This window comes from Gavia stellata, chromosome 7, assembly GCF_030936135.1.
Source record: "Gavia stellata isolate bGavSte3 chromosome 7, bGavSte3.hap2, whole genome shotgun sequence".
Classification (NCBI taxonomy): domain Eukaryota; kingdom Metazoa; phylum Chordata; class Aves; order Gaviiformes; family Gaviidae; genus Gavia; species Gavia stellata.
In genome coordinates, this window is record NC_082600.1 from 27428485 (window position 1) to 27677301 (window position 248817).

At 41.5% G+C, this 248817-nt stretch overlaps 9 protein-coding genes across 12 annotated transcripts; 4 read left to right on the forward strand and 5 right to left on the reverse strand.

The window, feature by feature from the left end:
* Window positions 1-38401: 38401 nt before the first annotated feature.
* On the reverse strand, window positions 38402-86369 carry LIN52 (lin-52 DREAM MuvB core complex component). Its single transcript, XM_059819534.1, has 6 exons — window positions 86351-86369; window positions 86182-86256; window positions 85956-85993; window positions 85429-85495; window positions 84208-84291; window positions 38402-41448 (listed from the first exon to the last, which is right to left on the reverse strand). Exons 1-6 carry the CDS (start codon window positions 86367-86369, stop codon window positions 41393-41395), a joined length of 339 nt encoding a protein of 112 aa, XP_059675517.1. The 3' UTR covers window positions 38402-41392.
* Window positions 86370-86834: 465 nt separating this feature from the next.
* ALDH6A1 (aldehyde dehydrogenase 6 family member A1) lies at window positions 86835-100502 on the forward strand. Its single transcript, XM_059819478.1, has 12 exons — window positions 86835-86881; window positions 87147-87212; window positions 90123-90197; window positions 91593-91754; window positions 92379-92457; window positions 93022-93324; window positions 94033-94154; window positions 94404-94593; window positions 95246-95427; window positions 98049-98228; window positions 98429-98527; window positions 98961-100502. The coding sequence occupies exons 4-12, from the start codon at window positions 91641-91643 to the stop codon at window positions 99063-99065; spliced, it is 1374 nt and encodes a 457-aa protein (XP_059675461.1). The 5' UTR covers window positions 86835-86881; window positions 87147-87212; window positions 90123-90197; window positions 91593-91640; the 3' UTR covers window positions 99066-100502.
* On the reverse strand, window positions 99787-112341 carry BBOF1 (basal body orientation factor 1). The gene is given in 12 exon segments (XM_059819529.1): window positions 99787-101173; window positions 102772-102841; window positions 104111-104162; window positions 104164-104215; window positions 105727-106226; window positions 106639-106783; window positions 107199-107269; window positions 107646-107719; window positions 108700-108702; window positions 108835-108982; window positions 110843-110908; window positions 112108-112341. Coding segments are annotated over 12 exon segments (1533 nt in total). The 3' UTR covers window positions 99787-101055.
* A 321-nt stretch (window positions 112342-112662) lies between these two features.
* Window positions 112663-138248, forward strand: ENTPD5 (ectonucleoside triphosphate diphosphohydrolase 5 (inactive)). Its single transcript, XM_059819725.1, has 14 exons — window positions 112663-112690; window positions 118225-118502; window positions 119926-120005; window positions 122011-122154; window positions 122533-122608; window positions 124240-124275; window positions 125152-125240; window positions 127924-128003; window positions 129554-129615; window positions 131068-131169; window positions 132066-132206; window positions 132556-132612; window positions 134228-134343; window positions 134531-138248. The coding sequence occupies exons 2-14, from the start codon at window positions 118286-118288 to the stop codon at window positions 134615-134617; spliced, it is 1287 nt and encodes a 428-aa protein (XP_059675708.1). The 5' UTR covers window positions 112663-112690; window positions 118225-118285; the 3' UTR covers window positions 134618-138248.
* A 525-nt stretch (window positions 138249-138773) lies between these two features.
* On the reverse strand, window positions 138774-148174 carry COQ6 (coenzyme Q6, monooxygenase). Its single transcript, XM_059819675.1, has 12 exons — window positions 148015-148174; window positions 146193-146327; window positions 145427-145485; window positions 144169-144292; window positions 143594-143724; window positions 143120-143227; window positions 142955-143017; window positions 142531-142638; window positions 141913-142115; window positions 140678-140793; window positions 140083-140249; window positions 138774-138923 (listed from the first exon to the last, which is right to left on the reverse strand). Exons 1-12 carry the CDS (start codon window positions 148172-148174, stop codon window positions 138894-138896), a joined length of 1404 nt encoding a protein of 467 aa, XP_059675658.1. The 3' UTR covers window positions 138774-138893.
* Window positions 148175-148662: 488 nt separating this feature from the next.
* FAM161B (FAM161 centrosomal protein B) lies at window positions 148663-156089 on the forward strand. The gene is made up of 8 exons (XM_009821726.2): window positions 148663-148811; window positions 149938-150497; window positions 152224-152561; window positions 152946-153073; window positions 153365-153532; window positions 154024-154123; window positions 155506-155636; window positions 155883-156089. The coding sequence occupies exons 1-8, from the start codon at window positions 148663-148665 to the stop codon at window positions 155971-155973; spliced, it is 1665 nt and encodes a 554-aa protein (XP_009820028.2). The 3' UTR covers window positions 155974-156089.
* A 2565-nt stretch (window positions 156090-158654) lies between these two features.
* On the reverse strand, window positions 158655-176526 carry ZNF410 (zinc finger protein 410). Its single transcript, XM_009821725.2, has 9 exons — window positions 176366-176526; window positions 166886-167021; window positions 166357-166590; window positions 165867-166058; window positions 164910-165069; window positions 163908-164089; window positions 161057-161146; window positions 159792-159917; window positions 158655-159229 (listed from the first exon to the last, which is right to left on the reverse strand). Exons 1-9 carry the CDS (start codon window positions 176396-176398, stop codon window positions 159045-159047), a joined length of 1338 nt encoding a protein of 445 aa, XP_009820027.1. The 5' UTR covers window positions 176399-176526; the 3' UTR covers window positions 158655-159044.
* A 5279-nt stretch (window positions 176527-181805) lies between these two features.
* Window positions 181806-200628, forward strand: FBXO33 (F-box protein 33). Its single transcript, XM_059819697.1, has 4 exons — window positions 181806-182305; window positions 189011-189121; window positions 194343-195028; window positions 198756-200628. Exons 1-4 carry the CDS (start codon window positions 181806-181808, stop codon window positions 199025-199027), a joined length of 1569 nt encoding a protein of 522 aa, XP_059675680.1. The 3' UTR covers window positions 199028-200628.
* A 4224-nt stretch (window positions 200629-204852) lies between these two features.
* Window positions 204853-242943, reverse strand: MIA2 (MIA SH3 domain ER export factor 2). 4 transcript variants are annotated; one of them, XM_059820010.1, is made up of 29 exons: window positions 242829-242943; window positions 241239-241372; window positions 239839-239925; window positions 238338-239502; window positions 234364-234582; window positions 234143-234243; window positions 230703-230834; window positions 228725-228746; window positions 228531-228619; window positions 228065-228136; window positions 227230-227340; window positions 226834-226905; window positions 226300-226404; window positions 222564-222686; window positions 221859-221982; window positions 220991-221037; window positions 220705-220795; window positions 219256-219394; window positions 217190-217291; window positions 215971-216031; window positions 215585-215620; window positions 214555-214622; window positions 213748-213830; window positions 213256-213387; window positions 211210-211359; window positions 209656-209787; window positions 206782-206858; window positions 206150-206375; window positions 204853-205304 (listed from the first exon to the last, which is right to left on the reverse strand). In XM_059820010.1, exons 1-29 carry the CDS (start codon window positions 242941-242943, stop codon window positions 205153-205155), a joined length of 4167 nt encoding a protein of 1388 aa, XP_059675993.1. In that variant the 3' UTR covers window positions 204853-205152. The 4 variants fall into 4 exon arrangements, with proteins under 4 accessions (XP_059675993.1, XP_059675994.1, XP_059675996.1 ...); XM_059820011.1 differs by lacking the exons at window positions 234143-234243; window positions 234364-234582; window positions 238338-239502; ... (1 more) ...; window positions 241239-241372; window positions 242829-242943 and adding an exon at window positions 232547-232707; XM_059820013.1 differs by lacking the exons at window positions 234143-234243; window positions 234364-234582; window positions 238338-239502; ... (1 more) ...; window positions 241239-241372; window positions 242829-242943 and adding an exon at window positions 231815-231846.
* Window positions 242944-248817: the final 5874 nt, after the last annotated feature.

Sequence of the window (248817 nt, forward strand, 5' to 3'; positions counted from 1 at the left end):
GTATCTAAAGCAACTTTCTAGCCAGTCCATGGCTCTACCCTTTCAGGTTACTGAGCTTCAGGACAGATCTGGACTAATTGGTGAGGGACTGGAGAAAAATAATGAGATGTCCAGAAAGCATAGATTTCTTTGGTCTAGAGAGAAGATGACTGAAGTGAGATACCATCAAGTCTTCAAATACATTTAAAAAAATGTAGCAGTGGTGAGCTTCCAAAATTGTCCACTATATCTGCTGAGGATAGTAGATACAGTGGACAATTATGGGAGATGGCTTAGTCTGCAGCAAGACAGTAGGAGAAACTCTCTAATAGTAAGGAGAATGTTAGGACAGGATGCCTGTCCTATTAGGATAGGATGCCTATCTTGGAGAAATTTCATTGGGTAGGTTTAAGGACAGGTTACGCAAACATCTCAAATGATGGTTTGTGTATAGTGGATCCCACCTACAGCTGGGGGAAGAACTAGAGGGCCTGCCAAGGTCCTTATGAGCTGTAGTTGTTATGTTTCTATGAATAAGAAGTCAAGATGCCAAGAACGTCACTTATTCCACTGCCATTCAGAAGACAGAAGCCTTCTACCAAGGGCGAAGTCTAACGATCAAATTTGGGAAGATGAGTGGCTTTTTTTCCCAGAGGAAGCAATCTTGTTTTCCAGACCCTAAGCATTAAATAAAGAAAAAATTATCTTGCTTGTAAAATTGCATCAGTAATCTTAACATTACAAAGTGAACATAAAATGATGCCAGGGAATCTAAGCAGCCTGAAGCTCCAGCACTGTAGAGAACTGCTCTTATTCATGTCACATATTGCTAGTGGGGACAGTTCAAATTTCACTGTCTCACTTTCTTACTTTGGAAACAAGTTTGCGTTTCATACTGGAAGAAGTCTGAGCAGGTAAAGGCTTGTTCTTATGGATTTACCAGATGTCTTTCATGAAGTAGGTTGTGAGGGAACTTAGCATCTTCACAGTTTTGGCAAATGTGCTTGGCTATAACCCATTGCAAATGGCACCTGGCCTGGGAGTGTGCTGTGGGCTGGATTTAACTCGTAGCTGTAGCATTGGGAAGAAGTACCCCAGTGGGATTTTCCCTCCAGTGCCCCCACAAAGGTTGGGGTTTCCAAAGCTGGGGCACACAGACAATCTCAAAATGATCTAACAAGGTGGTGGGACCAGACCTCACTGCAGCCGGTGCCTACAGGGAACATGTGCGAGGAGGCAGGGTGCTGCAGCAGCCCCCACCACAGCACCCACCAGCAGCTCTGGTGCTGCCCTTGCCCACACCCATGCCCCCGCCATGGGGTCCTGCCCCCTCCTATGGGTCCAGAGCACAGGTCATGCCTGGAAGCTGCTTTCCCATGTGCGGGGTGTGAAGCTGTGGGCAGGGGCATTGTGGCTGGGACATTGGGTCTGTCCAGGCAGGGGTCTTGGGGAGGCAGCATACCCCAGCAGTGGGGATGGGTTTACTCTCTGCCTTGCCCCACTCCTTTTGAGCTGCTCAGGTAGCAGGAAAGGAGAAGAAATTTACAGCTCCCAGACCTCTGCTCAACATAATCACCCTGCGGGCAGCTCCTCCTTCCAGCGTGCAACAAGCTGGGTTTCCAGGTCCCAGAGGTGATTTTGCCCAGGGAGGCCAGTTGGGTGAGCTCCTTGTGGACCCTCCTCCTCAATAGGGTGCTCCTGTAGATGGCCATCGCCCAGGTCCCAAGCTGGGCACCCTGCCATGCCCAGCATGAGCTCAGGGTGACACTGGGAGCTATCATGATGTGTTACAAGTCCTGGAGCATGGGGGAATCCAGCATCCCAGCTGAAGATTGTGGGTGGAACAGAGACATCCCGGGCACATGGCATCAGTTGGGGCAGGGAAGCTGGGGCCAGAGGCAATTATTCGGAAGACATGGGCTGGTATAACCTCAGATGTGCATGGCTTTGGGGATGCAGTACAGGGCAATGGTAGGACGTGGGTAAAAACCACCTCGGGGAGGTGGGGTCAGGAGCAAGACTTCTTCCCTGCAGCTACTCAGCACCGCATCCTGCCTTCCTCTGTGTCCAGAAAGGCTGCGTAAGTCCCCGCGTACCAAGAAGGACCAAGACCATGCAGTGGCCTCCTTACTCAGAACCCTTTTAGGAGGGATTTTAATTTGTTTAAATGAGTGTTTTTAATTTGTTATACTGGCCTTTATCTCTATTACCATCTCATTTGCTTTTAAACCTAGTTTTGCCATCCTGACTGAATTCCATTTGATGCATTAGGAGTAATTCTCTTCCCAAAGGGTTAGACATTTTCTCTCCACATAAAAGTCGCTTATTTTGGATAAAGAGACGATTAGATTTATCTTTAATATTTTAATGGCAGCCAGGATTATTGGGTGGGCAGCCCCGGTTTCGGTTGTTGTTGGGGGATTAGACTCTAATAAACTCTTCAGATTGGGATTTTTTTTTTTCTGTTTTGCACAAAGTACTTGTATTTATTTAAAAAAATTCACTTCTTTTTGAGTCATAAATTCCATTTGCTGTTTCCTATTAGTATTAAATCAAGTTGATTAAATTCGTAGTGACTATTTGCACATATATCTTTTTAATTTTAACATCCACAACATAAAATCTTTAATGGTGCAATTTGAAATACCTGCAACATACATTGCTGTTGCTGTTTAAACAGATGGAAATGAGGATCCAGAGGGAGGGGGGAGGGAGAGAGGAAGGGATGGAGAGATGGACAGACAGCCGGATGTTGAAAAGGTGGTGAACTGGCTACCCGTATCACACGCAATATTGAAGACCTGGGGTTGTATAAGGAGGTAGAATTTGGAAGGAGCTGCCTTCCATCCCTCAAAATCACCCGCATCTCTGGTGAGCAAAGGGAGCTCACAGCCCTCCCAGGGCCGCAAGCCCAGCTCGCCTCCCAGCCCTTCCAGTGCCAGGAGCCAGGCAGCCCCTGAAAGGTGGCATTTGCTCGGAGCAGATGCTTGCGGGGCTGGGTGGGTGCAAACGCCAAGAGCGGGCGCCTCTCGCCCCTCGGGGCTCCGCACCCTGCCTTGGCTGTCGTGGATCCCAGTTGAGGCTAATCGGAAACTTGGTAATAGAATAAAATGTCAGCAAAGTAGAAATCAATAAGCGTTAATGCTCCAGGACTTTCACTGCTGCCCTCCCCTCTCGGGCTCGCCCCTCCCGCACCATCCTGTCCCTTTGATTTCAGTCCCTTCTCTAATCCCCACCTCATCAGCTCCGGGAAGGGCTGATCTGCAGCAGAAAATCCCTCATTCGGGGCAAAATCAGCTTAATTTGCAGCAATTTGTAGCAGGTCTTTGCTGGGATTTGAGTCTCAAAATTATCCCGCGGGTGGGGGGCCGCAGCCCCTTGCAATATGGGCTGAGATTTCCCCGCTCCTCTGTTTGCGGAGATTTGTCTGGGGAGTAATTACAGCCGGGGGCGCAGCCCGGCCCCCCGCCCCGGCCCCCGCCCCGGCCCCGGCCCCGGCCCCGGCCCCCGCCCCGGCCCGGCGCTGCGCCCCCTCCGCCCGCGGGGCCTGGCACCGGGCGAGCGGCCGAACACGCAGCCGCCCGGATTAGCAGCATTAGCAGCCAGCGCCGAGCAACAATTAATCATTTGCTGGTAAATACAAGCGGGAGCCTCCCCCGGCTGGCGGGGAGGGGAGGGGAGGGGAGGGGAGGGGAGGAGAGGAGAGAAGGGGAGCGGAGAAGGGGGCGCCCGCCCGCGCCCCTGCGTGCAGTAGAGCGGCGAGGGGCGGGAAGGGCTGGAGGCACCGGCGACCTTGTGGCCTCGGGGCTGGAGATCAGGGCGGGCAACTTTCCTTCCGCTAATGCCGCTAATTACAGGCGGCAGCTCCGGCGTCGGCCGAGGGGGGACCCCAGGCACGGGGACCCCCGGTTCCCCCGGGGCAGGGACCGGCCGGCGGGAGCCCCCCCGCAGAGCTGGGCGAGCGCCTTCCCGCGGGGCAGCCCCCGGGCCAGCCCCGCTGGGGTCGGACCAGCTCCAGGCTGCTGCGGTGACGCTTCGCACGGGGGGGGGTGAAGGTGCCCAAATCCACAATCCCAGTAATCCCGGGCGATGGGAGCCCAAAGGGGGACATTATTTGGAGCGCAACTTGTTTTCCAGGAGAGGGAGAAATAAAGCGGCGTGCAGGCGGCTGTTGTCACGGCACATTTAGGTGTTGGGTCAGCACTTTGCTCGGCACCCCGTGACCCTCTTGGTAAAAAATTAGCTTGAGGTGTAATTGGAATAACACACACTAAGTGAATTAAAGGCCGACTAATTAATGATTCTGAAAAATTCAGCAGGGAATCGTCCACTGGCGGAGAAGTTTTGAAGACGGGTTGCCGAGAGAGCGGTTCTTGGTCCATACTGTGTAATACCTTTGTGGCGACTTGGAAGAAAATACAAAATCAATGCTGGCAATGATTCCTACTTGACATAAAAATTGGTGGAGTGATAAATAATGATGGGAGCAGGTCAGTTATACTGAGCAATCTGGATCACTTGGCAGGCTCTGCTCGTTTGAACAATATGTGATTTTAATATAGCCAAATGCAAGATCATATATCTCGAACAGAAAATGAAGGTCACAGGATGCTGTCATGGGAAGCAGTGGCTCTGAGGAGGATGGAAGAGATGTGACAGATAATAAAAACTAAACGTGGATTTTTGGTGTAATCTGCTTTATCAGAGCTACGCAATTTTTGGATGTATTGGCAAGAAAATATTACCTAGCAGAATAAGGATGGTCTCGGCATCCCAAGACCATAACAGATTCATGTTGTGTCCGCTTCTGGTGTCTGCATTTCCAAAAATAACACTGAAGAACTGGAAACTATTCAGTCAAGAGCTTCAGGAACAACCCATGAGCTGGGAAACCTGCCGTACAGTGAGAATTAAGAAGCTCAATCTATTCACCTTGTTAGGGAGAAAATTAGGAGATGGCTTGGTCACCCTCTATAAGTAGTTAGGGGAGATGCTTTCGGAGGTTGGAAGGTTCTTTACTTTATTAGACAAAGGCATAACAGGATTCAGCACTGGAAGGTCAAGCTAACTAATTCATAATTAAATTAATTAATTTAATTAAATATAAGTATTAATATAAGGCCTGGATTTTTCACAGTGAGGATAATTAGTAGAGTAGGCGAGACATTTTTCAAAGAGCTTCTTGTTGGAAAAAAGCTGTTTTGATGGACATATTTGGGGTTTTGACAGAAAAATAGATAGTTGCTTACAGAAATTCCTACAGCAATATATTTTGAAACAGTTTGTTTTACAAAATTGTTCTGAAATGTATTTTCTCATGTTAATTTACACATTTTCATTTTATATTATTGTACTATCATCACATTATATAATGAAAAATTGTTGAAGTCTATTTTCATTTTAATTTTCAAACTGTTAAGTACGTTTGCTACATAGTACTGAGTGAATATTAAATCTATGGAAAATTCTTTCATTATAACACAGCAGAGAATCTTCACGCTGCTGAAAGTGTGAAATATTTCACGTGCCATGAGGTTTCTGATGACCTTAATGGTTTTAAAGTATAAAATAGGAATCACTATCTCCACTGTCAGTCATGGTGTGTTGCCAGCAACAGGTGTGTGTATACTGCAGGCAGCGCTTGCTGGCAGCGATTGCTGATGACCTGTAAGACTAGTAGAAAAATGAAACAAAGTTACAAAACAGCATTTTAAAATTACAACGTTAATTCTCCATGGAAAGAAAATACTTGAAAATGTTAGAATTTCTCACAGTATGAGAAAACCTGACTTACAGCCACCCCTAATATTCCAGTGTTAAAGCTGTTTACCTGAGGAATGGTCTTTCCCACTTAGACCTTCTAAAATACATGCTCCAGCACAGACGAAGCTTACAGCCTTGGCACAGGTTGGACTTGGCAACTAATGAGTCTGTCTACATTGAACATGGCTTTTGGATCCAGAGTGCACTCTGGATGCAAAGGTCCTGATCGCCTCCATTGCTGCGCTTTGCCTTGCGCAGGGGTCTCAGGAGATGCAGCCTGGTGCTCTTGCGGGTGAAAGAGGATGGGAAGATGATGAGGTACAGGCCCCCACTCCCAGCACCCTCCAGCTGCTAATAGGTCTTCAACCCATGGCACCAGAGAAGAGCTAATCCAAAGGAATCACCCCAAAGAGTGGAGGTGCCAGGTCTTCAGCACCAACAGTCATTGGTGCCTCCTGGCCTCCCCAGAAGAATTAATAACCTGGAGGGCAGACAGAACGGCGAAATGTCTAACTGACGCCATGGAGACAACAGAGCGTGCAGTCATGGGGAATTAGGGTGGGGGGATGGAGCCAGAAGATCCCTCATCCGGGCAGCCCCAGGAGCGTGTAAAGAGGTGATATTCCCAAACCAGGGCTGCATGGAGGATCGCCGTGACCCCATGGTACCCTTCCGCCTATGGCAGGGAGGAAGGTTATGCTCCGGCTGCCCAGGCACCTAGCAGCAGGTGTCACTTACGCCACTTTGGTCTGAATCGCTCGAGTCCCATCAGGCCTCTGCTTCCCCCTCGGTGGCCCAAAGGACTAATGACCAAAATGAGACCAGGGTGCCCTTTTACTTCCTCGGACTCTGTATTAGCAGCTGCGATATCTCATGTCTATCCCAACCTCAGGTTGCTGGGGATAGGTCCATGGTTTATGAACTCTCCCAGGCCTCTTTCTCATCTTACATCCTTGCATAATATCTTCCAATATGCATCCCATTTTGTTGGAAAACCTGTCCCATTCCGTTGGAAAATAGCCCGTAATTAGCAACACATCTCTGCCTTCAACCTTGTGCAGAGCTGAGCAGCCCACCTTCAGGTCAGCATGGATTTCTGAAAATGCCAGAGTCTCACTCACCAGGCTCTTCACAAGCGAACCCAGAAGACTTAAAAGACCATTTTGACAGCCTGGGATGGGAGAAGCCGCTATCAGCGTTGCTGCTCTGGTGTGGTGGAGCATGGGCAAAGCTGGCTCAGAGCCAACTGCCAGAGGTTTGGTTTGCAAGGCAGAGGAGGAGCCCAGGGGACTGAGCCAGGACACAGGCATGTTTGTTAGATGGGAATGGATTAAAGAGACAGGAAGCACTTTGAACTGAACTAGGGTGTTTGGAGGCCTTAGAAGGAAAGCGGTGCTTGCTCCTCAGGGCTGAGGCTGGGCAATGCCAATGGCGCAGGATGGTGCCACTGCCTTTCCCGGGTGGCATGCAGGAGTATCAGCTGGAGAAGGTCCTCCACGTGGGGTGGCCTGGAGAAGTCACCTGGCTTTGGCCTGCTAAAAGCCGCTGTCTTCTGACCAAGTTAGGGTAGGACTGGACTGCAGTGCTCCTGGTCCCTCTGCTCATGCCATGGCACTGCCCTTTGTCTTCAAACTCCTAACAAAACCTACACTGAAAAATAAAGCTAAACATTGCTCAGGGCATTGCAATATGTTTTTAGATTTGTTGTAAATGAATATCCTTTCCCCAAAAACCTCCATAACAACCATCAACAAAACCAGCTTCAGACTGAGGTTCCTCCAGAGGTTAATAACCATTAGAAAAGCAAATACCAAAACCCTGATGGAAACAAAGCAAAAAAAGGGAGAATGAAAAGGTAACGTGTTAAGGGTTTGATTATGCTTCCAGTTCACACATCCCCTAACATAAATCTAAACCTGGGAAAATTAACGGTAGAGAAACATTTCAGTAATCCCTTTAACTTTGAATCTCTGCAACAGAAATACCACGGTGCATAACGCTTTCATGTGGGCTTCAGAGATGGATTTATAAAACAGAACAAAACACTTTTTTCAAAACATAAAGCATTAATACACCTTCAGTAACTACGGCTTGTCTTCTTGCATTAACCTAAGGGGCAGATTTGCTACCTCTCCTCCTATTATCATATTGAATAATACTCATAGAAGCCAATGGAACTACTTGTGAGTAAAATATTACTCAAAAAGGTAAGACTATCAAAGCCGAATCATATGTAAATAATATCCTTCAAAGTCTGCTGAACACATCTTCTGGCCACAGAGTGCTAACATTTTAATTATCAAAATGTAAAAATGCCCACTGCAAAAGCCCAAGAGTCCAAAGTTTTTGAATTAAGTCCATAAGAAATAAATATATTAGGTTGAAAATTATGGAAAGCTTTAAACAATGTATTAAGCTTCTTTTTCCAAGCATTAAAATAGCTCCAGTTGGTGTTGTCAAACCTTTTGCAGCAGTGGTGGTGCAGACACTTTTTAATAAAAGCTGAAATTTTCTTGTAATCTCTTGATTCTTAGAGGTCTTTGTGAAAACCACAAATACAGTGAGGTGCAAGGCAACATTGTAAAATTTGGCAACAACATAGAAATTACAATTAATGAATTATTTTGCTTGCAGTGACCTGTAAAGGAGACACATTACCTTAAAAAGATCTTGCTCAACTTCCTCTGGAACTGACAGTCCATCCTGGAGTTACTGACTAAACACAGAATAAATATGGACCCAGCACTTACACAGACTAGCTCACCAGAATGAACCTTCATAAATATTTTTGAAGAGCAGGGTGGGCTTTCCACAGGAAAAACAACATAATTGACCCAAACTGCATGTTACTGGAATGACACAGTAAATCTTTACATTTACATCTGTGCTAATGAAAGGGGATGAATGACAGAGTAATCAAAACTTTACACATTTTGTAGTAATTAATTTGTATTACTGTTTAAATGGTTGGGGGTTTTTGTTGCAACATTCTCAAAACTTATTTTGTGAGACATTTGCTGGTTGTTGGTGCAGCTGTAGCATTAACTAAATTCTAACATTAAATTCCTTTATGTCTGGAAATACCCTTCTATTTTAAAGAAATAAAAGGTGCATTAAAGGGTAAAATAACCATCAACTGCCATCACAATGTCATCCGTGACCTCAGCAAAATGGTCTGCAGCCCATTAAATCATATGTTAGGTTTTCTCTCTGGGTTTTAGACCTTCTGTCTCTCTGATCTCTGCTCCTCCTTGGTAGAGCCAACCAGGGTTATACCCTCCAGCTGCGCAGAGCCGGGCTGGATACCTCAAAATGCAGCAGCTCCTGTAAAGCTGGCACTACAGTCTTTACCTAAGCTGAGGCAGTCTGTAATAATTAAAAAGGCAGAGAACTGATCACCATACCACCAAAAGAAACTCCTCCTTAACGTTTTCTTTGATTAAGCGGTGTAGAAGATAACAAAAGCACCAACATACAAAGTGTTATTTATATGAAATGATTTGTACTGAATTACATTCATAGGGTGCTCAGATGCCATGGTAATGAACACAGTATAAAAGTCTAGATTAGATACTTCAAATAGATGCTTGTGAATAATATTGTATGCAAATAATTCCATGCACAACACTGCTGCACCTGAAACTTTTGGACCCTGAGCCATGCTTAGTCCTTCTCCCCTCGCTGTTAACTCAGACCTCTCTGCAGCAAAGCCAAGATATCAGTCTCGAATTCCTGTGCAAGTGCTGAGCCTGATCTGATCTTGTCAATGTCAATGATTCAGGATAGATCTTAGTACAGGTGCAGCTTGGGAACGTGGATTTATATTGATGCTGGAGCAACATAGGAGTTGGTTCAGTTGACTTTCCAAACACTGCAGTTGTCTCTGAGAGATGAAGCAGCCATTTATGGACTAGTTTGGGGGGAAGGGATATGGACTGCAGATGGCTTAGTGCTTAGAAGAGGGGAAGGCGGACCTGCTGCTGGGAGCAGTGCTCTTAACGGTGATGTCTGAAGGGGGAGCAGAGCATTTAACTCAGAAATGGGGTGTCAGGGAAGACAACGTTCACATAGTAAGCCAAGACACTGAAGGTTTTAAATACCTAGTACCTTAGTACAGGTAGGTGAGTCTATGACAGCGAATACGTTTGGGTTTTCAGCTTCATTTTTCTTGTAAAAGAGTGTTTCTCTAAGCCACATCCCCGATCATCACTGCCCACATCTGGCAAGCTCCATGTTGAACTAAGGGGTAAATTTGACTTAGGTTGTTAACTGATAGTTTCCAAATCATGTTATGAAATTACCTGAAATAAACAGTCCCCTCCAGCTTGGCAGTGAACATCAGCAAATGATTTTTTTTCCCTTGTTCTAATTTACAAGAGGAATAAAAATAAACTAATAACAGTTCTTAGTTACTCAGCTTCATGCCGTTGCAAATCACAGCAAGCAATGGAGGTTTGCACCAGGAGTCCCAGCTGACATAGGCGGGTGACAGCTAGGAGGGAGGGAGGGAGGGAGCTCTCTTAGACAAGGTGGGGGACCCCCACAGAGCATTCAGCTAGCAGGGTGCTCTATTTTTCTCTCCAATTTTTTCTGCCTCCGATACCTAGACAAGTGCTGCACTCTCGCTTTCAGCCTGGCTCTGGGGTATTCTGGCTGTATGCCTGGGAGAGGAGAAAACATCACTGAAAAAATAAATCCATGACAAGTTTCCTGGAAAAGTCTGGGCAAGCTTCTCCAGGGATAGACACCGCAGGGGCTCAGGGACTTGCTGCTGGTTCTTCCTGGTGCAAGAGGAGGAGCCAGAGCCTCTGTGTTGCTTATGATTTTATTACATCCAACACAATGTAGAAATTGCTCTGCATGACTCCGGAAGATGCGGAGAGGGAAACCTGAAAAGAGCCTGGCTTAGGAACCCAGGGAAAAGGCAGCAATTCCAGAAATGTTTAACAGAAAAGTGAAAGTATAAAGACACCGTCATTAACATGGCTTGAAAGACAGGATGTTAATGCAGCCGAAAGCTCTTGCTGGTCAGACCTGCCAGGACATCCCCAGCCACACAGGTGTATCAGCAGCCGGAGGGGCTTTGCCTCCATTGATGTAGGTATGTATAATCAGGAGGAGAAAGGGGAGAGAAGGCACAGGAGGGACGGAGACCAAGAAACGAAAAAGAAAGAAGAGGCAGGGGAGAGAGAGGAAAGAAAGGACAGAGAGAAAAGGGAAAAGGAGAAAGAGAGAAAATGGGGGGGGAGAAGAAGAGAAATGGGGAAGGCGAGCAAGCGAGACTGTATTTCTATAATTACTGTGGATTGGCTCGGATTAAGGGCAACTAGCTATCTCTTGGTTTTTCCTTTTTATATAACAACTAATCTCCTTCTAATCAGTTATTATTAAATTATATTCCATTTTTAATTCATTCAAAGATCATTGGTGGCACAATTCGGACATCTGGACAGATAATTGAATAGAGATAATTTATGTAAATGAGGAACAGTTGTGTACAGAGGTGGGGGAGGGGAGATTTCGGCTCCCAAGGCCGGTGACCTAATGAGGAGTCTCCAAAAGCTGCCCTTGCTGCCTGGCAGGACTCAGGTGTGAGGGGGGATGCTGCGGACATTTGGGCATTGTGTGCTGGGTATTAACACACATACAAGAGGCCATCAAGCCCGAGCTGTCTCACTTGACCCAAGGGACCAACCTGTATTGAACATCATTTCTCCCAAGGCTGAAAACACTGGCCAAATCGGCATCTGAAGATGCCCCTTGCCTCCCAGGAAGATGTTGTTTCTAACCCAGATCTTTTCACCAACCCAATTTACAGCTTGATGCCCCAGCGCTGCACTGACCTGTCCATGGGGCTGGGGCAGCAGCGCAGGAGCTATCCCATCTCAGTTATCCCAGGTGGAGCCGAGCAGCCGTGGGAAAGGCCCTGGGCAGTGATGGTCTCTCCCAGGGAGTGAGCCCTCAGTTCAGCCCACTCGGGGGAGCTCGGTGCCCTGAGCCAGGGCCGAGGGACAGAGCAGGCTTGGCTCTGTCACAGGCACACCAGGCTTCACAAGTGACTGAGTGTCATTTCCCTGTGACCAGGGGCTGCTATCTTGCAATACTAAAATCTCTCAACAGCTAGCCACCCGCCACCAGCACTGCTGGGTCGATGAACACCAGACAGCTGCCAAGCCTAGTACCTTGTGCATGCCCGATCTTAACCCCGGGGGCTATTTCTTACTCCTCAGAAATGCTGCTGTGCTCTATGATAGACGTGGTCTAATCCCTCATTGCTTGTCTTGAACCCTGAATTTCTGAATCAGGACAAACTTATGTAGGTAGCCTTCAAAGAGAGCTTTCATGATCAAAAGCAATAGCTGAGCACAACAGAGGATCTGGACTAAAGCATTGTGTTAGCAGCAATAGGAAAAAAACTTCCCAAAAATTCCTGCTTATTGTCATCTATATGAGAACTATCAGAATGAGCGTATGAACATCTGGATTCAAATAATGTCCAGAGAGAGAACACAATGCAGCAATGGGATTCATCAGATGCAGCATGAACACTTACAGCATAGGGAGTCTACATTGAGCACATTCCCATCCTAGCCAGAGGGCTCTGGTCAATAGGCTCAATAGAGCCTAGGGCACAGTTCATCTTACCTTGAAATAGTTGTCCACACTGGATTAGAGGAGTTGCATCTCCATTGGCTTTATTGACAAGATTGATATTGACTACAAGAGTAGCCCATGACTAGCTCAGGTGTAGGCATCTAAAGTTAGGCGAGATGGATCCCGCTCCAAGGGAGATAAGGTATTACTCTGCTTTTGCAGTAATAGAACAGCACAAATGCATATTCCTCTGCCTCAGAACAAGGGCGAAAATTAAAACAAAGTTCTTGTTTCGGGCTGTGGCTGTATTATTTTTCTGCTACATTTGGATGCCACAGAGTGAGGTGCCGAAGAAAGATGCATGATAGATAAATTTATCTTCCAAAGGGGGAAAGAATGCTAGATTCAATTGCTATGGCAAAAATCTAATTTCCATCACTCTATCATAACAGGAGGAATTTTGCTGTGCATACTGAATTGTCTAAGCATTATGGAACTGTTAGAGAAAGGGAATACCACTGATGCATTCAACGTGTGGGAAAACTACTCACAAGATTTGTTTGTCAAAATAAATTCAGCTTGAATTGCCAAGGACAGAATCCAAATTAAATGAAACTGGTTCAAGTGACCTTCTTGCCCGGTGTCAGAAATACACTGAGCTTTGTTCAGCTCTGTGGTTTATTTTGTTGATTAAAAATTTCCCTTTTCAGTTCTGTTCTAGAGGTTCTAATTAGCAAAATGTGGAATTGCCACTGGGAAAATTACTGCGAATTTTCAGATAGGCATTATCAATGAGAATGGCAATACAGCCAGATGATTAAAAATAATAGTCTCTGAGTGCAACTGTCAGGCTGGGACAGAAGTTCTCTAGCAAGAAGAGGTTAAATCTTCCCTTCTTCAAATCTTCATAAACAATGGAGAAAGCAGACCAAGCTGTGTATTAATGCCATTTGCAGATGATACTGAGTTGGAAGAATTCGTGCCCATCAGGGGGAGAGAACCAGAATGCTGCAGTGAGGAGAACATAGGTGGGAGTCAACTCAGCAAACTGTCATAGGGGGAAAATCCCAGAGCCAAAAATAGGCCTGAGAGACAGACAGCCGGACAGTGAGAACAGCTGGAAATAATAGTTTGGTGTGATCACAATGTACATTTGCAATATGACAAAGCTCTAAAAAGGATTGTGACAGCTCCACATTCAGGAGCATGACATTGTGGAGCAGCCCATTAATGCTATATTGCTCTAACGTTGAGTTAACACTCAAATTTCCTGTGCAGTTTTGCGCATTTGTTTTTTAAGGAAATACTGACAAACTGAAGAAAGTCTGCAGAAGAGGAAAGTAAAAGACTGGGAACTTGTGGTTTTGGTCTGTGAACAATGCATAGATGTGCCTGACTTGCTTAAGTGATAACGAAAGGGAGGGGATTAGTAATCCCTCAGCTACCAGAAAGGTACAAAATCTGATGAGGAAGCCTAAAGATTTGGGCTAGCACCAGGAACAGGAGTGGTAGTCACTAAGTGAAATGCAGATCACAGATCACTTACACACAGGATAAAGGTGAACACTGAGAGGGGATGGACGACATTAGACTGTAGACACTTCCACAGCATAACTGGTAGGACTGTAGGAGCTCTGTCATGGGGAACATTTAATAGATTAGAGGTTTGCATTCTCACACCTTGCCCTCTTACAGGTGGTAGCCACCAGTGCCAGACACAGGAGCTGTGCAATGCTGCTGACCCCTTGCATCCTGCACGCTTGGCTCGTACGGGTCCTGGTGAAGGCATCTGCTTTGCAGGAAACTCCTACACCATGTACCACATCCTGTCCCAACCCTCTTCACCCCCCTCCCCAACCTTTTCGGTATGTTTTCCTGCAATCTTCTGTACACTCTCTGTCTTTCCTGGAACTGCTCTTCCTTAAGCGTACGTGGGGCTACTGAATGTCTTAGGGTTTCAAACCATTTTTCCTTATGACCATTGAACTATTTTGGTAACTGCTAAAATAGTCTGTTAAGAAGGGACTATTGCTTTTTTTGTTGTTTTAATCATACTTTATAATATTAAGCCCTCTTTTCTGTTACAATGGAAAAGCTTCTTAAAAAAGGGAGCATTGCTGTGTGTCCCAAACATATCCAGTTTGGAGTAGTGTATTTCCTCTGCAAACTTATTCAGTGGCCAAACCTCCTTGACATTTATCTCCATTTCATCTCCAGTTTCCCTCACTTCATCATGGACTTAGTCAACTGTGTTTTCCCAAAGGAGCAGGTGGGCTGTGATGAAAATGCAGACTCAGACATAATTGACTCTGAGAGAGCTTTGAAGACCAGAGCTAATATCCTGGCTTGGCAGACAATGCAACATGAGAATCGGCACAACTGCTGGAACACAACAGTGAGCTGCTCATAGTGGCCCGAAGAAAGATGGAGACTGAGAATATAGTGAATATAATGAATTTTAGTCCAAGGTCCATCTGGCCAAGGGACTGTGATCCTCTCGTGGTCCATCTCTCGTCTCAAAAGAAAGCATGAAAGGCTTTGTGCTCCTCAGACAGACAAGGGAGAGTGGAACATCAAGTGTGACACATGGGTATGATACAAGCATCCTGGCTTGTATCAGAAACAGTGTGGCCAGCAGGACTAGGGAAGTGATTAGCTCCCTGTACTTGGCACTGGTGAGGCTGCACCTTCAATACTGTGTTCAGTTTTGGGCCCCTCACTACAAGAAGGACATTGAGGTACTGGAGCGTGTCCAGAGAAGGGCGACGAAGCTGGTGAAGGGTCTGGAGCACAAGTCTTATGAGGAGCAGCTGAGGGAACTGGGGTTGTTCAGTCTGCAGAAGAGGAGGCTGAGGGGAGACCTTATCACTCTCTGCAACTACCTGAAAGGGGGTTGTAGAGAGGTGGGTGTTGGTCTCTTTTCCCAAGTAATGAGTGACATCATGAGAGGAAATGACTTCAAGTTGCGCTGGGGGAGGTTTAGATTGGATATTAGGAAAAATTTCTTCTCTGAAAGGGTTGTCAAGCATTGGAACAGGCTGCCCAGGGTAGTGGTTGAGTCATCATCCCTGGAGGTATTTAAAAGACATGTAGATGTGGCACCTAGGGACATGGTTTAGTGGTGGACTTGGCAGTGCTAGTTTTACGGTTGAACTCGATGATCTTAAAGGTCTTTTCCAACCTAAATTCTTCTATGATTCTATGATTCTATTCTACGAACAGGGGTGCATGGGGCCAAGGAAAGAAGTTGACAGAGGATGAACATACAGACTGAAAATAGCTGGGGATAGAGAGAAAGGGGCAAGGAAAAAATTTCCAACCTTTACTTGAAACTCCATTACTTGAGGTGGATACTCATTCCAGCCTGACACATTTCCAACCTCCCAAGATTTCCCCAGGGAAATGTTGCAGAAATAGATACTTCTATTAAGGTGTATAGATACTTTATAGTAAGTCTTCAAGTCATCACTTGATTTAGATTTCCTAGCAGGGAGGAGCAAAACCAGCAGTCACGTCGGTTATCTGTTGGTGATAGGGAAGCAGATGCTCACACCACTGTTTTAACTCTAGCAGCAATGCTCAGTCAATCCTGGGCTGGCATGGCAGTGATCTGGGTTGCATGCCCCTGCCCTTTTTTCTTTTAGCCAGATCCCAGAAGATGGTAGGGGCCAACACTTTGTCCATCTCAAGGGTTCAGACATCTCTTAGATCTCTGTCATCTCTCAGGTCTCCATCCTGTCATCATTCCTGGTTAGTAAGCGTACGCTGGGGTGTGAGTGAGGAGAGCAGTGATGTGTTCAGTGAATAAGTGGCACCTCCTTATGCCTCATCCTTCTCTGTGTACTTCCATCTCCAATATTGCTGAAGGTTAGATGGTGGATGTCAGAAATGAGGAGAGGGACTCTAGCAAACTAAGACTGGAAGGGACCTGGAGAGGCTGTCTCTTCCTCCTCTCTGCCTCGTGGTGTCACTGGCTATACCCGTCTTATTCTTGACAGATAGACAACCATCTAAGTAATCTCTTCCAGTGTCTCCCTTGCAGTATCTTTCTCTCCCCCCGCCCCGCCTCATTTTTCTTAATTTTGCTCCTAATGTCTAACACAGACCTTTCTTGCTACAATTTCCTGTGGACTTACCTGCCTGCCATGGGCACAGAGGACAGATTTTTCCCTCTCCCTTTACAACTTTCATGCCTGGGGATTTTCTTTTATTCTCTCTCAATCTTCCCTCTTCAAGTTACACAACACCACTTCTTTCAGTTTTTCCTTGCAGGACACGTCTCAGATCTGTGATCATTCTCGTCATCCTCCTTTAGACACCCTCCAATGGGTCCACATTGAAAGGCAATGCCAAAACTGGGTCAAAACACCAACTAAGGTCTCACCAATGCTGATTAGAAGGAAGATAATTTCCAGAGGTCTTGACAGCTGTAGTCTTAGTTATTCCTTACAGTAGGAGGTTTGCTTTTTTGCAACAGCGTACTATTTTTGACAGTGCTTGCAATCCATTCTAACCCCTAGTGTTTTTTTGGAAGAATTGCTGCCTAACAAGTTGTTTTCCAATGCCTGTTTATGCATTTCATTTTTTCTGCATCACCAACATTCTTTGCATGGTTTCTTACTGACTTTCATCTATGTTTTTTCAACCACTTTCCCAATTTGTCAAGATGATTTTGAATGCTAAGCCTGTCCTCCAGTGTACTTAAAGTGCCTTCCAGGTCTGTGTCTTCCTGATGTGTCCACTCTCTCTTTTGTCATCCATGCTGTTAATTAAACCAGTGAGCAGAACCAGACCCAGAATAGATCTTTGTGGAGCTATTCTCAATACAACCTTTATTTTCATAGTAAGCCACTGAGGACTATTCACTGAGCACAGTTTTTCAACTCATTTTTTATCTATCTAACAGTAATTTATATTTCCCTATTTACTCATAAGAATAGCATTTGAAATGGAGCCTAAACAGCTTACTGAAGTAAAGATACACAACATCATCTGTTCTGTCCTTATCTACAAGACCTGTTGCCTTGTGACAGCAAGAAATTAGAGTGACAGCAAGAAATTAGAGTGCTGTGTGGTGTTGGGTGGGTTGGGTTTTGGTGTGGTGGGGTGTTTTTGGTTTTTTTTTTTTGTTTGTTTGTTTTATTTTGGGGTTTTTGTTTGTTTTGTTTTGTTGGGTTTTTTTGTTTGTTTTGTTTTTGGGTTTTTTTAGGTTGGACTTGATGATCTTACAGGTCCTTTCCAACCTTAGTGATTCTGTGATTCTGTGATTCTGTAAAATAATAATAATAATGATAATAAAAATTGTAATGAAAACAACAACAAACAAGAAAGGCAAGTGATGCAAATGAAAACAATTGCTCACCACCCTCCGACCGATGCCCAGCCCAAGCAGCGGTCCCCTGGCCAGCTTTCCCCCTAGTTTATATACTGAGAATGACATCATATGGTGTGGAATATCCCTTTGGTCAGTTGGGGTCAGCTGTCCCGGCTGTGTCCCCTCCCAGCTTCCTGTGCACCCCCAGCCTACTCGCTGGCGGGGCAGTGTGAGAAGCAGAAAAGGCCTTGACTCTGTGTAAGCACTGCTCAGCAGTAACTAAAACATCCCTGTGTATTAATACTGTTTTTAGTACAAATCCAAAACACAGCCCTATACTAGCTACTATGAAGAAAACTAACTCTATCCCAGCCAAAACCAGCACATGTGGCTCTGTCACCTCTCGCTGTGCCACCACCAAGCCCTCCTCTACACCACCAAGCCTTCCTCCAGCATCCTACCTCGACAAAGGCGGGGGCAGAGGGCTTGGGGGATGCCAGGGTGAGGTCCTCCTCAGCGCCCCATCACATTGTGTGTGTGTGTCCCCCCCCCGTTTTGCCCTGACAACAGGTCCTCCTCTTTCTCCTCCTCCTGGTACCCTGGGGGTCCGTGCAGACAGCTCCCTTCCCTGCGCTCCTCATTAACACCCCTCCGAACTGGCAGGCGCAGACACCACCAGCAGCTCCTTTCCCCTCCAATCCCCTCCCCTTCCCTTCCATAATCTATCTACATATTAAAATGAGTTTGTCCCTGATTTACATGCGTAAGAAGGGATGTAATAATGAGGACGTAGATTAGAAGATTTAGCACAATCGTTTGTGTAGATTGTGTCCCATCAAAGGGCAGCTCTGACGAGCAGAGATTAAGGAGCAAACAGCTGCCGCTGAAATTCAGTCCATTTGTTTGTTTGCTGTTTTCTCTCTTGACTCCAGCAAACAGTCTCATTAACATGCAAGTGATTTGCCCCTTAAGCCTTTTCCTGTTTATTATTGGGGGAGTTGCTGACGAGGGCTTTGTAGAGTCCCTGGCCCAGTTCTGAGAGATCGACGTGCAAATCAAGATTAAAATGGGAAGTAATTAAAAACAAAGAAGGGGCCACGGCACCTTGGTCCCTTCTTCCCTTTAAGGGGTCTTAGAGTTAGGGCACTGGGAGAAGGTGTGGAGTGGGGGGAAAGGGAGAGCTGCCCACCACACCTGTGTGCCCCAGCAGGTCCATGTCAGCCACAGCACTGGGCTCTCTCTCCCTTTCTCCTGCTCTCCTCCGCTCCCTCCCCTGCCTCCCCCCACCTCAAAATGTCTGGCTGTCTACTAAACTCATTTCCATCCTCTGCTTCAACGGCCTCATTTGGCAGGACCTTCCATATGGTCCCTGCTTGCTCCCTGCCACAGCCTTGGGACTCCAGGCAGCACACCCCACACCGACTGCTGCCTTCACATGTGCAGCCTCTAGCCCGGGGCCATCCGTGCCCTCTGCCCCCTTAGCAGTGTTGTCCCCATCCAGCATCATGCCCCCACCAACAGACCCTGCAGCCTTCAGCATCTGCGGTGGTGAAGGACTGGGACGCGCAGGGATCGGGCAGCGGCCACGCTCACAGGCACAGATGGTGATGCACCGAGGGCTCCTCATGCAAGGGTCTCCTGGAGCCGCCCTGGTTATGAAGCGTAGCTCAGGTCACTGGAGCAACACTGGGAACAAACCCGCATGGAGTCTGTCTTTCAGTAGCACTCAGGTTCAGCTGGGTAACTCTGCTGCAGTCCCTAGGGAACGCCCTCAGCACCTCTGGGGTGGCACAGCACCAACCACCACCGCTCCCTGAGCTGTTCTGCCTCTTTGGGTCTGGGGTTTTAGCTGCCCAGGGCCAGCCAGAGCCTGCTTGGAGGCGGCTTTGTGCTGACCTGCTGCTGGTGACAGCGCAGGGACAGTGATGGTGTGCTCATCCGCCGGCTCCCCAGGTCCGGTGCAGCCTATCCGCAGCTGGCTACGGATGCCAACTGTGAGGAGCAGCACGAAGGATTTCCTGGGCTGAGAGAGAGACTGTCACATAAATCCCCTGCAAAGCAAGCAGCCCTTCTCTTAATTTATCAGAGCGCCTGCTGTATCCCCTGCAAGACAAGTAAAAATATAATGAAGCCTAGAAACTTGCTCTGGGAAGCAGTAATGGTTATTAAGTGTGTGTCTACACAGACAAGCAGGGACAGATGTGGGTTTGCTCTGGCTGCCAGCCAGCTGCAGCCTGGCAGCGTGGAGCTGTGCTGGAGCATCTCCACACCCAGCCTCATGTCTTGGTCACCCTCAAGGCTCCCGGCTCAGGCACAGCTGCTCCTGGACCCAAGGTGGCTCCTGCCCAGGAACGCATCATGCTTGCACCTTGCTAAGCAGACTTGCACACGTGTGCGTGCCCATAGCCTCAGTGCCACAACAAGGCTGTTCACCAGGTGCTACCACATGACACCGAATGGTTATGAAATTTATGACCTTCTTTCATGGTTTTCTTAAGTGCCTGATGTTGACAGGCTGCTGTACACCTTTCCATGGGGCCCAGGGCCAGCAGGGGCTCAGGACAGGCAGCCTGCTCTAGGCTAGCCCAAAAGCCCTGGCTGGCCGTTGTTTTTGGTGAGGTTACCCATTATTGCTGAAGTTAGTTTTTTTATAATCTTGGGGTAGAGCTGCACAGAGGGTTGGTCAGGAAGAGCTAACTCTCCACCTTGCTCCAGTTAGCTGTCAAGTCCAGAGAAGCTCACGGCTTTTGTAGGATCAACTGTTTAGAGCAGCAGTGCTTTCCCCTCAAACCACTTCTGCTACTTGCCAGGGCAATGCAGCAAGGAACAACCAAACCAAAATGTGGCCGGCCTCAATGTTATGGCATTGTGCAAAGTAAACGAGGTTGTGGTGGTCATGATCCTTACAAACACCCAGTATGGCATATAGACAGAATGACAGGCGGGTTGTTGTGAATTCCCTACTGTTGTTTCTAACTCATTGGCCAAAATAATTAACGAAATAGTTACAGATTTTGCTTTATCAAACTCAGAAAATGACACAGCTTTATTGCTCACCCAGCTTTTTTTGTGTGTTTGTTATGACAGTGCCAAGGGGGAGAAGAGCATTTTCCTGGCTGGGGCACTACCTGCAGGACAGCAGCGTCTGGTACAGCTGGAATGGCCAGTAAGGTTCAAACAACGTCAGCGATAGGAATGAATGTCTCGTACCTGAATAGTCACTGGATTCCTCTGATCTACTCTGGCGCTGCCGCCGTACCCTTCCTCCTCCTCTCCAGGACGTACCTCCCCAGCCAGCGGCCAGGCTCCAGGGGTGCTCCCCTAAGAGGTGGCCATCTGCGGTCCCGGCCAGGCCCTTGGCTTCCCCAGCGAGGCAGCGCTTGGCCGTAGAGTGCCTTGCACGCTCGCCCGCCACGCAGCCCCATCAGCAGGGACATCTCCAGAGAGCAGCAGCAGCAGCAGTACCCCACCGGCAATAACACTGCCTCTCTCAGCACGATTTTTCGACCTATAACAACTCAGCCCTGTTGCAATTAATTTTCAGTGGATCATTGAAAGCTGCTCCGTCAGTCTAGCCCGAACAGATTTCTACCGCCTGCTTCTCTGTTGTTTTTTTTCATTTCTACAAAGATAGAGTTTGGCTTATAATGGGATAAGGATTCTGTGACTTGGACACTTACCCTCATAAACACCTGAGCCCTTTTTGCTCAAACACAGCACAGTCAAAGCAACTGCCGCTTCCTTGGATGGAGATCAGATCTGGAGAACTTCACACACCCAGACCGAAAGAGTTATGAGGGATTAAGAAGGCAGCTGATAATAGAAATGCTTAGTCAACCTTGATGTAAGTCATTTGAATGCTCCAGCTCTAAATGGGAATGAGCTGGTGAAATCAATGTGCATCTGCAGCATGCCCGTAAATAAACAGGGAGCTGCAGGAGAGTACTGCTCACCTGCAGCTCATGTCACGATCCACGACACCGTCACACAGAGCATCCCTCCCAAGCTGGTCCTCGGGAATGTGCTGACGGACCCCAAAGAGCAGGACCAGTGCTTCAACCAAAGCAAGACACATGATGGAGGCGGGGGCTGGAAGAAAAACACGCGTAAATTGAGGGACGTGAGGATACTGGGGTGGTTCCCGATTCCCAAAAAAAAGAGCTATCTCCCCAGGAAGGTCTAGAGATTCACCCTGAGATGGCAGGTGCAAGGGAAGCTCTGGGAAGTGGTGGCCTTGCCAAGGGGACAGAGGGGACACTGAGTGCCCCAGCATCTCACGGGCTCCTGCACTGTGTGTGCAGAGGGGTCCCTGCCCAAACCTCCTGCTGAGATAATAAGCTGAGAACAGGGCAGGCAGAAAAAAAAGAGGGGCCTCGTGGGCCTGGCTGCAGCGTGTGCCACCGCGTGAGCCGGGAAGGTGGGGGTGTCTCTAATCCCCCGGGCCAGGCCAGCTGCCAGGATCTGGCTTGTTCCCCAGCATGGCAGCACTGCGTGCAGCCCCTCTCTCGTCACCCGATGACACCCTTTGCAGGGCAGGGGCTGCCTGCGGCCTCTCTTCTCAGGGCTCGTGCTCCAAATAGCGGCAGGCACAGAAATGCCATGTTTGATGTGCACCTTCTCTTGAGAGGTCCAGGGGGCTTTTGGGACCTGCACAGACACTTAGCAGGGTCAAGGGGGCAGGTTGCATCTCCTAACTTGTCCCCCTTGGTTGTTTCATGCACCAAATTTGCTACACCTGTGCTGGGCTGTTGCTTTTCCTCTCTGTCAGAAATAAAGTATAAAATCATCCTCCTGGACACAACAGAGGGATTTTTAATCAAAGCCACTCCAATGCAGGCAGCTTTCCCCTTCAGAGCCAAGAGATCCGACTCACCCTCCACCTCATCCTTCTTCTCTCAACTATGATTATTGTTGCATTACTATTGCTATTATGTCATAAATTGACGTCTTGTGTTCCTGTTTGTTATCTGGGGATTCTGCTCTAATCTTGACAATCACTAATGCAGTGTAAATCCAGCGTGCTGGGTGATAATCTGGCTACATAAAAAAAAAAAAAAGGACTTTCTAGGCATAATCAAAACCTTTCACTTTAATATTGTGCACAATACTTCTACTGTGAAATTGCATTTCCCTCTGCTCTTCTTCTCCGTGGCTCAGAAAGATACTCTGCTCTGTGTCCGTTTAAATAAAGCTGGGACTTGCTGGGATGTAGTGCGCAGGGTGCAGGATCCGGCCCCCAGCGCGGCAGAGCGCAGTTCCGTCCTGCACGCTGGTGACATCTGAAAGTTGGCAGGAGCCCTGCTCCCTCCCCAGCCTCGGCAGGGAACATCTCCCCTCCGCCAAACACGGCTCTGGAGGATGGGGGTTTTTTGGGGGTTGTGTTAATTCCACATGAAGATTAACGCAATACGACTCCTTTTTATAGGTAGTAATTAATACGCGTTGAAACTCCGTTTTCCATCTACATCTATCTTCACACCGTTGAGTAGGCGTGCTCATAACGGAGGTGGGCCTGGGTCAGCGAACGCGGGCTGTGTTTCAGTCCCCTTCTCAGAGAGACATTAAAAGCACGACAAACCGGGGAGGGCGAGACGATGCATCAAGGCACGGCGGTGCGAATACCCCACCCTAAGCCCATGCCAGGGCTTTTCGCAGGCCCGGACCCCCCGGCAGCGCCCGGGGGCTGCCCCGGGCAGGAAAGCGCCCATCCCTCGCCCCGGCGGGCTCCCCCGGCCCTGACAGCCCACCGCCGCGCTGCCCCGCAGCAGCAGGCCCGGGGCCGGGGGTGGCGGGGCCGGGGCGCCCGCGAGCAGGGCGGGCGCCCGGGTGTCGGTGGCGCGCGTCCGGGAATGCGCCGCTGATCCTAACCAAGTTTGCCAGCCATGCTTTTCTCATGGCTCCCGCACAATGGCCCGTTTTCTGCCCACCTGCCGATTATGCTTAATTAGGCGAGGAGTTGATTAATTTGAGGTAATTGACAGCTAATTACAGGCCTGAGGGCTCATTAACTTGACGTCCTGTCCGAGGGAATCGGCTGGAGTGGGTCAGGTGATGTGCAGCCCCCCTCCAGTGCCTGCTCACCTGGGCGGCCGCCGATGGGGACAGGCGAGGCCGCCCCGTGGGAGCCGGGATGCTGCGGGGCCATGGCTGCAGGTGCCTAAGGAGGACAAACCCCCCGGAGGGGACGTGGAATAGGCTGCCCAGGGAGGTGGTAGAGTCACCCTCCCTGGAGATATTCAAGGAGCGTGTGGATGTGGCATTGTGGCATGTAGCTTGATGGACATGGTGCTGTGTGGTGTTGGGTGGGTTGTGGCTTGTTGTTGTTGTGTGGTGGGTTTTGGTTTTGTTTTTGTTTTTGTTTTTTTTTTTTCTTCCAGGTTGGACTTGATGATCTTACAGGTCTTTTCCAACCGTAGTGATTCTGTGATTCTGTGGCCTGAGGGATGCTGCGGGGCGGGAGGGCTCCCCATGGTGCTAAAGCAGGCTCCAGGTGGAGAGGGGTTTTGGAGGTTGGTGGGGGGCTCACAGAGGAAATGACCAAGCCCGCAGGTAGGAGGGGAGGGGGACATGGATGGGGTGAGGGCTCCCAAGGCTGCGGCTCCCCGTAGGCTCGGCCAGCAGTCCCCTCCGTGCCCGTGGCCCCAGCGGGCGTCCGTGGTGGTGGGAGGGTGCCGCAGGGCCGTCGCCCCCCCAGGAACCCACAGTGGCTGCTGGCAGGCTGCAAACACCCATGCTCACCGTATGGCAGGTCACTGCAAGGCATCGTTAGTCGCTTCAGATTTACATCAGAGCGTACAACTACTGATTGAAAACAGAGAAATTTTTTTTCAGTAAGACTTTTCTCAGTTGCTCTTTACTGCATGCAAATCATGAGACAGCAAGAGAGCTGTTTACTGAACACCCTACACCATCTCCCCCACCGGAGAATTTGGGTCCGTCCTCTGGATTTACAAGTTTATCCTTATCTCACCCTTCTGGAGCAGGCGGGATCCCTGCCTAGAGAGAGGCTAAATGACATCACCAAGGTCACACTGAAAATCTAAGACCTGAATCCAGCTTTTCGAGCCCTAAACCCAGGGCCCTGACCATAAAACCAGCTTCACCATATTCCTCAAGCACAAGGCAGGTTACCTGAACATGACTGACACCTGCCAGAGGTCTGGCCTTGCGGCCACTCTTCTGGGGGACAGGCAGCTGCAGTGGAGCGCTGAGAGGTCTGGGACATTCCCGGCAATGCTGAGGAGAGGGGCAGGGGAGGTTTTTTTAAACTATATACCTTGCTGCTGTCTAATTATGTCAGGCAGAATCTGGCTGAAGAAATGTACTTGTAAGGTCACAAAGGGATGGCCAAGGTTTGTGATGGCTTCTTGTTGCTGTGGGAGTGCTTACCACCCTTAGAATCCATCTTATCTTTTGGAAATCTTGCCCCAGACATGGTACATCCTGGACGTAACAACCGATTATTAAGCTTGGCTCAGGATTCAGTGGTAAGCCAGTACAGAAAGTGGCAGAGAGGCTCAATTAAAAGTAAGCCATGCCCGTGAGCAGATTGACTACAGCACACCATAATAGCTGGACTGTCCTAGGAGCAACAGGGTCCACACCAAGGTACTTTGCACTGCTACTAGAGAGGAAGGCTTGGATAACTGAAGTGGAAGGAATGGGATCTTCTGGCAAAATTGCAGACAGCTCTTCCTGGGTGCCCATATGGAGGTCTGGTGAAGAATCCCAAAAACCATCTTAAACCACAGTCTGATATGTCACTGTGGCTCTTCAAAGGAAGCTGCAGTGCAACTGCAGCCTTCCCGATCGCTTCCCTTTGCCCACTGGCATCATCCCTCTGCCTTACTTTGGCCTTACTGCTGCCTGTGGCTCCTACGAAAGTGCTGTGCCGTCCTCACATTCTTGGTGTGATCAGAAGGGATGAAAAATAGTTGGAGGTGTCTCATCTACATATTGCTGACACTGGATTTTAGAAACCTGACTAACCAACTTACTTCAATGTCCTGCTATTGAATTCCACAGCTAACTTACACACCACCCTTTATCCCTTTGAAATGTATTGGGGTTTTATTTTCTAAGCGCTCTCGTTTAAATTTCATGGAGCTGGGTAAAGCTGAGTGGTCTTTATGGCAATCATTATTTAATACCCTTCTCCCATTTGTTGTTCCTTCCTTCTACCCTAAATACACCCAGACTTGGTGATGATTCACAGTACGGAGGCCAAATGGACCCATGTGATGAATAAATTTTGCTCACCTGCTCAGAACCTTTCCCATGTCTGTCTCTATCAGGAGAAGGTGTCCCTAATTTAAGTTGTATTTGAGAGCAGAACACCCCAACAGCTTTTATGATGGCATTTATCACTTAGAACCTGGGAGAGGAGTTATTTGGAGAGGCCCAGACAGGTAGTTTCCTCTTTTTCTCTCTTGATCCATTGTTGAAATTGGCTAAACCTTGGCCATTTCTCATCTTGACTATTACAAAGCTGTTGCCTTCTAGCGTAAATACAAAGACTACGTTGGGGCAACGGTATTAACCATTAGGTATAGCACTGGGCTTCCTAGTAGTGAATTTCTTCCTCTTTCCTGTGTCGACACAGATTCCATCAATAGTACATGACAGTCTGATAAACAGGGTTACATTTAACCATATACATTTCCTATGAGATCGCTTAATGTTATCATCAGTTTACAGATGGCACACTAGGACCCAGGTAGATTACGTGGTTGCCCACATTTAACAGGATGTCTGAGGTAGATCCAGGTAGGAAATGTGCATTCTCTGTGTTTTAAGTCACTGAACCTTTAGAGCTCTCTCTTGCTATAGAAAGCCTCACCCATCAAGCACCGCACTGTGATGTTGAGTGCCTTTCTGAAGAAGGAATGTTCGTGGGGATTGTGACTCTTCCAAGGCCTAAGTTTTAGGAAAACTAAGCTTTTTGATACTGAATGTTTGCCTGAATTCCCAAGTCATCACTAGAAGCCAGAAGTCCCACTCAACTGAGTCAAGAGCTCCTTCTGTCTATAAGGAAATTGCTGAGTCCGGGCTTAGAGGGTTAGTTCTAGTAGCAGGAAATTTTACACAACTGTAAAGGTCTGGGTAGGCAGCAACAGATATGATCCTTGAGGGAGTGGTAAGTAGTCTCACTAGGATTGTCACATCAGATAGATGGATAAGGATAGTGTAGGATCCTTCATTTGAGAGGTGGTTTTTCAGAGCAATCCACCCTATAGCAGCGTATTTTGAATTCAGCTGATGTCACCTTAGCTGGAGAGACCGATTACTGGTATATGTTCATGACAATTTATTGGTATTTAAATACAGGTCTCTTGGACATCTAGAATTTCATTAAATTTAGGCCATCCCCTTTCTGTACTAAGTCTGTGGATGCTGGAGAAAAAAAATTTGGAAAAGGGACCAGTACTCAAAGAGAAGTATATAATACTGGTGGTCTGTTTTGCAGTAGTAGAAGTGTAAGTATTCCCTACACAAACTACACGCAAGCTTTCTAAATAAGTTGACAGAATGGAAATTATTGCTGAGATCAAAGACAGGGTAACCTGTTTGAATTCAATGTGCTTTTTATCTCAGAATTTTTTGCTTTGAAATTCTCTGGCTCTTTAGAATCCAAAGAAGAGGGGAAGGTCTCAGCAAATCATTTGTCTGTGGGAGACAACTCTACCATTTTTGAAAAGCAATGTGGACTTCCAGCAGGTTGGAGTGTTTTAGAAAGTCTCCAGATTTCAAGGAAAAGAGTAAGATATTCCTACTTCTGATCATTACCTAAGTAGTTGCAAGGATGCAGTTGCTGATGCCCATGCCAGTGTAAAATGCTGTGTCAGCCGTCATGTGAAACAGTCATTTGTGTTGCCTGGATGAGAACTGTGCTCAGATCTGGACTGGTGACATGGCTTGTTCTTTCTGGGATACCCTTTCCATTGCTTTCCTCTTTGGACATAGCTCAGGCCATTTCAGGAGGAAGAGCGTTTGATCTAAAATACTAAGGTTTTCCTGAATTTCTCTGATTTGGCAGATATGAGCCACTGTTCAGCACTAACATCTCTGGACCACTTGTCCAGCCACAGATGCCTACCTCATAACTGCATTTGCAGCTGAAGCTGTGTATGAACCTATTCACAACCGTAATCAGTGACTTTTTTTAAAGTGACCTGCTGATTCTCCAATGTCTTAATTTAATTTGGATGTCTCTGTGGTGTGAGATAATACAACAGGCCAAAAGGACAACTCTGAGCCCAAGGAGTATAAATGTCTGGAGGGAGGGTTTCTTAGGTCTGAGTTTTCTGAAATACTTCCAGCTCTTTTTCTTACCTAAGATAATTTCTTCTGTAACATATGGAGGGAGTGGCCACCAAAAATAAGCTCTTTCTATTGAGTTTGGCTCCAGAAGTAATTTTTTTCCAGATACACACGGTCTGTGTGAATTAACACAAGGCTCTGATGCCAACAACAGCAGCTTCATGAAATGTTGCTTTAAAATCCAGGTCATAACTACTATGTATGTATATATGCCCATGTTTGTACATGTGTATGTTGGCACCTACTCTGCAGAGGCTGGAATGACAACTCTCCCGGATCAATGAGAAGGCTAGTAGTGGCATTGCTGAATTTTAGGTCAAGATCCTGTTAAACAGCTTCAAAAACTGCCACAAACATCCTTTGCCCGTGGTTACACCAACCAGGTCAACTTCCCAGTTCTGAGGTTCAAAGAAAGATATTTTCCAGGTGCTGCCTGCGTAAGTGACATAGCTCCCAATCACCAGCAAATCAGCCCGTATTTTAAGCTTAAATGAAACCTCAGGATTGAAATTCTACACTTCCAACCCAAATGCAGTACATGATACACAAATTACTGATGTATGTGCTTAACTTAATGTACCTGAGAAGCCAGTTAGCAGAAGAGTGTACACAGCTGCACAGACTTTTTATATCACTTCAAACATATTTCATCTTGAAGAGCTTTTAAGTAACTATTCTCTATCAATATCTGGGTTTCAGAAGAGAAGCTGCCTGATTGATTGTCTTGCTCAGGAGTAAGAGGGTTATTGTAATTATCTTGTTTGCAAGAAAAATAAGAACATTTGTCTCATTTTAGGTTAGCAGAAGAAATAGCAATTGTGAAATTTATCATTGGCCCAAATGTATTTTTATTTTGCTGATGAGTAATGTTGAATGACTGACCTTTGTGCTAGTATTTTTCCCATTATTTCTGTAGGAATTTTATAGTAAAATTTCCATAAAATGCTGGAATTTTTCAAGACATTTGACCCAAATAACAACAAACCACCTTATTCTTATGTGTCCTGGATTTTAACATTTTGAGCTGAGAGGAGAACTGAAAGCCATCAGGTTCCATGCTGTAGAAAATAAAGAATATTTCTGAACACTTAGCTTACATGAGACTGTTTATGTTCATCCGCAGCAGTGCTGACCTGTTGCAAACTTGTTTGAATTAAACTGAAGGGTCCCAAGGGGGACCTCATATCTAATTTGTTTGAAGGTGTTGCAAGACAGTGTGAACTACAAGAATCAAAGAGAAGGAAACCTTTCTTTTTAGATCAGCAAGTCACCAGGAGGACTAGCCTCCTGGAGTCCCCAAGAATGGTTGGTTACCTTGGAAAGACTAAGACACCAAGCGAGTTTCTCCTTCCTAGGATCCACATCTCTCTACATCCAAGCAAGGACCGCAAGTCCAGAGTGAAGAGGGCACTTTGGTAAACGTGGGACTAGCATGGAGGTATCAAATGATCTGCCACCCAACAGCAGAAGTCGGGCGCAAGCAGTAAAAGGTTTGCCTGTGCATCGTCTTTTGACTAATGCACTGACAGTAACTCCTGCAGACCTGGAGAAGTGACTCTGAGGAAAGGAGTATGGGGACAGCTGATTCAGAGTATCTATCCACACCTTCTCCCAAATAAAGGTATTTTGAAGTTGTGTAGGTGCTAGACATTAAAAGACATCAAATACTCACCCCTTCAAAGTACAGATTCTGTTTAGTTTGGTATAACCGCGAGCTGGGATTTATAAACAATTTAGCAAAACAGCTTCTCAGAATTTATAGAGGTTGATTATTTCAGCATTAGTTTGATGACTGATCTCCAATCCAATGCTGAGACTAAATTAATTTACTGATCTGATAAGATAGTGAGTGTTCTTTTTGTTAGCTTCCCTCAATAATACTTATAGCTTACATATGTGTATAAATAAGTATGTAGCTTATTTGGATGCTATTTTTATTTCATTTTCGTTTAAGACTTTTATGAACATCATTATAAAAAACATGTACAAATACCCTCCTGATACTTCTTCAGTAGGCAATAACAGTTGCCCAGAGTGGATATTACCAGGCAAAAAGCCTGACTGGATTTACTTAAGAAGTTAATGACTTCCACACATTTGTTTCACTGACAGCACATTTGGTTCATCAGCTATATAGCACTCTGCCTGTACATTCAAGTTTTCAGGAAGGGGGCTTGTGACAAAGAGACGTCTATCCACCCGCTACAAGGAAAATGACAAATGTTACTTTTTTTACCACGGACAACAGTTTTGTTAAGTTGCAAAAACTAGGAAGCTGCCTAGAGATTAGAGAAAAGGAACTGTGCCGTTGATCATAAAAAAAGAAAAAGGCAAATTTAGAGTTCTCAGGAATATCTATTGCCTGTAAAATAATAGAATAAAAAAAAGAGGAAAAAAAATCACTAACCACCTAGAATAAGAAAACAAGTATCAGCACTAGGGATTTATAAAGAACAAATTGTGCTGGAGAAACCTGATTGCTTTTTTTAATAGAATTATAAAATTAGTGGATGAAGGGAACACGATGGATTTGATACATTTGGATTTTAGTAAAGATTTGATACATAACTCCTACTCAAAATTAATTCAAATTGGCTTGGCTATACCACCACATGGAATGAAAAATTGGCTGGAGACCCATAAATAAAGGATAATGATGCATAAAAAGGTATTGTGTTGGAGGGAGAGGTCTCCCTCTCTCCCTTCCTCCCTCCCTCCCTCCCAGGTATCAGCAGTCAGTTCTGTCCTATTTAACACCTCTTGACATGTCACCTTCTGCCCGGAAATCAGGAAATTTTTTTAAGAGAGTGAAATATAGAAGGACATGTGGGATAGACCAGCTGAAAATAAAATGGGATCCCAGTAAAAATTCAAGTATTATCCAAACCACAGAATCCAGTCATGAGCAAGTTCCTAGAAAACACCAGATGAAAATCACTGCAGCAAAAACCAACAAGAAGGGAATTTGCAGTGAAGGACAGCAGAAAAATAGCTGGAGTGTCTGACTAATACAGCTGCAATTCATCCCAGTATGGAAAGACCAGAAGGCTTTTGCAGTATCTGTGTCCCACAAATGCTCTTAATGAGGTTGCAGGCAGGTTTTGGTGGGGTAGCTGGCAGGGGAGCTCCTGGAGTCTCTCCTATCACATGCTGGAGACAAAACTGCAGTAAGAGATTTTTCTCCCCAGAAACAATCAGTGTGGACACTCACAGTGAAGTTAGCCTGATTCGGAAGGAGGGATTTAAATAGATCCTCGCTAATTTTATTGTTTTAAAATGTAAAACCAGGAAAGAAAATGGCAGTAAAGCAAATTAAATGCATTAATAGCAGACACATACCCCCATTCTCCTAATGTTTTCCCCTTCTCTATCACTCACTCAGTCCATTTGCAATTTCAGCTATTCACCATCCACCTACCACCCATCCATAGGTGTACGTGGGTGCCCCAATGACTTTGGAACCTGTCGGCCAATTTCAGACAACTTTGCAGAGGGTAGATAATACATTTCTGTATGTTTTGTTACATTAATTGGTTGACAAAAGAAAGAAATCCAATGACTGGCCTCACTAAAGCGTGAGCATATCCTCCATTAGGCATCAGAATCCACACATGATGCAATCTTGAGAGACACATCCACAAGGAAAACCATGCTTCCCTGGCTGTTTCCACAGCTCATGAAACTTCCGCTTTTCTCTGACCTCCTTCTTGCTGAAAACTACTACCTACTCCCTTATGTTTTGCTTTTTTCACTATTTTTCTTCTTAAGCTGCATTTATAACAGTCTGCCTTCTTCGCTTTTTTGCATTCTCCTCAACCTCCTGCCCATGCCTTGCTGTCTTCCAAACTGTGCTTTCTTACCTCCCGTGGTCCTCTCCTCTCCTCTCCTCTCCTCTCCTCTCCTCTCCTCTCCTCTCCTCTCCTCTCCTCTCCTCTCCTCTCCTCTCCTCTCCGGAGGCATGATATTATTAATACTGAAAGATGACAGGACAGTAAAATAGAGGTTTAACAAGCAAGGACCCTAATACTTCCTTGGGCAAAGAAACTGAGATAAAGTGGGGAAACCAGCAATGTGTCTTCTTGGAGACTTTTCTCCTGGTGTCTGACAGTGAGGTCTAGTCTCTCGAGGGAGGCTTGACATGGGAAGTGTCACCAACCCTTACTCAGGGAGGTCACTTGACTCCTGAGCTTCCAGAGCATGAAAATGGAGGTGGGTATGATGGTCTTTAGGTTTCTGCCGTTGATTTGGGACTCCTCCTTAGACCAAGACTGAAGCATCTGGAAGGCAAGGTAAGTGGCCACTCAGTGTACCAGGCAGTAACAGTAGTTTTTCCTCTTCAGAAACTGCTGTTACGGATCTGTTCTGCTGGGACACTTGAAAGCAGTGGTGATGTGGGTTTCACTGAGCATCCACCAGAGAGCCTCAGGTCAGGTGAAGTAATTGCATTCAGATGTTTCTCTCCCTGCCTTTCTATTCGTGAGGCAGCATAAAAGCTGCCAGCTCACTAGAGTAAGGCAGGAGCAATAAAGCTTTTCGCCTTTCCTCTCTGGGTTTTAGTAAGAGGATTACGTATCTCCTCCTTCTAGAATAAACCTCTTTGGAGGGAAGATACTTCTCACGGCCTCTTTGGAGATCAGTCCCTGCATCAAGACTCCTAAGGTTCAAGCCATCACAGCAGCCAGTAGGAAATGAACCCCAGTTAAAAGGGGAAGGCTTTTACAGCTCTGCAGGACTGCAGGGCTAGGACAAGTATACATGCTGCCATGAGGAAAGGGTCCTTGCTGGGTTCACAGCTATCAGAGACAGAAAAATAAGGAGGCAGAAGCATAGAGCAGAGTTCAAGCTCCATCCAAGATGACAGGAGACTGTTGCTGGAGCCTTGCAAAGACACAGCTAACCCTCTTGCTGGAACAGCTTCACCATCAGGGACAAATAACTCAAGAAAGAAAAGAGGGAACCTCTTGTAAGTTTAACACTTGACCAAATAAGTCTGAAAACAGTACGCAAGCATGCATGAGTGCATGCAATGAGTACATTGTTAAAACAGAGAAAGTAAATTGAAAGCTTTAAGACATAATTACATGTTTTACTACATCTAGTCCAAAGACCCTGATTAATTAAGGACCTTTAGAAGGACCATAACATCCAAATCACACTTAATCACTAATACATTCCCATAACTTTGGAAACATCAACCAGCAATTACTTCTGCAAGTTATTACATTCCTTTACAAAAACACCTATGCATTAAAATGACAGTCTGTGTGACAAGTAAATAAAACTACTCAATTCCACTGACCCTCCTCAGCACCCACTGTTCTTCCCTTCTGCTGAGGGTATCTCAGCTGCTGTGACACTACAGACCTACTCTGGCTCCTGTTTTGTCTTCCATCGCTTCTGTCACTCTCTCTACTCTCACTGTAGCAGGTTTAGGCTAATGGCATGAAACTTAATTTTTTTTTTAGTGTTCCCTATGGCTCCTTTGGTCATCATCTTCACCAGCCTTAACCTATGTGAATCATTTCAATTTTGCCCAGCCACCTTTCCGGGGCAAAAGAAACATCCTGATACGTGTGTATGTCTTGCTTCTCACCTTAGACCATAAGCGTTCCATCATCTGCATGGAGAGGGGTAGTTTGATTCACCTCCACGTCCTCTCATCTTTCCAGCTTTCCCCTTCCTGGCCACAGGGGGACCTGTGATGATCACAACAACTCACAGGAGATATATTTCTTGATGGCAGCTGGAGGCCCTGGTGATTCCTCAGGTGACTGCCTGCTGCCCACTTCCTACCTCTGCAGGGCAGAAGACGGCACTTTGCACTCTATGTGAAGGGGCACTGGGGAGAAGGGGTTACTGGAGCTCGACCTGCTGCTGCAGCGCTACGCCCTTTCCCTCTCTCTGTTGACCATTTTAATGGGTCTTCTGCACTTTTGTATGTCTGATGGATGCATCATACGTAAACCCCCTTCCCCTGTACACACAGTGTTTGCCTGGCTTGCCCAGCGAGATGGTTGGGTTTTGGAAGCACCAGGTGCAGCTGCTGGGACTGCTGGTTGGAGAAACTTTTGCCTCCTGAGCCCGTTAATTAGCACAGTAACGGTAACTGTGCTCCATCAGCCAACCCATGTGGTCGAGTTCCCTCCCCGTCCACCAACCTTGCCCTTAATGAGAGCTGGAAGGGGGACACTCACAAAACACTGCCTCAGAATAATATTCGGCTTTGTCCGTGCCGGTAACGAGAGCTGACAGGATCACTACGTCCATTTCTCTTCTAATTAGCACACTTCCAGCTTGGCCTGAGCCAGCAGCCAGAGAAAAGCGATCGGACAACCGTACCGAATCACAAACACAAAGAGGCCCATTCCCCGTAATTAGGTGAGACAATCCCTCAGTCTTTTCTCGGCTGGAGCTTGCCGGTAAGACTCTCGCTGTTTTGGTAAGTCCGAGCAACACAAGTTACACGTCTCCCCAGGACACTAATAAGCCCCTAATTGTCTTCCGCTTCACACGGCTTGTACCATAGGTCTGACTTGGGGGAATTCTTCTAACAAGCGGCAGCCAGCGCTCCCTGCACCACAGACGGACAGGAAGCCGCCTCTCGGGCACCGTGAGGAGAAGGGGGACGGGGAGAAAGAGCCAAAAAAGCAGCCCAGGCGCTGGGGCCCAGCTACGCGGCATGGGGCCGGTGGCTGGGCAGCAGCCACCCCATTGCTGGGGACACGGACCTTCTCTACCCTCTCCCCATTGCCACCGTCCACCTGCGCGGTGGAAACCCGAGTTCAACTCTCTGGCCTGCCTTCTGCTTTCTCATCTCCAGCGGTACAGAGCTACCCGCGCTTCCACACAGAAATGCACCATCAAAACCAAACATTTGATTGCAAAGATTTGCCTTAAGTCTCTGCTAAGGCTCGCTGGGGGCCACCCTTAGAGAAATGCAGCACCTGGCATGTGCTTTTCTCCAGTGAGGCCATGCCACGGGTCTGCTTCAGAGTTCAGGCTGGGAAGGAGCATGGATGTAAACGAGACCCTATCAGTTCCCGTGGAAGGGAGCACGTGCTGGGTCTCACAGGACAGGTTTCTAAAGATGCCCACAAAATGATTAAAAACACAAGACCTTCCAGAAGAAGTTGTCAGGTGGGTAGGAGACCCCAGCTCAAACTCCCTGATCAAAACAAGGCAAAGAAAGGCACATACTCCCTCTAACTTCCAGTCTGACACTTTCTTGAGAAAACATCATCAACCAAATATTTTTCAGCAAAACATTTTCCCTAATTTTTGATGACAAGCTCATTTTGAGCAAAACATCCCAGCTGATCCCATTAAGGATACTCAGGGCCTGCAGATCCTTTGCCTCCTGTGCAGCTGAGTACAAACTGATCCCTCCTGCAAATCAGGCCAACAGACCTCACCAGAAGTGCTTCGTCCCCCCATTTTACATGTGCATGGTGGCTTTGGTGTACTAAGCAGGGGGAGAAACATAAGGCAGGGTACTAAGTAGGGGGAGAAACATAAGGCAGGGTGACAAACTGATCCATGCAGAGTACAAGAGAAAGACAGGTGCTGGTGATTACCTTGAAAGGCAATTTAGGACAATCAATATGCATATATATAAATAAATCTGTTAAAACTAGCTGTAACTAATAAGTTACTTTAGTATGGGGAGAGGAAAACAAAATAAAGGCCACAGAAGCAGGCAGCCTGAGCATCCATGCCCACTTGGGTCACTCTGCTGGTCTTGTGTCCCTCGTTCTCATGTAGCTGATGAGCCCTCTTCCTGCCTTTTTGTACATAACCTGCTGCGTTTTGGGCTATTGTAGTAAGTGGAAGATGGCAAATGGCAAATTTCTGATGCTTCAGAATTAGCTTTAAAATTCCATGATTACGAGGAAAGTCGTTACATGTGCCCAGTATTTTTGGGAGGGTATTCTTCCCTGACATCCAAGTGCCTGCAAGTACAAAATTTAATTACCCTGTATTATCACACCTACTCATCAGCTATTGGCCACAGAGCCAGCCTTTCAAGTGATACAGAACCAAGTCAAGTACTTTGTCCCCCCCGAGATCTGGTCAATAAATAAGGTGCAAGGTCATTCTTATTACCCATTTTTTCTACTAGCAATTAAGTAAGGGCTTTCAAGCTCAGCCCTCTTTCTCTTTTCTGTTCCTTACTGAGGTGTCCATAACAGAGACAGGCAGGGAATGTTCTGGCTTCACTGGTCACTGATCTGTATTATAGGAATCAGCAGGAAAGCCAGAGGTCAACCACACAAACCCAACAAGAAAACGCGTATTCTGTACACGCATCAGCTGCATGGAGTCAGTCATCCTGCTCAAAGGGACATGACAGAAATGGTCAAGTCTAAAAATCGGCAGTTTCAGTGGACGATGAAGTCAAAATGTGAAGAGATCCCGCCATGCTGAAAATCTAGCACAATCTAAATAAAAATGGCATTATTGCACATATTTTATGCAGAATGTGAATTACACTCTTTAGAAACTGGATCAGTTCATACTTTGCTGGCCACTTTGAGCTTTTAAATATGTTTACGTGGACTTCAAATGAAACTCAAAGCACTGATGTAAGGACTGGCTTGCGGAGATAACACGTCTCTAGAACAGCTTTGATTCCAGGAATCACAGTAGCAAATGAAACCAGAAGGATCCAGTCTTTTTCTTTTCCATTTCCTTGTTTTCCTTTCTGTCTCTTTTTTTTTCTTCTTTCTCTTAACTTCTAAAAATATCAAGGTTCACCTCTTATCAGGGGAATGTGTATTTGGCACCACACATACAGTATCTTTGGAAGTATTTGGTACACTGGCAGATGTATATGCTGGGATGTGCACATAGGAACCATGGGTTTTGGTATTTCTGTGGTGGGACACTTTTACTATAGTGATTATAGAAATGCATTTACAACATTTGCGTTTGTTGTTCTAATCACATTGATTCAGTTCAGAGTTTGTTGGTCCACGGGAAGTTTCTGTCCAACTGTGATTTTGCTGGGCTGAAGATACAGAGAGGATCTTCTGGGAAATTTTCTTTCAATGAATTTATCTTCTTCTTCTTCTATAGACTGATTATTTAATGACTTTTTTAAAAGTGTCAGTACAGAATGGTATATGAAAATGGGGGTACAACATTAAGAAGTAAGGATTATATATTAAGTTTGTATGCCATATTCGGATAGCTCACTCAAAGACGTAACACATTTCCCTGTTAAGGGTTGTCTTTTTCTTTTGATTGCGTATGTCTAAAAACTGGTATTAGTTGAGAAGTATTACAGAAACATTTATGCAATGTTACTGAACTTGTGCTAGGATAGGAGTCCAGGATTTCAGACCATATGACAAAGATGTAATTTATCTTTTTTACATACTGCATAGGTTCGTGACGGAATTACCCAGTATCCTTTCCTCAACATGAAGTGGTTGGCGTAACTGTCATCATGATTTGGAAAGTGTTGCCTACGACAAGTTACTGCGGGTGAAAATGAAGTGGATGAGATCAGCTGTATGCACAGACTGCAAATCTAAGTGATGATCCTGTTCTTAGAGATACAGATACAGGATTTAGCCCATGATGATGTGGGAGAAAACAGCAGAGGAACAAAATATAAGCCGTAATTAGGACTTACACGCCTCCACATTATGCTTGCACTCTGAATACTCTGCAATTTTGATTATGCCATCTCAGACAGGCTGTAACAGAAGACAGACAATTGAACACTGTGAACATAAGGAAGGTGAACATAACCATGGAACCAAAAACATAACAGGAGCTGAAAAGTCGTAAGTAGTTCACAGACAGCAAAGAAGAAAAAACCTAACAACTGTTTCTGACAATAAAATAAATTAAAGGTTCAAAATGGAATTATCAGGTAAGCAGGTTTAAAACAAACAACTTCTCCCCCCCCCCCTTCTTTTTAAAACTTTTCTTTGTATAACTGAATTATGGAACTCACTGTCCAGGGGCATTTTAGAGGACAGACATACAGGCAAATTAGGACTAAGACAAGTTTATGTAGGGTAAGGTCTACTGTGGACGATTCAACTAAAACAGATCGCTGGATGCTGGGGAAGTTACCCTAAAGCAAAATCACTCTGTGTAAGCCTTTTGTTTATATCCTTCCCTATGAGTCTGCAACTGTTTATAATCAAAGAGAAGATTACAGATAAGATGGGCTTGTGATTTGACTTGTAATAGCACCTTACATTTTTATGTAACATAAAAATCAGTAAGATAAACCAGAATAAGGTTCAAACATTAACTCCGAGTTGGGTTAATCAGTTTTCACTAATCTGTTATTTCTAGGTGACTTGTTGAGGGAAATATGAAGTGAAGTTGAGAACTTTGGTTATAGGATTGTTCCAAAATTGTTAATTTTGTAATGGCAAAACACCGAGTTAAATGGAATATTACACTCTTCAATTGCCAGTGCAACTAGACTTTTATTTTGATAATGATTAATATAATGAACAAGAATTTCTTCTCAGTTGGATTAAACAGCAAAGCATTTGATACTCCAAGACTGAAGTGAATAGCCTTTACAACTGAATATATATAACACTGGCACTTAAAAGGAACTAAATACATATTGGGTTTATTTCCAAGAACTTCACAGTAACATGTAACATACCAACACAATAAAACACTTTGTAAAGCAATGCATTAGCTCGATTAATATTACCAAAACTTGATCTTCTTACACTCTTCATTCCCATCATTTAATTTATCAAAACCTTTTTTTTTGTTTCAAAATACAGAAGGTTATCAGCAACAAAAAGTCACTCAGATTTTCTTGTACAGATACTGCAGGGATGTCAGGAAGGACATCACTGAAGGAAAAAAATAGGGTTCAAAAGGGTATGAAAACCCTTAGTACCATTTGGATATTGCCAAATATTTATTTAATGATGGGAATGGAGCATCCACAGGCCAAACCCTGAGGTGGTGGCACGCAGAAGTGTGAAGAAAAGCCTGAGGAAGAGTATTGCCTAGGTGGCTAAGCAAAAGGCTTTCCATCTCAGAGAGCTACTTTGGAAACCCAGATGAATCTTTGAGCTTTGCATTTGTTTATTATCAAACCACAAAGCAATAACAGATTACAATCCTCTGGCTAATACACAAAAATACATATAAATATTACCAATAAAAAAATACATCACTGACTCATCTCTACAGATGACAAGTACAAAGCCAATAAATATCACAATTCTAAAGCATATGTTACTGGCTGCCCTATAGAAGATAAGTACTGCATATGGTAAAAGGCTTTTTTTGTTTGGTTGGTTTTTTTGAAAACACATGTCTGTTACTAAAAACTACCTACAGTTTGAAATCCCTTACTGAACATATTGGAAAACATACATATACTTCCATGCCAGGCTTTCATATCTTCTCCTATATTCCTTCTCCTTTCAGATCTCAATTTCTTAATGTGTTGGATCAGCAAACCTCTATAAAATGCACAAACTCATATTCGTGATACAGATGAAGTATTCCATTATGTCACGTATGTATATATATTATGTATATAGTATACAAACTTAAAATTGCATTCAAAACATATAATTTAATACTTAAACCTGTATCAACATTGGTTTGCACCAGCAGGTTTTTTCTCTGTCTCTGAATTATCACTTTTAGCTTCTCTTCACATTCATCTGTCTGAACTCTTGTGTTCTCAAGGGCTGGAGTTCCTGTTAAGCTCAGCCCTGCATAAACTGTGAAGTATAGAAATAAATCCATTAAGTTTAAAATCAGACTCCTGACATTCCTAAATATTCAGTATTTGTGCAGGGTCTTCTCGGGATGTGGGTTTTAACTGCTTAAACTTAGAAACAGGAGCTGTCCAAAACGAGCCTAGTTCTGACCAGTAATAACCAAGACCATAGACTGCAAACCGAAAGGCCACCAGCATTTTAGTAAAAATTCAGAGAAGTCTATTTTATTAAAAAATCTCTTCCTCTTTATTGCACATGGACCTGAAAAGAGTATTCTCTCTCTGCAAAGACAGAAAAATGCAGTGCTCTAAGGACAGCCTATTTCCAAGCCATTTCTCCTCTCACATGTGACTGCAGCCTGGGAAATTACAAATTTTGAAAAGCCTGCATGCTAAAAATAACATTTCTAAATGGAGGAAAAACCCCTGCTCTTCATCCAGTGTTTCAATATTATGTACCTAGAAAGAACATATGCTTAAAATGTTGTCTTCTAGGAAAAGAACAGAGGATGAAATGAAAAAAATTCTTCTTTAAAATAAAAAGTCTGAACATGCTCCTTACCTCTTCTCAGGGGTGAACATGCAGAAGTGCATTAACAGAAGGAAAAGACATTAAACTGTAAGATGAATAAAGCCCAGAACTGTGTGCTGAAAGAGACTAGGTCACAGAAAATTCTGTCTTAAAAATTAGGGGTTTGTAGGGGAAGAAAATTTTTAGGTTGCTGTTTTACAAGTAATTAAAAACACCACAAAATGTTATTTTCAGAAGTGTTAAGATTCTGTATAAGCAGATCAACCTTGCAATGTGGCTAACAATCCTATTGCCCCTTCTTGGAGCACTAACTGAAAATATTACTGCCTTTCAACTTTATAACTTTCTTCAGTTTCTAGCTCTGTAAGAAGCAGAGAATTGCAGTGGACTGACAAAGCTGTTTCTTTGTGTACTGGCTGAAGTTTCTGTAGGGATATTTTCCTTCATGATACAGTAACACTTCTTACTCCCTATGGTCCGTCAGTCTTGATTTCACTAGAGAACTGTTTAGCTGTGAGATGAAGCTCCTGGTACACCGAAGGTCTGGAGGTCCTCCTCAGAGTACCAGACATGCTTCTCTGAAGGCAGTGAGTAACTGGAATCGAACGCACAGACTACACTCAACTTCTACGCTAAAAGCATATGCTCCTGCTGAACCAGTGCTATTGGTCAATCCACACCCCAAACTCTGCTCAAGTCTTCCAGCACAGAAGTTGCACATAGGAAATCAACGCATCTAAGACAAAAGACACACAAAAGGGTCAAAGCCTCATGATGCGCACTGGCCAGTGTCAGATCTGCTGTGTACTTCAAACAGGTGCTACCACTGACAGCAATTGAATAAGGACACTATGGCTGTTCACTTTGAATAGCTGATTAAAACAGGTAACTTTGCCACAGCATGCCAGGGGCGAGTCCTCCTGTTGGAGATCTTATGGTCAGATGAAGTCCGAATTCCAACGCAACCAATTGCAGTCCATGTGACATGTGTATGCAATATGTCTCCTCTGTAAAGGGATGAGCTATGGAAGCAAAAAGAGATGTTTGCTTCTGAAGGTCTAGAGCAAAAGCTTTGTACTTCTTAGAAGTTCTGGGGTTCATCTGGATCCGCAGTACGTAAAATGATCTACTTGGGGTATTTTTGTCCAAGCTCCAGATGTGGCAGCTACTTTTTGGGTTTCTCTAGTATGTTCAGGAATTTCCCTCGAGTCATTTCTCTAGCTGAAATTATAAGGGAGGAAAAAGAGATTAATATTTTTTAAAAAGCCAAGAAACCCAAACAATTGTATAATTTACAGATTTTAACCATAGGATAAGAAATCCATTTAGATTTGTGCTTATACCAATAGTGAGTAAGGATTATATTTTTTTTTTAAGTGGAAAATAAATAAATTTGCATTCCAGCTTGAATTCCTAACATCCTAGAAATGCAGGCAGGGCCTGGAATCTTCTAAACTCAGCAATAATTCCCACAGGCTGCCTCATTACATACAATCTATGCTTTCTATTCCCACTGTGTTATGCTCTTGCAGCACCTCCTTGTCTCTGTACTATCCATCTCTGAATGGTGTAATCCAGATCTCCATCACTCTATCTCACAGCAATTGTTCCTGGATGTTATAATCTGTCAGAGATTATGGAACTCTCTCTTTCTCCATTTCAGGATTATTGGTCCCTGGATGCTATGATCTTCAACAGAAATTAGACAGCATTTTCTCTCTCTCAGCAGTGTCAGTCCCTGGATGCTGTAATATAATGGGGTTTATATTCCTTCAATGCAGTTCATCTATGGATGATGTAATAAAGTAAAGTTTATAGAGCTTTGGTCTTCTCTCTCTCTCTGCATTGTCAGTCCTTCGATGTTTAATACAGCAAGGCAAGGTTTATATGTCTCCCTCTCTCACTCTTGGCACCATCAATCTCTGATAGCTGTATTACAGCAGGGTTTACACAGCCACTTTTCTGCATGAGACATTTCTGACTTGTGAGCCCATAAGCTCACAAGCTGGCAGAGCAGCCCTAATACTACCTTTGTCTTGCAATAACAATACAATGCATCAAAGACAACATGATCAGCAATTGAGTCCTGGAGAAAGACAATCTTCCCACTGGTGCTTCCCTTATTTTCTTTTAAATAAAGGTGTAAGCTTTGTGCTGGACTGACAGGCATCAAAACATGGAGGTTTTTATTGGCAGGGTTGATGAAAGCGTGCATGTTTCCCACACCTAGCCTAGAGAGAAGTAGATGGGAATTCATTTTCTGTTTTATCCATTCGATTCCTGTCCTCTCTACTGAGAGGAAAAACAGAAATTACAATTAGCATAAAAACTGGAGGTGGGTTTGTTGCTGATATTTGGTTTTCTTTTGACATTACTGATTATCTGTTAGAACTAAAATGGAATAAAAATGTTCAGCTTAAAATACTCAATACAGACCCTCAGGTAAAGACATTTTGTTATTCTTTACCTAAAGGTTAGAATTTGTGCCTTAAAGCCTCATCTTTAAATTATTACATTCTAATTTGTCTACCCCAAATTGTACCACAAGGTATTGTCATCAACAAGATCCCTGTAAAATGATTACTGGTATTATGGACTGTCTGGAACATATTGATATTCATAGGCTGCGAAGTCCACTGCCATGAGTGGAACACGCTTCAGACTGGCTGCAGATTCAAGCAGATCACTGCATTATTCGCTTGGTTCATGCCTCCAGCTGTGAGTTATATCATCTGGGATCCATTCCCAACTCTGCTTCTGATTCACAGTGTGAACTACCACAAAAGTACTCATCTGTACCTCTATTTCCCCATCTGCAAGATAGCCCCTATCTTTTAAGTGCTGCTGAAGTGACACATGGATAGAAGGTGCTGCAGAAGGGCAGAGTGGATTGTTATTTTGTCAGAAACTAAGTTGTTATGCACAAAGAACATGATTAAATAAAAATGCAATTTTTTAAAAATTTCAGCTAGGAATAGATTTTCAGCACCAGTTCTTTGACACCTCCCTGCCTTGCACCATCAACAGTTCATGGTTTTAAAACACTCTTAATGGAGAAAGCATAAAGCCGAACTGTAGTTGATAGAGTGGAAAGTTTTCCGGAGTGCAAGTCCCATATAGGAGATATACGAATGCATGACAATTCTGTTCCCCCAAAGAGGGCTGCACCCTATAAATCAAGCAGAGAGCATAGACTCCTTCTGTGCGCTGAGTGAAATTACTGTGGGTTGGGGGTTGCTCCGGAGCACGTGCCCTCCTGTTCACTTGTCATCGGAGATGTTAACATTTCTGATTAATTCACAGACCTCTCATTTTATTCTTCATTCCTTTATCCTTGCTATCCTGTTCTGCTGCAGCTTAAAGATTCTTACCGACCTGCTACAATAATCACCGCCCGCTTCCCCCCCCAACCTGGTGAAATTGTTTAGTGATGCCAACCGCGCTTTTAATTTGCAAGACATCAGACACAGAGGTAATTTATACCAACATCTGTTCATTTCTGACTTCTGAAACAAACTCGCACATGCTGCTACAAAATCCCATTAGGAGCAGGACACAGCCTTCTGCTATTCTGCATTCCTCTTCTCCTCACATACTCAGGCTTGCATTGGGGCTTTATTTTTAAAGATATGATGCCAAAGTGAAAGAAAGGACCTTACATCTTTGTATATGTATGAAAATGGCCAGGAAATAACATCCTCATATCACAAAAAAATCACAGCCAAACTAAGGGCAAGTTTCCACAAACATTAACAATCTTGTTTTCCCTGCTTCAGCTGCTTCTCTTACCTGCCCAAGAACCACAGTTCAATGTATTCCTGGTAAACACAGGCCAAATACATACTACATGGTACTGCGTTCAAACGTCTTGGCTATTCCTTCCCCTTTGTTCCTCTTTAATCTGCATCGGAGTATGATTTGAGCTTGGGTTTTGCACAGAAAAGCCTCTAATATTAAACTGACTCCTCTGCTCAGTACTGCTTCTGATAAATGAATTCTTAATAATGGGAATATAATTTCCAATGGGGCCTTTTGGAGCTTGCTGGAATGAGGGAAGAGCTTGTGAATGAAGAAACCATCACCCACATTCTAAATATGATTGCAGTCTAAGAGAGACGGCAAAACCTGCCTTAAGCAACTACCCGAGGGACCAGCAGAAGCCAGTTGCGTAGTGGATAGAGGTGGATTTTTTAATTAAAAGGTTGGACAAAACTGTAGTGAAAACCTTAGGGATTTTTTTCTTTAAAATGGTTCCTTAAACCACGGACTTCAAGTGAAGAGAGGGCTTGAGTGCAGGTTTCATTGTACCAGCAAACAGACACTACAGAGACTGTGCAGCATGAAACAGAAACATGAATCTCCATGTCAAGTCACGATTTACAACCTTGCCTACGCTGTGCATGTACTACAATAGAAAAATCAACAATGGATACGATCGCAATAGCTTGGATACAAATTAATCTCACCTACTAGGGAGGAGGAAGAGGATACTGAAGACCATAGAGAAAACACTTTAAGATGTTATCAGCACTGGTTACAATGGAAGTTGAGTGCTTGAATAGACTTTTTCAGAGAAATGTATTGAAAAACGGTATCAGGCTATTATAATTACCAGAGAATGCTGTACTGTATGAATTAAGTTTGCTGCCTGGCAAGGTCTGCCAAGCAGATCTCAAGAATAGGTATTGGGTAGAAAAGGCTGGGGCTGAAAGGAGAAGGGGAGATTTCTACTTGATAGGGGAGCAGAATAAGGTTTAATATAATCTCCTCTTTAGAACTTCAATCCCTCAATCCCACATTTAGCCTTGTTGCCTGGGGCTCCTTTTCTACTACAGTTGTCCCCAAGCTGCCTCTCTGCAGTAAATTTTGTGGTTGCTGGTTGAAAAGATTCAGTAGTACAGATTGATTTCCTACAAGTGAGGAGATGAGGGATTACCAAAAGCAGTCCTGGTTAACAAGATTGGGTGCAGAATCTCCTGCCAGAGCAGCCCACTCTGCCAGTGCTTTGCATCCTTTCACTATGACATATGGGTTTCATTACACAAAGATTTTCCTGATTTTAACTTGGAGGTGATTACATTGGAAACTCAGAGCTATCTTTACATCTGTAGCAATTTAAAGGTTAAGTAACTTTTAATCAAATGACAAAGACTCATAATGTTTTTTCCTCGATTGAAAATGAAAACCGCTGTCCTGGAGATTCCTTCCAGTGACAATTTAATTAGAGAAAAACACTGCACTGGAGATTGGGGTCCAGCCTGATTGCTCCCCATAAAAAGCCTTCTCACACATATGGACATACTGTGTCATAAGGTCTGGATAGCCAGGAAATAATGGAAGGATTTACTGCTATAAAATCAGCAACGAAAACAGTTATTTACACTTATATAAGCAACTTTCATCCAGGAGAATCCCTAAGCAACACACATATGTGCACATTTTTAAAACAAAATACACACTTAAATGCAAAAGCGCAACACACTTCCTGATAAAGTCTATGACAAACTGTATTTATCACACATTTATCATGATCATTAAACCTTCCACTGCTTACTACTTCTGAGGTTATCTAAAAATCTCAAAACAAAGCCTGTGAGAATCTTCAAATCACAGATATTTTAAAATGAAGTCACCCACTAAAGAAGCACTTCTCTGCCTCTCCCCCAGATGTACAACTTACAGGACGAATTTGACTGTGCTCCTCCTCTGTCCTGAAAAATGTAGCTGTGTTGAAATCTAAAGGTCTTGCTACTAAAAAGAACTGGAAATAAAATTAATGCCCTGTGAACAGAACATGTTTTTAGCCCTGAAATGTCTTGTAGTATCATACTTTGAATGCTACATGCTTGACTACCAAAAGGTTATTTTAGGCACTATCATACTTTGTTAGCTTATCAGTTATTCTTTCCATTCAGTTGTATTTATGATAACTAAAGAACTTGCTTTTCAACATGGAAGATTCCTTTAAAGTACTAATCATGCACTCTCAAACTACTGCTGTGTCTTAGGACTATACAGAAAACAAAACTAAAAGGGCTTATTTCTGAAGAACTACCAGTGAAAATTACCAGTTCAGGGTGAAGAACATGAATTGCAGAGAGCAGAACACTCCTCTGGTTTTTAGCCCTTGTATCACAAGGGTCTGTTGCATCAGAAATTATTTCTTTTGTCCTGAGACACAATGTTAGGATAAGAAGACACAACCATTCTTTTTCCTAGTTGGTAGGACATAAAAAAGGCCTAGAAGAATCTGCGTGTGAGTAACTGTGAGTCTTGCTTGACTGGACTTGTGAAAGCCAATGGCAAAGCCACATCTTTTGGCTGGGCTCAACCAGTATTGCATTTGGAAGGGAAATAAAAAAATCAGTCACGGGGGTGAGGGGGAGCAAGGGCAAAAAGGCAATCTAAAATGTGCAAAAATATTTAAGATTGACATTATTACTAAACAGCCCTCAAAGAAAAAAGAGGCTTATTTCAGACAAGGCCAACAGAATACTATTACCCAGCCAACATAATCTGAACTTCTATCAGAGAGAGAGATCTGTATGGACTACTTTCTATCTCAAGACGAGATGCCCAAAATCCTACCACCACCTGGATGCCTGCTGGCACCAGCTCACTCCTCTTGCTTCATAAAAAGAGCTCCAACTACCCTGCTAACTGCATACTTCCTTAATGTAACTGTCAAATGAACTGCTGCTTGATGACTGTGGGCCTTTGACAAACACTCATCAGTGAATGCTACACTAAGCCCAATTTCATAAAGAGCTGGAACTGCCATCTCAGGAGAGCAGCGGTTAGCAAAAGCAACGTCAGTCACCTTTACTGAAGGTAGAACTGTCACATGCAGACACTCAGCCCTGCGCTTCAGGAACTGTTACATTTACACTGAAGACCAGCGTAATCGTCTAGCACTTCTGAAACACATTCTTCAGGTAAGACGACAGAATCAGCATAAACCTCCAGGTGGAATAAGCTTGCATCTTTCAATAATCAGTATCAAAGCACTTGCAAAGTTTATCAAGCTTCACAATATTCTTGAGACATACAGTGATTTAATTCCCATCTTACAGATGGGGTCACAGCCTCAGTAAGGAGTGATATACAGATGTATACTAAAGAAGTCAGCAACCGTGCTAGAATTCAGGCTCTGAAAGATGAGCTCTGTCAAGTCTTGCTGCAGCATTTTAAAATATTAACACCACCCTTGGTACAAAACATCACCGTCCTTCCCTTGGTGAATGACACAGCAGAATCTGCCCTTACTTCAGCTGTAGTTCACCGTTTGGCATGACTTGTTTTGAAATGACAAAGAAGGTGGGTGCCTGCCCAAAACCAGGCTGTGAACCAGAGCAGGTGAGGCACATGGACTGCTCCTCCCAGTGTGCTATGAAAACAGTCATCTCTGACAGAGAAGTGGTAAATAGCTGGGACTGATAAAATTTTAAACCACTGAAACAGTTTAGTGAGTGTTAGCTAGAGCCTTAAGAATAGCAATCAAATACCTAATGCTTTCCTGAATCATGAAATCCTCATGTGACCTCCTTCCACCTTGTTTTTCTCCACCCACAGTAGTGGTGTTTTATCATATACCTGATAAGAGATCTCAGAAATCATTCAGGATTATCCAGAATGGTGATAAGAGATCTGCTGCAGATTAACATATCCTCAAAAATGTTATTGTTGCTATCAATAAATAGTAAAATTGTATCAGCTCTAAAAAAAATTAGATTCCTTCTCTGCAAAATAATTTACCTTGTTCACCGAATCAGATTTCCCTACATTGCAAGGCAGCACCATTCTGTTTGCACTCAGTTGCAAACAATGATGTTCACAGAGCTTCGAATGCAAAAACTACACACAGTGTTCATTCACATACAGATGAGCAAAGCTAGTCAATGAAAACACTCGAAGCAAGGGGCAATGACATCCCTGCCAATGCCCAGGGACCTCCTAAACTTACGTTCCAGGTCACAGATATTAGGATGTACAGATATTTTGCGCTGAGTGACCCCCATATTAAAGGAAACTCCTACAGGACCTCCCACTTCTAGAAGCTGCCTTCGGCCAACATCCTGTGGGGCCAAAGACCTGATCCCTTTGACCCCCAAAGCAGGGAAAGAGTTACATCTTCTCTCTGTGAAGCCAATAAAAACCTCTCTTGATTATAATTTAGATAAGAGCCACTGGATTGAATAATAATGTCTGAAACTCCCCTGGCTGTTTCACCTTGAGACGTCCATCACTGGGTTAAACATGATGCTAATTGCATTTGGATTGATTAATTTCTCTCACTCCTGTCTATTCGAATAATGCTTAACAAAATAATCACAGCACCCAGAGCCAAATCTTCTCCGTCAAAGGAATGAAGCCATCAGAACCAGCAGAGATGAAAGAAATGAAGATGACCCGTAATTACTGCTACGGTGATATCATTACCATATTATAGAAAATGAGTGTACGTGGGGGGAGCAGGAGCTGCGATTATTATTTATTTTTTAATGGAACCTCACATTCCAAGAATACAGATCCAACACAGTGGAGCACACAGAAATACAGAACTAAAAAATTATTGTGCATTAAATTGCAAAATACAGTGAACACTGGGACTCTAGATGCTTCGAGTGTCTTGTGATGTGAGCTGCTGTTTATTCACTTCACTACTTTTTCATTGCAATAATACTTTGTATATGACTAGCATGGAGATTTAAGATGCCTACCTTCCCAAAAAGATCCTCAAGTATCTGCAACAGAACTCACCCATAACCCTGATGCTTAAAGCCATTCGACTTTAATATCATTACAAGATCTTACTTTGAACACTGGCATTCAGATTTTTAAACCACAAGAGCTAACAATGCTCAAAGAAAAGCTAGCATGCAAGAAATTTTTATTCTTAAATGCTGATTCCTGTCTGAAGGCAGTTATAAATTCCATCACCAGCCGCAGTAGGTGACTTTCAACCATTCATTACACTGGTTCTGTAAAGATATCAAATGTATCAAGTCTGGAACAATTTAAACTAGGATTAAAAAAAAAAAAAAAAAACCACACCAACCAAAACCACAACCCTAACATCCAAAAGGAAGGCCTTCTGCTCCCTTTATTCTCCAAAATACACTCCCAAAGCCCCTCTCATTTGAGAAACAAATAGCTTGGCAATTGTATAAGATTTTCAGACACCTGTGCACTGCAATTCTAATTGTGGTTTATACAGTTCACTTCTCTCAGTGCTGCTTATGTCTGCCCCCTAGTCTCAGACTGAAGACAAAAAACCACACACAACTAGCAGCTTAAAGTATTTATTCTGGAATAAAGCCAAGGTCAAATACACACAAAAATTTCACATGCCAAAAATGTCAAGACCTAAGACCAGGAGCTGACTCATGAAGCTAATTAAACACAGAAAAATGTTGTTCAAGTATTTCATAAGGCTTAAAGAAAGAAATTCAAGTTATGCTTCTAATATTAAAAGCAGTATGAAAGGCAATTTTATACCAAAGTTGAGAATAGTTTCAAGTATACCTGAAAGGGACTTCCAGTTATCACTGGAACAGCTACATCTTGGGAGACCTTTGACCACCAAGTCCCACAGATGTTGGAGGCAAATAGTGGGATAGAAATGTGGCATATTTTAACAAGAAGCACCCTGAAGGTTTTTTTCTACCTGCTTGTACCAAAAGGAAAATGATCTCCTCCTGGCCTCCCAACCCCTGCGGAGAACCAAGAGTTCGTGATTATTTAGGTTTTCTCACCACAGTATCTCAAAGAGGAATCTTCTTTATCGAGCAACATGAAGAAACGAGATCAAAACCCTGTTTGCTCAAGAACTCTTGAGCATAAAACACATGAAGCAGCTAGGCAGAGAGGTCTGCACTGAATATACGCACACAGCCGGGTATGAAAGGTTTCTGGAGGTGAACGGACCCTTCTCAGACGGCACGCAGGCAGAAGTGCTCCCAAGCTCTGTGATTCTGTGGAACAGTCCACCATGATGTGGTGCTCCTGCCCACACTGGGGAGCAGGTGTTTACCAGCTGGGAGCAAAGCAGGTGAACCTTGAAAGTAATGATTTTTTCAAGTCTTATCAGTGACCGGGACATGCAGGCCATGGCAAAATCTGAGCCCAGGAGCCAATAGGAACAAAGGGATTAAGAGTTATTAGGAGTAGAGAGAATTACATATTTACAGTACAGTTACTGAAAAATAATTGTGTAACGATTATGTAAGTCCCTATACCCCTTTTGGCTAATAATGTTGGGATACAAGCTGTATGGTTATGCAAGCCAGGGCACACAAATCCAATCAGAAGACATCAAGGCGTGTTTACAGGGTGGCTTACAGCTCGGGTTCAAGAACACTATGGCTTCCTTGACCTCCAAAAGGCAGAAACAAAGCCCTGTCAGTAGGTTAGCTAATGGTTTGAGCTGTGAAGCAGAACTGAGTTTTTAAATTTAACTTTTGTCAACAAGCTTCATGGGAAGAGCTATCTGGTTGAAAGAAGCTCATACTATAGTAGTCTGTATTTATTTGTCCAGAGTTCTGTCTTTACTTTAAAAAGCAGACTAAATTTTAAAAATGTTTTCTAATCCCAAGATGCCTTATTGAAACATTTTTCCATGTAGATGACTGCAGCCCTTGACATAACAATGAACTATCAATACTGAAGGTCTCTATGAAAAGAAGATTCATGTTTTTTATGACTGAACACTATTATTTGATTTACACGTAAAGTAAACCAAGATTCCTTCTGCCATTAGTACAAAACACATGAAATTACATAGAGGACTTCTATAATTTAAAAAAATCCGAGTAAAAAGTCTGTATAAGCAAATACAAGTAACTGAAATCTCAGTGTTCCAAGGCCAAAGTCTAAACCTTAGTTAAACGAGAATTATGGAAGAGCAGCAATATGCAGTTTGTGGGCTGCAGAAGAAAACCTTCACAATTGCCTCCATCATTTTATTCTTTCCTCCACATGAATCAAAGGCACTTTCTTTAATGACTACCCGTACCCCTATCCTCATCCTTCCCAGTATATTCACTACTTGCTTTAGTCCAGCTTTTTCAGTTACACTACTGACTAGTTTCATGCGCTCTGCCCACCACAAGCCTCTTCTCCTGGCAAAAACACCCTGAGCTGAAGAATATTTGAAAGTCCAGAAAAGGGTTCAGGGAATTCAAAACCATCTTTACCAACTCCAAGTTAGTCACAAGACATCTGAGGAAATGCACTGATTTAGAAATGTTAGAGTTTTTACAGATCCAAATGCTACTAGAGTCAAGTTCAAATTAATAAAGAAAAAATGTATATTTGGAAGAGTTAAAAATCACGGGGAAATTGTGCTCACTCAGAGAAACTATCAGTAGTTTTAATCTGACCTACTTGGTAACAAAACTGTCATACCACTCAGGGCTGTTTGGAATACATATTAAAATATAAACAACGCAGGCTCTGCTACAATTATTACAATTTATCTGTTAATGAGTTCAAAGGCAACTAGGCAAGGCCCAGCTGTAAAAGCAGATATAAAAGATGCACCCAAAAATAAACCCTCCCAGACCCATGAGGAAATGTGAGAACATTTTTCATAAACACCCTCGCACTTCTAGTACCCATGGGTTTTGAAGAAAAGCTTAAAGACACGATTCAAATACACAAAATACAGAGGTATCGGAGTCTGCAGATATCTCCTGAGAGCAGCAGCCAGAAGAAACTCCAGTTTCTTGAAACCCAGAAATAAAGCATACCAGTCAACTGTCAGTCCTAAAAAACCAAGCCAAAACAAACAAAACAACATTATTTTTCGCTCCAGAAGGTCTACTGAAATCAGCCCAGTAAGCTTTGGTACTCTTTTGCTTCCAAAAAATCTCTTCATGTTTATTCCCAGTCTATGCATACCACTGGTCTGAGGCCATGTCTACCATTACTTTCTTCTCCTATGAAAGCTGAATACAGTGCCATGGCTATCTTTTAATCATCAGACTAATGTTCTCCATCCATTACTGAAAACCAAGAACAGAGGCACTCCAGTAAAGCAGAATGCAAACCATCTACAAGTCAGCTCAGAAAGTGAAGCAGAAGGTGGTGATGGCCATGAGGAGTCTCCATAGACTTAGTGACTGGTGAGATTGCTCTGAGGGTTGAAGGGCATTGAAGAAACCTTGGAAGCAAGGAGCATCCAGAAGACTCCATGATCTAGTGACAACGGGACTATCAGACATATTTGGAGGTAGAAAGGCACAGCGGAGTAGAACAGGTGTAAGTAAAAAGAGGATATAAGGAAAAAGTCATGAGCAAAGAAAATTTAATCTACAAGAAGAGAACAGATCAAATGATAAGGTATACAGTACAGTATCATATGAGGAAAATTGTACAGAATCAGAGAATCATTCAGGTTTGAAAGGACCTTGGCAGGACCCCAGTCAACTATCTGCTCAGAAACGGCAGGCTGCTCAGGGCTTTAGCCAGGCAAGTCTTAAAAACATCTATGGATGGAGACTGCACAACCTCTCTTTGCAATCCTTCCAATACTTGACTGCATCACCCTGAAAAAGTTTTCTCTAGAATCCAGTCAGAAACCTTCTTGCTTCAATTTATGACTGTTGGCTCTTGTCCTCCCACCATGCAGTACTGTGCAGAGCCTGACTCCATCTTCTCAATAACCTCTCAGGTACTAGCAGGCAGCTATCAGGTCCCTGAGAAGTCACCTCTTCTCCATGCTGAACAAGCCCCATTCCCTCAGCTTCTGTTCACAGGGCAAGTGCTCCAGCTCCCTGATCATCTTGGTGGCCCTCCACTGAACTCACTTCCATTTACCAATGTCTTCCTCATGCTGGGGCATGGAGGACACCACTGGATGTGGCACTGCAGATGCAGTCTAATGACTGCTGAGTAGAGGTGAACAATCACCTCCCTTGATCTACTGGCCATGCTTCTATTAACAGTCATATATACAATCCTACATTCCTTTCCCAAATATTACCTACCTGTTATATTCCTGTTCAACACTGTTTCCTAGCCTCTAACCCTCCACCCAGCCACTCCTTTGCTTATTGTTCCAGGAAACTTGAGCACCATAGTCAGGAGTCAGTGCACTTCGTGCCCTAAGACAGGGGAGGAACTGTCTTCTCCTCCAAGTTTTATACGCATACACTAGTAAACAGAAATTGTAAGCATTTTTTAAAAATTAATATGCTCTCTATTTTCAAGTAAGCCAGGTACTAGGCGTGAAAATCTTGAGGCAACCCAGAGAACTATCTGTTGAAAACCAAATGACAGCTTGGCCTGCTACCCAGAAACATCCATCACCCAGCCCTTTTTCTGTTGGGATTTGTGCTGAATGACGTCTTCTGCAGGTTAACAATTAGTTTTTAGCATAAGAGTCCTGTGTCATCGTTGTCATCTCCCCAGGAGAAAGAAACACGCTGAGTGATTTTTAGATTATATGCTCTGATAAGACACAGGCTCCTGACTCCCTGTGTGCTTGTGCCATGCAGGCCACCTGCTCTATGGAGCTGCCACAGGGGACACCCTCAAAAAGGTTTAATAATAATGTTCTCTCTAGAGATGTAACTCAGAGCATGCTCTGAATTTACATTCTATATCACTGACTAAAATCTTGTATATAAAATCCTATCAATAGATAGGATCTAAGACTAGTCACTAAAAATACGGCAATACAGTATATTGTAGAAATTAAATTCCTATTAAACAAGAATCTGTCAGGTCTGTAGTCATAAAAACCATAAATGAACACAGGAATTGATAAAGCAGGGCAGATCAGTGATCTACCCAGTCAGGTATCCTGTCTAACTGCACCCAATATCAGAAACATCACAGAAAAAAAAAAGCAAGGAACTCCATTATGAAGACATATGGAATAATCACCTCTGAAAGATTCCTCCTCTTCCTAAGTGCTTGTTTTATATCCTGAAGCAGTTGATATTTCCTACTTCATTTTATATTTTATTCTGCTATAACTAGAAATGTTCTCATCATCCATTTAATTGCCTGGTTCCTTTTCAATAGCTGCTAAGTACTTGGTCTAAAAAAAAAAAAATATAAAATCCCAGTGTGGCAGAAAGTTCCACATCAAATTATTCATTGTGTGAAAACCATTCCTTTTTGCTACTTTTAATCTGACTGGCTTCTATTACTTTTTTCTGAACTACCCCCCTCTTATTCTTTTCAGGGTTGGGAGTCAATAGGAATTTTCAATTTATCTTCTCAATTGCAGAGATGTAAAATAACAACTGTGCTACCCTTCAAAATCAAAGAGATCCACTTTTTTCACATTCTCATGAAGAAACCTCTTGATTTATAAGCAACTCTCTAGAAGCGAATGGTGCATTTCACACTATCTTGAAATTATTCCTACCAAAAGACTGCCCGAAGTGACAGAGTATCTGAAGTTACAAAAGAGAGAATGAGACTTACTTGCTTTCTGGGAAAAGATTACGAAACCTTATGCAGAAGTACGGGTTGTACAGCGCAAGCAATTACTGAAGTCAAGCAGAAGAGGTGGGAAACAGCACAATCATTTGCTGTGTCCTGGAGCTTCACTGAAGCCTGAAGACATACAAGGGTAGAGCAATCCACTCTGCTTCACCATGCTGGGGACTGTGCTTCTACCTGGCTGTTCTGGACCATCCCAGGAGCTCGAGAGGCTCAAGTGGTACATGCAAAACATGGTTAAATGCTGCCACATTCACCAACTGCACACAAACTCCAATTACTTTGTGTAATGACATTCTCCAGCAAGTTCAGAGAGATTTGTCATGAAAATTCTGCCAAACAGCAAGTTTTTAGTTCAGAAGCATCAAAATCCTATAAAAAACCCAACATACAGAACAACTTAGCATAACTATTCTTACCAGTCCAAGTATAAAGAGCTATCAAGTGAAGTTGGCCCAAGTACAGATCCTTGTGTCACCACCTTCTATCCAACTCACGCCAATTATTTTGAAACCTACTATTTCTAAACCTACCAAAGTGACAAACCTTTGTTAAGGAAAAAAACTACATCAGTGTAGTTTATCTAAAATGTTGTGATGACAAATGCATACGAAGATCATACTTAATTTGTTAACTTTCTCCAGCTTATCTAACCAGAAGTAACAGCAAATTACAATTACTTTACAACTTATTGAAAAAAGATTTTGCTATTTACATACATAACATAAAACATTTAAAGGTATTATGGCCCTTCAAGCAGCCTGCAATTTATACAGAAAGTGAAGGTCCAGAGAACAAATTTTACTCCACTCTCTCCCTTCTATTTTATAATAGAAGAAAAAGCAAGGCTGTGACTAATTGTTGACACATTTGAACTTCAAGTATGTCCTATTCTGCTTCTGATAGTAATTCTGAACGATATTATTTTGGTGTCAGAAAGCATTACCCCAAATACAACAAGAGTTCTGTTACTTATAGGTCAAGTTTTATTTGATAGATACAGTTATTGAGCTAGAATGACAGCATGCCCTAGGAGACAGCACTTTAGCCTGCAAATGGATACTTGGTTTTTTATCACTGATGCAGTCACTCCTGCTATGTGACTTCTCCATCCATCCCTCAGGTTCTCCCAACCATGAATTAGTATATATCTTTCTCTGTCAAGTTCCAAGAAGTATATTCCACACATATCTGCTGTTAGGACATGTAATGCCAAAGTAGAGGAAGCCAACATGTTCAATGAAGTGTCAACAAAAACAGAAGAAAACAGCCAGCACGCCAGCTTGGCAAATACCTTTAAATAAATACAGCTAGCTAGCAATGGTGATGTATGTCTTGAATAATTATTTTGATGCCTGAAAGTTCTTGTTGTTGATCAAGTACCCACTCTGCTACATGGTGTACAAACACAGGACAAGTTATTTCTGCCCTAAGGAGCTTAGGAGAGACACTATGTAAATACAGACAGACAATAGAGGTACACAGTTAAATGAAATACAGACAGACAACAGAGGTACACAGTTAAATGAAACAACTCACAACACATCACCTTAACAGTTATCAAGATTTCTATACATACTGTACAGCAGATGGAAGGAGGATGAGCTGGCTCCCTGGATGTTTACAGAGTATGCCTCCAAAGTGTGCAGGGAAACCAGTTTCTTAGAAAACACAGCAATGGCTCATAGTAATTTGCATTCTTGAGAGACTGGAAGTGTCTGTTGTCCTTCTGTTACTGGATGCAGTATATTAGATCAAGCACCAAAAAACAACCAGTAAGAGAAGAAAAGTGGTTTGATACAATACAGAAGTGTGCAGAGAAACGTATGGAGATCTTGATCACAGTCAAACTGATGAGCTCATCTTTGCGAGTGGAACAAGATTTGTTAAGATCAGAGTAAAAGATTCTGGAAAATGTGTAATATTATAAGAACTTGAATAAGAGCTGTGTGGATAGATAGGAAATGCTTTATTCCATAGGTGTTATATAGAAAAATGGAAGAAGATTTAGATTATAGCTTAGATGCCCAGACTTTCTGGAGAGTCAAGCATTATACCTGGTCACAAGGCTAAACGAGGGACAGAACAGCAGCAGAGTTCACAGTCATCAAAAAAGGGATCACAGACAATGTGTTTGGAATAGGAGAAGAGAGTAAAAACCTCTGGCTTCCACATCTACTCAGGTCCTCCGATATAAAGGAAATGAAGGGGCTGGTAGAGGGCATTTTTAATCCCATAGGTTCTAGAAAGATAGCCAATGTTCATTAGCTCCCAATGTGGTCTAAATACTCTGAAATGGGTATGTTGCTAACTTACAGTCACAATACGGAACAATATATAAACAGTATGAGGCAAAGCCACACTACATAGTTCTGATGTAAGCATTCATGCTAACTCCACATGATAGTTGTTTCCTGTACATAAATTTTATCATTTCTATCAAATTATTTGGCTGCTCAGGAGTAATAAAACACTACCTTGCATGAGTACAGTAATGCTTGTACAGAAACTATATTAAACAGCATATTTACTGAAAAGAAAGAATTAAGATAAAAGAATACAGAAAAGACAGGAAACAACGATAAAGTACTACAGAACTGATGTTCTCTTCATGCATAGTAAAGATATTTCACTTCTCAGCTTCGTTGCCATAGCCAGTTACCATTTGAGTAATTACACTACGTCTACATCCCACTGTCCTCATGATTTAACTAGAAGCTAAGTGATACCTACTCTAAATATCATCAACATCTACAATCTCTCCTCCTCCCAGTGATCCATATGCAAAGGGCCTATAAATGCCTACTGTCACCAGACTAAGAAATGCCCTTCACTGGAACAGATGCTGCCACTGGCTTGAAGAACTTGTGCCCTCTCTGGGAATCCAGCAGCAGCTCTGAGCTAATGAGTACCGCGGGACTACTCGAAAGTATGAGCGTTTAACATTGCCTTTGGTGATGAGCTTATAGAAAGATCACTGCTTATTTGCCCACATGACACAAATACCAAGATGAGTGGCAGACAAGTAGATGGACAAACAAACAGTGTAAGTCAGGAAAGAGAAGACTACTAATAGGGCTTGCCCAAATACTGAATGTTTAAAGGAATACTCTGAAATCCTGAAAACGGACTTTGTTGCAGGGTACAGCACACCAGCCTTAAATTCCTTTGTCATTAATCCGTGGATGTGTTGGCTTTTGTTTTACCCACTAGGCAGGGGGCACTCAAAAATCCTCATTAGGAAATCATCTGCAGCTATGCACCAGAGAAAAAGGAAGAGTACAGCCTGTAGGATTTCAGATTTCAGTTAAGGCACTGCTTAGCAAGAAGAGAAAGCAGCAGGTACATTTTCAATGCCATCTGCTGGATAAGTTGGACAACTTTAATAAAGGTTAGAAACCACTGTTTTCCACCTATCATCATCAACACATACCAACAGTTCCCTCCTCTTCATACCTTACCTAAACAGAGATCAAAATTGAAGTTGTCTTAATAAGCACTTCTTATTCCCCACACTCTTGTCAATGCATCCAAGAAAGCAAATAAACCAATAGTTACAAAAACGTTCAGATGCGTAAAAATGACTGCATGTTACTCCTGCTGAGAATTCAGGGGGTTGACAGTGGAAAATATCTTAAATTCGATTTGATGAGAAAAGCCTGATGCCTAGGTTGCAAAACATATTCACTGGGCCCATCTCATCTCCCATCCTAGAACGGCTAATACTTCTTTCTGAAGACAGCAATGCAAAAGTCACAAGACAGGAAGATTTTTTCTTCTTGCCTGAAGAGTATTTTTCCCATTGGAAAGACCAACAACCGGCAGCGTTCACTCAGCTAAAGGAGCAGAAACAGACTTGTGTGTCACAATAAAATGGAACAGACCACTAGTCTGAAGAGACAGGTAACTTCTATTGCTAAAGAAGTCCAACACAGAAAATATCCTAGAATTTGAGGATAGGTATTTATTAATAGAGTAAAAAAAAGGTCGGCTTGATCTTGAAGATGAGGAACAACTCCTGACTTTTGTGAATTATAACTTATATTCTAGCTGTTCAAATTGCAAGCCTTCACTAAATGTGTCTCAACTGTTTGCAGAAACCACCGATGCTACAGATATCTGTAATTTCTCATAAAGGACATCTGGACACATTCCTCTTATGATAGTGTAACCAAAGAACTTCTGGAGACTCTGGTGGAATGACCCTCTTGGTGTATGATGCCATTTAGACATTCTATTGGATCACCTGGATTCAGTAAAAAAAGAGGGATAGACATGAAATAGGGTCTGGCACAAGGCTGATATAATTCATATAAGAGATGCAGCAACAGATTGCACTCCCAGGTCCTCAAATACGAAAATCATACTTGCTGACGTGAAAAAACAACAATTGTTAATAAACAGATATTCTGCTCTTCAACACTCCATATGGCAGTCTGATGGATTAAACACCAGCAGAGTGTTGATCACTCTAAAAGCTCATATTGAGATGATCTGGAAAATCTGTCTATCTACAATTTACGAATTCTGGTTAATTTAATTAAAATGCTGCATCACTAAGTGCCTTAACATGTGGAAAGCCATAAGCTTGTGAGGTTCCTGGCACATGCCTGCTTTCAGAAGCAGCTACACAACAAACTAGCAAGAATCTCCTTTTTAATTCGGGATACACGAAGGAAGATTCCTGAGCTACAAAATCAGTCTAAGTTTACAGGGAGAACAGACCAGAAAAATCTCCAGAACAGGGAGAGGGACAGGTCATACAGTAAGGCTAAGGATGCCAGTAGCATGACAGAAACAAGGACATAGGCTGTCAAGGTACTGGTGACTTCTTTAAAAGGGGCCAGCCAAGGTTAAAGGAAACTAGGTGGGTTATAAATAGTTAGCAGACTGAGAAATGGAGAGATACAGGTGGGGTTCAGCAGAAAGTCCCAAGACAGAAGGAGCCTGTTATCAACATGGCTGGCCAAAGGTAAACCCAATGCTGTAATCTACCTTTACCAAGGGAGGCTTGAGATCCAGCTTCTTCTTAAATTGAGACAGGCTACAGCACATACACAATCAATTACTGCAATTTAGCTAAGGGGTGGTACCTGTTCATTTTCAATTTGGTGCCAACACCATGAATGAGAATCCTTGAGGCTGAGCCAGCTTAGACATTTTTTTCCTTGCTAGAAGCACGGCTGGATGAAAGAATACAGATATTCCCAACCCAAAAACCCTCTGACAAAAGGCAAGTGAGTAAACTGCTGGGATGTGAAAGCAAACGATAGTTTGGGCAACAGATGGGAAACCTTTTCCATGTCTGCAGCAGCTCTGAGTTAAAGGAAGCCAAGGCGTCCCCGGAACACTCATTACTGTCTCTGGAATGGACCCATGTATATTAATACTTTTCTTACACTTAGTAATAGCTACTTTTGTTCTTCCTAAACCAAAGATCATGATGCTGGGTTCAGTTCTCAGCAGCTGAAGCTGAGGATGCAGCATCAACGGTTTTCCAGACATGACTGCTAAAATTTCAGGAGTCTGAAATGAGGGAAGTGGTGTTATCAGGGAGATGTCATGGAAGAATATATGGAAGTCCCCATGTTACCACTGTCTCAGTCCACTACAATTCAGCAAAGCATAAATCCTTTTTTTCTCTTTGCATTCTCCAAACTATCTAGAGTAAAGAGAAAACTTTCTGGAAGGAAGGAACAGCAATTTTCCTCAGGAATACATTAGTTTAGGCTAAATTCTTGTTAAGAAATGGTAAACAGAAACAATTTGGGATTTTGTTCTGCAAAATGATCATCTTATTTGGAAAAAGTGGAGCAGTGTCTAGTATGGCAATTGGTCCCCTACTGTACAGGCAGATGAGGTTGTGACTGCAAAACCGAGGACTTTCTGCAAGAGGATAGGGCATGCGAAGTTGTGAAGAAGGCCTGATCGCTTTCTACATCTAGCACAGCATTACAAAGTAAGACTGTCACCCATTAAAGGCCACTTCAGCTGTGTTTCTACAATTCATTGCATGACAAGAACACATTTTACAATGCACACCCTTACACTAATCTTTCCCATAATGGCAGAACTTGGAAAAATTCATCTGGAGTAAATAAAAAACAAAGCCATGTGCTTAGAGAACAAACTCCATTTTAAAAAAAGCCCGATCACATTTACATTTCACTCTCCAATATCCTCTCTATGCTTCCTCTAGACTATTTCCAACTACTTTTCAGAACACGTGACTGAGCATGCTGGAGCCAAAGTTAATTATTTCCATATTCAAATACAAGAGTACTGATCTTTTATACTATTATGAGCATAAGAGCCAAGAAAACGTGCCTAAGACAGAAAGCAAGGTGCAAAAAAACCCTTTCCTTCCCCTAAGTCTTCTCTGCTTCTGAGAGACCAAGCAGGCTGGTTTCAAAACAAGAGCAAGTGATATAACCAAACAAAAGCAGATCTGAAAGGTGAGCAAACCCCACAAGCCACAGAGTCATTATTACTGTGTCGACAGCACACTTGTTAAAAATGTATATTTTAATTTTCTGTATTGCTAAAGGTCCCAATTTGCCCAGGGATCTAGCTAAGCTGCCATTTTCTACCACGACAGAGTCTAATCTTTATTTAATGGATTTAGCATCTATCTTCACTAGAGTGGTCTCTAAGGGAAAGGGGAGGGGAGCATGAAGGGGCATGGAGAGATGATCAGAGCCCCCCTCTCCTTCATCCATCCGGCGCTCATGTTTGTGTTCAAAATTCAATTACCTCCTTATTGATACTTCACAGAGATATTTAAGCCGCAAACATGAAGCCCTGATTTCCCAGGGGGCCATGCCCCTCTCTATTTCACTGCTCTGCTTCCCCCAGGGTGAATTCCTGAGGCGTCCATATTAATAGGTAATCAGTCACAATTCATTTATTAAACAGCTAGCAAGGTTTATCAGCCTGCCCTGATTAGCCGGAAGAAGCCACTGAATTCCTAATTTATTTATGGAAATGTAAGTGTCTTTTTGAATTCCATTCATGAAAGGCAAGGGTGCCGTGGGTCTGGCACGCTGAATTCTAACAGGGAAGCAGCAGGCAACTCGGAGACCAGGGACTTTGCAACTTCAGCCCAGGAAATGCACTACAGTGACCCTAGTGTGATCAATAGATTTAGGGCCAGAACCTCATACAAGCATTCACAAGCCAGCCCTTCAGAGAACAGGCACTGCCAGCCATGGCAACTAGAGAATTACCATCCTGGTGGCTCAGGGTGCGGGTTGGCTGAACAAAGTTCCCTAAACAGAGCAGGTGATGTGGTGAAACTGGGTCAAAATAATTGAAAAAAATAGAAGCATTTTAAAAAGTTCCAATAAAACATTCAGAATAGCACTGAGAACAACTGCCAGGTAACACTAATATATGCATTCACATATCAAGTTCAGCTTTTCGAAAACTGCAGGCTGTTACAACCTTTAAATTATTTTTGCTATAATAATTTCAACTGAACTGGTTTTAAAATGCAACAAACACTGCCACTGTACTTTCAAACTAAGACACAAGCTCAGTGATGCTGCTGGATTACCAGAAAGTGAACTCAGTAAAAAGCAGACCTTGAAGTGAAAAGACTTAACACATGCACTTAATACATCTTAAGGCCATTAGCATACAGCTCCAGATAACATAAAGCTTATATACAGAGGCCTCTGAAGGTTCAAGGCCACCACTGGTGAAAACCACTTTCTTTTTATCCCTTTCAGCTGTGTAGTGACCTCTGAAATTCATATCCACCTGAATTTTACCCACCATAGTTACTTAACCATAAAACAGCTAGGAATGGAAGACTATAGAAAATGTTTATTTCCTTTTCCTTCTCCATACAAATTTGTGCCAAGTAACTTTCACTGTATCCCCCTCTGTGTTTAGTGACTTTTCTGAACAGCTCAACCGCAAAGTAAACATAGGGATTATATTTTTAAATCCTCTGAAAAAGGAGGATGTCCCTCAGGCAGAAGCAATATCCAAAAGGGTATTTTTAATTCATTTTTTCTTAAATTATTTAGATCTCAAAACTGACAGAGTTTAATAACGTACAGTGTTATATGGAATATAGACAGAGCATGTTTAAACATATTCAAAGCATTTCTGTAACGCTAATTCTGAGACACTGTTATCAGGCATTTTGTTCAGTGACTTCAGTGCTCTGATCTGATTATTAACTGACTAGGAAAGCATTCAAAACTAACAAGTCAAAGCATAAATAATGGAGGATGCAGACGCCACTCCACAATATTGTAACTCACAGAAATTATTTCAGTTCAATCACAATTACTTGAAAATACATTTCAAACAACAATCCAAAATCCTATGTAGTTTAAAACTGGCTACACCTATGTTTACCCTCTGAATTTACAAGCACAAGCTTTGTATGCAAACTAATTGCATACATGTTTTTAATTTGCTTAAGATCTCATTATGCAAGAATTTCACTAGTGTATTTAAACCGATATAAAATCCCCACTTCAACTAAACAAACCATACCCTTAAATAAAAAAGATATGATTTCCTCTCAAATTACAGTGGTCAGACATGAAAAGATGTAGTACATGCAATAAATACATCCAAAATGCTAGGGGGAATGAGCATTTGAATTCATCTACGACCAAAACTCGTGTGTTGCAGGTCTCTGAAGTCAGGGATGGCATGGGGAAACAAATCCTGGAACAAGCATCTTTTCACTGCCCAAAAAAGTAATCAATAGCTCAATTGTTATTAGTTTGTGTTTTATGCAGACAAGGCTAATTCAGCATATTTTTCCTACTATGAAAAGTAGCTCCTAGAGGAAGGGAAAAAAACAGAATTTACAGGGAAGATTTCTCAATACCTTTCCTCCACGGTATAAGGACGATTTCCACACTGGCACAACCAGCAGACACCACAGGGTTTTACAACAGGCCCAAACGTCTAATCAAGACATGGCTCTCAACAGCCAGTTTCTCCAGCCCTCATTGCTTGGGGAACTGCAAATGCTACCAGTGAAAACAAAACAACCTGCTCCCTTCCTGAATCTAGCCATTCTTCACCTTTTCCCCCTTCAGCAGTAAATTCAGAATGGTGATTTCAAGTGAGGGCTTTGCAGAGTACGCAAGACAGGTAAAAGCAGGACACTCACAAATGTTGTTTCTGGGGAGCTCTCTGAGCATCAAACTCAACATTATTTTCACTCCCTCAATACGTAAGCTCCTTGTCATACAGAAAACTGCAGCACCATCCATAACGGACGTCCAACCCTTGCTGCCCAAACGTGTTGGAGAATGTAAGCTGTAATCACATTGCAGTTATTTCTAGTTTTCACGGATGTTATTTCTAGTTATTTCTAGTCTTCACAGCTTTTGAAACACAACCAAGTGAAAGCAATGCAGCACTGGCTTTCTGAAACTGAAGACAATTGCTCCATGGGATGCAAACTGTTGTCATTCATGTCAGTAAATGTTTATTCCTTGGCTATGTTTAAGACACCAGCATTAGCACTGGAATTATTACACACTGCTGCTTATGTTAGCACATACACCCAACGGAAGGGCTTACCTATCCGACTGCTTTGCATTCTTATTTGCATGTCAACCCACCCAAATGTCACCAGCTAGCTTCCCAAGCCATGAGCTTCCCTTGGATGCAATGCACTGTCAGCACAAAACCATGTATATGGAAAAGCAAACCTACAAAACTGTAAGAGAATAGAATTTAGTATTACAACAGAGAACACAGCAGTATAATCTTAACTGCTTGACTCATTTTCAAACTAACCATTTTAAAGACCATTTTAATGTAACCAAGTCTGATACAGAACACCCAGTAGAACCCAGCATGGTACTGCACATCCACCAAGGCAGAACTGGAAGTCATGTCCCTGTATAACACCCAAAAGGAAGGGGTTGGAAATAAAAAACAAAGGTATTTTACATAGGTATTCCTTCCTCTAAATGCCACTTGATACAACTCGATGACAAATGCCTATTACTCTGTTGAAAATGACTGTTCATACTTTCATCCTGTCTCATCTAGTCATCCATCTTGCACACTTATTTCTAACGCTCCCATAACAATGCCCATATACTTCTAAGGTTACTACAGTAATGAACTGCATGGTTACAATAAAGGTTGGGACAATTATTTCCTGTCTTTCTTGTACATATAGTCGGTGCTGATAACATCATACTTCTAGTGACTTACACAAGGAACTTTGCAAACCACATACACAAATTTCCTACGCTACTTAAATGCTGTACTGAAGTGACAGCCATTTACACGCAGAGCAGAACACTGTTCAGAATAAAAATGAGCATCACTAATTGACACTGGAGAAAATTAGATTCTAATTGCATATGCTGTACTTTGCTGATGATTTGCAAAAAAAGTGTTATGAGTTCTTTAATGATCAACAGGTTATTAAGACCTTTGTCATATAACTCATTGGAAATGTAACATTTCCAACAGCAGAGAGCCCTCTAGAGCTACCACAGGATAACAGTTCAGCAACCTACCCAGGGAGAAGGGCACCAACGCTGCTTATTGCAACACCCGAGTTCTTCACAGATTCCCCTCCAGCTACTGACCAAACCTGATTTTACCTGTTTCAGTAGAACAGAGATTAAACTCTAGAATGAGAAAACAGAAGTCACATTTTAATTTGAAGAAAATGGGAGCTAATATTTGTTGAATTGCTGCTAAACCTCGAAAGCTTTAAAATATAACAAATAGGTTTCGGAGATGTCATGCAAAGACTTAAAGAGAGACTTATATTATTTATAACACAGATGTTTGTAAAACATCACCAAATATCTGGAAAGCCAGATTTTACAGGACAGTGTATACTGACACCAAAATAACTGGCACTTGGTGCAGTTTAAACAATATGTGAATATATGCCTTGTAGCACAGAAAGCTCTCCATATGGAAATGCCCTATGAATGTAAAATAATTTCTACACAGAAAATATATCCTGCTGAACTTTATTATAATAAGCCTCACTAGCTTTCACTAAAACAGTGCTCAAAACAACACACAAGTGAAATCTGCTTAATCGGTTATTAGATGCCTTTCAATTACCCCCACCCTTGTGCTTGTGCTGTAGCAACCAGTCAGTTAAAATATCTCCTCAAAATTAAATTATGAACTGAAAATCTCAACTTACGCAGCATGGAGTTTCCTATTCCCATCTCCCTGAATTACAGTAAAAAGTTGTACGATAAATCACAGGAAAATAATTGAACTATATCCTTTAGCTTTACTGTCAAGACTTACAACTGTGAAAAGCTGTAAATGCAACTTTATTCTCTCCTGTGACCAAAAATTTCTGCAAGAATAAAATTTCTGCAAGAATAAACCCACCCATTTTCTCAGAACCAAAACCCATCAACACGTAACATTTTGGGACTGACAACTGAAGTACAGCATGGCAACCACAAGTTTGGTTCTGCATTTTGAGAGCCTAAGTTAACCACTGAAAGTTATGAGCTTAACTTTCTGCATGTTAATCCATCAGGCTTAATTCTGATATGAGTTTGCAGTGTGCTCAGGGAACAACAATCTCTTGGACACTTTAAAGAATCCACAAACAGCCTTCAAACATGCTTTCATGGGCAAGTATAAAGTAATGTTTTATTACCAAAATAAATTTCTAAAAGCCAGCACTTCACTGGAGGGGGAAGGTGAAAAACAAACTTGCAATGAATATGATGAGAAGAGGTAGTATCTTTATTCTGCTGGCAACGGCATTAAGCACCCTTTTTTGATCTCCAGCTAGAACTCAGAAAGCCACGGCAAAACGCTTCTGTACAGATGGAGACAATTCAAAATGTCTCAGCACCCAGACAAATTCACATTAGGATCAAGAGTTGGATTTTTAATAGAGAAGTAAGCAATAGGTCTGTAGTAAACTCTCCATCACTATTAATTTGTTTTATGAGACAGGATTATTTTTTTTCTAAAAAAGACAGTTTTTAAACAAGGGCATTTAGGCAAGAAATTAATTCCTAACCACATGATAAAAATTTTTCTTGTGACCTTCTAAACTGTACCTCTTTCCCACAGCTCAGGCTGGGTCTCATTTACAAGCTCCATTTCCTAGAGTGGCCTTTTAGGATGCTCTGGAAGAGTTGGAGAGTAGCTCCCTCTTTAAATTCTAGTCTTCTCGGAAGATTGCCCCTAGGCCTGAGACCAGACAGACCTACACTTACAGAGTAACATATGAGTAAGAGCAACAAAACACGGTTTTCAGCACTTATATCCATAAAGTGGCTAGAACGAATTAGTATGACCTATTTTAACTCATCCTGAATTTACTAAGATACTTCACACTGACTTCAGAGTGGGCTGAATTGAGTCACCTAAAACCAGAGATGAAACAAAAATAAGGTTTAGTACCAAAAAATTAGGTTCATTCCCTTCCCCTCCCAGCACATTTCTGTCTTACCATCTGACCTTGTACACCTGTTCCATAGTCTTATGATCGATCGAGTATTAAAAACGCTACCTTCAGCTAGTCTATCCTTTTATCTCTCAGTATTATGCAATTGGTAGGTATCTGGTGAATATATACTTCCAAGTACCCTCAACAACTAGGACAAAGAAAATGTTTTCCATTTGGCAAGGTCTCCCCTTTCCTATCTCTTTTCCAAGCTCCCTGTGTTGGTCCCTCAGCTTTGTGAATAAAACCATTCTCTCCTCACAGCTTCCTCAAGTAGTAGCAACATGAATTTCATTCTTCCTCTGTCCAAGCCAGCACCGAGATAGAGACCTGTTATTTTCACTCTATAAACTCTCAGAAAAGACCAGCCTTGTAAGTAGCAAAGTAAGCTACAAGAGCTCTCAGTCCAGTGCAACAGTATCACACCAGATACAATTAATTCATACACAAGAAGCCCTTTTATAGCCATTAAGGTTAGATTTGCTTAATGAAAACAAACTGTATAGAAATTAATTAAAAAAAAAAAAACAGAGGAACAATAATGAAATCAGTCTAAAAAAATCCGTAAGAGGAAATAAAGGCAAAGCAAAATTTGCAAGGAGATAAAGTCTTACACTATTAGGCTATAATGGATATAGCTGGGGGGAAACATAAGGTTTCATGCACTCAAGTTATTAGCTCTTTAATTAAAAATCATATGACATTATATTGTTCAATTTAACAAGATCCTCAAGAAGTATTACATAAAAATGTAGAAATAGGTAACTTTTCAATAGATAAAGCTACAGAAGCTTCACATTTCAGGGAATACACCAACTGCCGTTGGGGAGGGTTGGCAAGAAACCTCTCTTCACCTGCTTCTCTGTAATTGTGCAGAACGGCGAGTAGGTCTTCGCACTCACACAGTCCGCTGTCAGGGGGCAAAGACACTGAAAGAGTACTGGTCTGAGTATGACAATTCTCATGGTCCTGTTAAAAGTTGTTTCCTGAATTGATATAATGTCGTGATCTATGCTATTTCTGGCAGAAAACATTCATTTAACCCAGTGGGGTCCATCTGCCAATCCCAACGTGGCACTTAAACAAACAAAACCCCAAAACCCAGCAAAAAACCCACCCCACACACAAAAAGGCTATCTGGGATGTCAGAAGTACGGTTCCACATTCCAGCTATTTTTAACTCAAGCCCACTGCTATATTCAATAACACATTCCTAAAGCAGAAAATTATCAGAAGAAAATCACTCTCTTTTATATAGATTGCTTAGTTCTCTGTCCTAAACCCCCAAAAGCTCATGGCCATAAACTCCAGTCCTGTTGGGACACATGGATATGCTAGGTTTTTTACAAGATTTTTATTCTAGCTTACATCCAGTTTTCAATGCCTAACAAAATGCAAGTAGCTTTCGTTACTTCCACACTATAAATACCAGTCATCCTTTGATATTCTGAAATAAAGTTATTGTGTTCCTTTATAATCAAGTACAATCTCTATGCATCAAGGATCAGCACCACAGAAAACAGGGCTTAGACATAAAACAAAAGGTATGTTCAGGAGAAATCAGTCGGACACGCCTGGGCAGAGACATGGAGCAGATCCACACCGAGACCTGAGGGAAGCAAGAACACACAGCCATCCTCATTAGAAACACGTCAGGGCAGTAAACTAGATGTGTAAACCAAGGGTCATAGCAGAGTCCTCAGCTTCTTTTCCCTCCCCCCATAAAATGCCTATTTCCGCAGGAGATATATGGGAACTAGTTATGAAAGTCAAGCAATTAAAAAGCATTTCTGAGGTATTCATGGGACTGTACCAGCCACAAGTGCCTGACAGCTCTACGCATGTGCAAGTCCCTGGAGAGCCATCACACTTCAATTACTATCACTAACATTAGTCATTATCAGGCTAGCTTCAGTCCCTGGGGAAAGCAGCTTGTGATGACAATATCCAGCCTCTCCTTGTAAAACAATTCATTAGGCAAAGCAGAACAGCTGGGGCAGCCACGTGGAGGTCTGCAGAGTGGCTGCCCCACCTCCCCACCGGGACCTCCAGCCCCCCTTTTCCTTTTGGAGAGGGGCAGCCACCGCCCCCATGACAGCTGTAAAAGCCTCTGGGGACACTTCAGGTTTAATCAGTGCTCCTTATACTCAGGGGAAACATTTGATTGCAAACTTAAACTAATGGCACTCAGAAGGTTACAACAATCATCAGATAAGAGGCTTTAGGGCATTTTTATCTTGTTCTAATTCACAAGTTAATGAGGCAATAAGAGACAGATACTATCAGACTTGGTCTAGCAACATTATACAGACGGATGTTCAGAGCTGCATTTACTGCAGATGCAGGAGGTAAGGTGGCAAGTCCACTACTGATCTTACAGAAGACTTCACGCTCAGAACAACTGAAACCACTCAATAAAGTGACGAAACACTAGATTTTTCACGTAGCCTTGTATGCCTTATTACCTGATCTAAAACAGAGAAAACTGAAAAGGAATATAGCAATACCCCACCAACATATCTTCAGTCTATTTGATAAACACACTGAATTTCCGTTCTCAAAGCAGAAATGCTGGCTGAACAAAACAGTGAGGCTGATCCTTATGTACTGAGTAACTCCACTGACTCTGAGCTAGCAGGGCAAACGTGCCACCAAACAGGGAAATAATCCCTGGTATTAGTATAGATACATACTCGTGGTTTTTAGCCTTTATGCTGCTTGCAAATAGAAATATTTGTATATATAATGTCTGTAAACAGCTGAGAATAAGCTTGTTTTTCTTAGTTACCTTGCTTGGGCCCTAGTCTGAAGAGCACTTGATATTAGGATATTTCATCACCACATTCTCATTTTACTTCTACTGACGACATACACAATATTCTAATGATGCCTTCCTGTGGCATATAATAGGAACACGCAGGGGAAAACAGCTACAAACAGCATACAGGATAGGACAGCGTATTGCATTTGCATGGCAAGGTTTTGGTAGCAGGGGGGCTACAGGAACGGCTTCTGTGAGACGCTCCTAGAAGCTTCCCCTATGTCCAACAGAGCCAATGCCAGCTGGCTCCAAAACAGACCCGCCGCTGGCCAAGGCCGAGCCAATCAGTGACAGTGGTAGCACCTCTGCGATAGACTATTTAAGAAAGGGGAAAAACAACTGTGCAACTGCAGCCGGAGAGAGGAGTGAGAATATGTGAGAGAAACCACTCTGCAGACACCAAGGTCAGTGAAGAAGGAGGGGGAGGAGGTGCTCCAGGTGCCAGATTCCCCTGCAGCCCATGGTGAAGACCATGGTGAGGCAGGCTGTGCCCCTGCAGCCCATGGAGGTTAAAAGTGGAGCAGATACCCACCTGCAGCCCATAAGGGACCCCACACTGGAGCAGGTGGATGCACCTGAAGGAGGCTGTGACCCTGTGGGAAGCCTGTGCTGGAGCAGGCTCCTGGCAGGACCTGTGGCCCTAAGGAGAGAGGAGCCCACGCTGGAGCAGGTTTGCTGGCAGGACTTGTGACCCCACAGGGGACCCACACTGGAGCAGTCTGTTCCTGAAGGACTGCACCTTCGGGAAGGGACCCACGCTGGAGCAGTTCATGAAGAACTGCAGCTTGTGGGAAGGACTCACACTGGAGAAGTTCATGGAGGACTGTCTCCTGTGGGAGGGATCCCACACTGGAGCAGAGTGTGAGGAGTCCTCCCCCTGAGGAGGAAGGAGTGGCAGAAACAACATGTGATGACTGCAACCCTCATTCCCTGTCCCCTGTACCACTCAGGGGGAGGAGGCAGAGAAAATCCAGAGTGAAGTTAAGCCCAGGAAGAAGGGAGATTGGGGGGAAGGTGTTTTGAGATTTGACTTTTATTTCTCATTACCATACTCTGACTTCCAATTGGCAATAAATTAAATTAATTTCCCTGAGTCAAGTCTGTTTTGCCTGTGATGGTAATTGCTGAGTGATCTCCCTGTCCTTATCTCCACCCATGAGCCCTTCATTATATTTTCTCTGCCCTGTCCAGCTGAGGAGGGGGAGTGGTAAAGCAGCTTTGGTGAGCACCTGGCATCCAACCAGGGTGAATCCACCACAGATACTTAATGATAAAGGCTTTATATGCTGTTTTTTAAAATCTGTGATTTTTCCAATACCTTGCAAAAGAACATTAACATGAACTCCATCTTACAGTTGGGGAAATAGGGACACGTGAGAAGGCAAATAAACCAACCAAGCAAACAGTGGTAGTACCAGAAACTGAACGAAGGTCTCCAAAGTCATACTCTAATGCGATTTTTCACTAGGATCAGCTGCTGCTCTGCAAATAGATCCAGCTACCCATACTGTGGAAGAAAATTCTCTCTTCAGTCCTGCCAGAAGCCAAAACTTACAGGAAAACATTTCAGACAGAGGTGATACAGGGATAATCTTTCCAATATTTGTAAATACAGAGGAAATGTTCTATTAACACAGAAGAAGTAGAAAAGTTTTAATTGGATAAAGGTATAGAAGGCAAAAGAATTTTAAGTAATAAATACAGACCAGTTGCAAAGGGTTGACATTCCCTGCCAGAGCATCTCCTGAGATTTGTTTGGCATTTTTGTGTTTTTGAACAGTAATGGAAAAATGCACATAACCTTATGCTTGATCAAACTTTTCCCCATCCTCAATTCCACCACTGACAGTAGTCTACAAGTTATCCTGTCAGAATGAGAGTAGCAAAAAATAGGCTTCTGACAGTATAATGTTAGAACATTTTGTTTGTAGTCATGTTTCTTTCTATGCCAAGCATGTGGCAGGTAGAAATGCTTTAATGTAACAGCCCATTCCTTCGCTTTTCTGGCTAACAGCTCTTCAGTCAAGCCCCACTGACTCCTTGTTTGTCTAGACAGATGATGGTGGTTTCACTGCTCAATTGAGCCAAGACACACAAGAACCTCTGTGTATGATGAGGACCATTCTCTTTCTCTATTTAAAGAATGATACTGAATGGACTGTTAAATCTCCCTACACAGCCAAACAGGTTCCCCAGCCCAAGTTGCACAGACTCATAATCAGCTCTGTGGGTAGAAGTATTTGGAAGTCCATTCATCGTCCCCAAAAAGTATGAAAGTCATCACTGCGATACAAGAACCCTTAGACTTCTTGTTCCTAATCAGGCTGCTTACATGGAAGCAGACCATAGAGTCGCACCTGAGATCTCCCGCTCAAAGCTCGTGAGCCGCACCAAGTGTTTGGTGCTGTGTTCAGCTGAGATTGGGGAATGCAGGCTTTGAATTAACTTACTTCTAGAAAGGATCTTAGATCACAGAATCATTGAACCACTGGATGATCCAGGTTACAAGTGCTCAGGAGGTCTACTACTCGAAGGAGGGTCAATTACAGGGTCAGATCATGTTGCTTAAGGCTTTATTCAGTCACGTCTGGAAAACCTCTGAGAATAGAGACTGCACAACCACCCTGGTGGTTGCACGACATGTTCCACTGCTTGACTGACCAATGCTAATATTCCAGATGTCCTCACAAAGCACAAATTACTGCTTTGAGCAGCATACCAAAAATTCTGCAAAAGCTAATGGTGATGCATCAGATAAATGATTTCACAGGCTTCGAAGCAGTTTGGTCAGTTTCCAGATTAATCAGATCTCTTCCTCCCCAGGAACACTGAAAAGGCTCCCTTCTTCTAACCACAGAAAGTGTCTAGATCAACCTTCACTCTATCAACATAAACTCAACAACTCTTTTCCAGAAAGGATCAAACTATTGCAGCATTTCTTCCCACTATCTAACTATAGGAGCCAAAGGGGACTTTCAGAAGAGACATTTTTAGAAAGGAATACCATGGTATACAAAAGTTTGTGTGGTTTTGGGGTTTTTTGTTGTTGTTGTGGGGTTTTTTTGGTTTTTGCTTTTTTCGGGTTTGTTTTTGTTTTTTTTTTTTTAAATAAAGCAAGTAATACATCCTGGTTGAAGTACCTTTCAGAGGTGACCTTTGTTTTAACAAAATCAGATCTACAAACTCAGTATGGGAATGCAGATAAGGAGAGGAGCAGGAGGAGACAAACGGAAAAAAGACATTTCAGTAAACATCAGGTAAAAATCATCTCATAGTAACTCCACTTTTATTTAGAATATTGCTGTTGCATTGAGCATCACTGATTAAGATCAGTATCAGTTTTAAGAGTAGTTATCTGCCAGCTATTGGGCAACTTAGCACATGCTCCTTATACATAACTTTGGAAACTCAGTTACCAGAGCTAGATGGACACTGTCTAACGCTCAAAAAGCTCTCCTTTGTATTTCCAACATTAGGCTTCATAATTAAAAATCATGCAATGGCAGATGTCATCTTAGCATTTCTAACACTCTTACATCTATGCACATTTAAAAGCTATTTACGCAATCACAGAGTTTACATTGTTTATGATAATGTCCCTTCTGTAAAAGTTGTCCAGCAGACTTAGAAAAATTCAGTCAGCTGCATTTGGGGGTCTCAATGCGTACTTGACATAATGGAAATTTGGGTTTTTACAGTCACTTTGAATACTTAAAAATAATTCTGTGAGAAAATAATTACCATTTTACTGTAACAAAAAATTAGTAAGTCACAGACAAAAAAAAAATCTAACCCAAACTACATAATCTAACAAAAGGAGATTCTAGGTACATAAATATCAACAACAGGCATCAAACAGAAAATAACAGCAAAGAGAAATTGCAGAAGTTTGAACTTTTGACACGTTTAGGAGAGTTTTAGAGATTTGTTCCCCTTTTGTCAAACTCCAACAGTATACACCTCCTTCTGCAGCAAGCAGAGTCATCAATGCCTGGAGACTGGGACGCTGTATTAGCACTCGCCATCAAAATCCACAATAGCACTTTCCCCTTGGAGTAAGGGAGGGGGAAGAAGGCGAAGATGCAGAAATTTCTTGAAGCTTAGAGAAATATTTATCCTACTTCACCAGCAGACAGAGAACACCCTAAGGATCCATGCAGTATTTTTTCTGTATTTTTTAAGAATATGACAGTTACCTAGATACAGCATTTGTTTTATGGTAAGAATACACAATTTATGCATATGGGTAGTATCACATTTGATATCATCAGCAGAATGTATCTCCCTGATTTTGTATTTAAGAACAGTCTGGACCTGCTTTTTTTTTTTCTGCACATAGAGGGCAACTCAACCACACACCCACTTATTTAAAAAAAACAATAGCAGTCAAGGTCCAGACTCAATTTCCATCCTCACCATCGCAACCTAATCTCCTGGCAAGTTAATGCAAATCAAAGTGAACACTTCTCTGACACTGGTAGCAAAGCCTGTTCCTCTCCCAAGAGAGACCTGTAAAACAGGACAGTCACTGACAGCAGTACAATTACTGACACAGATACAGACTTTATGGACATGTTTATCTCTGCTGTAAATCCACACTCTCTCTCCACTCCGATTCATGAGTCATAAAGAAATTGCAGATAATGAAAAAGTTGGAGAAATTTACAGCGTGTCGGAAACCTCAGACAGCCAGAAGAAATTAAAGAGCTGACTGAGGATAAATCACACAGGTACAATTAAAACTTCCTATACCTTCTTCACTTCCAAACTGGGGCACAAGCCAATGGAGATGATGAAAAGTTGAGGTCATGACTACTCTAACGGTAATAATTTCTTAACTACCTACATGTCAAAAATTAGCCAATTCACAGATCACGTACGAATGGCAATTTCAAGCTGGCACTCTGATGTCTCACTCTTCCAACAGGAGCTGCCCTGGAAGAATTCAGCCTGTAAATAAGCCACCCAGTGAGCAGTATAAGGAAAGGTGATTTCCTCGTCCCTCCGCAGATGCAGAGTATCTCTCACCATAGCGCTGTGCATTAAAATGAAGAAGCAGATCTACAGTGGGGGAAGAGGGGATAAAAAGAATCAGGAGAAAGGCCAAGATTTCACATGGAAATCATAGCAGTTTGGACATCACAGTGACAGGGCCATATAAACACCCTAATGGACAACGTAAGCGTTCTTTTCACCTCTCTGAAACAGTCAAATAAGGACCAAGAATTACTGTGAATGTAAACTGAAAACAACCTCCATATTTTTTCCTAGGAAAGAAAACTAAAACAACCATTTCAACTGATTGTGTATTTCCTGAAAAACTCTGTGATCATCTCCTAATCCACAAATGTGAGACATTTTCTGGGAGAAGTCTACTAACTCTGCTAAGTAAATCCTTAAGCTAACTGCATATTACAGAAATCCAGTGTCCAAAGAGCATAATTCTGTTGTCCAGCTATAAAGCTCTGCCTTCAAGCTTTGAAGCACATGAAGTATATTATTTCACATAAAATCCTTGCAAACACAGTACTAAACAACAAAATAAGGGAGAAATATGCTTTCAGGCAAAACTGAAACACGATGAAGATTCATTCAGCAATGCAGGGAACGTAGAAACTAACAAAGAAAACAAACAGTTACTACAAAGAAAATTCTAAGCAGAAATAACTGAAGTACATCTCAAACTGCTTCCTCCTGTGCAGGACAGCCCACCTTGCAAGAATAAATAAACTGTGTATTTTAAGTTTAGCACTAGACTTGGCATACAATGTTCTCTTCAAGTCCAACATATTTAAAACAATGTAGGTGATTCCGAAACATATTTTCTTCCTTCTTGTTTCAGATTAATACAGACACACTACTGCTAGAAGCACTATACTTCTGGAGGTGCCAGCTTTTAACAAAGAAGTAGTGAGCATCCTCCTTACTCTTTTGTCAGCAGTCAAGATGTTAAGAACACTGCTATATCTTTCTAATAACCAGCACTGAGACTCCGGCTGTGGGATCTAGATTTGCATCCACATCACAATCCTCTTTCACTTCATTTCCTTCTTCCTTCTCCAAAAGTCAGTTCTCTTCTCCAGCTCCACCACAACACTTCACGTAGTCTCCAAGGAAATAAGGAAAGAGTTCGTGTTCAGGAAAGAATCTGCTCTTCGGCATAGATTCCAAAAACTCCTTTTGGCTAACAAGAAACCATAAGAATCCAGTTCACTTTTTCATGTGCTAGTTTTGGCTGGGGTAGAGTTAATTTTTTTTCATAGTAGCTAGTATGGGGCTGTGTTTTGGATTTATGCTGGAAACAGTGTTGATAAAGCAGGGATGTTTTGGTTACTGCTGAGCAGCGCTTACACAGAGTCAAGGCCTTTTCTGCTCCTAACACTGCCCCACCAGCGAGTAGGCTGGGGGTGCACAGGAAATTGGGAGGGGACACAGCCGGGACAGCTGACCCCAACTGACCAAAGGGATATTCCACACCATATGACATCATGCTCAGCAGATAAAGTTGGGGGAAGAAGAAGGAAGGGGGGACATTCAGAGTGATGTCCTTTGTCTTCCCAAGTAACCATTACACGTGATGGAGCCCTGCTTTCCTGGAGATGGCTGACCACCTGCCTGCCCATGGGAAGTAGCGAATGAATTCCTTGTTTTGCTTTGCTTACACATGCAGCTTTTGCTTTACCTATTAAACTGTCTTTACCTCAACCCACGAGTTTTCTCACTTTTACTCTTCCGATTCTCTCCCCCATCCCACCCGGGGGGAGTGAGCAAGTGGCTGTGTGGTGCTTAGTTGCCAGCTGGGGTTAAACCACGACATTCCCAGACTGCAGAGAGTGGACATACAGGTTTCACTAAAATGGACCCACAAGAGATTGCAGAAGACACCATGAGACAGACTCCTCACTGACATCCTGCATATTAAAACCCTCTTTACTTACAGATACCTGCTGATACGTTGATTCCCTACAAATGTAAGAATCTGAAACATTTTGTTACAAACAAGTGTACACACAGACTAGAAAAGGTACTAGGCAACTAGAAAAGACACTAGGCAACTGTGCAGGAAGTGGGGGCATGTTTACAAATGTAAAGCAAGGCTTCTGAGCTTAAAAAGCCTCTATGTTGATTGACTCAGGACTAAAGAAAAAGTAGTTATGGTCAGGAAATATTTTTATCTGATCAATTACACCATCAATATAAGCCTGTTTGGGTACGAAGGCCAGATGTTTTGCATGGAGCCTAAAGGCTGCATGTTGGTACATTAGACACTCCTAGAAAAGACAAGCCATTACAGAAAAGGAAAGAGATGTTTCAGTAAGAGGATACATTGTCATCCCTCCTTTCTTTATTTTGATTCTAATTCAACAACTCATACAAAGTTCAAGTTTAATGCTAAATTAAGTGTCATGCCCTGATTTTTAGTTTAATAGATAAGTTCAGTCCACCAAAGATGGAGCCTCTGATTTAAACATATACTACCTACAATCAGCATCAAAAAAGGAAAAAAAAATTATCAATGAGTGAATTCACATACAACCATGTTGGGAAGAGCTATCCTAGCTTTGAAATTATCCATGTCAAGAGCGGCCTACAAGGATCACAGGCAGAACTAAGTATATATGTTTCAAAATATGCTACATTTAAATCCTGCTGAAGGAAAAAGATGAAACTACTCTACTTCACCAAACTTACAAAAAAAGCTGAACTCACAGGCAAGAGATCACGATAGACAGCATTTATCTGAAAGAAATGAAAAACCAAAGACTACCAATCTGAGAAAGAGTGGTGATCTGTAAACAGCTTGAAGTTCAGAAGGACTCCTTTATGATTTTCCAGAAATTTGAGACTGCTGAGGCTGCAGAGGACTACAATTCACAACCAAGGACAGCTTAACTTGGGAGCAAGGTAGCTGTTCCTCATCCATGTGCCCATCTGTCTCTTGCTGTCTCCGGAAGGGTTCCTCCATTACACCTCAGTGATTTCTGTTAGTGGTTGCTTAACTACCATGCAGTCTAGCCTATTACTAAAACAAATAAATAAACAAAAAAACCCCCACTGTCAAACAGAAGGTCCTTCCAACCCACCACCCTGACTCTGACATGCTGACGGCAAACGCCTATAGCAGAGTGTAAGAGCAGGGAAGCACATAGCTGTACCTGCCTAGTAATCTCTCCCAGCTTTCTGCATCTCCAAGATTTCCAAGCCACTGGTGAATTCTCTGTGGTCAGACACCCTTGATGGATTTATCTTCCAATAATTTGTCTCATTTATTGAGCGAGATACACTCCATACTCACAACCTCCGGAGGCGATGAGGTCTGACTTTAATGTGCAGCTCAAGTATCTCCTCGTGTCTGTCCCGACATGCTATTTTATTCTCTCTGCCTCCCGTACTATCAGAAATGGTGAAGAGTCATTCCTTATTCACACTTTCTCTGCAATAATCAGCTTTACAGACCTTTTTCATATACTGCATCACTTGTCTCTCTCCAGGCTAAAAGCTCCTGGTCATTTACTCGTTCTTCATATTAAGGAAAAGTATCACTGACTGACTAAACCCTGGCTGACTTTTCCTTTATCAGTCTGTGGTGCTACAACATGGGCAACTTTTTGCTGTTCACCTGACATCTCCCAGGTCATCCAGGTGTAATTCTTGTGCCCTTGACAGCTAGCGTCAAATAGCTCTTCCACTGTACCCTCAGTATTTGATTTGCTTGAACATATACGGAAAAAAAAAAATCAGCATTACAAGGAAAATAGGAGCAAAGTTGCTAGAGTCCAGTGAAAGCCAGGGCACACAAAACCACAGGGGACTATAAATAGGGAGACTTGTTTAAGCATGTTCAGTAACTATCTCATTGCTCTTGAAAGAGTGTGAGGATTTGATACTGGATAATATAGTCATTCTTACATTTCTAATTTTACAGGAGGAAAGCACAAAACAGCTTCAACTCCAAGTAAAAATTTAATCTAACGTAACAGAGCAGACTAGCAAAAATCACTGACAGGGAAATTATAAACAGTACTCATATCTGTGGGGTCAGTTATCCCCCATTTTCTAATATTTAAGGCAGATACTGTACAAAAGCACCATTATCACCACAAACATATTAGGATTTAAGAATAGACTTTTCAGGAAGTCTTGCACTAGGGATATCACCGAAGCCATACTGTGATAGCATAGCAGCCAGATAATCTCTCTGGCATCAGTGAGATTTTATAAACAAGGCTGTGATACCACACACACATGTTTTAGGACTCCTGAACCAGTATAGCAGGTGTTATCTAAAAAATATCAGAGATTCACAGGGAGACAATAGCAGGGCCTCCAGAAAGTCCCTGGACAACCACATTCCTTCAGTGACATAGTGCTTTTCCTGCTTCCCCATCCTACCTACCCGTTACTTTTACACACAGGTTTGTTCCAAAGTTTGGAAAAAAACAATTTTATTTTTTTTTTTAAGAAAAACATATTTTCCTCTGTGTACGTAGTTCTCAGATACACCTCTCTGTAACGTATATTCAAAAGGATGACAGGGCAGATCTTTAAAAATAACTGCAATCAAGGATAATAAAAATCTCTTAACACCAAGTTAAGTTTGCTTACTAGCAATGTATGTACTTCCCAGAGCTGCTAGCTCATGAAACCAAGACTTTAAAATCTTCTGAAATGAACTTGAAGTCAGTTGCTCTGAAAGCTGTCATACAGTGGAAAAACAGAGCTAGGTATCTAAATTTGCAGTTACTTACACAAACTGTTTTGAAACTGGCTGTTTTGTGGGCCACAACATTGAGTCAAGATCTGTGACTGCGTTCCCAGGCAAGAACTACCTCTCTCTTGGCTTGCCACATCAGCTGGGGTCTCCTCATTCTGTGGTGCTCACTACCCCGCTCCAAGCAAAGCTGGAGGGACACAGGGTGGGGGGGGGGGAACCATAACAAGGCAATATGCCTATACCTTTTTTTTTTCTCCAGGCTTCTGCCAACAGCAAAGATGACACTTGCTGACTGGCTGCAGCTCACATTCAGCAGTGATACGATACCTCACAAAGTCACCCTAACTACACGAACAATTAAAAGTAGGTGTGTTCATTAAGCCCTGTTCCTCCTCCTACCCTTACAATACCCACAATATCCACACAAAGCAGGATTTTTAAGACTAAAAATGGTTTCAATGTATTCTAACCAATAGAATAACTCTTTAACACAAGGGAAGTAGAAGCTCTAATGAGAGAACTGAAGCAAAAAGAGAAAAGCAGTAACAAGCAAGAGGATGAGGTAGAATTTTACATAGCTTAAAAAAGGAGACAAAGGAACACAAGCTGAGAACTCAGAAGAGGTGTTGAAAAATAATTTATTTTTTACATATTTTGTTATTATTGATACCAGGTCCTGAGCCTGGAAGCTGCTGAACTCCTCCAGAACCACCTTGTAGCAAAGAATAAATACACAAACCAGAGACCTAAGGATAGCCTATCCCTTAAGAGGAGAGTAAAAATAAAAAAATAAATCATTGGTTCATGCTACAAAAATCCTCCTTCTTGCAAGGAAGGCTACCCTTTAGGTGAATTCTGCGCTAAGGAAGGGAAGAATATTCTTCAATGAACAGACATGAGTGACCAAGAATCCACCTACTAGCATGCTAGGAGGAGAGCTGAAGAGATTCCTCATGCTCACCTTGGAGATCCTTTCTGATCCACAAGAAAGACCGATCTTCAACGTAAGTCATCAGCAAATTAAATGGTGCAAATGAGAAATTCTGACTTATGGAAGATAACTGCCAATAAAAGATGGGCTTAATGGCCTGCATCTTAGTAAACAGGAAATGAAAGTACAGGAGATCATGTAGCCAGCAGTCAGAAATGTATTTTTAAAAAGCAAGGTGCTCACTTATCCATTTGGTTAAAAAAAATTATGACAAAGTTGCAAAATACCTGCCAAACAGAAGTATTTTTAAACTACAAAAGTAAAACAACAGCAAAAGTAAGCACCTTATCTCATCTGAGGAGGAACTAAATTTATCAGGTACTACTGAAGCTAGAAGAATTGGATACATGGCTGGACAGATCAACAGTTACCTTAGTCAGAAAGAAATAACTGAACCCTTAGACAAGGAGGGGGGAACCAGCATTATCGAAAATAGCATTAACCATTTCAGCTGTCAAAGGTCTCCTTTGACACTATCATCCCACATGCTCAGTGACTGGTGTGTTCTCAGATAAAGCTACTGCAGTCTAAACAAGTACGTGCTATACTGCACAGAAATCGTAACAGAGGGTAAGAAGCCAAACTCCTCAGATGCTCATATAAAATACCAGAGGAAGCTTTGTTAGCTTTATTCCGCCCTGAATGACATTCACTGTATCTTAAACCTCTAACAGTAGAAGTCACCTCTGAAGTGTCTAGTCAACATTTTCTTGAGCCTACTGTTACAATCCAAGCAGGGCAAGTCTATTCAGTTTCATCTGATAAAGAAAAAACCTTCATAGAACTCTGCACTAATTAAGATATAATTATTTAAATCACCTAGGAATACGCAGCTTAAAGTGCAGACCAGTGAAATAGCAGCAAGTGTAAAACTGGCTACTTTTTAAAAGCAGAGGACAACTGTAAATCAAACCAGATGTCAAACAAGCTGGAAATAAAACATAAGTTATATGTTAACAATTTAATTTGATTCACAGAAGCCATGGGGCATTCAACAAAATAGCCAGGGTGACAGAAAGTAGAGGTAGCTGTATGGGAAAAAGAGGGGGGGGGAAGTTAGTTGTAAAGAACAGAAATCTGTGAGAAGCAAGCAACCAAAAGAGAAACTGAGATATCCATGGCCAAAAAGTTAGGGACAGCAGGAATTATATATAAGAAGAATGTGGAATCCAGATAATAGTATTCAACCATACCTAGATGAAAGCAGTGAAGATGGATAAAGCATTCAATACATGTCTTCCAAATTTGTCAAGAAAGTCCACTTATATAGACAAAACAGTAAGACAGTTCGTATGAATTTAAGAAACAAGGCATATAATTCAGTAACTATTAATTTATCAAACTACATCATGTGAAATCAATTGCTCAGATCTCAATTTTAGTGTTGCAACAGTACCTTGATGAATAAACTTTTCAAAAGGTACCCAGTCCCACATGTCACTTTACCTAATGAATTCTAATGCAAAATTAACATGAAGTGTCCTGTGAACTGGTTCAATAACAGCCCTCACAATGTCACTACAAAGTCACTCAATAGATACATTTGTCATGGAGTGCTGCAGGAATCACTCTGGTCCTGCACAGCGTTTTATCAGTAACTTGGAACAAAACAGAAGTCTTTGAAAATATAAAGTATTTGAGATGGGGTGTAGAAGAGGAGATTTGGAAGGCAAAGTAAGTTGCTAACACAGTGAAGCAGAATTGTTTCTCACACTTAATACAGATAAAATGTTTGAAAATACTGTAACAAAAATGCTTATTCATAACAGGAAATATGTCACAAAAAAACAATCTTGGGAAGAAGAACTTCATGACTGAAACGGTACAGTTTTACAAAAAAAAGCAGCAAGACTTCTATGTGAAGCCTCATGCTGCCATCTGGAGGAAACTGGTCAGCAGTGGTTTTAATCGTGCTTTTGATAGCCAGTTTCAATTAACAGTCAAGTCAAAAGGGGACTATTAAATTTCAATACACAAAGATATAATCAAATCCAACACCTCTGGACCAAAAAGCGCAAGTCCCTTAACTTTAATGAACAAAACTTTTGGATTTTTCTTCTTGTTCTCTCACTTATTTAAGTCTGTAAGAGAAAAGAACTTAAAGACACTATTAGGAAAAACAGTCCTGAGCAGCTCTGTTCAAACTCCGCATCTAATTTTCTGTGAAAATTTTCCTAAGATAAATGTGTATTATGACACACAAAGCATTCAATGTATTGTAGCCTAAAGGAAAATAGGCTTCAGTGACAAGAAGTTACAAACATGGAGAACTTTCATAAAGCTTGAAAATTCAAGATTTCGGTTACTATAGACTAAAGATTATAACTGTTGGACCTCAGATATTTCATCTTTCACTCACTTTGTCATCTTTCTGTATTTATTTGTTCCCACTAAAAATAAATAAATAGAAATGCACGCAACAAATATTGCTAAGGAAACAACAACCTTGTTAGCTTTAATGTAACTCAGGCTCTGTTTTTAAACTCGATTTAGCAGGACAAAGCTGTCTGACATTGAAGCCTACACCTTAACCGAGAAAGCCAATCATCAGCCAATCTTTGTATTTGACTCAGTTTTACATTGTTATACTTTAACTTCTACTCCACTAAATGCTTTACACAGTCTTAACAGATGTTAGCACAAAAGTAAAATAAACTTCCACGGAGTGTGTTAAAATAGGCTTTATGATCTGTTAATAAGAAAGGATTAGGATATCCTAGGTTTACAGACAGGAAGACTCTAAAGGTCTATTACTGCTTTTTGTTATCCACTGAAAGAAAGGTGAAAGACCTATAAGTTTTAAAATTTTTGTGCTTTGTGTAGCCCAAGAATAACTGCAACTAAGGTCTATGCTAGAGTAAAATTAAGCAGAAAAAGTTAAATGTGTCAGTATGTACAGGGAGCATTTAAAACAAACGCAATACTCTTAAAATCCTCAAAGCTGGATCAACCTGTTAACAAGAGAGTCCTAAATGCAATGATGAAAGCAGCTCCTTCTTCAAAAAACTGAAGAAAATCAGCTGTTTCTAAGTGGGATGAAGGTCAACTTTAGTACCCAATTACATCATCTCCTGCCACAACTGCGTGTAGAAAAAAAATAACTACAGAAGCAGAAAACAGTATGAACACTAAGTGACAGGAGAATCCTATGCACAAGTGAAAGTTTCACTGTGGAAGCAGTGCATGAAGTTTGACAGAAGTACTGCCACCAGTATTCTGAGAAATAGCTTCAGTATCTGGGTGGGAAATTAAGCGAAGTGACACGATTTATCTAAGGCAACATTAAGTAAGGAACAGAAGTCCACATGCCACTAGACAACACCAGATTGACATAGGACCTCCTCCTATTTCTGCTAAGATGTTTCCCCCATGCAGGTAGGCTGTAAATTGGAGATGTAAGCTTGCTCTCTCATCCTGTTTTGGAAGGTCACTAACTGTGACTGTCAGACACTTGCCAAATTTGCCAACACAGTTTTCCAGCTACAAATGTACCATGAGTGCAGGCTTTAGTGGGAAGATTTGCAATGCAGTCAGTCACATGAGCATACAGCACTTACATTCATCCAGTCCCAGCTGATAAGCCAGGTTCTGCAGACCACGAACTTTTTCCATCAGGTTAGCTGTAGTGAGGCTCCCCAGCTCTAAGAAGAGAGAAAAGTGTGAATTTTAACACTGTCTATAGCTCTGTAGTGACAGTTTACCTGTTTACTACTTCACAGAGCACTTTCAAGTCATACTTCTGACAAGATCTATTTCCAGTGAACAGAGTATGTTCAAAATTCAAGCAGATGCCACCCCTGATTTTAACATACTGAGAAATGACTGTCTTTCTCTACTGAAAAAGACAGCCGTGGATCTGGTTCATGCTGTAATCTGCCACCACTGCAATGAACAACTTGCCCTATATTTTGGAAGTTCTTGTAAGTTCACGTTGCTAGGCCAACAAGCTACAAAAAAGTATGAAAGGGAATGGACTTACTATACATTAATAATGTGTGTTTAAGCACATTTCTTGCAGCAAGTCGAAGGTAATTTATCCACCTTCACTTTGGAACAGGTTATCTGGAATTCACATGAGAGGCAGAGCATGCTCAAGGATGTTTATTGCAAACCAATAGCTGTACCATGCAGCAAAATCTACATGCTAGCTAGCCCTTCTGTGACTTGCTCATGCAGCCTTACCATTTCATCCAAGGTCTTGGATCTAGGAGTGAAGACACATGCATAGAGCATCTCTGAACAAGCCAATCGACAAGGCTAAGCTGCTCACCAAGCTTGATCAGCTGAGGCCCACCAAAAAATTCATGCCACTTCTCAAACCACAGGAGACACCACTATGCTTATGCAGTGAGGGATTGGTACCATTACACTACTTCAACTAGTTCTTGCATGCTTGTTTTGACAAATCAGCCTGCCATTGACTTCTGGGTATTTTCTTGGAGATAACTGGATTAATGAAAAATGTGTATCATTAACAAGATAAAAGAAACTCCTGAGCTGTGGATTCTGCAAATGTGAGGGCCAGAGACCTGAGGCCACAGGGCTTACTGATGGAAGACATCTGCGTTCAGAAATGAGACAAATCAACAGTATAATTAAAAAAAAAAAAAAGGGCTTTTGGGCATCCAGGACAAAAGTATTGAACAACATAAAAGAACTACTCCCCATTCCTTCACCTCCACAACATTTACAGACTAAGTGTTTTAAGCCTCTAAGTAAGTACTGAATTCCTATCTGCTTTGGCAACCTTACTTCCTACCCACAATGTCCATACTCACCCTTTAACATATCGATATCATCATTTTCTAATTCAGCCATCCACTTTGGAGGAGAACTTGTAATAGGCTGTTTTGAAAAAAATAAAAGTTCATACTCAGACACATGCATTTTTAGAATTTTTGCAAAAAAGTCTGGTCTCTTATTGAAAACTAGTTACACTGACAAAAAATATGAGTTCCAGGTGCTCTGTAGAGATATTTTTACATTTAACTTGTCTTCTAGCTTTCCCTGGACTTTTTAGAGTTACAAACAGCACACTACCACCCACCAGCCAAAGTCAGTATGAAAAGCGGCATTTCCTGAAGTGTAGGGCCTGTTATTTCTTCCAAGGTGTAATTCTCATTCACAGTAAGTTGTACAAGGTATAAAAAAATATATAAAAGAGATATTAAGAACGAAAGCATTATGCCAGCATATACAGGAATTATAATTGAGAACAAAGATACAAAACCCACAAGAGGAAGCGGCAGATCTACCACCACAGGGGAAGGGGGGAAACGCGAAAGGCAAAGCAGCGCTCACTCACGCTTTTGAAGGAGGCGGCGAACTCGGCAACCCCGGGCACTGGGAAGAGAAAACGAAGGGCAGCGGGGGGTGAGTGCCACTGGCGGCAGCACCCCAATCTCCCCGGCCGGCCCTTACGGGCCCAGCCCGGCCCGCGCAGCTGCCCGCGGAAGGGCCGCACCGCGCCGCGCCGGGGCGAGCGCCCGCCGCCCGCAGCTGACAGACGGCCGCGGGCCCGCCGGACTTACGCTGCTCGGGCCACAGGTCCGGGGAGGCGCGGTCCAGCTTCTCGAAGCTCAGCAGCGAGGCCTCCAGGTCGGCGCCTACAACAGAGAAGGGGTGAGGCACAGCCCAGGCCCCGCCGGCGGGACGGGGAAGGCAGCGGAGCGGCGGTCCTGCCCGGCCCTCGCGCCTTACCATCCGTGGGAGCCGCCATCTTGCCCGCCTCACGTGATGCGTGGCCGCTGCTCGCGGGACACACACACACCCCCTCCGGCACGTGACCCCTCGCGGCCGAGCCCGAGAGGGAAAGGGAAAACAAACCACCGCCCGAGCCCCACGTGTCGCTCTCGCCGCCACCGCCAGGAGGCGTCGCCGCAGGGCGGCGCTCGGCCAATCCGGGCTCTGGCGCTCGGTGGGCGGCTTAGCTCTCGCGGCCAATCCACGGCCCGCCACGGGGGGCGGAGGGGCGGGGGGCGGGGGCGACGGGCTTGCTGACGGCGATTGGCTGCGAGCCGCGCGGGCCCCGCCGGAGGGGGCGCGGAGCGGGCGAGGCCTGTGCGTGGGAGGCCAATGATCGCGCGGGGGCGGTGCCTCGGGCGGGCGGGGGCGGGGCGAGGGGCGCCGTCGGGCGCCGCGGTGCAGCGACCCTCGGCCGGGATGGCGGCGGTGGCAGCGGTGGCGGTGGCGCGCGGCGCCTGGGGCGGGCGGCGGCGCGTAGCGCTGAGGGTGAGGCGGCGGGCCCCGGCCCCGGCCCTGGCCCCGGCCCCGCAGCGGCCCCCGCGGTTCGGGGGGGCCGCGGCGCGGGCGGCGGAGGGGGGTCGCGGCCCACCTGGCCCCGGGGCCCCGTGGGTGGGGCGGTTCCGAGCGGGGAGTAACCGATGGCGCCGCGGCGGGGGGTGGGTGCTAGCCGGACCCGCGGGGCGGGCCGGGGGCCGGGGGCGGTCGGGAGCCCTGAGGAACCGGGCTGGTCTGTGCTTCCCCTCCCGTCCAGCTGCCGCCGAGAGCCGGTGTCCCCTGGATCGCCTCAGCCGCCGCCTCCTTCTCCTCCTCCGCGGTGGTGAGTGCCCGTCCCGCGGAGCGGAGCCGGCGGTCGGGGTGGGCCGCGGGCCGCGGGGGGAGGGCGCGGGAAGGCCCCGGGCGCCGCCGCTGCCCTCCGCAGCCGTCCGAAGACTTCCCTCGGGTCTTCTCTTCTGAGGTCGTTTCTGGCAGCGCGGCGCAGCGCAGCGCAGTTCCCCTCCCCTCCCCGTGGCTCCGGGTTGGTATTTCTGGAACAAACATTTGGGACTGCCCGTGCACGGGGCACCGAGGCCCCCGTGCTCAACAGGAGGGAAGGAAAAGAAGTTCAATGCCAGATTCGTTAGGCTCCCGAGCTAAGAAGTGCCCGCTTGGGCAGCTCACAGAATCACAGAATCACAGAATCACTACGGTTGGAAAAGACCTGTAAGATCATCAAGTCCAACCTGGGGAAAAAAAAAAAAAAGAAAAAAAAAAAAAAAGAAAAAAAACCCCACAAACAACCCACGCAAGCCAACCACCACACAACAACAACAAGGCACAACACACCAAAAACCAACCCACCCAACACCACACAGCACCATGTCCATCAAGCTACATCCCACAACGCCACATCCACACGCTCCTTGAATACCTCCAGGGAGGGTGACTCTACCACCTCCCTGGGCAGCCTATTCCAATGTTTCACTACTCTCTCGGTAAAGAACTTTTTCCTAATATCCAGCCTGAACCTGCCCTGGCGCAACTTGAGGCCATTTCCTCTAGTCCTGTCACTAGTCACTTGGGACCTGTCACTAGTCACTTGGGACCCTCCGCGGGTCGCGGTTTCGCCGCTCAGGGCATCGCCTCACGTTACTTCTTGCAGCGAGCCCTGCGCGGCTCAGCGGGTACACCTAAGGGCGGTGTGTTAGTTCAGCTAATCGCGTCCTGATTTGTTTTCTCCATGTTCCTTAAGTAGCACGCGTTGTGCTATGTATACGTCAGGCAATTTTTTTTTCCGATTTTTAGATTTCTTTTACCATGTGTAATAGCTCTTCAACGAGATTAGCAAAAATGGGTATAGAGTGTATGACTAATAATAATGTGTGAAAAAAGATTATTTGAAGCTGTGTGGACTGGCCTCTTAGCATCTATTTATGGCAGAGAGAGGATCTGATTTCCTTTGGGCCATGTCGAACAACTTTAACTGTTGTAGGGCCTTTTTTCTTCCCATATCCATGGCTGTACACTCTCCAAGTTCTGAACAGCTAAATCATGATTCTCCGAATAGTCTGCTTTACTACAGTCCTTGTTCCCACAGCAGGCTCATTCTCTACAGAAGAAAGGTGGTGATCTTATGGAAAAAGTGCAATCAATCTTAATTCAGCATTTCCCGGCTTGCTTAAAATATTTTTTCTTTGTCTGTGCAATTTTCTAGATACCTCTTTTAGGTAATTTGAAAAAACATAAATTCCATAGCACTGAAGTCCAGTTGGGTCATAAAGCACCAGAGCGTGTAGGTCCACTGCAGATACATGTCACTTGGGCTGATGGAGTGACTGATAGCAGTAGGAGTTTGCCATTCTTTAGACCAGCATTAGAAGACTTTTTCTGACAGTCAGGAAACTCAGTCAAGGGACTCAGATTTCCTTCACTTCCTTCCAGGTTTTAGAGGGGATTTGGTTTCCATAGGCACAGACTTCTGCCTCTCTTTTCCAAGTGTAATTCCAGCTACGTAATCATCTGCAACTTTTTATTTTTGATTCACTCCTTGTGTTACCTCCGAAATCACTAGGTCTTGCTTATCCATTAACAGTCTTACTTCACACTTCTTGTCCTAGCTTTCTCATCTCTGAGCTTTCTCAGCTTGTCCCAGCTCTCCTTGCTGTTCAGTCTTTTCACTTTCATACACTTTTCACTGTCATTACTTGTCCAGCCAACACCATTTATATTCCTGATTGTCTCTCTGATCTCTTTCCCTTCATTCCACCTTGGATAGTATCCCAATCCTCATATCCTTCTCCCACATCCTGATTTCTTCACAGTGTCCCCTGATATATTTGGGTGTATATCCCAGTTCTGTTGATCTGTCCCATTTCTGTTCTTCACACAGCAGATCCATTTCCCCTTCCTCTTATCTGTTCTCCCCAAGCCACTGTTTTGTGGCATGATTAACTGGTTCTTGCTTTCTCCTAGTTCTCTTCTTAACTCCCAATATCAATTCCTAGTTTCTAGTTTCTTAATTTATACAGTCCCAATCTGTTTTGTTGCATGATACAGTTTTGTTGCCTCTCCAGTGCTAGTTACAGCTTCTACCTCTGCTTTTCCTTCTGCCCTATGTTTATCTGAACTCCTTATTCCAAACTTCCCTTTTCTTTCCTCTGCATCTGAGTTGGGAAGTTCTGTTTTCTGTGCTGCCTGCCCGGACAGTCACTGTGAACTCAGCAGATGCAGGTTCCTTGCTCTTAGTTGCAGGACCAAGTGGGGAGCGGGGAAAGTCCGATTTTATGCCTGTAGCTACGAGCTGGAGAGATGAACCTACTTAGTGGCATGATGGGAAGGAAACACACAGTACAGTGTGCACTGGGTACTTGGAATTCTCAGAAGGTGAATTATTAACTGTTTCTTCTGAGCATTTATGAATTGCGTTTTTTCAATTTTCTAACTTAGTAAACATTGGGTGATTAAGTAGATTGAAATAGTTCTGAACATAAGCATAGCAATGTAGTTTTTCTATAACTGCTTTTAGAAAGAATTTGGGCCATTTTGGTGTAAAGTGAGAGAAAAATAGGACAGAGAGCATGAAGAATTTCAGCCTAAGCAGTTAGCTGGGTCTCACTGTAAATACTGGATCTAGACTCTCTAGTGGGCAGCATAGCGGTAAATGATGAAGGCTTGCATGTAGTGAGGCACACTGGTATTTAGGCACCTTGAGGCAAAGATCACTCACTGTCCAGTGTTTTGTCCTCCACAGCCAACAACCAAACTCTTCATTGATGGGAAGTTTGTTGAGTCCAAAACTACTGAATGGATTGATATCCACAACCCGGTAAGTGAAGTGGTCTCAGCTTATATATTAGCGATCACTGTGCAACAAGAGTCTGTGCCTCCGTTCAAGCATTTGGCAACAGGGGAAAGTACATACATTTCTTGAGAAAGGTTTAGACTTGGAGCTTAAGATGGATTTAACACTGTGTAATTGCTTCTCAATTTCCTTTTCACATGAAATGACAGTCTTAGCAAAATGATGACTTCCTTTGTATCCCCTGTGTAGTAAAACCCTGATCTCTGGAAAGGAAGCTTAAACTCTGCTTACATTTTTTTTTTGCTCATAGAAAGGCTCTGTGATCAGTATGTCAAATTTCTGAAGGGTTTCTTTCACCCTGTATGTGAAATCAACTGGGTGTGATTTGTTGCCAGCTGAATGTGAAGTCCTGATAGAGACTGATTTCACTCTCAGACCAAGGTAAAAAAGAAACTGACAGCTGAAGCTCCTCTCCTTTCAGAGAGCTTCTGTCTGTGAGCCACGATATTCACAGTGAATTTAGGGGTTGGATGCTATGCAGTGCAAAATAATTTTAGATTAGTAGCACTTGTACTTGTCTGAGTCCTCCACCAAAGACAAATGGAAATGAGGTTGCACTCAGAATTCTGGCCCTTCTGACCTCCCCTAGTAAGCGTTTGGACAGCAGTTTCTAAAACTTTTCTCTGTAAAACCCTATTTTGATTTGCTTTGTGGAAGTGATCAGGGCAGTGAGTCATGTTCATGAAGCTCATTTGGTCTCTATGTGGCGAATGATGTTCTTGTTTAATTTTCTTTCTCTCGTTTTGAGCAGTTTCTCTCTTAGTGATGTACCTGACGTTTTGGTCATGTCAAAGCAGGTTTAATTTTTAAGAGTGCATTAGAAGGAGATTAAACTGGCAAAGACAAACTTTTAAAGTTAAAATACTGTAGAACTAAGGTTGCTTGTAAAACTCTTACTTTGGCCTAGTGGTCTAGGTAAACTAACATCAGTGCCAATTGGACAGTCATGTACTGCTTTTTCCAAAGGAACCTTGCCTCGTTTAGTGCGCAAGAGGGACAGCACATGAGCCAAGATGATGCAGAGGGAAAAGACCACAGTCCACAGAAACCTTTGCCTTATACTCTCTAGAAGCTTCAAGATAGACAAGTCAATTCAACTCCAACTTGGAAATCAGCACTGCATTTGCAGCTTTCTGGGTGCCTAATTTGAGATGTGTAGAGTGCAGGTTTTCAGAACTATTCCAGTTGTAGCCCAGGACTTTTGTGTGCATCAAGGAGGGAGTCTCTTTTGTGCTTTCCCCGCAGAAGTACTCCTTGTAGAACAAGGATATTAGGTGTGTGGTGTGAAAGGACCGTTGAATGATTGGCAGGGACAGATGGAAAAAGTTGAGTTTTGATGCAGTTTGTTTTTTCTTTCAGGCCACAAATGAAGTGGTTGGCCGTGTACCAAAAGCCACAGCCAGTGAGATGGAGGCAGCTGTGGCTTCTTGCAAAAAGGCTTTTTGGAATTGGTCAGAAACATCTGTTTTGAGTCGCCAGCAAATCTTCCTGCGTTATCAACAACTCATCAAAGACAATCTGGTGAGACATCACAGCTATGTGTGATGGCTGTTGCTGAATGCATTGCAGTTGACTTTAGGAATTAAATTGAGAGGCTTGGGGTTTACAGAGTTCTTGATGAGGCATTGTTGCCATGATTGAGGAGCCAACCGAGACACTGTCATTGAGAGGTGTAGCAAAGCACTTTCCATCAAATGGGGACAGACAGGCAGTGTTTCTTAGGGAATATTATTCTGCATTTGTCCTTTTACCAAAAGATCACAAGAGGAACTTTCAGCTTTGATGGAGAATGTGCCAGTTGATAAAGACAAGTGGGAGAAGTATGTTGCTGTGTCTTTGGATTTCCCTGATTGCTTTTTCGGTGTGTCTGTGGTGTGACACACGAAAGCTGTAGAGTGCAAGCCAACCCACAGTTGTTTTTTCTAAAATGTCACCTGTGTGGCTTATTGGCTTCTTGTCTACAAGGAGCAAATCAGTCAGTGTAGGTTTTTCCAGGTTCTGGTCAGTCTGTTCGTTGTGATGTTCAGCTCTCTGTTAACCTGTCTTATCCCTGCACCCTATTGGTGCAGGCAGTTTTCATGATGCACGCTATTCATGAGCAGCCGCTTTTCTAACGTTCATAAACTTTGTGTTTTCCATTTTCAGAAAGAAATTTCAAAACTCATCACCTTTGAGCAAGGGAAGACCCTGGCTGATGCAGAGGGAGATGTGTTCCGAGGCCTCCGTAAGCTGCTGGCTCCTCTTGTTAAAAAAGGGGCTTTGAGAACCCATAGGAAGGGAGGAGGTGTCCTGAGCAACTGACTGCTCTGGGAGTCTGTACATGTAGCTCCCTTCATAGCCTCCTGCTGAAAGAAAAGGGGCAATTGTAACTCTAACCTGAAAAGTTCCCTTAGATAACGTTTCCTTAAATCACTTCCAAGTTGTTTGATCCTTCTTTTTCCTAGGAGTGACTACAAGTTGCTGTAAAGGGATAAGAACTTCTCACTTGTGCTCAAATGGCTAAGGTTGAGTCCCAGCTGGTACAATAATACTATACCTGTGCTACTTTTACTGGGGCTGTTGTGTCTCTGCTCCTATCACAATGACATATAATGCACTCAAGAGAAAATGCATTCACAATAAGCTCACAGTGCTTGGCAGAGCAAAGGGATTTTCTGGAGCACAATGAGTTTTAAGTTGTGGGAAAAGAGGCTGAAAGAAAGACTTGGGTCAAGGCAGTGGTGAGAAGGGAGTTTGGGGACTAATTGTTAACAGATCATCCAGTGGCACCTTGCCCTTTCTGCTGCAGAGGTGGTTGAACATGCTTGCAGTGTGACATCCCTCATACTGGGAGAGACCATGCCCTCCATCACTAAAGACATGGACACTTATACCTACCGTCTGCCGCTGGGTGTGTGTGCTGGAATTGCACCGTTCAATTTCCCAGCCATGATTCCTCTTTGGATGTTCCCCATGGCTATGGTTTGTGGAAACACCTTCTTGATGAAACCATCTGAGCGTGTACCAGGAGCACTCATGTTCCTTGCCAAGCTGTTTCAGGATGCTGGTGCCCCCGATGGGACCCTGAATATCATCCATGGACAACATGAAGGTAATGATGGCCCTTCTTGGGAGATGGCTGGAGTGTGTAAGTGTTGTGGTGTATGTTCACTGGAGGTGCCGTTTGGAGACTCTGATACTCCTGTTGTTAGATAGATTTGGACAGATGCTTCAGCCCTCTTGGTGGAGGTGAAGGGGGGTGACTGGGAGATTCTCTGCCATCTTGCACCAAATCTTTCAGGAGATACGGTGGGCAAAATTTTGGGGACTGGGGTCAGAGTTCCCAAAGCATTTAAGTGCTCAAATTCTATTTAACAACCTAAGCTCAACTGAAATAAGTAGATAAATCATCTTGGTTTCCCAAGGAAGCCTAAACAAGAATTAAATGCCTCACTGAATATGCAGTGGATGCCAGTATTCTAGCTCCTAACACGATATTTTTTACAGCACACAAGTAGCTTCAGAACACAAGGATACAAATAGACAACAGTAACTTCACTTTGGCATCACTCAGGCACCTTGGGAGACGGCCAAAGCATGAAGAGATGGCAGAGAGCCAGGTGTATGAGGACAGGGGCAGGAGTACACATGCTGAGAAATTAGTGGAGAGTTGCATAGACAGGCAGTGGGGCAACTCAGATGTACGAAACACAGAGGCAAGAATTTTGAAAAGAAGAAAAATAAATAGGTTTAGCACTGGGATGGGAACAGAGGAAGCATTTGTGCACCACAGTTATAATGTATTATTTTCTATTTGAAGCTGTGAATTTCATTTGTGACCATCCGGATATCAGAGCAATCAGCTTTGTGGGATCTAATCAGGCTGGCGAGTACATCTATGAGAGAGGATCCCGGAACGGCAAGAGAGTCCAGGCCAACATGGTAATGCCTCTGAATGGAGCACACTTCAGCACATAGACTGCCTCTGTCTCCTGTGAATGTTAGGAGAGACCACACCACTCAGCAGCAGAAGCTGACTTTGCTACTGATAGTTAAGTGATGAAGCTGCCCTTCTTGCCAGCCTGTTGGTGGCAGAGTCATAGCTACTATATGAAAATACTGCCAGAGAGCTAGAGAAGAAGTGGGCTGGGGTGGTTAATAATGGGAGACTGTGTATGTGTTACATTTCAGGGAGCTAAGAACCATGGTGTGGTGATGCCTGATGCCAATAAAGAGAACACCTTGAACCAGCTGGTTGGAGCTGCTTTTGGAGCAGCTGGCCAACGCTGCATGGCCCTTTCAACAGCAATTCTAGTGGGAGAAGCTCAGAAATGGCTGCCAGAGCTTGTGGACAGAGCCAAAAATCTACGTGTAAATGCAGGTACAGACTGTGATAATTTTTTACGAGGTGCTTCACTTCTGTACAACTGTGGCTTGGAGTTATTGGCACCATACATTTGATGTGTTGGGGTAGGAGCTAGCAGATTGTCTGGATTGGGAAACACAGCCCTAGACTTGGAGTTAGGAATATGTAGGAAGGCTTGGCAGTATGACTGTGATGCAAGGGTTATGGGATTGGTCTTGTTTTAACTGGAGCTTTGAGGTTATGTCCTATGTTTAACTCAAACCTACGATTTATATAGCAACCTCACTTAGAGAGCCTTCCAATTTGTAGTAAGCATGCAATAAAAAGGAAAAATGGAAACAAGTACATTAGAAAAACTAGACTGTTATTAATTCTAGGAGAATTATCTTTTTTTTATGTGCAATAAAGTCCTGCAAAGGGGACAAGTTTCCTTTCTGAGAAGAATCTGTTGTTGAATTTTGGCTTCCTGGTGATCTAAAATTATGCTTATGACTTCTCTTATTTGTTGATTATGAGACTTGCAGGCTATTACCCCTGTTCATTAATGTCTCAAATCTTTGTTCGTGCCTCAGAAACATCAGGATTTTCAGATTTTCAGTTACCTCCATGATGCCTGTGAAGAGGAAGCTGTCAGGGTTAAAAACTTGGCGTCTCTGCCTTTCCACAGGAGACCAGCCTGGAGCAGATCTAGGGCCTCTAATCAGTCCCCAAGCTAAGGAACGGGTTTGCCATCTAATTGAGAAAGGAGTAAAAGAAGGTGCCAGCCTTCTTCTGGATGGACGTAATATCAAAGTGAAGGGCTATGAAAATGGCAATTTTGTCGGGCCAACGATCCTTGCCAATGTCAAGGTAAGATGACCAAAACCAGTGCTTGAGAGTGTATATTGCAGGGTCAATTGAAAAATGTGTTATCCAAATCAGTCAGTAATCGATAATCACCACATAGAAAGCCTATAAATGGCTCAGCCTTCCTTTGCATAATTCCAATGAAGGGCTCATTGTAGTGCTGTTGTGGAGGTGATAAAAGAATTTGCAGTAGTGCAAGATAACTCTGAATGAGGTTAATGATCTTAACTTGAATGGATTGCAGCCGATTAAAGGAAGATATGGGCAGTTTGTACTGTGTTAAATTAAACGTCCGTCGAGCATAGTGTACTATCTGTAGTAATGGCCAGCAGCAGATGCCTAAGGAAGAGTATGACGAACAGCCAAACTTGCAGTTTTCCTTCCTCTGTTATACATTCCTGTAGTTTGCAATTTAAGGACTTGCAGAAACAAAAGTTAAATATTTGTGGAAATCTTGTCAAGAATAATATAGGATAAGGTAGAAAATCTCTTTGTTGTTGAATGTATTCACAACTTTGCTGAGTCAGCTTCTCAATATAATGCATGGTGTGCAACAGATGGACACTACTATGGGGGAATATTCTTTACCAGGTACACATCCACGTGAGTTTTCATACCTGAATTTATACTTCTGTGTTTATGCAATTAGTTGGTATGATTTCCTTAATATTTAAGTATTTAACTCCTCATGGGCCTTTTGGTGAGTGATTCCATGATAGCAAACAAATCTTGATAATTCTGCTATTGTACTTCGTAATCTTAGGATTTTATTGGTTTTATGCTATTATATAATTCAGGCTTTTCATAGAATCATGGAATCATTTAGGTTGGAAAAGACCTTTAAGATCAAACGTAAGTCCAAACGTTAACCTGACACTGCTAAGTCCACCACTAAACCATGTCCCTAAGCATCTCATCCACACGACTTTTAAATGCCTCCGGGGATGGTGACAACCACCTCCCTGGGCAGCCCATTCCAATGTCTGACAACCCTTTCAGTGAAGAATTTTTTCCTAATATCCAATGTAAATCTCCCCTGGCACAGCTTGAGGCCATTTCCTCTTGTTCTATCACGTGTCATTTGGGAGAAGAGACCAGCACCCAACTCGCTACAATCTCCTTTCAGGTAGTTGTAGAGAGTGATAAGGTCTCCCCTCAGCCTCTTCCAGGCTAAACAACCCCAGCTCTCTCAGCCGGTCCTTGTAAGACGTGCTCCAGACCCTTCACCAGCTTTGTTGCCCTTCACTGGACACGCTCCAGCACCTCAATGTCCTTCTTGTAGTGAGGGACCCAAAACTGAACACAGTATTTGAGGGGCGGCCTCACCAGTGCCAAGTACAGGGGGACAATCACTTCCCTGCTCCTGCTGGCCACACTAGTTCTGATACAAGCCAGGATGCTGTTGGCCTTCTTGGCCACCTGGGCACACTGCTGGCTCATATTCAGCCGGCTGTCGACCAACACCCCCAGGTCCTTTTCCACCAGGCAGCTTTCCAACCACTCGTCCCCAAGCCTGTAGCATTGCATGGGGTTGTTGTGGCCAAAGTGCAGGACCCGGCACTTGGCCTTGTTGCACCTCATACAATTGGCCTCAGCCCATCGATGCAGCCTGTCCAGATCCCTCTGCAGAGCCTTCCTACCCTCGAGCAGATCAACACTCCCGCCCAACTTGGTGTTGTCTGCAAACTTGCTGAGGGAGCACTCAATCCCCTCATCCAGATCATCGATAAAGATATTAAACAAGACCGGTCCCAAAACTGAGCCCTGGGGAACACCACTTGTCACCGGCCACCAACTGGATTTAACTCCATTCACCACAACTCTGCCATCCAGCCAGTTTTTTACCCAGCGAAGAGTACACCCATCCAAGCCATAAGCAGTCAGTTTCTCCAGGAGAATGCTGTGGGAAACGGTGTCAAAGGCTTTACTAAAGTCTAGGTAGACTCCATCTCAGAAATTTCTTGCCTTATTTTCATTAAACATCTTAAAATACTACACTTTCCTGTGATGTGTCATAAATATTGCTAGGTATTTAAAAGTAAAAGTTTCACTGAGATTTTGTGATTCTTAGTTTTCTTATACAGGGGTAATAATACAGTAAGCTGTGTAAAACTTTACAACTTGTCGAATGAATGTTTTGTGGTTTGCTGTGTTAGCGATTAGTGATAAAAGTACTCTCCAACTGGTGTTTTTGTATTTGTCAGATATTGCTCATTATCAGACATAAATCCTGGACACTGAGTTGGAAAGGATAGCAGGTTCTAGTCACTTTGTCAACAAGAACTGAAGTAAACTATCCTCAATTAATCCTGCTCTTAATCCGCCTTGGTCAGAGTAGACCTGTAAGTGAGGTTAGGCAGGCAGTAAATGCAGAAAACGTTCTGGAGATGAAAAGTGATACCCTCTTTAGCAGGCTGGATAGATGGCAGAGCATGGGAAATGGTGAAAGGCAAGGAAGACTGAAGGATGGCCTGTGGCAGTGCAATATGATGGGTGATCCTGGGAATATTCTGAGCGTTAGCGGCATGTATGTTTATTGTATTCTATTTACTAGGATATTTTTATTATATCCTGTTTATTATATCCTATATACAAGCTGCTTTTTCCGCTCTTTGTCTTGGCAGCCAAACATGACTTGCTACAAGGAGGAAATCTTTGGGCCCGTCTTAGTGGTTCTGGAAGCAGACACTTTGGATGATGCCATTGAGATGGTGAACAATAACCCCTATGGAAATGGAACTGCAATCTTCACCACCAATGGAGCCACAGCTCGGAAATATTCTCACTTAGTAGATGTGGGGCAGGTACGTTCAAGCTAGAATTGTTGCTATTAGTACTCACCATTTACAGTGGGGTAGCCATCCAGCTGTAGTGACTAATCATTGACTACTCGGCCAACAGTACCCAGCCTCAGATTTAAGGAAGCAAAATGTGGTAGCTTTTGGCTAGTGCTCTGCAATGTGCTACTTCTTGTGATTAATATGGCAGCTTTCATTTGGTTTAGGTGGGTGTCAACGTTCCAATCCCAGTACCTCTGCCCATGTTCTCTTTCACCGGCTCTCGTGCTTCTTTCAGAGGAGACACCAATTTCTATGGCAAGCAGGTAACTTAATGATTCAGAGTACTCTGTTGGGTTGAATTGTGATAAATCACTTTATAATGGCAACGGGGAGATGGTCATTAGACCTCATTAGTAAGGATACTTTGAAGCCATCTCAACCAGGGAACTGAAGACCAGCCAGTGATCACAGACACCATAATGCATGTTACCATAGCCAATTCCTTTTTTTTTCTTAAATATGAAAAAGCAAGTCTTTTTTTAGGAGATTTGAGGATGGAGCAAGAACTAAGTAGGAAGCTTTCTCACAGAACCAGAATCTTTGGGGAACTGGTGAAAGTAACAGGCTGACAGGAATTGTTCCCACAGATGAAATCCCAACCCTCTGTAAATAAAGCAAAAACTGTTTGATACACCACTGGTGCAGACCTGAAGAATTCACAAAGCCAAACATCTGATCTTTGTGTCTCTCCTCTAGGGAGTGCAGTTCTACACACAGCTGAAAACTATTATTTCTCAATGGAAAGAGGAAGATGCCACCGTTACCAAGCCTGCTGTGGTTATGCCAACTATGGGAAACTAAATCAGCCTTTGCAGATGCTGTTCCTGGTGCCCTTCTCCTTCTATGCTGCACTTTCCAGCTTTGTCCTGACTATCATCATTTCCTTGGGAATGAATAGAAAGCTCCATTTTCTCAAGGACCTCTGTTTCTGTGCAGATCAGGCAGGCTCATGTAATGCACAGCCTGGGTTTTCTGTTGCTGTCAGTGTTTTTGCCTAGCTGAAGTCAATTTTTTTTCCTACAACCTACCACAGATGAAACAACCTTATCTAATTGAAAGAGCAGACCATGAGATTGGTCTTAATTTGTGGTTTTTTCCAGACCCTCTGAACTTGAACATCACTCTGGTGTCCACTTCAATATCTTTAGCCTTAGTGACTCACTCCTGGCTACAACTTGTAGCAGTTGTGTTTACCTCTTTATCTTACATGTTAAGATTTTGAGTTCACCTTACTCAAAAATGAGTACTCATTTTGAGTGACATAACTGGGACACCTTGGGTGCCTCATAGAAGTGACTTTACATACAATGAAGACAGCAAGTTTGGGAGTTGAAAATGTCAGTCTTTCATCTGTTGAGCAGTTTCCAAAACACTTGGGAAACAGCTTTTTAAGAATTTTTCAGGAAAGCGTATTTGATTGCTTGTCTGAGGATGAAAGAAATTCCTGTATGGTACAGTGACCTTCACTGTGCCTCTGACAGCTTGAAAACTTCTGTTGCTGTTGTGCATGTGACTTGTATTCTCCAGCTTGCCGTCAGTTCTGTTATACCTGAAAGTTGTTTGGTGCCTTTTTACTGTGCTAACAGATTTGTGCCTACAGGTGCTGTAACATAATGAAACTGTGGAAGCAGAAACATAAGCATGTGTATGTATCTTCGCATCACAGCATCATGTGGTCTGTGTGGAAAGGAGAGTATGTAGATGGGTCAGCAGGAAGAAAGAACACGTTTTTTAATCACAAAGCAGCCAGACCCGTTTTGTTGGTTTCTTTTCCTGACTATAGCTGTATTTCTTGTGTTGATTGATTGACTCCTTGTCACATTTGCTCAAACACAGTCATGTTCTCTAGGGACTGCAGGTCCCATTACTAGAGAAGGATAAGACTTGGTATACCCTGTTTTTAAGAATCTGTGCATTTGGAGCTAGAGAGGCTATATTTTTATTCCTGGTTCCTGGAAGATGATGCAGCCATGAGGGATCTGCAGGAACTCATTCAAGCACCCACGGAAAATAGTATTATTATAATGATTGTAACCATTACTTGTTCTAATTAAACAACCTGAATGTGAACACTTTGTATCCTGCCTTCTGGTAAAGATGCCTTGTAACTGACAGTTACATATTAGTGCAATTGCTGTGCATTCACTAATGTTTGTATCTTGTTTTTTTCCTCTGCTATACCTTAGAGGGAAATTCTCACCTTGCAATTTGATTAAGAATTAAAAACATGCTAATACATTTCTGCAGAATATGACTGTTCCTTGGTAAGACATTATATAGGTGTGATGTTGACTTTATTCCCCTCTTTACAGAGGTTTGTCTGTGACTCCTGTAACCCATGTATACATCTTCCTTTTACAGTATTTCAAGGACGTCTGTACCAATATCCTCATAAAGCATTTCAAGGAATGCCTTGTTTCTGTTTCCACATACACATCATTTGATCACAAAAACTCTTAAGCTTCAGGTAAATGACTTTATTACAAACTTAAAATATATCTTCATCAAATTATAGCAACACATATACACAGAGTTCTAACCACTAGTCCAAATCCTAGTGCTTTGTATAGGGTCATCCAAGCTCCTGGCTTGGGAAGGAAAAAAATCTTTACATGAAGAAGGAGGAAAATAACTATATTTCAGATGGATTTCAAACGCGTAGTCAAAGCAGCAGTGCAGCAGACAGGGGATTTAGAATTTGCAGCTTTGCTCACAAGATAACTTCCAAAATTAAAAGTGCAAATGAATTGGTGATTGCTGTGCTGTTGTTCATGCAAAGTGTCCAGCTGCCTTACTCTGTCTGTGGTCTTAACATCTGAATATGCAGAAGGATTACTGCAGAAGATGATGAACCTGATAATTTGGCCTGCTGTGTAATGAATATTAGGTTGGGAGAAGTATTTTCTGTGCTGCAAAGGTAAAACATTATAGGTAAATCACCATTAAGACATTGGTATTCATTCATGCACCCTGGAAAGGAATACTAATTGTAACAGCTTCTAATATTGTCTACAGTAATTCGCTTTCAAAATGCCTTAATTTTTCTTCCTAACCAGTATTGCTATTCTGACTTTTCTGTTGTCCTATTAAAACCCATTAAATCTTTTCTTTAGAAATTCTAAAATCCAGCTTCTGTAACAAAAGCAGTCTTTATGATCAAGCTTACCTGCTCCCTGAAGAATTGCAGGAGTATCCCTGCACTTTCACCAGACCTGTTCTAGATCCTTTGTGTAATCTTTTCATTTGTGTGCAAACATCTTCTGATTATCTGCATTTCCAACAGCATTTTTTAAACAGATGGCTTTAAATAATTGAAATACAAATCTTGTATCTGCCTTTTTTAGTTAATGAAATGCCCTTTTAGATCAAGCTGCAGATCCTGACTGATCATGATGTACCTGCCTCATCTCACTGCTGTTACTGCTTTCCACCCACCTGTTTATTCTCCTTTTTATTTCAACATTCACTATAAAAAATTAAGCTAAAGAATATATCTTCTATATTATACAAAAGTATAATCTAAGTATAAAGTATCCCATACTAAGTTTCTTTAGACTCTATTAGAATACAATTTTATAGTCAACCTTTGTCTCCTGTTAAAAATTGTTTCTTGCCTAGAAGGCACTGCAGTCTAGATTCTCAAAGCTATTTGGTACTCTTAGGTCCAAAAAAATATGTTAAAATAGTTTAATCACCTTTGAGAATTGGGCTCTGTGACTTCCACTTCTGTTTTTTTCCCTGTCTGTGCAAAAAAAGGCTACAACTCACTTCCACTCCTGTTTCTGGAAGTGGTGGTCTGCCTCTCCAAAGGAGGTGTCTCTCATCTTCCCATATAAATCCCTCCAGGACTCCTGCTTAGGAACTTCATCTGGTCATTTGATGTCTGAGTATTACATTTTGTTTTGTGTGCTTGACTGCCTCGTATCTGACATGATGGCATGCCAGAACCCCTCCCTACTTACTCCTCCAGAGTAAGTTTATATTGCTTGTATTGGAGTGTTATAATTGGCTATATAGTTGTATTTGAGTCTGTATCTGGAAATCAGGCATATGGATCTTCCTGGTCCATTCCCTCTAAGTGATTCTATACTGAATGCAACATCAGCTTAATAGATTTTGTCTTTTAATCAAAACTCGCTGTGCTAGCTGAAAATGTGTCTCCTTGTATGATCATGGCCTTTCACAAGAGAATCCTCCAAAAATAATAAAGCTGCATTTCAATAAGAGAAGGCTTTAAGGGGGCATGAGATCAATTTTTTTCATGAGAACTGAGTCTAAATGCCTGGTACTAAAAGATCAACATGACCAATATTTCAAAATAAATAAAAAAATCCTCTCTCTTGTCACACATACATACATTTCTTTGTGTATAGACACACTAATACAGATCTTCAGACAAACCAAAGTATTCTAAAGTGGGAGGGATGACAGAGAGACAATTCCATGCATTTATATATAACCAGGATTGAGAAAATGTTAGATAGTGTGATATAATTTAGTATCTTACCCAATTTTGCTTTCTTCTTTAGTATCGTCAGGACCTGAAGCTGAAGTAGCCAAAACACTGGTGTATTTCCCGTGAGGAAGACACAAGAGCAAAGTAATCCTCATCTAATGGTGATTTACGCTCAACCAGGTTTCTAATCCCACACCAAACTTGTTCTCTAAAATAAACAGCAAGCATGAAATGCCATGGCACCTGAGCTATTGCAGTACACTCCAAAATCAGCACTATGAATCAAACATGGGTTCAGTTTGGAATTCTGTATTTTGTGGCAAAATCATTACAATTAAAAGGGAATGAGGAGAAACAAACAAAAAAAAGTTCTTTTAAAAAACTGGGTTTAATCATAAGTCAACTTAAAGTGAAGTGTTTGTATTCCATTCCTCAAGCTTTCATACTCTACAGCTTTACGTGTACTCTTATATGTTGGCAAATACTGATAAAAGGATTTAAATCCATGCATAAATTGGAACGATAAAAGCTGATGGATGTATCATTTAATTACACATTTCTTACTTCCACTGTAATAACCTTAACAAAATTTGCTAAAATTCCATTAATATAACTTTTGCTAACAAAATTTTAATTTTTAAAAAATTAAATAAACTCTTTTAACACAAAGGAGCTGATATTCCACCCTAAGCATTAGGCCTCCCCAAACTACATTAAAAATCATAGCGTTTTAAGTTTCTATTTGGGCCCTCTTATGCCCCAGTTCACAGCTTATTATATATTTAATGCTGTTTGAACTTTGAATTTCTGGTGTAAGCCATATTTTAGGTATCTCTAAAGTCATGCTCCCAAATGTCTTATGCAAACAGCAATGAGCCATAGGGTAAGTACACTTCTAATAATCTGGTTGTGGATATTTGTACTTTTTAATACTGGGCAGATTGCTTTACAGTACTCTTATTAAAAGGAAATACATGTGGGGAGTGCTACTGTCACAATATACATTGTTTGGTAAAGATAGATGGGGATTCATTAATGACTGAACGAAATTAATCCCACTGCACTGAGCAAAGTTAATCCTCCTCGCTTCTCCTCTCTTCCTTAACACTACCAAAATTTACTTCCACTTGTTTTCCTTTTGATATTACACACAAAGATCTAACAGTATAGTCTGCTGCATGTCCAAAATTAGTATATAGTATATCAACTTTTTCAAAAGGCTAAATCACCTTTTTCAAAAGGTTAAAGTATCTCACACCAAGCCACACAGTTAGCTAGATTCTTATGTTAGATTCAGAGTTTCTTGGAATCCCCTGACCTGGAGTTACGAGCCCAGCTCCTGTAACAGGGAAAGTTCAGCATTCACCTACTCAAGAAACAGAATATTACCATGGATTTCTGCCATTCATTTTGGCAAAAAGCAATCATGGAACACGTTTTTTTTTGTTCTCATGTCAACTCACTGATATCCACTTTTTCAAACTGTTTTTTTTCCCTGAAAAACAGAGGAAAGAGTAATGTATTAGAAGAAAATTTCAAAGGCTTATCTCTGATGGATGCTGTATGTGTAAAACAGGTTTTGGTAATGTGTATGTGTAAAACAGGCTCTGCATTGCTCTTGTTCAGCTATTCATAGCATATAAATTCAAAAAATAGATCTGAGCACGCAGCGCTGTCTTTTCAACTTCTAAATCTATAGCTCTCTAAACTAAGTAGAACAAATCCAATGATTTATCTTACACGTGTAGTGGTTATAAATACTGAGAGGGGGAGGGTTAATACTAACATGTATTAGTTTCAAGTACATTGTCCTTCCCCTGCTTCTCCTGTTCGTACATAAAAGGGTCAATATGTATAACCAATTTTCATTCTCAGTTCCAGTCTCCCCCTTCTCTTGCTTCAAGGACAAGCTTCCTTAGACCTCAGTAACTATTTTCACCTCTGATTTTTCATGAAGTGTTTCTGCTGTATCACTTTTGAGATAAGATAACCTGAACTGAACAAAGCATTCCAACTGATTGTGTGTTGCCAAGTTATTTAATAGCCAATGCACACTAAGCAAACATTTTATTTGGGAGTAGGATAATTTTGATGTCTCACCAAGGATGTATGCAAGCTTCATCTATGGGGAAAGACCTTAACTCTGTGGCTTGAAATCCAAGTGCGTGGACACTGCTGCAGTTTGTAGGCACAGATTTCTAGCAGGAGGTTGGAGACCTGTAATCCTGGCCACTGCAGCATGTGTAGCCCTAATTTAAACTAAGCTATATCTTAATACAAATTCTGAGATACTCACACTTATAAATCCGAGATTTTGTTTTATTCACTATATAATGTAATCCTGTCAATCAGTACTGTACTGCATATGATCTTATTTTTGATATGTCAGTGACTTTCATGTAATGGCTTAATTTTTAGATCATTATGAAGCTTGAGGAAAACAGCCTTTGAACGCACAAGGCAAAGCAAGGCCTTCTAACATATAGAAGAACAGTTGTAAAAAGACTGGATTTGCCATCTACTGGATGTTTCTGTTAAAATGATCAGCAACATAGTAAAGAGCTGTTAGCATCTTAACTGTAATTTTTAGGTTTCAGTGTTGTTAACTCACTGAAGTGAGTAAAAAGCAAAAGAGCAATGCCAGAAGAGCAATGCCTATAAAACCAAAAATATTAGAGAAGCAACAATAATTATTAAAAGGAAACTGCAGAAGCACATCTATACTGGAAGTTCTATATCAAATTCCACAGCACATGGCAGAATATGCAAAGAACTCTTTTGAGCTTATCTTTAATTTAATTCATAGAAATAATGACCAAAAAGTGATAGCCTAGTTGAAATTAGGTACCCACCAAGTCATTACTAGCAGATAGGATATTATACCTTATACAGTTTTTCTCACTACAGAGGCCTCCACAAGCATTCCAAATCTAGACCGTATTATCACACAAAGGTGTTTTTCAGATGTGCTAGGAAGATACACACTAGGTTTTGATGTTTCAATACCAATGGCATTTCTCTGCTTCCTCTAGGTCTCTGTATACACTGTTTGTACTATTTATGTTGCTTTTGAATGTTTTGATTTTGGGAAATTCTTCCTTCCCTGCACATGCCTCCATCATTTTTCTGTAATAGGCAGTTTGGGCCTTTTTCTTATCGTGCTTTCTACTGGATATGATCTCCTGCTTCACATGTTCCAGAGCATCTAGGAAGAACCTTTCTACCTCAGTCCTCTCATTTAAGATATTCCGGGCTAGTTTCTTCACTCGGTTCATCTCCTGATCCTTCATTTCTAGTAGTTGCTGCATTTTCTTGATCTCCACCGTGCTTGCCTGGTTTTCTATCAGCACTTGATGCTGTGTTTTCTGAGACTCTCTCACAGATTCTCTGGTCATGCGACATAAGGCCCTCTCCAGCTTTTCCACTTCACACTGCAGATCTCCAATCTGTGCTTTCTGGCGATTTATCTGTAGTATCTTTTTTCAAATCAAATCCTCATTGGTTTCCTAAAAGATGAGAAGAAATTATTTGGGCTTTTATTTCATTTGACCAAATCTGGAGGGTTTTTTTTTCCCCCCAGCACTGATAACGTAGTTAAACATGCTGGCACCTTCACACTGGAGAGTGAATAATTCTCTGGCGTCAGGTTTTTGTTTACAAGAGAAGCCAGATAAAGAAGGCTTGGTATGTAGTACACATTACAGAGAGACTTATTCTTAATGGGCTAGCATAGGAAATCCTTCCTTCTTTCTCCTCTGTAATTAAGATTGAAGAAGAGCTCTTCTTCAGACAACTCCAAATTTAGTAACTGTGGAGGCGTCTGACTGGGGAGGGGTTAGTCTCAGTAAATTTACACCTGTATCCAGATGCACCCCTTCCTGGAGGAGAATGAAACAGAATTAAAAACAGAGCAGAAACCTTCTCCTGTAACAGAAGAGTTTTGTCCTCTTCTAACTTCTGTTTGATTTTCAGCAATTCCATTGTCTCTTTCAGCTGGTAAGCAAATGCGCCGTGAAAACAAACATTCTTCTTCAATATCTCTCTCCCAGTGCTGTTCAGCGGCCTGGACAGAGGGAAACAAAATCCAAGAGCATTAATCAAACCTTTCTTGCTTTTTTTATATTAAAATCAATTATTTCAGTGTCCTAATTTCAGAGCTAAGCTGCAAAATTCTTACAGGTCTGTACCAAGTTTTCATAGCTTTGCTTCTAGTCCTGCATCTGGAGTGGGAGAATGAAGAAAACTGCAGTACCATTGTGATAATATTACCTCCAGTTCTCCCCTGGAACCAGCATGAGTCTTACAGTTTAAATGTAAGTGGTGACATCATCTTGACATTTGACATATAAAAACAGCCTAGGTCATCACTGATTTTGCCCTTCAAAGCCCATGTAGTAACATGGGCAACGTGTTATTTAGAACACAGTGCCGAAATGGTTTTGTAAAGTAGAAAACAGGAAATGCCAAGTGTTTCTTACAAAACAGCCTCACACGGGGCAGTCTCTGCCATCATTATTTGCTTTTTCTCAACATCTTCTTCCAGTCCTTTCTGAAAGGGATAAAAGCCTGTTTAAATTTTGCATGAGACCTGTGGCACCAAAGCTAAAACCTGAAACAGTGTAAATTATAAAATCACACCCCCAGTTTTCAGCTCACCCAACTTCTTGCTAGAGAAAGAATGAACCCCCAAGGGCACTGAAGTTCCTGATGAAAGTGGAGAATACGGCCTTTCTGGGATCCTGACATCCCATGTTTTTTCTTGGAAAGCTGCACCTAGCCTCCAATTCATTCATCATACTTGTATTGACGCGAGAAATTGTAACATGCTCAGTAAAGAACTGTCAAAACTATATAAACTGGAGTAGTCAGTGGGAGAAATAATTTCATTCTAATAAAAGTTTCTTTAATTGCCTGTCAGTCTTTACCTTTTCTTCAAAAAACCTCGTCTCCAATCTCACAACCACTTCCTGATGTCTCCTGTTTGAACTCTCCATACTCTCTTTTAATTATGATAAAAAATTGAATTTCTTTAATAATGGCATTTTATTTCAGCGATGTAACTAAAAGTGTGGATGTAGTCTTCAAGAAGGAATTTGGTAGTCTTTCCTGGCACTACCCACAGTCTTCATCAAATTTTTACACCATCTATAAAATGCACTTAGCCTTCTGACTTGTATTATTGCTTTGCTTCCCCTCCGTAGTTCACCTGTGCCCATATTTTCACATCCCTGACAGTCATTCACACACACCCTGTCACTCTGTTTAATGCTCAGTTTTAGAAATCTGCTTTGTCTATTCATTCAGTCATCAAGATCAGTCAAAGTCCAATGCCTCAAGCGTTTTTTGAAAAATGCCTGACTAACTTGCATTTAATATCTTAGCTTAAAAGCAGCTATATATTAATAATCTAAATGCTGTTGACCAATCATTTGTCTCCATGGAAAGCATTTGGTGTTGTTTCTACACCCCTTCTTGTGGCTGAAAAAAATGCCAGTAGAGCTGAGTCAGCAAGGCGCTTGAATTGCTCGAGGCACTTTTTTCATGTCATCAGTCAGCTGGAATACTTTTTTATCCCAGGCTGAAATGTTTTACAGCCAATACTACTATTTAATACTTGTATTATAGCTCTAAAGTATCTCTGATTAGGTCATGTGCTGTATAAGTGCTTAGTGAAAGGCAGTCCCTAGTTTTATATTTTAAATGGCTTAAGTGGTTGAAAAGACGATACGATACTAGCATTCACATCCTAACAGAGCTGACTAGTGAGAAATCAGACTTATACTGCTTATAGTCAATTGCTAGCTCCTCCATACATATCTTTGAAGTGTGTACTAGATGCTCTACTCCATCCACATATATGTTTGTATGATTCCACGTTACTATGTAAAAATCCAGAAACAACCCTACAGCACTGAACCATTACAGAAGTGAGTTCTGGCTACAGAACTTGCATTTTATCAACCTAGTGCTTTTCCTCACTCTCTGTAAACTGCCAAGAAAACAATCCAGTAAATTGGCAATGTCTGTTCTCCTCCACTCCCAAACTCTATGCTGCCATGCAGACAGAAAAGTTGTTTTTTAAATAAATATTGCAAACGTGTATTTATGACAAACTTACGTCTTCCAGCTGTTTCTCCATAGCTGCTTTCTCCCTGTGGAACTCCTTTATTAATTTCAGTTCTAATAGAATTTGGCCAATTTCTCCAACTTTTTTCTGAAATTTCTTTTCCAGTTATTTTATTTGTTGGGCATAATAGTCTGCCTGCAAATCAGAAATTCTCAATAAGAAGAAAGCAAAATGAGAGAAACCAATCATGAAATATTGTAACATCAAACACAGAGCACACAGAACTGAATGTCTGAAATTATACCAAGCTGCAGTGTTTTAAAAAACACAAGGAATTCATCATTAGAAGAAATGCTGCAAACTCAGCAGAAGCTACCCTCCAGTTAAGTAACAAGTCTAGAAGTGAATAGTAAGTTTAAAGCAACATCCATAATATCATTGTATTGGGTTTGGGTGGCAAGGTTTTGGTAGCAGGGGGGCTACAGGGGTGGCTTCTGTGAGACGCTCCTAGAAGCTTCCCCTATGTCCAACAGAGCCAATGCCAGCTGGCTCCAAAACAGACCCGCCGCTGGCCAAGGCCGAGCCAATCAGTGACAGTGGTAGCACCTCTGCGATAGACTATTTAAGAAAGGGGAAAAACAACTGTGCAACTGCAGCCGGAGAGAGGAGTGAGAATATGTGAGAGAAACCCCTCTGCAGACACCAAGGTCAGTGAAGAAGGAGGGGGAGGAGGTGCTCCAGGTGCCAGAGCAGAGATTCCCCTGCAGCCCGTGGTGCAGACCATGGTGAGGCAGGCTGTGCCCCTGCAGCCCATGGAGGTTAATGGTGGAGCAGATATCCACCTGCAGCCCGTGAGGGACCCCACACTGGAGCAGGTGGATGCACCTGAAGGAGGCTGTGACCCTGTGGGAAGCCTGTGCTGGAGAAGGCTCCTGGCAGGACCTGTGGCCCTAAGGAGAGAGGAGCCCATGCTGGAGCAGGTTTGCTGGCAGGACTTGTGACCCCACAGGGGACCCACACTGGAGCAGTCTGTTCCTGAAGGACTGCACCTTGGGGAAGGGACCCACGCTGGAGCAGTTCATGAAGAACTGCAGCCTGTGGGAGGGGCTCCATGCTGGAGAGGGGAAGAACACGAGGAGGAAGGAGCAGCAGAGGCAACTGTGATGAACTGACTGCAATCCCCATTCCTGGTCCCTCTGCACCACTCAGGGGGAGGAGGTAGAGAAATCAGGAGTGAAGTTGAGCCCAGGAAGAAGAGGCAGGTAGGGGGAAGATGTTTTAAGATTTGGTTTTATTTCTCGTTATCCTACTCTGATTTGATTGGTAATAAATTAAATTTCCCTGAGTCGACTCTGTTTTGCCCGACAGTAATTGCTGAGTGATCTCCCTGTCCGTATCTTGACCCACAAGCCTTTTGTCATATTTTTTTCTCCCCCTGTCCAGCTGAGGAGGTAGAGTGATAGAGCAATAAAGTGGCTTGGTGGTGGGCACCTGGTGTCCAGCCAAAGTTGACCCAGCACATCTATAATCTAGAGACTTTTCTGCTCTTTATAATCTGAGGGTGAGAGGAAGTTCCTTGTGGAGCCTACTTGATGGGAGATAACTCTCTTAAAGTGCAGATGACCACAGTTCTGTGTTTCTTATTGAAGCCAGATTAAAAAATAATATTTTTTTCAGTTCTTTTTAAGAATTCTTGGTTCAACAGTAATGAATGAAGGAGAACTGTAAAAGAATTCAAAGCAGTTATTTTTTATCTCAGTAAAAACAGAACATGTTTTTGCTGTGCCTCTGGCCTCACCGTTACCGAGCTGGTTCCTAATACTATTTCAGATGCTGTAAAATATTCCTACTATCTGAAATAATACTACAGAGTCATGGGATAACTCCCATGTCACCATTGGGTTTTTTTCAAGTTCTTTCTTCATACAATATTTTAGCATCGAAACCTGTAACAGTTAATTGCCCTCACTTGTTCCTCATACTAAAATCAGAACGACTTTTCAGCCTGCTCAGAAGATCCCACTGCTCTGAGGACAAAGAGAAAAGTTCATTCACCATCTGCTTCTTCTCTTCTTGCGCTTGCTGTTTCAGATCAATCAGGTCCTGCTTCAGTTTCTCAATCTGTGAAAAGGGAAATCAAGAAACAATAACTGTGAGGGGGGAAAAAAGTATCTTTGCTGTGTTCTTCTCTTCAAATTTAATTATAAGATACAGAAAGAGGGGAAAGGTCCCTCATTTGCAGCATTCAGGTCAATTAAACCATGCTTAAAACTGTTTGACTTGTGTTAAGCATAGAAAATAATATAACTGTAAACTATAAAAAGCCACATATATTAGATACAAACAGATCTGTGACTCTACTGAAGAATTAAACTATGTGGACAGAGGGTTTTCTTCCTTACTGTTTTGGATAGTGGTGTAGTGTTAGAGAAGCAGTTTAGAAAAGGAGAAAAAAGACAGATACAGAAAAAAACAGGCAGCTGGGAAAAGGTCTGAGAAAGATTTTCTATACTGGACAGGCTAAAAGAAAACAGTGGGATGTTAACAAGAAAATTGTCTCCTACCATTTGACCTCACCAATGTTCTGGGGATCAGAGTTTGTATCATCTTATTCAATAAACAGGATGTTAATTTAATTTTAGTTTCCATTTTCAGTTTCTTTTTCTAACTGAAAATGGGGTTTGCTTGGTACTTGAGTTTAGAAAAGTAGGAATAGGACTAACGTGCCATAATCTGCAATAGAGGAAACGGAAACTACAGTGTAGGGCTTCTTTTTCTTCGTTGTACTCTGAGTAGAGTTTGGCTCCATTTTCTCTAAAACCTTATCCAGGTAGCTAAAACCAGCGGATCCCCCCGTAGCTTTCTCTCTTTCCAAGCTCAACAAACGCTTCAGCCTCTTCTTGTACATCATGTGCTGAAGCCCCCGACCATTTCGGTGCCCCTCCCCTGAATTCGTTCCGGTATATTGCTCTCTCCCTTGTGCTGAGGGGGAGCAGAACTGGAGGCGGTGTTCCCGTGTGAGGGAGCAGGTCCCAGGCAGGGAGGGCACCACGGGCAAGGGCTCCCCCTCGCAGCCCGGCCCGCCAAGAGCCTCCCCGCCGCAAGGGCGCACTGCTGCCTCACGCTCACCAGGCCCCCCGCACGGCTGCCTGTCACGGCGGCGGGACGGGCGCTGGTTGCAGGGAGGTAACGCCCTCTCGCCTGCGCCCGTCTTTGGCCACAGGCACGAAACACGTTATGTGTTTTGCTACAGGTGGCTGCACAGCGGGAAGCTGTACCTGGAGGCCGGGGGAGAGGGGCCTGCCCGGCTGCGCGCACACCTCCTCCGCCCTCTCCTGGCCTTGCTTCGTGAGGAAGGCCGTCACGGCCGCCGCCTCCCTGTCCGCGTCCTGCTGCCGCCACAGCAGCTCCGCCTTGCTCCCGGCCAGCCGGCGGGTGGCTTCGCGGTACTCGGCCCGGGACGCCTCGGTCACCGCCAGCCGAGCCTCCCATAGCGCCGCGTCGACCTCGTCCCGGTTCTCCTCAGACACCCGGGCCGCCTGCCCCGCTGCCATCGGCCTGCGGGAGCGGGAGGAGCCGCTGCGGCACAGCGACGGACGCCCGCCCGCCGTGACCCTCGCCGCCGCCGCGTCTCCAGGGCAACCCGCCCCGTCCGTTACGGCGGAGGCCCCGCCCCGTTCCCTGGGTTACCGGCCGCCGCGTCGCCTGTCCGCCTGGTGCGTCGCCTTTCTCGGGACAGCCCCGCGCCCGCCGCAGCGAGAAGTGCGCGGCGGCCTGTTCCCATGGAAACCGGACGGCGCCGTCCCGCGACGCGCAGCTCACGCGACCGGCGCGTCACGCGGGCGCGCTGACGTGACACGCAGGACCGGCGAGATGTGGCGCCGCCAGTGCTCCGAGCGACCGGTGAGCGGCGGGGGCGGGGGGGAGGTGCGTGACAGCGCCGCGCTGCCATGGAAACTGCGCTCCTTCCCGGCGCCCCGCCCGCCGCCCTGTGCGAACGGCGCCGGGGTCCGGAGCGCGGGGGCTGCCGGAGGCCCGCTCGGGGCTGCCGGCGTCCTGCCGGGCGCGGCAGAGGAGCGGGCAGAGAGCCGCTGCGAGGCAGGGCGAACCACACCGCCCCCCCCCCCGCGGCCCGTGCCCGTTCCCGGCGCGCCGGAAGGGAGCTCCGCTGGGGAGTGACGCGGGGCGGGCGTCGGGGAGCGGCGTGAGACCCTCGAAAGCCGAGAAGTCGGCGGCGTTTCCGTTACTTCCCGCGGCGCTGCCGCCTGGGGCGCGCAGAAGGACGCGCTATCTTGATCGAGTATCAACTGTGGGCGGACTTTGAGGAAGAAATAAGTATTTCTGCGGGTGTTTCTGCCCGGTATTATCGGTGCCGGCTTCGGGCAGAGAGCCGCGGGATCCCGAGGGCTGTGCTCGCCGCCGCCGCCGGCGGGGTACAGGGAGGAGCCGCGGGGACCTTTGCTTGGGGCGAGAAAATGAAGGTAGGGGAATTTTTTCAGGCGTGTTCAGTGTAAGGGTTTAGGTTGCAGCTGTTTGGCGTGGAGAAAGGAAGAATGCTTTGGCGCTGAGGTGTACAAAAGTTACCGGGTCTGCAGCGCTCACGATACTCGATTCGGAAAAGGGGTGTCAGGGTGCCCGTCTCCAGATCACTCTTGGTGAAGCTCTGGCGCATGAATGCTTTCAAGGCACGCAGCTAGCAGCGTCCTGCTGAAATTTGCACGGGGGTTCTCCCCAGGCTTAGATTGAAGCAAAAGCCCTCTGCACCCAAAATCTGTTTTCTAAGAATACCGGTTGGTCCAATAAAAGATGTTATTTACAGCCCCTGTGGGTGTACAGTTACAAAGTTGTGAGGGGACGCTCGCTGACACACTGCAGGAGGGTGAGGCTAACACAGCGCTCTCTTGGAAAGCTGCCTTGGTCTAATTAAATAGGAGAATTGAAAACCCACTTGGCCAGAAACGAGAATAAATAAATAATATGTGTTTGGAGCCTCAGTACAGGAAAAGGAAGATTAGAACTGCCGATAACGCATGTTTGTGAGTTGGTTCTATTTTTTCCTAACGTTTAAAGCTCTAGATCCAGAATTTTACCCCAAATGTATGTGTGCAAAGAAAACTGTGCCGTTATCTTTATGGAGATGCAGGGAAATTCTGCCAATTAATTCAGTTATTCTTTCTGTTGTGATTTTTAAACTGTGTACTTTTAAGAAGCTTACATTTTTGTCAAAACAATCTAAGAAAGCGATTTTTTTACTAGATAAAAGTCAGTCCCAAAAAAATGTAATGACTTTTTTTTTCTGTTAAAAAAAAAAGGTTAAAATGTATTTGTCTAGTTATGAGTGTTAAGTGTAAAAGCTGCTCATCTGGGAAATAGATATTGTTACTGTAAGAGCTGCTCATGTGGAAAACAGATTTTGTTACTGTTTTAATGCAGAAAATAGACCTTCCATTCTGAATGATTTTTGGTGTGCTTGAGCAATAAATAACAATATGAATTGCATTACATGATTTGTCTATTTTGTTTCCTAAAATATTTGCCTAAATATATCCTAAATATTTCTAATTATTTTCTAATATTTTTCTTTATATCCAAATATATCCCAATACTATTTTAGGAAACAGAAGGGAAATTCTTGTGTATCTCAGGTACACTGCTTTTCCTTCCCCTCAGATGAGACAGACTCCTTTTTACAGGGAGATGCTCCTGTTGCTGTGTTTGGGGTTTTGCATGTTCTTTTGCCAGAAATAGTCAATAATGTGGGTGAGGCTTTCTTGTCTTGAAAAGTACCAGTGTTTCTGTGTATGGCAAACTCTTAAGTAAGGTTGTGTTTTGCTGTCTTAAGGTTTCTTATTATTATTCTGGCATTGGTTTTACTTTTGTTGTTTAAGGAGAGTTTTTTTGGGATTTTTTATTTGAGGTTTTTTTTTTGCTTCCTATTGAATCTTTCAGTCTTGGCAGTCTATGCAGCCTCTCACTATTTTTGGATCATACAGTCTGTGTAGCTCCCAAATCTTTATATTGGATGTGCTTCAAATTTTTGGCTCAGTATCTAAAATCTGCCTTATACAGATGATATTTACATGTGTTTCTCTGTGTTGGGGAAATGAGTGTTCTACCTTGTGTCACTGGATTCAGGCCAGCGCTGCTGAGGTCAACTGTAAAGTTTGTGTAAATGTTTTACTAACTTGTTGAACTCAGTTAACTTTCAACTTCTTGAAATTCATCCCGTGTAATTATCTGAGCATGTTTCACTGCTCATATTGAGCAATGATAAACTCAAATTTGAATAAAGCAACTCGACTGATGTTTTATGTGCCTCCATGACCTTATAATTTGCCTGATACATAGTCCAGTCCTACTAGCTGAAAGCAAAGGTGAAGAAAAGAAGTGGAGGCGCAGTGTCTCTTGTCACAGTGCTCCAAAGTGGTTTTCGTTAGGAATCTCTGGAGCGCAACAGCTGTTGCTTCCATCCTGCTTCAGGTGTGTGCCTAACATATTCACGATTGATGTTGATTATTACTGCTCATTAATAAAGGCAGTAACTGGAGCCTACTGATGATGATCTGTGTGTTTTACCTGCTGAAGTGCTTGCTTATATTAATGAACTTGTGCTTATATTACTGTTACCCTATTTTCTCCTTTTTGTTTGTTGTTCTTTTTATCCATCCTGTTGTATTCTGATAGCAGCTAGGATTTTAAGTTGTTTGAGAGGAGCTCTTTCGGAAATAATATTTTTCCTTCTCAGTAACTAATGTCTACCTCTACCCTGATTTTTTTTTCTCAATTCTTTATTCTGACCCTCTCGTTCCAAATTCCTCTTCCGTTGCCATTTCTGTTATGCTCGGCCAATTTCCCTCTCTTGTCTCTGATTTCTTACTCTCATCTATTTTTATGCTTCTTGCGGACGCTTTTTTGCTAGTGCACTTGGTTAAATGGTCTGCATCACTCATCGAGGAGGCTTAATGTGCTTTTCTCATCCTTAACGAGAAAAATAAAATCCCATGTTTTATTTTTTTTGTCCTTATGAGGAAAAAGGTGGAAAGGAAAAAAAAAAAACCCTCAGAGGAGAAGTAGAGAACAGAAAGTGTGAAATTGTGTTGGATATCTGAGAAGGGATAGAGAAGTTTAGTGAGGGAGTGTTTCATGAGAGGTTAAGGCTCATCCACTAGTAGATCTGGCAAGAAAAGTATGTGTTAGTGATGGCAGTTGCTCAGGTATTTTCGGATCATTGGAGATTCTGAGGCTTGCGTAATTGTCGCATGAGCTGTTTGTAATAGGACTCTGGAGTTTGTTCTTAAGGCAGGTGCTTGGGTTGTATTTGTGATTGTTCGGTAAGCAAAACATTACATGAGACTAACAAGACCTCTTCTGACCAGCTGGAAGGTAGTACTCATTAATGTGGCTTATGTTCTGTTAAAACAGCACACCTTGGATTTTCAGTAGACCTCCTTGCTGTGATGAAGCAAACATGGGTAATGCCAGCTGCATCTTAGTACAAATCCATAGCTGTGAAGCTGCCAAGCAGCTCAGCGCTTTTCATGAACTCTGTTCAGGATAGGACTTAAGTTGTTGCAGGTTAGAACTAAGTTTTTGCTCATTTCCACATAAAATGCAAGTGTTTTAGAAACTATGACAGTTGGAGTTGTTCTGTCATGGAGGGTAGCCAGGGCTATTGCCCGTTGGTGGAATTGTAGTCACTTCTTCCTCTTCTCAGAGTGTGCTTCTAAGGCAGGGTGGGTCAAGAGCTTGTGCTTCTGCCTGCTGTACTCTGCGTTTGCTAGGAATGGGAGGATACAAATAAAGGTCACAGAAGACAGGCAAGGTTACCCTTCTGCAGTGGGCTGTGCGTTTTGTTTGCCCTAGAGACAGCTGAACACTTCAGTGAGTTAGAGAGGCACTCGAGGAATGACCCAATGTGATGTCGTTTACTGAGAATGGGTAAAAGTTAATCTCACTTTGCTGTAACTGGGGACAAAGGTGAAGGATGGAAATAATAAGTCGTACAAGGGCTAAATCTGGGTGGATTTAGCTAAAAGGTGGTGGAGGATAAGTGAGTTCTTTGGGCATGGGAGAAAGGTGTGTGGAAATAGAGGTTGTGTCAGGTTCGCATAGAAAGAAAAGGAGAGAGGTTAGGATTAGAAATGAATAAATAAAGATTTTGCAAGAATCAGCATAGTGGGGCTGAACAGGCTGCTAAAAGACAATCAAATATAAGGGCTAGAGGTAGGTGAGGGTCTCTGGCAGAGCAGATGAACAGGTGTATGAAGTAGAGCATTCGGTGCTGTGGGCAGATGGATCTGTTACCAAGTGTCTGGAGAATGATAAGAAGCTGTTTGCACCTTCCATGTGCTGAGTGTTCTGTGTGCATATCAATGCAGGCAATACTGCATATGGTGGGGCATCTGGCCACATGCTCTTTTCCGCTGTTAAAATGCAAATAACAAAGACAGCTATATATTATCCTCCTTTTTACCTGGGCGCCTAATGAACCCTATCATTTCTGTGCCCGTATTTTTCCTTTATTAGCATTTCTTAGGAAAATTGTATGCAAAGAGATACGTGTTAACAGAGAGGAGGTGTAGTGGTATCTTGATATCCAATACTGCATCACAACTCTGGGGCCTTGGCTTATAGAAGCTGTTAGAAGCTGTGTAAGCAACCTGGGTGTTCAAGACAACTGGTCTAGATGTGTGAGTGTGGTGGGGTTTTGTTGAGTTGTTTTGTAATTCTGAAAATGAAAACTGTGTCAGGAGAAAATGATGAAAAACCAAAATGAAGACAGAAGGGAAAAGTATGAAAAATACTGAGAGGCAGAGCCCAGGTGCACCTTACAGTTCACTCCCTCTTGTGCAGCACAGGCTTTTCTTGAGGATGAGAATGCTGCTGGAAGGATATGCCTTCACTCTCTCTGTGCGCTAATGTCTCCCAGCAGCTGTTCTTAGCCCGAAATGAAATTCTCTTTGTTTGTGACTCTGAATAACACTTGTGTTCTGCCACAGCATCTCAAGTGTGTAAATGTTAGGGCAAAGCAGTTATGCCCTGAGCTCCCTTTTGGTGATGCTTCTTTTCACTTAACATTTGGGCTTTTTGGAGGTTCTGGGGACTCTAAATGTTGAGAACCTTCAAGCCAAATGAGAGAAAAAAAAATTATCTAAATAAAGTCAAAACTAGAAATAGTGGGAAGCAAACTACTTTAACTCTCCTGCACTGGGGAAATGGATAAACGTTTACTCTGAAAGCAAATCACTTAGATGCAGCTGTAGCACTAAGTGCAGTAAATCACATCTTTTGGATGAGGTGTTGAAAAGCATCTAAAGGGCAGAATATACGTGTACAGACTGATTTTTTTTTTTTTTTAAGGTTTTTATTTTTCCTACAGACTTTTTAAGGAGAGGGCTCTTGGTAACTTCTGTTTCTGCTTGTTTTTTTCTCTACAGGACCTACTGCAGCTCTGTGATTGCTGATCCATGCTTGACTGCCTCAAGGGGTTTTAGCAAGATGTCATCTTCCACACTTCCTATCCTTCTAGCATTGGCATTTTCGTCTTTGTCCTTTGTTCTTTCCCATTCAAACAGGGAGATGTGGTTTCAGGATTTCTTTCCACCTAATGTGTGCCCTATAAATGCCAAAGCCAACACTTTTTATGGCATAATGTTTGACGCAGGAAGCACTGGAACCCGGATTCACATTTACACCTTTGTGCAGAAGAGTCCAGGTAAGACCCTGTGTCAGTTTGTGCACTTGGAGTATGTTGACTTAGGTTCCAACTTCCCAAAAGAGGATTTTTTTCCCAACACAGCATTTGGGAACAACTGAAGATTTCTACAGTTTATCCTTCAAATAGAATCACAGAATCACTAAGGTTGGAAAAGACCTGTAAGATCATCAAGTCCAACCTTAAAAAACCAAAAAACCACCACCCACAAAAAAAAAAAAAAAAAACAAACCACAACACACCAAAAACCAACCCACCCAACACCACACAGCACCATGCCCAACCTCTGGTCCTCTGGCAGATGATTATTGTCCATTTGTGGTGGTGTTTTGCTGTGAAATTATCTTCTTTGTAGACCTTTTGAAACTCAGAGGTTTAATTCTGGGTATACTGGAGTGTTCTGCATTTCCAAAGATTTTAATGTATGTAGCTGTTTAAAGGAATGTCTCACTGCGTTGGAAAGAGACTTACACTGTTTTTGTCAAGTTGCTTGTTACCTTGAATTATATCGCGAGATACTTAAATTCTGCGTATGTTTATATGTCACATTTTGTAGCAAATTAAAATCAGTAAATTAAAGAGTTATAAGCACCGAAGGTCTGAGCTGTTTCCAGGAGAACTCCTGTGCACAGATGCACCAAGCTCCAGTATATCTGCTTCTGACACAGCGCAGAGGTACCCAAGTTGGCTGCACACGCAACAGGATTCAAGAGGGTAGATTTAGCTTGGATAACAGTGAGCCAGCAAATTTGCAGAGGTTGAAGGCTCGTTGATAGGACTCAGCTAATAAGCTCTTCAGGGCCATGCATAGTACCTACATGGCTTTACATGATTTCAGCCTTAGTTTGGAAGGACTGGTACAATGTCCACCTCTGATGGACTCAGGCTGACTTGTAATAGGCAATACTCTGGGATAGCTTCTAGACCCAAGCTGCTCTGGGAACAATGGTCACACTTGTTCGGCTTTGCAGGCAAGTGCTTGAGCCCAGTCAGCTCTGTTCTGTGTTTGTGAGTTGGATGAATCACCTAAGGATAATCAGGAGTTGATTCTGTGTGTCTTAATATGAATTAGTATTTCACAATTAGCTTGGGGACAGAAAGGGAAAGAAAATTTATTAAGATTAGGCAACAGTCATACTACATTGCTATAACTCATTGTCATTCACAAATGCAAAATTAACATACTACTAATTATAACAACATGTTCTTAATAAATTGTTTGTGAACTTGGAGGATACAAGGGCAACATTATGTTAAATATGTTCCTGAAGTGAAGGAGCAGTGTTTGTTTTGGGAGGGGAATAGTATTGTTTGCAAGGGGAAATCAAGGTTAGTCACTATAGGGGATGCAAGCAACCTTTTTTGAAACTAAAGAAAAAGATTCAAGTTGTTGACTGTTTCATGTAATGTTTCATTTGTGCAGAAAACCCTCTAGAGTTGGAAGGGGAAATCTTTGAGTCTGTGAAGCCAGGTCTTTCTGCATATGCTGATCAGCCTGAAAAGGTAAGGCTCTCCTTCATTCCCTGTGAGCTGGTCTTGCGTCTACTATCAGTTGGACTCTTACCAAGCAGTTCAAGTATTACTAGTTGTAATTGCAGAGAGTCAAGAAAAAATGTAAAGATTCTACTGCTGGCTCTCTAAACCTATTGCTCTACTTTTGAGAATTAATTTCTACACAGTGAAATGGGAGCCGTTGTTTTACATACCTCATCAACGGAACAATGGTTTAATTGCTTAAATGCTATATATAACCAGACTATATACCTTTGAGAATTTCAAAGACAAAGTGATTTTTGGCTCTAGCAGCATCCATATTCAATGTTTATTTCCCTTATAGCTACCCCAAATATGATGAAATATATACTCTTGTCTCATTCACTAATAATTTTCTCAGTTTTTTGTTTTGGTTGAAATTGTCAGTGCTGGTCACAGTTCAAAATTGGCATATTTTGATTTGTTTAGTTTAGAAGTAAGGGGTTAAGACTGCGGGGGTTTTCTTTTTCAGTCATGTTAGACTGACAAGCAAAGAGGATTCATTTCTCTGACTCCTACAAATGTTTAATTTTTTTTCATGTGTACAGTCAGATCTAGAAAAGTTCATTTTTAATATGTTAGGGAGAAGGGGAAGAATAAAGCTGCACTTAGCAGGTTAAGTCAGGCCTTAATATTTCTCAAAGTGTATTCTCTATCATCAGACTTCCAATAATTTGTTTTGATTCTTTGCTGTTATCTTTGGAACCATGGCTTGGAAAACACTACTCAATGATACGTAGGATTTGTTTCAGTCATGCTCAGTTCAAATATTTGATTACAGTTGTAGCTGAATAATGATTTACGTACAGGCAGTTACTCTTCTACTGCCTCAGGACTTTTGTTGTTTTGTTTATATAGAGAGTTTTTCAAAACACAGTTGGACAGTTCCATTTCCCACAATCAGATGTATTAATTAACATATAAATTTATTATTTTAATAAGAAATTGAAGTTAGGCGCAATCCTCTTTATTTTCAAATGGGGCTGTTGTGAATTCGTGCACAGTACACTTGATCCGTGCTACTCCATTGGATCAGGAGTCAGAAACAAGCAACAGAGCAGAGAGAGCTAAAATAATACTGTTGTTGTGATACACAGGGCCAGTCCTGAAGTAAGCTGTCATTTTCCAGATCCCCTGTGCTGACAGTAAGCTCTTTCACAAGCTAAAGGAGGTGCCAGAGAAATGATAGACTAGATACTCCACCTTGTGTGCTTTAGCAGTGTTGGAGTTGGGGGCTAGCATAGGGGGAGTTTCAGGTTTCTCAGTTTGTTCAGCTGCATTCAGTGCTACAGGAATTTGAGTGAGAAACTTCATGGAAAAGTGAATGGCTTTTGGATTTTTTTTTTTTAAATTTTGATGAGATCTCCCATTATTTCACTAAATTGTTTTGTTTGTTGGGTAGGAGAGGAGAAGAACTCACCCCAAAAGAAGTTTCTAGACATTTCATAGGAGAATGTTTATTGCTAACACCGGACTGTAATTGTTAGAACAGTCTAAAAAATTGGGAGCCCAGCAGTGATGCCTGTACCTCATGTGGTAACCATTCTACAGCTGGGATTTTAATTACACTACTTGCTATGGACACACTTGGAATTCTTACATTGCATTTAGTGAAATCTACAGACATTCCTCCTGACCTTTGCAGCTTCAGTCCGTAATTGTAACATTTAGTTTCATCTTATTATCCAGATATTGTTACCTCTCCTCCCTCCATCCTTTCAAGTAATACTTTCCACAAACAATGACATATCTCTTGCCTAAAATATATCTCTGAATACACTCATCCTTCCAATGCAGACATTTTCTCTAAGGTTCTTATGAGATGTCTAGCACAGTTTTTATCCTTATCTTGGGTGAGGATGAGGAATCTTCTGCTATTGAATACTGGTTTCACTAGTGTTGAGGGGGAATTGGGAGGCCTATTTTCTGATGGCCTGTAGAAGGAAACCAACAAACAACATCTTTTTCCTTTTAGGGTGCTGAAACCGTCAAAAGATTGCTGGATATGGCCATAGATGCTGTGCCACCTCATCTCTGGAAGACGACCCCGGTAGTGTTAAAAGCCACAGCTGGACTGCGCTTGCTGTCGGAGGAGAAAGCTCAGGCTCTGCTTTTAGAGGTAATACTAAGATCTTTTGGATGCACTAGTATTGCTCTCCTGTTTTGTCTTTCATGACTCAGTTCTCCATTATATTTAGCATAAGAGAATTGCAGCTGTGAAATGAACTGTAATCCCATGATAGTATGAAACTCATGGACTTTACAGACTTTCTTGTATGGTCCTGAAATCCTGTGTTTTGATGTGGATAGAAGGCATGGGGAGAGAGAACTACAATACTTGTTTTTCTTTCCTGGCCCTTGAAAGAAGGAGAATTTTGTCTTCTCCACACACTTGTCTTATTTTATACTGCTGTGAAAAATAAAACTTTCTCTGTCACCATCAGAGCAGAACAGGACTCTTAAGACCAAGGAACCTAATCATTATTTCTTTCTTCAGGTGAGAGAAGTCTTTGAGGAATCACCATTTCTTGTTCCAGAGGACAGTGTTAGCATCATGGACGGGTCTTATGAAGGTATGTTTTAGAAAGAGGAAAAAGTGAAAGCAAAGAGAAATGGGGGAAAGAGAGAAAGAGATTTTATGAACCTGAGAGGGAAAGAGAAATGGTCACTAAACTGAGGGGAAAAAATAAAAGGTTTCTAGCCCTGTTTGAAACAATGCAATCCTGCTTTTCCTAGGAGAAGCTGATTACTTGGTCACCTGTTTTGCTACAAATGCAGATACACAAAGAGTTTTGAGTTAGCTAGATGAAGGTTCATCCAAAACCTTCTGAGGTTCCAGAAGAGAACCTTATCTCAGAAATAAGTATGGAGGCTAACCAGCTGAAGTCTGCTCTTGGGAACTCGTGGGAAAAAAAGACGGTGTCCACCTCTGAAAGGCTACACGATGATATATAGCAAGCTAGGAACCTTATGGGAAGTGCCTAGTAAATTCTGCAATATCAGCATTAAAAATAATTATTATGATTAGGTCATCAATTTTCGGGTTAAGGTTGGAAGCATTGTGAATATTAGAGGAGAATGAAGGATAATTGGCAAGTATTAAAAAATTAGGTAACAAATAATAAAACAATAAATTAAAAAAATATTCCGTTTGGAAAAATGCAGCTAGTAAAGTAGCAAAGGAAGTAACCTAAAATACAAGAAAAGGTGAAATATGTGGTAGGTTTGGAGTGAGTGATGATTTTGCTGTGCAGAACAGACCACTGTAACATTTTGGCTACATATCCAGACATACTACCTGAGAGAATAGACAGGTAATAATCCTTCTGTATGGATGCCTGATAAGAGCCATCTGTGATGTTAGATTCAGTTCTGAACACTTCATTATGGCAGATATATTGCCCATTTGGAAGGTGTTCAAGGAAAGCAAAAAGAACTATCACAACACTTATACAACTAATAAATGGAGGAAGATTAAAGAGGAAAATCTGTTCATGTGGGCCAAGAGAAAAGGAGAAGTAACATGAAGTCTGCAAGTATTTGATGAAGTACAGTGCAATGTGGAATATGTCGCTAGGATTAACGGGTGAATTGTATAGTAGGGAGAAGTGTTGTATTGACAATGAGGCATAATAGAATAGAGCACAGTGTAGCCTGCCAAGGTTTATTTTAAAGTCCCACCTCTTCTACTGTCACATGTTTGCCTATGTTTGGGTGAGAATCATGCCAGCGTCAAGCAAGCTGCTGGAGTCAAAGAGGAGTTGTTTGTGTTTTACTGATTGTCACTATGTCTGTAGTGCAATTAGAGAAACCACAACATTAAAACACAGAGTGGTGTGTATGCAGTTTTCAGATTAGGAATTGAAATGCTGGGGGGAAAAAGTGCCCAAGGAAACTTGCGCATTGTGTTGGTTTGTTACTTCTTTGCATATTGTTTGGATAATAGACGTGATCTGTGCATGCTGCAGTTGTGTGGATATTACAAACATTCTACCTGTCCCAGCTTAGTAGATTTTAATGAATCAATAATGCATCATACCACTTGATTATAAGTTTGAATTAATCTCTGGCGTATGGGGCGGTTACATTAAGTTAGTAATTATTTCCAGGTAAATAAATAACATGTGGAAGGGTGGTAAGGGTGGGCAGGAGTTTGTGGGAGTATTCAGTGGTGACTTTTCTTTTCCTTTTTCACTCTTTGCAGGAATTTTAGCCTGGATCACTGTGAACTTTTTGACAGGTAGTTAATTCTGTAGAACTGCTCTCTAAATGTGAACTTGAGTCTCTTCGGCAGAGGTGATCAGCCTAAGTTCCTCTGCCTTGGTTGCTATGTCCTGCTTTTCCTCCCCACTGTGGCACCAGTGCTAAAGCAGTGGATTGTCTTGGGAAGACTGTGTTCCAGGGGGTGAGCCACACCTGTAGTAAGGAGGCATCTTAATCCAGAAGGTGCCAGGATTTACTTGGGACTGTGAGGCACTGTCAAGCTGGTTTCTGTAATGTATATAGGGGAGTGGTGCTGCTAATCTGTTAGAAGGTGGGAAACGAGGTTTTACAATGTTCTTCATCCCAGCATGAACTATGCAACTAAAATGATGTAACAGGTAATGATGCACTGGTGCTTTAGCCCTACTGGCTCTAAGAAGTTCTGGGAATGCAATCCAGTGATGAGAAAAGAAAATCAGTACTCTAGTAGACACATGAGCAAGCAAAAAAGCTGCTGTGGGTGAAGAGAAATTTTAATAGCTGGTTCTGCTCTTACTATGCTTCCTCTCCTACTGCTCTTGACCAGCTATATGGTGGTGGCAAAATTTATGTACTCTCCCTGACAGTCTTCTGCAGGAGGTACTTTGTCTCTTACTTTCAGCTTTTGCTGGATACCTAGAAATTTATCTGCTGTTGTCTCTTTGGAGGTGAAATTGGAATCAAGGAAGAAAGTCCTATGAATCTTTGCATAATATCTTCTGTTTGCCTGCCTTTTTCTCTGTGTTGTTTTTTGTCTTTGAAGGCCAGCTCAGCCCTCCTGTATTGGTGTGATAAAGTGATAACTTGGTGGCTGCCTGAACATGCATGCAGTATTTTGCACTTGGGGCTGTTCTGAGCATGATGTTGTTTGCAGGGCAGCTGTCTGGCCAGAACCAGCATACTGTTGGGACTCTGGACTTGGGAGGAGCCTCAACCCAAATCACATTCCTGCCACGGTTTGAGGTGAGGAGTCGTTAAAAGTGCACGGATTGGGACTGCAGGGCCGGTGGAGAGACCTGAGCACTGCTGTGCTCTCTAATGTCATTTTGTCAGCACTGGCACAAGCAGAACATTTGTATTTCTGTTCCCTTTGACATCACCAGTTGGCGGATAGGCACTTGCAAACAAAAGAGCCTGGATAACAAGCAAGAAAAAAGAAAGAAAGCAAATGGGTAAAAACAAAGAGAAACAGCTTTTGTTTTCTAGACCCAGGCTGGGAGAGCCCCAATAATGCAGACAAATTATTTTGTATTCAGTAAATGTAGAACATTTCCAGGGAGTATTCTTGCATATTACAAGAAATTTAGGGTCTGCTATGAGTTTGTTTTTGTTTGTTTGGTTTGGGTTTTTTCCATTCCAGTCTGATAGCAGATCCTCACTAAATTTTGGAAGGGGGTGTCTCATCGGGCAAACGTCTTTTATAATAGCACAGCAAATCCCTCTTTGTTTTGTTATCAATTTCTTCTCATTTTCTTTGGGAATTCCCTTCTGCCCCTCGGTCCGTCTCTGCTGGATTTGTCAGGAATTCTATAGCTCTTTAGAAACAGTTTGAACTGGGACCCAAGGCTAAAGTTTGCATGGGAAAATGACATGGGTATTGGAATGGCACTATAGCATTCTGTGCCTTGATATTGTGAAGTTGGTTTTGTCCCCCTTTCTGAAGGAGTCCTTTGTTTAACATTTTTTTTGTTCATAGAAGTTGAGATTCTCAAAGAATGTTTGGGGACCACAAAACACATGGTTTTCATATGAGGATATTTTAATTCTGCAATAGTGGGTCATGTTGAAACATGACATGCAACCTTATCCTGTTCAGCAAAGCCTCAAGTACTCTGGGTTTGCCCTCTGTTTTGTGTTGATAACACCTGCTGAAGTGGGCACTGGACCAACAGGAAAGGGTGTTGCATGTCAGGGTTTTAGAGAATAAATAGAGCTGTGAAGTAGGCTGAACTGCAGCTCAGGATTCAAACGTCTCAGAGCCTTGCAGGAAAATGCCTTCAGGGTTTGTTACTGACCAGGACCAATGGTGTGAATTCGTAGGGCAGTGTAGAAGTCAAGGTTCATGTTGCCTGCTTGTACGCTATGTGTGCTTCTCGCCTGTATTGTCAAGTTCATACAAAAAAAGCACATACATAGCTCAGTATGTTTCTGAAGAGTTTTTCCCATCTGATGGAATTAGCAGGGATTTCCCCCTTTGATTTTCAGAGGGTTTTTTTCCCTCCCTGCAATCTGAGGCAGTCACGTGTTTGCTCTTGGATTAATTTTGAACAGAATACTGTAATAGTAAGAGATTCATTAATGAAATATAGATTGCAAGCAAATAAAGGACATAATCGTAACTGCATGGAGCTGTTTTTAAGATAGTGTATGCTTCTCATGGTATTATTGCCAAAGTGATAAGCAACTGAAAACCAATCATAATGATTATGAAATTGTCTGTCTGGTGCCCGCCTCATTTGGGAGGGGTGTGAAGTTTTCTACATTTTTGTGAAAGTAAGGCATGAAAAAAGTTGTTTTCTTCAAACAACTTTTTTTCAGGATCTCTCCTTTTAAAAAGCTTTTGTGATGTAAGGTTTAGGAACAGAACTCAAAATATGGCAGGGTCTGGGTGTGTTGGGTCAAGGATGTGACTGTCATTCCAATGAAAATCTGCTTGGGGCCCAAAACAAATTTCAGTTTGTATTTGTTCAGGAGAAACTCATGCTGAATACTGCCAAATCTCTTTCAGCTTCCAGCAGGCTTCTGTCTAGGACTCTACAATTCCAGATCTGGGTTATTTTTGCTGTATCTGCTTACTTGAATGGTAACTACAGGGTCTCTGCAGCTTCAGTCCTCTCTGAGATTCTGCTGCTTGGCCCAGAGTAACAGAGTGTCTGATAGGAATGCACGGGGCCAAGAAGGGATGGAAGAATGAGGTCACTAGCAGAGGAAAGACAGAAACTGGGATTGAGATCTTGGGGACTGGAAGTAAAGGAACAGCAAATGAGCCCTGAACTGGTTCAGATTTACAAGAATATGAGTCTAGCAAGAAGGTAGGGACTGAGTACCAGTGGGTTGGTACTGGAGGTGTGCACAGAGGGGAGACTGTGAAAGGAGGAAAACTGGAGGTGGTGAGACAAGAGGTTAATTTAGAAGAAAGCATTTAAACCTGGAGGTAAAGCAGCCCTAAGACTGGGAGTGAGTTGTCACAGTGTTTCCTTGAGTATCAGCATGACATTTAACATGGTGAAAATGTGACCTATACTTTACTTTGCATTTCCTATTCTTCTGAGTTCTAGAATTGAGATGTTTAGCCTGACTTGCAAAAGTTCATAGTGCTTCTAGTGCAGCTAGTTTCGATGGGGATTCTGTATATACAGACTAGCACATAAGTACTCTGAAAAATTCAGGTATCTTGAATTAGAAAGTATGTTCATCCTGATCTGTTACATTGAAGTAACACAAAGATGCATATAAATAAACTCAGTGTTAAAAGCTGCAGATATTACAGCAGTGGGCACCATTGGAAAACTGTTCTTTGTTTTCAAAGCAGATCAGATGAGTGTGCTGTAAACCCTATGGGTATATCTGTGATATTACTTTGAAGTTGGTTATTTTTTATTGCATAATAGAAACTAAAAGATTTCTTCTTTTACTTAACTTTTAGGAAACTTTGAAGGAAACCCCTGGGGATTTTCTTACCTCATTTGAAATGTTTAATAGCACCTACAAGCTCTATACACACAGGTGAGGAGCAAAAAGGCTGCTGTTTCTGCTGGGGAAAATCAGTCAGTCTTTCTGCAGCCCCTGAGCTAACCACAAATGGCTGTGTCATCCCGTTACCAGCTGGTGGGACCATGACGTTTATACTAGTTTTCTTATCTGCTTGAAACATTAGTTGAAGTAGAACATGACATTAATTGACTGGAAACATTCCAGGGTCATAGGTAATATCACTGCAAGGGAATATCAGTCAGTCTGTCAAATGAAGAGGAAGCATTATGAGTCACTATATTTAAGGAGAAGAATTCTTATTACTGGATTCAAGCTAAATATTCTGGACCAAGCAGAAAGGTGAATATCATGCCAGTAGTCAGAACTAAAGCTGGTCAGAGATTTGGAAAGAAGGACCTTCCTGAGACTTTTTCCTTCTTAGTTCGAAATGGCACATCTCATCAGCAACTGGACAAAAAGTAAAACCTAGACTGATGTAAACCAAAGAGAGACAACCACAGGCAGCTGATACAGACCATGGAGCACAGCGGATTCTTGAACCAATTGGAGGGGATACTTGGCCTGGAATAATATAACTGTGCTTACTGCGTTAAGCTAACAAGTTTCTGAGATGTTTGCAGTGAAATCCAGAGAGTTTACGTGCATGACTTACAGTCCAGTGAGAACTCGACCATGTATAATAGAGAGTTGGTCTTAGCCTGTACTAGTGGGATGAAGACTATCATCTCAGTTACAGAATATGCTTACTTGACAGCAAAGCTGGTTTAATAGTCCTCCTCTCCTACTGCTTACATTTACTAATGTACCTGATTGCTGTATTCACCAATACAGTCCATTAGATCACTTAAAATAATTGGGATTGAAAATCATCTCCTGAAAAATGAGGGAGCTGGAGGTTAGTTTAACTCTGATTATTCTGTAAACATTTGTATTGACATGACTAATGGGATAAGTAGCCAAACATAGAGGTGAGAATGAAAGGCCAACAGGTTTTTAATCAGGCTGTGTTGCTGAAGCCAGCAACATGTAATGGCATTCTCATAGATGTTGTTCACATCCTAGCTTGTAATGAGTATAGTGGTAATCTGTGGAATCAAACAGAGGTGAATTTCACACAAAGGCATAGCTCCCATTTAGTGGGAGGTTCTGCAGTTCTCCTATTAGTTCTGCCCTAAGAGCACACAGTCTTATGTGTGTGACATATGAATGGCCATCCTGTTCCCCATGCACTCCTCACATACCCTTCTTTCTCCCTTGTTTTTAAGACTGCGTTTTTGCTTTTCATGAATGTCTTGTAGAAATGTCACATCAGCTCTAACCACTTTCTGCAGTTTTAGATTTATGCATTTTACAGCTCTTTGTAATTCTTGGGTTTCTGTCACTCTTTTGGTACTTGGAATTCTTCTGGCAAAGGGAACTCTCTGTTTTAGAGAGGGAAGACTTATGGGAAGCAGAGGAAGGAAATTTGGTTTGGGTGTTTCAGGATTTAGGAAGAGGCTGTGGGTGAAGCATACCAGATGTGCAAGAATTAAAACACTAATGCCTTTCTTGGTTGTTTGCAGCTATTTGGGGTTTGGACTAAAAGCTGCCAGACTAGCAACGCTTGGAGCTTTGAATATGGAAGGTATGTTCATATGATAGAACATCCAAGATTTTTGAAGAGATGGTTGGACTTAATCTTGTGTCAGCAGCCCAGTTCCTGTGTCTTCACTTCTGTATCTTGTGCTTTCATATGTTTTTGCTGGTATAGATCTGTCTGGAAACAGGCTGCTGCTTGTTAAGGAGTTGTCTTGTGAGACAGCTGCTTCTCCCTATTTCTATGTTCAGCCAGCAGTGAGAATGAGTGCAAATTCCAGAAATGCACACATGGGAACATACAAACACCATGTAGACGTGGTCAGCCACAAACGCACAGCTTTATCAGCATCCACAGAAATACAAACAGCATGAATAGATCCTTCTCCTAAGGATTGCTGCTTACACCAAACCCACTTTATAGGTCTCTCTGGTATCTTCCTGGCCTGCCATGTTCCCCCAGACCCACTGTTGTATTCAATGACTAGTCTAGGTTGAAGTCCATGAGCATATCACACACGCTTTCACTCACTAACCTGAATGCATACTCACATTCCTGAGTCTTTCCAGTCTCTGACCCAGACCTTAAGTCCTTCCAGTCTTCATGCCCAGACCTTGGGCCTTTTGTCCAGCTTCTGGCCAGGACCTGGGGTCTTTCCACCTTCTGGATTCTTACTTGCCAGCTAAATGGACTTGCGTTAATTACTGGAATGTACTCAAATCAAAAATAGTTGGTAATAGGGTTTAAGAAGAAGATAGGACAGACTGCAGTGATTGGTCACAAGGCTCAGCCAGAAAAGCACACTGACCAGCTGCCTGATTACTTGTGCTTGCCACCTTCTGTCGTCCCCTCCATTTTCCCATACTTGTACTTCCCTGGTCCCTTGATTCACCCTTTCCCTTTAAGCCTTCCCCTAAACATCCCATAGTAAATTTTGCACAGTCCCACAATCCCCCTCAATCATTCTGTAAGAAGTTTGTTTTTTCTGTGAGACCTGTGCTGGCCACAATAATCATGTTTTCTTCTTATTAGTTACAGTATTTCTGGTTGAACCCTTCAAGGGTAACTTCAGTGGATCCTGTAGTGGCCATTGATCAGTGTCTTAGGAGTTTTTGTCTTCATTGCTCAGTTGCTTTATTGCTCTTCGTTATCTGCTGTTTGTTAGGATTTGTGTATCTGTGTGTTTAATTAATTACCTCTCTTGTTTCTTGTCTTCTGTGGTGAACAGCCATTATCCAGATATCCTTCTACCATTTATCGCTCATTCATAAATGACAAGCCCAGCTGCTCTGCAGTTTGCAGGATAAAACAGACACAACTTTTCCAGGCTGAGACTGATCCTTAATCAGTTTGTTCAGCATCCATCAATTCAGATTTGCCTACTTTTGCTTAAAGACCTTAACAAAGATCTTTCAGCCTATTCTTTCCTGGTTCTGCATATTGATCGATAACTGTGTTAAATTTTACCCTTTGTGACTCTCCCCTCTGGTTTCATTCCAGCTGTGGATGGACAAATGTTCCGCAGTTCTTGTTTGCCAAAGCAGCTGGAGGCAGAGTGGCACTTTGGGGGAGTGAAATACCGGTATGGTGGCAACAAAGAAGGTAAACTAAGGAGACTTCTTGCTTCTTGTAAGATAAGTCTTGTCTTCAGAATCTAAGTTTTTCCTTGGCAAATACTCCGTCAGTTACTTCGGGTTATGAAGGATACCTGTCCAGTCATAGGTATGGACTTTTGACAGAGCCACAGAAAAATCTGAAGATGTAAGAGTAGCTGGCCTGCACGCTCCATATTCTGAGATCACTCTCTGTGATCTCTTATTACAAATGTTACCTTTATAGGAAACATTAAGAGTTACTTGTGCAAATAAGAGAGCTTTTTCTGAGGCTTTGAGCTAAGTGCAAAAACTGTGGCTGTGTTAGGGTACAGTAACTGGTAGGCCAAACCAATAGGTGGAACTATTTCTTAAGATACTATCCCTAATGCTGCATATAGAGGGTGAAGCTGCTACCCTCGGTGACTAAACAGAGCCCTTTTGTGACTGATTTGCTTTGCTTTACAGTGGGGAACACGAAAGCTGAGTTGCAGATCTGGTGTGTGTGGAGTGGATTGATAAAACTACAGTGTGAGGGAGAGGGAGAGTAAGGTTTTATCTAGCAGGTGGTAGCAAATGAGTAAATGAGATTCTGCTGACCACAGAACATAACAATGGGAGTTTTGCCTGATGTGGAGGAAGCTTTTCATGCACCTACACTAGTTTGTGCAGCGCACCTTTCAGATATTGCTATGATCTGCTCTAACCAGTTCTAGCTGATGATGGTGATTTAGAGTCCTTGTCTACATGCAGGTGCCATGCTGGATTACAGAAGGGATATCTTAAGTTCTCACCTCTTCTGATGCTTTAATCTCTGCGTCTTCCCTTTTCCATCCTGTTGCTACTGATTCTTCTGTCTCCTGGATATGCCTCTTTGGCTTACCCCATCTGTGTTTGTCCCGACAGGAGAAACAGGATTCAAGCCTTGCTACTTGGAAGTACTCAAGGTTGTCAAAGGGAAACTGCACCAACCAGATGAGATTCGTGGAAGTTCCTTCTATGCTTTTTCCTATTACTATGATCGCGCAGTTGACATCAACCTAATTGGTAAATTGGGTTGGGATAATCTACTATGTGTGAACATGTCAACCAGAAGGTGGACAGAGGAACCCTGGAGGCTGGAGCCATGGGGAGCAGGGAAAAGGAATGGTGTTGAGAGAGAGGAAATACACCAAAGGCCTTCAGGGAATGAACACGTATCTGTCAGTGCAGTTTGATGTTCGGAGTTCAGCAGATGAGACTTGTGCTCTGAGCTCCAGTTATACCTGCAGCTCTGTCCTCTTACCAACAGATCTCGCTCCTGGTGCAGCTTCACTGAGTTGCACTCTAGGGTCAACTTAGATATAGAACACAAATGCTTTAAGGTCTATGATGATGTTTTCTCACCTCTTTTCAGATTATGAAGAGGGAGGTGTTCTGGAAGTGAAAGATTTTGAAAGAAAAGCCAAAGAAGGTAATAGTCATGAGACTTGGGAAACTGGTGGGGATGAGAAATAACAAAAATATGAATGTCTATAGGCAGTACATAATGCGAGTTTGACTTTTAAAAAGAAGTTTGTTTAACCTTTATTCCATTTATACCTTCTATGTAATGTTACTTCGATTTTATTAGCCAACACCTGTAACTGTTGCAGAAGAAAGTACTGAAGAGCAGTGAAGGGAAACAAACTGTTAGCGGCTTCACGCTTCTGTTCAGGAGAGGAGGGAGATAGTTCATAAATGTCAGTACAAAAGAAAGTGGATTTGCTGTATCAAGAGCTCCTTCTGTCAAACTGGAACTCTGAGTTTAGGAGAATGCAGACTTCTATAAGTCTGTCACCTTAAATCAGTTTTAATCTAACAAAATGGAGGGAGACAGCAGAGGTTGTTTAAGTCTGACAGCCTCTTTGCATTCCTTTCCCTCCCCCTGACTTTTTTTCCTGAGTGCTTGTTCCAGTTTTGTACCTACCTCCTGTGAGGAAAAAAAAAAGAGCTCCCACCTTGCCATGATACTGATGGCTAAAACTTTAGCTTACGGAGCAAGACATTACCTCTGAATTGTGATAATCCTCATGATGATTAGTAGACTCTATTTGTAACCAGAAGATGCTTAATTATGTAGTTCAGGACTGACTTTTTTCTAAAACAGGACCTAAATTCTAATGACTTTTCAGTTAATCTCCCTAGAAACTCAGATGGTTTTGAATAGGGGGATTAGGCTCTAAAATTTGAGTGTGTTTGTTTTGTTTCCCTGGATACTGAGAGAGCTTATTTTCAAAGATGCAGCTAAGATGTTATCTAACACCATCAAACCATTTATTTAACTTTAGAGCATCAAGAGATCAATTCTGTGATCCTAAATTAATGGTCCTCTTTCTCATTTCAACAGTAGGAGGATGCTGCTTAGTAGTTTCTAAAAATAAGTGAACTCTGCTCTTGATACTTGTAGAACAGGGCAGTAACAGTAGGTCCAGAAGACAACGCTTAGTGTAAATCCATTTCCCAGTCACTGTCACCCTTACTGTGGAATCTTGACTTAGCTGCAGCGAGGGAGTGGTTGGTTGGGCAATAGCCTCTTCCATGTCCTTGGACATGTGTGGTTGGAAAAAAAATTAAAGGAGGCTGCCAACCTAGAAGGCGGAGTCCATTACTGGAGCCATCCTTGGAGACTAGACAAGGAAGACAAATGATGCTGTGTTCTTGAAAGACTAAGTAATAACCAACTCCCTGCCAGTTATCAGTTGAGCAGAGATTCAGACTTCAAAATAGCTATGTGGATTATGTAGCTGTAATAAAAGATGTACTTATGATGGAGTTCAGAGAAACTGGACATACTATATGGTTTATTCTCCAAGATAGAACAGCTGTGTTGCGTGTACCATGTGTTGCGTGTACCATGTGTTGCGTGTACCATGTGTTGCGTGTACCATGTGTTGCGTGTACCATGTGTTGCGTGTACCTGTAAATAGAAGTGGGTGGCTTGTTTTAGTAGGCTTTGGCTTGAGGTCAGTTCAAATGCATAATGTGGATAAAAGGTCCTTTATTTTGCTGAGATGATACCTTTTTTTTTTTCTTTCTTCCTTCTCTAGTCTGTGATAACATGGAGAGGTACAACTCAGCCAGTCCTTTCCTCTGCATGGATCTCACTTACATCACTGCTTTACTAAAGGAAGGTTTTGGATTTAGGGACAACACACTCTTACAGGTCAGAAAAACAGTTAAATCCCAAAGCCAGCTTCCAAATTTCTCCTATCAATCAATATGCATTAATTATTTTTTCTGGCTAATTATCTACTGAATCTTTTCAGGGTCGTTACATGTAGTTGCTGTCATCTGTGCAACATATGAATCGAGAGAACTGTCAGGAACAACTTCTCTTTCTTCCTTTACAGTTAACAAAGAAAGTGAACAACATAGAGACAAGCTGGACTTTGGGTGCTACTTTTCACCTACTGCAGACTCTGGGGATAACCTATTGAGCTGTGACATTCCTGCGGACTTCAGCATTTCTGAAAAGCTGAGAAAGCAAATTGAAATCTCCAGGTACGTTGTTCAGCTGGAGTTGGTCACACAGCGTAACATGGACCAAATCTATAGAACAGATATTCACCCAGGATTAGCATTGTGCATAATGAGAGTTGCCACAGTATGATTTATAATTGCGATTGCCATAAATGATCCAGAAGCTGCCTTTTGAAAGTCACAAGGCCTAAACTCCAGCAGAGCTATCCGCAAGGGGCTCAAAGCCAGCTTTCACCAGCACGTTTGTAATAGCATCCCATTCCTAGAAGCACAAAGTACCTGGCATGTGGTGGTAGACTACAGACCAGTGATTTCCGGTCCCCCTTTTATTTTAAACATACATAACTTAATTTTGTTTGTGGGATGTTAAATACAGAAATTAAAGATGGCATCAATAGTCATTCAGAGAAAAGTGAACAACTCTGGATGCTGCCAGCCTCAGTGTTCCAAGTTGTTAGCTGTTAGCTTAGCTAATACATTGCAAGAAGACTCTGGTCTTTCAGGAAGAGGCCTGCTACAAGCACACTTTGGGCATGGTTTTGAGAAAGGTGTTGGCTAAAACATAGGTTGTAACTTACTAAGCATTTCTTTAGGCAGCAGTCATTTTCTAAGCAGAATGTGTGCCTGTCTGTGTTCCTTTTTGCTGCCCTTTACAAATCTGCACAGCTATACCGTACATCTGGCTACCAGACCTGATAACTTGATTCATTTAGCATGTAGTCATAACCCATAGTTGTGCTGGCACAACTAGAGAGCAGTGCCAGCTATTTAAATTCCACTGCCAAAAGAAATGCTTATCACGTTACGCCCACAGGGATATTAAGGGTGCAGTCAGATGAAGTGCCTGATTTGATAGCTCACTTAGCTGCGAGAGGCAGTTCTGTTTCTCTGCTCTCAGCAAGGCACTCCTACAGCCTGCCTTCCTCTGATGCTCGTGCTCCTTGGGTTCTTTGGTGAACTAATTCATGACACCAAACTCGAGTTAAATCAGCTCACCAAAGAGTCAAGTCTAGTGCCAGCACAAGGGCAATAGGCATTGCACAGCCCAGAGAGACCTGCTGGGCCAGCGAGCTGTGAGAACACCACAGCCCATTTTGTCGGAGTGAGCTCTAAGTTGTGGTTTCCTATCTGAAAGTTGGGGCTTATCCCTTCCTGCGCTCTCCTTAGGAACATCTTCTGAATGCAGAGCTGTGGTGAAACAAGGTGTTTTTTCAGCTGTTTAACAGATGAAAATAGGGAGAGTAGAATTAGCATCAGAAACAGAGGGAGAACAAGAACAGAAGTAGCTTTACTTTCTTATCCCTTGGTTGCTTATCCTTTGTTCATTTTAAATTGTTTTAAACTTCATTTCTCTTTAATTCAATATAGTGGAGTTAGACCCATAAAATGGTGTATGCGGCCCTGCATTGCTCTGGAGTTATTGTTATTATATACAGAAGGGCTTTAGGAACAGTGCAACCAATGAAGGGGTTGCAGCTGTTTAGGAAGCCCAAGACTTCTGTCAGGATACCATGAAGCTATTTGCATAACAATTTAAAGTGAATCTTGCCATCTCTTTCACACCAAACACATAGAAGCAATGAAAGGTCAGTATTTTAAATAAAGTGTCTTGTCAGATAGGCTAGAAAGCTGGGTTGTAGGATCCTGGTTTTCTTGTTTAAATGGCTGTGGAGAACATCAAGATTGCTCAAATACCTTGAGGCTTCAAGTGTGGACCTTGCATTGTCCTAAATAGAAACAGCTGCAGAGACAACTTTTTCCACCCCATGAAATAGTTCGCAGCTAGCTCATCAAATATTAGTTATCTTCTACTCTCCATGGAATGTGTAAGGTAAAGATGAATTTACCCCAGTCGTAAGAACAGAGGTATTACGCATGTGACTAAGAGAAGCTTTTATTCACGGATCTCTTGTGCTGAACACTTTCCTGTCAGGCATTTGCGCTTACCTATTTGCTGTAACACACCTTTATCACTTCTCTAAAACCAAAGACTGCCATCATGCTACCTTGTCTGCAAACTGGATTTGAAAATAATTGTTAATTCCCAGCAAGGGGAGGAAGTAGCGCACTCATGCCCTCACTAATCTTGCCAAGCAGTTTGGAGACTTAGAAATTTGCCTTATGGGGAACATTATTCCACTTCCTCTAGTTAGTAGCGCAAGTTTGACTGTGGCTGATTAAGCTACCCCCTTCTCATGTCAGGTTTTACAGTGCTAGGGTGCCAGGCATGCTTTTGATTGAACAAGTTCAGTCAGCAACAGGAGCCCAAGGGTTGGGGATGGAGCTACCCGTACTTGTCCCACCACTGACACCTTGCTGTAAATTCAGGCTGTTGCTTTGAAATATGAAATGCTCATCCTACCTATACTCCTCCTTGCCAGAATCTGTTTTGAGATTCATGTCAGGAAATTCCTCAGTGTCACACGAAACTTCTGTCCCTTCCTCACTAGGAGCTTCTGTTTGAACACAAACAGAACGTTTGTTTGAACATTTCTTATTCCCCTTCCTAGTGTTTGGCAAAATTTAGTATATGGTCTTGTCTACACAAGGTGACTGCAAATGCATTCATTTTGTCTTCAGTGAACTATTGCATTCACTTTTGTATTCTCAGAGAACATGGGGTTACTAGCCAGGCTGCGTTACTCCTGAGAACTAGCTAATTTAATAATCCAAAAGTCTTCTTTCAGTCTGAGCCAGTGCTATGACAAACTCTTACTAGATCTTGGGGCTGAGAGCCATAAGCAGTGAGGCTGTATGTGAAACAGGAAGGGAAGGTGGGATGTTATATGTAAGGAATAAGCAGCAGCAGTGTATCTGCCAACTGAATAGACGCTAGCCCTGAGGAGTACTTAAGGGTTTGGTTTTATCTGAAGGGAGGATGGTCCAGAACAAGACAGGTACCATGCAGAGGAAGTTCTTTTCTGTGTTCCTTGCCTCAGACTCTGGTACTAGAAATGCTAGGTGGGAGCATCTGCTTTCCAATACCAAAGTTGCATTAAATCTGAATGCTCAGGGCCTTCATTTGTCAGTGGCACAATTCATTACCTGAAGCAAAAGTGCTGCTCTCTATCAGGGGCCTGATCCTGCAGTCACGAGAGAAACAAAAACTCTGCTCAAAGGTTTCTTTTGCAAGAAATTGCAGAATTGAGTCCCTGCTGTTTACATCTGAACTACTCAAGGTGGGTGGGGGATCTAGAGAAGCCAGTCAAGTCCTCACACTTACCCTAGTGCAATGAGATTATTTATTAGCTTAACTAAAGACTAAGCAGCCTTTTAAGAGAAGAGTTCTACTTGTAGCCCTGATTTTTATCTCCTCCTTTGTAACGTCTTTTAGCCAGTCACTAACAGGGACTACCTAATATGAGTGACTGAAGAAGCACAAGTAATGGCTTTCAGTTCAAAACTTATGTTTCATTCTTTCTGATGTTAATTCCTGATACTGGTCAACCATCTGTGTACATCTTGCCCATGGGCAGTGCTCACTTAATGTTGTGAGTGTCAAATGTCTAATGCAGGAGGCTGGTGTTTGGAACCTAAGACAGAATATCTTGAATGTCTATTTTAGTAATTAAAGCATTTTTAACAATATTCAAGATGTTGTGGTGCAGTTTTTTCCTAGATACTATTGTTGTTGTACATTTCTTTTTCATGGAGCCCTTAAGACTAGCCAGTTCCACAAGAAACACCATTATTAAAGCACCAAGATAAGGGCAGGGAAAAGGGTGAAAGAAAGAGAGACAACTTAGAGAGCTTTAAAACATGTCTGCCACCATGAGTTGTCTGCCTCTTCTGAAAACTACCCCTCCTTTCTGAGTCCAGGAAGTGCAAAGAATGCAGGAGTGACATTACAGCTCTAGAAATCACATTAGAGAAAACAAAGTAATTAAGCAGCAGAAGTTATAGCTGACAGAATTCAGCACTGCATTTGCAAAAAGACAGACAGCTTTTTCCACCTCAGTCTTCAATTCAAAAGGCCCCAATTAAAAGCACATTGTACAGCTAGTTCTATGGCTTAAAACATCATGGTACTACAGGAAGAGACCCTAAATCCTCTTGAGGAGAGCAGATGAGACAGAACTTTTGCATAAACCAGTGAATGATGTAATACACAGCTCAATCCCTCAGTTTTATTGTTAAATTAAAATAACACCATTCAAAGATTCAAGTCAGTCACAGTCCTTATATATGTGCAATGCATTCTCTGGTAAGCTGCTGTTCCAAAGTGACACCAGATCACTTGCTGGCAAAAGCCATGATTTGCTCCTGAAAGAGGAGAAGAAAAGTAATTCGTAAACTGGTAGTAAGCATACATTCTAGAAAGCAGCTGTATAGTCTCCTTCCCTTTTATATATATGGACAACAGTTCTTTGTCAGCCTTTCTAGCCAAGTGCAGAGCACCTATCCCTGTGTGCTAGAAAATTAAAGAAGTTGCAGCATTCCTTTCATTCCCAGGTAGCACAAAACAGAGGTGCTAGCACAGAACCTGTTGGGCAGAAAAGACATCTTCATGTGGTTTTCTGCTTTAAACAAAGAAACAGAAAAAAGATTCTGAGCACTGAAGCAGCAGCAGCACAGTCCTCTCTTTAGTGCAAGTAATAAAGACACCTTGCCAGTGGCAGCTACTACACCTTAGGCATTTACTGCTTTTCAACTCAGGTCATCTCTTAACTGTGACCATAACACAAAGGAAACAGGCCCCCTGTGTTTAGTAGGAAGAAGGTGATTTGATTTGTGGAATAAAACATTGAAATCCAGAAATGAGGAGTGTAATTTGAGGGTGCTTGGGAGCTATGAGAGCAGGTGGTTTAAGGAACCTCATGAAAATCCAGCAACTAGGTCAAGACGGTGCAGAATTTAGGCAGATAGGCTGCAAATAAAGGATCTGTGTTTAAGACTGAACCTCCTCACCACTGCCTTCCTCAGGTAACTTCCATTATAGAGACTTGCACTTCTGCCATGAGGGGACAATTTCACAAGGCAAAACCAGCACAGAAACAGAGAACTTGTTTGAGCAGCACACCACATCTGTCAAGTCACCTGATGTCTTATTCTTAGTGAAGATGTGTCTCCATAGGGCTGATTTTTCATAGTGCATTTCTGGAATGCAGTTCAAGGTTCCACATTTTCATTCCATAGCAAAATAAAGCCAAAGACTTCTAATGACTTCTAACCTCTAATTACTGATACAGAGTATAGACACTTAGATCCCTTATCTTCCCTTGTGCTGAAGGAGAAAACAGTTACTGAGCCATCAGTTATTTAGGAACTCCTCAGGCTCATTCAGGACACAAAACCTCAGTTTGAACAAGTTAATATTTTCCAACCAAAAAATGGTTCATAAAAATAATCTTCACCAGCTTGTGTATGTTTCAAGAGTAGTTCTGGACTCTTCCTAAGGCCCTCACTAAAGTGAGATTCTTACTTTGACAGGAGGCAGGGCATTTGTTGCTTGCAATCCCCATGTTCTCAGCAACACCAAGGGAGCCAACCTCGTGGAGTAAAGCCTCTTTAGCACATCAATAGCAGCTATCAAGGAGACGTTATGCCTCTGACGTTCTGTCTCAAACTTTAAGAGATGTTTTAAGGAGCCTGTAAGAGATAATTGAATGCTCCTATTAAAATTGACTTGCCACAAACAATTGTGCATCTTACCTATTTAGCAGTCACCACTACCAACTGAAAACAGAGAGAGAATAGAGAAATGGTCCATCTTAATAAAGGCCTCCTTCCATCAGCTAGTGGTCCTCATCTTGCCACCTCTTTACTGTCCTGCAGAACTTTTATTTTTTTTTAAAGTAGCTTTGAGATTTGTGTAATGGAAACTGCTTCCAGGAATCTTTAACTGATCCATAGCCAATGGACATCAGTACAGTTTTCCTTCAAAGGTGCTTGTGCCTTTCAAACACAAGATAGCAGCACGCTTAACCTGCAACAGAGGTAATGCTTGTCCTGATGGTAGCAGCGAAGGCCTGTAAGACTAATCATCTTACTGCCACTTCATTGTCTTGCATCCTTACCCAGATCACTCCCATTGAAGGCTGCTGCACTGAGGTGATGAGCTAAACATGCAATATCACCAAAGCCCAGGTTTACACCTTGTCCTGCAAGTGGGTGGACTCTGTGCGCTGCATCCCTGGAGCAAGAGAAGACAGAAATTTATATCCCTTCTTGAAGAAAGCCATAATGGCTGACAAACCCCAGAAGGGATCAGTATAGCCACTCCTCACCTCTTTGCAATGAACACCACCTTACAGCAGGATATATGCTTTATCCAGTACCTCCTTGTGTGCTATGCTGAACTACCTGACTGCCTCTCCAGTTGTAAGAAGCAAGACAAAGAGGAGATAACAAAAAGCAGTTCTGAAAGGAAAAATTATAGAGGTGACTAGCCAAAGTCCTCTCAGATCACGTGTGGAACAGGCCTTAATGTTTTTGTAAGTGACCTCAGCACAACAGGAGGTATATCATTGGCACACTTCACAAACGCAAAGTAGACGGACATCATGAATACAAAGGAGAAGTGGGATATCATTGAATAGAAACAAAATCAGATTCTTATGAGCAGACTTATCTGTAAAGGACAAAGCAGACATATTGATAAGGGAGTCTTAGAGAAATAAAATGAAGTTTGGGTATGAAATGCAAGTTCATGCACTTTAACAAGCTATAAAGGGCAGAGTGCTCCCAAGCACAGAGTGGCTCATAAGTTGGAAAAATGAAGAGTATCTGAAGTGTAATATGGCATCCAAGAATTACTATAAGCTACCAGTGTATTGCAGCTGTGGAGGAGAAAAAAGTTCATGCAACCTTCGAATGTAAAAGATGAGGTATTTTCCTGTTTCTGTAGACCACCGTACAAAAGCCTATGACATCCCATCAGGAATAATTTGTAAGTTTTGTCATTTGTGTTCAAGAAAGATGAGGTTAAAATTCAAATGGTACACAGAATGGATGCTACAATGTTTGTGGAAGTACAGGTCCACCATGAGATACTGGATTGTTTCACTGGACTACACAAACCAGAAAAGGGAAATAATTATCTCTCAATTTACACAGAAAGCACAGAAAATGGACAGAGAGCTTCTCATACACCAGGACTTTGTTGGCACAAGAGCACATGGTACAAACTGGGCCTGGATAAAGTCAAACTGAAACTATAAATTATTTCTAACCATCTAATTTGTTGACTGGGAGTCGCTATTTCTAACCCCGCGCCACCCACTCACACAAGGGCTACCACTGGGGACCTTACCCGATAAGAGCCACACGGTGCTGGACATACTCTGTTGCATGCCCCATTCCAAGAGGGAACATGGCTCGGCTCTCTGGATCTACTTGAGCAACACTTGGGGGCAGCTGACGGACTGCAGTCCCTGAGGGTTTCAGGAGTGAAATAGCAGATCGAAACATGGCCCCAGCAGTATCAATGAAGTCAGAGTGGTTTACATTGCTCCACTGAAAAAAACAAACAAATCTTTAGATGTTAACCCAAACTAGACATATAAAATAATTCGGTTGAAAAAAAATCTGAATTACATCCAAATACTGAATTTTAACCACTTGGACAAAATGATACAGTAGAAGAAACTATCTTCATTGTTTTAGGACATACAAGTTTCCAACCAGGATGAGCCTACCGTTCCCACCTTTTGGAAATTCAGTTCAACTTCTGTGACTTTCAGAACTAACCTAATTCAGTCCCAAGGGGTCATTCTTTCTTTGCTAAGTGCTTTTTAATATCATCCTTGACAGAGGAAGGAGCTTGAGAATCCACCTCTCCCATTAACGTCCTTTAAGCTGTAGGGTGCCACTGTATTTCTCATGATTACAACAAAGTCAGCTTCATACCCGCCGCAAGGCCGATACTCACAAAGGCAGAGTTGATGCTATCCACAAAACTTTCCTCATCCATAGCGAGAAGTTCCGATGCATGTTCATGAGATGTAGACCAGACCAGAGAGCTGACAGTGTCAGACAGCTAGTTTAAGAGAATATCAAGAGTATCAAGAGAAAAAGAAAAATAAATAAGCAATGCAAATATTTCCCCACTGCCCTGCCCCACACCAGTCCCTCTGCACATTACTCTTCCAGCCCACTTGCTACAAGTGGGAAATGCCAAGGATAAAGTGAGGGGGCAGGAGGGGAAAATAAACGCAGTAACTGAAAAGTAAAGGGCAGATGGACAAATTCTGAAGAGACAGAACCCACACAGAAAGGCACAGACAGAAAATTACTAGAAAAGAACAGACTAAAAACTTAAAAAAATAAAATACAGAGACCACAAGCCATCTTACCGGCAGGAGCGCAATTGGCCCTGTGGGAAGGAATCTCTGCCATGCTACATTATTGTCTGTGGCCTACAGTGGAAAGAAGCAAGTGGACAGTTATGAACTAGTGACCTGGATCACGTGCTTAAGCTGTTCTGCTGCTTATGGAAGAGTCAATTTGCAGAACTTCACCTCAGACAAATGAAGAGTTGCCACCACAGCTGACTGGTCATAGCGATGCTCAATGTTCTTAATTTCGGCTTCCCTCCGGACTTCAGAGTTATGACCATCCGCACCGATCTGCAAAACAAAGGGATACAAAGCAACCTCTTCAGCAGCTCCTAAGAAAGCCAATATTCCAGTCTACAAACCTCAGCCAGCATGTACACATTTTTTGTTTATTCAGAAAAAAAAAAAAAAAGATTCCCCAAATAAATAGAAGAGGTGGCCCCTTCTGCTCTTGTCCAATTCAGCACAGTTTTCTTGCATCAGGTACAGAAAAGCCTATGCACCATGTTGCCTAGCATCTCTGACAGAGTTAGCCACTCACCTCACTCAAGCCCTCCACATGGGTGGAGCGGCACACACAGAATCAGAACCAAATCCAGTGGAAAGGACTTGGGCAAGAGATGACACCTGATCAACAGAAATAAAAAGTTTAGTTACCAGCAATTTGGTCTGAAGTCTGCGTCCATCAGATAACTCAATTTGGACCCAAGGGCTTGCGTCACAGCTGTGAGAGGGAAGGGGCCAGGTATACCCAACTGCTCTGCTCCTGTAGAAAACCTCCACCCGGTCTGATGGGAACACAAAGTACCATGGTCACAGCATGATACAGACATGAAAAAAGGAAACATCACTACAACAGCAAAGGTCACATATGTCTTAATGGCACCCTAAGAGATGATCCTACAATTCTCAAGGCACCCTGAACGAACAGATCTGGCCAACCCTTTGTCACTGCAAGGCCTGCTCTGCATAGAAATCTACAGATCTTTTCATTAAGTCTATTTTTGGAGAGACTATGTTCTGTAGAACTACATATGCAACTGTTTTCTTGCTGTGTAGCCTTTGGAAGACAGATTTCTCCCTTCCCCCCCAATTCAAGAAGTTGCCTATGTCTCAGAGTTACTTGTTAGATGAATTATCTTTCTTGCTCTCATAACTTAGCACATACAACAGAAGGCAAGTAACTGAAACCTCTCTGCAGGAAATACAATATTAAAGAAGTTGTCCACTACCTGCTACTGCATCTAACTGTTTTGTGAGAGCAGACATAATGACATCATTCTCCACTATGTAACCCATGTCATCTAAGTCATCTTTCTCAAAAACGATCATGGCTTCTGAACAAGCATCCCACACCTACAAAGAAAAAATACATTACATGAAGCTACATGGTAAAGAAGTGCTGTTCCTTTCAGGGACTATGAATGTATCCATCTTAACAGCAAAAGGACCCCGCAATCTAAAAATACAGAACTAGAGGAAACGTCCTGGATTACCGTCCATTCCCAACTACTAAAGTACATCACGTAATTCCTTTCATACAATCATCTAGCTTCATCTCAAAACCTAATTGCAAAGAAAGTTTTTTATCCCTACTTTCCCGTTACATAATTAACATATAAAGCTACCCTACCACCTTGCTATGGGTTAGCCCCAGCAGGCAACTCAGCCCCACACAGCCACTCATTCACTCCCCTGCAGTGGGATGGGGAAGAGAATCGGAAGGGTAAAAGTGCAAAAACTCATGGGTTGAGATAAAGTCAGTTTAATAGGTAAAGCAAAAGCTGCATGTGTAAGCAAAGCAAAATAAGGAATTCATTCACTACTTCCCATCAGTAGGCAACTGTTCAGCCATTTCCAGGAAAGCAGGGCTTGATCATGCGTAACAGTTACTTCGGAAGACAAACGCTGTAACTCCGAATGTCCCCCCCTTCCTCCTTCTTTCCCCAGCTTTTATTGCTGAGCATGATGTCATATGGTGTGGGATATCCCTGTGGTCAATTGGGTTGTCCTGGCTGTGTCCCCTCCCAGCTTCTTGTGCACCCCCAGGCTACTCACTAGCCGAGCAGTGTGAGAACCAGAAAAGGCCTTGGCACTGTGTAAGCACTGCTCAGCAATAGCTAATACATGCCTGTGTTATCAACAGTTTTCAATCACAAATGCAAAACATAGAACCATACAAGCTACTATGCAGAAAATTAACTCTATCCCAGCCAAAAGCAATACACACCTTTACCTTTATTTCCTGACTAGTACCCATGCCTCAATATCTACAGCCTCCATTAGTAATCAACCTTTCATCCTGTAACATCCAAGACTCTGAGGTCGGGTATTTCTGAGAAGACTGCTACCCCAAAAAAAGTAACAGGAATCATCATAAGCATGACCTGCCCTTTGCCAAAGAAAAAACCTTTGGATCATTAACATAAGTACTTTTCAGAATTCAAAGTAAACAGACACATAGTATATTTGCAGCCCTAAGTAAGGCACCTGCATTCGCCGGAATGGTTTGAGTCTCAGGCTGCAGACATGATCCCAGGCACCAAAACCTTAAAGAGAAAAAGGACACAAATGCATGGAGATGCAGGTTCACATGTGACATTGAGACCCAAACAAAACTGAAGCTCACTCCACACTCTCCTCCCCCCTCCCTGACTATCAATGTCCAGACTCCTATTGCACCATCCGTACACAGGGCCAGGTCTGCCTCAATACTTTCACAGCTCCAGCATCACATTATTTTACTGTTAACGTAAGCCAGTAGAAAAGAAACAAGAGCTTTGCATGAACGCTGTGACTTAACAGTCAACTCTCACTGTCCTATCACTGAATAATAAAACAGACACAGAAATGCACGGCTATCATTGTTTAGAACATTTCTTTCTCCATAAGGAATCAAGGCTCAAATCTCTCTTTAAAAGGAAAATTAATCAGAAGTGAGTTACCAGAATACAGACCACTAAGTATTGCTTCTTTTATGAACAGAACATTCCTGATGCTGTAGAGAGCCCCTTATAACCTTTCACTAGCCTAATGTCACAAATATTTATATAACAAATTAGAACACACATCCCTGTTATCAAGAGAAGCCTGATTTAATCACCACAATTCAGCATATAGAATACTAAGAGACAAAGGCAAATAATTCCATTGAGTTTAGAAGAAGGCAGCACATGCTCAAAAGGGTTTTGTTTAAGCAAAATAAAAACAGCTTAATTATACTGTTAAAAACGCAAACAATGGCAATCATACTTACTGCTTAGGAGGGTTGCTGATCCTGGCGAAATGGAACTAACCCTGTTACTGTAACTGTCTGGCATGCGATCATATTCTTTCCTAGGGCCAGCCTCCAGCAAAGCAATCTTTTTATCGTGGAAGTGGATATCATGCCCTAAAATAAACAAATATATGCTTTGTTACAATGCTCCTGCCAAAAATCTCCTTTCTTATTTCTGTATCAGTAACACCTATGCATTTTTGTAATAGGGTAGAATAGATGCAAAACTTAACTGAATAAAGAAACACATTTACAATACAGGTTTTGACCAGGCAGGTAAACTTTTGTATTTTAAAGCTTTACGACTACAATCCTGTTACTGAGATAGACAACCCTTTTGCAGTTAAAGCAAGAATTAAACAAAGTTTACATTTTTATACAAATTTGTGCCTGTTTTGTTATGAAAGTTCATTACTGAAGTATTAATGAGTGAAACCTGCAATGTTTACTCCAAGCACAGAACACATTTTTCAGAGCTTAAACATAAATTCATTAATTAGAACAAGAAATCAAAATAAAACTTCTATGATACTTAGCAACTACATTTGTGTTTTCTTTATCCTTATATTCTGACAGTGGAATAGCACAGGCAGTTTAGACTTTAACTTTCAGTTAAAGAGAACTGAAAAAAAATGAAGAGATGACTCAAGTAAAGAGTAAATCACGCTACAGCTGAATCGGCCATGCTTGTTGCATCTGACTGCTATGGTTGCAGAGGGTACCAAGACCAGAAACGGTGTCCAGAGTTTACTACTACAGCAGTCCTAGTAACAGCAGCATCTTGAACATACTTTCTAGATTATGCATAACAAAACCTCATCTCTTGAAAGGTCCCAAACCTGCACGTTAGCCTTAGATATCACTGCTGGAGGGGATCTTTGCGCTGCTGTCTCAATTCCACTGTGGTCTTGTTTAACAGTACAAGCAGAACAATTATAAGTTTGCAAGGTAAACCCCTTATACTTGCAAAGCGCTTATTACTTAGGACCTTTGCTCTTTTGCTCTCCTTTGCACTCTTTTCTTTAGGCTTCTGTCACTATTACACCCTTCTGAATCAATCTAGCAAATAAAGAAGCAGTCAGTACTCTCAGGATGTCTAGTGATGCAAACCAAACACAAATGCATTTTAACTTGGTATTCCAGTGTTTAAAATACAGGGTTAGAGAATAAAACTTCAGATCAGAAACACATTTTCAGCTATGGCCGAAATTATCCATCAGTGACTTAAGGGTGACCATGTTTGACAGAAATACTGCAAGTAGTCTACCGAATTCAAAGTGCTGGCTACATTAAAAAAATATAAATGGGATAAGGTTCATCATAGCAATTAAGTATCCAAACAGCTTAAAGTCAACCTTAGAGTGCTGTCACAAGAGGATGAGGGAATAAGGAAATTTCACAACAGGATCTTGAACATCAAGATCCTAAATGGTAACCACATAGTCATCTCACACTGTCAACAACAGGGATTAATAATTAAGGTCGACTTATTAAAGTACCCGATATTCCACACACTGAAACATGAAGCTTTTGGGAAAACTCCCAGTTTTAAGTTTTTGTGCAACCGGAGAGACAGACAGTGAGGGCAGCGGGACACAAAAGCCGCGACTCGTTGCACTCATAAAACACGGTGCGGGAGGCCCAAAGGCCTCCGAGACCTCACACCACCGCGGTAGGGGCAGGAGGGAGAGACCGCAGCCGGCTGTGAGGCCGTGACCGCAGCCCCCGCGGGGACGGCAACGGGCCGGGCCGACGGCACCTGCGACGTCGCGCGGAGCGGGCGAGAAGGTCACAGCCTTACCCAGCACGGCGGCCATGGCACTGCCGACCATACCCCCGCCCGATACCACCACATCGTAGAGCGGCGCGGCGGCGGCGACAGACCGGAGCGGGGCCCGCAGGCCCGCCCGCAGCCGCCCACCGAGCGGAGCCAGCCGCCCCCGACCACACACCCCCGCCATCACTGCGGAAGTGACGACACGCCACCCACCTCCAAGCGGAAGTCGCTCCAGGAAACCATGACAACGCAGCCTGCCTGGGGGCGGGCACTACACAAAACACCTCTTCCTGCGCACCAATGAGCGAGAGGGGGGTGCCGTCCGTCTTGGCGTCTGATTGGCTGCTTGAGGCTAAAAAGGCGGGCCTAGAGCACTGCCGCTTTCGCTGATTGGTGGGAGCCGGGATCGGTGCCATCGGAGAGCTGAGTCGGTGGCCTGCAGGTGAGGGGAACGGCCCGGCCTCGGCACTCCCGGCTGTACCTCAGCCCCGGCCGCCGGGGCTGAAGGAGAACCAGGAGCGCCGAGGCCGGGCCTGGACGTTGGGGTCGCGCCCTTGAAACGAGCACTTCTCGATTTTTTTCTTCCAGGTGAGACGGCATCCCCTCAGGCTGTAACGCATCAACTCCTGCATCTCCCGCCACCGGGCCAGGAGCTGGGAGCGGCCTCTCGGGATGGGAGACCGTCGGTCTCCTTTAGAACCGGGCTTATCGTACCAGGCAAAGTTAAGGAGCGACCTCGGGGTATCCGAAGAGGATGAGGAGCTCGAGGGTTTCAGGCACGAGGCGGCAGTCCTGCGTGACAAGCTATGGGAGGCTCTCAGGTAGGATGGTACCTGGTAAGGATGGCAAAATGGCACAGGGGATTCCTGCTGCTTCTGACCAGTGGCCGCAAGCGTATTCACAGATGGGAGGATGGGGCCAACAGGTGCCCACGTAAACAGCATTCGCATAAAGCATGAACAGCATAAATCCTGTTCCTGCTCATCAGCTAATTACGCTTAAAACTTGCTAGCAGATTACATGCATTTCTACCCAGCATCCAGTCTTCAGAGCTGTAGTGTCTCCAACATCTAGCTCTCAGACCTCTTGTCTTTCTCTGTGGTTAGTCCAGCTTGAAGTTCACTAGCAGATCACACACGTTCTTACAAAGGAAATAGTTTATGAAGAAGAACAGACTGCAGCAATCACCAGGCAAGTGTATTGGCCAGAAGCCTGTTTACACATGGTCAGCCCCTTCTGTTTACCCCCTTTTTCCCATTTTCCTGTTCTTGGTCGACCCGAATCCACCTCAATCCTTCCTTTTTCCTGCATTTATTCCTTCCCTAAATATCTCATAAGTTTTACTCAGTTTCACAATCACCCTCCAACATCCTGTGAGAAGTTTGCTATTTCAATGAGACCCATGATAGTCTTGGGTCTTATTATCAATTATATGGTGGTCTTATCAGCTACAAAGTTTCCAGCTGAACCTCTTAAGATTTGCGCTAAAGCAGTTCCTTGCAATGGCCCTTCCATCAGTATCTTAGGAATTCTGGTGTTTGGCACTGTTCGTTAGGATTTGTGCATCTGTGTGCTTAATTTATTGCCTCTCCTGAGTTTGTCTTTTGTGTTGAGTATCTGTCAGCCAGATATCCCTAAAGTTGGAACTTTCTGTTTTACTTGTGGCCTTTCTGGCAATAGAGTACTAGCAGCGTAATACATTGCATGACAAAGCTAAGTAGGCACACCCGCCGCTGTATACATGAAAACAGAAAACAAGCAAAGCTCTGCTCATGAACTTTGGTAGCAAAGCAAAACACAGAGCCTGAGAATGATAAGCCCTAGGCCTGTCTTTTAATGACCAGCTTAGCCTGTAGTGTCTTTCTCTTAATCAACAGTGCCTCCTTTCTTTTAATTCTATTTTTTACTAATTTCCCTTATTTCCCCTTCCCCCTGTCTTTGTCTTAGTAATACATCTGGTAACAAAAGGCAGTCCAGTTCTTTGATCGACCTCACCTCGGACAGTACCTGGGATCAGCAAAAGCCTCACTTGTTTCCTAAATCCCGCTTGAGGCCAAAAAGCGCTTCATCTCCCTGGATTCCTTCCATCACCATCCCTCAGCCCTTTGAAATGACACTGCGGGAAGCTCGCAAGAAGTCCCAGTTGATGAAATCATACATGTTTCTTGAACTAGACAAACACAGAGACAAAAGGCAAAGCCAGGACGAAGCTGAATGTCAGAAACAATTCCGGGCCCAGCCTGTACCTGCCCACGTGTTTCTGCCCCTTTATCAGGAAATAATGGAGCAGAATGAGATTCGCAGGCAAATAGCAACACAGAAAAGAAAAGAGCTGCTACTTTCAACCCAGCGGCCCTTCAGTTTCCTGGAGAAGGAGGAGAAAAAGAAAGAAGCTATCAGACAAAAGTTCCTGGCAGCAGCAACCCCAAATGAGAGCTCCAAACAGAAGCAAGCCAGTAGAAAAGTTCCTAAATCTGTTTATGACCCACTTGGAGAAAGACTCAAAGGTAAAATGCCAGGGCTCTTCCTGTAAAAACAACTCCCTGCCTGTCCCTCACTGTCTCCATGCTGGGAAGTAGGATCATGGCCCATAGGGCATTACTTGGAGTATATAGCCAGTATCATTACATCCCCTGGTGTTGTCTAGTCTCCTGCGTATCATCAGTACGTTTCATCTAGATACCCTTACAGTAGAGCATCCTAAATTTAGTAGTCTTGCATCAGTGTCAGCAGCAGCAGTTCTCTACCACTCCCCAGCACATGTGGGTACACTGAGCTCTTCAGACAGATTTCCATACCCCTTTTGCTGCATATCATGACAGTTTGGGAATCCTTCCCTGTACTGGATTCCATACCTTTGGTTATGCTAAAGGGACTTGTGATTTGTGGCACAAACATGAAGACAGATGTAGTGCCAGAAGTGTCCAAGGGCCACACAGTATCTTGGAACTGACAATTTTACTCCCACCCAAGTGATCTGTGCTGCACAGGACCTCTGGGAGAAAAATATTTCCTGAGCCAAAATCGGGCAATTAGTTTGGTTCTAAGTGATAATGCAGTAGTGCAGTCTCTCCTGCCATTCTCTGATGTTTTCAGTTACCTTCCCACTTGCTGTCCACCTTCTTATTAAGTACTAAAGCAGGAGAGGTAGGTGCCAGGACCATTCTAGTCAGAGGAACAGCCAAGGAAATTTTCCTGATGCTTGCTTTCTTTCAGATGACTTAAGCCCCCACAGTTTTAAGTTTGAAGTAAGCAATACAGACTTCACACTTGAATATAGGAACTAAACCAGTCCTTGATAATCCTCATTGCTTTTCTCAGCCCTTTCTTTTTTTTACCATTTCCCACTGATTTCTTCTTGAGTATACACCAGTTCAGCTTTTGTCAGAAAATGTTGTGTTGTACTAACTAAATAGATGAGAAAGGTAAAAGAGAGCAAAGGACAAGCCATTGTTCTGTTTCTATCTGGTATATGAGAAGGGAGGAATGAACATTTCATACCTCCGTCAATGCAAACTTATAAACAGACTCAAAAAAAGTCTTATTTTGCAAACAGCAGTATTGATTTTTTTTCTAAAAGCAAAAAAACCCAAAACCACTGCCAACTGTTTGTCTGCATTTTCTCAAATACTTAGTGCTGTGCAGGAAAAGACTCAGTTTGATGCTATACCCTGAAACACATTCTTTTTATGGAAAGTTTGTCACAGAAGTCACAAGACATGATCCATCCACCAAATGCTCCTTACTTAAAATCTTTGCCAATATAGGCAAACACTGCTGGATATTACATAGAAAAGCCATTATCCATTACAAGTATATTTGAACAGCCTGTTTGGATCACAGAGTCAACATAATGACATAAAGTCCCATATGAAAAGTGGAACCTTGATTAACATAACATGTCTGCAAGACAAAGGGCACAAGTTATCTGGTACCCCTAAGAACAGGAATAGGAGGAGAAGGCCTGTTAAGTAACTTAATCAGATAAGTGAAAGAGATACCTAGAAGTTAATGCCTAAGAAAGAGACTCTACCATATTTTTTCTGGTATCCTTTAATCTTTTTTCCTGGGAGGCAGAGGAGAGAGAGGCTCGAAAGTGGGGAAAGAACACAGGATGTCTGGTCTCTCCTGTATGTGTAGTTGCCATCATAAAGAAAAATTGAGTTGTGCAGTGGCAATTTCACAGCCTTTTATGTCACTCATATTCTCATTGCTTTGCTTTTGATTCATTAGAAGCTGAACTCTACAGAGAAATCCGCATTCAAATGAGAGCCAAGGATTTGCTTGAGAGCTCCGTAGCTCTTATAGATAATAGCAACTGTCGGAGGGAGCCTCAGTCCCGAGCTGCCACTAAAACTAAGCAGGAGAGACTTGGCTTCTTGCAGGACAAAAGTTTCAGCTTCAAGCCAAGGATTAATCCAACAATACCGGATTTTGAAGGACTTTACTGGGCATTTCAGAGGGAAGCAGTAAGGAGACAAGAAATCAAAGAGGCAACTCGTAATAAGCCATTCAAGCTAAGAACCTCCAATCTCCATGGCAGGCAGAGGCAGGCTAATGAAAAGATAAAGGTGAGATGACTGGATATTTCTGTGGTACTGCTTTCTCCAATCAAGATAGCAACTTCTTGTATTTATAGCATTTATTTATGGACGGTTAATGTCCTGTGACCTCTGCCCTTGTCTTGGGAGTACTGCAGAATCCTAGGACAAACCAGAGAACAAAATTCTAGACAAAGAGATGAGCTATCACAGCTAAGGCCCAGCCACCCTTCCATACTCCTAATCACATCTCCTTCCCCTCGTCCCTCAGCCCCTCCTCATGTAAATCCTTACTGATGGAAGAGGAAAGAATGAGTGCATTGCCCACATACCCCAACTGTTCTCTTTGGTAGACAAAGAACAGGAGATTTGTACTGTGAACAAATACACTGAATGAAGTTCCATTTTTTTCAGGATTCTCAGCAACTTTCCAAGGTTTCAGTGCAAAAAAGTCATCCTCTGACTGGACTTTACTCTCTCTCTTCCAACACCCTTCCAGTGCGTATTACAGATGCAACTAGAAAAAGGGAATCTGCTATTAGGTAAGTAGAAAAGTTTGTCTACAAGACCATACACCAACTAATGACCAAAATGGAAGAAAAAAAGTCAATGTTTTCCCTCATCACATCAACTACATCAACAATACTTTTCCTAAATGTTTCTCTGTCTTCTTTCTTTGCTAATTCTTGCCCTGCCTCAGTTGATTTAGGAGCTGCACACTCGTATGTCTGAAATTTTGCTTTTCTCCTTAGAGGACTACAAAAGTGAAATTCCCTGCTAGCATGTAGTCTGGCAGTCTTAAGTGAGCTCATTAATAACTTTTTTCTATATAGATACTCCCAAAATAACAAAAAGGAAGGGGACAAAGAAGGAATTTATTGGCTGGAGAAACAGAAAAAGAAATGTCAAGCTATCCAAAAGTCAGTGAACAGCCGAGCAAAAGCCCTGGATCCGCATAAAAGTCTGGAGGAAACACACAAGGAGAAGTCGAAACAGAACTGGTCAGTATCCTATTCTGCACAGAAATAACCGTTTGCTCTACTAACTGGGGTTCATCAGGTAATTCATTAGAAGGAATTGGGTCAAAGAACATTCCTAGCCTAACTTTTTTGGCTGTCATACCCATTCCACATTCATTTGGATTTCTTGACAATTCCACACTACTCTTTCCATACAGAACAGTTTCCTTTAGATTAACATTTGTAGAAACTAATTTGTACAAATAAGCCAACTGAAATGTACAATTTGGTAAAACACACATAAGACAAGGTTTCCTAAAAGTGTGAACACTGGTTCTCTGCCTACACTCTAGTAGTAAAGCTTTCCTAATGGGTCCATAACTCACCAGCAATAGCAGTGTTTTGCCCAGCATTCAGAATCAAGACAATTACCAGAGCTATTTAAAGGACAAAACAGTTATTGAGAATTCCTCATTCCTGATCAGCTACAGTCAGAAGGAACCTGTATTAGCCAGTGAACTTTTCCATTTCAGGCAAAATATGAGAGAGAGAACAAAGGAATACAGAAAGGAGCTGGAAGAAATGCAGCTGCGAGTCAAGAACAGACCATACCTCTTTGAACAGGTCACCAAGGTAACTGGTCAAAGTTCCAGAGTGTTTAAGACAGGCAGTAAGAAATCTAGTCTCAAGTTAATTAATGGATAAGAAGGTGCAAATGGTTCCATAGTCTCTTGACTACACTCAAAATAACACCTGGAAGGCCATCCAAGTATAATTTAAATTCCTTCCCACCACTTGAAAAAACACTCAGACTTATTTCTTGGTTGTAGAGCTTTCCAGTCCCTAGTATATACTGCAATCAAAATATATGGTCTGATCAAAAATAAGGCCTTATCACACCAGAAATTGTATGAATACCTATTCTGCACCTGAATACCATAGCCTACAGTCTAGAAATTTTAAACTTTTTTTCTTAAAACCCTCTCCAGTTGAGCACTTTTTCTTTGTACCTTTACTGCTACTAGAAAAATATTAAAGACAGTTATGTCACTTATATCACCTGCAAGCTCTGCTGTCTGGGGTTATGTTTGGCATATCTCATCCATCACACAGTACCATCTGCAAATCTGTATTGCACTTGAAGTGTAGATACAATCTTTACTCTTCTACAAAGTATCTTTTCCCCTGGGTTTTCTCTTTCAGTTTTGTCTCCTTGCAGGGATGGTACCTGGTTATTGACAACATGCTGATCTAAGACTTTTCAGTAGAAAGTACCCTCCTGGGTCAGACTTTCTGTTCAGATGAGTAGTTAATGGAGGCAGAGAACACATTTGTATGATAAATATTGATAACATTTCTGTTTGCCAGGCTGGTAAGAATTCACCAGTATCGACAGCATTCACTCATGTTGAGATAAGATTTCTATCCTTCCACACAGAACACCTTAATCTTTAGGAACTGGCCAGTCCCTCTGGAAAACCATCATCTCAGACTACATTAATTTGCAAGGTTTATTTGGAGGCAGTGAGGATATAGGATCCAGGATGCTTGGTTTTCAGTTTCTTAAAGATGAGCTGATATTAAGCTATTTCACAGGTCCTCTCCGTTTATTGAACTCCACTATCGTTAGTGCTTACAAATTACAAGCAAACATGCTTCCAGAATTTCTCACAACCCTTTTTTGCACATATGCTCAATTTGAGTGTTAGAGTCAGGACTTTGATACCAGTATGCTAGTCTGGTAAGACTGCAGTGCTGTAGAAGCAGGAGAACAGAAGAAGGAAGAAAAAAAGAACAGAAGTAGGAAAAGGTGAGCTCTGGCTTTGAGAGATGCGAGACATTCTCCTAGTAATCAGTTTTGGTACTGTACTGTATGGATGACAAAAATTCTGGATGGGGGCTTTGCTGTCCTCTTGTTCTCATTAGGAGTGTCAGCCATGAACTTTAAAACAACTTGACCATTATGGGTAAGCCCCAAGTTCTACGTGCTTACTGTTTAAGTTTCGATTTCATAGCATGATGCTCGTCAAGGGGCAGAGCGTCGCTACAGACACACCCTCCAGCAGGTTGGGCTAAGCGAAGAGTTTGTAAGAAAAAAAGGGAAAGATGCCACTGACTTGCTGGAAGAAGAATCTGACGTTCACAGGTAATAAAAAAAAAATGCAACACAGCTCTTTTGCCTTTGAGTAGAAATATTTTCCTTGTTCATAAAAGTGTTCCAGTTTGTATCGTACAGTGCAGGCAAAATTAAATCAACTTCACTCCTCTTTTTAAGCATCATGTCTTCTCTACCTTAACTCCTATGACTGCACTCTATTTCTTATGCATGGGGCAAAGCAACAAGTAAGCACTGCAAACCATTTCCAGTATTAGACAATCACTATTTCTGCAGAATGCCCAAGCCTCTCGGTGAAAAGGACATCTGTACTGTACAGGAAGGAGAACCTCAAGAGGAACAAAGCAGAAAGGAAATGGCAACATGAGATCTAGCAGAAGAATCCATCTATCATCTCTTGATTTTTTTTAATTCAAGATTCTCCAGGTTAAACCTCGGTAACTTTCTGATTTAGGCTGACACCTAAGAATAGCTCTGGGGTAAGTGAGATGTGAGAACTTAGTAAAGGAAAAAAAGACCAACTGTTGTTTAGAGCACGTCTTGTCCAACCCAGCAAACCTTGCAGCCTTCCTTAGTCTTCACAAGTGTTCCCTGTGTAAGCCATTTATCTTTCTTTAATGGGAAACAAAACAAGTTAAAAAGGTTGAAGCACTATCTTTGGATAAAAGTAGATACAAAAGATTGAAGAGATACATCCTCTAGTGTCAGCTCCTTGTGTTCATGCCACAGAAGCACACAGAAAGGGGAGAATACCTTTCAGTGTGCTAACCTTGGTTTGCACGTATATGTGGTAGATGCTTTTAAACAAGGTATTTCTAAAAAAAAAAAAAAAAAAAATTGCAGGATTTGACCTGCTTTGAGAGAAGACTCAGAGGGAAGTCCTTCTCTGGTGTTAACTCTTCATTCACTCATTATCAGCTCTGCTCCTTTCTCCCATTAGGAAGAAGCAATAGTCTTTCTACATTAAAATATCTCCCATACTTCATTATTTGAAACTATTTTAACATCTTACTAATTTAGGTCATTAATTTGGCCTGAAAAACAACCAAAATTATGAAGAAGGCTGTAATTAAACAATGCACCACTTTGGATTGCTGTTGTCCTAATTCTACAATTACTGTGATATCAAAGATGGACTTTGGTGGAAGAAAGATTGGGTTATTACCTGTCAGCATGTTGCACTCATGCCTGGGGCATCTTTAATGATATAGGTCACACATTAGTGGTCTTCCTTTACCTAACAGTAATAACAATCTCAAAAATACAAACCCTTACCACCTGGAATGTTTTCTGCGAATTATGGTATCAAAGCACTTTGAGATTAAAAGATTTTTAAATGGCTCTCAATGTTTCTGCACTGTCCAATTTCTTTATCAATCATCTTTCCTCACTTTTTAAATGGAAGCTGTGGCTCTCTTCATCTTCGTTACCTTAATCCATTTCTCCTTACACTGTTAACAAGAAAACCTCATCATCAAATCAGAAATACAGTACCTGTAAGAGCTACCACATTAGATAAAGATACAAAACTGAGATAATGACATTTTTGATCATAACAAAGTACTAGATGCAAGAATTTATGGCCCCAGGGTTTCAGGCTGCTGTGTTGCACTTCCAGAGAGATGAATTCATGCTGATACATAGCTGAATGCATTGGGTTGCAGCAGTCCTCCTTACTGACCCAAAGAATCTCCAATAAACCTAAGTTTAGGCTTGTATTTTTCCTTTTTTCCTCCTTTTCCAGTTGAAGAGCTTTCTACACAATGCATCTGCTGAGTGCTGTGTCACAGATTGAAATGCAGCCCTTCACTAGAGAAATTCCCAATGAGTTGGAAATACTTCCTTCACTGTAGAGGCTTTCCACACTGAGAAGAGGCATAAGCACCTGGGAGGGTTCAAGGAAGGCTGTTATCAGTGCACCAGTTTCTACATAGGGTTCATTGTGTAGGACACACAAAGGCTGTTCTTTCTCCTGTATCCCCTGGAAAAGAGCAGTGATGTAATCATATTGTCACCATGCCTTGTCACATTGAAAGAGGAAGGAAAGAAGATTTCTTCCATACTCCAAGTCTGTGGCCTAAAGCCCATTGGGCTTGTATGGGCATATCTAAAGCAGTGGGAGGGAAATTTTAATACATACATTTCAAGGGGTATTTACTAAAATTGTTTGCTACTTTCCATAATAACACTTGATGATGCTGGAAAAAGAAATTTCCAAGTATGTGAAGTGTAAAGGAAAACCTTAAGAAAGGAGGAACAAAGGTTTGACTTTAAATTAATGTATGATATTATGCCATATCCCTTTAACAAATATTAAGGTGACATGCATGAATACAGTAACAGATAAATCCAAGTCTTAATATTGGTCCCTAAACAGAAATTGCTGAAATGGGGATGAAAGTAAAAGCATCAAACTAAGTAACTGAAACTCACTAGCACCTTTCTTGCTAAACAAAGTGGTGTTCTGAAAGTAGGATTACATTTTTGTAATCCTAAAAGAGAGTTGTAATAAAGAATTTCCACTTCTGCTCTGGATTTTTGCATTTTATGAAAATATTTTGTTATTTTTAGTTAAAAGAATTATAACCTGTTCAGCTGACCTATAAAAATACTGTAGTATAGGATACATCTCACTAGAGCATCTCCCATCAATTTATGAGATGGTAGCCAAACCACATCAGATCCTGATTCACAGGTACCTTGGTGGAGCTTCTGCAAGAACCTCCAAATTACAATACCTTTAATGACAGCAGCACTACCTTTTCATTCAGTTAGGGAGCAATATAAACGAAAAGCATTCTCTTCGCATAGGAGCTATTATAGACACGTAGTATCTTAGCAAAACTCTGCATTCTTAATAATCCCAATTCTGAAGAAACTCTTTAAGTTAACAAAAATTCAAAAAATTTACATGGTAGACTCATTTAAAGAGCTTGATATACCAAACAAATTTTGGAGGAAAAAGTGACTGGGGAAAGCGGGAAAAGAAGACAGCAAATATAATTAAATGATATCGAGTAGTACATTTATTTCAGATAGTAAGTCAGCTTCTGACAGTAAGATGTATTAGAATGTAGTCTCTGAAGGTAAAGGATGGAAGGAAGGCCTGTTGCTCAAGATACTGAATGTTTGTACAGTGCCTAGCACAATGAGGTCCCGGTCCTTAACTGGGGCTCCTAGGTGCTCCAGCAAAACAAATATGTTAGGCTTTAGGAGAATGGACTGCGTAAACAGTTTTGAAATGGCGTTCCTCAACATGGGCTAAATGACACCTAAGCAGCAGACTTCACCTTTTAAGCTCTGCAAGAGAGAAACTTGGTCCAGTAGGTCTTCTCCAACTCCAGTTTTATGACTCATTCTCCATCTACCCACCCGCTCTGTGCACAGTTCATCCCAGTGCAACATGGTGAACCTCTAGGAGGAATGATCAATCCCACTTCAGTCACCACATATAAGAGGGCGGAAAAAAGAGCAGCTGGTCTCACCCTCCTCTACTCCAATAATAGACTCAGTATCTGGCAGGTGCAGAGACTCAACACCAAGGCTGGGCTGAGAGTTCATGGAGATGAGATTCTTACTATGCACTGTAGATTCTTCCAGCAAACTGCTGCCCATCAGTGACTCTATTGTGAAAAAAAAAGGATAAAACAAAATTCTTAAGATGTAATGATACTGCGATATATGATACAATCCCTGCCCACCTCCAAGTCACATAGGCTTCTTCCCTAGACATCTACTTTATCCGTTCCTATTCTTTAGGCATCTGGCTCTCCAATGGATGGTAACTCCTATATTTATTGTTTTGAGCCTTAGTATGGCGGGCTCTCATGCAGGCTTGGCTTTCTCTTTAAGTAATTCACACTGCATAAAAAAACAGGCTTCTTACAACAGGAAGACATAACGAAGGGCACAAATTCCATGTGAAAAAAAGATACCAGATTCATGCTAATTTTGAAAAAAAGAAACATATGTGCCCCTTGACCACAACATAGAAATACACCTTTGTCTTCTATCCTAGAAAAGGGGAGGGTGAGCAATCCATCTTCATCTCCAAGAGGAACAGTCTTTTATTCCTTACTGGCTTGTGGTCTCATATTTTCAGGACAAACATCTTCCCTTCTCTTTGATCATCCACTAATTCTTTCCCGCCCTTCTCCCCCACAGAGAATGTCCTCCCTTCCTTACCTGGCTGTTCTCGCTCTCTGCTGCCAGCTGTTCCAATTCGGGAGTGGTGTTTCCTCATATGCACATTTCTGCTACCACTCTGGGAAAATGTCTTCCCACAAATTTGGCACTGATGGGGCTTCACTCCTTGGAGTAGAAGGGGGAAAAATATCCCAAGAATTACCAAATTGGGAATAAAGACCTTATCAACCAAGAAGCCAATAATACTGTTTTGAAATGGCTGTTGACACCACTGGTGCTAATTATCAGTGAAAAAAACAAATGAGAAATATTCCTGTTTCCTGGAGAGCAGTAAGTTTCCAGACAAGAAGAGTTTTAGGTATCAGTATTGTCAGCTGTTGGAAATCTTAAGTCTGAAGAGTAACATAAAGTCTTCAAGTCTGATTTATGAGAAGGAACAAGTTACTTGGAATCTCTTACTCAGTGCTCAGTGACATGGAAATATTTGATGTCCCATACCTAGAATAAAATTACTAAAAGCAAGGAGGCAGAGGCAAGGAAGCTATCTCCTGCCATCATGCAACAAATTGCAGCATCTGGTTTACATTACTGAGTAGAAACTGGATGATGACTCATCACTGTGAAAGACTCTGTTTTACAGAGCAGTCTATAATTTTCACAATATAAGAAGCATGATGCCCACACATGTGAGCTCAATAGCATGGAAGCCAAGGAGACAGGAAAGAAAAAGCATGGAAAAATCAGGTAATCCCAAAAGTTATTACACCAATAAAATCTCCCCTTCCTCGAACAAGCCATATTCATTACATGCTGATGATATTTAAGATAGATCAATCAAAACAGAAGACAGAAGCTTTGAAACACTTATGAAATACATTTCCATCTAATGCTTTGTCCAATTACAAGTATGTAGTATTAAAAAATAAAGGAAAACCCTACCTATGGCAGAAACACACTCATGAGAGATTTCAGATTTGAATGGCTTTGATTAATATACAGAGGTGCTAGATTCTCTCTCTTAAATAAGAAAATGGCAGCTATGAAACAGATACCCAACTTAATGACATTTTAGAAACTATTTAAAAAACAAATTTTAAAAACATAATTTGAATTTAGAAACACAAAATTTAGAAACAGAAAAGATTAAAGTGTACAGGCTACAGGCACCACAAAGGAAGCCGTGAAACACTATGACCAGAATTCCTGTAGAAACCAGGGGATTTTTCTTAAAGAAATCAAATCAAAGTCCTACAATGCAGAACTTTTCCCAGATAGGTCACAGAACGTCAGGTGAAGACTCTTACCTGAGTGGACAACCAAATGTTTCCGAAGGCTGGAGTATTCGGCAAAGGAGCGACCACATCCCTGTGCCTCACACAGAAAGGGTTTTTCCCCTACAAGGGAAAAGTAAGTTCTTAGATTTTGGGATCACAACTTGATCTGATTGTCCAAGTCCCTCTGAAGACCTTTACCCCATTCTCCCTTTTGGCCTTACATGCAACAAAGTTCAATGGAAATTACACACATGGCTTTTGAAGCATTCTCTTCATCAGCTTTCAAGAGGAAACACTGACATTCTTTCTAAAATATTCTTAGATCATCATTCACTGAAAGCGAAGCAAGGGTCCACTGTTTCTAAATAGATCTTCCAAGTATATAAATACCAAAAAAGTAACACAAAATTGCTTGGACTATGATGTATCTTCAATATGCAGTTCTTAACAACCAGCTCTCTGCTTCACACACTCCCAGGCTCCTGTTCCCTTTCTGCCTCTCAGTGCCAAAAATCCCATTAGCTGTATTTCCCTTCATATCAGATTCTATACTTTATTTCAGATCAGGCTGAACTTGGCAAAATCCCATGAGTGATGTGTCAGTCATTTATGTTTATGTGTGGAGGAACAGTAATTCAAGGCACAATTTGTTCTCATAGGCTGAAATTCGTTATTTTTATATATCTCCACAGCTATTTTTGTATTTGTCTAAATGATGATAAACTGGGAGGTGACTACACTAATGCAATGCAATATAATTAATCTGTTCTAAACACCCTCTTAATAACGCCTTAAATAAAACTAGAGGTAACTTTTGCCTGCAAAATCACACGGAAGAACTCAATACACCATGTTTAACAGTATGATTTCAAGTCTTTAACTAGACTACTGTATCAGAGTAACAGCAAGTCCACAGGAGATTAAGCAAGCTATTTTAGCTATTTTATTGTCTAACACAAACATAGTTCTTTCAGACTAAACTTGTTTTTAAAGGTGTTTCTATTGTGATTTTGCCTTTGGAAGTCCTCTCCCTACAGGTCATTTCTCAGCTTCCTATCTGCTCTAGCATTCAACAGATCTGAGCAAAAAGGATCAATACAGCATGTTCTGATTGGTGTTAGAAATCTGAAATATGTGGCAGATTCTCAAACGCTGATTGTACCTTCTGCCTTGTTACAAATATTTAAAACTTGGAAAGAAGGAAGAAAAACTACCATTGACAAAAATAACAGCACACAGTTCCATCTATAAGAAACCCTAGATCTATTTACACCTGCAGTTTTATAACAACTTTGGTCTGATCAAACTCTTAATTGCACATTATCAATTTGCAGTTAAGAAAGTTATTATTTACTCCTCCAGAAGCTACTACTTTGCTGGTTGCAGAACACTCACTCTATCACAGAAAATTGTGCATGTGTCAGCTGGGCCTATTAACTTTACCTGTGCCTTGGCTGGGAGCTTTATGTGCAAAAGACAACTGTAAAAACTATGGCTGCTGTTACTACACATTCAAAATTTTATTATTGGTATATATAATTTTTAACTACATCCCAACATCTGCCTCCAAACCATGTGTTCTAGCGAGACTGCAAATTCTTTAAAATAGCAACCTTTTTCCATGTGTATCTACAAAGTACATACCATACGGTAGTATTTAAGTAAGGCAGAAGGCATAAACAGCTGCTGGTGGCCCACATAATCTGTGATTACATTTTACTAGAGAGGCCTCGTACTTTCACAGTTGTCAAGGCTATTTTGAAATGTTAACCAACTGTAATGCAATACTACCTTCCTAGGCCATCAGGGAATCTCTAACAATATTCTAGGGGGCTTGAACTGGGGCATTTGTTCAAGTGGTGTGATAAACCTGAAGCTTAAAAAACCAACCAAACAAAATCACCAGAATACTCACTATGAACTTTGTTAACTATTAAATTGCTGATCGTTTCAGCAGTAACTTGTGTGCCTCTCTCACACAACTTTCTAGGATAAAAACACCTAAAGCACTTTATGCAGTTGTCAAGACTTTGGCTGGTACTCCGCATTCTAAAATATTGACAAGGCAGGATCAAATTCTCCAGAGGAGACAGCATAAACAAACCATGTATAAAATACTGCACTATGAAATAAAGGTTCTCGCTTTATTTAATATAAAAAGCTGAGCATAAGTTAAGAGTACACAGGCTCCAGCATATGGTAACATCCCAAATTAGCATTAGCACAAACAGAGCAGTTTGCATCCCAAAATGCTGTCTTCTAATTATTGCCTTTTTCTACTAGACTTTGCTACTGTATTTTTGCTACTCATTCCACTGTATTCCCCACTTCCCCAAATTCCCCAAATGTAGTCTCTCTACAAGCAGCATAGGTAACATAAGCTAGTCAGATTCAGCCAGATGTCATTACAGCTACAACTGTGTCCACCAGGACTCCACACTGAAGAAATATCTAAGCTATTGTGCCTTTCAGGAATTTAAAATAGCTCCTTTATAAAAAACAATTACAGCAGTCGTGTTCACTAACTGGTCCCTTGGCAATAATCTAGTTTCTCCCCAAAATAACACACACCCCTCCATCCATCAAATAACTTGAGGAGGGAAGGGAATCTTCAGAGCATGGGTGTGAGCAGAGTACAGCATCATCATATAGTATTTGAAGGGTGAAACCTGTATGAAATTATACAGTACAGTAAAGGGGGTAAGCAGTTGATTAATATGAACTATAGATCAATGTGAATTGATAGAAAAGGGACGTTAATAAAGTGCAGAGATAAACACCATAATATTCTCAAAAGTTTGAGGATGGAGGAGGAAGTGGTTTATTCCTCAGTAAAGACCCCACCTCTGCAGACCACAAATAGGTGAGGTCTAAAACACACCAGTGTGAATTCGTAGGTGATTCTTCAGATTTCCAGCTGTTGTGAACTGTTTCCCACAGCCCAGCTCCGTGCACACAAAGGGTTTTTCACCGTTGTGAGTTCTCATGTGCACCTTCAGCCTCTGCAAGACATAGAAACTTTTTCCACAGCCTTCTGCTGGGCAGGTGAAGGAGCGGTCATTCCTGGAAAGCAACAAAATAGCTGTTTCATTACCAGCTACTACAATGTATTTTTCATTAACTCTTGACTTCTTTTTTTGATTAAATAAAAAGCAGAAGCATTTAAACCCAAATGGATTACATCAGAAAACAGAGAGACTCAACTGAAGGGAGTGACCCAAGTCCTAGGGAACTAGAGTCTGGGTGGTCCGCTGGAAGAATTTGTTCAGGTAATATTTTTTCATCATATTGCCTTGCCTATTCCCTACCCACAATGATTTAGTAAAGCAGTGCAACAGATTATATAGGAACGCTGTGGAATTTCAGTCACTGGAAGATCAAAAATGACTGTATGTGTACATATAACATATGCAATTACTGCTGGACCTGTCTCAGGGCAAGATGATAGGCTCATGTCTACTGGAATCTTTCCCAGTTTTTAAGCTTCTCATCTACAATTTACCTTAGAGACTGCCAATTTCTTACCTAAAAAAGATTAAAGTAATTTGTTAGAGCAAACAACTTTGTTCAAGGATATATAAAAATATGATAGCATCCTCAAAGTTCCAGTGTTCATTATATCACAGAAGTGATAGTGATGCTCTTCACTGAGCACCTGTTAAAATACAAATATTCTAAGCCGAACACTAACAAGGACCTGCAAAAATAATCTAAATCTGGTCAACGTGTTTCAACATAAATGACCAAATGCAAGCAATGGGCCTAATATTTCTAAGACCAATACCAGGTTTTCACAGCCTGTCAATATCAAAAACTAATGCTATCCCAAACACAGAGCACAGTTTTTCAAAGTCATGACAACTTATAGCTTTATTCCACTCACCGGTGTGTTTTCAGATGATACTTGAAGTGAGCTGGCCACACAAATGTCCGATCGCAGCCCTCAACTGTGCACTTCAGCTTCCTTTCCACGCGAGATAAATGAGGAATGGGGCTAGAGTCTTTCTGCTGCCCATCTCCTGAGCAAAGATGAACATTTTCACCTGGAAGGAAAAGCCCAGCAAAATCAAAAAAAAGATACAGATTACTATAATGTGTCAAATTTAATAGACAAAACCAGCATCATATATGATACATAGCCTAGCACATAACAGGGATCAGACACAGATCTGCAAACTTTACCAGGCCCATGAACTATTCCCAACAAGCTATCTGTATCAGATCAGCTGCTACCAGATGAGGCTTATCACAAGAAGAATAGAAAGCCAATGCACCAAAAATTATAAAAATGGTCTCTATATCAATATCAACCAACCAATTTTAAGTATCAGCCAGGATAACTATTTAAAAAAAAACTTAGCTAAAAAAGAGATATTTCATTTATTTGCAATTATTTATTAAAATAATTAAGTTACACAGCATGTGACTAAATCCAATTATGTATTCTCCAGAAAGCTGATCTCCCAACCCAGTGGAGCTAAAAAGAAAGTATGAATTACAATATGCATTAAAAATAGACTCTTGAAAGTGAAAATGGAAGTTGAAATACAAGCAGCTGCAGTCAGAAGGAAGATACTCTTTACATGTACCAGAGAACATGTGGACTACAATGGAACTGTCGGCTCCACTAAAGTTCCTTCCCTGAGAAAAACTGAGGAGCTTATTTATATTGCAGAAAAATTACATGATTATTCTGTATAATTCTGTCACTGATGATTTGAAGACATGTTAAAATAGATTAAAAGCAAGAGAGAGTGAAAGAGAGAGGAAGAAACAAGCCAAAACTATGAGCCTTATATGGAACGTTCAACTTTTGAGACAGAAGCAGGGTATTTCCTACCATTATTGCTTGCTTTGGCATTCTTAGCGAGCTGTGCCCGAGTGGCAGCAATTAAACTGTCATGGGCCAATTCTTGCACTCGTAGGAACCATGGGGTACTGCTGTCTGTGCTATCATGAGAGAGAAAGTCATTCCCAGAATCTTCTGCTTCATCTTGAACAAACACCAAGTGCTCTGCTGGAGACCCCAGCCCTAGAAAAGAAGACAACTTCATGGAACAGAAGGATAACGTAACAGAGGGAAATTTCTTTTGCTTCCCAGAGGCTAGCGTTCATGGCACAGATGCAATAGCTGCACTGAAAAAGTCTTCACTGACCTCTGCATTGTAGGAAGCTGGTGATGATTAAATGCTCCTGAAATATCCAATAATGCCCAGCAAATTTCATTATCTTTCCCCTTCATAAGCAGCAGGGACAGAGCTGTACTTGTATCTCCTGCATTCTGTTGTCTGAGACATATTCAGCCAGATGACAAACAGAAGGAGAATTACCTGCTCTTGTGAGGTTGAGAAGAATAAATGAAGTGCTGTCACTTGGCTGGAGGTCCTGCAATAAACTGGAAGTCTCTGGAGTTGGCAGAAGTTCAGATGGTTTCTGTACATTCTGTGCCCTTGTTTCCTCTCCATCAGGGCCCACATTTACCTGGAGACTTCTCAAGACAGCAGATGAAGGAACATCTTTGGAAGAATTAGTGTGACTTGGAGAGGTGAGATCTCTTTCATCATCTAGTGAAGAAAGTGAAATCAGAGTAAATAAAAAGTATAAATACACTATGACTAAAAGATACCTATGAAATTATTTTTCTAGAAAAAAATTAGACCTTGAGAAAGATTGGAGGAGGAAGGAATTTTCTAACTAGTCAGACTGCACTGTTAAATGAGAGAAGTTTTAGTCACCCTTCTGAACTTGTTCATTCATCCCTGGAATGCCTTATCAGCAAGAGGCAGTGTGCCACAGTGGTGCAGTAAAGACAGCTGTATAAAGGGCACACTCTGCAAAGATCTGCTGCATAGATTTTACCTGGCAACATGAGTCTGTTGCATTCTGAGGTCTCAGTGACAGGAAGGAGAGAAAGACAGGTGATGTCTTTTGGTTCCGATTCCACCAGCCCTTGCCCCAGGGGAATTGAAGTATTCTGAACAAACTGAACCAGCAGCTGAAAAAAGATACTGAAGATTAGGTCAAGAGCAGCACATATCATTTAAAAAGGTACTAAACCCAGTCCATTTCCCCCTACTGTTTTGTAGGAGACACTGAATATAATCCCATGAATACACATCAAAGTAAATGGAAGCTTTTCAATTTACATTAATGACAAAGAAGGAATTATTTGTATTTGTCATCTCTGAAGTACCTATAAATTCTCATTTCTTTAACATACAATAAACAGCTCTGGATCACTGCAGACTACTCTGAAGGCCACTTAAGCTATATTATGGTTGGACTTGATTGATGATCTTACAGGTCTTTTCCAACCTTAGTGATTCTGTGATTCCTTTTTATTTAATCTTTTACCAAGATATGCCATGGTTTAAGGCATATATTCCTTTTTAATTCATCTTTTACCACTTGATACTTTACTACGCTCTAATCTTCCAAGTAAATGTTTTCCATGTTCAGCCTTTGGTACAGGTATTTTTTTAAATTGTTGTGTTTAAATACTTAACTGAAAGAAAGTTGGCCTTTCTTAAATAAAAAAGCAAGTAAGAGACTAGTTGCAAAGATGTCTAGCTAATAGCTATTCAAAATAGGCAGACAATGATCAGAGGAACAAGGTTGTGGTGTGACAAGGGGGAGAACATCCATCCAACTCAGCTAGGCCTAAGACCATCAAAGATGGACTATCAAAGCCATTGTCCTTAGTGTGAAACCCACCCACTAAAGGGGATTCAACAGAAGAAACCCTCTCCAGAATACTATGCAAAATAAAGGGGACTATTGCATAAAGAGATACAGGATTTATACTGGGGAGGATGTTAGGACTGAACAAGAGATTTGGAGGAGATTGTACAGGACTTATTATGCATTATTTAAGGGAACAGCCAAAGGCAGGAAAAGGAAGGGATCAAGGTGGATCTGGGCAGAACAAACGCAGGAAAATGGAGGGGAGGATAAAAGAGGCCCATTACACATACGCAGGAAGTTGGTCAATTCAGTTGTCTGGCCCAGCCTAACCATCGCGATCCATCCTGTCTTCTTATTAAACTCTATTCCTATTTCCTGTGCGATCCTGCTCTCTAGAGTGTGTGTGCCATATGCTAGTGAACTCCAAGCCAGGCTAGTAGGCAAGCAGAACGAGAGGTGTGGGGACATATTTTGGAGAAACCATTAAGTTTGTCTCTAGGCAGCCACCCTTGGAAACAGAATCAGGCACTTTGTGCTGCCTGTGTTTATGTGGGTAAAGCTACGAGCATCTTACCTGTGTTAATTCGTTTGGCACCAGTCACATCTGTACAGTGTGCATGTGTGTGCACTTACTTGAAAATTGTACTAAACCTCGCTAGTGGCTGGATCTAAGATCAGAAATAGGGAGCAGCGCTCATCTTGATAGACCCAGGAGGTGAGAAATGCCTGGGTCATTCAGTCCAGCAGATGCAGCTATCCTTAACATCAGTCAACTCTGCCAATACAAAAATTACTTCTGGCTAACTCCTAAAAATCTTGAGTTACAAAATGGAACCTGACATTTGAAAAGGAACTGGAAGTCAGAGGAATGCCTTTCCTCACCCCTGAAAGTCTTCCCATATTTAACCAAGTTCAGAGCAGCAAAGCATGTGCCTTGTTTACTCATTCTGTCCCCTTGACAACATCTCAAGCTTTTGCCAGACTCCTGGATATAATGCTGGACTCCTCTTTACCTCTAAGGCACAGACACAAAAATGAGACTCTCTTTTTTCCATTACCAATGCCACAGCAGTCCATACTAAAATATTCTGATTTAACAAAGGAAGTGCTGCTCAGAGTTAGGAGATAACACAGCTCAAAATTTGCAATGGACTGAACTAATTCTTGTGTGAACTCCACAAGCTTTTTTAATAAATACGGTCTCAAATCCCTCCCCTGTATGGAATTAAACTTCCAGAGACCAGAAAGACTGAAAGGGGTTAGTTGTAACAGACTCAGACACGTACTCCACCTTTCAGAGAAAATGTCCCTCAAAAAACATATATAGGATCTATTTATTTGGCTCTAAGTTCTGTCAAACAGACTTACTCCTATGCTCACATTCTCAAAATATTTTGAAAACCACAGATGAAAGAAATACGGAAAATAACAATACACCAAAAACTTAACCCTCAAGTCATTATTCCTTATCTCTAGGAAAATCCTTGACATAAAGATCCTGCATTCTGCTGCTGTCTAGCAAACAACTGTATGCCACAGACTTCGTTTATCTTTGGCATTTAGAAGGAAACTGTACAAGATAATTATTCAAAAGCTACTACCCTCATTGTGACATATTTTAGCATGCATTCACACAGAGCCCAGACAGAGTTGTCCATGCAGTGAGATGGTTCATCAGTGTCAAAAGCAGCAAAGTAAAAAAGCATGATATGCCCATGGTATATTTGTGATTAAAACCAAACAGTCACTAACAATTTGATTCTTAATTTGTATGTTGTGGTTGTCTTAGTATTTAATTTTCAGAACTACTGGCATCCAATTACAAATTATTTCTATAGCAGATACCAGCCTTTTGAGCCTCTCCTACATCAGGATGAAGTTCATTAAATCAAAGAAACTGCAAAGAAAGCTTAATAGTTTTGGCTCCGATTTCTCTATGCTTATTTCCTCTCATGAAAACACTAGAAATACTGATGCCTCCTCAAACAGTTTTACCTCAAAGAGTTACTGCTGCCAGAGCCCTGAAGCCTCAATTGCCCTGAGTGGTCTCACCTGGGGGCCCCACCCACACCCTCTGCCCAGAGGCTCCACTTAAACCCAGGGGCTCCATTTAAACTCAGCATGTGCTCCCTAGTCCCTTCCTGAGCTGTGTTGTAGGTTTCCCTATCTCAAGCCCTGTCTCCTAGATAGACCTCAGACTTCTACTGCATCAGTGTCTCCAGCCCCATCTCCTGCTACTCCTGACTGGACTCTCTGGATAGACCCTGGACCCTGGTTCATCAGTTCGCCTCATCCAAGGTTGTGGATGGACCCTGTTTCCAGCACCCATCTCTGCCTGCCATGCTCAGGTGCTGCAGGGTTGTGCCCTGCTCAGTGAGGGCCCTGCCTGGGCTGGATCACCCCTGGCTCCCAGCTCACCCTCCCTTAGAAGCAGCCTGTCATCACTGAGAATTATGAAGGTAAAAATTAAGTCTTGAAGCCATTCAGATGGCAATATGCCACTTGAACTAAGCCACAAGCCAGACTGCAGTTTGAAAGGTTAGCATTTTTTTCCTTCCTCTTAGGTATGTTGTAAGATTATCCAGAGGCCCCAGTCAGAAGATGGATCTATTTTTATGTTGTCAAAATACATAGGCAATAAGGGACAGTCCTTCCCCCAAGGCTATGCATTCTAATTTAAGATTTTAAAAAAATAGGAGAAAGAAGGGTAAAAAGAAGGGATTTAGGAATAACAGAGCAAGACAACCAGAAGGAAAAAGCCGGACTAAAAAATGTGAGCAGCAAGATAGTTGTAAGTTACCGGATTGTCTTTCATTTAAAAGCTGTTCATCATCCCTACTGCTGCCTACTCCTCCGCAAACCACTTGTTTTATGGACTCCTCTATTTTTATACAGAAAGCCTTAGATAAAACTTTCTTCCTACAATAGGAAAGCTTTGCTTCAAACCCTCCACTTCTGCACAGCAACATTAAGCTACTAGGGAAAAGCAAAATGTAGCAGCCCCAAACAGATGCTCAAAAGGAAAGAGATCCTTTTAATTTTCTTTGTAAAGTAATAACAAGCTAGTACAGAGAATTGAAAGGGGGCAAAAGAAGCAGAAGTAAACAAAAGGACTTGAATCATGCTCATTGTTAAAATTTGGAATAAACCCCCCCAACCTTTCCCATGAACTAAAGCAACCCAATCACCAAATATATCCCTCCCAACTCTACTTCAAATAATGCAGAGAAAATAAAAATTTTCATATGACAGTTGTATCTTGACAGCCAAGTACTTAGAGAAATCTTCCTTCCTGTTCAAAATCATTGAATACCTTTGTGACAACTACAGCAACTGGAATATGGGAAAAAAACCTAATTACACTGTATGCTGCTTAAGTTTCTCTTAATTTGGTTTTGTAGCTGACAGCAAATAGGAAGTTGTAAACGTTTCTGGTAATTGGCTATTCAGCATAAAAGACAGACTAGGAACAGGAGAGGTGATAAATTAAATGTGCAGATACACAAACTCTAACAAACTGCAGGTAAGAGAGAGTAACAAAGACCAGAACTCCTGGGACACTGATGGATGGGCCATTACAGGAACGACTTGAGTGTGACCTTGAAGAAATTCAACCAGAAACTTTGTAAGATACAGGGACAATATTATCATGCGTTAGCAGAACACATCTCATAGGCAAGAGCAAACTTCCTATGGGATATGGGGGAAATTCTGGGACAGGGTAAAACATTAAGATGTTTTAAGAGGAGGCTGTGGGAATGTAAAAAACTTACGGATGTTTAGGGGAAGGATCAAAGGCAGGGAAAGGGAGGGATGAAGGTGGGTATGAGAGGAACAACCATAGCGAAGAGAAAGGGGGTGGGGGATAATATGGGTGGACCACATGTTAGCAAGCTGCAGGTCAGTACGCCTCTCTGCCTCGTCGCTGTAGTCTATGCCGTCGTCTTCTCAAATGTTGTTTGCTCCTAAATAGTTTCTGAGTATGTTCATCTAGTTAACTTCAAGTTGGACTAGCCTAGTGAATAGGAGGAAATGACAATCTGGAAGCCCAAGATCCTGGCCAGAGGCTGGACTGAAAAGCCCAGGGCCTGGAGATGGATACTGGAAGGACTCGACGTTTGGCAGAGACTTGACATATCCATGACTGTGAGTATACATGTCAGCTGAGGGAGGACACGTGTGTGATACGCTAGCAAATTTCAAGCCTGATTCCCTGATGAGCAGGAACAGAATTAGGCTGTTTGTGGTCTTCCTGTTCTACGTGAATGCCATTTGTGTTTGTGGGTGCCTGTAAAGGTACTGTCCTGCCATATGTTACTGTTTACAGCCATACCTGTTTGTACTGTATATGCACCAAATATGGGTGCGTGTTTGCAGTTCAGACTCAGCCTCACTTCTGCCTGCATCTGGGAACAGTCCAGTGGTCTCTTGTCTGAAGGACCGGGAGGGGAGGAATCTCCTGGATGCTACAGTTCATCAGATCTCATAATCACATAATATCTGGCATCACAAACAGGATCCAGATGGGCTGTAAGTATTCCTGAGGTGGTGACTATAGAATCCCTCCCCTATGGAGGGGACTGATCCTTCTGCAAATACAGCCAAAGTGCTAGAATTTGTAACCAAGCAGACAGAACATCTTGGGGCACCTGAATAGGGATAGTTAGGGAAACTGAATGTGCATAATATTAACAGAACACAAAAGGAATTCCAAGAGGTGTAAAGTGGCTTTACTCTATAGCCAAGATATGCCTTGAATTTGAAACAGATTTTAATATTGATTAATTGCAAAAGGACATCCTCAACTTCGAGATTCAAACTTTATGGGCCAGATGTGGATCATACAGAGAGAATCTATAAGCCTTGGGGGGACAAAATGAGCAAAGTTCAGCTGCATCTTGCTGTGAAGAATTTTATTTTTGGCTCTGCCATACCACCTTCTTGAATATATCCTGTTTTTACTCCTTCTGCTGAACCACCACATAACTCTGAAAATCCTGTCAGTAATGTAGATAGTGTATGTACTAAAAATGTAAAATATTTATTGGCTCTTGTCACTAAACAAAGAATTGTTGTCCCTGCTGGTCAGCAAGAGATGGTTGGACAGGATGATCCCAGGGTCTATCACCACAAGCAGTGCAGAATGCTTGTGTTACTCAGAAGCTTGAATAATGTCCTTGACCCGAGACAGGGGGAAAAACAATGAAAAATCTGTTTAAAGAAGGGAACCCCTCCTAGAGGTCCTAAAAAATAACACAAAACACTAGAGAAGCAAATGAAAATACGGCCATATGGGATGGATTGGGTTGAAGTTTGTGTCCTGTAACAGACACCCTTCATCAGATGATTTAAAAGCCAAGAAATGACAGGCAGCTGCTTTGTTTGAAGTGGGGGTGTCTGGGGGAGGGGAAGGTTGCTCCAGTACTAACATTCAGCTCTATCCTCCCACTGGAGAGCTAGACTAGACTCCCAGAGCAGCAGGGACCATGTTTTTAATCGATACTGTTTCTGTTCTAAATCTAACCAGTGAACCACTGCAAAATAAAGAGGTCAGAAGAACATTCAGCAGAGGATGGGTGGAGGGGAAAGAAGGGGCTGGAGCTGAAGGGTATAGAGGGCACAAGGCTCGTTAGCTAGAAACTAGGATGCCTTCCTCCCATACAACCTCTGGGGAATTAATTCATTCACAAGAACCTCTCCTTGTGAGGTGCTGATGAGGAGAGAAAGGAGACGCTAAAATACCTCCCTCCACTCCCTTTTCAACAGTCAATTCAATTTATAGACCAGAGCTGTAGTTCACTTGATTGTGCCAGAGCTACTCCCAACAGCAGAAAGCAACCTGCAGTAGACCAGGGTGGTGGAGGTGGCTGGAAATTCTTGCAGTTGTAACAAATCACCCTGAAGGCTTAAAGCATGCAAAATGCAGATCTTATCAGTTCCCTGAGGAATGCTAGCAATACAGCTTTGGGGGCAGGGAGTCCAGAAGTAAAGGCAGATCAATCTGCCCATACAAACTGTCTCCAAGCACCTTTGTAACTTCATGTGAAAGGAAGATTCACCTCTACCTCAAGTATTAAACATTTACTGGCACATTGGTGGCTTCTTTAGGGAAAAAACCAGTAGCAAAGAAGCTTATGCAATCTATCCATAGTGCTTTGATTAATATTATCTAGACGTTACACAAATAGTTAGCTCCTAATTAATACCTTTCTCACATGGTAGGGGATATGAAAGAACATCTGTGGCTATAAGAATTATGGTGCCATGGCTCACCACAGGACGTAAAATCATGATTGACTTTCAGAGATACTTGAACAGCTCTTTGGGAAAGGTGTAAAAAGGGTATCTACCAGTTTCACACCAAAGGAGTAGAAAGTAGTAGTAACTTAACACTCAACTTTCACAATCAGAACCAGAAAGATATGTGTAGATTTGGTAATGCACAATGCAAATGAATCCCAATTTGTAGCATAAAATAGCCTTCATCAAGATTGAGGAACATGGTTTAGAAGACAGCATCTATGGAAAGGATGCCCTCTGCAACCACAGTAGCTTTCATGCATCAGGTCTGTTCCTACTGGAGAATGGCCTACTCTGTTCTGGGCTTGCTGGGAAGGAAATGCAACTCTGCTATGGGGAAATAGGACTATTAAGTAAACATGCCTAATTAACAAATACCTTACTCAAGTCGAGAAAAGACAAGGCCCACTTACAGCTCCTATTTGAGCAATGAGGGAGCAAGCAAGCAAGCATTCCAACTATCCTGGTCCTTGGCTGTCAGAAATAATCTATGGGAATCCACCCGCTCACAGACTGAAGTAACAAAGTCTCCCACCTTATCATTGAGAACTGGAAGAAAATTTGATAGCAGTTATGAGATACCAACCACAAAGCAAGAGAAAGGAACTCCTTGCAGCTCATGCTGAGACTACTCAGGGCTACTATGAATTTGCAGCTACTTTACCCAAATAGTGTGATTGGAAGGAGTTTGGCTGTTCCATTAAGAAACAAATACCTTACCACATCACCTGGGGTATGTTGAATTACCAGCATATAACCATAATTCTCTTTGGAGTACCAGTTTAAGATACCTGCTGTATTGCATAGGGACTGAAAAAGGATAAAACCAGAAGACCCAATAAAACCAATTTACACCTGTGAACTTCCCTAAAAAGTACTCCACAGCAGTATTAAGTCCTCTGCTCTAGGACCTTAGCCTTCTGAAGAGCCGAGAACCAGAAAAGCAAGGACACAAAGCAATACAGTCCTCTGCACTTTTAAGTGGGGGAATGTACACATAGCTAGCTAATAGCTATTCAGCCTAAAAGATAAAGGCAAGAAACAGGAAAGGTAATAAATTGAACACACTGATACAATCGTGTTGAATGTACCAAACTGCAGACTATCTAGCAAATTATAGCAAATTATAGGTAAGAGCAACAAAGACCAGAACTCCTCAGACACTAATTGATGGGCCACTGCTGAAGTGAAGTCTTGAAGAGGTTCAACCACAACTTTTGTAACTGGTAAGAAAACAAAATTGTCTTGGGTTATCTGAACGGGTCTCATAAGAAAGACCAAATGCACTATCCGATGTAACAGGGACTGCAGGATGTGTAAAACTTATTATGTAATGTTTAGGGGGTGGATCAAAGGAGGAATTGAGGTGCGTAAGTGGAGAAAGAACCACGGGTAGGGGGGAGAGAAGAGACTCCGATCATATGTTAGCTGGCTAACACTGCTGTATCTCATCGCTGCAGTCCCTTCTATCTACTTACTAAACATATTCCTAAATATCGTCCCCACAAGTGAGTGCACTGCTAGTGGACTTCTAGTCTACTAACGTGTAAGGAGGAGGCAACCACAGCCTGGAAAAAAACAAGATTCCAGCCAGAAGCTGGCTAAAAAGCCCTGTGTCTGGGCACAGATACCGGAAAGACTTTAGGCCTGGCAGAGACCAGAGACATCTGTGAATGTGAGCATGCATGACAGCTGAATGAGGGTATAGATATATTCCACTAACGAACTTCTGCGTTGTTCATGCTGTTTGTGTTTACCTCTTAGAGGTACTTTACCTGTGTATGTGTTAATCTGTTTGTGGCCAGCTACGCATGCGCTGTGTGCACACACATATATCTCTGCAATTCACGCACAGCCGTGCTACCAGCTAGACCTGGGAACAGTCCAGCAGCCTCACACCGAGCAATCAGGATCCCCTGGGTGCTGCTGCCTACCACTTCTGCCAACTGCTTAATGGAAACACAAGTACTTTAAAAAACAGAACTGGCTGATGCTAATAGAATAATCCAGACTCCCCAAAATCGAGTAAAGTCAATTTGGGTTGAGGGAAAGAAGTAGTCAATGCAGCAATTTATTTTATTCTTGTAACAGAAAGAACATTATAAGAGTGAAAAAAATAATGTAACCTGAGAACAGGCAAGAATATTGGCTGACACTCAAAAGGAGGGGAAAAAACCTGCAATATTCTTTAATCTTTTACCATTCAAATCAAAATACAGAAACATTAGAAGATGCCACTGAAAACACTTTGAGAATTAAAATGTAAGCAGCAAACTGAGTAAACTCATTGAACTTAGTTTCTAAGTATTGCCCATAAACATTCCTGGGAACCAAACCCAGTTCATAATTGCTCACCTCAGGTTTGGATTCTAACTCATCCGATAACATTGATTCAAGTGTCCGATTCCTGCAGCTGTCCTCAGCAAGGCACAGATTTTTTTTTTTTTTTTTTTTTTTAGTTCAGAGAGAACAACACTCCCTGCTTATTCTCATATTTTCCTAAGTGTAAAACAGTGTGGTGGTCTTTCTGCAAGAAGCTGTGCTGCGCAAATATTCAATTTGACCTGAAACAACAAAAAAGGAAATATAAAGAGATAGGAACCAAAAATTGAGAGCAAAGCAAAAAGAAGCGAGCAGATGTTGCATGTAACTAAAATATACTTTGAAGTACTGGGAAAACTCATTTACCCAGGTTCCTGCATTTCTGTTGTCACTGAGTCAGCAAAACAACATCCTAACACTGCAAAATTCATTTTCAAAGGCTATTTACCCCATTTTCTTTGCAATAGCTAATTTTCAATGGAAAACTGAACTGTTTGTCCTGGAAACTTATGGGATCAACTGAAAATCACATACAGCACGCAAGATACAAGGAGGCTGAATTCCCAGCCTGCAAAACAGTGGAATTATCCACATTGTTGATAAAAGGCAACGATATACAAACAACCTGTCACCAGGAAACCTCTGCTTTTCCTGTCTGTTGTTACATTTCTGATTATGAAAAATATCTTGATGATCACAGGTAGGTTAGAAGTTATTTCACAAATACCCATACAATGTTTCTTCTTTGGGCTGCAAGGGAAAACGAGAACCAGTTTGTATCTATTTTTGCCTACTGGGAAAACACTTGGATACTAGCAATGGGAGAAGAAAGTGAACTATGTACAGTTCTTCCCACCCTTCCATCACATTTACAAATCTACTGAATATATTAAAAAACAACGAGACTACTGGATCGGCTAAAAAGACAACCTAAAAGCCTTCCTCTAGTACTGCTGACAGCAAGCAGTGCAGCACAAGATACTCCGTACAGGAGCCTCATCTTCTGCCGTGAAGGGACAACATAACAAACACAGTGAAAGCAGAGTAACTCAGACCAACGCACGCAAGCTGGGGCTCGGGAATATCCCCGCTTGTGCCCCCTTCCAGCCCACAACCAGGAGGGCGGGCCCCGAGCGACCCACGGGGGAGAGAGCCGGACCTGCCAGGCCCGGCTGCCCACGCCTCAGCCGGGAGGGCACGGGGGGCAGCCTGGCGGGCACAGGCCGGAGCCCTGAGGGGGGAAGAGAGGGAGACCCCGGCGCCACGGGGCGGGGCAGGGCGGAGCGCCGAGGTCCGGCTAGGGCCGCGCCCCTCCCCCACGCGGGCAGGTGCGCCACCCCTCCCCCACAGCGGGGGCCGGTCCGTCGCCCTGAGGGGCAGCCCCTGCGGTGGGGAGGGCCGGGCCGCCCACCCCCGCTCCCCAGCCCGCTTGGCTCCCGTGCCCTGCAGAGGGCTGCGAGTCCTGGAGGAGCGACCAGGCCCCCGCCTCCCCCCGCCCGCCTTACCGGCATCTCAGCCGCCCGGATGTGACGGAGCACCCAACCGGAAATACCAAAGACGGAGGAGGGGGAGGGTGTGCTTCTCCTCCAGCTCTATGGTGAGCGCTGTAAGGAGCGCCGCTTCCGCCCGCCACTTCCGGCCGCCGGCGGGCGGAAGCGGCGGCTGCGCGGGACGGTGTCCGTATCCCCGACCCCCCCCTCCCCGGCGTTACCGGGTGCCCGTGCCGTGCAGCGCCGCTTCCCTTGGGGGCCTCCCACCGTGGCGGTGCCCCGGGACCGCGGCGGCCCCCCGCGGCCTGGCTGGTGCAGCGCCGGTGCCTGCCTGGGCCCGGCCTTCCTGAGGAGCCCCCGCGGTGATGAGCGCTGTCCCGTGCGCGAACCTCCCGCCTGCCCCGGGAGCGGGTTTCTTGCTATTTCTCTCAGCCCCGAAAAAGAGAACAGTAACAGCTTGGCGCTTGGGTTTTCCCCCGGTTCCACCGGGATCATTACCAGTGCTGCGCTGCAGCCTGATTCCTCTTCAAAGTATCTTTTGAATTCCTCTTCAAAGAATCTTTTGATCTGGAGATTATTTTACAGGTAAAGATTATGCAGGAAGCTTATGGTCAAGTTCAACGTTTAACTGCTGAACTCATCTTTTCTTCAAGATAAATCAACACCAAAGGCACGTTATTTCAGTTTATTACAGCACATGTGGAAACACTGGTTTCCTGCTAGTACTTGGTTTCCTTTTTTACTTTGCTCTGACTTGGTGTGTCCTTGCAGTTGGTGACGGAGAACTCCTGGGTTCACAGCAGCTCACTAATGACACCAAGTTAATAATTCCAGAAACATATGTGTCTTAACAATGTACCTAAAAACCAAGAAGGGACTGAGTAATTTAGAAAGCTTGTACTTTGGTTTTTGCTCATTAGCTTCATCTTGGTATCTATCTGTAGGTTAGCAGGACAGCTCCTGAAGTTGCAGGGTTGGCAGCCTCTGGTCTTGACATTAGCTGCTGGACCAGTGACCTTCAGGTCCAGTAAACTTTAACTTGGTTATGGCTTGTCTGTCGCTTTCAAGCCACGAGTGATTCCTGACTCCCATGCCAGAACGGCTGCTTGTGGAACAGTGATGGCGCTGGTGCTGCTGAGCAATGAGAATGCCGGCGATGAGGAAGTAACCCAGTGGGAGCTGTCGAGGCTGGCAAAACCAGGTTCCCTGGGGCCCCCTGGGCGCACAACGCGTTCTGATCCACGGTGGACTGTGCAAGAACCTGTGTTCACTTCCCAGGAAATGACTGTCATCTCCTACCTGTGAACTGCTTTGGAATGATTTCCTCTTTTCAGCCCCTCTAAGATGGGCGGTATGGCTCCTCTACCTTTCAGCCATGTGAAAATTTTTATTTGCAGCTTAAAGATTCACAGTTACCCCCCTTGGCTTTAAATGTCCAGTGGGTGGCTTCATGGAGGGCTATGCACTGGAGTCATACTGACAGCCTAGAGCTTCAGCAAAAAGACCGTTGACCAGCTGCCTGCTGGAGCCACCCAGTAACTCCCTGAAGTCTGCAAGCAAGTTAGATGCACGTCTTTTTCCAAAGTATTATCCCATGAACTTGCAGTCACTGCATTAGTACTAACAAAAGCCTGCACCGTGAAATTAACTCTCAGTCAAGCTGAAGCACATTTCTGATGCCCAAGGCAGGGAAAACTGTGATTTAAGACCTAAAATTGGCAGCCTCAGAGATTTGGTTGCCTCAGTGCCATTCTGGCCACGCAGATGGATTGAATCGGGGAACCTCACGAAGTCTGGCATTTATCATGTTGGACCACTTGGCCATAGTTGCGATGACCTGAAGCTTTAAACACACCCATTTATTCACTCAAGCCTACAAAACTGAAGGTAATAGCTCCCGAGATTGAGTTTTTTAACATAACCCAGATAAGCTGGAGCTGAGTAAAAGACCATGCAACAGTCACGGTAAAAGACCATTTCACTGTGTTTATTATCACAGGCACGATTCCAGCGTGTCACATTTGCTGATCCAATACAATCCATCAAAGGCAACCAGAAATGCAGAACTACTAACTTCATAAACCATTTTTTCTTGATGCCACTTTGGTAATTCCAGGACGCTGAATCGTAAAGCTCGATTCTGTTACATTAAGGTACTTAGTAATCTCAGAAGTTCTTTGACTCATCATCAGCCCAACAACGTGGAATTGTTGAGTTGGTATTAAAATACGGAGACGTGTAGGCGCATAAGTTCCTTTCATTTGCATCCTTCTGGGCCAGATGAGCTTGGCTGCTTCAGAGCTTGCATCTTAACTGCCTGGGGAATTTTGGTCTAATCTGTTAGGGGAATCTGCAGTGGGAGTAGCACAGCACTTACCTGAGTTGTTTATGCAGGTCCAAATCACTCGCACGGGTGTGTGAAGCAGCACTGGTCCCTGATGGGAGAATTGTCCGGCTGGGAATTTCCTACAGTCTCACTTTCTCAATAACATCTGCCCCTTCGGGATCCTTCTCTCTAATCAAGGAGAAATAGAAGAATCAGTCACATTTCTCCCATGACCACATTCAAGAAGAGAGAAACAGTACCGATTTTTCACCCCTGCTGTGAGACGGAGAAAATGTCTAGTCATGGAATAAAGGGAGAGTGGTGTTTTAGTTCTGGTTGTTGACAGGTCTGTTGGGACTCTATTCTGAATGCAAGGAGAAGCCTAGGCTTTATTTCTTCTGGCACATCTTTTGTTCTTGCATCTGTACATTTCTGTACACTCAGATATAACATTGTTACATAAACGTGCATCAATTTTTTTTCAATATGGCTTTTAAAATTGCAAAACTTACACGTACAATTGCAATTAACATCACTGACATTCAGCCTTTGCAGCATCAGAATGTAACAGATTTTAAAATTCTCTCAACAGGCGGTATGCACACGCGAAGCTATCTTTCTACACCCGCAGTTGATGTTGGCAGGGGTATTACAGAGAGGATGAGTTTTATTTTAAGAAACTCCGAGAACTAAGATTTGGAGCATCTCCTCATGTATCCCCTCAGGCTCGCATCCAGTTCTGTCACATGTCGGACTCCCCGTCGCGCTTCGCCTTTCCCGCGTAGTCAGCGCGTTTCCCGGGGCGGCAGCTGGAATGCTGCTGAGGTAACTTCGCTGGCTGAGAGGCGTACGTGCGGCCAGATACGGGCCTCCACGCCGCCGCCACCCGCCACCCTTCCCAAGTTTTCTTGAACACAAGGCGGCCGGCGGGGGCCCCCCCGCGCCCGCCCCCCGGCAGCGCCCGACGCTCCCAACAGAGACCGGCGGCGGCTCCGCCGGCTGCGGACCCTCGCCCCGGTCCCGGGCCTCCCGCCGCACTGCGTTAGGGCGGAGGAGCCGTTGCGGAGGAGGGGGCCCCGCGCTGCCGGGCCGGCCGCTCAGGGCGCGCGGCCGTTGGGCACCCAGGCACTCCCGCCCCCCTCGGCCGCGGAGCCGCGCTTCCGCTCCCCACTGCGGGCCTGGGGCGGAGGCACGCAGCCCCCGCTACGAGGTGTCGGGGGGGCTCCCGGGCTCCGCTGCGGGACGGGGCGGTGGGGCACAGGCGGCCTGTCGCTGCCGGCGCGGAGGGGTTAACGACCACCCGCCCCTCGCGGAAGGCAGTTAGGATGGCTCCGCCTGCCATTCGACCGGTGGCACGTTCCATTCCCCCGGGGGGTAATTCCTCCTCCGCCGCCGCCGCGGCTCTCCTCGCCCCGGAGGACCAGAGCGCGGCGGCGGAGCGTTCGTTCACAGCCTCCTCCGGGCTGGGTGGTAGGGCCCACGCGGCGCCACGCGGGCGGGGGGTCCAGCCCACCTGCCCCCCCTCGCGCCCCTCCCCGCCGCGCTGGGCGGTGGTAGGGCCCGCTCCGCCCCCCGTCCCCCCCGGCGGCGGCGCGGGTGGTGCGTCCCGGCAACAGCCGCGTCCCGGCCGGCGCCCGCCCCCTCCGCCTTGTCATTGATGTTGTTGTTTTTGTCGCAGGAGCCGCCTGTGGCCGCCGCAGCAGCAGCGGCGGGGCTCGGGCCGGCGCCAGGCATGTCGGTGTGCGGGGAGGCGGTGGGCGCCGGCTCCCTGCCCAGCGAGCTGGTGGTCCACATCTTCTCCTTCCTGGCGGGCCCCGACCGGCTGCGGGCCTCGGCCGCCTGCTCGCACTGGCGGGAGTGCCTCTTCTACCCGGCCCTCTGGCCGCGCCTCCGCCTCAGCCTCCGCGTCTCGCCGGCCGAGCGCCCGCGCCTCGAGTTCCTCATGCGCAAGTGCGGCTGGTTCGTCCGTGAGCTCCGCGTACAGTTCGCCGCCGACAACTACCCCAGCGGCGGAGGGGGGGCGGCGGCGGTGGCGGGCGAGGGCGCCGCGGCGGCGGGCGACGGGGAGGCGCCGCCGCTGTGCCCGCGCTGGCTCGACCTGCTGAGGACCTACCTGGAGCTGGTGCTGTGCGTCCTGAGCAGCGTCCGCAACAACAGGTACCGCCGCCGGGCCGGGCCCGGGGCGGGGAGGGGGCCGCGCCTCGCCCGGCGGGAGCCTGAGGGGGGGCGGCGGGGGCAGGCCCGCGGGGGTGCTGGGGGGGCAGGCGGAGCCCCGAAGCCCCCCTGAGCCGCGCGGGGCCGGGGCCGGGGCCGGGCCCGGGCCGTCCCGTCCGCTTCCGCGGGCGGGAGCGACGTCCGCAGCCGGCAACGGCGCCTGTGGGTGCCCCGCGCCGGCCCGTTCCTGCTGGGGCTGCGCCTCTGGAGCCCCGAGGCGGGGGAGACCCCGCAGCCGGCTTGGGTAACCCAGTGGGTGTTTCTGCGGCTGCGAGTTGAGCAGAAGCGGAGGCGCGCTGCTTCAAACTACCTCATTTTTGTCATATTCTGTAGCTTGATGGGGAATATAAACGCAAACCTTTAGTTGGTAAGCGGCTAGTCAATATGCAGAGCGGATACAGTTGCAATGGTAAAAACTTCTTCGTCCTTTTGAAGGAAGGGGGAAGGCAGCTCAAATGGAGCGAGTGAGACCTGGGAGTTTGAATTTGGTGCCTAACAAGGCACCTTTCTCACTTTAAAATAGAAGCCTTAATACGGATGGGCTTTAGACCTCTTACGCGTGATTGAAAAATAATTAATGTCATGAGAAATTAGTAGGGGGGGTTAAAGTTACAGCATTGGTGTTTCTCTGGAGGGAGAGGGATGGAGTACTGCCTGAATAAATTACTTTCACCTTTCCAGCTGTGAGGGGTTTTGCTGTTGAAAAGCTGAGCTTTCATGTCAGCTCTCGTGTTACCTGCTGAACTGAGATTTGACTCAGTTTTAACTAGGAGGAGGTTTTTATGTTTGTTTAGCAAAAAAACCCTTCAGACTTAGGACTTTCTTGACCAAGTTCAATTTAAATTATAGAAATCTTTTCCTGGGGTTTGGACTTAAGATGTATTTAGATCCTGCTTTTTCACAGACTTACTTTGGCAGGTTAGGTAATTTCCTGAGGTTGGAGTTCTTTAAAATGAAAATACTTGCATTCTCTGTACCGTGTGTGGGTGTGATCGAGATAAATATCTTTTAAAAAAGATAATAATAGGATATCCTAATGTATGGTCTCTAGTCAGCACCTAGGACAGGAAAGCAAGGATATTACAGTTAGGTTATGATGTGTTTGGAAAGCCATGCAGATTTTAGGATAGGAAATAGTTAATATTATTTCCCCTCTGTGAGCATATAGCTTCACTTATCAAGTGGGGAAGAAAAAAAAAAGCTGCAAGTGTTTCAAGGTATCTTTAGGATGAATTAAACCTCGTGGATGGCCTTTGGAAAACTGTCTGCAACTGAATCATGGTGTGGTCACCACCCCTCTTTGATTCTGGAGGGATTAGAGGGTAGTTTGAGGCCTTCCTTGCTTCTTTATTTTGAATTGCAGCAAGAGAACTTGAAATGTAATTCCTCGTAGGTTTGAGATGAATGCAAATGTGTTGTGTGAAGTCTCACTTTCAGTTCCTCTGCTCTGTTGTGCCCAGCAGGTACTTCCTGTGGTGCAAGTGCAATGGTTGGGAGTTACAAACCTTACTTCTGAAAATAGCTCGTTGGTCCCGGCTCACCTTTATCTTAATTTATTTCTTGCCCTGTGAATCCTCGGTGTGCAAATCACGATCATCTGTCTTGTCGGTCTTCTCTTGCTTTTAAGGGGCTTTCACTTAAGTGTTGAATGTTTGGGTGATCCAGCTAATATCATAAGTGGAAAAAATGTTGAAGCGATGTTGGTGATTATCTGAGCTGAGACAAGTATCACTACATGGACTTGGAATTTAAAAATAAATTGTATCTGCAAGAGATGTTGCCTGGTGGTTTCGTTGGAAAAACTAGTATGCTTTTTTTCTCTCTGTCTCACTAAAATATGAGGCTGTCAAAATTAAATGCATTGTGAGAAGGCTTTTGGTATACTTTTGAAAAAGATTCATTCTCCATGGCCTTATCTGAAACGTGTACAAGGACACTTGCTTTTTAGAGTTCTTTTTACAGATTCTGTATGCACAGCGTGGCTCAGGACTGCAGTAAAATACTATGTAGAAGTGGTGGTTTCTCCAGTATCTGTTCTCTGGTCGATCAGTATAATTTTGGTGGTAAGCCAGAGGTGAAAACTTAACAACTTTGATAGGATTTTGCATTACTGCACTTTCTTGATGTCTTCAAATCATTTGCATGCTGCTCGTTTGTTTTGAAATGAATAATGTGTGACTGGGGAACACAGGGTATCTGGTTATTACAGCAGGCTTTTTTTTCTTTTTAAATGAGTGTTTAAAAAATTTGAGGGGGGACTTACATTAAACACTTTTTATTCAGATTTACTTTCTGAATAGACTCCTTTTTTTCCCTTGAACAGACAAGGTTTTTAGTTTATTTTTTTTTCTTGCAAGGTAACTACTGATAACTGATTAGTTTGCATGTAGAACATTGTTTTTTAGCTCTTTAAGTAGAGTTTTGAGATTGAAAGGAGGTGGGAAGGAGCATTAACATATGCCACATTGCTGCTTAGTTCTTACTGTGACTGCATGTCTAAACGAGAGGCACTGCCACCTGCCTGATGCTTAATTTTGTCTAAGGAATGACTGCAGTCCGGTCACTTTATTTCTCTGCTTCTGTTTATTCATCTGTAACTCAAGGATAATTAATAATTCCTTCTTGTGTTTGCTGTATGTCATTGTACATGGGATAGCTATTGTAATTTCCAAAATAATGGAAACAGCAGCATTTTTAACTTCTCCAGTGGCTGAATCACTGGAAATGTATTCCTTTTGGAATTAAGTTTAAAACAGGATGGTTCTTTCATAACTCCTATCAGCCCTTATGATAGCTTTCTGGCAGTGAAGTTTGAAGAACTTCCATCTTATGCTTCAGAACTGGAGAGGAAGAAATCTACTTTTGTGAAATGGTATGCTGTTTCTTAACTGTGTAATCTTGTTGTTGGCTTTTAAATCTATTATTAAACAACACAGTAACAACCTCCCTCCTTGCGGGGGGGGGGGGGGGGGGGAGGAGTACTTTACATGGCTCTAGAATTCCTTGAGGATCTACAATACCACAGGACCTAAGAAAAGTAATTACTAAAAGTAATGCAATTTCTAGATGCTCTCTTGGGTAGAGGAGAATAATGTGTATTTTTGCTAATAAAAGCATTTTCTGTACAACAAAAAATTGCCGATTTCTAAGCAAATCTTCATGTTAAGTCTCTAGAAAAGAATTTCGGAGCAACCTTAGCTAATTCTGATGGAATTAAGGAAGTAACTACTTGTTCGCAACTTGGTTTAAAAACAACTGATAATATTCTGACAAGTATTACTGCTGGCAGCCAGTTATCATCCAAAAAGGTACGTTCTAGGTCTGCCTCATATTTGAGGTAGAGCTCAAGTAGCCATAAACTTTATTTTGTGGGTGGCAGCACATTACTCCCAAAACACTGCTTTAATAGCACTGGGACCATGATGAGCTCTAAAAAATCTGTAATTTATTTAATTAAAAGGTACTAAAGTAGTATTTAGAGTGTTCTGTAACTTTTCCATGAGCTGTTGATGTTTCTGACACAAATGAAGCAAAATAACAAAGTATATTATTGTTTAAACAGTTGATGTTCTACTTCCTGTTAAAAAAGGGGGGGTGGGCATAATGTTCTGTAGCAGTATCAGGAGGGACAAGTTGTTTCTTAGTGGCTCTTAAGAGATCCTAATAATCTGTGCATTCTCAAATTGGTCTTTCAAAACTAAAGTCGGGAAGGCAGGTGGGAGGGCGACAAACTTTCTGTGAGTCATTTCAGTGCATACAGCAGCTAACAAGCAACTGCTGATCATTCAATAGGAAAACTCTGTGTTCTTTTATGTAACTCTGAAATCCCAAAGTATGGTCTCTCCTCTAGGAGGAGATAGAAAGGTATTGATATCCCCCTGCCCCCTTTCCTCTGCAATACATTATGTGACTTGTTTGATCTTTGCTGTGGAAACAAAAATGCAGATTATTGTAAAACTGTGGTATCTTGGTGAAGTATGGTATCTGTCTTGGAGTTGCCAAAAATTGATGAATCGCTCAAAACAGTAGACTGCATCTGTATTTGAGGTTTTGTAATGACTCTCCTCTATTGGTCTGAGCAGGCAGCTGAAACTGGCAAAAACTAGTATAATACAGTATGTGCCTTACCACTTTGTTCATGTTGAATGTAAGCAAGGCCATTTTGTTCTTTTTTCACTGGGTGTTCAAAAAGACCGACTAAAACTGAAGATGGAACCTAGTAAGAAGCTTATTACTTCTAGTATGCTTTTTGAGCTTAGTGGAAAATAAATGGATTAGAAATCCCCCAAAACACATGTTTTTCCCCAGCTGTGTGTATGGGTAGTACATAGAATTCAGATGTCATTATGACTTTTAGTGAAAGATGACAATTAACTTCTAAATAATTTTATTGAAATAGCAAACACTTCACTAACTCTCTGAAATAAAGATGGGATGTGAGCTGAATGCCATAGAGATTATATGACACTGCAACTAGCAGCAAAAATCTAACATTGTGTTGAACTGTGATCAGATTTGTTGATGGTAATAACTGTGCTGTGAATGGAAGAATAATTGGATGCTTTCATCACTTAAGTTTTGAGGTGGAGAACTTTTCTGTGCATCTCTGTAGCGTGTGAAATGGCAGTCAGATAGACATAGTATAAATGTGTGGGATACTAGTAAATAGTGTTTTATGTGTCCTGTAGTTCGGTGGCTCTAAAATTAATACCTACCTGCAGCAGCATTCACTGGGGGTATAAGTAGCACAAAACAAGACCTGTGTGTGATGTGAATATGCAGGTGATTCAAAAGTGTTCTGAAGATTGCATTTTGTCTGTTAGCTCTCAGAATTAAGTCACGAAGATCAGAAGATAAAAGCTTGATTATAGCATTGGCTGTGAACACTGCCTTTCACACCAGGTGGAGGCTTCTGCTGCTTTCCCTGTCATACCAGACTATCTCTTACAGCTTTTGAGGAAATAAGAGCCCAAAATACTCTAGGCGGTGGTGCCAGTGTCTTCAGATCTCCCTGCCAAGCTTGTCCTTCAGTATGATCAGGCATTGTCTTAGATGTGTAGAATATTGAGCATGTGGTCAGGGCTCAGTTTCTATTAACATATCATCGGTACAGTAGTCCTGTATTTAAGTGACTAAATATTAAATTGTTAGAATTTCTGAAACAGTTGTAAAATCTAGGTATTTTGCTGCAGTATTTGTCTGACTTGGTATGAAGCTTGTGGATCTTGCTATTAAGTTGTTGTTCACCTATAGAAGAAACGTAGCAGTTGCAGCAGTGGCTAGATTTCAGGAAACTAGCGTATGCTTATTGAATGCAGGAACTTCAAAACAGGTAAATGATGACTTATGGTAGATACCAATTACAGAACACAATTCATACTTACTTAAAAAAATGTAAAACTTGACTATTTGATACTTTTTTTTTCCCCCCTCCCTTTCTCTTGGTAGAATATCAGCTCATACTGTGGAGGTAGTGAACTGGCAGCAGAGCTTCCCTACGCTTTGAGCATTGTAATTGTATTGCATTTTCCTCAAAGCTGATCTGAAATATTAGCATATGATTTGTAAGCCAGCAGAAATAAGGATTTATGTAACTCACTTAATTGTCAGCTACAGGTTAATTGGCATCTACTGTTTAAGATGAATTCAACTCATGTATCCATTTGTGATGAAACTGGAGTTTCTGCCATGTTAATTATCAAGTGCAGACTAGTCCTTGCATGTGAGGAGTAAATCTAATTTACAGCATGTATAAATAAAAAAAGTTGACTTGAAACTTACTCAGTTAAAAAAAAAATACAAATCTTAAAAGTAAATGCCACACAGCTACTCTAAAACTGCCATCATTTTCATATCTCTTGCTTGATCTTTTTTAGGAATAGAAAAGATGCAAGTCAGAGAAATAAACTGTACTAGGGAAAGGAAAACTGACTGTCTAGCACACAGAGTCATGTCCAGCATAAACTTAGAAGTTCCTCTTTCACTTCTTTTTAGGCATCCCTTCTAAAAATTAAAATTATATGTCACGGTGGACCACTAATCCTCTTCTGGTCACTGATGGGAAATATTAGAACAGCTTCCCCTACTTTGATATAACAGAAACTAGACACTGATTAGGGTGTGGGGAGCTTTCGCTTTTCCTGTCTGAGGTTTGTGTTGCCTCAATTGAGGCGGGTTTGGGCTCCCATTTGTAACCCAACTGCAATACATAAGTCCTCAGACAGGGTTGTTTGTGGTTGCATTCTACTTGGGCATTAAATGCAGTGTTAAAAGGGATAAGTATCTGATGTTTTAATCTGTGACACATAACACAAATGTTCCAAGGATTAAAAAGTGCATGAAAGCACTGCTGAAAGTTTTCTTTATGGTGCTAGCCTGCTGAAAATACTCCTGTGGTGACTGAAAACTGCCATTTGCTTTTACAGCTGGATTCAGCAGTTTGTATAGTCCTCCTCTCCTTTACACTTCAGCCTCATTTTTTGTAGTTCCATATGTGCCTGTATTCCAGGACAGTAGGATGTTTCTCAAAACAGACTACATGTTCCATGTAATAACGTGTTCTTACTGCCTGTGTTTGTACTATCCTGAATGATTCCTCACAGTGTTTTAATTTGTGTACGGACTCCTTTTTATTTTGTCGTTTCATAGGAACCTCCAGAAGTTAAGTCTCTTTGGGGATATAAGCATTCTGCAGCAACATGGAAGTATATCAAATACATACCTCGGCAAGGTTGACCCTGACGGCAAGAAGATTAAGCAGTAAGTTATATTTGTAAATTATCAAATACCTTAAAATAGTAAAAACAGATAACACAGGTTTTCATGCCTGAAATACATGACTGAGAAAGCTTTAAGTTTTTTAATAGGATGAGAATCTGAATTCTTAAATTGAGTTGATTTCTGTTCCTACTATTTACATGGAGTAGTCTGTTTTTGTGGCTCTTTTTTTTTCCCTTCTCAGCAGGGTGAGAATCCTTTCTTTCCTCTTTTCATTGTGTTCTAGAAACAATATTATGTTAATGGCACAAAAGGGGAGGAGGGATGGGGGGTTGTTAGCAGCACCTCTGCTACTGTGTACATGAAAAAATTGGAAAAGGAAGTTATCTGTTGTATTTCACAAGAACTGAGGACATGTAGCAAGTAAACTTCAAAGATAATGTAAGCACAAACAACTTATTTCAAGTTGTATCTCAAAACTAGGTTATGTATTTGCAGAATTCCTGGAAGATCATTGCTCACAATGTGCTTGTTTAATTCAGAGGTGTATTTTAGCTTGCCATAATTACATTATGGTACAATCCTTGAATGCTTATAATCAGAATAGCTAGTTCTTCTTTGGAAAAGGTTAAATACAATGTAAAAAGCTACTGACTTCTAGAATAAATTACCACAGAGGGAGTGATACTAGGTTAACTGTTTTAGCGGTTCTGCTAAAACTTTCCATATAGATAAAACCTGAATACCATCATTTGAGTTTGTGTCAGTTTAAACATCTTTTTCCCAGTAGCTTGGCAGTGGAGTAAGTACAGCCAGTCTAGATCTTTAGTATTATTTTTACAGTGGTTTTAGAACCAGTGTAGGTATATTATCAGATCAATGTATGTATGTGAACACAACCATTGAACTAAATGTTTGGTCCTGACTTAAATTCACAAAACAGTGCAAATACAGATGTGTGCTACATACTGTGTCTTTGTCATCCGTTATGCTTAGAATGCGGAACTTAGAGCAATTTGGTATTCTGTTTAACATATGTGCTGTGTGCAGGTAAAAGGCTGTTTTGGTAGAAGTTCCTTTTTTTCATTTCCTTTGTTGTGAAAACATAAATATATAACCACATCTTCGCCAAGGGGCTTGAAGAGAGCCATCTAAGCAGATGTTTACTCAGCTGAGTGCATGCTTCAAACAAATAACAAAATAACAAATAACAAAAATAAGTATGCACATTTCGGAGCCATAAACCATACAAAACTCATATCTAATTTGAAGTTAGTCTTTTAGGTGAGTATTGACCTTTGCACATTTTGGAATGAGCAAATAAATGCAACCTCTTTTTTGTTTGGTTGGTTTTGGTGGATTTTTTTTTTTTTTTTGCTAGAGTAAACCAATGTATTTGGGACCTGCTAGTCCTTTTCTAAATTAGAGGAAAGCTGGCAGTGCTTTATTCAGTGTTCTCAGGTTCATCAGAACTAGCAGCAGATTTACTTTAGGAAGTAAATCTTTAGGGCTCCTTAGTCTTGCTTGTCTTTTGCACTTGGAGTTTTCATCAGTTAAGTTGCAAAACATGGATACTGATAACTAACACTGAAAGATATAGAGCAACCTTTGTAGACAGTGTTATTGGTAGTTGAGGATTTTTGGAACTCATACGGTGATAAACCTTACTAGCTGTTTCAGGAACTTCCTGCAATTAAAGCAGTCAGGGAAGAAAATGTGACACTTCCTTAAGTCTGTAGCATTGAGCTGGGTGTAAGAGACTGTGGGTGAAATCTCAGCTAGCACAGAACCACTAGGATGCTCCCCCAGGTTAAGACTAAGGGTTCCTCTGAGGGAGAGGAGGCATTGGATTGTGTTTTCAAAAATGTACTTTTACAGTAATCAGCATGGGTTTGTAATGCTTGTTCTTTTTCTGTATAACATATGTCTCCCTGGTTACTTTCTAAAGTCCTCATTACAACTTAGTTCATTACTGTTGGGAAGCTCAGCGTAAATAATACATTTGTCTTGAGTTGAACAAAGGGTAGTTGTATAAAATTTTGGCTTTCTGGAATCTGTTTCCCATGATTGATCAGTGTGGTTCAGATAGTTTGGTTTCCAGAAGAACCAGGTTAGCCTCTATTATTAAACAAAACACTTTGATTGATAGTCTTTAATTAAATGAATGGGCTCCATATGGACCTTAGTAATATGTTTGTTTTCTGTCCAGGGCCATTGATGTGCTTCAGTACTGGTCAGGACTGTTTTTTGTGCTTAAACAGTAACTCAGCCTGTCTAGTCAGGCTTTGGTCTGTCCTCTGGCTGAAAGTGCCATTTGGGGCATTAATTGTGAAAGTAATTTGAGTTTTTTAATTTTTTAAATAGTTTGCTCCATTATGCTCATTTGTAGGTTTCAGGTTGATGGGTAACATCCCATAATTGCTGCTTACAGGGAGCAGAGGGGATTGATTAAGTACACTTGTTGAGGCATCGCTAGGTTATGTTGCTTTCATGCATGTGCTGAGCTCTGCTTATATTTTGTTACAGTTACTAAACCATGCTTAAACTTCAGCTTTATAAGCAAGCTTTAAGATAACCATGTGTAAGTTAGAATAAATGTTGTACTACATGCTAGGCAGAGTTATAATAAATGTTGTACTACGTGCCAGGCAGTTGAAGTAAAAGTTAATATGATAATAAAGTAGGTGTTAATTCCCAAGAATTCACTTAGTGTGTTTAAATTTCTAGAACGCAGTTCAAACTATTTTTGTAAACTGCAAGAACTGGAGTTAGCTGCAGTCTGTTTATGAAAAATAGGATGTGCATAAGAATTTGCAGGGGAGAAAAAAACCCTGTTAGGTTGTTTGAAAAATTTATTTGAAATATGTTAAAACTAATGGCACGTGGTTTATATCGTGCTTCCTGTCTGGCCTTGTATAAAGCAGGTATTAAAAACAATCCAAAAGTGATCACTATTAAATATTCTCTATTGACATGTTCTCTTTTTATTAAATTGGCAAAGAGCTGGTAAAGATTGACTACTTGGACTATTACAAAATAAATTCTACCATTGCTGCAACCATTACAGCACCTTTCATAGAAGTGTATGGTGAGAGGGGGGAGGGAAAAGTCTTTGTTTATTGGAAGAAATTAGAGAGGTTCCTGTGATAGGACCTTTTTCTTTGGGGGATTGTCAGAGAATCTGCCTTCAATTTAAGCATTGGCAGGAATAATTATGAAACAAACATTGCCAAGATCAAACAGGGCTCTTCTGAACTGTAAAAGAATTTAGGAATAAAATAGCAAAACTACACTATCTGTGACTCTTGACCTGTTGTTTAAAACTGTGTTTAATTGGTCACAGTTGCCAGTCCTCAGTTTAAAAAAAAAAATAAAATTCAGAGATGGTCTGGAAGAACTGAAATCTTTAAACCTGATGATTATACTAAGCAAATAGGCAAAACCTTGGGAATTATTCTGAGGTATATAGTAGAAAATACAAAAACTACACCAACTTTTCCACTTACAAAGAGAAGTCAGGCCTTGCAAACCCAGTGCATTCTTAGGAGAAGGAAGAAAGCACATGCAGGCAAGGGAGAGGATGAATATGGATTTGCAGAGGGAGAGGATGAATAAGGATTGATCTCTTAACTTTCTTACAGCAGAAGGATTATGGGGCATCAAAGGTGGTAGGTGACAGGTTCAGAGCAATCAAGAAGAGGGGGGAATGGCACCGCAGAGTTCTTTATTATTGCATGTTACAGTTGCTAAAAGCTTACTTGGCTCAAAAAGGAGCCTGGATAAATTTGTAGAAGTGAGGTCCCTGGGTGTTACTAAATACAGAAAGCCACCTCTGGCTCAGGAGGTCTGAGTTCTGGAAACTAAGGAGATAGTTGAGAAATATCCCTACATGCTTCCTTTGTTCTGTCACGCTTCTTAAGACGTTAGTGTTTCTCTGCTGTCAGTCAGGATACTGGGCTAAATAAGCCTTTAATTTTGTCTGGACATTATCTTGATTAAAGATACGTGTATGAGAATAATAACTTTGTAACATTGTTTTGCTTAGATGTATAAAGTATATAGATATTCATAACAATAAAGGAAAAAGCGTTCTGTGCAAAACATTGCCTGATCTGAAGCACAAAGATGTCTGGTAATTTTTTACTGGAGGTGTTTACATCTTATTTCTTGGTGTTTCATGGAACTGTCGTAGCCTGGCTCATTTGCTTCTCTTAAATGCTGATCTTTCTGGCTGACCAGGGTTTGAGATCAAACTCTCATCTACACGTGGGTCGTAGAATATGTATGTTCAAAGAACGCTTGTCATTCGGTCAGGAGGATTCTTTTGGGCCTTAGCAGCTGTGTGATGAAGACGGGAAAAATATTTGTTTGGAGAAAGTTTTTAGAATTTGACTGTACTGTTTGAATTTAGTATTCAAAATCTTATCTTAAAATATTTTTGTTGCCTTCCTGAATTAAATATTTAACTTAAAGAACGTTAAAAAAGATAAAGGGGTAGGAGAGGTGGGATACATCAGAGTAAGTGCATAATAATCATGCAGTGTAATAAATAGCATGAGGATTATGGCAGTGCCTGAATCATCTGGCACTGATAATCTGAGATTGAAATGTTACCAGTTCCAAGTTGTTTTGGTAAGACTTGAACCTGTTGACATTTGAAAATCCAGTTAGCTGTACATTCAGAATTATGTAAAGGATCTTCTTACATGTTTGTTCTTTACCCTTTAATGAGCAAAGTCAAGCAAGTAGTTTCAGATCATTCTAACTTATGCTTAAAGATATGTTTCTGCAACCTTTCATTGAAAATTACTTTTTTTTCCCTATTGAATTTGCAGTTCTGGAGAGGTTAGCAAATATGAAAAGCTGTTTTTAAAAACAAGAACTATGTTTTAAAAGCATTACAGGTTTTCTTATTTGCATAACCTTAAAATGTATGTGGGAGGGTGTTAAATACGTGCTGAGAAATACATGAAATGAAGGTTCATAGTGTGCCACTGTTTTTGAAAGACAAAGTACATAATTTTTCTCAAGATAGTTTACAGTTTTAACCTTTTATAAATGCAGTGGAGGTTAAATTGCTGTGGGAGGTCTGCAGAGTCAGGTTCTAACATTTGTAGTTCACAAGAACCATAATAGTAGCACCTTCCTGCAGAATGAGGCCATAAATGAAAGAATAATTCTCAAATAAAAAACTAGAATGGTATGCAATTGGTAAGACTAAACCATGTTTAATAGGATCATTGTCTGTTTTGTTTACTTGCAGAATACAACAGCTGTTTGAAGAGATATTAGGCAATAGCAGGCAATTGAAATGGCTGTCTTGTGGGTTTATGCTGCAAATAGTAACTCCCACATCATTGTCCTCCTTATCAAACCCCATAGCCAACACCATGGAACATCTGAGCTTATTGGACAACCACATCCCTGGTAATACCACTCTTATCACTGCGGTTGAATTGGAGCGCTTTGTGAATCTGCGTTCGCTCGCTTTGGATTTCTGTGATTTTACAGCTGAAATGGCAAGAGTCCTGGCTGACAGCAACCATGTGCCTTTGCATCGACTGTCTCTCCTGGTCCACAGTGTTTCCATAATGCACAAGTCATTGGACAGTATGCCGGAAGATGAGAATTGGAAGGCACTGACTCGCAACAGCACTAATCTTCGGGTCTATATAATGGCCTTTGATGTCAAGAGTGATGATATGTTAAGGATTCTTAAGCCCAGTATCCCCCTAGAGAGGATTCACTTTGACAGCTACATCACTTGTGTTTCAGGGGCTGTTGTTGACCTCATATCCAGGCAGTATGACAAGTTCCTCACTCATTTTATACTAATGAATGATGTGATAGATATGTCTGGCTTCCCAGATCTTAGCGACAACCGGAATGAAGATCCACTTGTCTTATTAGCCTGGAGGTGCACAAGACTGTCTCTCCTGGCTGTTCATGGTAGGTAATATATTGCACGGGTGTAGTATGTGACTTTGAAATACTTGGAACACTTCAGCCTTTCTAATCATAATGTGTTTTAGTAGAGTGGTGTTCAAAAGTCTGCTACACAGTTGCTATACATGCTGTTTTACCTTATACTGGTATTTTCATGTTTGGAAATATGAAGATGTTTATTGCATATGAGTTATAAACATACTTGTAGCTTACTAACTTCTATTGAGAAGTCACATAAGATTTTGTTAGACTGCTCACAGAAATGAGGATAACTAAGAATTGAGCATTCCAGGAGGCTTATCCTGAAAGTGGTCTGCACTCTGCAAGTTCTACCAAGTGGCTGGTTATGTGAGTGTGAACACTGAAAACATTTGCTGTTTTACTGTGAGTTTATATGCTGGCAAGATTAGATGATTGTGCTTCCTGTTTGTAAATAATATGGATTAAGTGCCCCAAGACTGAGGGGAGGAAGTCTGTTAGCAGTTTGGTAAGACTTTGCCAGCAGATGAAGGCTGAAAAATATAATGTGAAGGAGGTTGCCTTGCTGAGTGCATTGGTTTCACCAGTAATACCAGAGCTAGGTTTATCCCACCTATTTATTTGCCATATAATTGCAAATTTAAAAAAAGTGTGTGTTTGTATTCAGCTCTGTCATCAGTACAGTACTTGCTAGAAGTTACAGTTGTATGGCAAATTTTAAGGCACCTGAAACTGAAATAATGCAGAATAGTTCTTTCTGTTTGTGCTGGAATCAGCTTACCAAGACCAAGTTTGCCGATGCATGAAGGAGTCAAGTAATGACTCTGTATTGTGTTGCATAAGAATGAATGCCTCAGAATGCTTGGGGGAGTAAATCTCCAGTCATTCAGCACAAACAGGAGAGACCTTCAGCAGCGAAGGTTGTACATTCAGATTTCCATTGGCTGAAGTCAGAAGGTCCTGCTGTATTTGCTAGAAAAAGGTTTTTCTACTGTTGTCTACTGAAAAATCACAGGGGGGAAAAAAAACAGTTCAGCTGTCTCTCCTTTGTAGTTTCCAGGTCTGACAGATTTTGGATACTGGCACATAACCTTACCACTCTAAATGTTGATTTTGTCAGTTTCTTCTAACATTTGGATACAAATTTGAGGACCTTTAAAAAAAAATAATTACATGTTACCTTAAATTATCCTCCTACTGCAGGAAGTCCTCTAATATATTATCTAAACTAGAAGAAGAACTAGAGAAGAACATGACTAGGAAGAAAGATCTAGAAAGCTGTGATGCTTCAGTACAGCGTCTTAGCCTCACGCTTGTATTTTCTGAGGTTTACCAAATAATGGTTTCTGGCTCCACTTGTCATATTCTTCATGATACTATCAAGCTTCTTTCAGGAAAAAATGGTGGTTTTGTTCAAGCTGCCATAATTCACTTTATATGTAAGTGCTCAGGTTTCTTCTCCTGTCTCCTGAAGTGGTTATTCTTCAGTTTCCAATACTTCTCAGGGTTGTTTTTCTTTTTTCCCCTCTTTTGCTATTAGTTTGCTCTGAAAAAGGCTTTGATTTACATATAGTTTTGGCTGCCACTTGTCACTGACCGAAAGAGGAGGGGGAAAACATACCCTAAGGACACTTTTTTCCTTGGGTGCCTCAAGTTTCTCTTCTGTCTTTTGTGGGAAGTCATATCATCTTTCTACCAAAGTAGCATCTTCAGGAGCCGAGGGAAGCTGATTGAAGGATATTAAATACATTCTTGCAGAATGAAGGAAGGGTGTGAAGAGTGTGTGGTTGTTTGGGATGAGATGGGGACAGTAGGATAGTCAGAGTGGTATGATCTGGCACTGTGGATAAAAAGCACAGCCCATCTACAGGGCTGAAGCCCCCCCCCCCCCCCCCCCCCCCCGCCTTCTTGAGAGGGACACTTCATGTGGATTTTCAAGACTTTGTGTTGTAAACATACTGCATTACCTATGAGATTCTCAGTTTTATTCTGTCCATGAGCCAAAATTAAAGTTGAAATTTTTAGTAGCAAGGAAGAACAAATTATGGTGCTGCCCATGGTGAATTTTGTTCAGTGATACTTGTGGTGAAGTGATCGTTCCCTGTTGCCTCTGAATACTTCAGCTGGGCAGAGGCTTCTTGGATGCTGGAAAGTTACTGAGAAACTTCAGGCAAAACTTTTGAAAGGGGAGTTAATTGAAAATGAGATTAAGTTGAGAATAAGATGGTTGTTCCAGAGCATAGATGATCTATCTGACTGTGAAAAGTTATAGCAAAAGCCATATACCTGAACCACGAGGACAGCACAGGGGACTTAACCACAGTTGTTGTTCCCTTTATTCTTGCACTTTCTGTCAAGGATTTCTTTAGTAAGGTTCTTTACCTTCAAGATAACTGAAAGGTGTTGTGAGCTCCTTCAAATCCCGATAGGGGAGTGTCATCGTACAGGTGGAATTTTCCATTGGGTTTACTGTCCTGAAGCCTTACTGACAGCTTCATCTTCTGTGGACAGTTGTGCTGGAGGTGAAGTATCAGCAGATGAAAATTGTGGGAATTCATGCATTCCTAATGGTTAATATACCAGAAATGAGTCATACAGATGTGTACAGGCTTCTTTTTTGAAAACCTACCCTGTGCAACATATTTACAGGAAACCTTAGAGATGAACAGTAGGAGAAAGTAAAAGAAAACAGAATGAAAAATTCTCCTTTATTACTTTTACATCCATTTTCTTCATTCTTTAACTAGCTGTCTTATTTTGATACATTTTGATGTAGAGCATGTTAACTGCATTGTTGAAGACCAAACCACAGTTAGTTTTTATTTCTCAGCAGTTTAACTTTCCCAGTTCAAATACTGTGCAGACTGCAGCTTTATTTGGAATCTAAGTGGGCATCTCACCAAGAGGCTTAGCACCTGTGAGAATGATGATAAAGGCAGAAATGAGCCTTTCCTTTTGCAATGGAAGGGCTGACTTGGCAAAGCTCCCAAAAAGGGAAGTTCCCAGGTCATCTGTGGTTTGCATCTGAATAAGGAGGAGCTCAGCGTTTGCCTTAGCCAGGGTACAGAAAGCTAACAGGTAACTGGGGCGTAGGTGTTTTTAAAAAGGGATGGCCATATACGCTAATGGGAAGAGAAGGAAGGTTTGTAATTATGTTTAATCTCAGATAGAATAACAAGATTTATGTAGATTTTTTTTTATACTGATGTGACCTATTTCCTGGAGAGGCTTCTGGTTTGTGTGTATTGGGTTTTTTGTTTGGTTGTTTTGTTTGGTTTGGGTTTTTTTTTTAAGTCTACCTCTAATGCAACAAAAGTAAACTTAAGATTTTTTTTCTAGTACAAGCACAGTTTTAAAACAGTCCTTTTATACATTCACTTAAAATAATTGATTACTCACTTTTTTCATTCGATTTATTAATACTACAAAGACCACAGGAGGTTTGAAATTGTAGATATAACTTCACTTGGAGTAAAGAAGTCCACTTTCCTGCAAATGGTGAAAAAATTGCATCTAGAAAAGCTTGGTCAAACTACCTGAAATATTTTTGATACTTCCTTATTCCCATTATAAAATGGGGCTTTACCACTTGCAACCAAAAAAACCCCAAACGTGCTCTAGGGGGATTCTGCTGGATAGAAGATGACAGAATAGATTGGGAAGGATGTTGAGATGCTGTGGTATTAAGTACTTCAGTAAAAAAACAGCCTTGTAGCAAAATGACAAAGCAACTTTCTTTTTTTTCCCCTAGGTTACACAGTTTGGGCCCATAATCTTATTGCAATTGCTCGTCTTCGTGGCTCTGACCTGAAAGTTCTTGAAGTCACAGAAGAAAGCATTGATTTTGACCAAGGAGAACTGGCTGATCAGGATGTGGATCCAGTACACAATCTCATTGAGCAAGTGTCTCTCGGATTGGGTCGACCTTGGCACGCGGTCATGGACATAGAGCTGCTCAGTGTCTTCACTGAGCCAACCCGTCACTTTTACAGAGAGATGCAAAGCTTCAGTGAAGGCATTTAGCTCCTTATTTACAATTCCTGTGGTTACATATGCAAGTAGGGTCCTATTATGTTTTTTCAGTAGTGTGAATTAACCCCTTTTGTGCTGTGTTTAATCAGTATTAGCTATATAGAATTATATATGTGTATTCTACTTCTTGATCAAAGAACGTAGTCGGGTATTGGTTTAGAAGCTGAAAGTGGCAGTGTTTAGGGTTTTCACGGTTAATGGACTTGTCTACCAAACCTTACAGAGATACAGCCAAAGGCTGTCTGAGGTTGCCGGCTAACTTTACTTTTATTTTGAATGATTTTACTATTATATCGGAGTTCTGTGCTCAGGAGCCAACTCTTTTTAATACCCATATCCATAGCCCAGTGAATTTCTATGCTGTCATTGTGTGCTTAATCTGGTAACGTGCTACTTAATAGGCTTAAAGGAAGAGAAGTCTATCCAGGGTTGTTCACCGTAAGACTCTCACCTTGCTTTATTTCACGTGCAAGTTCTGAAGCGTGACTTAACTACCATTCTCAGCTTTTCTTAGCTGTTAAGCAGCAGTGTGAAACACTAGCTTTTCAGGTAGCTGCACTTCATAAACTGTAGTTTTCAGATTCTTTGCAAACTCCTCCTTGTTTATTCTCATGTTCTGTCATCTTCCTTAAAAGTTAGCTTTGGGCCAGAGTTTAAAAGAAAAAAAAGTGCACTCCGATGAGTGAGGTAAAAACATAACAGTGAAGACTGCAATACAAAGGTATACACAACAAACATTAGTCGTGAAATCCCTAGCAACCAAGTCACTGGATTTTCTCTGTCAGCGCCTGTGTCAGCTGCCAAAGAATAGATTAAAAACGAAGAAGTGCCCACATGCTGGCAGGGGCAGGCCAACTTTTGGCCAGCCAGATACTGCTAGATTGTAATATATAAGGTCGAATTTCGACCTGTGGTACACAGCTGTGCTGTGGCTCAGTCAGCAACCTCAGAACTCTTAACAAACATGCACCTGTTTCACTGTGAATAGTGAATGTAAAGGAAGGAAAGGAAACAAATACAAAGCTTGTTCTATCACAGGTATGAGCTGCTATGATGCATGAAGAACATTCCATGAAGTATGTTTTAAAATCTTGTTATATCTGAGAGGCTTTAAAAGCCGATTTAACTGTTTCAGGGCAACCGCGGTACAGACGTGGTCTCTGTGAGACTTCCACCTGACCCCAGTTTTAAGTGGTACGAATGTTGTGCATTTAATGTTTAAAGGACAGTCTGCAATAATAAAGTAAGTGGCCAACGTGGGTGCCCAGCAGTGCTGAGACCTGGCTGCTATATTGTAAGCTTTGGAAAACACAATTTATGCAACAGATGTCCAGATATGATTCTATTTATGGAAAAAGTTTATATGTGTTTTACAAATGGTTTTACCATCTTATATTAAAATGACCTTTTGACAGGTGTGCGCTGTTTTGTCTCCAGTGAGCACATACCATGCGGATTTTATATGTACATCAGTAGAGTGAATCCACTGGCACAGTGTGTGTATATGCCAGATGTGGTGAGATTTTATCTTATAAATGTGATCAGATAAAAAAAAAAAACTCCTGACAGAAAATGTAAGGAAACCAGCTGAATGTTTGAATTGATGACTGATGTTGTATGGTTTATGTTAAATGTATATTCTTTTAATCAATGAATAAAGCATTAAAAATTGATCGCTGTATAAAATATTTTATTGTATCAGCATGAAGATTTTTAGAATTAAAACGCAACATCTTTCATAAGCTGTGTATAACTGATAGCTCCCATTGTGTTTAGGTCAACAAAAGAGTCTAAATTAAGTCATACAGTAATTTTTTTTTAATTTGGCTGAATTTTGTCAACATTTTGGGGGGCAGTGGAGGAAGGGGAAGGATGCTTTGCTGAAGATCAGACTATCAGACCAGTTAGTACAAACAGTATATCATGATTATTACAGTATATCATGACTTATTAGGCTGATACAGTAAACTGTGGATTGTAGAATATAGAAGACTATTTTTGAGAAATTCCTGCATCCATTGCAATTGCTTAAATCAAAATCTAATGTGCTCAAGAAAAATGTGTAGTACTTCTTTGGTGTCCCACTATTAAATAGATTATGAATACCTGCAATGCTTCAGTTTGACGTTTTATCCGTGCTCAAGAGTACGTAGCTGTGCATTCTGAATGAAAACTGCAAATGTCTGGTAGGGTGTCAAAGAGCTGCCATGCCATGCAATGGCTGATTGTGCTGTGAGAATTGTCGGAGTGGCTGTTCAGTGTGTGCGTGCCAAGCACGGATTTAATTGGAGCTTCTGAACTTCATTTTACAATAGTCCAAACCACTACCATGTGTGAGAATGGCACTGCTTGTTGTTTAAGCACTCTCCTAGAGCTTCTGGATTTGGTAAGCGAGATTGTTTACCAACATACTCAAGAGATGCTGTAGGTAGCAAGATAAGGTAAATACAGTTACAGCTTTTTCATATTCCAGCAAAGTGAAATGATGGGACTTGGTCTCAGTGCCTTTCAGGGCTCAGCCTCAGGAGAGAGGTTTATGTAGCAGTTAAACCTGATAGGGGTTGCTCAGCATCATCTGGACCTTAAATTTGGTCATAAAGTGATAAAGATTTCTGGCTTTTTCTGTGCAACTTCCTGAAGCAAATGCTGCATCCTCAAGTTTAAACAGAGTTGTGGGATGTTAATTTTATCTCTGCAGACTACTGTGTTTCTATGGATAGCTGTCTTACTTAATGCAGTTGGGAAGTAACTTGTTTACCTTTCTGTTACATAAACGTGTTTCTCTTTTTATTCTAACCTGTTTTCTGCTTTTTTTTTTTTTTAATTAAGTTAATCTTGAAAGGTAAGGTAAGGAGCAGGAGAAACAGGCCACTTGGCTATGGTAGAGAGATGTGCAGTCCTTTCACTTACTGCGGTTATAGCCGCAGTGTTTAAAGTTGGCTGTATCAGTGGATGTCCATTGTTTGTACTCCAGCTCTGACTTTTCATACAGTCTGAAGCCTAATCACTGGGTGTGGCTTGTGTTCCAGGTACGAAGTCAATGTACTTAATAATGCATACAGACTACTATAATCTTTCTTTCTTTACAAGTACAGGGAGTCCAGTAAGGCATGAGTGTGTGGTGAAACCCATACCATGAGCAGTGTTGGAGAAACACACCTCTCACTGTTCTGTTGTCTTAGAAATAAATAAAAGCTGCTTTTGTTGTTTGTTTGCATTTTTAGCAATAATTTGAATTAGTCATACCAGGATGAAGGGATTCCAGCTGAAGCAATTTGAAGTCAAGTGTTAGGAAACTAAGATGGTGGAAAGTGTACTTGTATTGGGAGTGGGGCCTTACAAACTGTGTGGAATTACTTTGAGCTTGCATAATTCCAAATGGGATTTAAATTTTTTTGTTGTTTCTCTTTGTTTTTCCTAAAGAGACAGCGATGTCAAGTTTTCCTGCATTTGCAGCCGGAACTTGGAACACAAGCCCTCAATTGTTAAAACTGGATTGTTTTTTCTTTTTTGGGGGGAACAGGGACTTCCCTGCATATGCACTCATGTCACCCTTCTAGGTTAAACATACCTAAATACATCTGTTGTTTTACTACACCCTGCTTCGTATTGCATAAATCTGTGCTTGTTTTTAAATTGCTTGATTGCAAAAAAAATTTTGGGCTATTACTGGGGAAAAAAATGTCTGAAATTATTCCATTCTCTCTGTGGGATGATCTAATCCATGCTTGTCCTGCATTATCTTCATCCAGCTAACTTCTTTTGTTTTGCCTGCAGCTTCCAGTATCATTGTGGGCATAGAATAGATTATTTTGGTGGAAGAATTGTTTTTTGCAGACAGTTAACTTAATTACAAGCTAGAACAAATATTTAACCCACACTGAGAAAATACTGTATTTGTTCAGAAAATATAGTTACATTCATAAGTATTTGCAATCCTTAAGGTGAGCTGGAAAAAAAGAAAAGGGTTCTTATGGTAGCAATATTATCAAAGTAGGGACCTCTGTGCTGCCCACTGGTTCTATGTACAGGGACAAGTTGGTGGTTGGCAGTTCTGGTTGTTCCTAGGACTGACATCCAGGGCAAGGGTAAAACCAAATAGTTCCTTTTAGAATCCTGGTGAAGTCTTTCAGGGAAACTTGGAACCTTTAGAAAGCATCTAATTGACTAAAAATGATGCAACAGCTGAATTAAGCTAAATAGCAGTTAAAACAATTTAACAGGGATGATGCTTTAAAATGTCTTACTAAATTTGTTGTTGAATAGCTCAAGTACAAAGGCTTATCTAAAAGCCTTTGAGGACTAAACTAGGAGGAGGAAGGAGAATAAAGAAATTGCAGGAATGAGCCATGGAAGAGTTCTGCAGCTGAATAAGCCTATGTGCAAATAACGGTAGGAGCAGGAATACTGAGCTGCAAAAGAAAAAGCTCCCTTGGCAAGCTTGACCTAAGTAATTACAAAAAATGCACCCTGGGGATTTTTTTTTAAACTTCTAATTATGGGGTGTGGTGGCTGCAACTGTGTTTTGTGTGTGTGCAGAGAATGGGGGAATGGCAGCTGAACTGCCCACTGCTGCTACTGCACGTGGGGGCTTGCTAAAAAGTTTCCTCCTTTATGTGTCTTAAAGGGTCCCTTACCAACTGACTGCATTGTGAGTAATTACATGGTTTTCAAGTTGAAGCTGAACTGCCAGAAGAGCCAACAGCTGCTAGCAGCAGTCTTTAGATTGTGCCATAGTCAGTAAAAATGGAGCTGGGCTCTGTCCAGGTCCAGTGTGCACCAAAATGCCTGCACTGTGGCTGCAGCTGTGTGCTGTGCCTGTTGTGATGATGGCCATTACTGCAAGGGAAGCAGCAAATAGTAACCTTGCGTGAAGAGGTGGACAAGACAACACACCAAATGCTTTTATAGGCACAAAATTATTAACGCTGCAGTTTGCTGCTTCTTTCTTGTGTTTTTTAATTCTGCTTTGTTGTGAAGCCTAGCAATCACTACAAAACATCCATGGACACAATTCATGTCTAAAATTGTTTGTTTAGGTTTTTTAAATGTTTGCTGCAGCAGCATGTTCTTGACCACTTTTGTTGCTTTTTTTGTTAAGTGTGTTGGGTATACTTCCTTCTGTGCTTGTTTTAGAGAAGAAATTCTACCTTGCCTTGCAGTTTTAATTACCTGTACTATGTGTTAGGAAGAACATGCTTATAGAAATCTCCTGCCCCCTCCTTTGTGGCCATTTTGTTGATAAAGCCTGAGTGCTCTCCAAAGTTAGCACTGAAGGAATGGGGAAGTGGTTCTTTTGTCCCACACAGCTTCCTAAATGCCAGTGTTAAAAGCCAGAGACTAATAAACTGAATTCATGTTGAGACAGTAAAAAAAAAAAAGTATTAGTTTGCTGCAGACATGCATCTTCAAAGGCAAGGGTCTGGTGGTGCTGAAGCATCACACACCTATGACTCCTTCTTGCCATCATTAAAAAACCATATATGCATCTTCAATAAAACACAACCCCACACTGTTGGTTTTGAAGAGTGATGGGAGATGTGCTCTACATTTCCGCTTCCCCTTCCCACCCACTGTACTGGTAAAGCTTTGACAGCTGAAAGTTTACCTATGAGGTCATTAACAGAGTATGTATGTACATGGTAGGGAATGATACTAATTCCTCTTCACTTCAACTACTTCTATAGTACCATGTTAACAGTGACATTGCCTTAATTTTCAGTAGACTTTTATTAACTGTTTCAATTTGTTTTCACATTCTATTGATAAAGCATCACTTTTGGCATGCAGAGATTAGCTGTACAGGGAAACAAGGACAAAACAGCTGGACTTTTAAAATATGGTTCACATGATTTAATTTTGTACACCTCTGAAGAGATTACTCAAGTTAGAAATACTTAATTTAAAATTACTATTGTACAATGGAAATCACTTATTCACAATATTCATAGTTATTTCATTCTTTATTTACAAAATACTATCCTGAGTATTTTCTATTAAGCTTCAATTTGAGCAAAGTAGTTTATATATACCTAAGTAACAACGGTTACTTAACATAAGGAAAATGCCAGTAGGAGAGTACTGGAACGGTTCAGCACGTTGCTCAAATGACTCTGTCAAGTCTCTTGCTGTGGTTCCGGTTGTTCTACAGCTGATGGATTTGACTGAGGTGGCTCAACTCTACTTTCAGGAGGTGGTGGTGGAGGCAAAAATCCAGGTCGTTGAGGCGGATAGTGAGGATAAGATCTCATTGGAAAGGGATTTCTTACTGTGAGACAATCAGAGTAGTCCAGTTAATATCAATCACAACAGCAAACACAGACCTGCTCCTCCCACCCCACATCTCTTACTGCTCAGCAATGGCCTGCCTAAATAGTCACAAAGTAGACCTAGGTTAGGTGTTCTGCTCCAAAGAGACAAAGATGTGAGGAAGGGGGAGGACAAAACAGTCACCTTTCTCAGTGGTTACCTACAACAGGCTGACAGCAGCAGCCGGTCAGTGTCTGTTCATGGGCTTCTGCTACCACTATCACCTTTGGTCTGCTGCAGCAGCCCTTGGCTGTCATACCTTACAGGTACTTTGGAAGAGAACTGTTCAGTGCTTCACAGGTTAACCAGAGAACAGCAGGAGGCAGAAAGAAGCCCTTCAGTCTGATACTTACATCTTGCTCCACCAATGCAAACTCCAAGGGAAGACAACTCACAAGTACCTTCCAAATGCATGCCTTTGTATGGACACTAGCCTATCTCAAAGCTAAAGGATGAAACTTCAAGATTTATATATGATGCAACCTCATAGGAGGAAAAGGATTAAGGTAAGCATCTACCTGCTTTCCTACCCAAAAAAGAACCCTTTAAATGCTGAACAGTGTACATATGTGTATTTTCCAGTCAAAGCTAGTATTTGTAAAAGCTTTATCAGTATGAGCAATGGTGAGGAAGAAAGTGTACAATGCAATTAACCTTCATCACAAAAGATGCTCCCAGTTAGCTGAATTGAGAAGTAGTATGTGCAAATAAAGATTTAAGTGTTCACCCACTGTGGTAACTCACTACCTGCACAAAGCACTCATGTTCATCAACTTGAAGTAAATGCTAGCAAAAGCTACATACTTGGCAGTGAAGGGCGTGGAAGCCCGAAGTCTCGTACTGGAAAACATTCACGTGGTCCATACATGCCAGCAGGAGGAGGGGGAGGAAAAGGAGGTCCTCGTCTCATGAAAGGTGCTCTAGGATCCACAGGTATCAGCGGAGGTCTGACTGGAGGGAAAGGTGGAGGAGCAAACCCTGAACTGATGGCTTCACTTTCAGATGCCAGTGACTGATCAGGTAGTAAGTTCTGCAACACAATGAAAACAGGGAAGTGAGCTTAGGGAAAGGGATAAGGAGGGGAACATCTCCAATCTCATCAGGCCCACTTCAATGTAGACTGTCACACCAGCTAACAGCTAGTTCCAACTCTGCCTTAGCTATGGCATAATCCCGAGCAAGGCTATCTACGTGCACTGACCATCAGCTTGACCATAGCTTCATCTTTTGGGTTATTAATTTTTGGCAGGGATTATATTAGTCACACATCAAAATTAATTCACAAGACAGTAAGTGCTGTGATAGAAGTATACATACAATTTTGTAATTTGGACTGTGCAGTGCAATATGTGACCAACGTACTAGAGACAAATTTTCCTAAATATTTTGCAGAAAATTAAAGCTTGTTTAAATCAAGTTTCTGTTTATCTACTTACGCTAAGATTAGAATGATCTTTCATCCCATTTCCACTTGGTTCTGTTCGTGGGCTATTTTCTGAAGATGTTTGTCCATCTGTATGCAAAAGTTAAACAAGTTATTCAGTGCTGACCTCCTTCTCCCCACCACTGATTTCAGTATTTTCTTCCTGAGATCAGGACATATAGGCAAGAAAGAAAGAAAAAAAAAAAGAGTATCACTGTACCAAGCAACTGTTCTGCAGGCAGACTGAAAGACAACTGAGGAACACAAAGCTATGCTTGAGTATTTTCTTCAAATTCTGTACACGTTGCACATGAATTATGAGTTTGCAGCTTTTACCGAAGTTTCTTGTATCAAAATAAGACTTTTTCCTCCATTTTAGTATTTGTTTTAGAAGTTAAAAGTGCATTTTCCTAGGAATACATCTTAACATCACTGTAGCAGTTCCGTTTTTCCCCTCCCTCCTGCTAATACTTTATTTCTTTGGTAAGTTCCACTCTGGGAATGACTGCACTACAATATACTCTTGGCATAGAGCACGACAGCAATCCTATTCAAGTCTGACAAAAAACGATTCCTTCCATAGTTGCTAAACATCAAGGAGACTTTCAGAACTGTATCAGTTCTGGATAAGCATTCAGAAATAAGAATAATCATGCTCATAGTTGCTGTACTCACTTTATAAATTAAGAGATAAATAGGATCTTCAGTGTTTTTACCTTTATACTTCCCTGAGAACAAGTATTTTCAGTAAAACTGGAGAAAAATATTAAAGGGAATTGTCAGAGGAGAATCTGACTGGATATAAATATACAAAACATATACACTAAATGTACTCCTGTCTCAAAAAAACCCAAACAAACCCAACCCCCAAAAACCACAAAAAACCTCCTCACAACACACACAAAAACCCCGAGATTTGAAAACACCACATTCTTACATTCTGCCTGAATAAAGACAGTAACACTAAAAAGCACAAGACCAAAACAATACTTCTAACAAGTGACAGATTTTTCATCTACGTTGTATTTCTTCTCTGAAGCACACAAAGCTATTTTCTCAATGAACAGATAAGTCTTTTAAAAAAAAATAATCTAAATTACTGACATTTCAAGCAGGCCCTGCCTTTGTTGAAGACTGTAATTGCTTATGTCACACAGAGAATATTCATGCCTTGTTACTTAGGTTGCATACCACTTTCAATTTTAAATCTTTGTAAATTTGCTCACAAACTCTGTCAAGCTTTAACCCTTCTTTCTGACAAGAAGTCTCCTGCTGCAGGTACCTGCCTCAAGTTTAAAGTTTTTGTACAGTTAGCCTCCTCAGCTTAGGAAAATGTGTATTATTTTGTTAAATAAACTTTAAATAACATTTTGATCATCTTGCTGAGAAAGTGTAGCTCATTCACTCTTTACAGTTGGAGCCTGGATTTCAGTGCTGTGAGACATGTTGCTGGTTCTGAAGTCAGATGGTATGTGCTAGACGGGGTGGGTTGGTTTTTTTTTTTTCTAAATTTGTTGGGTGTTTTTTGCTATTTTTACCAATACTCACCCAAGTCTAGTGAAATTATATGCCTCTAAAAAGCAACATTCACATATGCTTAATGACCTCCTAAATACTGGCAGCAAGGTTATCCAAAACCCTGTTTCCATTAAGTAGGTTTTGAATTGCCCAAGAACTGAATACAGCTTTTTAATGTTTTTTTCATTGTTGCTTGCCAGCAGCTGAAGAAGAGGGTAAAAATGGATACAAGAAATGAGTGCAAAGACAGCGCACTTCTCCTGTCCTTCAGTCAGCATCCAGGTGCTAGAAGAAAGACCTCAGTGGAATACAAAATAGTAGAAAACAGAAATGAAACAGAGAGGCTTGGGAAAGGGGGTAGGAAGTAAGTGGCTGTACAGGAACAGAATTGTCTTCTAGTAGAGAACAGTTCCCTGTAAATCCTGAACCTTCAACCTGAAACAGAATTCAGTGTTCCCAGTTCTCACATTGACACCAAATAACAAAGGCTCTCTCTCTTACTGCCAGAAACTGGGCAACAAAGATGGTAACTTACTACTAGATGAGTAAGATGGCACAGTTTCTGTTGTGAGTTTAATGGCTTCAACCTAGCTGATGACTCAGACACATGTGACTTACTAGGTATTAAATAAGGATGAAAACTGTTTAGTAAGTATTAAGGCTTTAAACTCTTAAACTGTTTCAGTGATAAGGTTTAAGTCATCAAAACTTTGCCTCTGAGCTTCTGGCTGTTGCCAAGCGTCACAAACTAGAATTTACGTAGTTGGCCAATTTACAACAAACGGTACTTGGGTCAGTGAAATATGTGATTAAGTTGAGGGCAACTGCACTGTGAACTACAAAAAGCTCTAAGTATGGTAAAGAGTTTGAAGGAGGAGGCCTCAGGACCTTCTTCTAGTTTAGTACGCAAAGCCAGTGGATATTTGAAAATTTTGCCGTTACTCTTCCAGTCTTACTGACACTTTCTAACTTTACCAAATGTGGCATAGAAATGCAAGTAAAGGTTTGTGGTATTTTAATGCTGTGGTGAGCCTCCTGGGAGGGGCCAAAACAGACTCAAGGCCAAGCCTGAATGGTTAATACACAGAACAGTGAAGTGGGCAAAGAAAACACCTCATGACTACCATTCACTGAATCCCATCCACCTGACAGAAAAGACTGCTATTGTTGATAACAGGGAAAGACTGCATCAAGGCTAGCAGGTGTTAAAATGGTGGTTTTTTTTTTTTTTGTTTTTTTTTTTTTGTTTTTTTTTTTACACAATGGAACACTGGGTCTGTGGTAGCTATAAAGTTGTCCTCTTACCATGGCATATCATCAACCTATAATGAGATTCTCCATTTGATAGTATCATAGAAACAATTCCCACCTGTTTTATCAAAAGACGGCACATTGTAAGTTCGTAGTTCTGCTGGTCCAGAAAGTCTTCCAGTATTTGGAGGATTAGGGAAAAATCTTTCTTGTCTTCGAGGAGGAAGAACTGGATCAGTGAATGGCTCAACTAACATTGAAGAAACCACAAAACAGGTCAGTGAAGATTTATTCCCCCCATTCCATACAATTTTAAACTAGCAAAATTACCTGGATATCTTATGCTCTTGTTAATATCCAAAGTGACTATTAATCAGGGTAAGCAAACAATCTCAAAAAACCCCAAACACAGGAATCCCACCAAGTATGTTTCTTATAGCTTATGTTTCTAAGAAGTACAGCTAAGTATAGCTTATGCCTCCAAGAAGCTGCAAAAGAGAACATTTGAGTTTTGGTTTATCATACAGTAGAATTTTGAAAGTTATGATTACCTAAGTTATAAACAGTGGGGCCTTGAAACAAAGGTTCAGCATAGCAATGAAGGTCAAAAGGCAAAAGAAGTTACTATACATTTTAAGCCACACTTAGATAAGGGCTGTTTCCCATTATGTTTCATAGTGCTGTAATGTGTTTCCACCAACTTCCTTGCACCAGATCTAGCAATCATGCAGCTACAAGACAAACTATCAGTGAGAACCAAGTGCAAAGATGGGGTAAGAACACAGCTCAGGTCACGGAAACAAGACTACCCCTTTGCAGTATCCTGCCTATAGACCAGATCTGGCAAATGAGAAACTGCATCCTGAGTGGACTTTGAGTTTTATAATCAGGCTTTCACACAGATGTGTAGCAACTACAATATTGCTTGCTCCATCTAGTAATTGAGGTTCTTTAATCTGTGTACTTTTCCTAATTTTTAATTATTTTTTTTTTTAAATTGTATCATTTTGCTTCTTTATTACAGGTGTACAGGAAGGTTGTCCTTCCCCCTGCATCGTTTACTGCAGAAGTATCAGTAGTATCCTCTTTGATTCATCTCTGTCTTCTTTGACTGATAATGTGCAATACAGATGTTTAGCTGAAGAAGTGAGAGTGAAGACTGATTTTGTTGTTGTTAATTATCAAAGAGGCAGTATCAACATGAAAATATGTACTGAACAGGATGACCGTACCACAGTACTCCTGTACTATTAATATATTTTTTAAAAAAAACACAGTATTTTTCAACATTAGCTAGCTTTTATTTATTTAAGGATAATGTACCATTAAAACTTTTTACTTTCTCAGATCTCTTATTAATTATCCAGCCCAGACAGGTCTTTTTATGCACTAAACAAGCCCCCAGTAAAATGATGAAACTGAATGATTGATTGTACACTGCTAGTACCAATACCCATTTAAAAGATAGCATAGAAGAAGTGCAAGTGAACTGCAACATTCAAGAAGGGGGAAAAAACCTACTATTAAAAAAACCCCCAACTTTCCAGTGCAGCTGCACATGCAGTTCCAAGAAAACAGTCCATATTTTTAAGCAAAAAAATACTTAAAAATATACACTACAAGTCAGTAACTCCATTTTTCATAGATACAGTAGCTAAGCAGATTTTTATACCTGGTGGAGGCAGAATTATCCTGCGTTCTCTGTCCCAAGGAGGAGACAGGGATCCAGTATCCGATGGTGGTCTATGGGGATCAGTTAATCTATCAGAACTCAGCTCTCTTTCATTACCAGCTTCATACATTGCAGTTGGTCCTCTGGATCCTAATCGAAGAAATCAGATAGCTATTTACCCAGGTATTTTAAATCCTCTATTATGGCTTTCTTCATTAAGTCTGAAAATAGTAAAATAAATCATGGAATGCCAACACTGTCAAGATATGAGAGGTGCATGGCTCCACAGGACTCTCCAGTTGTTTGCTGATGACCAGTTATGTTTACTTCAAGTGTTTAAAAGGTTTGTTTGGAATGAAAAAGTCTTAGTTCAACAAAAGTGCAATCTAGAGTACCTGCAATTTAATTTAAAAAAATAATTTTAAGAGTTTCGGTTCATTCGAATCAGAGAAACTAGTGCCCTCACAGTAAATCATCTTCTCAGTGCTAAAACAACTGCTGCTAATAAAAGTAAAAATTAGCACACTGAAAATTAATAACCTCACTGTAAGAAAATACCCACAGGATGTTCAACACTCTTCTGGTTCTTTCTAATTCTTTAGTCAAGAAAAACAATAAGAGAAGACCAGGTCAACACATAACCAAGTGCAAGAGAAACTGTAACAACAATTCTAGGTTGCAAGCTTCCTTTAAAATAGATTTGGTCTGAAAAATGACAGAAATACTGAATTCTGGTATCATTCTCTAGTACTCTATCCTAAAATTCAACCTAAAATTTGAAGCCATTTCGTGTCTTGTGCAAAGTGAGATGAGCACTATAATTGCTCTGTAGCTGGCATTATTTATTTAACACATCATTTATTTAATCTGCCCAAGTTACATTAGTGCTCCATTGTGAAATGGGCAGCAGTTACGCCTTTGCGTAGTCTCTTTCGTTGCCAGTACTGCATCCTGAAACCTAGCTTTTACTTTTCCTCAACAGCAACAGCTGAGCTACAGTTTAAACTACTCAGTTTCACTACTTATTGCCTCTATACAAATAGTCAAGTATGATTTTGCTTGTGTGTGGTATAGCTACCGTTGAACATTCAATCTCAAGCTTTTTTCTGACTTTGAAAATGAATCAACTTTCACATGCACCCGGATACGCTTTTTACAAAGAATTAAAGTAAATAAATAGTCCAGGCTGGTCTTCTAAAAATCAATGTTGATTAGTGAAATCCTTAAAGAATAGACATTTAGACACATCTCCGATGAAATAAGTACAGGTTTTAGTGGGCATGATAGTAGTAAATTAAATAGCAGCTTTATTACCTGTAACAGATGCTGAACTCCACTCTAGCATTTATCTACGTTATTTCCAAGAACATAAAAATTATGAAGTAACAGTGTTTTTCTTCCCTTACAACCCATGACACCACAGCTTGCTTTCACCTACTCCTTAATCTCTGCATTTTACTCTTTACACACAACCTTCCTGGTCCCTTTTATCACCAGGGAAGAAACTGTCTCCACATATAATGACTGCCTCAAATTCAGAACAAAGGGAGGAAAACAATTTACTGAAAGCGTAACTTTCTAGTATCATGACCCCAATAAAACTGTCTCATGTTTTTGACAACGCAGGTACCCTCTCCTTCTCTCACCGACTGTAGACCAATGAGATGGAAGTGGCAGTATTTTTTCTTCAGAAAACTAATCAACTTTTGTTTACTTTAAAATCATAAGTTTATTTTGGCAGAAACCCATTTGTCCAAGAAATAAAACAAGACTGATTAAGTTTGGCTTTTCACTTTTCTCAATCTATGCTTCTAAAGTGAATCCACGGACCAACCCACCAGTACCAACTAAATTTTCCATTGTACTGTTACACATTCGACAGCTTTAGAAGCAAGTTGAAAAACAGGAAGAGTTTGTCCAATTAACTGTTTATATTGAATTGGTTGTTTTAATACTTTTTTGTCAGTAGCAAGAGGAAAAGGACAGGTTTAGAGTAGAGGGGAGAGAAATCCAGAATAGATACATTTTCAAGTTTAAGAATTGTACCTCTTCCTCCTCCTCCACCTGGAAGCATAGGTGAAAGCCTTAAAGGACCCTCCAATAAAGTTGGAGGGGAAAGAAAAGCTCTTGTTTCAGATGAAGGCCGGCCCATTGGTGAGGGTCCATATGGGGAATGCTCTGGAACAGTTAAAACAAAATACTCAAGTTCACAATATTTAGTTTACCAAACTGTATAAAGTAATTAACTTCTTGGGTGAAGTTTAAAACTGAATTGTTTAAGTGAAATGAAAATTGTGCTCTAATTACCATGTGTATCATATTCCCAGTCTACTCTCATCGATACTACTAAGGCTTTTAGTTTCAACAAATACTCGACATGACCTAGAGTCACTTATGACCCAATTATTTTTTTAAATGACTGTTATTTGTACATACACATGGCCAAGATAGTTTTCAAACAATTACGTATGTGTGGTCTTGGGAAACAAAACCATAAACCAAAACAATTAGACTCTATTTTACAATTCAATACTGTACCTCTGCCAAATGGTCTAACTGGAACATCAAGAGCGTAAGGATCTTTTTCTAAAAGGTCAAGTTTAAATTCTGTTTCAGTTAATCTGCAAATAAACAACAAAAAGTAGTAAATAACCAAGAAGTGCAAAAGTTTTACTGGACTGCACTGTTTACTGCTAGGCTGTCTACTTAAAGGATTAACAAAGCAAGGTGTTTTATTCTCTAAATAAAAAGAAAAAAGACAAAGGATGTCACAGAACTCTGAACTTAAGAATTCCTGAAAGTATTTCCCTCTGCTGCTGTATTTAAATTGTAATTCAGAAATTGAAGTGGCATGTTAGATGTCACAATTCCTAGCATGACATCGCTCTTATGAGTGCTCTAAATTGCATTCCAAGTATTAGTTAACTTCACATCTAAAGGTTCCTCACAACCACCACCACCTGATCCGTTAGCTCAGTATTAACTTCTGAGAGAAGCTGTAAAATTATTAGGTACCCATGACTTCTGTTGATACATACTTCTTTAAAACAAACAAACAAAAAACAAACCCCCAAAACTTTTGAGTTCTAGTACTAGATTCTGCTTCTTTCCTGAAATATTTCAATACTTCACATAGTTCTTAAGTTCTTACTTTCTTGCATGTTATCATTATGGGAATGCTCAAATGACTCCCTTTCTTTCAGAACTGCAATGGAACACTGTGCTCCCTGTGCCCTGTTTGGGCCACAATGGATTAACATAGGTCTAGAAAACACCTAATTGCATAAATCCAAAACATACATGCCAAATTGCATTTGTTCAGAATTAGATCAGGACTGCACTTACTTTTGTCTGTTATGTGCATTTTCTTTTTTTATATCATTGAGGTGTCTTTCAGCTGCTCGGGCTGTCAGCTTTGGAGAGGGACAAAAATCAGATGCTTAGATATTGCTATTTATTACTTAAATGCTTCACAAGTGTGACAGGTCCTAGATCCAAGACATTTTTTTCCTATCTGAAGTGCGTGGACTGTATTTTCACAAGATATGAGTTGTGCATAAAGCATATGAAACAAAGCCTCACATACAAGTGACATTAGCAGGTCTACTACCCACGTTTTTGAGGAATAAAATGGCTTTCCTGCAGGTTCTTAAAACTGCAGAAATAAAATTTTTTGACTATAGCTGCTTTGAAGCATCTACAGAATATGTACAAGATTTAAAGTCTCAAGTTTTATATAAGAAAGTTTTAATTTAAAATCATATACTTAAAAACTGTAAAATTATGACCACGAAGCACCATAGCTTTTAACAGGATTATATCTTATACAGACCATTCTGTGAAACTGAAGAATGTGTTAGTCAGGAGATATTTTAAAGTTTCCTGTTTGGAAAAAAAGGTAAAAAATGGATTTTGTAGCAATGTTCTTGGGAAGCTGTCAATGGAACATACTGTTCTCACAGGACATAATGTCTTCTATTAGTAGATAAAAGGAGTGAAGTACACATCCAGGGAAAATATTAAAATGTCATTGAATCAAGGCCAAAGCTTTTATTATTAGAAAAATGTCACACGCTTCTTAAATGGTAACACGTTATTCCACCAGATTTATTGCTATAGCAAATAATATTGTAATATCATTCTACTGTGCTTATAGGTATCCGGCTTAATTATTCCAACTATTTTATATGATAGAAGTATTTTTAACATGCTTTTGTGTATTTCTGCAAGAAATCCATATGTTTAAAGGTGACAGGTTAGAGTTAATTTTAATTTTCTGTTTTTAACAAGAAACAGAAAAGCGATAAAGCAAGCTATTCAAATCACTGAAAATGAAGATGTACAAAGTTCAGAAAATTCAGTATTTGGAACTTACCCAATTATCATGAGCTTTTTTCTCATGTGAAGTAATCTGTGAAAGAGATTCATTAGATCATTATTCATCTAAAAAAGAAAATTTAAGATTCAGTAGATGCTCTTATTCGTAAATTTAATGTATGTGGATAATTTATAATGAGACATCTAAACTTAAAATTTAACTTTTTAATAAAGTTATCTGGCGATCTCTGCTATGAAACTGTGTCAGTCAAAACCAGATGGCATTAAGGGGGAGGGGGAAAAAAAAAGGGGGGGGGGGGGGGCAAAAAACCACCCAATAAACCCAAGCCAAATATAGTATCACAACCTAGCTGAAAGTGGTATTTCAGCTGCAGTAACATCCCTCCTACTTGGCACAGATGGCAAGTAACACAAAGCACATACCTGATTCTGATAAGAACGAATGGTTCTTTCTAGCTCTTCTTCAAGATCTTTTGCTCGCTGTCTGTAACAAAATTATGATTTACGACATTGCAATAAAATATTGAGGAAAGTAATTTCAAATATAGTAAACACAATGGTAAACACAAAGTGTAATTAAAATTTTTTACCCAGGAGACAGCATTGTCACTTAGGCCCATGGGATACATAAAAATTACAGTAGCAGTAGAAATTCTAGGCCCTAAATTAGTGCAAACAGGATGGTAAACAAAAGAACAGAACAAAAAAACCCAACATCTCCCCAACTTTTCAGTGGTATGTGATATGTTTCCAATACAAAGGATATCCCTCCACTTATGCCCTAGCAGCCAGCCTCACCCAGCTCAGCAAATGTACCAATGTGGGTGGAGCTGGCACAGGCTACCACAGTCAGTCCTGAGGGATAGCCACTTGCACTGAAGTTATTTCAAGACTACAGAAAGTATGATGCCACCTTTGCTGCCAGCTGCCCTGTGCACAGTCTCTCTAGGGTGTACACTCTCTCAGCAGGTGGGCCAAAGACACATTCATTGTTTAGTTATACTCCATTTGTGATATTAATATTCTCTTTAAAATTAAGATGTCTACAAGGTTCATGTTCTGAATAAATCAAGAAGGGTGCATTCTGTCTTCCCGTAAGAATACTGAAGATTGTCTGCAAGAACTTTACATTCTAGAGAAAGAATTAATCTAATTAACTTTTCACGAAGCGATGTTGATCAGTATTGTTCAGTTAGAGTCAATACTCCCACAAACATTGAAGGAAGATGGGGAATATACATTACAGATTGAAGAATTATGCCAGTTTGAGAAACCACAGGAACAAACTAGAGGTACACGGTGTAATACAAAACAGAGCAAAACAGTTAAACGTATTTTTATCTCTGTTCAGTAAAGGGAATTAGAATAGAGACACACTTCCACCTTTCCGTTAAAGCTAACATTTCAATACAATTAGCATTCTAATGGAAGAAAAGCTGCCAGTGATCTTCCATACCCAAATTTTTTAACGAAGCAAAAACTCCCTTAGTATGTATTATTACACACAATCATGTAACATACACACACAAAACAAAGAAACTGGAAGAAGATGCATTCACTTATGCTGGTGTTTTTATTAATTCTCTATTGCCTTTTGTTCACTTTGGAACAAGTGATCATAGCAACTAAAATCTGTAATTACCTGTAGCTGTTCAGTTCTTCAGCAGCATGATTAATTTTTTCATCTACTTTAGAAAGCTTTTCTTCCTTCTGTAGGCGTTCTCTCTCCTCTACTGTCAGCTTCCTTTAAGAAAATTCAAAAACTATGGTTAATTCTGTTGCAAGTCCACAATTCTTTAGTTGGTCTGTCAAGAAAAATGTCTCCAATTTTTTAGGCGTGATGAATACACAGTATTTATTCAGATAAACAGTTTTATAGGCAACATATGAAGTGGCATAAATAGCACTAGTTTGTATTCATATTAGTTTATTCAGTTCATTAACTCTTCTATATGAAACATTTAGATTACCACTATTCCTAAATGGAATTTGCAAAACAATCCATATTCCCAAAGAATATTTCTATTCTGGTGGGGAGGAGGAAAAAACAAAAACAAGCAGCCACAAATCAAATCAAACAAACTAAACCCCAAACTACACTAATTTTCAGTGATTTGTTCTGGTATTTTAAATTTTAAAATAATTTTCCAGAGAAGAAAAAGGGTGTTATTAGCTATTAAAAAATAGTTATTAAAAAAAATTATTTTCGGGTCCCTCTTTTTTTATGCCTTATTGGGCACTACAGAAGAGAAAACCCATATTCTGGACCACAGATTATGCACAAGGTAATTCTGCAGAACACACATGGATACTACTGCTGAGTACAGACCTGAATGGATAAACTGGTCATTTTCCTGTAAACAGCAGTCCTTAGCTATCAAACTATCTAAATCATGGATCTGACGAAGATTGAGTAGAAAAGAAGTTTAAATCATGTTCATTTCCCATTTTTCTATTTCCCTTGTTTGAACATGCCTAGCTTTTTAAAAGATGCCTTATTAATACTAATAGCCTCTTCTATTCTGCTATCTCATTATGCCAGCTTCTCCCCACTCCTTTTTAGCTTTTCTAAAAATCTTTGATTTTTGCATATATTTTCTGAGTTTCATTGTGGTTATTTTTAAATATAATCCACACAGACTGCAAACGTTTTTCCTTTCTGACTGCTCATTATAGCTTCCTTTTAATAGGTTCCTTCCCACTCCCCCTGCCCCGGCCCCCAGCCTTTTTAAAAATCAAATGTTAATGTAGTGGATTTCTGGGGTTTGTTGCATCTACAAGGATGCTAAATATCTATACAAATACATATATTACAGAGCAGATTATTGAAAGTAATTCTTCAAAAAGGTCCTGCATACTGCTAAGTACAGGATCAAGACTTGTCCTGCTTCTCTTGCTGCCTTCAAGATTACGTCTGCTCCTTGAAGAAATAATTTCTGGCTAGTAAAACTAATTTTGCCATCATGCCCTAAAACGATGACCCCTGCTCCCTCCCTGCCCCGTACACACACACAGTTCTGAAGGTTACTACATGCCCCATCCCCTCACAATCAACTTTATTTCTAGTCCTCAACACATTTCTGATTTCAATCAGTAAGTCGCAATCCCTACTATCATCCTGGCTGAGGCAGATAGTACAGCCCTCATATTCTATCCTTGGTGAGGAAAGCCTGATTCACAGGGGTTCTGTGTTGCTTACTGGTAACAGTTAGCTTGTCTACTAACTCTAAGCTTAGTTTCATATATAGCATCACTCCTCTGCTGACATTACTAGCTCTCTTTACTATATAAAATATACCTCACAGTTAAAGCAGCTAGTGATTACCTTTCTTTCAGCAACTTTGATAGCAGTATTACATTATACCTTAATTTAATTAAAAAAAAAAAAAAAAAAAAAAAAAATCAAGCTTTCCAACTTTATCCACCTTATTTCATGGACTAAAAATTTGTTACTTCTTGTTTTACCTTTGTTTCTGTACTTGCTTGTGGAGAAGTCCTAAAATAATATACCCCTACTTTCATGGAAATAATTTCTATAAAATTACTGTGATCACAAATGTACATGAAGGTGTAACATAACAGGGTCTTCACAATTCAGAAAGCTCTGAAAAGCAGTAGTCAAATTTTCAATAATTTTCAGCCCCCCAAATCAAAGAGTTATATTCAAATCAAACGGTAAGCATTGAATATAAAAAGATGGACCAGCACCTGTGTAGTTTCATTTCATTTTCTTGATAAAGCTCAGTCATTACTTTAAGTTTCTGCTGAAGCTTTTGAACTTCACTTTCAAAACGTTCATTTTCAGACTGCAAGGAAGCTTGTTGACTTTGAAGGTTTTCTATACGTTCTGTCAAATTTAGAGATAATTATATTGGGACAATGCACAATTTAGAAAATTAAAATATTTGCAGTATTTTAGTATACAAGAAGTCTGTAAAAACCTTTGATCCTATATTGATTTAATAATATAAGCAGTAATACGTTAATGTAGTTCAATAAATCATACAAATTGAGAGGCAGTATTGCTCCTTTTTATGGGAAACCAGGAACTATACTCTCTACCTGCCACAAAGTGCAGCTCTGAGCATGTATCTAGCCTTTGCTCCAAATTGTACAGCTTCTTTGAAAACAATGCAGTTTTGTAATTCACAATATAAATTTTCATTTAGGGTTTTTATTATTGTAATTATTCTACTAAAGGAGTAAAATCGGTACCATCATATACTCATGCAGATTTACTTACACGAGGTCTTACTAAGTAGCCTGAAGGGATAACTCGGATTTGTCAAACTACCTCATCCTTCCAAATTAAAATCAGTCATGTTTCTTTTCCTATTTACTATTCCTATGCTTCTCTTCAAGAAACACAGAAAGCTTCAAGTATGAATATCTTTATGGGACAGAGTTACAATCAATTTGGAAAACACACCAGTACAAAGAGTCAGTTTAAAGGACTATCAAAAACTAAAAAATACCGTTTTATAGAGCATCCCATCACCCAAATAACAAAGCACGGTACGTTCAAATGTGACAGCTACTCTGCTGGCTGTTATCTATAGAAGCAATAGCTAATTACAGGCTTTAATCTGAATTAAAGTGGCAGTGTTTTCATTTCATAAGGTTTAATTCAGTATGTCCTACACAACAAAGGAAAAAAACAGAGCAAGACGCTTTTAGATTCAATTGTCTAAATGCAGCATTTTGGATTTTGAGAAGTATTGAGCTTGCACCCATTACAAACTAATTACAATTAAGCTACCATTTTTAATAGATGGTTTTAAAATTTAGATTAAAACTCCATTGTTTCCTGTCCAGAAATTATGTAAAGAAGGTATTATTTATTTATTAACATAATTCTGCCCATGTATTTTAAGATTCTATAACTTAAGAGTTATAGAATACTCAGAGTACAATAAAATTTGCAAATGGTGCTTTAGCAACCATTATACATCACTACACTTCAATTGCTTTACCTCTAAAATCAAATATTTAAAATAGCTAAGCAACTTAAACTCAAACAGGCATTTAAAAAAATCAAGTAGAGCTATTAATATAAACTTAATTCAGTTTTTAATGGAAGTAATACTTACAGCCCGTAAAACCAATTTACAAAAGCAGCATCTTATTAATTTTAAAAGCAAAACAGTATTTAATTACCTGTAAGTTCTCCTTTAGCTTTATTTTCATCAGACAGTTTTGAATACATTTGATCTCTTTCTGTTTCCAGGGTCTTTAAACAAGCATTTAACTACAACCAAAATTTAAAAAAATAAGCATTTTAAGATTACCAGAAACTGTTTGCATGCAAAATATCTAATTAAACTCTGAAAGATGCTGAACTCTGTGATACTGATATATATATGCAATTAAACTTACCATAAAAATTGCATACATTCCCTCTAGTTTCCTCCCTTACCTCCACAAGTTTCTTAAAATCACGTACCTTTGCAGCATAGATCAACTTCTTTACAGTTCGTTTTTGCTGATCATCTGATTGACAGAATAGAATAATGTCACATAAAAAGCACAAAAAGTTTTGTGACAGAGCTTACTGCTATTACTCTATTTTGTTTTTATAAAAAAGCAATCCCCAACATACCATGATAGGCATAGCATATCTGGGGGGGGGGGGCGGGGGGGGAAGCAGGAGGGATGCCTATATTCTAGTGCTTTGTTCACCAATCAGACTCAGAATGCTCATGTTAAAAGTGAGATGCTGAATACACGCTGTAAGATTCACCGGGCTGTGCCCTATGGTATAATCAACACCAGCATAAAAAGAAGCTGCAGCAAGAAAAAGGAGGAAGAAAGGCTCTTCTGTACTGCGGTTTTGAGGGGACCCACATCTACACCCATCTGATTCCAGTGCTACCATACTACCTGCAACAAGTAACACTTGCGTAAGGACAAGGAGGCAGACATTAGGCTCTGACGACCCACAGCACTACTGCTGGGAGGAGCTTCAAGAAATTAAAGCAAGGTTTCCATGTAAAAATATTTGAGAATCGCTACTTAATACTAACACAGGCTAAAGCCATTCTGCAAGAGACTGAGCACTGAGTCTTTACATTGCTCTATGATAATATGTGTGCTTTAGCTGTATCCACACACTGCTCAATAGTAAGCATAGGTAGTTATTTCAGAGGCATCCAAGCATCAGTTAACTGTCCGACACGAATAACATGAGGTGAGTCTTGAAAAACCAACTTCTACAAAACTAATCTTTCAACTTTCCTGAAAGTTTGTTGGTTCTGTATTTCTAAAACATCTATTAAATTAATATTTAAGACGGGAAACTATACAAACCATACCTAAATGCTCTCCATTCTCTGTTTCACCCTTTATATCCGTGTCCCAGTGATTATCTTCAGCATCATCATCTTCTCTTATTGCTGAACTCCAGTCTTTCATCTTCAGTAAGTATTGTGTCAGCGACTAAGAAAAAGCCCACACAAAACACAAACAGTAAAATAAATACAAGCAATGCAAATGCAGTTACCATTACTATTATTTTTTCAGGATTTCTGTCCTTTATTTAGTTCCCTTAGTAGATTAAGTGAGCCCCGTATACAGGATTCTAGATGCCGGATACTACTTTTTGTATGAAAACATATACCTGCGGGTCAACAGGCGTGCCCTTGTGGAGACTTTTCAGATAGCCAAGTATGCATGCTGTTAGCAGGGCTTGTGTATATAAAGGTACATGCATGTAAGAATACACTCCCAATTCCCATGCTCCAGAATAAAAAAAAAATGCAAACACTCTATCAGAACTAAAAGAGTTTTTCCTTATTTAACGCGCTGGCTTCCAAGGCTATCAGACTGCTCCACTGTGTTGTTAAGCAACCTTTTTTGCTTAGCAGGACACAAGACATTAGAGGATGGAGACAGCAAACAGCTGTCCCCAAAACAGCTTAATGTGTATTAAGACAAGAAGAGGTTGTTAGACTTTCTTGGAACTCAATGATTAGCATCAGTCTGAATAATTTGATTCAATGCTAGCTGTCATAATTTACCTTGACTTGACTCTCTTTATTTTTCAATACTTCTTCTATATCTGCTTTAGACGCTTCAGACATCTTAGTTTGTTCATTTAGTTCACTAAATCGTTCACCCCATCCTTCAGCTTCTTGTAAAAGCTAAAAAGGGAAATACCAGATTAGCATGATTGTCTATTACAACCAAGAATCAAGGACGAATAGTACTTGAGCCTGTTACGTCTATTATCTATACATAAGCAGAATTTTAACCTCTCATCTACCACTAAGAACTAACAGAGATAGACTACAAGACAGTTAAACCTCAACAGTTGAAAAATAAGACTTCTATGTTATTGTCCAGCTGCTTTAGCTGCAATAGCTCTCCATTGTAATTAGTTGTTAGGCTATTTTAAAACATTTGTAAGAACTGTTCAGTTAATATTCCACTCAGTTTAAAAACCCTGATGTGACAACAGCAATGCATATAAAACAGCGATCATTTGTGTAACAGCTACAAACACTGGGGAATGGATGGACAGGAAAACACTCATTCCGCAATATGACCCACACTTCTGAAATTGTACCTGTGCCTTTTCAACCTAGAGGAGGTCAGTGAGGTAAGGGAAACCAGGAAGCTTTTTAGACAGCTATGTCAATTCACGTGACTTGCAAAGTTATATTATTTCTCCTACTCTCCGCCATACCTCTTAAAGCATTTTTTAAATTTTATTTTAAAAAAGCTTCCCTGTTAATGAAAGTCACAGCAACTGTATGTAATCAACACCTACTAGTACATATCTTTGTAACTAACTGCAGTTAACTAAAAAGACAGGTAGCTTCCAAGGTTGTATTTTACAGACATCCCCTAGTAAAATCTCATTTCACAAAAATACTTTACAGCAGTAAAGGGATTAGTACACTTAAGCACCAGTTCATTAAAAATAGCCACTGGAGTATGTTAATTAATGAAACCATGCCTTCATATTGTGAGAACGAAATTGAACTGATGCAGATTTCTCTTAAGACAAAACATGCAGTACAAAAACATGGGGTACAGTATAAAAAAAAATTGTCTTAAGAGTCTATCAAAAGAATATTGCTTAAAGTTGCACAACAGGCAACCAATTTAAAAGCAGTGAATGTACAGAAAGGAATAAGTACGTTGAACAACAAGAACATGACAGCTAGTTATACTAAAAATAAAACCAGAAAATGGTAGTTAAACAGGGGAACTGCCATGCAAATTGACAAGCGAGCCTGAACGCTACTGATCAAAGATAAAGTAGAAGGCATAAAACAAAAGGTATGTGACTAGAATTGGATGAACCCCACTTGGCACACAACTGCACCTTTCAAGCAGTAAAAGCCATGTATGAATTTGCAGCATCATGCAAACTATGTATTACGGATAAAACAAAAATATTCTTTATGCTAATACTGCTCAGAAGACATAAACAGGCAACTACTTTTATCATTAAATGACATCCTCAAAGGGAAGCGAAAGTTTAAGACACTCCTTCTTCATGAAGCCAAAGAGAAAATAAATTGACATGACTTTATATACCTGTAAGAATTACAATAGAGAAATAGCAAGGATTTGCAATAAGCTAAAGCAATATGTATTTCTAATGTTCCTGCAAAAAACAAAGCACAGAAAGTTTGGAGTTCATTAACAGTTCCCTTGTTCAAACTAAAAGGCCCAATCCTCTCTCTGACACATCATAAATCTGAGACAGCACATCTGTTATAATGTTTAAGCTATGATGTGCCAGAAGATTATGACCCATTAGTGCAAATGGACAGAGGAAGAAAGCACTCTAGTTTCTGTGAACAAATAGCACCTTTGTTACCTTTTGAGCATAAGTGAAATTCCATCTTTAAAAAAAAAGTAAGAAAGAAAAATAAAAACGGTATATGGATATTCTAATATAGCAAACTAACTCACATGCTTACAACAACCTCAAAAGAGAATACAAATAAGCAAAGCAGATACTTTCTCTTCTTTCCTTATCAGGTTCCATCAACTCTTATCAGGTTATTTACCTACTAAAAAGCAGAGCAAAATACAATATACACAAATGTTCTCAAATTACTAAAAACTGCAACAAAGCTCAGTTAACAACAAAGCGTAGTAATTAATCCTAAACAACGCTGTTAAGGAACTGCTATACCCACGTTATTTTATCTGGAAGGAATGCAAAAAAAGTTATTTTTATAATCTAGGAACCTGGCAAGTTAATTACATCCTGGGAGCTGTTTTTACTAATTTTTTTCCTGGTTTTGCGTGATATAAAATGACTGCCCATAAAATGTATTGTAATTGTCAGCACTTAGTATTACCCTAATCTAAGTACTATTTTCTAATAAAAGGAAAGAAAAAGAAGATTCTTTTCACTCACACAATGAATAACTGGATTATTTCTGTTTGAACACAAAAAATTACCAGAGGAAAAAAAACCCTCTCTATTAAAACTTTGTGTACTGCTTCTCAAAATTTATTACGTAAGTACACTCTCACATTTGAAATAAAGCACCGACACCAGACCCTTCCTCCTCACAGAAACAAACAAAATGGATGTATTGATTAGACGAAAAGGGCTCTTGAAAGAAAATAATTCTCGAGCAACTTCATCTCACAGTGATAACACCCAAATCTACTGTTTCTCCACTCACAGCATCTAATAAAACTGTCTTCCTTTTTTTTGTAGTCGCAAACATGTACTCCCTCTAAAATTAAGAGAAAAAGATGACGTTTTACTGATAATAGAGTTGTGCAGAACTGAAATATTGCTCCTGCAGAAAATTTTCTACTTCCAGTAACCCTTTTTTTTCCTGAATCAGTAAGTCTGATATGCACAATGGTTTCACAGAGAGGGCTAAAGCACTCCCCAGCTTTTTCTAAGACTGCTAAAAACCAACAGGCCTGTACTTCTACTTCCCCCGCCCCCAGCAAGATATCTATTAGGTTACTGTTCAGACAACAAGGAGATCATCAGTCAGTCAGGATAATAAGCACATACCCATTTAAAAAAACCAAAAACCCAAACAAACAACCCCCCCCCCCAACCCAAAAACATTCCATGGAACATTTAAAGTTTAGAGAGATTATTCTATTTTTTTTTCTAACAAAAAGATTTTAATTGTAAAACTAGTTATCGCACAGGACAACTATTGCATATGCTGAATATTATTTTAAAATAATCAGCATTCTCTGGCATCTGGCTACGGCACTGAGGAGAATAAACAGCTAAAATTTGGGAAGTAGCAGTCTTTTCTGTGCCTTTGTATTACTTACCTGACATTCCATTAATTCATCCATAGTTGAATATAGTTCATACAGTAAGTTTTTTACCTGCCTTTTGCATACTCTGCAATTTCTTAATTTCTTTTGTTTTCTGGATCAGGTATAAGCATTTTCTCTCTGCCTCTGTAGAGGATCCTAGCTGAGGACTTGCTCAAATCTTTCTGCTTTGCTCCAGGTCTCAGCAAAATTCTTGTTAGTCTTATATTACCATACGGTCTCTTTCTCACTGAAGTCAACGCATGTTTCCCCACAAACTCTAATTATTAAATTTCTTTTAAAACAGGACTATTTTAGACAATGTTATACCAACAAAATAATTTTAAAGCCATGTCCTCTTCCTCATTCCATTTACAAGAACACGCAAGGGGTATTAACAAACACATTGAGGATAAGCTCCTTGGAGAAACCATATTTACATAGTATCTTAAGAAAATATAGTATTTCTAAGGATAACTAGGAAGAACCTACCTGTTTCTCACTTTCCTGGAGATGGCAGTTTTCATCTACTGCATCTTGAACAGATGTCTTGAGTCTCTCTGTATTTATCTGATATACTTTTAGGGTGGACTTGGCCTAATTGAAATCAAAAAGTGTATTGTTTAAACAGTATGGCTGAAGATGTAAGTGGGGTCACGATTGTATTATTGGACTTATTCTTAGGTTTTCTAGCTGTGCTATATACATATTCTCATATTTCCCTTACAATTTCAACAGTTTTTGCTGATTGTAGTTTTGCAACACTGTGTAGTTTTGCAACATTGTGGAGTAAGAAGGAGAAGAAAAGACAAGGTAACTGTACTTCCCAATAAATGCCAATCACTATATGAAATTCAAAGCTGCTAAATCAAGTCACACAAAAGAACTAAGCCTTACAGTCTTTTGATTTACACAGCATATTATTTCTGCACCCTTAATAGAAAAAAAAAATTTAAAACAGTAACTATACGGAGAACAGAAAAACTGCAAAGATTTGAAAACAGAAACTATAAAGACTGGACATACCTCATCAATTTGTGACTGGATAGATTTTGCTTCATTCTCTAAAGACTCCACTCTCTTCTGAATTTCAGCCACCTGAAAATTATTAGTTGTCATATAGCTTCTTCCACAGATTTGACTGAAAAGGTCTAAGCAATTGATAAAGTTATTTTAATTTTTGAACTGAGAAGGTTCTACTGCCAAATCAGTAAAAACAGCTTTTCCTTTTTTCAGTATTTTCCTTTATAGGTGTCATTTTTCTAGTAGCCTGCAAGGAGTATGAGGGGAGACAAAATGGGAAATATATTTTTTTGTTTCAATAATCCCAGTGAGAATAGTTTGTCTTGTCCATAGAGAATTTTTTTGTGTGATTTTATTTTAGATGAATAGCAACAAAGACAGGATTCTATTTATTCTTACCAAGGTATCGTTTTCTGATTGCTTAGACTTTTCTTCTTCCAGTTCTTTTTCTAGATTCTCTATTTCTTGGTTAAGTTCCAAGTTTGACTTGTTCAGTTTTTCATGCATGTCCTAAATCAAGTTGTTTTGACAGTTAACATAAAACATTTGACATTAATTACATATGAAGGTCACAGGTATGTTTTAAATATGACAGCAAAGTAGGTTTAACAAATTTCACCACATCAAGGATAAATCTCAAAGTACTGTAGACTCCTGCATGTTAATAAAACCTGTACCAATTAGCTCTATAGGACCTGAGGTGCAGAATGAAATAAATGTATTTGGTTTTTTGTTACATAAATTTTATAGAGCCTGTTAGATATTTGATTCACTTTTTCCAAACTCTCTTAGAAATATATTCTCAGTTTGGGGGATATAAACAATGTAGTAGTAATTTTTGTTTACAGCTGTGCTCCAGTAGCTCATAAAATATGTTTGAATTACATCAGATGTGAGAAAAAATACCTCACGCACTACTGTCTCTCTCTACAGTAGAAAGAGGAACAATTTACTTTAAAAAAAAAAATTGTCTAATATGCTATTTGCTCTAGTGTCAATAATTTTTAATGCAATTGTTACAAAAACTTCTGTTAATTTAAATAGCTTGCTTCTATGTCACTTTCAGTAACCCAGGACTAAAAAAAACCAATGCTCTCAATTAAAACAATTTAGGTTTTGGGGTTTGTCTTTTTTGTTGTTGGGGTTTTGTTTGTTTGACTTTTTTACATGGGCAGCATTTTCCTGAAATACTGCCTTAAATTGTAGAAATAACAATTTCCATTTATCTTTCTACCTCAAAAAAAGACGCATCTGTTGGTTCTTTCATAATGTTGTCATCCTTCAGAGACAATTCTAAATCTTCAAACTGAAAAAGAAATACTTTATGTCAGAATGTATGTAAACAATTGCTTAAATAATAGCATTAATTTATGATGCTCTAGTCTGAAGCATAACCACCACCTAAACATTCACAAATGCACCTTGCTGGAAATCAGGAAAGCCTTAGCCCTAGTAGATTTTCCCAGTGGCATAAACCAAAAACATTTTGAAGTTGCTTCCAGTGAAATATATTGTATTAAGAGTTAAAGGCAGAACCTGCTAATGCCTTGACTGCACTTAAAGACACTGACAGGAAAAAGCATTTGAAGAATCACTTTAAAAGTTTTAAACATCTTACTTTTATCTAAGTTTAATACTTTAAATACAGAAACGGGCTCAATTTACCAAGTGACACATCTGAAAGCAATGAGGACCATTACCTCTTTTTTGCAAAGACTGAGTTTTTCAAGAACTTTGCATTTGTCTTCAACTAGTTCAGCAATTTTATTGGCAAGCTGTTTTTCCCTTCCTAAAAAAAGAAAGGCAGTCAAATGTTGCAACATCCAAATAATGAAGAGGAGGAAAAAAGAAAAAAAAGTCATACTCTGAAGAAACAGTATGAAAATAAGCTTACCTACATAAAGTCGACTTCTAACCTGAAATAAAAAGAATAAATATTGAAAATGTCTGATCATTTACTCGTGCATAGTATCTGAAAACTAATCTTTTAAGCTGTGATTCCATGATCAGTTTAACCATGGAACTTAAAAAAGGAATATAAATACAGGCTGCTGTCAAAAATGGATAACTGCATCCTCTACTCTCACCCCCTCCATAGCTGTGTGTTTGCCCTGTCCTCCTCCCACTCTAATTAGAGAGGAAAGGAGGTTGGTTTTCATCTGAATCGTTTTTATAACACACCTCTGTATAGTCATCTCATAACCACGACTGCTAATGCGAAGTGGTAGTGGACACGAACATCCAAAAGAGTAGGAAAGGGGAAGCTTCATGTGCCAGAGCAGACTTAACTTTCCGTAAGTTAAAAAACCCACCTGTTATAACACATAACTGTCAGAGCTGCAGTAAGGGTACCACTTGATGGGCATCCTGCCCAGATGCAACTCAGTGAAAAGTGCCAAATTAGCAGCTGCCACATGGTGTCTAGTGCCCTAGAATCAAAATCTAACAAACTACGGGACAAAATCTGTCACAAATGACCTGGACAAGAGATGCAGAACTTGGCTGAACCCACAAAAACTTTACAACACAGCATTCCTCTCAAGGCTGGGCCTAAATCACATGCCTAACACACAATGAGTCTCTCAAGATATTCCGTTTCCTCCTCATTTAAAGCGATGGGATGGCCAAGGAGTCCAAGTAATAGGAAAAGGGAAAGAAAGTCATAAGCACACCTTATCCTAACATCCCCAAAAAAACCCAAAACCAAATCCCATTACATTTGAGTAAGTAACCATTAATTCTTCAAAGAGCAGCCAGCGCAGTTCTAAGTATGGATGACTGAAAAAGCTATCAGTAACTTCTGCAATATCTAATGCCTTAGTGATACATCAGGTGACATGTGCAAGAGGAAAACAATACTAGAGTTGCTGCTTGACTGATTTCAGATGAAACACCTCTTTCATACCACCTAGAGGGATGTTGCTAGGAAACAAAGGAATGACCCAAATTACAGATACATTAACTTATACAAATATAGAACCCCTTACAGACAATCTGAATCACTGCTGCAGAATACGGTGGCATCTTCCCAGATCTAAGTTGATGTTAGAACGCTAAAAATGCAGTTGCTTAGATCTGAAAAATTAAACCACTATGCAACCTGTCTTCAAACACAAGCATAATTACACCTAGCACTAAAAATCACATTCTAGCTGTACGCAAAAACTGGGCAGAAAATTAGAATACTACATTATGGACACTGACTGCATTTCGTTAGTAGGGAGAGTATGGTAGGCAGCTGTTACTACTCATATCCTTACTTACTCACAACAGAAGACAACTCTTACCTCAAAAATATAATCTGATCTGTGTGTTAGAAGGTTTCAGTACAACCTTTCTCAAATTCATCAGCCTAGTGCTTGCAAACAGCACACAGTAAAATTGGTTCAGTGTTTCAATAAATAGAATCGAGGCCACTGTCCAAAAAGTTTTAAAATGCCTCCCTTGATGGGAATCTACCTGGATTGTTTTTACTTACAATTACGTTGAAAGATCCGAGCTGGGCTGGCTGTAGCCAGAGTAGTCACAGAGATATCAATACACACAGCAATACATATGCCCTAGGGAAGACCTCTAAATAATTTAAGGGCTGACTTTGAAAGTCTGGTGTAGAAATTAAAAAGGGAAGGAAAAAGGAAGCCTTACTACAGTGAGTTTCATTGCATTTCTTCTAATGACAACAGTCACTCAGTACACGTCCAAACACTTACTGTCTTGACAGAACAGGCTACTTCTCAATTTCTCTTTAAAGTGATTCTAAATTCAATCACAACAGATTTAAAACTCAAGCATTATATATCTTGAACATAATAACAATTTCAATTCAAACCACTAATGCACTCTACATATCTGCATGTAATTTGAACACTTACCGATTGGTAACTTCTGTACAGGAACAAGAGAATTGTAAAGGCTCCAACAATGCCAGCACAAATCACTATTTCCCACGGGAAACCATATAGATCGGGACCAGGTCTCATATCTTCAGGCAGTGAAGCCACAGCCTGAAAAATAAAGCAAAAAGCTTCAACTAAAGTAAAAAGAGATTAATATTTTCAACAGAAATAGGCATTACATGTCGACTTAGTTTACTTCTAAGGTTTGTACATCTATTTTTTTCCCAAAACTCTGAGAAAATGGTTAACAGAAGCCTTTGATTTTTAAATTATATGTTTACCACGTGACAAAAAAGGTAAAAGAAAAAAGTTCGAACAAGATATGATGACTAGATAAAGCTCTGAAAACTTTTCCTTCTGAACCTACCAATTATGGTAAATTCTTCTTCGAGTTGTCTACACGTTTCACAGTTAGAAGAATCAATACTAATAAGTATTTTATGATTTATTGGCACAAAATTTGTTTGGTAGAAAAACCTGCTCAATCAACCTCATGCTAAAATAACATACTGAACACAATGATTTAACACATTTTAAACACTTAAATACACTCACATTCTATTTGTAAACGGAAATCGCTGTTTTCTCAAAGATATAACCTGCTTAATGTAGCTCACATTTACTACGTGCAATGTGTGCTTAACACGTGTTACTATGCAATAAAGTCTTAATCTCGATTTCTTTAATAAAACGGCCAGACTACACCCACCTCAAGCCAAGAGGGGTGTGCGTGTGAAATCAGAGAGCGTCCGTTTCGCTGTTTCGGTTTTTTGAGACATCTGTTATTCTCGAAGAAACGTCCAGCTTCAACAAGGCCCGCGCGGCCCGGGGTCCCCCCAGTGCCCGCGCCCCCCCCCCCCCGCCCCCGCCCGCCGGCCGCACAGCTCTCGGCAGGCTGCCGGGCCCCGAGAGGGGTTTCTGTGCCGCAGCCGGGCGCTCCGGTGCGGGGCCGCTTCTCTCAGACCCGAACCCGTCGCCACCCCCGGCAGCGCCGTTTTCCGCAACGCCGAGGCGCCCCGGCACAACACCCCGGCCCTCGCGGGTGTCCGCCAGAGCCGACCCCGGGCGGAGGCGGGTCCCGCACTCACCCTGCGCGCCCCTTCCAAGGCCAGTCCGCAGTAGCGCTGCGCGCTCTCCCGCAGGCCCAGCCACAGGCTGGCGGTAGCGACATCCAAAGCATCCCCGCGGCCGCCGGCAGCCATCTTACCGCGGAGCGGCACGGGCCCACCACCGCGCGGCCCTTCCGGCTCGCTGCTTGACAACCGGCCTGTACCACTGCCGCGGCGAGGGGAAGGGGGGGAGTAAAATCCACTGCTGCCGCGGAGAGGGCGGGGAACAACGCGGGCACTGGTGGGAGCAGCCTAAGGAGCCTGAAGGGGGCGGCGGGCTGTACCACTGCGACATGAATGGGGGCGCAACACCACCGCTGGCGCGGCGCAGTGGGAGATACCACTGCCGAGAGAGATCGGAGGGCGACGGCGGTCCCGCCTCGGCCCAGAGCGGGGGAGCCACCGGAGCCGGCTCCGGGTTCCAGAGCCGGCGGGGCTGAGGGGCAGGTGCGCCTCAGGGGTGCCCACTCCGCGCCCTCCCAGCGCAGCTGCCCCGCGCGGGGGGCGGCCGGCGGCTCTGGGCCGGGCGGTGCTGAGGGCCCAGGGAAACGCAGGTCTCCGGGACCTCTCCCGACAGAAGGAGAGGCGGGAAGGACCGACAGCTCCCCTCAGCGTACGGCCGCCGCCGTCCCCCCGTCCTCCGGTACTGACGTGGCCCCGCTGGCCACCGACCTACTCCTGTTCCTCAAAGTTTTTCTCAGGGCAACTCACCTCCCCTTTGGCGTCTGCTGTCTCCATCTGTACCCCTGCAGCAGCAGGTCTTTACAAAAATAAAACTCTCTGGGCTAGATTCCTCGGGAAAGGCCTGGCTGCAGCCGGGGAGAGTCGCCACCTCGCCGCCCGCCTTCCCAAAGAGGGAGCCGGAGCTGACATTTGCCCGGCGGGGAGGGCGGGGGGGCCAACAGGTGGGTCAGCGGCCGCCGGCGGCCTCTCGCTCTTGCGCAAGCGGGTTGCGTACGCGCGCGGGCGGTGCAGCGCCTGAAGGCCGGCGCCGGGGCCGCCTTATGCTCAGGAATAGTTAAACGTAGCTTACACTGGATTTCTTCAGCTAAGTTTTTTTTGTTAGAAATTGATCGTAGTGGGGCTGCTGATACACAAACGTAAGGGAAGATGCGCGAAACGGTAGCTGCAATACCACATAGCAATGGATTCTTTTTCATCTCATTCGCTACGACTAACTTTTTGTATTATATTTTTTCTTAATTTTTTTTACATGTACTTAGCTGCACTTTTTTTTTTTTTCTAAATGTATGCTAACTCAGTTTTCACAGTGCAAGGTGAGTGACTTGCCTGTGAAGCTGGTACTACCTGAGAGGGACCATGATAGGTAGAATGTGGAAGTGGCTTTTTTAGCTGCATCAAACAATACAAGAATGAGTTTGGCCATAGCAGTGAACCATCAATGAGCACTGAAATCCAGTCTGCTTCATGAGGGGAAAAAAAAAAAAAAGCAAAGCCCTTTAATTTTCTTCTAGGCTGCAATTTAGCCAGAATCTGTCTAAGTACACTGGAAATCAGGTACACGTTTATGTGGTTCTTAACCTTCAATAACCCAACCTAAACAAAGTTAGACCAAAGTACCAAAATTAGCGAAGTTTACCACATACCACTTTACCTGATAACTAGTCTTCTGTTCAGAGGGGACAGCATAACACCATCTACCTTTTCTCACAATCCTCTGGCACTACTGTTTCTTGCGTGGTTATGTCCATTAAGGTCAACCTTCACTCTGTCCCTACATTTTGATATTTAAGACATCCCCATAGCAATCATAATCCCATTTTGTATTTTATATATTTGCTTAGAGAAGTATCGTTTACACAGTTATGAACTGTGGGAATCTTTGGGAATCAAGGCTTTGAAATTACTTTTTTAGAAACATTTCTGGTTACTTTACTCATCCTAACCCAAACTTTCTAAGTCCAAGCAAATTTAATCAGTACTGTCATGGGAACTAGAGAGAGCTATGAGTTTAATTTAAAAACAAACAAAAAAACCCACCCAAATGCTAGTATTTTGACCACTGAGGTGGCTCCTGGCCTGTAAAAAAACCCCAACACACTAAGTTAATCAGATTCTGCAGTGCCAACAACAGAGGCAGATGAACAGTAGCTAACCTGACATTTTCTTGTTCCATCTCTAGCTCATTTAGCATCAGATACCCCCAGAAGGAAGGGGACTGCAGCAGGTTTATTTAAAATGATCTTTTTTTCTTTCTTTCTTTCTTTAGGAGCTTCATTGCAGAACATAACCAATAACTGGCTTAATTTTGCACTAATGTCAACAATCGCATAAAAAAATTCTTACCTTTTTGATAATACTCGTCACTGCTGAAAATACAGATTTTATCGATTCCCCGATGTCAAGAGCATTCAAGCACAGAAGTATCTGATATATCCAGCCTCCTTCTGGTTTGTTCATAAGGAAAAAAAAAAGTTTTACATTGCAATTGTCAACTTAATATAATTCCAACTTTTTTCTTTTTTTAAGATTGCAAATTTGTTTTCCTTAAGAAACTTAACACTTACCATTACTTGGAACGTAGTTCTGGATGGCATCTGAGAAAGGCTTTTTGACATCAAATGGAGAATCAGCTACTGAACTGTCTATTTTTTCTTCAGAATTTATTGAAGGATTCACTGTTGCTTTTGAATGTTGGTCACTGTCACGTTCACTGTCTACAGCTGCGTTCAGTTCCTGTTCCTTCTCTGGTACATCTTCTAGTAGCTTTCTTCTACTGCCTACTCCTGCAAATAATTGTGAAGGGAAATCATGCTTATTTTCAGAGGATTCAACTTACACACATACACACTTTTATAAGATATTAACCTCTATAGAGATTTTGATTTTTTTTTATATTTTATTTTCCTCAACTTAAAGCCAAACACTAGAGTGCTACATCAGAGTAAAAATGTGCTACAGATTTATGATTTAAGAAATACTGTTTCAAATAATGGTCTCAGAACAGAGTTTGGAGGACAGAGCTTTAAGCAAAACTGGTGATGTAGTGAAGTAGTTAAAATCAATGTTCAGGAAAAAATATGCTTGGTTTTGATAGTTAGCCTATAGACTCCCTGTTCAGGATTAGTAGGTTTCTTTCTTATATTATATCCAAATACAAGTGGGAAAAGCTTTACAAAAAGAACAATTAAAATGCCATGTAGGATTAAAGATTCAAACTTCACTGCGAAATACAAGAAAACACAGACATGCTCATGCAGAAATATGACTGAAGGCACCTAGCTGCCTCAGTTTCAGTGACTTGGAGTAAGTTTCAGGAAGCAAATAAAATACCGCTTTCAAAAAACCCCACACCTTGCTTGCCCATGTAGAAAAGAAATACCATTTACAAATTGATTAATTTTTAATTCTATGCTTCAAGCTACTGCTGGCCAAAGATACCGATCACAAATAGTCCAATAGTGAAAAGGTAGGAAGAGTCACTGGCTCTTAAACCATTACTATTATATTAATTCAACCTGTATTGTCAGATCCTCAAAATATCATGCATCAGTCATTAATGACTATGAGTTAGGCTTGATTTTAAATCACCAGAAGGTGACAGTGTTGTGTCCACTGTATTTTTTTCCTCAAACAAAGCATATTTTGTTCTTGCTAAATCACTGTTAGTGAAGCATTAGTCCAGTACCTTTAGCTGCAGTTTGGGCTGCACATTTAATTGTTACAGCAGACAAAAGCTCTGACAGCTCTAGAAGAACATTCCTTTTTTTCATACATGTTTCCTGCCCAATGTCCAACTTATGCCCCTTGTGTGCAGACAGAATTACTTGTTTCCTCTGCATAACATTGTCTTTACATGAGTAAGCTGTGATTTCATGATGAATCTTTTCAAATTGCTGGTGCAGCTGCATCAGTTTGCTTCCCTCACAGAGATGCTCTAAGGGTTGCTTAACATCTTGTTTTAACTTTAAATAAAATTGCTGAAATGTAATAATTTTCTGCACCTTCAACAGATTTAGTAGTATTTTTTTCTTGTTCAGATTCCTTTTCTCATAACTCCATCTCATTCTTCTGTGCAGTATTTAATTCTGCTAGTCCTAGTGTCAACCCTATTTTCATTAGGGTTTTTTTGACAAAACATGTATCCTCAGACTTTTTTTCTACAGGCTTAATTGTTAGTTTTACTAAATATATTTGCAGAGAACCCTGATGGTCTGGTAAAAATACTACCTGAAACCCTTTCTGTTAGAATATAATTTTTATTATTTATATTTCTGGACTTTGACTCTCATTTTCAGATTCTTTCTTTTTTTCTTTCCTTCTCCTATCTTGTTTTAGTAGCAGCAATTAATTTTCAGTATTATCCATCCTTTCAGTTACAACAGTATCTTCTTTTTCAACATATACTTTATCAGCCAGGTTTCTGAGCAATCCCAGGTTTCCAGGATTTAATTAATCTGCGTTTTTTTAATAGCAGTCTGGCTTTCTAGCTTGAGGGTTTTAGGAGACAGTAACTGTAATGCTATTTTTTTTCCCCCTTTAACATTGTCTTCTATTTTAGAGGCCTTCTAGAGTAAAAGTTAACCTTCAGTCAGATTAATATGCGATTGCTCTGTTGCTTTTATTGTCAATACATTTTCTTTATAAATTTTTTTGGACTTAGGTTCAGCTGAAGACTTTGGTATTACTGTGCCTTTTGAAGTAGTGTTTGATGATGCCTTCCAAAACTCAGATACATTTTCTATGTTTTTGCATCTTGCACTGTCATAACGACTTGAATTGATGGGCCTAAATCTAATGATACAGAATAATCTTTTCTTTATCATATGTGATTTTTATATTTCTTTCTAAGATCTGGATTAAGACTGTCCTCTGACCCATTCTCTGGTACCCGAAGCTCATGTTGGGAACATGAATCTTCCCATGTTATTTCTTCTTCACCTTTCTGATGATGTTGCACATTCATAGGAATTTGTTCAGTTTGTAGCTTCTGTCCTGACAAGCTATCAGCAAGAGCTTCAAGTGTTGTCCTATCTTTTACTAATCTGGTAGATTTTGTTCGGGTTTTTTTCCCTCCACTGCCCTATTTATTATTTTGCACTGCCAGCTGAAGAGAAAGATCATTCTCTTTGGAGGTATCCGCATTACTGTTACGTGATTTGTTACGTTTAACCTTCTGATTTGAGGTGCCTTCAGTTTCTTTTCCCCATAGCATTTGATCAAGGCTTACATGGAGGTCTTTTTTCATCATGGAAGCTTAGTTCTTCTGTTCTCAGCAAGCAGTTTTTACCTTCCATTCTGAAACTCCATATGTCTTCCAGGTGGCCAATTTCTTCTGCAGTTTTCGTACCTGTTAAACTGAAGCCACTAGATAAGGGATGAGGAGATAAAGGTTGGTCTGGAGTCAGTGCTTGGGACTCCTCAGATTTCTGATCCTGTTCATCATTAAAAATATCACGACTGAAATCTTTGATGTTGTTTTCATAAAAACCCAGTGGGTCATTTTTATTCTCTGGTTTGTGAATTTTCTCTTTTACATCACCATACATTTTGAACTGGCTTTTTGATGCTGAATTTAGTTCTGTATCACAACATTCGACTGGTTTGCCTCTCTCAGATGTTTCCAGAGTAAGACTCTGCTCACTGTCACATGGGGTCTTCTTAATGCCCAAATGATTATCTGCAGTTCCTGGTAGTTCCCCATAACTTGGTAATTCGTTTTGTGACTTTACAGATTCTTGAATACAAATGTTCAGGTTATTTTGTTCTTTTTGCGTTGTTTCAACTGTTTCCATTTTTGATTTTCCCTGCAGATGAGTTCCAATTTCCACTGTATTTTCAAAATTTAATTTTGAAGATAAATGTAGAGAATCTTTGGAGACAGGGTCATTATAATAACCTTTTATATTGGTGTTTTCCTGACTTTCACTGCTCTTGGAAACATGTTCTTCAGCACTGGAATAACTAAACAAGGGTACATATTGTCTTTGAGGTACTTCAGGTTGTACTAGTGTTTCAACAGGTAAAATTTGTGAAGCATCACTATCGCTAACTAATTTGACAAAATGTTTTCCTTTCTCATTACTGCATTTGTTATTTTGCACAGCTAGTGAGGAAAACAGATTGCTTTCTTGGATTGCACCCTCATCTTTTTCAGACAGCTCCTCACCAGCTCTCTGATTTGCTTGTACTTGCATTGCTTTGTTACTATTTCCTTGTAATATTTCATCATCATTTTCAGTTTGAGGGGTTTCTTCACTGCAAACCACATCATCTTGCAAACTCTGCACTTGCTCATCTTTGGCTGTTGATCTCCGAAACTTCAGTATGTCTGCAAAATGACCAAAAGAGAAGAAATGGCTCTCTTCTTCAGCTATGTCAGGCTTTTCTTCTGTATTTTTTGTGTCTGAGGGATCACAGTTCTGATGTGGGCTAGGAGAAGAAGAAATCTGATCTGATGCAATTGATTGATGTCCTTGTTGACTATCGTATGTGTCCATATTATAATTAATAAAGCTATTATAGATATTTGTATACCAACCTGACTGGCCGTGTTTGCTTTCAGACTCCCGATTTCTCTTTTTAGCTTCAGTGTTTTTCAGTGGTTGGCTTTCTGAGGCCAAGTCTTGTTCTGAAGTGTAAGGTTCAATTGGCTTCTCTTTGTCACCTGTTAGTATACCAAAGGATGATTCTGTGCTATTTGAGGTGCTTTTGGTGTTGCTAAGAGTATGCACACTTGCTGGTATCTCACCAGCATCTGGCATGTTACTGTTTGAATCTATTACCTCTTGTACATAATTCTCTTCATCTTCTTCATCTGTCACTGCTTTAACTGTCTCCTTTGATTCTTTGTCCCTGTGTGGTTCTTTCTGGTCTAAAGTCTGCACTTCTTCATTCTTATTTGCTTCATCCTCTGTTTCTCCACTTTGCTGGTCTTCCATAGCAATTGTATCTTTCTCAGCATGGCCAAAATTAAGAACATTACTTAAACCCAAATTAAACCAATTTGATTTGGATTCTTGGCTTTCACTCTTTTCTTCTTCTTCTGTCAATAACTCAGTGATTGCAGTTTCCTGTTCATTACTGGAATGTCCAGGCACACCAGAAACATCATGGATTTGTGGATCTTTTTTTTCTGATGCCAAACTAACATCCACATTCTCTTTACCAAAATACAGAAAGTCCGTCAGTCCACCTTGAAACCAAACAGATGATGGGGGTTCTTGTTCCTCATTATCATTTGGCTCCTGTAAGTCATTTTCAACAGTTACCACTATTTTTCTGCCTCGGTATGTATTTTCTTCTAAAGATTCAGTAATGGCTTTTAAGGGCTCTTCATCGTTTTTACTTCCTGTGGTGAACCATCCTGCAATCCAACTAGATTGAGTTGGAATAGGTTCTAGTGGGAGACTGTTTTGCATCTGTGGCTCTTCAGTATCATCTTTTCTGTTCTCATTTTTTCTAACCAACTTTTTGCTTCCAGACTCCTCCTGAGTGTGAGATTCCTGGGAATCATTTTCAGAACCTGATTCAACTCTTTCTTCCTTTTGCATCAAGTCTCTTGTATGTTTTAAGAGTTCATTTTCATGCAGCTTTGATTCTGCATCAGATGATGAATATTCACTTTCTTTGTTGTGATCATGTAATGCACTGTCTTCATTTTCAAAACCGTACTTATCTCCATGAAGACAAAGGAAATCAGTTTCCTAAAAGAACAATATTAACTTTTAAAATGTTTTCATGGGTAATTTTCTACAGCACTGTGTAGCACAGCAATATATCTTTATTCTCTTTCTTTCTGTGTAGTTGTACATGTGTATAACGTTACATAAAGGACTGTAAGTAATTATATTATTCCTAATGATTCTATATAATTTATTAGATAAAAATTATTTTAGAGGACAATAAACACTCAAATGGAGCAATAAAACATGTATTGAATTACCTGAAATAAAACATGCATCGACACTTGAATTTCTAACTGGATATTAGATTTTCAATTGCTGTGAACTACATTGGAAAATCTGGTGATGTTTGTTTACCTTAGTGAGCACTTCAACCTCTTCTGCAATAAAAACTTCCTCAACCTTCACAGCATCTTTTGGGAAATATCCAAAATCCTTTCCTTTCTGTAAAAAATATAAATGGAATGAGAGCATTTAAACTTCAGTGATAAGTACATTAGGTGCTTGCATATATGCTAGAAAATTATGAATAAACAAAGAATAAGTTTATAGGATTGCCCCCCACTCCCTTCATTTTGTTTGGTAAAAAAATATGGTTTATTTTTCCTTCACAAAAGTGTTCCATTTGACACTTCAGAAAGCAAGGGGAAGCGTATTACTCCATACTATTATTTTCTGTATTATTTTTATGAACATGAGTTTGTGCAGAACCAAATCAGTAGCCTTAACACTGCTTCAGCTGAAGACAGTGTTGTGTGCACAGATGGTCTCAGCCGGCTCCTACTAAGATCAGCTGCAAATCTCCCATTGACTCAAGTGGGAGAAAAATAATGCCTTAATAACTAATGACCCATAATAAGTTACAAGAAAAGTAGGATATGAAATTCAGGTACGAGGCCAGCTGCAGCTGAAGAGAAAATGGCAATGAAGATGGCAACACTACAGAAAAAAGTTGATGATAATGCCCAAAAGAATCAAGTAAGGGTCAGTCTGACCAAGAAACCAGCCACTAGCTTTACATCAAACGATTGCACATAGCCTTTAATGGAAGAATACGCCTTGGAAAGCAAGGAGGAGTGAGGTACCTGCAAAGATACTCTTGGATGAAAAAAAGGAAGACAGAATTTCACTCTTAATCAACAAATGTGACAGATCATTTACCAAAAAAAAAAAAAAAGTTTACCAATATGTTCTCGTTTTGAAGCACTTACACAGTTTTACTAGCAGTTGGATTTGAATCAATGCATCTATTCCTTCTCAGCTATAACTTCACTACATTGGCTGTTCTAACTACCTCGTCAATTGTTCCAAATCATTAAATACGCATGATAACTTCTCTGGGAACTTTCCTTGAGCACTGAACTGTGAAGTCAGGTCCCAATACTGGATCACTGATTAAGCAACTGTAAAACCTTCTTACCTACAGACCTGTAGGTTGGTACCTGACCTGATAGACCTGAAAGTTTTTATGGGAACCAGATGAAATCATTATAACCAAATGATTAGATGGAGAGGAAAACTTGGATTATGAGCTTGACTTTGTTTCTCCATGAGTGATTTTTGCCAAGATTTTGTTTTCCCTTTCTATATAAAGATAACCACAATGACCCATCTCCCAAACACTATATTGATCCATGACTGGTTAATATTACAAAAGAGATGGAAGATCCCTGGAAGCAAGCAGACTGCAGTTGTTATGCTATTATTATGCTATCTAAATTATGTATGGGAAAAGTCTTTCAGATTGAAGTACTTACACTTCCTGTCCACAAATTTTCATTTTTCCTTGAAAGTTTGGAGTATACCATTATCTCTTCCCCTGTTTTGAAGTTAAGATACCGGCAATCAGGCCCTAAGTAATCTGTAGTGGCTTGAACTCTGCTCATTGCCGCTGGAATAGTATGTAGAAAGAAAGAAACAAGTAAGTACAGCAGCCATTTTGTCTGAAGTCAGATAGGTTACTGAAGAAGTCTGATATATATAAATACACTAAAATGTTTGTTAATACATCAATATGTGCTTTGTTATGATACTAATCCATTTATATCAAGTGGAAAGCAACTAATGCAAAAAGCAGCCCTATCCTGTTTTCTTTCCTAGTTACTACAGACATCAAGGAGAAAAGCTCTTGTCGTATATGGGCATTTTCCAGTCCTTATTCAGCCAAGTTTTCAATGCTGAAATGCGTATGGAGAACCAGCAAGTTCAACTACTAAAGCCAGATCTAAACAGCTAAAAAATATTTCCCAGGCATATTTATAATTGTATATTTTAGAATTTCCAAGTTACATCTAGCAATTATTTCAGGGATTTTATCCTCTATTTTGAATACATTTATATTATGAAGAAAATAGGTAAGTTTAAGCAATGTAAACCTTAAACACATTGTCAAAAACAGTGTTTCCAATTCGAGTGGCTTTAAATTCTCTTTGTCTCCACCCTTGTATCCCCACAGAAACCACTACTGATGCGCTGTGGTCAGTTTGGAGACCATTGCACATGCTGTTCCACGACAGACATCTCTGAGCATCCAGAACCCACTGAAGTCAGTATGGCTCCACAGGAAAATAAAGACCCATCAGCAGAGGAAATCTAAGGTCTCTTCCACTTCAGGACAAGCTATGCACATTGAAAGTGCAACAATTAAGGCTGCCAAACCAATGGAGACAGCGTAGAAACAGCTTCAACTACATACGAGTATTACAGGTTTCACAGTGGTAATCAATGGATAATAAATGGAGCATTATTTATCGCTGCCCACTTGTGATTCAGTGGCTCTGCCTCCTGGGGAGCTATTTACTCCCCAGGAACCCCATAACTAGTTACTGCTCTTACTACATGTTAAAGAAGAAAAAATAAGTAAAGAAGGATTACAAAAACCCAAACCAAACAGTTTGCTTACAGTAGAAGAAATAGAGTTTTGCAGAATGGGCTGTGAATGTACTATAAACACAAGATATATATAGACTTCTTTCTCAGTTTATAGCCTACCATTTTTTTGGGTTTTTTAAATTTCTTTTGTACCTGTAAAGAATGAGTTAAAAATACTTCAAAGCTGCTTTATACTGCCTGTTTTGAGGAAACCTGAGAAAAACTAGCTACTCATGAGTATTTTTACTGAACTTTGATCTTTATATATTTACACAACGCAATCCAGCAAGTATTTTTTTCTTTTTTTGTTTGAAAAGTTTAAGCCTATTGCTTATAAACTTAGTATATTGACAACAAACATTTTCTATGGCTACTCATTTTCAGTCTGTTTCATTGCTAATTTTGACATTATGGTTCGTAATAGCTGCACATACACCATAGACTCCATTTGAAAAAAGAAAACTTTTTTTACTTACTCTCACATTCCCGATCACCACACTTCTTCCATTCTGAAAGTACCTTTGTACTCTGCAGACTTGTTAAAAATGAAATTGCTAACAGCAAAATTCTCTGATTCAAGATCTTTGACATTTTAGATTAAAACTAGAATGCGCTGAAACTGTGGAAACTGCATCAATGTGCGGTTAGCAAGAATATTCTACGTTATTTTTCTTAGCTTAACAAAACATTGCAAATAAACTTATAATCCTATTTTCCCTCTCTCATCTGCTTAAACAGAAGTACACTATGCTAACCTGCTAACAATCTGCAAAGTCAGGTGTCCTGATTATACACATATGTTTAATAATTAACTATGTTCTGATAGCTAGACTGATGTTTTGAATACAAAGAAACTAGTTCTGGTCACATCAAAATTTAGGCTCTATCAGGTAGGTTCTTTTGTACTAAGTTTGTGGAAGATTGTGTTAGGGAAATTCAAGAAGAGTTGTATTAGGATTTTTGCTGCATTATGAATGCATTTTTAATATACATCTTCCATCTGGTTTTAAGATGGACTATCCATTTTATGCTTATATTGACTTGTATGATTGCTAATATAGCTACTGAAAATTTTCTAGCTTTTTTGTTTAATAAACTGTATTTTGTGTGCACTGATACGTTTTAGATTATTTATGGGTGGTCATTGGGAACTCAGAACAGAATTTTTTTCCACATACTCTTTTGGAGTTTTCTTACACACCAGATGCTAAGTACAATACTTTAGCATGGGGAATACTTACTCAACTCCAAAGTCTTTTAAAGGTGCTTGGCAGTTTTCAGGCTCTTAAGACAACTAGAAAATCCATATGCTATCTCTACATCATGTATCACAGAGCAATATACCAAAGCTAAGCAGATGGTAATGTCCTGCTTTTTAAGGAACACCCTCTGTTTCGTAGCAACCTGTTATCCCATATGGAGTTATAAATAGTGTTTCCTCAAATACAGGTTATGCTTTAAAGCTATATAACACTGGTTATATAGGTATGAAGTTGTGCTATAAATGAAATCCTGCAGAGAGGTTTGTGTTAGAAGTAAGCCTTGATTCAAAGGCTTCACATTGTCCTGCACTTCCTTGGTGACCTAAACACAGTATGTCTAATTTACCTACAAAAGGGGCTTCACCTTTCCTTTCCCGCTCTCCTGCATGAGGTAACCTCTTCGCTCTCCCTTCCTGATAGTGCCCCAAGAATCTGCATTCCTTCCCAACCTGATAATGTTTGCAGTCACATGCTTCCTAGTAGGCCTGCTCCTCCTTCAGTCCTGAGCATGACTCATGCAGAATTCGCTCTGCTTTCTCTTTCCACGAACCTAAGCTGTATCCAACTTGCAGCATATAGTTCCCCCTCCCTCCTGCTCCACAACTTAAACCTGCCAGACACTGCTGCTTAGCCTGATCTACTGAGCCAGCAAGAAGATTATCTACTGGAGGTTGGGAGAGAGGCCACAAAGTGAGCCAGGGTCATGGTAACCAGCAATGATATCCTGCAAACAAACAAACAAAAAAAATCACAGTAGATGACATGTCCTCCAGTTGCAATCTAACACTTTGGCCCCTTCCTTTGCCACATGACCGGATAGTCAGACAGGCCTATCCTATGACCTAGTACACCAGCTGCTTCTGCTGTTAGGTAATCCACCGGAGAGCAGTCTTGTGCTTCATGGAAAATACACTATAGATCAGCCCTCCCGCCGCCTCACTCCTGACTAATTTTGGTGCAGCCCCATCCCCAGCATGAATATTCTCTCCCCTTCACACGCCTGAATCTTGTGTTGCTTAGAGGGTCAGTGATAGGAGACCTTCCCTGGGCTCCTCTAGGTTTTTCTGTAGGAGGTGAAAGGGCAGAAATGGAATACCAAGCAGCTAAAACACAACGAATTAAAAGAAACCTGCTGAGCAGAAAACTAGGACAGGCGTTTTTTTTTTCCCTCCCCAAGTCTCTACAGATTAGAACAGATTGATGAGAAGGAATATAGAAGAAATTTGTATTGGGGGGGACTCTATAAAAGTGTTGCACAAAATCAAGAAAAAAGAACAACATTTTTATCCCACCGAGATTAACAACTCGGTCAGGAGAGTCCTTCATAATGTTGCACACCAACCATGGAATGTGGGATAAAAAAAAATAATGGGCCTAGAAAGGTTAAGAGTCCCTTTTTGAGCCTGGTAACATGGAGCTGATTCACCTAAAAATGGAGAAGTCTGGTATTCTGACACCTAAAATTATGTACTTAAGCAAGTTTGTGTGGGAGAACAAACTATCAGACCCACACCTTAAGATCTGCACATTATTACTGTACTTGCCAAAATAGCTCTGAAAATGGCTCTGACTTCAATTTCGTATGGATACCCAAACTAATTCTCCAGTCTTTATACGGAGATGAAATGTTGCAGCCCATCTTAGCTACTCAGTTTAATCTGTATCTGCAATTTTCAAGTCGTTCTGGGCACTGCTCATTGTGTAGCTTAGTCTCAACAATAGTTCTTCTAGGTTTGAAGCTGTTAAAAGGCTGAGGAGCACTGCTCTGATCTCTGTTCTATGTTATTTATTCCTCTAGTAACTTCAATAGTAAATCATATTTATATCAAATATTCTTTTCTTCCGGGTGTAAATCCTATACTTGCAGATGTTATACAAGCATAACTTCTAATCACCTTTGAACTAAAGTCAAGGATGAAGATTCATGGAGTTTATCATAGCTGGCTTCCAAAGGACAAAGTTGAAAGCTTTATAGCAGATACAGTGAGACTTCAGTTAATTTCTGTTCTGCAGAACTGAAGCAACAAATGAGAGTACTATTACACATATGAAGACAAAAAATGCTAATGAAAAAGTAAGATCTATTTCCAACAGCTTTCGTTAGGTTGCAACTGTTAACTTTTTATTTGCAATGACATCTTAGTAACCGAGCTAGAAATGCAGAGCTCCCTTATGATATATCAAAATTCACAGAAGGATCAACTCAGAATTGATGGTGTAATTTAAATAAACTGAGTAGTACGGCACACTGGATGGCTCCTTTAAGACATGGTTTTGTGTAAGTAAAAGAGAGATTGCATTTCCTAGACTACTCAGTATCTGCATTAACAAGAAAGATCCCAAACCAAATCACAAGTTGGTAAAAGTTCTCCAAAGTACATTAAAGTCAACATCTATTTTATAACAACAATAGTATATACAGCTTTAGTTATATTCTTACAATAGCACCAAAAGGCTCCATACAGAATGTAGTGTTTCACTGTGTAGAATATTGCACTAATACATGGAAGAATATAGTCCATGGAAAAAGCACTTTAAAAATATAGTTCTCTTGACTTCGGATGTTTGGATGAAAATACAGATCAACTTTTACATTGAATCAAATGTCATGCCAAAAAGATTTTTTTTTTTTAAAACAAGTATCTTTTAAAAATTAGTAAGTCAAAGGAAGAAAAGGAACACTGATTCACTCTTCTAGTTAGACAAATCTAAACAGGTAACAGTCATTCAGCATCCAGATTTAAACCAACTTTTTCAGCCAGGATAACAAATAGCAAGAAAAAGCCATTATTGCTTCCCGATTACAAAAACGGTTACAAGTATGACAACTAACAGTGCTCTTCTAGAAAATAATGGAACTTGTGACTTACACTACTTTGAATCTTGATAATATGTTTCCAAGCTTTGAATGCCTCACATTTTGCCATATAATAGAACACTGTCACCTAAAAACAACTGCCTGAACAAGGTTTGTGGTAAAACAGAGGTTTGCTATGAAACTGAGATAAGGGGGAGGGGAAAAAAAAAAGTCTGAAAGAGCAAAATTATATCCTCCAAAACACAGATCTCTGTATATTACTCATACACCACTGCCACAGCATTTGATCCCAACATAAATACATGTAGTCTCAGAGAGGTACTTCTTTGATCAGGGAAACTCATTTTAAAGATCTGGGACATACATAAAATGAATAGGTTTGTCCTGTTGTACCACAGTAATTGCTACAAAATTGGCAGCTGAACCTGAATCTCAAAACTTTAACTGGGACCTAACCAAAAGACCATTACTTTCTTGATAAACGAAAAATGCTCTAGAAATCTATTTGCAAATTTGCTGGTTTTGGAAAGCAATTTTGCTGGGGGGGTGCGTTTAGTTCACCAATACCTACTTTCTGCAGAAAAATTATGTTCAGGTTTCCTTTGAATACATACAATGAAGCTGTTCTAAGCACAAAGACATCACCTTAAGTAAAGGAGCAGGAATTTGAACAGGTGTACCTTTTACGCAAAGTCATGTTTCAGCTTATAATTAATGAACAATCTGCATAAAATCTACTCTGACAAGGACTCTGAGTGGTCCATCATGGAAAACCCACATTCTTGGAGACTTCCAGTTTATCTGTGCAGCAGGACTGAAGAAAAAGACAAGTAAATGGTATAGAGTGAGTGCATAATATAAAAGCTCTAAAAAAACCCAAACAACCGCCTTCTAAAGTTATACTTAAAGCTAGAAGAGACCATCTGATGGAAGCACTCCACAAGACAGGCATAGAGCACACATGGTGTGTTGCCCACTCACATAAAGCATCTCTACTTCATTTTTAGCTTTTCTCCTTTTCTATCATTTTCTTTTCTATCATATATTTTCCACATTAATCGAGTGAAAAGAGAACAAGGTATTTTTCCTTTGATCTCTACTCACCATTATAGGGAAAGGAAATAAGACAATGTTTTAATAATTTCCTACCCCTATGCTATCTGCTCTTAATTCTCAGAAGCCCCAAATGGTTGCATCAAATTCAGTAAAGCTATTTGAAATAGTAGACTGGGAACAGAGGAAGGACATTGCACCCATGGTCTCGGTCTTATCCACAGCTCTGAAATTGTCTCAGGGTAAGAGGATGGGACCTTGAAGGCAAATGTAACAATTACTAAAAATACTACTGGTTTATAGAGACCCAGATCTTTATGTAATATTGTGCTAAAAGTATACCGCTATCTTACACTATTTCTGTAGTGGAATATTGGATGGAATATCTAGCTTTTAGAAAACTTAATTCTTAGGAAGTTATCACATACTGATATTTGTATGTTGCATTGAGCTGCTTAGATTTAGCAAAGTTAACAATTAATGGCACAGTTTAACCACAGCACTAAGTTTCTTCTAACAAACATTAAACTATCAAATACTGCACTAGCTTTGTACTCAGCAACAAAACTCCCGTATTTTCACCTTGTCATAAGTACATTGCTGCCTGTAACATAACCTGGAACAATGCAATCAATCAAATCCCTAGTTCAGTTACCAGGACCCACCACGTTGTAATAAACCTTTTTAATATCTCCACTGAAACAGTGGCTTCTGACTAGCAACCTACTTGTCTAGCTTTGCATAATGACTACAGTATCAGCCATTAAAACCTGTACAGTAAAAACACTGAGCTTGGGTGATTCACTGCTGTAAAGTAAGAAACCTTAAAATTACTCAATGTTAGGAAAAAATACATAATTGACAAAATTGAAATGGCTTCCAAAGGCAATTTGAAATGTGAAGTTAGTTGAAACATGCAAACCACTAACATTTACTCAACTACTCAGTACAAAAGTTTATTGCTTGTGGTAAACTGCTGTAACATCTTCAATAAGGCATTTGAACTTTGCATGTCCTTCAAAAAAAGAAAGGCACATCAAACCACCACATTCCTCTGAAAGGAAGGAAATATGGTTGGAGACTACTGACAAGAACTAAAAATTATTCTCAGTTGTAGAGAAGCAGAGGCAGATAGGATATTGAAGTAGCAAATGGACTGAAGAATCAGAATACAGTATTGAACTTGTTGAGAAGAGGGAAGCCTGAGGAGCTTTCCCACTGTGTCTGTTCATGCTGAAAGAACACTCCATCCCTTGCTAGACACATTTCTTTAAGGCAGGAAGTTCAGCACTTCAGAACACAGGTCTGTCACTATTCTGAGTTCTGACAAAA

Excerpts from the sequence above, each read along its gene's own strand:
- LIN52 (XM_059819534.1), bottom strand. Across the intron at positions 85,994-86,181 it reads GGACCTGTGGCCCGAGCAGC|TGCCCGGGGTTGCCGAGTTC; the intron begins GTAAGTCCGGCG and ends TTCTCTTCCCAG. Across the intron at positions 41,449-84,207 it reads TCAGCTGGGACTGGATGAAT|CTAGAGAAATGACTCGAGGG; the intron begins GTAAGTGCTGTA and ends TTATAATTTCAG.
- ALDH6A1 (XM_059819478.1), top strand. The coding sequence starts at position 91,641 with ATGGAGGCAGCTGTGGCTTCTTGCAAAAAGGCTTTTTGGAATTGGTCA. Across the intron at positions 91,755-92,378 it reads AACTCATCAAAGACAATCTG|AAAGAAATTTCAAAACTCAT; the intron begins GTGAGACATCAC and ends TTCCATTTTCAG. Across the intron at positions 95,428-98,048 it reads CGATCCTTGCCAATGTCAAG|CCAAACATGACTTGCTACAA; the intron begins GTAAGATGACCA and ends TTGTCTTGGCAG.
- ENTPD5 (XM_059819725.1), top strand. The coding sequence starts at position 118,286 with ATGTCATCTTCCACACTTCCTATCCTTCTAGCATTGGCATTTTCGTCT. Across the intron at positions 120,006-122,010 it reads ATGCTGATCAGCCTGAAAAG|GGTGCTGAAACCGTCAAAAG; the intron begins GTAAGGCTCTCC and ends TTTTCCTTTTAG. Across the intron at positions 122,155-122,532 it reads CTCAGGCTCTGCTTTTAGAG|GTGAGAGAAGTCTTTGAGGA; the intron begins GTAATACTAAGA and ends TTCTTTCTTCAG.
- COQ6 (XM_059819675.1), bottom strand. The coding sequence starts at position 148,174 with ATGGCGGGGGTGTGTGGTCGGGGGCGGCTGGCTCCGCTCGGTGGGCGG. Across the intron at positions 146,328-148,014 it reads TGCCATGGCCGCCGTGCTGG|GGCATGATATCCACTTCCAC; the intron begins GTAAGGCTGTGA and ends TGTTTATTTTAG. Across the intron at positions 142,639-142,954 it reads GGCCAATTGCGCTCCTGCCG|CTGTCTGACACTGTCAGCTC; the intron begins GTAAGATGGCTT and ends CTCTTAAACTAG.
- FAM161B (XM_009821726.2), top strand. The coding sequence starts at position 148,663 with ATGGGAGACCGTCGGTCTCCTTTAGAACCGGGCTTATCGTACCAGGCA. Across the intron at positions 148,812-149,937 it reads AAGCTATGGGAGGCTCTCAG|TAATACATCTGGTAACAAAA; the intron begins GTAGGATGGTAC and ends TCTTTGTCTTAG. Across the intron at positions 153,533-154,023 it reads GAGAAGTCGAAACAGAACTG|GCAAAATATGAGAGAGAGAA; the intron begins GTCAGTATCCTA and ends TTTCCATTTCAG.
- ZNF410 (XM_009821725.2), bottom strand. The coding sequence starts at position 176,398 with ATGTTATCGGATGAGTTAGAATCCAAACCTGAG. Across the intron at positions 166,591-166,885 it reads CAACAGACTCATGTTGCCAG|ATGATGAAAGAGATCTCACC; the intron begins GTAAAATCTATG and ends TTTCTTCACTAG. Across the intron at positions 161,147-163,907 it reads TCACCTACGAATTCACACTG|GGGAAAAACCCTTTCTGTGT; the intron begins GTGTGTTTTAGA and ends TTTCCCTTGTAG.
- FBXO33 (XM_059819697.1), top strand. The coding sequence starts at position 181,806 with ATGTTGTTGTTTTTGTCGCAGGAGCCGCCTGTGGCCGCCGCAGCAGCA. Across the intron at positions 189,122-194,342 it reads GACGGCAAGAAGATTAAGCA|AATACAACAGCTGTTTGAAG; the intron begins GTAAGTTATATT and ends GTTTACTTGCAG. Across the intron at positions 195,029-198,755 it reads GTCTCTCCTGGCTGTTCATG|GTTACACAGTTTGGGCCCAT; the intron begins GTAGGTAATATA and ends TTTTTCCCCTAG.
- MIA2 (XM_059820010.1), bottom strand. The coding sequence starts at position 242,943 with ATGTCAAAGATCTTGAATCAGAGAATTTTGCTGTTAGCAATTTCATTT. Across the intron at positions 228,620-228,724 it reads TAGAAGTCGACTTTATGTAG|GAAGGGAAAAACAGCTTGCC; the intron begins GTAAGCTTATTT and ends TTCTTTTTTTAG. Across the intron at positions 215,621-215,970 it reads TTCGTTCTTATCAGAATCAG|ATTACTTCACATGAGAAAAA; the intron begins GTATGTGCTTTG and ends TCTCTTTCACAG.